Source organism: Typopeltis vanoorti, chromosome 21, assembly GCF_054136105.1.
Source record: "Typopeltis vanoorti isolate ZY-2024b chromosome 21, IOZ_Tvanoo_1.0, whole genome shotgun sequence".
Classification (NCBI taxonomy): Eukaryota; Metazoa; Arthropoda; class Arachnida; order Uropygi; family Thelyphonidae; genus Typopeltis; species Typopeltis vanoorti.
The window spans coordinates 72,946,228-73,165,938 of NC_143569.1; the positions used below are offsets into that span (position 1 = coordinate 72,946,228).

At 37.7% G+C, this 219,711-nt stretch overlaps 1 protein-coding gene across 2 annotated transcripts; it reads left to right on the forward strand.

Moving 5' to 3' along the window:
* Positions 1–12,492: 12,492 nt before the first annotated feature.
* Positions 12,493–201,247, forward strand: LOC150094967 (sodium/potassium-transporting ATPase subunit beta-2-like). Of its 2 annotated transcripts, none has more exons than XM_090411287.1 (8): positions 12,493–12,598; positions 43,781–43,935; positions 63,003–63,131; positions 86,259–86,390; positions 96,252–96,442; positions 118,463–118,564; positions 161,240–161,407; positions 198,378–201,247. In XM_090411287.1, exons 2-8 carry the CDS (start codon positions 43,794–43,796, stop codon positions 198,453–198,455), a joined length of 942 nt encoding a protein of 313 aa, XP_090267413.1. In that variant the 5' UTR covers positions 12,493–12,598; positions 43,781–43,793; the 3' UTR covers positions 198,456–201,247. The 2 variants fall into 2 exon arrangements, with proteins under 2 accessions (XP_090267413.1, XP_090267412.1); XM_090411286.1 differs by lacking the exon at positions 12,493–12,598 and adding an exon at positions 24,859–24,988.
* Positions 201,248–219,711: the final 18,464 nt, after the last annotated feature.

The window sequence follows — 219,711 nt, forward strand, 5'->3', positions numbered from 1 at the left end:
GACTGACACAAATGACGTAGATAGACGATTAGTAGCTAAATAATAGGGAAATTTAGCGCCTCATTAGCGTGCATCCAACTGCAAAGTTATTAATTCGAATGTCTCTTTTGTCAACATGTCGTTTGGAAAGGCTAATACTTGGTTTTGCTTTTGCAGTTCATTATTTTAACACTTTCCATTCTTATTTCTTTAAGAAAGGTTATGTTCAGCTCTGATCGTAAGTTTTTTGTTAAATCACGTGCCAACAATCGATGTCATTGCAGGTTACACGAACTGAGAGAGAGAGAGAGAGAGAGAGAGAGAGAGAGCAAAGTTATTGTAAAATAGTGGTGACCATGTCTATTAATTGCATGTGTTATCAAAGCAGGTCGCTTGTTTTGTGAAAATCCGAGGTTCCGAGAGGTATAACCTCGCCATCTCGTATTAGTCCGGCTAAGTAACCGGCAACTGAAGAAAAACAACAAGAAGGCGACGAAGAAAAAAAAAAAAAACTGCTTACAAACTTTATTTAAATTTGGGGGATATTAAATCCCACATAGTTTTAAAACCGAATAAGAAACTCAAAGATTGGAATCAGAGAGTTTCTTGCCGAATATAGTAAACTATAAAGAATCGGCGACACTAGCGTTAGAAAATGCAAGTGATCCTAGTACGTAGTACAATACCGGACGACTCGTTGCAAAGGTGGGGGAAGTTCAGATCGCTATTCTTAGGTATTTTCCATAATGTAAAAACACATTTCCTAGGAAATGTATGCTGTTATTACATTATGGAGGGAGGTCACTACCCACACCGGTTTCAGCCTTTTTTGAGGCTTCATCAGTGAGCAGCTAGACCTAATAGACCTAATACCAAAGTGTATAGCGAAAAGAACTTATATACTCTGCGAATGAGTTTTCCAAACAGGTGCAACCATTAAGTTACTTAAGTATAAAGAGCTAATAAGCTTCATTTCGGCAATGAAAACATTACTTAAATTTACTTAATTAAATTGTACTACGTACTAGGATCACTTGCATTGGCTAACGCTAGTGTCGCCGATTCTTTATAGTTTACTATATTCGGCAAGAAACTCTCTGATTCCAATCTTTGAGTTTCTTATTCGGTTTTAAAATTATGTGGGATTTAATATCCCCTAAATTTAAGTAATGTTTTCATTGCCGAAATGAAGCTTATTAGCTCTTTATACTTAAGCTGCTTACAAATATTCGTTAAGTTATGACGGAAATTCTAACTTAGATCTTTTCTAACCTGAGCATCACGCGTCATGCCTAGGGATCCCAGAAGTCTCGTAAAATACGGGATCGTCCCGTTTTTGGCTAATGTGTCCTGTCGTTACGTCCCGTACTAAATTGGGCGAGACAGATAAAGTGGAGTGTACCGTTTGTGGTGGCTTGTTTAGCGTCGAGCATGGCGGAAAGCCATGCTCGACGCAATGTGCTGGTAAATGTCCGACATTACCCAGCACATTGCTACGAAAATACATAAATCTGCATCTCGAGCTAGTACAAGTGCAAAAGTCAGTGATTTCTTTTCTTTACCAAGAAAGACATGGGGGAAGTGGAAAAGAATCTTTCTAAGGCAACTTAAAGTGGCTTAATAAAAATATGCAGCCTAACAATTGGATTTACTATTTGTTTACTTATACTTAGTAAAGTGTAAGTGTAACCTTACACTTAGTAAAGTGTAACCTTACCACGCACACACTTGAAATGTTAAAATCATTTTGTAAGACTGGTATATGTGATGGATGCTCATACTAAACTGTCACCCTTAGTCATAAATGTCCCGTATTTTTTTCAAATACGGGACACTTATTTCATGCTATCTTTCTGACTGCTACAAAGAGAAAATACGTATATATCAAACACAAAATTGTTATGAATGAATAATAAATAAATAAATTCTCTAAATTGCAAGTGTAGACTTCTGTGGCTAATTGGTTCAAAAGACATATTTCGGAGATTACACCACATTTTTTATTATTCAGTTATACTGACATAATAGTTCCCGACAAGTTTCGTAAATCGTAGGATTTACATCTTCAGGGGGTAAATAGTATAACTTAAAGTTTAAACAAGAGAAATTAATAACTACAAATCATAACCGTCTGGCTATTGATAAACTCAAATAACACAATGCAGATATAAAACGTTATTGACGTTGAACAATACTGGACGATGTCACGTGTGCTTGTTCTCGTTCATACAGTCCGAGCTCAGATTAAGGTAGATTTTTTATTAGAGCTGACCACACTTGATGGAGAATTAAACCTTGATTTTTATTGCATTGGGTTGGGTTTTTCAGCATATTAGCATCTCCTTTAAATTTTCTTATGTAGTAGGTAGTTGTTTTCTATGTATGACATCGTCGTTTTTTGCCAGAGTACATCGTGTCCAGTGGAAGTGGTATGGATGTACTCTGGCAAAAAACGACGATGTCTTATAGAAAACAACTGCTACATAAGAAAATTTAAAGGCGCTGCTAATATGCTGAAAAACCCAACGCAATGCAATAAAAATCAAGGTTTAATTCTCCATCAAGTGTGGTCACCTCAATCTGAGCTCGGACTGTATGAACGAGAACAAGAACACGTGACATCGTCCAGTATTGTTCAACGTCAATAACGTTTTATAACTGCATTCTGTTATTTGAGTTTATCAATAGCCAGACGGTTATGATTTGTAGTTATTAATTTCTCCTGTTTAAACTTTAAGGTATACTATTTACCCCTGAAGATGTAAATCCTACGATTTACGAAACTTGTCGGGAACTATTATTTCAGTATATTGTATAACTGAATAATAGAAAATGTGGTGGAATCACCGAAATATGTCTTTTTAAATTCTCTAAAGTTTTTTTTATTTCCCAAAAGGAATAGAAAGAACTGTTTTAAGCCATAACGTTTTAGAAATCGGTGCACATTCGGCCTCTACCATTAGTCATTACTAGTAGCTGAGTTCACTTCTACCGTCAGCCAGCATGTAGAGGAGGACACGGCAGATAACTTCTGCCATTTCGTGTTCCTAACCCTTAAGTGCAATTAATGTGAAATAGTGTGCGTTTTATGGTCGATTTTCCTGATTTGCTAGGTTAAAAACATGAGATTGAGACTAAAAAGTCCATGCTTCCACACTCCAAAGATAAACTAACTCGGAAACCGGAGGGGAAAAATCTATTTCGCTATCAGCAGGGCCGTCGCCAGATTAGATCGCGCCCCGAGGCAAATAATTAAATATCGCCCCTGATGGATTATAAGATAAAAATAAAAGAAAATCTCTAATTGCTATTTTGTTGTTATTACAAGAGAAACATTAATGCAAAACGATTACATAATAATATTAATTAAATATTTGCTGTACGGGATATCGCGCAATAAAACTGTTTATAAGCTATGTCCGCCTGTATCGATATAGTTGCTAGACCAACCAATCTTTCTTGGGTCATTGCTGTTCGCAAATAACTTTTAATCAGTTTAAGCTTGGAAAAACTTCTTTCCGCACTTGCTTGTTAGCGTAGCGACGGCGCCTACAGCAATATGGCTGAACGAGGGCCCTTATTAAGCCCCGCAGTGAGACAGGCTGCCTCTATGCTACACCCTGTCGACGGCACTGGCTATCGGAATCAAACTAATTGCAGTTTTTCTTCAGCTGATCTAGAGTTAATGGAAGTTACTTTTACTCGTAAAAGTAAAACTACATCGGAGAGTGATTTGGCGTTGTTAATACTAAGGGCCGCGGGTAAACAGTAGTGTGTTTAGCAAGCCAGATGGTCAACAATATTACACCTACTGGTGGAGAAATACTGTTCATGTTGTTGCATATTCTTAACGTTAAATTCTTCAATGAGTAAACAGAAATTTTTAATTGCCTCTCCACTTGAGTAATATCACTGTCGTTCCATTTACTATTTAGAGTCCAAGCGCATTACATGCCGTGTGATATCGCCAACAGCCACAAGCGCTACGAGGCATTCTGTCATAAAATATTCCGTGTGTCGGATTGCATGATAGGCACATGCCAGGAAACCCAATTCGTAACCTTACTGTTATATAGGCAGTAATTTAGCTACCAGAGAGCTCAAAAGTACTAAGGGTCCTAGAATCGCTTAATCTGCCACCAACACCTGCTTCTCTCATTAATACAACACAAATTTTGAATAAATAAGTGTGAGCAATTATAAATAAAATTGTTAAATTCACAACTCTTCCGGTAGTTGATTTTAAAGTATTTGTTAACTGCTACCTTCCTTTTTAACATCTTTTATTTTTTAAGTTGCTTCCGTTTATCATTTAGTTAATATTCATTATAATATAATTAAACAGCTAAATCCATCAGCTAACGCCTATTTGTTCCCGTATAGGGAGTAGGCGGGGCCATTTACCCTAACTTTTTTATAATTAAACATAACATATAATTTATTTAATTAAAGGTAATTATAACTAAGTATTGGAAGTCGGTTATTCTTATAACCGACTTCCAATACTTAGTTATAATATTAGAAAAGAAAAGAAAATAAGAGAGAGAGAGAGAGAGAGTTGTGTGTAGCGGACTAGAGTGGAGTGCCCTCTCGCGAGGAGTCCTTGGAGGCGTTACGTTAACAATATATAGGGTTTCTTTTTTGTTAACTTTCGATATTTCCCCTCCCTCTCTGATTTCTTAGGGATCAGTTTCTTGGAAGTCGCTACCGCCCGTTGTAGCTTCCAGTTGCAATTATAACGTGTAAGTAGTATTACAATATTTATTTTAAAAAAAATTAAAAAAATCATATGGACTACAGGGATACAAAATTTAAAATCCTGTCCTGGTACCGATACGTTACTACTACAATTTCTTTCCATTCATAAATCATTTTTAACAATAGGTTCGACAATCAGGTATATTTGTAACAGCCGGTTCAGCCAAGCCAGTTACCTGACACAACTATTCCCCATCCCATTACCATTAGCGGTTAGAAAAATTCCAGCAGGTACTGACACGCACTAATCCAGATATAGCTACATACTCAAATAGCCAAGGTCGCTTTACTCTGCGGCCAACCTTGAACAGGTCATTTAGGTTGCTTATAACATGCAAATATAATATATTAACTGGCCTAAATGCCTTACTTCAATGAAACAAATATCGCATTGAAATTCTTATAATGATAAAGTAGGTGTTACCGGATTTTGAAACTCTTGCACCAAACAAACGAAAGTATTTTTAGGATCCATCCAATTTCACAATCACAAATTTAAAAGGAATTTTGAGGAATTTTACTAGGCTGCATAATGAGTCATGCATTGCAATTAAGAGTGTTTGGTACTTTACTTCATACGTCATGAAATCTGTATTTATTCAGTTATTTTTACACAGTAATAATATAAAGAATTTTCAAGGGTTAGCGATAAAGATTTCTAAAAATTAGATAGAATTTCTGAAAATATTTTTGACGTAGCCCCAGTTATCTGATACCAATATCACTGTAAAGCGTAGTCGAAATGGAAGTGTCCTCTATTACCAATCCTTTTCCAGTAAATAATCGAATGTTTATATTACTAATTAAAATGTATTTAAGGATTCTTTTTTTAAGTATCATATATTTATATATGACAAGAAAGATGATTGTCATATAGCAAAAGAATATAGTAATGTGTAAAATTACACCAAGTATAATTTCAAGAATTCCGTTTTTCTTTATTATTATTATTATTATTATTATTATTATTATTAATAATCTATTTTCAAACAAAATTAAACTATCCATTGCACAGTGGCATCCCTATCGTCCTGCCCTGGCATTTCTCTTCATATTTATTTCCATTTAACGTAATCTAAAACAAACTATGTGTTAATTAAAATATCGGAGGGGGGGGGGGGTAACTGAATTCTTCTGATTTTGCAGAACCGGACTGTAGAGATTTAATGCCAAAATCAAAAAAAAATATTAACTAACTCAACCGATGCAGAGTGGAAGCAGAAGAGGCAGTCTGGAAAAATAAAATATACAAAGTCAAGTGAAGAGTTAGGGGAGAATACAGAAGATAAATATTAAGGCGGAAAAATGTTCTGGAAGGTAGCAAAAAGTTAAAAAGGAAAAAGTAGTACAAAAGGAATAAAAAAATAATAATGTGAGATAGCAACTGAAGATAAAGATACAGCAATCCCTCGATTAGTGCGCCTAATGCGTTCTTTAAAACAAGCGCAATACTCGAAAACGCACTAATCGAATATAATAACCTATGGGCAAAAGTATAATTCGTTCCTCAGATTTCTTTTTTGAACCTTAATTTTTTTCATAAAAGAATTAAGGTATGTCTCAGGGCCTAGTTAAAGGAAAACCATGAAACTGAAAGACAATAAAACATATTCAGAATATAAATTTAACTATTCTGCTTCTTAACAAAGAATTGAGCTAACGTAGTTTGGCGGGCATTTTGTTTCTTTTTTTCATACAACCGACGGTATGGCCCTATTGCCTCTTCTACTTTTCTGCAACTTTTACTGCTTCTCTCTTCATCAGGGTCAGCCTCGTAGCATTGCTGCTTAAAAACTTCGATTGTACGAAAAATATTTTCAAATTGTTTCTGTGAAATCTCTTTTGGCTGACTAGTGGTTACATTTTCTTCCTATTCTTCGGGATCTTCCCGCTGTGCATCTAAATTTAGAAGGTCGGAATCACTCAATTCTTCAGAATGAGATTTAATTAACTCTTGGACGTTATCATTGAAGGGGGAAAAGAAATGAAGGACGTGCGAATTGGTCGCCAACACGCGAAATCACGTGCTTTATAGATAAAATTTCCCAACTGTTATACAAGCAAAATAGTTCCCACTTTAAAAACTACAATGATCATAAAAGAGAAGAAGTTAATTTTCCGACGTGTAATAATAAACAACTCATCCCAGAAGACGGATTGATTACCCTATTATCGGAATGGGTTCTCCTTTTTGTGATATGCTCAGAAGTGTCGAAGAGTCTCGAATCTGTGGGCGTACTATAGCAGACGACATAAATTTTGGCGATAAAAATTTGGAATATAGTATGCATAGTGTACATGGAAGTAGTGTAGTATGTCATTAAAAATAACTTTATAAAATATTTTAAATCGGTAACTAAATTATTTCATTCTGGTGAGTGATTTTTTAAAATAGTTAGCCATAAAAATGTATAGATAGAAAATTTTTAAAATCTGTAACATTTATTTTTAAGATGTAGGCGCACTAATCGAATTTTAGAGGCGCACTAATCGAATTTGGGTATCGAAAAAAAAAAAAACGATGCACTAATCGAAAACGCACTAATCGGGATCACATTAATCGAGGGATTACTGTATTCGGAATGTCTGGAGCAATTACTATGAAAAAAATATTACATAGGGTAAGCAAGGAATAGAACAGTAACAGAAAATCATTATCGGAATCTGGATTTTAAGCGATATATCTCACTCACTCTATGGGGTTCTGTAACTACTTGGTGTTTGATCTCTGAGTATGTTGCCATTTTCTTCTTGTGTCTTTTATTTGGTGAATAAATGTTCTTAGGCGTCGTCGTGGATTCTTCCCTTTAGTTATCACTCGATTATTCTTAAGAGTTGGCAGTCATGCCTTTTTCAATTTTCTCATTTGATTATTGTGGGTGAAATTTTCTTTTCTTACCTGGTTTTTCTAAAATTTCAATGTTTGTTCTTTTCTCTGCTCTTGGATTTTTCGAATTTCCCCAGCTTCACATTTTAAAGGCTTCCATCTCGTGTTTAGTCAGTGTTTCCGATTTTTTTTTTTTAAGCAGTGAGTACTATATTTCTTCCTGTATTCTTTTCCTAGTATATTTCTTCCTTAGGGTTATTTTATAGTTATTACAAAAATTACAACAAGTAGAGTTTACTTACTTCAGTTCTACTTTGAGACTAAGAAGAGTTTTTTCCCCTATTCTCCCCATAAAGAATATGGGAGACAATGACCTTGTCCTTTGCAAATCTTATAGACTTTAACTTGACATTCAACCTTCTTCTCTTCTTTCCTAGGACAATTTCCATCAGGTGTTCCGCAAAGATGTTAAACACTGCTGGTGATAACGGAATGCTCCTGTCTGACGCCTCTCATGGCATTGTAAATTCGGCAGGTCTAAACCTAATGACGACACTGCTTTTTGTTTTTGTGGAAACATCCAGAAAAAAAATGCAACTATGATCATATTTCAGTATCAGAAGTAGAAAGAGAAATTATAAGTGTGCAAATTCATCTGAATAGATTATATACGACAAGAAATGTTCAAATATGGTGGTGTAAAAGTTTTGTAATGGATACATCTGCATAATTCAGAAGGCCTGGTCAGAACTAACACCCCCTTCACTAAACCAAACTAACATCTCCTTCACTTACATTTCATCTGCTTGTGTGTTTGAAATACCATTGTGGAAGCAATGTCTCAATACCTTCCCCAATTAAACCTTCAGGTTGTTCCAAAGTGAGAGAGAGGGAGAGAGAGAGAGAGAGAGAGAGATTTCTATGTTTTTTTTTTAACCACTTGCCCATGAACAGCGCTGTTCACTGCAAGCATCCATTGATAACTTTCATGACTCCAGGTTGACAGAAGAAACATAAGTATGATTTCAACAACTGACTACAGAAATTTCTACGACTTCTTCAGCCAATTCCAAAGTGTCTTTAGAACAATGAAGGTATTCTAATTATTAGAATGTTTTATTAAATGATATACAAACTTTTTCTCATTCACCCCCATCCTCTTGGTTTTGTTATTTCTTTAAATAAATAAAAACATAAATCGCTAACGCCTTTTATTCCCTAAAGGGAGTAGCCGAGGTGGTTAAACATATTATTGTGTGTATGAAAATAGTGTGTGAGTTCTACGGTTGCTTTTCTGGAGTTTACGGGATGAAAAACCAGTTTCTGTTAGAAAAAAATAACCATACTTGACAGCACCAGAGATCGACTAGCTCTATAACTGACCAAAGAAAAGCTCAGAAAAAGTTCCACTAGTCGACAACTAGAATCGAACTTACAATGATCTTTCTCCAGGCTGTTGAGCGCAATGGATGCAAACGTCATTTCTAAAGAACTGCAGAGTCTGTTACTTCTTTATTGTTTTTATATTAGGTATGTAATGGAACTAAAATTATTGTAAATTGGTGATCCATTCCAGTTCACATGTATGCATAACGAATCTCTCTGCAGTAATGTTATGACTAGTTAGTTGCTTAAATTACTCAAAAAATATAATAATAAATAAATAAATAATATGAGGCGTGCTATGTCTGTAAATTGTATCTGTTCTAAAGATAGATTGCATGTTTTGTGAGATGACAAAGCTAAGTTTTTCATCCTGTATAATAGGCGAGTAAATAAAATCTTAGTATGAAACCACTAATCCACGTTTGTTTTAAAAGTCCTTAAAAAATCCTCTCTAACATTACAGTGGAATTAAATTCGGGTCTTCCCAGCTGAAGGCAATGTTGATTGGGATAACTGCGGAAGTAATCAAAAATTATTTGAGGCTACTATGTTATGTATGTTAATGATGTGTGTTCCTTTGCCTGTTTTCAGAAAGTATGTTGTTGTCGCAGTCATTTTTCAGAATTACTGCCAAAGCAAAAGCTATGAAGGCACTGCATTCGTTTGTTAATTGCATGTGGTATTATCGTCAGCTCTCATGTTTTGGTTTCAAGCAGGAAAAGCCCTAGCATCTTCACCTGAAAAGCTCTTATAAAAGTTCCTCGAGTATTATACTAAATTCAAATCCAGATTTTTTTTCCCCTCCAGGACATTTGACACCTCCAAGGAGTCCAAAGACTCATCGAGGAAGAGTGTGCCAACAGCATCGAAGATTGACCGCCTTCCAACTACTAACCGCGCTCAAACTTGCATAATTTTTTTTCGTGAGCCATCAATAGCAGAGGCTCTATCAATCGACCAACCTTTGCTGGCTAAGTGCAATAAATAATTCAGCGAAACTTCAATCGAAGCTGCAGCTATTATGAAGGTCAACATAGTACGTCACGTGCGTCAAAATTAAAGTAATTCATTTTGGAAAACGAATTTCGATTTCTAAAAAAACTAGCTCCCTTAAAAATCTGGATCCTAAGCGGTCACTTATGCTGCTTGAGTGACTGAGTCAACGCTATGTTCATCGATGAGTGCATTGAATATCTATGAAATAACTTGAAGCTAACCATGCATAAGAAAGGTTCTGTGATGGAATACTTGCTTCGAGGAAAAAGTTGGATAAAATATGATAGGTTTGAATATCAGTGATATAGTGAAGGCATTAGAATCACCTTCACTACATCATATAATATAGAAAATATAGAAAATTATCCAGCCAAATGCAACCATGCATTTGTCTGGCATGGCTCTAAACATTCTTCATAAACACAAGGAAGGAATTTTACGCAAAAGTGCTTGCTATCTTTCTTCTCCTTCCCTACCCGAAATTATGCGAATAGCCTGACACAAATGGAAAGATTTCATTATTGACCATGATGTATGAAATATTTGTAATAGAGATAATGCTGTTCGTTCAGTATACATTAAAAATAAAAAAAAAAAGTTGTGAAATCTGTATGTTGGATTTAACGAAAAGTAGACATAATCTCTAAATCCAGCGTTTTCTGTAAAGCCTACAGAATCTGATAATACAGGTCAAGGTAACAAACCCTGCGTAGTAGTTCTATAAAATAGAAAGAAACAGTGATGCTTCCCTGGATAAGTAAATGAATATGTCCTTTGACGTGAAAGGAGCCTCAGTAACTCGGTAACGACGATGGCCTCTGGTTGCAAAGATCGGGTTCGAATCTTGTCTAAATGCGAAGAATCTTTATAAGGACTTTCAACTGAAGGTGAATTAGCTGGACTCATACAGAGATGGAAGGAGTTTTCTCCTTCCATCTCTGTATGAGTACGTAGTTCTCGCATTTCTCCCCCTGAAATGCGAGTTTTTCTTCCCTCAAGCAAGAAAGCAAGCAAGGTGGACAAATATCCACACACACACACACACACACACACACACACACACACACACACACACACACACCCTCTCTTAGGTGATCCAGGAGAAGAATAGCCAGCTGCAGTTCAAATGGTATAAACTCCCAATTCAACCCATACTTGATAGGAGAGAGAGAGAGAGAGAGAGAGAGAGAGAAGGAATTCGGAGAAAAATATGAAATAAGTTCTTTGTTCAGAAATATATTTTTTAATCTCTTCGTGATGTAAGTTTCGACATTTTTCAGCAAAGGTGGAGAGAGTTCCTTTTTTAACGTAGTTCTCTCCCTCCCCCTATATATATATATATATATATATGGTGTTTTGAAAATATTGTTGTTTACACTTTGAAAAGAAACATCTTAACTATTGAAACAAATCAAATATAGCATTCTGGCTCATATTTAGTCAATTGATTAGGTTTAAAAAATTCACACACACACACACACACACACACACACATATATATATATATATATATATATATATATATATATATATATATATATATATATATATATATATATATATATATATATATATATATATACGTGTGAATTTTTTAAAACCTAATCAATTGACTAAATATGAGCCAGAATGCTATAATTCAAAAAATTCACACACACACACACACACACACACACACACACACACACACACACACACATATATATATATATATATATATATATATATATATATATACGTGTGAATTTTTTAAAACCTAATCAATTGACTAAATACGAGCCAGAATGCTATATTTGTTTCAATAGTTAAGATGTTTCTTTTCAGAGTGTAAACAACAATATTTTCAAAACACCAAATATATTTCGTTGCCGTCATGTATAAATAAAGGCAATGAAAAGACTTCAGGTATAAATATTTGAGCTGAATTTCTCAACTTTGGCAATCTGTTCACACCGTTATGGACAACTGACAGACCGTTAAACGATCAACTCAGTCACGACAGGAATGAATACAATAGGGAGGGGAAAATATATGAGGGGGGAATTGTTTCTATTTCTTGACTGCAACATAAACTGCATTTGATATTATCGCTTCATTTTCATACAATTCCACTTTTAGGCATTAATAATTTCCTGTATGTAAACCGCGGATTCTTCGTGGCCACGTGAACACATTTTACTCATTCAATGATTCCTTATCGTCCACCCCCTCCAAATTGAAAATTTTGTTTAAAAGTTGTGCGGTAGCTTATTAGTAGACACGTAACGCCCATATGGGTGACAAATTATCCTCCTGGAATGTCAGCTATGAAGTTAGCATTCATCACTAAACCTTTCTGTTATTGTAATGTTATATTCCAAATCTCTCTACAAACTGTTTCATTTCCTCGAACCTTGGAGGCAGCTGCAGTTACAAACTGACTGACGCCTGACACCATTCCAGCCGAGCTTTGCACGTGCAACTGACGCTCTGAAGCGTGCGCGTCCAAAATTCAAAACTCGTTATTGTTTTGAAAAGCTCAAAGCGATATGTATAGAATTATATCGATATATGTTTTCAGTGATAGTAATTGAATACGCGGAAAAGTATTGTAGAGACACCTGGCGATATTGGATATTACTGAAATATAAAATTTATCACTTTCACCCCAACGTAAGTATCATTTTATTTATTAATTTATTTTTAATGGAAGTCTTTTATTCGAGTGATGAGTAAATGTTGTTATACTGTTACTTTTACTATCTTGTCGTTGATTCAAATTTAATCAGGAAGTCTTGAAAACAAAACAGAAACGACTTACTTTTTTTTATCATTCTTTATGAGTTTAAATGGAACATAGAAATCTTAGGTCTACAAATAAATTAACCGGCTTCCTAGTGATACGCTTAGACCGTAAAATATTAGCATGTGTCCGATGATATTTATTTGTTTTAATAATGAAATATTGGCATAAATCAAAGGATTCTAAAAACGGAGGAAAACTCACGTGATAAACTTTATTATTGTAGAATTTTCGCCTAAGTATCATACATATCTTCAGTACTAGATCACAGACTGGTAGTTAATAACAGACAGTTCTAAAAAGCGCCACCTGGTCGATTAGTAGAGCCTCTACTACTAATGGCTCATCAAAAAGGTAAGCAAGTTTGAGCGCGGTTAGTAGTTGGAAGGACACAATCGTTCGATCCTGCTGGCACACTCTCCCTCGATGAGTCTGAACTCCTGGAGGTGTCACATAATAATAATAATAATAACTGAATAATGTCAATAATTTCCTATTATTAAAAAATTATATAAATTTTATATACAAAAATAATAAAGTTAGGAAATGTTAGCAAATTTGAAAAGTAGTATCTCCCACAATAGACGTAGACTAACGAATTTTATGAAGGACTCTTGTCTTGTTCCAATAAATTTTATATTTAGTGTCGATAGCATGCTCCACAAGTCCAGACTGTTCAGGCTTATGGTAATTGATATAAGATTTATGTTCTTCTAGACGAATAAAAGCTGGGCTGACCATATTTCCTTGAGACAAAAGCGGGGCATTGGGATGGCAAAAACGGGACGGGGATTATGTAATAATATTCTGTATTCATGAAAAAGTAAGGCGATAAAAAAAGTTTTATTACATAAACATATTGAGCTTACCATTATTCTTAAGTGACAGAACCCATACAAAAATTTAAGTAGACATAGAGGGGGAGAGAAACTGTATTTCACCACGATCGTACCATGAATATTCTCCGATGAAGTGATTTTACGCAGCAAATTTTGGCCTTTCAGCAGCTTATCATAAAACTTCTCACACTCCATCACACAATTTTGTCTTACAACTGACATAGTCTTCATTGTCTCAACGCTTAATCTAGATTTCTCCTTTGACCACATACTGTTCATAACAGAAAATATTCTCTCAACAGGTGCTGTACTTCCTGGAAGACAAAGAATAAACTCTACAATATTACAAAAGACTTGAAAGTCTTGGCGTTTTTCGCTCATTTCAGAAAAAATCTGTACCCGTCTATCAGATACAGGGATGTTTTCTTCATTCCATGTATCCATCTGCTTCACAATTATAGATTTTGTGAGCGTACACTGATCCATAAACGATTATGGGTTACGAATAATAATTTATGATTGACCAATATTAAAGTATATTTATAGTTTTTATTAAAAACGGGACAAAATTGACATTTTTGTTAAAACGACGGGACGACTGGAAAATATGAAAAAAAAAAAAAATGGTACTGTCCCGTTCAAAACGGTACGTATGGTCAGCCTAATAAAAGCATATCTTCCTGGTTTGTCCAAAATAATAATCCACAAGAGCAAGGAATCTGGTAGAGACGCCTGGATAAATGAAATGCAGAAGCCTTGTCTGTAGCATAAGCAACAAAGGTAGAAACTTTTTTGATAGGAAGAAAGGCAACAAAAATATTCTGTGGTTTTAAAACTTTCGCTATGCGTTCAGTAATGCCATGCACATAAGGGATAGGAATGCGAGTTATTTCTGTACTGGAAAGAAGTAGAGATACCATAACTATTAAAAGCATTTTTGATGAAAGATCATTAAAACCATTAGGTAAAAAGGCGGAATTAATGTATTATAATTCTTTCTGCAAAGGTTCATCTGAAGATAGAGAATAAACAGAATGTACTAAAGTCTTAATAGTTCCGAATTTTGACTAGAATCGTGATGAAATTCAGCATGGATGTAACGGCCTGTATGAGTCCTTTTCCGAAAAACTGAAAAATGTAGGCTACCATCTAGTTGACGAAGAAGTAGACGATCTAAGGAGGCAAATTGGTTATGCATACTTCTTCTAAGATGAACCGGATCCTGGCATGAAGTTCATATCATTTAGAGAGAAATTGCTGTAACTCAGAGGAAGAGGCATTCTAAATTGCCAAAATATCATCTTCAAATCTGTACGAATGTGCGTAGGTCTAGCCATAGGAGGACCCGCTTGATTCGAACAGTTTCTACTATTTTTGAAAGAAGATATATAAAGACAAATTCAGTACTGCCACACAAGTATGCCAAACTGAAAAATGTAGGCTACCATCTAGTTGACGAAGAAGTAGACGATCTAAGGAGGCAAATTGGTTATGCATACTTCTTCTAAGATGAACCGGATCCTGGCATGAAGTTCATATCATTTAGAGAGAAATTGCTGTAACTCAGAGGAAGAGGCATTCTAAATTGCCAAAATATCATCTTCAAATCTGTACGAATGTGCGTAGGTCTAGCCATAGGAGGACCCGCTTGATTCGAACAGTTTCTACTATTTTTGAAAGAAGATATATAAAGACAAATTCAGTACTGCCACACAAGTATGCCAGGCTGCAAGAGAAATGTCAACTTTTCCAGTAAATATTTTTTTATGGGTCTCGTTAATTTTACCGCTAGGAGTCCCCAGCGGGCTTAATCCTCCCCTGAGTCTAGATAAAATGCTATCAAAAATATTATTCACAATGTTCGATTGAAAAAGTTGGCAATAGTAAGAGAAATAGGATTGTCCATGGCTGTTCTTTCCATTTGTTGATATAATTTTTTTTTTAAAAGGGAAAATAAGCAGAATGTATTATAAAATCAAATAGTGTAACAATTTCTGAACGAAATTTTACTTAAAGTAATTCAATGGTGTCAGGTAAAGAGAAATATTCGTTTACAAGGATACAGCATCTAAACTAATCATAATATCCGAAGCGTCCAGATGAAGATCAGAAATTGTATTTTTAAAACCCCAAAGTGTTTTATATATAAGTAGCAGTCTATTCATAAGTAACGTATTCACGTTACCTCCCATTGGCGAGAGTGACCATGCAGTATTGACTTGGGAGGTTGAAAAATGTGTGTATGTATGTTTCTCTTAAAAAAGGATATATGTGGAATTACAAGGTAGGTGACTATAACAACAGAATCCCACTTCCTGCAAATTCCAATGGCATAGGAATTTGCAGGGGGAGGATGTATCAGAATTTAACAGTGCCTGGGAGATAGTCACCGGGTATCTAAAGCAACATCGGAATATATTCCCATTGTCAGGAAGATAAATAAAGTAGGTGTTATATGAATGAGTAGTTGTATTAGGTGGTCTGCAAAAAAAGAAACTGTTATGGAGGATTTATAACGGGAAAGGGGATCAGCAAACTCACGGGCAGTACAAAGCTCGGGCTAGAACCGTTATCAGCATAATAAGGAAGGCTGAATAAGATTATGAAATGACCTTAGCCAAGCAGATCAAATGAAATTCCAACGAATTCTTTCGTTACGTAGCAAGTAAAAGGAAGAATGACTTTGGAAGGGTAACTTTAGTGGGTGCTGTTAGTAGCGAGGTGACCGTGTCTAATGTAAAGTGGTGTTACTGAGTGACCACTTCTCAGAAAATTATCACCAAAGTGAGGACATTTCTGTATGTTATGTAGCAATAACTGATATCGGAATGGAGTCGTGATATCAGGATATTGGAGAATTTAAATACAAATACTGCTCTGGATTTCAATTGGTTATTCACGCAAGCTCGAGTATTGCGTGAATGTGCTAGGAAATAGTCGTGTGCTCTTACTATATTGTTTAACTTTAGTCTGAGCTCTGGTAAAGTCCCTTGGTTAAAGAAAGAAGTCAGGAATGAGTGATAAAAATATAATACTCTGTGGAGACAACATAGTTTGTTAAAAGTGGGTCTTGCCTTAGTAATTAATTAACTTTTTATAACAGAGTGGCAACTGAGTTGGACAAGGAGAATGGCTACATCGTGATGCTGCTGGTTTTGCTAAAGCATGTGACAGGATACCCCATGGAATGCTGTCACGCAAATTGGAATTAACGGGGAGAGATATTAAACTTTTGATGTGGATACGAGAGTGGTTGATGGACAGACACCAGAAAAGTAGTGTATGGAGGTGCAGGATATAGAATAAAGCAGATGACCAGTGGTGTGCCACAAGGCTCTGTGTTTGGACCATTATTGTTCATTTTGTACATAAATGATATAGAAAATTTTCTAAAAAATATTGACGCTTTAATATACTGACGCTTGATAGCGGTCGTCGTCACCTATTAGGTCTGGGTAGGGAAACTCGTAAACACTTGCGAATGGTGTTCAAAAAAATCAACTAACGCCTATTTGTTCCCATATAGGGAGTAGGTGGGGCCGTTTACCCTATCTAACGTTTGGAGACCGAGTGCGCAGTTCAATCTCCACTGGTATCCAATCAGAGAGATAGCTGGCCCAAGGCTATCACTGATTCATCGGTAAGCAGTGAAGAAGGCGGCAAGCTAGTGCCACGATCTCGTAGTCCCTAACCCTAACACAATATTTTTAATGTCTGAAAATAGTGGGTTCAACGGTCGATTTTCTTGAGTTTCCGGGAGAAAAAACCCGCTAGCCCGTGCCAGAGATCAACTAACTCGGGAACCGGTCGAAAAAAGGCTTAGAAAAATTTCCTCTAGTCGGCGACTAGATTTGAACCACCCGATCCTTTCTTCGTGCGGTCAAGTGCCATAGAGTGCAAACGCCACTTCTACTGAGCTACACAGGCTCTGCGAATGGTGTTTACGAGTTTTATTCCTGTAAGCTCTCTGGCCAAATTTCATACGAAACTGTTATAGTTTCTGTATTCGGCTTCGAAATAATGCTGGATTTAATATCCACTTAATTTTTATAAATTTTGCATCGCCCTTTGGCTCTTTATTTTAGTAAATACTTTCACGCACCGACCGAGAGTTCGCTTACGGAAAATACACTTCTCCGACGTTTCAAGTTCCTTAGTATTAAAGAGAGCTTTTGCCCTCTGTAGGGTTTCAGCCTGGTCTCTGAGGATGAACCAATAACTTCAAAACAGCTATCAGGCCAGTGAAACCTTATCAAAAATGAACCAATAGGAGGCGAGTATACGGACGCTTGATAGCGGTCGTCATCACCTATTAGGTCTGGCTAGGGCAACTCGTAAACACCGGCGAATATATTCCCATAAGCTCTCTAGTCAAATTTCATACGAATTTTTTATAGTTTCAGTATTTGGCTTGGAAATAATGCTGAATTTAATATCTAGTTAATTTTTATAAAAGATATAGAAAATGGTTTGAAGGGGTATATTCAGTTATATGCTTATGATGGAAAGATAGGTAGCATAATAGCTAAGTTGAGGTAGAGAGCTTGCAGATCATTTAATAAGCTGGCTGTATGGGTAAAAGACAATGCATTTCAGTTTAATCCGGAAAAGTGCAAAGTTGTGCATTTCGGGATTAAAAGATTACAAGCTGTATACCCATTGATGAAACTGTACTGTGGAAATTTATGAGGCTAGGGACTTGGGGGTGGGGGATAGAGAGTTGAAGTTTAGAAGGCATATTTCTAAGGTCTCCAAGGTAGTTCATGAGTTACTTGGTTATTGAAGAACCTGCAGAGATAAAGAAGTCATTATTATTATTCTTTATAAGGCGTTGATACATCCACATCTGGATTACTATTATGCTCAGGTGTGGTCACCTGAATTCCTTGGAAGTGAAAAAGTGGTAGAAAAGATTCGGAGGCGAGTGATCAATTTGGTGAGTGATCTGAGAAATGTTGACAGTTGGGTATTTGTGTGTTGCAGAAGTTGTTTGATAGGCTGAATTGCGTCTTTCGGAGATGAGTCTTTGGACTCTGCGGAGGTGCCCGTATAATAATAATAATAATAATACATCCGCACGATTGTTTGTTTGTGTGTGTGTGTGTAGTCAGCTCGCGACTTACGACGGTTTCGGACGATGCTGAAATATACTGAAGGAAATAAAGGAGGACACGGGATCATGGCGTAATGGTGGATCCAAATTTGAAATTTAAAGGGTATGTTTGAAAAGATTAAAGGTTGTAACGACAACTCAGAGGATTGCTGCAATATTAATAAGAACATTGATCATAAATCAAATGGTAATATTGCCATTGTATAAAGCTCTGAGCAGGCGATGTCTGAACTTACTTATTTTCTTGTGCTTTATGATACAGGTATATAGTATCAGGTAGATCCATTTGTTCCAGATACCTTTGTCTTATGTCACTAACTCAGCTTCTCTCTATCTCTTCCAGTCAGCCATTCTTATTTCCTTTTCTTTCATTCTCTGCCAGATTAATTTAGGTCTTCCGCTTTTCCTTCTGGAATCCTTGTCAAAGTTGTTGTTCATTTCTCAGTGCGTGTGTGCACCCTGCTGTTCTTTTTTTTTTTTTTTATTTCACTGGTGAGACCTTTTTTTGTACTCGTTACTCTGGACCAAAATATTTTCAATATTTTACGCAGATATTTCATTTGAAAACTGTTTATTTTGGCTTTCTATTTGTTAATCTGTTTCCGTATCTTTGATCCATATAATATTACGGCGTTAACATTGCTATTGAGGAGTTTTATTTTAGCTTTATTGTTATATTTGGTTGATTTCCATATAAAGTATTATTTAATGCTCTGAATGCAGAAAAGCCTAAAGCCTACATCTGGTCACTGGGATTTGGAGGATATAAAGATATTTTGGAGAGGGTGGAGAGGCTATTGACAAAAATGATTTCTGGACTGTGGAATGTTTGCTATGAGGATAGATTGAAGTTATGTAATCTGAAGAGTTTTGCAGACGGAAATGAAAAAAAATTATATTATTGACCACCAACTGGAAAATCTTTCTCTTACCGGATGAGTATGAGAGAGATTTTCAAATTGGTGGAACAAAAGGAAGGCGCAAAAAGTTGAGACTATCCTTGAAAATTGTGTAGTGAATAAGAGGTTATGGAATATTTTTCCGTTTAAAGTGGAGATAGTCGGTAAGTGGAGTGCATTGCGTGAATAGGTAGTGAGCAGTGAATGCCAATAGTGTGAATAAGTTTAAGGTTCGCTATAATAAATATAGTGTAGGTAGGAGCGACTCTCTATGATAAGCCTGCGAACTTTCGTAATATTTGTATAATTCTTATATAATAAATATATCATATATAAACTCCTCTCTTTCTCTCGAATGGTAGCCACACTGCCATTTCTCTACCATTTGAATTAATTTAGCGAAATAAATTAAGTACTACATTTACTTGACAAAATAAAAAAGAAATTATATTTACACTGATAATAGTCTTCACTCTGTATTGTCGAGATATTCAATATTTGGTTCTAATCTGACTGTTGGAACAAAGGACCACCGTGTCGGTATTATATGTTTTGGGATTTAGGATGTGCATACACAAGATATCAATGTGTTTCAGCTATGGTTTCAATCGGATCAGTTTCTGAATGGTGTTTCAGTATACATATCACATCTGTTGCACCCATGAATGCTCTGTCTGTAGAAAATTAATAATTTTCAACGGAGACGTATTTTGCTATACTTTTATTTTTGAACCCGAAGTTGTATTAGATTACATTTTGATTTATTAGCATTATGTTATTATTATAAAAAGTTAGTGTAATTTTATTCATATATCACATCATGTTAAAATCTTTAGTTAATTAAATAAATTCCATAAAAATTAGATATTTGTTTGAAAATCTAAAACTGATTGTACCGAGTGGGCTAGCAGACCCTGTACTTCCTACATACAAGTAAGAGTTAGCTGAGTGGTATGTTACTTTATATTCACTCAAGTAAGGTGTGGTGATTGGTACAAGTGAATTTTCGGTCGAGGAACTAACTGTAATAACCACGATTTAATGAACATCCTGTTTCTTAGTGAAACCATTGGATTAGTGATAGACATGGGCCAGCCATCTCTGATTAGCTACCGGTGGAGATTGAACTGCCCACTCAGTCTCCAAAAGCTAGATAGGGTTTAAAGGTCTCGCCTACTCCCTATAAGGGAATAAAAGGCGTTAGATGATTTATTTTTTATTTTTAAAAGAAACGTATTTAATTTTTATTATTTATTATTTCTTTTTTGTTATTTTTTATATTTAATGGGAAAAAAATTACACATTGATGTGGGTTCACAAATTTTGCTTCCTGCGTATTTAATTAATATTAGTAAATATATACTTATTCATATAAGTTTCATTTCAAACCAGGAATCTAAGAATTGCAGTTTCAAATATTTCACCTGATATTGACTTTTTTGTGTAGCAGTATTCAAACACATCCATCACATTAAACTGTTATTAAACTTCTTTTATGTTTTTAATTCTTTCTTTATTACTAATCGTTTTACGTTTCATGTGCATGTACTGCCAATGTACAATAACAATCTATCTATCTATATAAAAATATGAGATAATGTGCCATGTCAAATGTGTACATAAGATGCTAAAAATGTAACATTTGCATTTGATTTTTGCAATATTCTCTGTGTATGTTTTGTATTGAATATAAATACAATAAATATTATAATAATATATGTCTATATTACGATTTTTTTCGAGGGGAAGGCGTGAAATATTTTAGTTTCTCCAAAGGGGACTCTGACATCTAGAAGTTTGGGAAGCACTGATCTACACCAACGCCATCTACCGCCCACAACCACCACCACAGCTAATATTTTTTTGTCTGTAAATTGCGTGTGATCTGAAGGGCCGATTTGTTTGTATTAATAAATTCATAAATCGCTTTCATGGGTAGCCACCAACAAAAGCGAAAATATTGAAATGGGAGAAGGCCTCACCTTTCTCAATATCCTTGATACACGTTCTTGCTGAAGAAGGATACTAATTCTACTACTACGTGACATTCGCCATAATATCGATACTTTGCTCACCTAAACGTTTACCACGAACCGCTGTGTACCTTGAAAGGTTACAAGTACTTTGTCAGCATCCTGTAATGCACCGGTAATCGTTCGTGAATGTCTAAACTTCTGGTCCAAACAAATCCATATTATTTTGAGGAAATCGAACACAACTTATATGATGTGAGGCAGACAATAGCCGGCGCTGCATTGGACCGTTCATCTTTGTTGATACAGTAAATCGGCATGCATATCTGAACCGCTTGACCACTGCAGTTTCTTCAGTTAATATCCAATAGCTGTTTCTTCTCTCCGCCCCCCTTCCCAAGCTTGACAGTGGACATAAGAAATCTGCGTTTGTAGTAGGATGGTATTCCAGCCTTGTTCGGTGAAAGCTCTGAACGACGCATTTCTTGAGCGTTGGGTTGGTTGAAGTTTTCTGAGTTCACAGCTACTGCGATGGCCACCAGAAACTCAATGGGATGGGTTGTGTGTTTTGAATTAAAGCTGAAGCAACTAAGGTTATGAGACTAGTGTTATTCTGGTTTGCCTCTTTCGTGGGATGACAGACTCAATTTTCCGGGAAGAAAGTCCTCTATCCCATATGAGACCAGATAATTCAACCTCAATTGAAAAGTTATTATAAAAGTTTTCTTTGCATCGAGATGACCAGATGTCAGTATATACGACATTTTATTGTAGAATAAAGTCAACTGTCAAAGTGTCTTGAAAATGCTAAAGAAAATATCAGTTTTCTACTATTATCGACCGAGGACAGGTTTAAATAACATCAGCTTGTGGAGGAAGGATTCTTCTTCTTCTTTTTTAAACTTAGCCCACTACTAGACGAAGATCACCCCCCCCACACACACACCCTCAAATTTTCTCCATTCTATTCTTTTTTCAGATTTTCTCATCCATTGCATTTCAATAGTCCAAACAATTTCATCTTTCCATCTCTTATGTAGGAAGAAGTACTTTATGTAACTGGTAATTAAGAGATAGTTAATAACATTGATTAGTAGTAGATTTCTAGTAGTGTAATTAGTATTAGTATAGTGACTAGTTAATGATGGTTAATATGATTAATAGGCATTACTTAGAAGATTGGTTTTTATCATGAATAATTATTATCATTGAGTAGTGTTAATTATAATAATACACTAATTTAGTTTAATCATAACAGAGAGAAAGAAGTGGGGGAGAAGACGTGTAAATATGCACATGGCACCGCTGGTGATAGTACACCGTTCACTTGTTGCTGATCGATTTATAACATATCTAACCCTGAGGTTAGTCACGGGTTGTGATTTTGAAGTTCGTTTTCATCCTAATGTTCTAGTTTCCTTCTCCAAATCATAAACTTCTAAACCCTTTTTTAAATTTTTTACAGTAATGTTATTTGAGTTTAGAGTATTGTATGAATTACACAGTTCCTACAACTGTGCAATTCATATAATATATGCTGCTGTAGTTAACTGGCGTATTTAGGTATTTCCCGCCCCTAGGCCCCCAGAAAGTGCTCCCCGCCATATTTAATGAACATGTTGATTTACATGCATAATCTATTTATATCGTAAATTAGTAATATAAATATAATTACAAAAATGAGAGCCCGGAAATTTCCGCCGCCCCTCAAAATTTGCCGCTCTAGACCCGGGCCTATACGACCTATACCTAAATAAGCCACTGGCTGTAGTCCTAGATAAACTAATGTTTTGTGAAGGATGGTTATTTATCACAATACGAATCATATAGCCTTTAGTGGCGCTGGATTAACCATTAAGCAAAATAAGAACGTGTTTTAGGCATTAAGGGAAGCCACCACTGAGGTTTTTCCACTAGCTATCATGCCCTTAACTCTCAACTCTTTCACTGCCACACCCGACTTCAATCGATATATATTTTTTTTTTATATAATTGTCCTTATCTGCCTAGCTCGATTTTCTCTGAATTGTTAAAAAAAAAGTTTTCTTTGGTATGATGAGTGATTAAGTTTAAAATTTTGAAGGCGTTAGACATAGTAGAACTAGCGTTCAGATAATATCAGCCCTAATTTGGCATTATAATCTTTGGGAGGGTGATTAAAAATCGTTATCAATAAATTTTTGTATTTGAATTTTGTCCCTTATAACAATTTTATTCAGAAATACATAAAACAATGTTGAAGATTTGCATTTTTTGCATTTTTTCTGTTTCCCTATTTATAAGTAAATAATTTGCATATATTTTGCTAACATTTGAAAATGTTAACTATTCAATGAACATGTTTAATTTTATGCAGCGACGTAATTTATTTTGTTTATTTATTTTCTCGAAACTCGTTCAAAAGTTAAGAATAATTTCAAGGCACTGTTTTTATTTTTATTTTATTTTATTTTATTTTATTTTTTATTTTGGAAATAATATTTCGTTGTGTTACATTTCAGGGTAAAGTTTATTTATTTATTTTAAACATAATTATTGAAGTTTATCAGACGACATATCAGATAAACTTCAGCAATCGTTATTGTTGAATTACACCACTGCTTTGCAAAGGACGAATTCCTGTATAGAGTCGGGATATCCTTGGCATGTTGTTTGAAAATATACATTTCACTAGTATTATATATCCATTTCCTTTCGGCCTTTAACCAACTTCGAACTCAAAATTTTGTTCGTAATTTAGTGACTACAAAAATAGAAGCACTAACTATATCATGAAACTATTTACGAAACCCCATTTCCAACTATTCAAATATTGTAAAAACTGTTGTTTTAAACAAGAATTGGAACATTTTATCTACGCTAAAGTTATTATTGGAAACTATTACACGCTGGTAAGCACGAGGCATAGGCACGAAATGTGGAGGGGGGGGGGGGGGAGAGAGAGACGTATCTTGTGAAATCTCCAGCAATGTATGTCACAAGAAAACCAAGCAGGAAAAGCTAGCCCGGTAGTATTTACAAGATTATCATTCAAAATGTTTTGTCAGAGAAGGGTAAGAATTTATTTGTAATCCAAGTAGTAAATCTTCTAGAGTTAAGATGTCTTCCAGTGATCAAGGATAAATTAGATATTATTCGAGGTGACAAAAGGGGGTCATGTGGAAATGACAGATAACATTCAAGAAATCCTAGACTATAGCTTCGCGTAGTATAACTTATGACTGTTGGATTGGGTGCACAGAGTTTAAAACAACTCTGTTGCAATATTTATCACTGTTCTCTGTATCGTGTAGGTATGACGTGTAAAAAAAGGATGTTCAACACAATAGGATTCTTTCAACCTGTCAGAACTGTTTGAACAGAGAGGTAGTACGTCTTTACATTTCCTTTCTTAGTGAGGAAATAATCTGGGGTTTTCTGTAGGTATACGAGAGTCGTAAGTGTTTTCATTACTAGATTTTCTATTGCTATTTGTAACCATTGCACACGAAAATTGTGTGTGTGTGTGCGTAAACTCAATAATTCTGTTCTGGTTATAATGGTATCATGTAGTGACTGTGGTATTTTTTAAAATTACATATATCGTATAGGTCACACTTTCGCCGACTAAGAAATCCTTCACAGTTAGAATAAAATGACGATGAGACACTTTTGCTTCGTTTGAAACGTCAGAGTTCGAGACATCAAAAATACCAAACACTTTAATGAGGGTTTTACAACTGAAGATAGGTTAATTTGTCTCATACGAAAGTAGCAGTTGTCCCTTCTCAAAAAATTACCTGGCTTTATCCTCAATTTACAGACATAACACACACATGGTATTTTGGCCTCAATTGTCTTTGTTGACATTTGAATCCACTCCAATATTTCATACTCCGCATGCTTTTACTGTAAGTTGGCTAATAGTCTGAGATGTCTATTAAAGTATTCGTGTATCCAAGAAAAACGATTACACTTCTCTTTCTCTTCCCAAGAAAAGAATAAGAAATGAAAATAAACCCTCTAAAACATTTTATTACCTAAAGGAAGTAGGCTTCCATAGAGACCATGTTTGGACTCTAGAACAAGGTTTCGGGATTAGTTGACTCTTAGTCCAACCACAGTTTGCAACGTTTCATGGGTTGGATTCACATGTTTTTATTTATTTGTTTAAATAACTGTTAACGTATGCGATGGGACTCACTAAGCTTGGGCGTTCCTGTACACATGCTTTATATTCAACCCACTGATGAGAAGTTCAGGTGATCCATACTACAATATTACATGTGTGGACAAAGGGGTTAAGGAGAAAAGAGGAATGTACTAACGTCTTAAAATACTTGGAATGGGAAAAACAGTATGGTAACGGCTGTTCCAAGAAACAGAGGTACATGAAGGAAGTAGATGAGGAGTTGGTTAGATTTTTTGAAATGTCAATGTTGAGTAGGCTGCTCGGTTTCTTACATGATTACACGAAAGAGGAGGAATAATGACCAATTTGGTGGAGCAACGCCCATAAAGTACTACCTAATCAAAAATAAATAAATAATGGAAGAATAGATCGCCTATGAGAAAGTGACTTGAGGGAGTCACCTATTAGACACTTGTTAAGTAAATTGTTCCTCTTCTGTAAACAATCAAGAATTACTAAGGGCGTTTTGAATGCACTACCCCAAATGTGAGACAAATATTCTAACGTCAATCGCATTTGGGATTTTTAAAATGCTAGTAGTTGAGCAAAAGAGATGTAATGATTTTTAAAGAAAAAGAATGCCAAATTTTTCTGAGGCTGAGGAGACTTTAGATATAATTTGTTGCCAAGTAAGTTATATGTGAAAGTCAGCCAAAATAGGAACAAGATGATCTTGATGGTAATCAAAACTTTATCAAAAAAAAAAAAGAAGATCCTACTTTACTTTTGTAAAGTAGGATCTTTTTTTACGTTTAATAAGACAGATCTATGTTTTGGTAGTATTGAAATTCACTAAATATCTTCACGCCACTTGAGAATGATGAGTAGATCAATGTTTAAGACATTGGTTTTGTAAGATTTTGAAGCTTGAATCATTTGAGTACTATTAGATTTCCCGAATAATGGTAGCTTGACCAAAATACCTCACTCCCAAACACGAAGATATACTTGGAAATCGATAGTGATAACACGAGTTTCTCCAGATCTTTTCATAGCCTGTGTTTAAAGGTGGATTAGGTTAGCAAGGTGATTAGCTTTTAAATGAGAATGAGAATTAATATCGGTAATTACTGATTAACTGGTGAGTATAGAAGTAGTAAAGAAGCTGGTTATTGAATCTTGAATGTGAATGTCACATTCACATTCAAGATTCAAGACGATATTTGATGACTGATATCTCCTTTTGGGGGGGGGGGGGGTAGGTTGGTAACAGCACGAAAGTTTGCTTTCGTGCTGTTAGATTGATGCTAAATGAGTATAGCAGCTTGTAAAGGCGATATAGAATGGGTACTAATTCTGTTGCACACGTTTTGGGTACAACTTGAGAGGCACCATCATTAGTATCAAGACTAATGAGATTCTCACTCCCTTCTAGAGAAAGGGGTGGGGGACATGCTATGAACAGTTCGTAATGTTGTAGGAGGTTATTTTCCTTGATTGTCTACACAAGAGTTGAAGATGAATTGGATATACAACTTAACCCCAATATCTTCGCTTTGGATGATTTTTCTAGCGCAATTATGCCGAACAGTCTTAGCGGGGGACCAGAATGCTCGACTGTCAGTTGGGCAGGATGCCAGCTTATTGCATTTGACCCCTACGGAGTCTGCTTTACGTTAATCCGTAGTCTGCTATACTTCCGTTCTGGCTGGAAATTTGTGCGACAGGACCATTTATAGGTGGCAAAATAATTCGAAATGAAACAAATTTATATATATTACAAAATATTATAATACGATATCTGGAATAGATTAAGTAGACAAGTTTGGAAATGCATATACAACGTAGCACTGAAGGCGTGTTAGCGATCGTAAGATATGTTACTTAATAAACAAAAAAGTATTTTTGTTTATTGAAAATTGGAAATAATATCTCAATCCCAAAGGAGCGATTAATTCACAGAACATGAGTCAGTGAATTTCATTTTATTATACTCTCAAAATGTGGCGGTATATATTTTAAATGTGTTATCTATAATAATCGAAGTTACAATGTCAAGAGTTGCAGTAAAATCACTATTAACCATGATCCGTTTATTCTATTAGGCGATAAGAATGCAAGAAAAACCTACAGTAGAAGTTTCTAACACATGGAACTAAGTAATTCACATATTGATTTGGCCAGATTGGTGATTATTCAGTACATGTTTCACGTGCTGTTCATTTCATTTTTCAACATTGACTTAGTTGGTGCCTGACTGTGGCTGTGGTTTTCTCCTCACAAACATAAGACTGACTTTGAACACACTGATGTGTGCTTATTTGTATAAATACGAGTTTGGGTATTTTGTGGAGTTAATGCCATTTTTAGAGTATTTATTTAGTTATTTAGAGTACGTAAATAGATGTAAGTGTTCTGAAAAGCCAATAATAATAATTTATTTATCTGAAAACATCGGTTAACAACTGCTTGTGATATATGTACTTCCTATGTATTAAAATGTTCTTTGTTGTTGTACAGGAAATATCTTGGACTATTGATTATAAGTCATTTGTTGTGCACGATGCACTGATGTTTGATAACGCCCAACTTTTGAGATGGATGATAATGTAAGGCAGCATCAATATGTCACTATATATATGGCGATGATGGACAGCCTATTTTTCTACTGCAGGGTGAAGGTCTCTCCCATTGAGGATCTTGGGTCTACTACTCCCATGGTGACCCAGTCCATATTGGGAGAGTGTATCTATACTCGGGTGAATTAATGTATGAAGGTGGAAGATAATCACAAACATTCATGCCTACTCTGGATTCGAACCCGCAGCCTCTTGGTTGGAGAGCGGATACGTTAACCACTTGGCCAACCTATCAATCTATTCTCATAAGAGCATTCCATAGACCTGCCACAAACTTTATCACTTGCCTCTGGATCTTCTCCACCACTTCTTCATCCCTACAGAATCCAAGTGTCCAGATATGTGCACAGTAGTCCAGATGTTGCCTTATTAAAGCTTTATGTAATGGAATAATAGCCTTCCTATGTGTTCTTGTTGGCATGTCCTTCATTAATCACATATTCTGATGTGCTGTTTTGGTTAACTTCGCAATATGCTCTCTAAATTTCAACTCCCTGTCCACAAACACACTCAAGTCCCTTGCCTCATAAGTTTCCTTTCTCTTTCAAAAGTGCATCACTTTACATTTGGACACATTACACTGACAGTTACTTACCTTCTCCCATGTTGTAAGTTAATTTAAGTCCTTGTAGGATTTCAACATCATCTTCATTTACAATTCCTCTTCCCAGTTTAGCATCATCATCAAACAATTGAATATTTCCTGTCATATCATTTCCTATATCAATGATATGCAAATTAAATAATTAAACAGAGGACCAAGTACTAAGCCCTGTAGTACATCACTGGTAATTTCCTTCTCCTGGACTCAATCGCTCCATAAACTACTCTTGGATCTGTGTTCATTGGCCATAATCTAATCCAAATCACCAGATTAATATTCATATCCATTCCCAGTTGCTCCAATATGCAACATAGTTCTATGTGGAATCTTATCAAATGCTTTTGCAAAGTCTAACAGTATCACTGAGTAGTCCCCTTATCCAACTCCACTGTTGCTTGATTATATAAAAAAGTAAGGAAATTAATATCGCAAAACCTATCCTTCACAAGACCATTTTATGCCATATATAATAAAAAAAATCAGCTAACGCCTTTTTATTCCCGCATAGGGAGTAGGCGAGGCCGTTTAGCCCTATCTAACTTTTGGAGACTGAGTGTGCAGTTCAATCTCCACTGGTAGCCAATCAGAGATAGCTGGCCCAAGGCTATCGCTAATTAAGCAGCATGCAGTGAAGAGAGATGGATCAACAAGTGTCGCCATCTCGTGGTCCCTAACCCTAACACAATATTTTTAATGTCTGAAATAATGTGGGTTCTACGGTCGATTTTCTTGAGTTTATGGGACGAAAAAATCCGAGTTTCCAGGAGAAACCCACTTTTCTGTGCCGGAGATCGACTAACTCGGGAACCGGTCGATAAATGGCTTAGAAAAATTTCCTAATTCGAAAAAATTAGATTCGAAAGCAAGTCTTGCTTCATGTGGTCAAGTGCCATGGTGTGCATGCCACACCCACTGAGCTACACATTTCTATCCACCCAGTCATCCCAAATTCGGTTTTTCCCCAATTTCTCCAATACCTTAAACACCATGCATAATGTGCTGATTGGCCTATAATTTTCTACTTCTATCTTGGAGAATCTTTAATGTGGTCAGACAATTTGCCTTCTTACCAGTCCATTGGCTGCTTCCTGGTACTAAGTCTTAAATTACACAGCTTCATCAGAGGAGCTAATAAGTTCTTTGCACATTCTCATAAACACAGGCAAATATGCTCTAATTCCATGGCCACGTTTATATTGAAATTGTGCAATATTTTAAATAAATAAAATAAATCAACTAATGCCTTTTATTAACACTGACATTGCCCACTCCCTATAAGAGGGTAAGAGGGCAAGGCCTTTAATCACGCTACTGACCAGGACGTATATATACGTCCACGTTTCCATGGATGCGAAGTGCATATTAACCACGCTACCGGCCAAGCCGTCTATAGACGTTCACTTTATCATGGATGCGAAGTGCTTATTAAAATTGTAATACCATTGTTATAACAATGAAATATATGATGGATACGAAGCGTATGCGGATGCGTATTTGATCCATAACGGCCGGTAAGGTGGTTAAAAGTGTAATACCATTGATATTACATTAAAATATATGATGGATACGAAGCGTATGAGGATGCGTATTTGATCTATAATGGCCGGTAAGGTGGTTAAACCCTATCTAGCTTTTGGATGTGAGTCGGCAGTCCAATCTCCACTGGTAGCCAATCAGAGATAGCTGGCCAATGTCTATCGCTAATTATAGATGGCACTGATAAAGGGATGGGCAAACAAGTGCTGCCATCTCTTGGTGCCTAACCCTAACAGAATACGTTATTGTCTGAAATAATGTTGGGTTCTATGGTCGATTTTTCTTGAGTTTACGGGACTAAAAACCTGATTTTCTAGGAGGAAAAACCTGCTTGCCCGTGTCAGAGATTGACTAAGTATACAGTGTTATATTACTTCTTCGCGATACACCTTATCTCTGATTATGTCTAATCAATGGAATATTGTAAATCATTGTCTTTGGTGCATGAACACATGCAGATTCTACTTGCAAAGAAGTCAATGGACTCCATAGTGTGAGGAACAAACAGCCATAGCTTCCATCATAATATATGTAGGACTTCCTTTCGCTTCAATGACTGCAGCATTCCTATGGGGCATACTTTCCACAAGCACACGATAGCGATCAATGAGAATTTTGGATCATTCTTCCAGTAAGCATGTAATGAGGTCCTGGACTGTTGTAGGCGGGAGTCTCTTGACCTCACGCGATGCTCCAGTTTATCTATGAGATGAACTAGAGAGTTGGTTACGCGCTAGTTCAAGGTCATCCCACTGATCATGGCACCAGACTGATTATATCCTGGCTCTCCAACGGCAAAAGACACGTATCTTCGATGTGCATGCTTGTCCAGGAGCAGAGTGTGGTACTGACCATCAGCCAGTAAGAGCCAAAGAAAGATTGAGACTCCAAAACTTACAAGTCAGACCCTTCCCGCTTCAACGCGGTTGGACTATTGAGACTAGTGAGGAATTCCCTCATGAAATGCTGTGAGAAGTATTCGAGGTTATAATAGAGGATACTGCTAAGAAGTATATAGGTCCAATTAGAAGACCAAAAGACCAGGAATATCGAAGCCAACATGGGATCTGATATAAAGAAGGAGGTTAGGAAAACAAAAAGACATAAGGACTAAAGAATATAAAAGATTACATAAAAGAGTGAGAAAAGTCATCATCCAGGACAAGGAAAATTTTTATGCTAAGTGTGAAGAGATAGAATTCCAGATAAAGAGGCACAATTATAAAAGGATGTTACATTTCATTCCTGACTTACAGCACAAGTGTAAGTCCAAATTGAATGTCATCAAAGACAGGAACGGAGCTGTACTAACAGAAAAACGAAATCAAAAACAGATGAAAGAGTACTGTGAGGAATTGTACAGCAAGAAGGATAAGGAAAATTTGGAGGTACCCCTCTTACTAAGAAAATTTCGCTCTGGAACCTCCTCCACTTAGACCTGAGGTTGAAGGAGCAATTAAACAGCTCATTAAGTTAAACAATACGACACCAGGTGTAGATAGAATCCAAGCAGAGCTAATTAAGGATACAGGATATAAAATGTTTCACAGATGGATCACAAGGATATGGGAGACAGGATTATGGCCTAGAGATTGGAAGCAGTCATCTTCATACCCGCACAAGAACTATAGAACTATTAGTCTAATAGTTCTATAGTTCTTCAAGCATGCAAGATTTTATTAAAGATCGTCCTAAATACAGGAAAACTTCGCTTAACGCGATTAATTAATCCATCAATTAATGCTCGTTAAGTGAATACAACAAACAATAGGAATAATTATAATTCATCCATCAATTAGTGTAAATTTGGAAAAATATTTCAGTATAAGCTATATTAGAGGATAAAATCATCAGTTAATAAAAATCAATTGCCTAAATTTTTATTTAATGTCTCAACATTTGTTCGAGCTACTTTTTTTACAAAAAAAAAAAAAAAAATTATGTAAAGATGTTTGAAACATGCTCAACTTTTTCATCTTGACACGCAATTTGCGACAGCTGGCGATCCCTTTATCAAAACTTCGGCAGACTTCGAAGCTTCGTTCCATATCAGGATCAGCATCAAACAAAATTTCATTAGCACACTCAATGTGATTATAAACTAGATCAAGTTATTTTGCAGTTAGCTTCTTAGTCGTGACATTCTCTTCTTGTTCGCACTCCTTATCTTCTTCTTCATGTGCACGCTGTTCTTCTAGTTGAAAGAGATCATTCTCCCTTAACTCTTATGAATGGGAATCGAGCAAGTTTCTCACATCTTCATTATCCAGTTTATTAAATCCAAGTTCTTTTCCAATTGTGCTGATTTCTTCAATAATGTTAGATATTGGATTCTGCGCACGATAAACTAACATAGGCTTGAGTTTAAAGTCGCCTTCTGCATTGTCTCCTAATAAAAGAGTAAGACGATCTTTAGATAGTTTGTACCTGGCTGAGATGCTTCAGTTTTAGCTAGGAAAGTTTTTGTTGGCATACGCTTCCAAAAGAGACAAATTTCGTCGACGTTGAATATTTGCCGATCGTCATAATCACCCTCCTAATTATAATTTACAATTCTTCGGGAAACTTGGTCGCAGAATCTTTATCAGCACTAGCGAATTCCCCAGTTATTCTTACATTATGCATTCCAATTCGATTTTTAAAACGGTCAAAACCATCCTCAACTCGCAGTAAAGCTTTCACATTCCTATTGAAATTTGGTCTCTTTCATTGGGATAAGAGTATTGAGAGCTTTTGCCTGAATATATCCTGTACTAAGAGTTCTTTTTTGGTTATAATTCTCAATTCAGAGTGATAGAAGACGCTCCATCTCGATCATTAAATGGCTTCTATTTGGGGTGATCTGCATGATTAAAGAAGCAGTAGCAACTTTTCCTTGTTATTTGCTTAATAGAGTCCAAACTATAGACTCGCTGTATCCCAGGTCTCACACAATCATTGTATTACTAGCGCCACTTTAATGTCTCTTAATGACTTCCAGCTTTTCTGCTCGCTGCAGATTGGCGACAAAAAATTTCGCGTCACGTACAATTTTGCATAACGTAAAAAAATCGGGTTAACTGATTAATCACTTGCTTACAGGGAAATAGTATCATTTCACTCAATCGCGCTAAATGATTATCGCGCATATCGATGTCGCGTTAAGCGAGGTTTTCCTGTAGAACTGAATGCAAAGTTGAGTCAGATATGCCTGAGGAACAAATCCTTCAAATCCTTCGCCTTATACAGATCACTGAAAAGTTTAAAAAATTTAGAATCCTTGTGTTTCACAGACTACTCCAAAGCGTTTGACTGCGTTCACCATATGAAATTGTGGGAAGTAATGAAATTACTGGGTTTTCCTCAACAGATTATCAGGTTGACAGCTAACTTGTACAGTGAGCAGGAGGCCACAATAAGAGCAGGTGTTGGATTAACGGATTGGTGTTAAGCCAAGGTAGTTAGGCATGCATGCCTACTTTCTCCTGACTTGTTTAATATTACTATTACTATTATTACGGGCGACTCCAAGGAGTCGGTACTAATAATAATTATTACGGACTCATTGAGGGAGGCCCTAAACATCATGTCCATCACAACTATTCGACATTCACACAGTATCTCATACTTTGCCTTGAACTTATTCACTGTCATAGCACTCACAACATACTCTGGCAGCTTATTCCACTCATTCACCACTCTAAAAGTAAAAAACCTAGCTCTAACACCATTACTAACCACACTCTTGCCCAGCTACCATGGATGTGCCCTAGTCCTCACACCACCAGTCCTGTTCTCAAAAATATCCTCTGAATTAATCCTATAGAAACCCTTCAGCAATTTGAATGTCTCGATCACAACTCCCCTTTTCTGCCTATCAACCAATTTTTGCAACCCACAAATTTTCAGCCTGTTCTCATAAGCTTCATTCCATAGACCTGCTATCATCTTGGTCACTCTCCTCTGGATCCACTAAACCACCTCCCCATCAAGAAGAAACCTAGGTGACCAAATCTGGGCACAGTACTCGAGATGGGGTCTCTTCAAGGCTCGATACAGAGGAACGATGCTTATCATTATTATCAATGCTTCGGACATCATACATGAAGTGTTGGAGGAGCTTAACACGAGAATTAGGATAAGTGACACGTTGATCAGTAATCTGAGATATTCTGATGATACACTACTCCTTTAAAGATACCAAGCAATTATATGAAATTATATGAAAGTATATAAGTATATACTTATAAAAAAGTATACCGGTATAGGTATATGAAAATATGACTTCTGCATTACTTCAACTATAGTATCACCTCTGGGTCTGGCTCCCACTGACGTGACCTCAATAAAGGTCGAAACCGGTCTGGGTAGTGACCCTTCCCATAATGCATAGCATTATACATACCAGTAAGGATATGTGCTTTGCATTGTGATACTAAGGCAAGTGATGTGAACTCATTAGCTTCTATATACGAGTTGCCCTGTCCTGATTATATTTCAAGCGCAAACTTTGTTTGCTTACACTTGGATAAAGGATTAAAGTACAGGTAAAGGATTAAAGGATTAAGTACAGTCATCCCTCGACTTACGTCGGGGTTCCGATCCATCAGACAGGACGTAAGTCGGTTCGGACGTCAGTCGATACATTAAATCAACAGAGTTATAGGTGTTAGGGACTTAACAGTAATAAGTATACTGTCATTTTAATTTTTAAAGCTTATTATAAAACTGTACTGTTCGTTACTTACTGCCACTATAAAACAGGAGAATAATCACCCAAATCTTCCTCCACAATCACATATTCATTACCTTCTCTGAAAGGACCAGGCTGCGGCTCTTTTGGTGTAACCTTCATTTTTTTGATGAAAATGTGCAGTGTGCTTTGCTTATTCCTCTTCTTCTTTTCATCATAAATGTGTTTATAGCAAGCAAACGCACTATGTATTTTCCTTTCTACTAATAAGTAGCGTTCAGCATTGGGGTCCATGTCTTCAACCATTTTGAGAACATCGCTAACTGCAGAGAACATTTCTGCAAGACTGTGAATTATTTAACTACATCTCCTTGTTTCCCTTTTTGCTCTCCCTTTTCTCATTTTTCCTCTTCTGCAACACGTTGTTCCTCTAGCTCAACTAATTCTTCGTTGGTAAACTCTTAAGGGGCACTTCCTATGAGTTAAACTATGTCGTCATCATTCACTTCGAGATTCAGGTTGTTTGCTAGGCCCACCATTTCTTCACTCAATTTACAAAGGTCTTCATTTTTTTCCCAAAACTTCCAAAATCGTGCACAAACCTTTTTATTGTCTTTTTCTATATCCACTCATACATTGAGAGGTCACTTCGTCCCAAACTACAGCAATGTTTTTAATAGCATGATAAATATTGAATGCTTTCAGAATTGCATGAGTCTGGTTGTTTCCTTCATTAGCATAAATGACTTGTGAAAAAGTTCTACGTAGATAATAAACCTTAAAATTATTATGCAGGAAAATTATTTGCTGTGGCAAATAATTTTCCTGCATAATAATTTTCTCTAATTTCTCCACAAACGTCTTGGCAGCCTTCTCATCGGAACTTCCAGATTCACAATATATTTTCACATTATGCAGTGCAAAACGCAGCTTGAATCTCATGACCCAACCGGAAGAAGCGTTGAATTCGGTCGTAATCGGGTCCTGCTTTCTGCTTCAACATGTTGAAGAGACTTCCCTTAGTGCCTTAGGTCTGGTCATAGTGCGGTTATGGTCATAGTGCTGAGGTATGTGCTTTTGGTTCAGGTCCTCTTTGCATGACAGAAGTAGCTTTTCCAATCGCTGATAGGATCTTGTCGTTGCTTCGTCACTATTGTTGAACTTGCAACTTCGTTTCAAGATCAATTGCTCGCCTCTTTTTTTTTGTGATTCTTCACTAGGTTTTTCATTGGGCATGTAGGGACCATTTTGCACAAAATATCGCGAAATATTTAACGATAAATACACAGATAACCTATTTTTCAAACACAAAATCAGCAGAGGAACTGTTGAAGCAACGTGCCAACTAAGGTTGCCGCTGAATGCGCTTTGCCACTGCATTGTTGCTAAATAAAAACTTTTTTACTTTACACTTGCTTGCGTCTTGTTCGAAAGTATAGTCGAAAATGTTATTTATTCCATTATGGGATCACGGACGCATCTTCGAAAGGACGTAAGTCGAGGGATGACTGTATATAATTTCTTAGTATCTTTAATTTATAGTATAACCGAGTGGAAAAACTTCCAACAGTACTCCTTTGTAATGACAAGGAAGAACTACAACAGCTTTCCATTTCACTCGCATTACAGTTGATTAAGGCAATCGCAAACACTTTTTGAGCGTAGCTAGAGCAGTTGCAGTCAGGGACGATCCCGCCCCCTCTCAATACACACTAAAAATACTACAAAAAGTCAAAACGACGTATAGGGAAATAAATTAAAACACTATGTATTTTTGAAGTAAAACTTTAATTTCACCATTCTAAGATGTTATTTTTCTTGCTTTTCTGTTAGCAAAATCGTCGATGACATTGGCGAAGTCTATTTCATAGTAATGTAGGTAATTCTTAATCAAATTTTATTTTAAAAAAATCCTCTCACAACTATTAACACTTACTGCAATTGTGAGGAAAATTCGCAGTAGTATTACAATATTTGGAACTGAGTTCTCGAGACTGTATTTTAGAATTAACTGCGAAAGTTCAAAAAAGTTCAAAGTGCCGCCAGGGGAGGATCGCCCCCTTCACACCCCCTCCCCTAGCTACGCCACTGACTACAACGAATCCCTAACAAAGTTAACAAGATCAGTAAAAACAGAGGGCTTCAACTTTATTTTAGCAAGAATATGCCGATTGATGGATAGATGATGCGTAGTCAAACACGACTCGTTACATGGTACAATGCACCTTGTCCATGGGAGTGTCTGTTGACTTCTTTTCAAGCATTGTATATGCTAAGTTACAGCATCTGGCTTAAAATATTACCCATATATTGTAGCAAGTTGCTGAAAAATCCTATTACAATAATCATTATGGCTAAAATTCGAGCACCCTGTGTAATTAATAGAAGATCTAGGTCTTACCGGCCCTGTGGAAGTGGATTTTGCATCTATAGCGCTAGGTAGCCAAAAGAAATACCTGTAAGAGATATCTTAATAATCTCTACATCGAGATATGCTGATAACTCTCGTATCTTCTTGAGAAATATTTCGAATTTCGTGAAAACTACTACAACCTCGTCAAAAGTTCTTCCCCCATTGTATAGAATCCTATCCAAATAAATTTGTTTCCATAGCACTAGACTACTGGAAGAAAGACGAATAAGTTAGTTTGATTTTACTCACTGACTAGAGGAAGTTTTAGGGGTTTTTCTAATCTGGTTCCCGAGTCGATCTCTCGTAAAGCATGTCATTTTTTATTTTTTTTAGGGAACTCTGGTTTTAACTAACAACTCAAGAAAACGGATCCTACAACTTACATCATTTCAGACAATTATATATAGTGTTAGAGCTAGGGACCACAATATGGCGGCAGTTGTCTCCTATACTCTCCTCCTGGGTGACCAGAAAAATCGTTGTTACCTTGAGCTAGCTGTTTGTGACAGCTGAAGGAGAAGTGTAGCGATCCCCTAGCCTTCAAATTGGAATAAAAGGCATTAGAAGATTTATTTATTTTATTTATAAGTATGTTACTTTTGTATGTAAATAAAATTTTACTTTTATATCAATTGAAACAGTAAAATTTTATTGTTGCTTCATAGTAAATTTCATGTCAGTTTCCACAGGAAAAAAAAAAAAAAACTTTTAGGTTCGATTCAAATCCAACCAGAGGACCTATTTCCTATATGTGCTTTTGTATGTGTGTGTGTGTGTGTGTGTGGTACAGGGATTTTTTTCCCGGAAACTCCGTGTTTTTCATCCCTCCTACAGGCAAATCGGCCATATGTTTACAGATCTGCTATATAAAAATTACTGTTAGTGGTGGTAATGGACTGTAGGTAGCGTTGATGGTAGTTGTGTGTATAGCAGAATTAAGTAGTAGGGTTGTCTGTGCGATGTGTGCAGCAGAGTGGAATGGAGTGCCCTCCCATGATGAGTCCTTGAACTCCTTGGAGGTGTACATAATGATAATCATAATAATGATTTTTATTATTTTTATTTTTTAGCCAATTCAAGAATTAATCGATCATTTGTGTAGATAGTAGAGTTTTCCTCTGGGAAGAACTCTGATGAACTCGGCTGGCCTGGTTGGCTGAGTGGTTAGCATATCAGTTCTCCATCCAAACGGCTGCGGGTTCGAATCTCGCCGTGGGCATGGATATTTGTGATTGTCTGTGGAAATGCTAGTGGTTGTGGGCGGTAGATGGCGTTGGTGTAGTTGCGGTTAGAATGAGCTGTAGAGTAGGTGCCCTCCCTCGATGAGTCCTGGAGGTGTCATATAATAATAATAATAATGTTTTAAACCTAGAGACCACCAGAATTGGCCAAGTACTGAAAACAGTTACTATTTTAAATAACTAGTATGTCCATAATTATTAGCTGACTAGTGAAACAACTATTATAATTACGTCACACTAGTTAAGATAGACAAACAAAAGGTGACTAGTATAATTATTAGTCACCGTTTTGTTTGTCTAATGCATAGGAGTAATGTACTGATCTGCAGTGATGAATAACAAAAACAGAAAGTTAGGACTTTTAAAAAAAACTACGAATTTCCTTTTGGGCATGAAAAAGGCATTGCAATATTTTTATTTATAAATAAATTCATTAAAAGTGTTAAGTGAAAAAGCTGATTTTCAGGGGAAAAGAGCTGAAAAAGTTCGATCATTCTGCACATGTGTTCTTGAAGGTAACTGCATCAAATTGCTTGTTAGCTACCAAACAGTGATTCCCTGATCCCTCAATCTCATAATGTATCCATCATCCTTCCAACACCCTTGGTGCCTTCCTAACAATCTCCCCTTCCAAATAGAGCAGTATTATAAAATAAATAATAAAAACTCTCTAATGCCATCTTTTATTCTCCGAAGAGAGTAGGCAGCCAATCTCCATATTTCATTGTTACAGTCAATGCATTTCTCCAGCATTTGAGATTATTATTTTTATTATTATTATTATTATTATTATTATTACTGAAAATAAAGAGCCAAAAGGCTTCACTTCGGCGATGCAAAATTATTCAACTTAAGTGGATATTGAATCCAACATTATTTCAAAGCTGAATAGAGAAACTTCAAGAGTTTTGTGCCGAATATAGAAACTACAAACTTTTCGATGGATCCAAGCATCAGCAAATCTTTCATGACAGGGGCAACTCGTAGTAAAGGTGGAGTAAGCTTTGATCACTATCCTTAGTATTTCTCATAATGTAAAACACATCTCCTAGCAGGCATGTATGATGCTATACATTATGGGGGGGGTGTCACTATCCAGACCGGTTTCGATCTTTGTTGAATGTTCAAGTACAGGTCAAACTCCAAAAACTCAGTGTTGTTCCCCTCAGTAACAGGCTCACCCCACCACCGAGCAGAGCCGTTCATTTGCTCATATCTCATCCAAGGGGTAATATAATGGCAACCAGACTTCCAAACAGTTTCGACCTTTGTTGAATGTTCAAGTACAGGTCAAACTCCAAAAACTCAGCATTGTTCCTTTCAGTAACAGGCTCACCCTGCCACTGAGAAGAACTCTTAGAACCAGTTGGCTCTACACCGTGACAGGCTCACTCCACCATCGAGCAGAGCCCTGCATTTGCTCATATCTCATCTGAGGGATAACAGCAACAGCCTCAGTTAACTTCATGGGCTACAGCATTGCCATTCATTACCCCCACCCAGGACCTGGGTGACAGCAACAGCCAAGTCTCAGTTAAAACTTCGTGGGCTACAGCATTGCCATTCATCACCCAAGCTTCCAACCAGTTTCGACCTTTGTTGAGGTCTTGTCAGTGGAAGCCAGACCCAGATGTAAATACTCAGGTTGAAGTGATGCAGGACTTATACTTTACCAAAAGAGTTGTCAAACAAGGTGTCACATCACAAAAGGCACCAAGAATTACTGAAAATAAAGAGCCAAAATTTATAATATCATACATGTCTGCTAGGAGATGTGTGTTACATTATGAGAAATACTAAGGATAGTGATCAGAGCTCACCCCACCTTTACTACGAGTTGCCCCTGTCATGAAAGGTTTGCTTACTTGGATCCGCCAAAACTTTTATAGTTTCTATATTTGACATTAAACTCTTCTAGTTTATTCGGCTTTGAAATAATGTTGGATTCAATATCCACTTAATGTGAATTATTATTATTATTATCAACATTTGACCTCCATGGAGTCAGAGACTCATCGTGGGAGATACTCACTATTGCATACAATGCTTATCCAACTGCATCTTAAACTGATTCAATGTGTCCACATCCACAACACACTCAAGCAATGCATTCCACTCACCAACCACCCTCCATGCAAAGAACCTGCTTTTCACTCCTTTGCTCACACCTTCCTTATACAGTTTCCAGCAATGGCATCTTGTTCTACCCCCACTCTCCCATTCTATGACAAATCTCTTCCATGTCTACCTGATAACAACCCCTGATCAGCTTATATGTTTCAATCATACCCCCCTTCTTCCTCCTATTCCTAATCCAACTGGTATTTGTTGGTATGTACTGTATGTTCATACCAACAAATACCAGAAAAAAAAAAGGAATAATTAGTAACCTGTACTAAAGATTAAACAACTTTGTGTTCGCTGAAAAAAAAAAGTTCCTCTCTTTCACTCTCTGTTTGGTGACTAGAATCAAACGGATCGAGCATCATGAAGGTTACCACGAGACCATTCTATGTAGGCACCACTAGACTATCATTAAAAGAAAAAAATATATAAAGGTGATTAATAAATGTAAAACATATCATGGTTTCTTATTCTAAAGGATGTAAAGGGCCAAAGTAACAATTAAAATTATAAATTTTCATTAATAAAAACAGGGTGATATACTAATAGAGTGATACATGCATTATCTGAATATCAATTAACTGAGTAATTCATGTAACTAATTATGTCATGTAATAATAAAAAAGTGGGTTGATACCAGCAGTATTTTTTGTGCTTGTCAGCAGGGGTTTGTTAAAGGGAGGTCATGTTTTACAAACTTGCTTATGTACCATAACAAGGTGGCAAATGTGTTGAACAAGTCAGATGCATATACAGTGGTATACTTAGATTTTGCAAAGACTTTTTAATAAATTGACACCACAAGTTGGTCACTAAATTGAAGCCAATGGGATTGGATGATTGACGAGTGAGTTGAATAGGTGAATGGCTATTGGATAGGTATCAGCAAATTGCAGTGGCACTATCTCAAAAGAGGAAAGCCACTGGTGATGTGCCACATGTGTCTCTCTTGGAGCCATTGTTATTTAATTTGTATATTAGTGAATCGGGATGGATTTAACTGGTGATGTACAACTGTTTGCATATGGCGCAAAACTGAGGAGAATGATAAGGAATCAAGCAGACATTGTGGCCTCACAAGAGTACTTCAATAGGTTGTATAAGGTCCATGTAAATGTAAGGTTCTGGAATTTGTTAGGCAACAATGAATGCAAAGTATAGACTTAGAGGATGGGATGCTGAGGAGATAAGAGACCCTGAAGTGGTGGTGATGGTGGTGGACAAGGATCTGAAATTCAGAGGGGATAAACACATACATCAAATTATGGAAATGATGCAGAGGATCTTAATTTATAGAAATAAAGAGGTTCTGGTTCCACTGTACAAAGACTTAACCAGATCTTGTATGGATTATTGTATACAGATTTGGTACCCTGATTGTCTTAGTGATGAGTATGTGTTGGGAAGGGTCTAGAGAAGACTGACTAAGGTTGTAACTGGTCTTTGGGATACAAAGATAGATTGAGGGAATGCAGTTTACAAAGCCTTGTTAGTAGGAGGAAGAAAAGGGATGAAATTGGGACATTTAGGTTGGTAAATGGTTGTTACCAGTTTAATATGGAAGAAATTTTCTGTAGAATGTGGAAAGAGATAGAACAAGGGGGACATGCCTGGAAGTTGTATGAGGTGGATGTGAGCAGGGACATAAGGAGTAGGTTCTTTGCATGGAGAATGGTCGGTCAGTGGAATGCTTTGCCTAACATTGTGGTGCATGTGGTTACATTGAATGAGTTTAAAGCATGGTTTGATGGGCTTGTATGTAACAATGTTTGCCTCTTGTGGTGATTATAACAGATTTAGCTGGACTTCTTGAAGCTGGCAGCTAAGTCTGTTATAATTACCAGCTAGCTAGTTCAACCTAAACCCTTTCTTCACTGAGAATTCCATATGTTGTGCAACCTCCCAGATCACGTTCCCCAATCTATAATAGACTTAGAAATCAGCTTGCAGCAATGCAATGGATGAAAGAATTTGAAGGAAGAGGAGTCATTAGTGTATGGGAGATACTTACAAAAAGTGTTGACAGAAATGGTAAATTGCATACCTCGAGTAAAAAAAAGGGAGAGATTATGCACTCAGGCAATGCATTACACTGGAATGCACTGCCTGAGTGTGTTGTGAATGTAGACACATTGAATCAGTTTAACACTTTCATTGCCAAGCTGAAAATTGGAATTTCGTGTGGTGGCCAACTTTTTTTATTTTTTTATTTAGTTAACGACGTCCACGCGATAACGCGTTATCGGCCGTTTGGTGAGAACTCGCATCGCGTGATATCGCGTGATTGGCAATGAATATGTTAAAGCATAGTTGGGTGAGCATTGTGTGCAGTGCTCATCCTACAGTGTCCTACAATGACCTCCATGGAGGTCAGATGTTAATAATAATAATAATAATAATAATAATAATAATATCCTCTGTGGTGGTTATCATTACTATATTCACCAATCAACATCATTCTTCCATGAGCATTCTTTTATCTAATGGCCACATATCGAAAGAACAATTTGGGATTTCTTTTGGCCTGATTAGCTAATTGCTGCTTATACTACAATTTTACTACCCTTACCAAGCCAGTTAATTTCTGGGTCTGGCTCCCACTGAAAAGACCTCGATAAAGGTCAAAATCAGTCTGGGTAGTGGCCCTTCCCACAACATATAGCAATATACACGTGTGAAAGGAGGGTGTACTTGCATTATGGTATACTAAGGTAACTGATGTGAAGTTATTAACCTTTATTTACAAGTAGTCCAGTTGTGAAGATACTTCATGCACAAATTTTGTTTGCTTACACTTGGATAAAGGATTAAACCAAGAATGCAATTCTTACCAATTATAATTCATCAACGTACTTTATTAGATTTCAAACCATTTTATTTCCTTTCAGCTGTTCTGAAGGAATGCCCCACAGTAATAGCTACAAAGTGACAGAACTGCCACTTACTCTTCAAACTGCTTTTCCTATTCAAAATAATTTTTCTCCACATCACGACATTCGTCTTTCAGAAGAAAGCAAATGTAAAAAGTATTTCTCCTGTGCTTGTAAGTTTTTAAATTTTTGTATTTTGTAGTTTTTTAACTCCAAAAAATTCTGAGTTAAATACTGTTAATAATGTTAACACATTCATGAATATTTTATTGTATTTTTTTTTTTTTTCATATGATGGTTGAAGTAACTGATTTCACTGTACAGCTGAAAGTAATGCAGGAGATATTCATTAATTAACCTTTTTATTAATTTTTATATTAATAAATACAAATATTAATATATAATATGTGTGGATACCTACATACACCCTCTATCTAAAAAGAAACCGAACTTTTCGAAAATAGAAGGAACTAGTGACGCCACCTATTGTATCTTTTTGTTGTCGAAAGCGGCAACATTCATTAGTGTTGTTTCAACTATTTATGACATTTGTTTCATTAGAAGCCCAGTTATAGTGCCAAGAATGACAGCGTGTTTTGACGATCGGTCGGTCGTCACGATATTCATGCCGTACGCGACGATTTCTCGCTATCAATCGCTTCAAACTTCGACATGAAACTCACCATTAACCGTTTGGCCAGGCGGAACGAATTCTTTGTGGATAATGCCCTCGGAATCGTAGAAAAAAATCAGCGTTGTCTTTACTTTTGACTTCTCCAAGCGACTTTTTTTTTCGGATGCTCCTCTTCTGGTGGTCTCCACTCAGCACTCTGGCGCTTTGTTTCGGGCTCATACTCAGAGCACCACGTTTCAAGCGATCGTTTCAAGGAAGTTTGAGTCCTTACGAGTGGTTTTAATGAGGTTCTTGCAGTGTTCTATTCGATACATTTTTTGGTCGTCGGTCAACTTGTGGGGAACAAATCGCGAATTCAATTTACGAAAGCCCAAACTCTCGGTCAAAATGTTGTCCACAGTTGATTTTGGAATCCCCAGTTCATCTTCAATCAATCTCACGGACGATTTCGGTTTTCTTTGAAGAAATATGTATACAAAATGTGACATTCTCCACACAAATATAATATGTATAGTACAATATGTATACTAATGCTTGAAGTATTAGGAATAAGTGTGAAGAATTTTTGTCATTACTTAGTACAACATAGCCAAAAATTATAGGCATTAGCGTAACTTGGTTAACTAAGAATGATATAGTTATTGGGATTGAATCTAAGGGGTACAGTATTTTCAGGCAGGATAGAGATGACAGAATGGGGAGAGGGGTTTTATTAATTATAGACGAAGCATTAAAGCCAAAAAAGATGGAAGTACCTCACTGTGACAGGTATGTAGAGGGCAATTCATTCGAGGCTGTTTGGTGTGAGATAGTGATTAACAAGGCGAAATATGTAATTGGTTGTTGCTATAATCCAAGGGGAATAAGGGAGAATGTAGATACCATGTATTGCCAAATTAGCACGATGAGTGAAGGTCAAGTAATTATTTGGGGGAATGTTAACTTTGGGGACATAGATTGGGGGAAGGAATGGTCACAAGGAACAAAGGAAATGGAGTTTATACAGTTTTTAAGAGATAATTACCTGAGACAGCATGTGATAGAAGGGACAAGAGATTCTAGAGTGTTAGATCTGGTCATAACATCGGAGAACATATCAATCAGTAATTTAGTTACAATATCTCCACTTGGGGAAAGCGATCATGTGGTCTTAACCTGGGAGATTGTAAGATGTGCTGAATATTCTATTAAGAATGGGTGTATGTGGAATTACAAGGCTGTAGATTATGACAAGCTGAGAAGTCAGCGTTCAGCTGTACTATGGCTTGAGAATTTCAAAGGGAGAGATGTTGATGGTGCATGGGAGATTCTCAAGGCGTATTTGAAGAAAGCTGTATCAGACTGTATTCCCAGAGTCAGAAGAAGAAATCAAGTAGGAGTAAAATGGATGAATAATATTATTAAACAGGAGTTGCAGATAAAGAAAAGGTTGTGGAGGACGTATAAAGAAAAAGGTGATGAGAGTTCCAATGAGCAATACAAGGTACAGGCAAAGAGAGTCACCTGTATGGTAAGGAAAGCAAAAGCTAATTATGAGAGGAAGCTAGCTGATGAATCCAAAAGAAACCCTAAAGAGTTCTTTCACTATGTGGCTAGTAAAAGGAAGAATATCCATGGAAAGATTACTTAAAAAGGTGTTGATGGTAGGGAAATTACAGAAGCTAATCAAATAGTTGAGTTGCTTAGTGATCATTTCTCAAAATTGTTCCATCTTGGTAGTAATAATGCAGTGTCAAATGTGCCATTGACTGATTAGAGTCTAGAGATAGACAAAATTGAGGTGCTTAAAATATTAAAGAACCTTAATGCTAACACTGCCATTGGGTTAGATGGCATATCGGCCCATGTGTTACGAGAATGTGCAAGAGAATTAGCAACTCCTCAAACCAGGATGTTTAATTTAAGCCTCAGTTCTGGTAAAGTGCCAATAGAGTGGAAAGAGGGGAAAATAGTTCCATTGCACAAGGGAGACTCTAAGACTGTGGTTGCAAATTATAGACCAATCAATATATCTGGAATGGTGGTTAAGATTTTGGAGAAACTGATAAAAATTAGAATTCAGGACTGCGTGGACAGCAATATGATACTTTATAAGGGGCAACATGATTTTGTGAAGGGTAGGTCTTGCCTAAGTAATTTGCTTACTTTCTATAATAAAGTAACATTGGAGTTGGATAAAGGAAATCCTTGCTCAGTGATACTGCTTGACTTTGCAAAGGCTTTTGACAGGATTCCACATGGAACGCTGTTACATAAATTAGAGCAAATGGGTATGGATCCGAAGATGGTGATTTGGATTAAAGGATGGCTGGTGGACAGATATCAAAGAGTGGTTTACGGAGGAGCTGAGTCCAGGAAAAGGCAAGTGACTAGTGGTGTACCTCAGGGCTCAGTGCTTGGTCCTCTATTATTTAATTTGTACATCAATGATATTGGAAATACCTTGAATGGAAATATCCACTTGTTTCATGATGATGCAAAATTGGGAAGAGCGATAATCAATTCAAATGATGTAAATATCTTAGATGATGACTTAAATATGCTGACGGTATGGACTAGGTAAATGGCTGTCAGTTCAACGTGGCTAAGTGTAAGGCGATGCACTTCGGGAGGATCATCACATGCTGTTTACTGTATTAACGGAACTGAACTGCAAGAAATTGAAGAGACAAGAGACTTGGGAGTTATTGTGGACAGAGAACTTAAGTTTAAAGGGCATATTGCAAAGATTGCCAAAACATGGCATCAAATTACATGGTTGTTGAGGAACACACTACATTTAGACTATTGTGCAGAGATCTGGTCGCCAGGATTTCCTGGGAATGCAGAAGTGGTGGAGAGGATAGAGGCGGGTTACAAAGATTGTCGCAGGTCTGTTGGATGTTCCCTATGAGTATAGATCGATGATCTGTGGGCTCCAAAAATTAGCTGATAGACGTAAGAGAGGAGATATGATAGAGGTATTTAAATTGTTAAAGGGATTTTACAGGATTGATACTGATGATATTTTTAAGACCAGTGCAGGAAGTGATAGAACGAGGGGCCATCCCCGGATATTGTGTAAGAGCGTGGTTAACAAGGGTATCAGGACTGGATTTTTTACTTGGAGGGTTGTGAATGCGTGGAATGCTTTGCCAGAGGTGGTTGTGAATGTTTCAACTGTGAATGAATTTAAGGAGAGGTGTGACAGGTATTGTGTAAATAATGGTCAGTGTGTCAATGTCGGGTCTCGCGCGATGAGTCTTTTGACTCTATGGACAGAGACACCGTTAAAATAATAATAATAATAATAATAATAAAGTCACGTACTTTTTGGATGTTAACTTCGCTCTGTCGTTTTTGGACGGCCAGGCTTTTCTTCGTCTTCAAGCGTCTCACGAACCACGTTGAAATCGCTTAAACCACTCGTAAACTTGAGTACGGGATAAGCATTGATCACCGTATGCTCCCCTAGTTTTTATTATAAATTTTTTTATATTTTTTTATTATCCTTTTTTTATGTTAGTGATGATGGTTGATTTCATTATTACTACATTGAAGTTTGATTTTAGATGTAGCTGAATGTAATGAAAGAGATATTCATTACTTAGCTTTTTTTATTATTAATTTTCATATTAATTCATTTGAGTCATTATAATAGTAGCATTACCTTTACCTGCTTTGGTTATAATTCTCTTGATATTGTATCGCTTTTTTTAAGGCTGTTATTTCATTTTTGAGAATATTATTATTATTATTATTATTATTATTATTATTAGTAGTAGTAGTAGTAGTAGTAGTAGTAGTAGTAGTAGTAGTAGTATAACCTCCATGGAGTGAGTAGAGTCATTGTGGGATGTCCACTTAATTAGCAATATATCTATCATATTGAAGCGCCGGATACATCGAAATAAAAATTTAAACAGCAGCCTCTTTGATCATCCGGCTTGCTTACGATTTTACAGCGAGAGCAAGCTAAATGCTTGCCTGCAGATTGCTGTGTCTACGGCAGTCTATCTAAAGTGAAACGGTGAACAGTTTTTATGCGCATAAACGAATTTTCGTACAAAACATTTGCTGCTAGTTAACCAGTCATATGGTACGCATTTCAGTAGGCTACTGACAGTAGCTCAGTGTAGACTATTATTTAGTCTCTGTGTCGTGTTGTGTAATAATTTCTTGTGGGTATAAAATAGAAATGGAATCAAAAATTTAAAAAAAGTTATCCGGTGCACAAAATCGTAAGCGTCATGCTGCGAAAGAAGCAGATATTAAGAAACAAACTGGGGCTCTTAATAAATTTGTTAAAATATTAACATATTCTGATGCAGATTGTAACCAACTCGATACATCAGAAATCAGAGTTGAAGAACTGTGCACATCATCCAGTTTGCATGAAAGTACTATTGCCACTGTTGAACAAGATAACAAGACACATTTTAAGTGAAAAACAGTTAGGAGAAGATTTAGTTGTAGTTAACTACGAAACTAACACATTGTTAGTCTCTGTAAATTTAGAAGATCCAGGTGAATGGGGAAATATTGATGAAAAATTACGAGTTGTTTTAATTGAAATGGGGCCTGTCCAAAAGAAAAATATAATATATCCCAGAGATACATATCGTCGTAAATTTGGCAATACGTGTTGTAATAGAAAAATGGAAAACGGGAAGCTCGTGCCAAGAACATGGCTCATTTATTCCGAAACTTTAAATTCTGTTTTTTGCTTTTGTTGCAAACTTGTCGCACCTGCTGAATCAAGTAGTCTTGTAGAAGGTTATAATGATTGGAGAAATGTAAGTACAACTTTGCATAGACACGAGACTAGTTTAACTCACATGAAAAATTTCTTAAAATGGAAGGAACTTGATAAAAATTAAAAAAAACAAAACTACTATTGATTGCCAGACTCAAAGCATGTATGAAATGGAAAAGAAACATTGGACGGTTGTTTTAGAACGCTTGATTGAAATTATAAAATTCCTTGGTAGCCAAAGTTTAGCTTTTCGCGGATCATCTGATAAATTATATGAAAGGAATAATGGCAAATTTTTAAAATTAGTCGAACTGTTTGCAAAGTTTGATCCCGTTATAGAAAATCATGTTGAAGGGGCCCTACAACGAAACAATACGGTACACTATTTGAGAAAAGACAGTCAAAATGAAATATTGGAAACTTTAAGTAACGCAATCAGGGATACAATTTTATTATAAATTCGAAAATCTAAATATTTTTCCATAATTTTAGACTGCACACTCGATGCAAGTAAAACAGAACAAATGACCATTATTATTCGCTTTGTTTCCTATGACAATGGCATTGTCAAGATCAGGGAAAACCTTTTAGGTTTTGCAGATGTATCAGATTCCACAGGACGTGGTTTATGTGCAACAATAATGGAACAACTGGAAAAATGTTGAAGACATGCGAGGTCAAGGGTATGACAATGGGGCAAATATGAAAGGGAAAACATGTGTGCTCCCAAATTTGCTTTTGAACAAACATCCTCGAGCTTTTTACGTGCCATGTGCTGCTCATACTCTAAATTTAATCATTAACGATGCAGCCAAAATAAATGCAGATACAACTGGTTTCTTTGCAATTATTCAAGAAATATACAATTTCTTTTCATTCTCACAAACGTTGGGCAATCCTTTAAAAGTTCGTAAAAAAATAACATTGAAACAGCCATCAGAAACGCGATGGGAAAGTAAAATTAATGCAATCCGTTCTCTACGATATCAATTAGGAGAAATTTACGATGCACTTTTTGAAATTTTAAATAATGAAAATTTTAATAAAGAAACTCAGCATGAAGCACACACATTATGTGCTAAAATAAAGTACTACCAATTTATTTGCTCTCTTATAACTTGGCATCATGATTTACTTAACAGAATAAATCCTGTGAGTAAAACGCTTCAAGACAAAAATATGAACATTACACTTGCTTTAGAATCTATCGAAAATTTAAAAATATTCTTACAAGAGTATACTCATTTTAAAGAAGATCGATCAGATACTAATTTTAAAGAAGTTCTACAAACGGCAAAAGAACTGAGTGAAGAGGTGGATGGAGAACAAGAATTTAAAACTGGTAGGGAAGTTCGACGACGAAAGAAGACACGACAATTTGACTACGAGCATCATGACGAAACGCCACAACGCCAGAAGATAAATTTAAAGTGAATGTGTTTTTTACACTTCTAGACGTTTCAATGTGTTCGTTAATGGAACGTTTTGAACAACTAAAAACAGATTATGATAATTTCAATTTATTGTATAGATTACCACAAATTAATAACGAAGATTTACGAAAAAATATGACGATTTAGAAATTCTCTTGAAGGACGGCGACAATAAAGACGTAAATGCAATAGAACTATATGACGAGTTATGTGCTTTCCGGGATATTTTACGGAAGGATAATTTAAATATTCAAAACCCTCTCGATATTCTTAATTTTATTGTGTCCAATAATTTATCTTTCTCTAACTTTTCAATTGCTTTAAGAATACTATTAACCTTACCTGTTAGTGTAGCAAGCGGTGAACGTTCCTTTTCCAAGTTGCAATTGATTAAAACCTACTTAAGAACAAGTAAGTCACAAAAAAGGGAAAGTTTGATCCTTTTTTGAGGGAAGTTTGAAAGTTTGTTAGTTTGGCGTTAATAGCTATTGAAAATGATGTATGTGCGGAATTAGATGTTAAGACCATTATATTTAATTTTGTGAATATGAAATCAAAACCCCTAAAATTTTAATTTAAAAAATTTCAAGTATATTTATGTAATTTAATTATTCTAATATGTTCTAATTATTTCTGAATTCTTTTCTTATTTTCTCATCTATCTTGAATTTCGTTTATTTTCCTAGAAGATAGTTCCACTTATAAAAATTATTAAAAAACTTTTACAAGTTACTAAGAATTTAGTTGTTGTCGTCTTGTCCTTTGAAGAGTCCTAGATGCCTCCGTGTGCTCCCCACACTGCCCTGGCCATGTCTATGATTCTGCTTGTATAGAGCTGTTGTTCAGGATTATGATCCATTTCTTTCAAGGCCACTGCAATTGCTGGACAGGCAAAGATGTGAGTGGGTGTCAGTTCAGTATTGGGGCAGTTGACTCTTCATTAAAAAATTGAATGCCGTTGCCACGTTAGTCACCTTGAAATCGGACCGTAAGAAATTTGGTCAAGAGCTTCAAGGGTCCGGGTGGAAGAGAGGAGATGTGGTAGGACTCCCCCAATAAGAATTTAGTAACTTGTAAAACGCAAGAATTTTTTAAACTTTAGTTCAAATAAATTTTAACTTTAATTGAAATTCATTTTAATTTTGTTAGCGATTCAGGTCGGTGGGAAGGCTATAATTCCTGTATCATTAAATTCAACGATTAAGTGAAGTGGCTTTATCAAAATTTGCTTTAAATTTTGAGAATTTTTTAAATATTCGGGTTTTTAACGATTATCCCGCCTAGTCAATACCCCTTTGTTCGTTACATTTAGCGAACAAACGTGTGGTTGTTCTGTCAAAATTTATTTAAGAAATTTCGAAAGATGTAAATTTTTATTATCATAAAAGAACCACACATGCTGGATTGTTACAGGGGCGCTTAGATAGAAATTGCATACGGGCGACAAAGACCCTAGCGCCGGCTCTGAGTGTGACTTAAGTCGCGAATTGTGCTACAGTTTTTCTCAGCAACACAAGTGTTCTTTAGTGGTGCGACTTTTGGAATTTAGTTCTTGTTTATATTGTATTATTTTTGGGTTACTGAGAAGGCGAGGTCAGAGTTGGACGCATCTGCGGTGGAAGAGAATTCGTTGTTTGGTTTAGTTAAATATAGTTTATACTTATAGTATCGCATAAGTAAATTAGCTTACAGTAGAACGTATAACATAGTATTAAATGTTTAGTTGTAGTAGTTCCTCAGCACCATTTCAGTGATGGTGACAGCCGCAGCTCCAATTACAAATGGCATGTCACCAAATCCTCCCCCATTTAAGGATTCTATTTTGCATAACATACTACAAGATTTTGTGATATGCGGTGTTTGTGGTATGTATGCGTCCTAGCAGTTGGATATGTGTATTCGTCTTGGGCGATATGTAATAGAAAGAACAAGAGGTTCAAGAGTTTTGGATTTGGTCATAGCATCAGAAAAGCTGATAATTGCTGCGACGACATCTCTCTCTCCATTTGGAGAGAGTGATCATGTGGTTTTGACACATAAGATGCACATGCAGGAGTATCAAAGAAAAGGAAACATATCCGAAATTATAAGGCAGGTGTCTATAATAGTCTTAGATATCAACTTCGGGCAGTTCAGTGGAGGGCAGAATTGGAAGGCCAGGAAATCATTAGTGCTTGGGAAATTGTGAAGGATAAATTGTTAGCAGCTGCATTCCACGAGTGAAGAAGAGAACACAATTTGGTGTCAAGTGGATGACAAACAATATCAAACAGGAACTGCAGGCGAAAAATAGATTATGGAAGAGATACAAGGAAAGGAGTGGAGAGCAGATGCATGAAGAATATAAGACTCAGGCCAGGAGAGTGACTAGTGGTGAGGAAGTCAAAACTGGAATATGAGAAGAGATTGGCACTAAGATCCAAAGAAAATCCTAGGGAGTTTTTAACTATCTGGCCAGTAAGAGGAGAAATGATTGTGGAAAAATGACATTGTGGGATAAAAATAGGAATAGAGTGACTAATACAGAGAACATAGTGGAGTTGTTCAATGAGCACTTTATTGGAGTATTTCATCCTGGTGAAGAAGGTTTTAATACTAAGGGGTAGTGCAGGTTCGAGGTTTAGAGGTGGAAGAGGAGAGTGTGTTCCAAATACTGAGTACTCTGGATGTCAGTAAAGCTGTGGGACTGGATGGTATTTCACTACGGGTTTTGAGAGAATGTGCTAAAGATAGGCTTACATACGTCCCGGTTTGACCAGGACTGTCCCGGTTTGAAGGTATGGTCCCAGCATCTCGGCCAGTTTGTCATTTTGTCCCGGTTATTTGGTAAAAATTTAAAAGTACAGAACATACACGCAGTACAAAAAGTGCAGTCTCGGAAAATGGCGAATATGCAACACGAATACCCCAATTTGACTGTGGCCTGTACGCTGCGTCGCAAGTCATTGTTGAGCATGCGCAATTTTAGTTGAGTTTAGATTGCGAGTCGGTGTTTCTTTTCAGTGTGTTGTTTGTGATTTTTTTTTTACTTCATTAAATCAATTTAACCCCAAAATGCCAAAAAAGAAACTGTGCGTTTATGGATGAATTAAAAAATGATTATCAGTTTTTGAAAAAACGTTTGTGGTCATATTGACAAAGTGAAATGTGATCAGTGCTCTTCAGAATTTTCTGTGGCTCATGGTGAGCGTTCGGACATAAAAAATTACTTAACATGTGCGAAACATAAGGCTAGTCTAGCAGCGGTAGGAACTTCCTCAAAGATATTGTCATATTTTAAAGGTGCCGATCCAAGTGACAAAGAATTTTTAATAGCTGCTAAAGAAGCAACTTTTGCATTTCGTGTTGCTATTCACAATCTCAGCTTTAAGTCTGCCGATTGGTCATCTAAATTGATATCAACGCTTTTTGAAACCATGTTTAGACTAGGTAGAACAAAATGTGAAGCTGTCATTGTTAATGTGATTGAGTCACTATTGTTTCAGCAACTTTGTGAAGATTTAAACAAAACAAATTTTGTGACGATATCAATTAATTCTTCCAACAGGAAAGAAATTAAAACTCTGCCATGTGTTGTGCGGTTGCACCAGATTGTGGAGTAAAAGTTAAACTTTTAGACTTCCAATGAGTTCCCGGTGAAACTGCAGAAATACTGACAAACCATTTAATGTCAGTTATGAAAACTCATAATATAACAAAAAAAAATTATTGGATTTTGTGGAGATAACTGCAATACCAATTTTTTTTGGGGTGGGGGTAAAACGGAAAGGAGAAAACAATATTTACAGTCGATTGAAGAAGGAACTAGGAAGAAATATTGTGGGCATTGGTTGGGGTGCTCACATCGTTCACAACTGTCTTCAAACTGCAGTTGATGTTCTACCTATTGAAATAGAAGCTTTAGTAGTCAAAATTTATAAATATTTCCACATTTATACGGTTCGAGTCACTCAACTAAAAGCGTTCTCTGAATTTGTAGATGTCGAGTATAAAAAGGTTCTTCAACATGACAACACCCGTTTTCTTTCGCTACTTCCAGCTATTGACAGAATATTTGAAATCTATGAGGGACTGAAATCATATTTTATTTCACAAGAACATTGTCCGGTGATGATAAAACAGTTCTTTTATAATGATTGTAGTGAAATGTATTTGTGGTTTGTACACGGGCAACTCAAATTGTTGATTATGGAAAGTACAAAAGCGAGTACAACAGATATTGTCATTGAACCTAAAAAATTAAAAACAAATCTTGAGGAAACGCGTGATAATAAATTTATACCTCAAGAAGCAAAAAAGTTTTTTAGAATATTGGAAAATAATGGAAGTATTAATATTAATACAATACTACAAGAGTTTACAAAATTTTATGACCGATGTCTTTCTTACACTGAGCTTTGGGAGAATAGTTTGATGGAGCAGAATCTTTTACTTGGATAAACAACAATGAATTAACTTGGTCGGAAATTGAAGCTTCAGGTGAAAAAGTTAATGAAACTCTTGCAAATGATGCAATGAACATGGATGAACTGTTTGATGAAGTGGTGATTGCAAAAGTTTTTTGGTCGGCAAACTATGACATTTTGAAAAATACAAGTTGCGAAGAAAATTGGATACAACTATTCAGTCATTTCAAAGAAAAGAACATTTCATTGCCCAATCGTGTCCAAATTATAGAATACATTTTCAGCCTGCGAGGCACATCTTCACCTATTGAAAGGATATTCTCAATAATGAATAACATATGGTCTGAAGAAAAAGGTAGAATGGCTGAATCAACAGTAAACGGTGTATTGCTCTGCAATCGTAATAGTGAACTAAATTGTAGGGAATTTTTCGATGCGATTAAAATTAACAAAGAATTTTTAAAGGAAGTTCACGCTAGTGATAAATATGAATCACTTTTTAATAATAAGTTATGTTCGGTCAAGAGTAATTAAAAATTATTACTACGAAATGTTGGTTTTTGTAAACTACTCCGTTATTTAGCCTTTCATAAGTACTTATCGCAGAAGGAGTTACTTGCTGTTTTGAGCAAACTCTCAAAAATGTCCCGGTTTGATAAAAAACATTTTATGGTAAGTCTAGCTAAAGAACTGATATCTCCGTTGACCAAGCTTTTCAATGAAAATCTCGTTATGGAAAAGGTACCCAACGAATGGAAGGAAGGTATGATTAGTGCCATTGCATAAGGGTGATAGCAGGCTGGAAGTGTCTAATTATAGGCCAGTTTGTGTGTCATCAGTAGTTGTTAAGGTCTTGGAGAAATTAGTGAGGGATCATATACAACTGCGCAGATGAGGGTAATGTTATCTTTGAGAATCAACATGGATTTGTTGAGAGGCGCTCTTGGTTTAGTAATATGATTGCCTTTTATAATAAAGCGACAAGAGCAGTTGATGAGGAAAGTCATAAACTGCCATTTATTTGTATTTTGCAAAGGCATTTAACAGGGTGCCACATGATGAGCTGATATTTAAGTTATAGCACATGGGTTTAGATGTTGGGTTAGTTAACTGGATTCAGGATTGGCTGTCTGATAGGTATCGGAAAGTTTGTATGGTGCAGCAATATCATGTAGGTTGGGCTCAGTACTGGGATCTGTATTGTTTAACCTTTATATCAATGACATTGTCAGTGAATTGCAAGGGGATATTCAGTTTTTGCAGATGATGTGAAGCTGGAAAGGGGTTATTAGTAATAGTGCAGCTATGGCAGCCCTGCAAGAGGATTTGAATAAACAGACAGATGGGCAAATGAATAGGGTTTTTGCTTTAATGCAGCACAATGTAAAGTCTTGAAGTTTGGGGTACATTGATGGGAGGCTGCATACTCGATTGGAGGAGCTGTACTGTAGGGAAGACGAGATGTGTGTGGGGGGTGATGATTGATAGGAAACTGAAATTCAGGGAGCATATTGCATAGGTGGTGAAGGTAACCCAGAGGATTGCTGCAGTACTGAGAAGGATTCTGACCTGCAGAGATAAAAAAAAGTTAACATTCCATTGTATAAGACCCTGATCAGACCACACGTAGACTATTGTTCTCAAATTTGTTCCCTAGATTTGAAGGGGATAAATTAACTTTTAAAAGGGTACAGATGTGATAACAAAGATGGTTTCAGGACTGTACAATGTTAATTTTGAGGATCGGCTGAGGGAATGTGGAATGCAGAGTTTAGTGGATAGAAGGAATAGAGATGGTATGATTGAGACTTTTAAACTGTTGAGAGGCAGTTACAGGGTTGACACTGGGGAGTTCTTTCACTTGGGGGAACAATGGGAAGGAGCGATGACAAGGGACCATCCCTGGAAGTTATGAAAGGAAACTGTTTGCAAGAGGGTGAGGAGTGGTTTCTTTGCATGGCAGGTGGTTGATCCATGGAATGCATTGCCTGATAGAGTGGTGAGAGCAAGAATGGTTAATGAGTTCAAGGAGTGGTATGATAGACTTTGTGTTTCCTAGGAAGTACCTCTCACGATGAGTCTTTTGACTCCATGGAGTCCTGAATAATAATAATAATTATTATTATTATTATTTCTGTTTATAAGGCTTTAATAATGTCACATATGAATTAGTGCACACAGATCTGCTTGCCTGGATTTCTCGTAATGAGTAGGTAGTGGAGAGGATTCAGAAATGAGTGATCAAGATTGTGAGATATCTGCGAAATACTCCCATGAGAAGAGAACAGATTGAAGGTCTGCAGAATACAAAATGTAGTTCATAAGTGGAAAAGAGAGGATACAATAGAAACAAATTATTAAATGGGTTTTTATAAGATTTGTTTTTCAATTCATGACAAGGAGGTGAGAGAAAAATAGGTTACCAATGGAAAAATTCTGTAAGAGTATGATTAGCAGAGGTTTGGGGGCTAGATGTTTTTGCTTGGAGGATGATGAATTGGTGGAATGGCTACCACTGGCAATTTTATTAGCGAATCAGACCAAAGATAAGTATTGTATGAATAACAGTTGGTTAGTAAGGGCTGGAGTTTTTGACACCAGCATGTACTAACCATTCAAAGATTTACAAGAGTATTGACATGATCATAAAGTTTTGATCATGGAAGTCTTTAACTTCATAGTAATGCCTGAGAAAATAATAATAATAATAATAATTTTGTGAGGCTTTTGAAATGAGGTGCTCTTTGTGCCCTTTTTGAGGAGATCTGAACCTTGCAATCTAGACCCTAAGATTTCATCTTGGTAAAATTCAGATCTCCTCTTACAACTCCAGATTTTTTGATAACAGTCATATCAGCACCTCATGCTATAATCTAAATCCATTTCATAAACATGATCTGTACTTTCAGATAAACACAAATGAACTGTATCTTCATCCACAGTCCATTTGTCTCTGAGGTTGTTTTTAGAAACTAGCAATGTAATTGTTATGAGGTACTGGTTTCATAAGTTTGGGTATTTTATTATGAGGGTAGTATGAAAGTTCTCGGCCTTGACCATAGATGGCAACACTATCAGCAAGATTTTTTCTAAGTTGATACATCTGTCATAAGCATCAGTGTGAAATTGCAAGTCATTCTATCAAGTAGTTTGTTTTATACAGCTGTCTGAAACAAAAGTATTGTCTGTATCCCTTGAAATGGATAAAATTGAGTATCGTGCGGTTATAAAATTCTTTTCCAAGGAGGTTTAATGCCAAAAGAAATTCATTCGAAGTTCATAAAAGTTTATGGGCACTCTTCTCCTTCGTTTTCGACAATTGCAAAATGATCTCCCGAGTTTAACATAGCTTTACCAGCCTTGAAGATGATCTATATGAAGGATGCCCAAAATGTGTAACAGCACCAGAAATCATTGATCAAGTGCACAATATGGTATTGGATGACTGTCCAGTCAAAGTGCTGAAATTGCTAAGACTATAGGCATTTCAAAAGAACATGGAGGATATATTTTGCAGGAAGAATTGCAAATGAAAAAGCTTTGTGCAAGATGGGTGCTGCGCTTGCTCACAGCAGATCAAAAATGCACTCACATGAAAATCTCAGAACAGTGCTTGGAGCATTTTAACAAGGATAAAACTGATTTTGTGTGTTGATTTATTATTATTGATGAGATTTGGATTCACAAATACACACCAGAATCCAAACAGCAGTCAAAACAGTGAACAGAAGCTGGTTGTTCAGCACCAAAGAAGACAAAGTCGGTTCCATCAGCAGGAAAGGTTATGGCATTGGTGTTTTGGGATGCTAAAGGCATTTTGTTTATTAATTATCTTGAAAAGGGTAAAACAATAACCGGGGAATATTATTCCGATCTTTTAACCAGACCAGATGAAAAAATTCTTGAGAAAAGTCCTGGTTTGCAGAAGAAAAAAATCATCTTTCATCAGAACAATACACCTGCCCACAAAGGTGTTTTGGCAATTGTTGGAACATTCACCCTATTCCCCAGATTTTTCTCCCTTTGACTTCTATCTCTTTCCAAAACTAAAACTTTTCCTCGCTGGTCAGCATTTTTCTTCGAATCAAGAGGTGATTGAAGCTGTAGAGAGGTATTTTCAGATCTTACTGACAACCGCTATAGGAATGTCATAATGGCACTGGAGGAGCATCGCTGGAATAAATGTATTAGTCTTAAGGGAGATTATGATGAAAAATAAATATAATTTTGAAATTATAAATTTGTTTTTTCATTGTTAGGCCAAGAACTTTTCAGATCACCCTCATACATGATTCATCTTTGCAGAAGAGTAGGTTTGTTGAACAAAAGGCAATTACTTGCATGAGCCTAGCCTCCCTCAGTATAGGATACCAAATGGCATTGGCAAATATGCACTCTTTATCAGTCCTCTAAAGGATGTGTGTGTGTGTGCATCATCTGCAGAGTATGGAGGGAAGAGCCCAGATCTAATCATGATCTCCTGCTTTATATCCAGAGCACAACTTATATACTTTCTTGATCAGAGGAGTATATACTTGTTTCTAAAATTTTAATGTCCCTTTGCCATATACATAAAAAAACAAATAACTATTCATAAACTTATAAGATATTATACAACTGTAATCTCAGAAAATAGTCCAAATCACTTTTGTAGAAGACATTTAGAAACACTAAAATGCATTCCACAAGGTCACTTTAAGCGTGCAGCAATGGTTGAGAGAAAGAAAATTCTAAATCATATTAGTATAATACCAAACATAGCATCTAAAATGATCATAACATGTAAAAAATTCTGTCTTGTTGGATAAAAGGCACGTGTGTGTCATTTGATTTCATGTAAATCCTTGTGAACCTACACATCCTTGAGAGTTGCTACTTTAAACAGATGTAACTCAATACTGCTGACTTATGCCAGACAAAATACTTTTTTCTTCTTAAGTGAGGTGTGTGTGTTTGTGTGCACATGCATGCATGGATGTGTGTGATGGAAAAATATGGATGATATTCTTGTATTCAGTGTAGTGTACACAATTATGCTAAAATAATCTACTTTTGCCTAAAGGCAAATTTCTGTATTGTATAGTAGAAAACAACAATTACATTACATGATATTTCTAGAAGTTTTGTGAAGAATCAGTGACAAATTTGTTGAAGTAGTGCTCTGAGTTCTTTGTATACTAGATTTGATATACATGTGCATGATTAGATTGGGTCTTCCCATGATGAATGAGCTAGTATGAAGGATAAAGATTGTACAACAGCAGCTATAATAATAATATGTAATTGTAATAATAAAAAGTTGTTGGTATCAGTGAAACTTGGTTAACTGAGGAGGATGTTCTAACAGGGATTGAAATCAAAGGGTATAGCATATTTTGGCAGGATAGGGAGGATAAAAATGGTGGTGAAGTGCTACTCATAATAAGAGGTGTGCCCTCTCAGGGTGGAAAATCACACTAATGGCTTTGAGAGTGTATGGTGTGAGATAGATGTTTATACAGCATGATATTTGGTGAGATGTTGCTACAGACCAGGGAATATAACTGGTGATGAGCAGGAAATGTTTAGGCAAATTAGTTTGGCAAGTGCAAATCAGATGATCATTATTGTGGACTTCGACTATAGCAATATAAACTGGGCAAAGGAGACAGCATGTAACAATAAGAGAACTGAAGTTTTGGATTTACTGAGGGACAACTGTCAACTGAGGTAGCATGTGTTGGAAGGAACATGAGGATCAAGAGTTTTGATTTGTTCATAGCATCAGTGGATCTGATTGTGACTGATATGTCATATTTGCTCCCCATCGGTGAGAATGACCATGTAGTCCTGACTTGGAGGATGAATAGATAGATATGTGGAAGTATCAATACAGAAAGAATTTGTGTAGAATTATAAGGTAAGCAATCATAGACTTAGGGCTAAGAAAGTGACTGGAGAAATATGAGAAGAGATTGGTGCTGCAATTCAAAGAGAATCCCAAGGAGATTTTTCACTGTGTGGCGAGTAGGAGGAAAAGTGATAGTGGATGGATTACCTTGTTGGATGGAGATGAGAATCAGATGAGCAAAGCAGATGACATAGTTGAACTGTTTAATGATCACTTTATTAAAGAGTTTCATCCTGGTACAGCAGGCTATATTCCTAAAAGGATAATGAGTGATGAAGTGAAGGAAAAGGATGTATTCTCAATACTGAGTATGCTAAATGTCATTAAGGCAGAGGGACTAGATAGAATTTCACCACGTGTTTTATTTGAATGTGCCATGGAGCTGACTGTGCCTTTAGCTTGCCAGTTTAATGAGAGTCTTGGAATGGGACAGGTTCCTGGAGAGTGGAAAGAGGGTATGATAGTACCATTGCATAAGGGTAGCCATAGAATGGAGGTATCAAACTATAGGCCTGTTTGTATTTCTTCTATAATTGTTAAAGATTTTGGAGAAATTAGTAAAAACTTGTATACAGAATTGAGCATATGAGGGTAATATTATTTAGGCCAGCATGGATTTGTTCTCGTGCCGTAGTAATCTGGTTACGTTTTACAATAAAGTAACAACAGCAGCAGCAGCAGGCAGATGAGGGTAAAGCATGAGGGAGGAGGAAGCGTAGGTGAACAAAGAAGAGATGGAGGGAGCTGGTGGAGGAGGACTTGAGAATGAAGAACTTGGATGTGGTTACAGCCCGAGCCAGGAGGATGTGAGGAGACTCACTAAAAACAGCAACCCTACTTAAGTGGGATAAGCTGCAGAAGAAGAAGAAGAAAATTTGACAGAGTGCCACACGATAATTGATTTTTAAGTTGCATCATATGAGCGTGGATATCAAGTTAGTGGATTCGATTAATAATTGGCTCTCTGACAGATATCAGAGAGTTGTATATGTGGTAGCTGTGTAAGGGAGTAGGAAGATTAAAATTGGAGTTCCACAGGGTTTGGTACTGGGACTATTGCTGTTCAATCTGTATGTATGTGATATTATCACAGTACTACAGGGAGATGTTCATTTGTTTGCAGATGATGTGATGCTTGGGAGGATTATTAGTAATAGTGCTGATGTTTTGACTCTTCGAGAGGATTTGAATAGGCTGGAAAGGTGGACAAACAAATGGGGATGTCAGTTTAATGCAACTAAATGTAAGGTTTTCAAATTTGTGATCCACAGATGGGATACTTCATACTCACTTGTTGGGATTATGCTGAAAGAAGTGGAGGAAGCAAGGGATCTCAGAGTGATTGTGGATAGAGATTTGAAGTTCCGAAGACATATTGCAAAGGTTGTGAAGAAATCTCAGAGAATTGCTGTAATGTTGAAGAGGACATTGACTACAAAAGATAAAAGTGTGGTGGCCCCATTGTATAAAGCTTTGATCAAACTACATCTGTATTTCTGTGCTCAGATCTGGTCACTGGGATTTGAAGGGGATGATGTAACCTTGCAGAGGGTGCATAACAAAAATTATATTAGAACTGTACAAGATTGATTATGAGGACAGACTTTGGGCATGCAGACTGCAGAGTTTAGTGGATGGAAGACAAAGGGGAGGGGGGGGATATGATCAAGACATATAAGCTATTGAAGGGTTATTATCATATTAACACTGAGGAGATTTTTCATAAGTTTAAGGAGTGGTATGATAAACTGTGTTGTTTCCCATGATGAGTCTTGTGACTCTATGGAAGTCAGAAAAAATAATAATAATACACTCTGATTTTGAATTTATTGTCTTTTCCCAGAGTTCTCTTATGATATTTGTGGAGGGATTTCTTTAGCATTCTTTATTCCCTTTCACAACATCCCTTTAAGTTGTGAAAGGAAGTGGTGAGTAAAAGGGTAAGAAGTAAGTTTTTTGCATGAAGAGTGGTAGGAGCTTGGAATGTATTGTCTGAGAGGATGAACATTCAGACAGTGGATAAGTTTAAGCAGTGTATGATAGACTTTGTGTTGACCTTCCACGATGAGTCTTGTGACTCTGTGGAAGTTAGAAAAAATAATAATAATACACACTGATTTTGAATTTATTGCCTTTTCACAGGGTTCTCTTATGGTATTTGTGGAGGGATTTCATTAGCATTCTTGCTATGGATCAGTTTGTATCCGCCACCTGGGATTTTTCCTGAGCGGATGAAACCACATGCAATTAATACTTATCTACAAAAGAAAGGTAAGTGAAATTTCCATGAAGTTTTGAAAACAACTTTAACTGTTAGTAGTCCTATTTAAATTCAATGCAGTAAAACAAACTTTATATTTTATTTATTTATTATGTGCACCCCATCCTCAATTGATGGCAAACTTATATAGTACATTAGTACTGTGGATGAAGTAAAAATTAAATAATCTGGAAACCTGGTTCTGTAGATCAAATATAATTTTTTTAAGCAAGATAATAGTATCACATTGAAGAGTGAAATTCATGTGCTTGTTATTTATTGTTATTATTATGTGGGTATCTGCATATGTCAAAAGACTTGTTACTTTATGCCAATGCTAACCATTATTCACACATTTCATATTATCTCTGACTCATTCATTGTCAGATCAGATCACTCACAACTACCTCTGACAGCTCAAATTGCTCATTCACCAATTTCCAAACAAAAAATCTAGTCCTCATGTTCTTGCTAAGGACACAAGGACTGGATTTTTAAGGATATGAGGACAGTATCCTTTCACAATTTTATTTTCTTTTGCTCTCTCCCCTCTTTTCATGTATTTAAAAATTTCTCCCATATCTATCCTGTTAACCCTACTTAATACCTTCTGCATCTATCCTATTATTATTATTATTATTATTAGCATATGATGATAGGGCTAGGATGCCGACACTTATGAAACCAGTATATTGCTGTTTGTTGTAATGTATTTTTGTCTGCAAATTGCATGAGTTCTGTTGGCCAGTTTGCCTGATTGCCCGACAAAAAATCTTGAGTTTCTAGGAAGAAAATCCTGTAATCTCCATATGAGAATGGCTAACTCACCTTCATTCAAAAAATCCCTGATTCTGTGCATCCTAGATAGGATTTGAATTCAGGTCTTTCCAACCATAGGCTTTGTCTATATCAACTGAGCTACAGAGGCTCATCGCTACTATAAATTCCTGATAATAACTTATATGTTTTTATCATATTTGTATTTTTTGCTTATCAACCAAATATTTTTATAATATGCAAACCTTCAATCTATTTCTCATAAGGAGCATTCCATCAGCCTATGACCATCTTGGTCACTCACCTGTGGATCCTCTCCATCAGTTTCTCATCCCAGGAAACCTAGATGCTCACATTTGTGCACAAAAGAAAAAATCTTAGGCAGTTATCAGAATTTGAACCATGCAGATTTTTAATTTTGTCCAATGGATTTTTAATCCTACTTTAACCACTCAGTCCTGACTGCTGAGCTATGAACAAAAAATACAAAAAATCTTCATTCCAGGAATTGAGCCTGAGCTTCCTGGTTGAAAGTTGAATATCCTCCACTAGACCACATGTGAATATCTCATGCGCAAATCTCTTCAAGAGAATAATACTAAAATAATAATAAGATAATAAATTAACTTCTTGCATATCTTTACCTAGTCCTACTTGAGCTATGATAAGACTGGATAGGAATCTGATATTAATGTTTAATTTTCTTTTTATCAAAAAAATGATTTAAAAAAAAGTCTAGTTCTGTGGACAGGGATGTCTTGTTATATACGATCTTATAAAATCCTTCCAGCTATAAACTTAGAGGGAGGCCCTTCAAATGTAAAAATTATTCATTATAATAAACATTTTAATTTTTAGGTGTCTTTTGCAGCAATGCAGAAACACCTGTTAGATTTGCATCATGGATATACATGTAGTAACTCTGCTTTAATTAAATTTGGTCTGGTATTTAGTATCATTATGAAAATTTTACAAGCCATTTTATGACTTGGATAATTGCAGTCCCAAAATTAGGAAAATTAATTTGAAATGATGCAATAATGACAGCAGATCAAAGTGTTTAGTAATTGTACTAAAATCAGCTATGGAATTGTTTTTTATATGTAGTGATTCTTCATATATGTGGATTCTTCATATATTCACCACAGTGGTGCTCTCCTAAACACAGTGACATGTATAAGAAGAGCTCCTGATTGGGATAAGTTTTCTAGGAATAATTAAATATATATGCATAATTTTTTGAGTAAGAGAGGCTGTAAACGTTGTGCACTACCGGTTTTATTAGTGTGGGGGATTTTTTTTGCCAAAACTTAATTATGAAATCGTTATTATTAGACTTAGTAACCTGCAAAAAATGGTGGCGGCATTGTCATTCCATGACTTTAATTTAGATTTCAGTCGTTTCATTAAGTCTGAGGTCTGTTATATGTATTCTTTCGATTACATAAATGATTTGTGGATATTTGGTGAGGATGGAAGGAGGGTGTGTGCAAAGTGTGACCTGAACGAGGAATTGATGAATGCAAATATGAAATTGATGACAGAAAGTGTTAGTAGCGAGATTGTCGCGGGGAAAATGGGTGCATGTTTGAAAGAGAAGGATGGTGAGGAAGAGAGGCGAAAAAATGTTAAAAAATCAGTCAAAAAGAAAAAGAGCGATTTGAAAACCGTAATGGATGTTAAAAGTTACAAAAGTGAGGTGAGAGTGGCGGAAGGAAACGAAATTGAGAGAACGAATGAAACTAGAAATGGCGTGATGCAGAAATCAAAAGAATGGATGATAGCGAAAGTTCGACGCATGTTGGACTGAAAGAACAGAAACAAAGAAAGATGAATCAGTGTGAAAATGGGAAGAATGATAGCGAAAGTTGGACGCATGTTGAACCGAAAGTACGGAAACAAAGAAAGATGAATGAGTGTGAAAATGGGAAGAATGATAGCAAAAGTTAGGCACATGTTGGACCGAAAGTGCGGAAACAAAGAAGGATGAATGAGAGTGAAAGTGAGAAGAGGGGGGTTGAGAGTTAGAAAGATTGAATGATAGAGAGAATGTGTTGCGAGATTCGGAAGTTGAATTGGATCGGATGAGGCAAGAAATGAAATGGATGCGGAATGAAATTAAGAAAATTCAGGTAAAAACTATTAATATAAATAATGATGGAATGAAAGAGATAACGAAAGATGAGCGAGTGGCGTTGTATGGCGACTCCATTATTAAAGGTGTGCTGGAGGATAGAATGCACAAGGTATGTTTTCTGGGCGCTAAAATGAGTAGAGTGATTGAGGCATTGGATATGAGGCAGGAGCGAGCAAAAGAGTTAATAGTATTAATAGGTATGAATGATTTGAGAGAGGACAAAGAGTGTGTCAGAATGGATATCAGGAGGTTGCTTAGAAGGATAAAAGAGAATAGTGTGACAGGAAGGGTAGTTAGTGTGTTGCCTAAGTACGACTGTGGTGAAATGAGGCAGAGAGCAAGGATTATGAATGATATGCTTGCTGACATGTGTGAGAAGATGGGAGTAGAGTTTGTTAATGTGTGGAATGAGTTTGAGGGACGAAGTGAGCTGTATGGGTGTGATGGACTGCATTTGAGTGGTTATGGTGTGAGTTGCTTGGAGAGACTGCTGCTGGAAGGTAGAGAAGTGAATAGAGAGAATGAATCAAATCGAGTGGGAAGTGATGTGGAAGAGCGGGAGAGTAAGATAGGAGAGATTGAAGTGGTGGTTATGAATGGGGAAGTGAGTGGTATGAGTATAGAAAATGAGAGAATGGGTGTGCAAGAGGAGCAGGGAAACGGGGAGTCTCAGGATGGACAGGGGTACACAGCATGAGAAAGGTGGATGCTCCAAGGAGTTGAGCATGTGTAGGCAGGAAAGGAATAGGATGACCAGGGATCAAGAGGAAACAGTTGGAATTGAAAAGAGTTTTAAAATGAAGAAGCACAAAGGGAAATGGCCCCAGTCAAGCATGGAGAGATCACATTGAGTGAGTGGTAGTATCAGTGGAACTAGCTGTAGATCCAGAAATGAGCTGTTGTGTTTGTATACAAATGCTAGAAGTATAAGAAACCAGGCAGATGAAATGGTTGCACTAATTGCGTCTGTGCACCCAAAGATTGTTGGAATAAGTGAGACATGGTTAGATGAGGACGACATTCTGACAGGAATAGAGATGGAAAGGTAAGATGTGTTTCGTGAGGATAGAAGGGGTAAAAAGGGAGGGGGAGTGCTATTGATGATAGAGAAAGAGTTATGTCCATATAAAGTGGAGATGCAAAAGGGAAATAGTGCCAGTGGTTTTGAGGCAGTATGGTGTGAGATAGAGGTGAAAGGAATCAAATTCTTGGTGGGATGTTGTTATAGACCACCATCCACATTACCTGTTATAGACCAGGTAATGTGGATGGTGGTGATAATGATAATGTACAATCAAATTAGCCAAGCAAATAAGAAAAGGGTGATCATTATGGGTGATTTTAATTATGGCAGTATAGTCTGGAATGATGAGATAGCAACTGGAAGTAAAGAAAATGAGTTTTTGAGGGATAACTACCTCAGAGGGTATATAACAGAGGGGAACACGAGGATTGAGAGTCTTGGATTTGGTCATCTCATCAGAGGATGTAATTGTAAATGAGGTGTCAAATCATCCACCAATTGGTGAGAGTGACCATGAGGTGATTACCTGGGTGGTTGCCAGCAGTGTGAGGACCTCTGTGAGAAAAGGGTATATGTGGAACTACGAGGGGGGGGGAGATTATGAAGAGCTCAGGAGACAGCTTGCGGGTGTAGCGTGAAATGAGGAGTTAGCTGGAAATGAGATCAATGAAGCTTGGGGGATTTTCAAAAACTGTTTAGTAGATGCAATGTCTAAATGTATTCCAAGGGTGAGAAGGTTAAATAAGATGGTGTGAGATGGATGAATAAAGAGATTAAGCATGCGATACAGAGAAAAAGGGCATTGTGGAGGCAGCATAAGAGAAGTGGAAATAACCGATTCAATGAGGTATACAAAGACCAAGCAAGGAGGGTGACTTGGTTGGTGAGGGGTAGCTAAAGAGAGGTATGAACAGCAGTTGGCTAATGAAGCCAAAAAGAATCCTAAGGAATTCTTTCGATTTGTAGCCAGCAAAAGAAAGAATGATTATGGAAGGATGACATTGACTGGAAAAAATGGTATAAAGACAGCTGTTGCAGGTGTGGTGGAGATACTTAATGAGCAGTTCATAAAGATCTTTCAATCTTGTGAATGTGATTTCATGGAGAGATTGAGAGCAGTTGATGATGGGGAGGAGAGACTGACTGTAGGTGAGCAAGAGGTGTATGGGGAGTTGAGTAAACTAGATGTTAATAAGGCTGTGGGACTTGATAATATATCACCACGTATTCTGAAAGAATGTGCCAGGGAGTTGACATCTGTCTTGACATATTTTTTTAATATGAGTCTTGCACTCGGTCAAGTTCCTAAGGGGTGGAAGGAGGGCAAGATTGTGCCACTTCATAAAGGAAGTGATTGAACTCAAGCATCAAACTATAGGCCTATCTCTGTGTCAGGTGTTGTGGTTAAGTTGTTGGAGAAGTTTGTGAGAACTAGGATCCAGAGTTGGGTTGATAACAATGGTATTATCTTTGATGGACAGCATGGATTTGCTAAAGGGAGGTCATGTTTTAGTAATCTACTTACTTATTACAATAAAGTGACTGCTTCCTTGGACAGACGAAAAGGATACATAGTAATATACTTTGATTTTGCAAAAGCTTTTGATGAGTGAGTGCCTCATGAAAGGTTGACAGTCAAACTAGAGCAGCTAGGGTTGGATATTAGATTGGTGCATTGGATTGGAGACTGGCTATCTGATAGGTATCAACAAGTTGTGTATGGTGGAGCGATATCCAGGAAAAGGAAAGTCACTAGTGGACTGCCTCAGGGGTCTGGTTTAGGTCCATTGCTGTTTAACTTGTATATTAATGATATAGGTGAAGATTTGGATGGAGATGTTCAGTTGTTTGCAGATGATGCAAAGCTGGGATGAACCATGAAGTGTAGTGAAGATGTTGTGGCCTTACTTGAATTGATTATTATTATTATTATTATTATTATTATTATTATTATTATTATTTCGGGCGACTCCAGGAGTCTTTAGAGTCATCGAGGGAGGCTCTAAACATCATGTCCACCCAACTATGCGATTACATTCTCACAGTATCTATCATACCTTGTCTTGAACTCATTCACCGTCATAGCACCTACAACAGACTCTGGCAGTTTATTCCACTCATTTACCACTCTAAAAGTAAAGAACCCAGCTCTAACACCCCTGCTAACCACATTCTTGCCCAGCTTCCATAGGTGTCCCCTAGTTCTCCCACCACCAGTCCTGATCTCAAAAATATCCTCTGAATTAATCCTATAGAATCCCTTTAGCAATTTGAATGTCTTAATCATATCTCCCCTCCTCCGCCTATCGACTAGTTTCTGCAACCCACAAATCTTCAACCTGTTCTCATATGGTTCATTCCATAGACCTGTTATCATCTTAGTCACTCGCCTCTGGATCCTCTCTACCTCCTCCCCATCAAGAAGGAACCGAGGTGACCAAATCTGGGCACAGTAGTCGAGATGAGGTCTTATCAAGGCTCGGTACAGAGGTACAATAACTTGCTTGTCTCTGCTCGTCAAGGTATTTTTCAACAACGAAGTGAGTTGATGAGCTGATTTAGCTACTTTTGCAGTGTGCCCTCTAAACTTCATCTCCCTATCCACCAACACTCCCAAGTTTCTGGCCTCATCAATCTCTTGGAGTACAGTTCCACCAATGTGGTATACTGCTGCTAATCTTTTCACCCCAAAATGCATAACCTTACATTTTGTCACATTAAATTGACATCCATTCTCCTTAGCCCAGAACTCCAATCTATCTAAGTCATCCTGCAAGACTTTGACATCTTCTGCATTCACTATTGCCCTACCCAACTTTGCATCATCAGCGAACAAATGAATTGTTCCACTTAGATCCTTCCCTATATCGTTAATGAACAGATTAAACAGCAGTGGTCCAAGAACAGAACTCTGCGGCACACCACTAGTCACAGGCCGTCTTTTGGACTCTACTCCTGAATAAACTACTCTTTGATATCTCTCCATCAACCAACCACCTATCCACCTCACCAACCCTATATCCATTCCCATATGTTGTAGTTTACGGATTAGTATTCCATGTGGTATCCTGTCAAACGCCTTTGCCAGGTCCAGCAGTATCACTGTAAACCCATTTCCCTTATCCAGTTCAGCCGTCACCTTGTTATAAAACTTGAGCAAGTTACTGAAGCATGATCTACCCTTCACAAAGCCATGCTGTCCCCTGTACAGTATCTCGTTTTCATCAATCCATTCCTGTATTTTTCCCTTGACTACTTTCTCTAAGACCTTGACAACGACTCCTGATATGCTGATCGGTCGGTAATTTGCAACTGTAGTCTTGGATCCTCCTTTATGCAGTGAAACTATTTTCCCCTCCTTCCACACCTTCGGGACTAAGCCAGACCTGAGACTCAGATTAAACAACGTGGTCAAGGGCACTGATAATTCTTTAGCCGCTTCACGCAAGACCCGTGCCGGTATACCATCCAATCCCACAGATGTGTTCACATTAAGGTTCTGTAATAGACTAGTCACCTCCACTTCATTCATCACTATTCCCGTATAAACTAATGGTTCCTTCATTTTTTCAATGTCACCACCTGGATGATATGCTTTTGCAAAGTGCGCACTCAGTAACTCCACTATATCGACTGATTCAGTGACCTCCTTACCATCGTCATTCCTTAAAATCATTTTACCGTGTACAGTTTTTTCCTTATTTGCAGCATATTGAAAGAACTGTTTTGGATTCTCTTTTGCTTGCAAAGCTAGTTTCCTTTCATAATCTGCTTTTGCTTTTTTCACCACACTCGTTACCTTTCTGGCCTGCAGTTTATACTGTTCATGTGCCTGCAGGTCACCCCTTTCTTTAAATTCCCTCCACAGTTGTTTCTTTTTTTGCAGCTCAAGCTTAATGGTGTTATTCATCCATTTAACCCCTCCTTGTTTCAATATTCGGACCTTAGGTATACAATCAGCCATAACCTCCTGTAAATGCTGTTTGACCACTTCCCATGCTCTATCGACGTCCAGCCCTTGTAGTTGTACATGCCATGGCACTGATCCAAGCAATCTCCTAAGCTTGTCATAGTTGCCAGCACGGTAATTCCACATATACCCTGTCTTAATCGAAATTTCCACACCTTTAGCCACCTCCCAGGTCAAGACCTTATGATCACTCTCACCAATAGGTGGCAACATGGTCATATTCATTACAGTCAAATTCTCAGATGCTATTACCAGGTCAAGCACTCTCACACCCCTAGTATTTTCAATTACATGCTGTCTCAGATAGTTATCCCTTAATAATTGAATAAAATCCTTTTCCTTCCTCACATGTGTCCTCTCCTCCTTCCAATCAATGTTACCATAGTTGAAATCCCCCATAATAATTACCCTCCTTCCACTCATTTCATTAATTTCCCTATGCATACTATCTCCACCATCTATTCCATCACCTGGTCTATAGCAGCACCCAACTGTATATTTTATTCTGCCAGTCTCAATCTCACACCAAATAGCCTCAAATGAGCTCTTTTCACTATCCTGCGATACTACTTCAAAGATGACTTGAACTGATCGAGTGATTCGGCAACGGAAATGGAGATGCAAGTTCAATGTTGCAAAATGTAAGGTTTTAAAATTTGGAAAACAAAGATGGGATGCAGAATTTATGCTTGGTGAGAATATATTGTTGAGGTAGAGGAAATAAGAGATCTGGGAGTGATAGTGGATAAGGATCTAAAATTTAGGGGACACATCGCCAAAATTGTGAAGACAACACAAAGGCAACACAATTCTGGGAATGATACGGAGGACACTGACATGTGGAAGTAGGGAGATTCTTGTTCCGTTGTATAAGGCTTTGATGAGGCCACACATGGACTATTGTGCCCAGATTTGGTCACCAGGTTTTCAGAAGGATGAAGAGATGTTGGAAAGGGTCCAAAGGAGACTGACTAAGGTAGTTTCCTGACCTCTGGAATGTCGAGTATGAGGAAAGATTGAGAAGATGTAATTTGCAGAGTCTGGTGGACACGAGGAAGAGGGGAGATATGATAGAGACCTACAACTTGGTAAGGGGTTGTTATAGGATCAGTGGTGGAGAAGTTTTACAGAGAATAGTGGGAGATCAGGGGAGAACCAGAGGTCGTCCCTGAAAACTGTATAAAGAGGGTGTGAGTAGGGGAGTGAGAGGCAGGTTTTTTTCGTGCAGAGATGTGAATGATTGGAATGCCTTGCCTGAGAATGTGGTTTCTGCAAAGAGTTTGAATGTGTTTAAAACACGGTATGATGAGCTGTGTGTGTGTGTGTGTGATAGAAGGACCTCCCAGATGAGTCTCTGACTCCTCGAGGTCTTGGGGTAATAATAATAATAATAATTATATATTAGACCTACAAATGACTGACTGAATCTCTTTATTAATCGATATTTAAATGGGGGTTAGCATGTCAACTGACTTCTGACATAATATAGCCAAGAAATTATGTTCTTGGTTTAATCCTTTATTCAAGTGTAAGAAAACAATATTTGCATGTGAAGTATCTTCATGACTGAGTTACTTGTATATGGAGACTAAAGACTTCATATCAATTGCCTTAGTAGGATTGTGACTTCTGATATAACACACTGTAATTTTTCCTTCATGTATTCAATCAGAAATTTGCTTTCCTGCTGTGGTTAGTTGAGGGATTACTGTATATATATATATATTGGGGGCCTATGGCACCCATCCCCCAGAGTTCTGGACTGGTAGGCCGGTTCTCCCTTGAATTCTGATGACTCGAATTTTGAGGACTAGACACTCAGGGTAGTCCCTGAGTTTCAAATAATTTGCCAGAAAACATGACATAAAAACGTTACAGAAAAAGGCTTATCTATTTATATTATAGGGTGTATATATATATATATATATATATATATATACACATATATACACACATACCTGTGTGTGTGTGTGTGTGTGTGTGTGTGTGTGTAGAATAATCCCTCAACTAACCACATTATTATTATTATTTAGGCCTCTATGAGTCAAAAGACTCATCATGGGAGGCCCTTCCTAGAAAATGCAAAATCTATCACGCCACTCCTTGAACTCATTGACCGTTCTTGCTCTCACCACTCTATCAGGCAATGCATTCCATGGTTCAACCACGCCTCACCCTCTTGCTCACAGCTTCCTTTCATAACCTCAGGGATGGCCCCTTGTCATCACTCCTCTCCCGCTGTTCAACTAAGCGAAAGAACTCCCCAGTGTCAACTCTGTAATCACCTCTCAATAGTTTGAAAGTCTCAATCATATCACCTCTCCTTCTATCTACTAAAATTTGCAGTCCACATTCCCTCAGCCAATCCTCAACTAACATTCTACAGTCCTGAAACCATCTTTGTTACCCTTTTAAAAGTTAATTTATCCCCTTCAAATCTGAGGAACAAATTTGAGAACAATAGTCTAAGTGTGGTCTGATCAGGGTCTTATACAATGGAATGTTAACTCTTTTATCTCTGCAGGTCAGCATCCTTCTCAATATTGCAGCAATCCTCTGGGTTACCTTCACCACCTATGCAATAAACTCCCTGAATTTCAGGTTTCTATCAATCATCAACCCCAGATCTCTTGTCTCCCCCTACTTCCTCCAGTACAACTCCTCCAATAGAGTATGAAGTGTCCCAAACCTCAAGATCTTACATTTTGCTGCATTAAAGCGAATACCCCCATTCATTTGCCAATCTGTCTAGTTTATTCAAATAATCTTGCAGGGCTACCACATCTGCACTATTACTAATAACCCTTCCTAGCTTCACATCATCTGCAAACAACTGAATATCTCCCTGCAATCCACTGACATTGTCATTGATATAAAGGTTAAACAATTGATCGTTGGCTGCTAGAGGGATCCGTGGTCTGTAGTGTTTGTTGAGAGCTCCTGATAAGATAAGTGTTATTTTAAGTTATCATTGACAATTTTGCTTGAATATTACGTAGTTTTGTTTGCTTTGCCTATCTTAGTGTGTCTGTTTGTGTGTTTTTGGTGTTTCAATTATTAATTTGATAAAATACGATAGAAGCGAGCACATTGCTCCCGTAAGAAGGAAAGTAGCAGCTAGTAATAATGGTTCGCCATCTTTGTTCAATAACTGTAATATAAAGGAGATTATCCAGTGTAGTATCGGCGAAATGTATGCTTTGTGGAGAGCGGTTGAAGTATGGTTAGATGATGATAATGGAGTGAATGTGTGTAGAAAATGTAAGGAAAATGAGGAATTAAAGTGTATTTCAGGTCGTGAGTGTGATATTTTTGTCAAATATCAGAATGAAGAAAATAGCTATATGATAAGAAATTGCGAGATTGTACCAGAGAACTGTGAGGGCGTGAATGTAGAAAGTTTGAATGATGGTATTAATACAGAGCAAATTAATGGCTTAACAGATAATAAAAAAGATGAGATAGATGCAATGAGTGAGATCGCATTGTTGAGTGGAGCGATACATAGAGCAAAGCAGCTGCTAGAGCGTATGCACAAATGTCTACCGAGTGTACCAGCCGATAATAAAAAGTATGATAGGAAAAATAAGAGTATGATTGTGAACGTAAACAAAATGAAGGAGCGAGTGCTGTATGGAGATTCGTTAGTACGAGGTGTGTTAGTAGAGGATTTGACAAAATCGTACCAACCTGGTGCGACCATCAAGTACGTAAGTGAGTCTATTAGAGAGCAAAAGGAAAGGATGAAAGAAATGATAGTTGTGGCAGGTACGAATGATTTGAAAGGAGATAAAGTGGAAATGATAGAGGACCTGAATGAATTGTTTGAGGTAGCAAAAGAAAAGAGTGAGAGAGTTAGGATGATTAGGCTTTTGCCGCAGTATGACAGTGAGGTGTTTAGAAGGAAGGCCATAATTGCAAATGACTTTATGCGTGGGTTATGCATGACGAGTGGTGTGGAATTTGTGGATGTGTGGAGCGAGTTCAATGGGGTGAAAGGATCTATATAAGATGGATGGTTTGCATTTGAATGAATTTGGTTTAAGGAGACTTGAAAAAGTGTTGTTGAATGACGTGGATGTGCAGAATCAGGGAAACTAGATTTACTAAGGGGGGGGGGAAGAGTAGATATGCAGACCTTAGGGAGGCAGTTGAGTGTATGAATGAGTATAATATGCCCGAGCGAATAAGGACAACAAATCAGAATGGGACAGTTAGTATAAGGCATCAAGGTAGGGATGGGGCTAACGGGGATCTGCAATTCATGTACACTAATGCCAGGAGTATCAGGAACAAGAAGGAAGAATTTTTGGCCTTGGTTGGCACTTCCAGACCATAGGTTATTGGCATTAGTGAAACATGGCTGACTGTAGATGATATAGCTAGTGGGATTGAATGTGATGGGTACAGGGTGTTCAGGAATGATAGGGAGAATAAAATGGGGGGAGGAGTATTGTTGATGATAGCTGATGAGCTGCAGCCAAGTAGAATAGAAGTTGAATTGCAGGATAGAGAAAAGAGCACATTTGAGGCCATTTGGTGTGAGATTGTGGCTAGCAGAACAAAATATACAATTGGGTGCTGTTATAGACCAGGTGATGGAAAAGATGGTGGAGATAATATGCATAAGCAAATAGAAGAAATGAGTGGAAGGAGGGTAATTATTATGGGAGATTTCAACTATGGCAGCATTGATTGGAGTGAAGAGAGGACACATGGGAGGAAGGAATTGGATTTTATGCGGTTATTAAGGGATAACTATCTGCGACAGCATGTAATGGAAAATACTATGGGTCAGAGAGTGCCACCTAGTAATTGCATCTCAGGATTTGACTGTAACTAATATGACCACATTGCCACCAATTGGTGAGAGTGATCATAGGGTCTTGACTTGGGAGGTGGCTAAAGGTGTGGAATTATCAGGCTGGTAAGTATGACAAGCTTAGGAGTTTGATTGGTTCAGTGCCATGGCAAGTACAACCATAAGGGCTAGAAGGTGATAGTGCATGGGAGGCGATTAAGAAGTGTTTGCATGAAGCAGTGGCTGACTGTATACCTAGAGTCCGAATAATAAATCAAGTGGGGGTTAAATGGATGAATTACACCATTAAGCTGGAGCTTCAAAAAAAGAAACAACTATGGAGGGAATTTAAGGAGAAAGGTGACTGACAGGCACATGAATGGTATAAAGTGCAGACCAGAAGGGTAACGAGTGTGGTAAGAAAAGCAAAAAAAGGATTATGAAAGAACATTGGCCATGCAAGCTAAAGAGAATCCTAAACAGTTTTTTAGATATGTTGCAAGTAAAAGAAAAAATGTATATGGCAGAATGATTTTAAAGAATGCCAATGGTAGGGAGGTAACCGAATCAGTTGATATAGTTGAATTACTGAGCAGGCACTTTGCAAGAATATATCATCCAGGTGGTGACATTGCAGAAATGAATGAACCAATAGATTATATGGGAATTGTGGTGAATGAAGTGGAGGTGAGTAGTCTATTGCAAAATCTCAATGTCAATACATCTGTGGGATTGGATGGTATACCAGCTCGTGTCGTATGTGAAGTGGCTAAAGAATTGTCAGTACCCTTGACCATTTTGTTTAATTTGAGTCTCTGGTCTGGGTTAGTCCTGAGGAGGTGGAAAGAGGGGAAAATAGTTCCACTGCATAAAGGAGGTTCCAAGACTGCTGTTGTAAATTACCGACCGATTAGCATATCAAGAATTGTTTCAAGGTCTTGGAGAAATTAGTCAAGAAAAGAATACAGAATTGGATTGATGAAAATGGGATATTGTATGGGGGACAACATGGTTTTGTGAAGGGTAGATCATGCCTCAGTAACTTGCTCATGTTTTATAACACAGTGACGGCTGAACTGGATAAGGGTATTGGGTTTACAGTGATTCTACTGGACCTTGCCAAGGCCTTTGACAGGATACCACATGGAACTCTAATCAGTAAACTGGAGCAGATGGGGATGGATATAGGGTTGGTGAGATGGATAGGAGGGTGGTTGATGGAGAGATACCAGAGAGTGGTTTATTCAGTTGAGTCCAAAAGACGGCTTGTGACTAGTGGTGTGCCGCAGGGTTCTGTTCTTGGACCACTACTTTTCAATTTGTTCATCAATGATATAGGAAAGGATCTGAGAGGAAGTATTCACTTGTTTGCTGATGATGCATAGTTGGGTAGAGCAATTGTGACTGCACAGGATATCAAAATTTTGTAGGATGATTTGGATAGTTTGGAGGTCTGGGCTAGGAAAAGAAGAATGTCAATTTAATGTGGCAAAGTGTAAGGTTATGCATTTTTTGGTGAAAAGATTAGCAGCAGTATATCACATTGGTGGAACCGAACTCCAGGACATTGATGAGGCCATGAATTTGGGATGTTGGTGGATAGGGAATTGACGTTTAGGGGGCACATTGCAAAAGTGGCTAAATCAGCTCATCAAATCACTTGGCTTCTGAAAAATACTTTAACAAGTAGAGACAAACAAGTTATTGTTCCTCTGTATCGAGCCTTGATAAAACCCCATCTAGATTACTGTGCCCAGATATGGGCGCCTTCTGGATGGGGGTGGGGTGGAGAGGATGCAGAGACGAGTGACCAAGATGATAGCAGGTCTGTGGAATGAACCTTATGAGAACAGGTTGAAGGTTTGTGGGTTGCAAAAATTGGTCGATAGGCAGAAAAGGGGTGATATGATTGAGACATTCAAATTACTGAAGGGTTTCTATAAGATTAATCCAGAAGATATTTTTGAGAATAGGATTGGTGGTGGGAGGACTAGGGGCCATACATGGAAGGAGGGCAATAATGTGGTTAGCAGGGGTGTTAGAGCTAGGTTTTTTACTTGGAGAGTGGTGAATGAGTGGAATAAGCTGCCAGAGTCTGTTGTGGGTGCAATGACCGTGAATGAGTTTAAGGCGAGGTATGATAGATACTGTGTGAATGTTGAATAGTTGTTCTTGACATGATGTTAGTTCCTCCCTCGATGAGTCTGTCGACTGCTTGGAGTTGCCCGGAATAATAATAATAATAATATAGGTCCAAGTACTGAGCCCTCTGGGACCCCACCTGTAACTTTCTGCCTTCTTGAAACTGCCCCACCATACACAACTCTCTGATACCTATCGGACAGCCAATCCTGAATCCAGTTGACTAACCTGACATCCAAAACCATCTACTACCACTTAAATATCAGCTTATCATGTGGCACCCTGTCAATTGCCTTTGCTTTATCAAAGAAAATGGCAGTATATGGTTTTCCCTCATCAACAGCTCTTGTAACTTTATTATAAAAGGCTAGCATATTACTAAAACAAGAGCACCCCTTAACAAATTCATGCTGACTCTCACAGATAACATTACTCTCATCTGGCTAATGCTGTATACAATCCCTCACTAATTTCTCCAAGATCTTAACAACTACTGATGACACACAAACTGGCCTATAATTAGACACTTCCAGTCTGCTACCACCCTTATGCAATGGCACTATTTTACCTTCCTTCCATTCCCTGGGTATCTTTCCCATAGCCAGACTTTCATTGAAAAGCCAGGTCAAAGGAGCTGTCAGTTCTTTAGCACATTCTGTCAAAACATGTGGTGAAATACCATCCAGTCCCACAGCTTTACTGACATCCAGAGTACTCAGTATTTGGATCACACTCTCCTCCTGCACCTCTAAACCTCGAACCTGCCCTATCCCTGTGGTATTAAAATTTGCTCCTTCAGGATGAAATACTCCAATAAAGTGTTCATTGAACAATTTCATGTCCTCTGCATCAGTCACTATATTCCCATTTTTATTGCATAATGTCATTCTTCCACAAACATTTCTCCTCCTACTGCCATATAGCTAAAAATAATTATTATTAACATTTGGAATCAGACCTCCATGAAATCAGAGGCTCATCGTGGGAAGTGCACACTGTTGCATACAGTGCTCATCCAACCTTGTTATAAACTAATTCAATGTGTTTACACCCACAACACACTTAGGCAGTGCATTCCATTCAGTAATCACTCTCTCCATGCAAAGAACCTACTCCTGACTTCTCTGTTCACATCCTCCTTATACAGTTTCCAGCAATGGCTTCTTGTTCTACTCGTCTCTCCCATTTTATGAAATTGATAACAACCCCCCCCTTCCTCCTATTCACAAGTCTTTGCAACTTACATTCTCTCAATCTGTCCTCGTATCCCACATTCCAAAGACCACTGACTACCTCTGTGAAAATTCTCTGGATCCTTTCTGACATATCCTCATCACCATGAAAACTCAGCGACCAAATCTGTGCACAATAAGGCCTAATGAAGGTCTTATACAATGGAATCATAACCTCTCTATTTCTGTATATCAGGGTCCTCTGCATCATTGCCGATATCTGATGTGATGTCTTCACAACTTGTGCAATGTGGCCCCTGAATTTCAGGTCCTTGTCCACCATCACTCCTAGATCTCTCATCTCCTCTACTTCCATTAATGTTTTCCCACAAAGTATATACTTTGCATCCCATCATTGCTTACCAAATTTCAAACCTTACATTTTGCAACATTGAACTGATAGTTCCACTTACCTGCCCTTTATGCAATCTATTCAAGTTCTCTTGTAAGGCAATAACATCTGCTTGACTCTGCATTTCTCTCCCCAGCTTTGCATTATCTGTAAACAGCTACGTATCACTAGTTAAACCCAACCCAATATCATTAACATGCAAATTGAACAATGGCCCCAAAACTGACCCCTGCGGCACACCACTAGTGACCTTTCTCTTTCGGGATCCCCCCCCTCCATGTACAACTTTCTGATACCTACCCAACAGCCAGTCACTGATCCAACACAGACGTCTGTTATCCAATCCCATCTGCTTCAATTTATTTATGAGCTTGTCATGTGGCAGTCTATCAAAAGCCTTTGCAAAATCCAAGTATACCACAATATATGCATCTCCCTTGTCCAAAGTATTTGTCACCTTGTTATAGTACATAAGTTAGTGAAGCATGATCTCCTCTTAACAAATCCATGCTGATAACCAATGAGAATACTGCACATATCAACCCATTTCTGTATTCTACTTCTCACCAATCTCTCCAGGATCTTCACCACAACTCCAGATATACAGACCAGCTTATAATTTGAAGCTACAGCCTTATTATCATCTTTATGCAGTAGAACAATTTTACCCTCTTTCCACTCCCTTGGAACCTGTGCTGTTGTAAGACTCTTATTAAGTAGGCATGCCAATGCTACTGCCAATTCTCTGGCGCATTCCCTTAAGATGCATTGTGATATGTCATTAAATCCTATTGCCTTATTGACATCAAGGTTATATATTTCCTCAAACACCTCCTGCTCACTCACAATTAACCCATCCCCTCCTTTGTCCTCTATATTTAATTTTCTCATGATTCCATCCTGATCAGGATGAAACACCCTTATAAATTGATCACTAAATACCTCAACAGTGTGTTCTTCAGCAGTTACCGTTTTCTACCATTTTCATCTTACTATAATCATTCTTCCTTCTACTTGCCACATATCTAAAAAAAACTCTCTAGGATTTTTCTTCACATGGTTTGCCAATTTCTGCTCATATTCTTCCTTTGTTTTCCTTACTAACGAGTCACTCTCCTGGCTTGTTATTTATACTCTTCATGTGACTGATTATTACCATCAATCATCTTGTACTTCCTCCAAAGTACTTTCTTTTTCCAGATTTCATGCTCAAGTTCCATATTCATCCATTTTACACCTACTTTATTCAGCCTTTTGGCCTTCGGAATACATTCACACATTGATGCTGTTATGTATTTCTTTGTCAGTTCCCATGCAGCATTTATTTCTTTACTGCTCATCTTCTCATTCCACGTTATAGCTCCAAGCTCTCTCCTAAGCTTGTCATAATCACCAGCCTTATAATTCCACATATATCCTTTCCTTGCAAAAGTTTGTATATGACTAGCCACAACACAGGTGATTACTTCATGATCACTTTCACTAACTGGAGGAAAGTTTGAAACCCTCTAACAGTTACATCCTCTGATGAAATGATGAGATCTAGAACTCTTGATCCTCACATGTGCTTCTTTATGTGCTACCCGAGATAGTTATCTCTCAAGAACTCGAGAAATTCATTTTCCTTATTCCCATATGCTATCTCTTCTTTCCAATTTATACTACCATAATTAAAATCACTCATGATAATTACCCTTACTTTGTTCACTAATCCAAGTTGTTTATACATTTCTTCATCATCACCTTCCACATTCTCAGGCCTATAGCAACATCCTAGTAAGTTTGTTATTGTATGCGTGTTGGAACATTGCTAGTTGTTGCTATCACGTTCTATGGAACTAATTATGTCTTCCTCTCTACCTCCACATTACACCACACTGCCTCATAACCATTGCCACTATTTCTTCCTTTCATGTCTACCTTATGTGTACTTAATTCACCTTAATCAGTAGCACTCCCCCTCCCTTCTTGCCCTTTCTATCCTTGCGAAAAATACTATATCCTTCCATTTCTATTACCGTTACGACATCATCTCCATTCAATCATGTTTTACTTATTCCAATGATTTTGGGGCAAATAAACTCAATCACTGAAACCATTTCATCCTCTTTATTTCTGATACTTCTGGCATTTTCATAATTAGACTGTTTACTAATTGTTTTTTCCTGGCCAATAATAAACCATCAGTCAAATTGACAAAGATGACTAACACTGTGTAAAATTATTATTATTATTCTTATTATTATTAAACAAGACCTCATGGAGTCAAAGACTCATCTAGGAGGTCCTTTTATCTCACACACATCTCATCATACCGGGTCTTAAACACATTCAAACTCCTTGCAGACACTACACTCTCAGGCAAGGCATTCCAATCATTCACAACTCTGCACGAAAAAAACCTGCCTCTCACTCCCCTACTCACACCCTCTTTATACAGTTTCCAGGGATGACCTCTGGTTCTCCCCTGATCTCCCACTATTCTCTGTAGAACTTCTCCACCATTGATCCTATAACAACCCCTTACCAACTTCTAGGTCTCTATCATATCTCCCCTCTTCCTTCTCTCCACTAGACTCTGCAAATTACATCTTATCAATCTTTCCTCATACTCGACATTCCAGAGGTTAGAAACTACCTTAGTCAGTTGCCTTTGGACCCTTTCCAACTTCTCTTCATCCTTCTGAAAACCAGGTGACCAAATCTGGGCAGAATAGTCCATGTGTGGCCTAATCAAAGCCTTATACAATGGAACAAGAATCTCCCTACTTCTACACGTCAGTGTCCTCCTCATCATTCCCAGAAGTCTTTGTGTTGTCTTCACAATTTTGGCGATGTGTCCCCTAAATTTTAGATCCTTATCCACTATCACTCCCAGATCTCTTATTTCCTCTACTTCCAACAATATATTCTCACCAAGCATAAATTCTGCATCCCATCTTTGTTTTCCAAATTTTAAAACCTTACATTTTGCAACATTGAACTTGCATCCCCATTTGCTTGCCCAATCACTCAATTTATTCAAATCTTCTTGCAAGGCCACAACATCTTCACTACTCTTTATGGTTCGTCCCAACTTTTCATCATCTGCAAACAACTGAATATCTCCATCCAAATCTTCGCCAATATCATTAATATACAAGTTAAATAGTAATGGCCCTAAAACAGATCCCTGAGGCACTCCGCTAGTGACTTTCCTTTTCCTGGATATTGCACCCCCATACACAACTTGTTGATACCTATCAGATAGCCAGTCTCCAATCCAATGCACTAATCTAATATCCAACCCCATCTGCTCTAATTTGACTGTCAACTTATCATGAGGTACTCTATCAAAAGCTTTTTCGAAATCCAAGTATATTACTGTGTATCCTTCTCCTCTGTCCAAGGAAGCAGTCACTTTATTGTAATAAGTAAGTAGATTACTAAAACACAACCTCCCTTTAGCAAATCCATGCTGTCCATCAAAGATTATACCATTGTTGTCAACCCAACTCTGGATCCTAGTTCTCACAAGCTTCTCCAACAACTTAACCACAACACCTGATACACAGATAGGCCAATAGTTTGATGCTTGAGTTCGATCACCTCCTTTATGAAGTGGCACAATCTTGACCAAGTGCAAGACTCGTATTAAAAAAATATGTCAAGGCAGGTGTCAACTCTCTGGCACATTCCTTCAGAATACGCGGTGATATATTATCAAGTCCCACAGCCTTATTTACATCTAGTTTACTCAACTCCCCAAACACCTCTTGCTCACTTACAGTCAGTCTCTCCTCCCCATCATCAACTGCTCTTAATCTCTCCATGAAGTCACAATCACAAGATTGAAAGATCTTTATGAACTGCTCATTAAGTATCTCCACCACACATTCTGCAACAGCTGTCTTTATACCATTTCCTCCAATCAATGTCATCCTTCCATAATCATTCTTTCTTTTGCTGGCTACATAGTGAAAGAACTCCCTAGGATTATTTTTAGCTTCATTAGCTAACTGCTGTTCATACCTCTCTTTAGCTACTCTCACCAACCAAGTCACCCTCCTTGCCTGGTCTTTGTAGACCTCATGAAATTGGTTACTTCCACTTCTCTTATGCTGCCTCCACAATGCCCTTTTTCTCTGTATTGCATGCTTAATCTCTTTATTCATCCATCTCACACCTACCTTATTTAACCTTCTCACCCGTGGTATACATTTAGACATTGCATCCACTAAATATTTTTTGAAAATCCCCCAAGCTGCATTGATCTCTTTTCCAGCTAACTGCTCATTCCATGCTACACCTGCAAGCTGTCTCCTGAGCTCTTCATAATCATCCCCCTTGTAGTTCCACATATACCCTTTTTTCACAGGGGTCCTTGCACTGCTGGCAACCACCCAAGTAATCACCTCATGGTCACTTTCACCAATTGGTGGATGATTTGATACCTCATTGATAATTACATCCTCCGATGAGATGACCAAATCCAAGATCCTTAATCCTCTTGTGCCCTGTGTTACATACTGTCTGAGGTAGTTATCCCTCAAAAACTCAAGAAACTCATTTTCTTTACTTCCAGTTGCTATCTCTTCATTCCAGTCTATATTGCCATAATTAAAATCACCCATAATGATCACCCTTTTCTTATTTGCTTGGCTTATTTGACTATACATTTCACTATCACCACCACCATCCACATTACCAGGTCTATAACAACATCCCACCAAGTATTTGATTCTATTCACCTCTATCTCACACCATACTGCCTCAAAACCACTGGCCCCATTTCCCTCTTGCATCTCTACCTTGTATGGACATAACTCTTTCTCTATCATCAATAGCACTCCCCCTCCCTTTTTACCCCTTCTATCCTCACGAAACACATCATACCTTTCCATCTCTATTCCTGTCAGGATGTCATCCTCATCTAACCATGTCTCACTTATTCCGACAATCTCTGGGTGCACAGACGCAATTAGTGCAACCATTTCATCCGCCTTGTTCCTTATACTTCTAGCATTGGTATACAAACACAACAACTCATTTCTGGATCTACAGCTAGTTCTACTGATACCACTCACTCGATGTGATCTCTCCATGCTGGACTGGGGCCATTTCCCTTTCTGCTTCTTCATTTTAGAACCCTTTGCAATTCCATCTGTTTCCTTTTGATCCCTGATCATCCCATTACTTTCCTGCCTACACATGCTCTCACCTCCTCTTGGAGCATCCACCTTTCTCACGCTGTGTATCCCTGTCCACCCTGAGCCTCCCCGTTTCTCTGCTCCTCTTGCACACCCATTCTCTCATTTTCTATACTCATATCACTCACTTCCCCATTCATTTCCACTCCTTCAATCTCTCCTGTCTTACTCTCCTGCTCTTCCACATCACTTCCCACTCGATCTGATTCATTCTCTCTATTCACTTCTCCACTTTCCAGCAGCAGTCTCTCCAAGTGACTCACACCATAACCACTCAAATGCAGTCCATCGCTCCCATACAGCTCACTTCATCCCTCAAACTCATTCCACACATTAACAAACTGTACTCCCATCTCCTATCTCCTTATACATAGACTGATGGTATTGCGAAGCTTTATGATGGGGTTTATAGTAGCTGAATGAATAATTGCCACCAGTGTGAAGTTAGTGGTAACTTTAACTAGTAGAGATCCATACTACTAGATTATATTAATAAGAAACAAACTGCTGGCCTGGTTGGCTGAGTAGTTAGCATACCTACTCTCCAACCAACAGGTTGCATGTTCGAATCCTGCTGTCAGCATGGATGCTAACAAAAGGATTCGAACTGAATTGTCTTTAGGTGGAAGATGAATTTCATCACTTGGTGTGAGACCACCATTCTGCTTATTGGAGGCCTCACGTGTCTTGAAAAGGTTCCATGTTTAGTCTCTAGAGCAGGGTTTCTGGACTTTGTAAAAATTAATAAAAAATTACCAAAAAATATATAAAATTGATAAAAATGGCAAAAAAATCTTTAGCCCACCCACAGCACAAAATATATTATAGGTTTAAAATAATCTATTGTGGATAATAACCACACACACAAAAAAAAAAAGAAAAAAGTTATTACTTCTGGTAGATGGGTAGTCATAAGCAGAGAGTTTTAAACAGAGAGCACCTCTGTTTAAAACATAATTTCATGTTAGATGTGAAATGCATCACTTTTATGATTTCTTGAGAATTCCATACCTGTTTTAATTTATTGAAACTCTAAATGTGGTTCATTTCTAGGGATCCAGAATCTTACAAATGGCATTTTCATAATTAGACTGTTTACCGATTGTTTTTTCCTTGCCAACAACCTTAGCTTTTGAATGTTTTTATTCATAGATTTTGTTACTTCATTTATAATTTTACATACTGTGAAAATAATTATATTCATGACTCTACTATTAGCAACAAGTTTTCTAACTGAATATAAGTAAAAGTGCTTTATGTACGATTTCACAGAAATGAAATTTAAGATTTATAGGCTTCAGTAAGATGTCTGCAAGTACTATACATCATATGCTACATTTCTAGAAACTATTGATATAGGAATGATTATCTTATTTCACTAAATTATCATTTATGCAAACCAGTATGGTATTATATGTTGATAATAAAACACTTCTAACAGGTTTATGCTTAAAAAAGAAGATATGGGCATTACTAAATGTCTTCAGCTGCCATGTCTTTTTTTTTTTTAATAGGTGATCTTCAAGTATATCCTAAACTGTATGATGAAGAAGCTTTAAAATCCTACAGTATGATGAATATATACAATATCCCACTTGAGAATGTTGAAAGAAACATTATTACAGACATTCAGCAAGTGCTCAGTGGTAAATTCATGTTATATATCATATTTTTTTAAAATTTGCATTTGTACTCTGTACTTTTTTACAGCAATATTCATATTATTTTAAGTTCCAATTGAATCAAAAGATTCTGATGTCTTTTATGTCTCGCTTGAAACTTGTTCCGTTGGCATACTCATTCTATTTACCCTTCCACAATACCATTACTACTGTCTATGCAAAATATCTACTCTCTCCTTCCATTCCTTATTTATAACATTCTTATTATATTGTTTAGACAACTACTTTGATGTATTACAGACATTGAAAAAAAAATTAAATTACATATGCTAAATTATGAATATCTTTTGTGTTATTATTATTATTATTATTATTATGGGTATCTCCATGGAGTCAGTAGACTCATCACGGGAGACCCAAACTAGCAAAACAGTATCTATCATATCTCTTCTTGAATTCATTTAAAGATGAAGAACTCACAACTAAGTCAGGCAATGAATTCCACTCATTCACCACCCTCCAGGCAAAAAACCTTGTTCTCACATCCTTGTTAACCACACTCTTCTTTAATTTCCAGGGATGACCTCTTGTTCTTCCATCACTATCACACAGCTGAAACATTTCCACTGTATCAATCCTATAGAAATGAATAAAAATGAATCCTATAAAAATGAATAAATATGAATTGCTTCACTTAAGAACTTTTTTCTGTGCTGATATTTATAGCAAAGTGTAAGAGTGGATAAAATCTTTTTACACCCCTGTTCTGTCTGTTGCATAGACAGCAACAAGAGATTGAAGGTGCAACTTCCTTGTTGTTTTGTAGGAAAGATCTCTCGACATATTGCAGCAATAACTTTCTTTGGTTTGAAAGTCACTTTGATGTCCTCATGTTTCCAATCTTGCAATATTATGACTTCATTCACCAAGGGCAATGGAGTAGGATGCATTTCTATGGTTAATTTGAAATGGAAATCTTTCTTAGTGGTGATAGTTTAAATTGTTAATACTATGTCCAATATTAACACTGTCAACATTATAAAGCCTATCTATATACCGTTCCTGGGATAGATCTACAAAGCTGGAATGCTGTGATAAAAATCTCAAAAATGGGATGTTCCACTCAAAGTAGAATGTATGTTAGAATGTATGTAAGTCTAACTATGATATGTTGTGATGATATTATTTGCTCAGATTGGCTGCTGAGTGGATAGCATCTCTACTCTCCAACCAACAAGCTGCAGGTTTGGATTCTACTAGATGGCATAGATGTTTGTAAAAGATATTATTATTATTATTATTACCCCAAGACCTCATGGAGTGAAATACTCATCTGGGAGGTCCTTTTATCACACACACATCTCATCATACCGTGTCTTAAACACACTCAAACTCCTTGCAGACACCACACTCTCAGGCAAGGCATCCCAATCATTCACAACTCTGCACAAAAAAAACCTGCCTCTCACTCCCCTACTCACATCCTCTTTATACGTTTTCCAGGGATGACCTCTGGTTCTTCCCTGATCTCCCACTATTCTCTGTAAAACTTCTCCACCATTGATCCTATAACAATCCCTTACCAACTTGTAGGTCTCTATCATATCTCCTCTCTTCCTCCTGTCCACCAGACTCTGCAGATTACATCTTCTCAATCGTTCCTCATACTCGACATTCCAGAGGTCAGGAAACTACCTTAGTCAGTCTCCTTTGGATCCTTTCCAACATCTCTTCATCCTTATGAAAACCCGGTCACCAAATCTGGGCACAATAGTCCATGTGTGGCCTAATCAAAGCCTTATACAGCGGAACAAGAATCTCCCTACTTCTACACATCAGTGTCCTCCGCATCATTCCCAGAATAATGCAGAGTGGAGGAATGATAATGTGTAGGATGAGTGGTCTGGAAAATGTGGATGCGTGGGGTACATTTGAGGACAGAAGAGAGATGTATTCAAGAGAACAATTACATTTGAATGCAGAATGATGCAGGCATTTGGAAAGACTGTTGTTTTCTGGGCAAGTGAATATATCAGGTCAGGAAAACTAGAATTGCAAGGAATTGTAGCAGGGATGGCCTCATGTGGGAATAGTGGCTTGAGAAATAAGAGGGTCTACTACAATGCAGAGCAAGGTGGAGCATGAGGGGAATAATAATGACTATAAGAATACTGACAATGCACTAATTTTTTCTGTATACAAATGTTAAGAGCATTAGGAATAAAGGGAATGAGTTTGTGGAATTGATTGACTCAGTCTGTTCAAAGATTGATCTCTCCAATAGTAATAATAATAATAATAGTCTTCAGATGGCAGATGATTTTTATTACCAATTGTGAGACTTCATCCTGCTTATTGGATGCTTAAGGTGGTAAAAAAGGACCGTGTTTAGTTTCGGAAGAGGATTTCTAAATTATCTAACTTTTAAATGACCTATGCAACTAAAAATGATCTTTCTCTCACATAGAAGCTTTTCAAGTTTGTATATAAAGCTAGGAACATTTTACATATCATCTCATCATCATTTTCCCTTATGTGTTAGGCTCAAAGGCTTGTCAAAGCCACTTAGTTGCACCATAGAAACTTTATTAATACTGTGAGGAATTGGTTATTACTGTCTACATGGTGTGCTATATTTCTCAATTGTATGTACAGTATTCTCTTGCTGATTGGTCTGTGTTGAAGGATGAACCCTTCTACCTTCAAATGAAACTGGCTAACATTCCCTCAGCTAAAAAAGCCCTTATAAAGATTCTTTGTGTCCCAGACAGGAATTAAACTCTGGTCTTCCCAACCAAAGGGTATCACAAGTATCACAATATCAACAGCTTGAGTGATTTTTGTGGAGTATTCATAACTATAGAATCACACACATATACCACAGCAAAAATTAAATTTATTATGTAAATATTTCATCTTAAATATCATAAGACACAATCACTATAAACAGTGAACATCAGGATATCAGCAAAGATACTAAAAGAATGTTCAGCAGAACTGGCTATTCCTTTTACCTGGTTGTATAATTTGATTATTTTTAGAATAGGAAAGATTCCGCAGGAGTGGAAAAAATGTATGATAATCCCATTTCACAATGGCATTCCAAAGACTGATGTGATTAACTATCGATCTATTAGTATCTCTGGAGTGGTGGTGAAGATTTTGAAAAAGGTGGTAAGAGATTGCAAACAAAAATGGGTTAAGAGAGAATCTATACTTTGAAATTAACAGCTAAGAGAAGGTCACGTTTGAGTAACTTTCTCAAGTTAATAATGTGACTGTTGAGTTAGACAACAGGAATGGATTCACCATGATACTTTTGGACTTTGCTAAATCTTTTGACAGGATTAAGCTTGAAAAGGTGTTCCATAATTTGGAAGATATAAACTGGATTGAATTATAAACTACTAGTTTAGATAAGAGGACAGCTGACTAACAGATATCAAAAAGTGGTGAATGGGGGGTAGCAAGTCTGCAATATGTGACCAGTGGTGTACCTCAGAGATCATTACTTGGTCCATTATTATTCAGTCTTTGCATTAATAACATTGAGAAGGATTTGACAGGCAACATACAGCTGCTTGCTGATCATACAAGAATAAACAGGGTAATCAGGAATGCAACTCACATGCAGTACTTGCAGAATGATTTAAATAAACTGTTATCGTGGGCATGTGAAATGGTTATCAATTCAACGTTAGTACATGTAAAGTTATGCACTTTAGTGTAGTGAGATATCTGGTGTCTTATTATATTGTTAGTATTATGTCAGAAGAAACTAATTGGCATAGGGATATTGGAGTTTTAGTAGATTTAAAGTTGAATGTCAGGAGCCACATAGTGAAGATTGTAATTAGCTCAGAGGACCATTGCAGTGCTTCAACAAACACATGTAGGAATAAGGAAGTAATTTTACTTCTTTACAAGGCTCATCTGGACTATTGTGTGCAGATCTCATTTCCTGGTTTCTGAGATAGTGCAGATACATTGGAGAAGGTACAATGGCAAGTGTTAAAGATGATATCAGGACTGTGGAATGTATATTATAATCAGAGATTGAGAACTTTTGATCTGCTACAGATATTATTATTATTATTATTAAAACAAGACCTCATGGAGTCAAAGACTCATCTAGGAGGTCCTTTTATCTCACACACATCTCATCATACCGGGTCTTAAACACATTCAAACTCCTTGCAGACACCACACTCTCAGGCAAGGCATTCCAATCATTCACAACTCTGCACGAAAAAAACCTGCCTCTCACTCCCCTACTCACACCCTCTTTATACAGTTTCCAGGTATGACCTCTGGTTCTCCCCTGATCTCCCACTATTCTCTGTAGAACTTCTCCACCATTGATCCTATAACAACCCCTTACCAACTTGTAGGTCTCTATCATATCTCCCCTCTTCCTTCTCTCCACTAGACTCTGCAAATTACATCTTTTCAATCTTTCCTCATACTCGACATTCCAGAGGTCAGGAACTACCTTAGTCAGTCGCCTTTGCACCCTTTCCAACATCTCTTCATCCTTCTGAAAACCAGGTGACCAAATCTGGGCACAATAGTCCATGTGTAGCCTAATCAAAGCCTTATACAATGGAACAAGAATCTCCCTACTTCTACACGTCAGTGTCTTCCTCATCATTCCCAGAAGTCTTTGTGTTGTCTTCACAATTTTGGCGATGTGTCCCCTAAATTTTAGATCCTTATCCACTATCACTCCCAGATCTCTTATTTCCTCTACTTCCAACAATATATTCTAACCAAGCATAAATTCTGCATCCCATCTTTGTTTTCCAAATTTTAAAACCTTACATTTTGCAACATTGAACTTGCATCCCCATTTGCTTGCCCAATCACTCAATTTATTCAAATCTTCTTGCAAGGCCACAACATCTTCACTACTCTTTATGGTTCGTCCCAACTTTGCATCATCTGCAAACAACTGAATATCTCCATCCAAATCTTCGCCAATACCATTAATATACAAGTTAAATAGTAATGGCCCTAAAACAGATCCCTGAGGCACTCCACTAGTGACTTTCCTTTTCCTGGATATTGCACCCCCATACACAACTTGTTGATACCTATCAGATAGCCAGTCTCCAATCCAATGCACTAATCTAATATCCAACCCCATCTGCTCTAGTTTGACTGTCAACTTATCATGAGGTACTCTATCAAAAACTTTTGCAAAATCCAAGTATATTACTGTGTATCCTTCTCCTCTGTCCAAGGAAGCAGTCACTTTATTGTAATAAGTAAGTAGATTACTAAAACATGACCTGCCTTTAGCAAATCCATGCTGTCCATCAAAGATTATACCATTGTTGTCAACCCAACTCTGGATCCTAGTTCTCACAGCTTCCCCAACAACTTAACCACAACACCTGACACACAGATAGGCCTATAGTTTGATGCTTGAGTTCGATCACCTCCTTTATGAAGTGGCACAATCTTGCCCTCCTTCCACTCTTTAGGCACTTGACCAAGTGCAAGACTCATATTAAAAAAATACGTCAAGGCAGGTGTCAACTCTCTGGCACATTCCTTCAGAATACGCGGTGATATATTATCAAGTCCCACAGCCTTATTTACATCTAGTTTACTCAACTCCCCAAACACCTCTTGCTCACTTACAGTCAGTCTCTCCTCCCCATCATCAACTGCTCTTAATCTCTCCATGAAGTCACATTCACAAGATTGAAAGATCTTTATGAACTGCTCATTAAGTATCTCCACCACACATTCTGCAACAGCTGTCTTTATACCATTTCCTCCAATCAATGTCATCCTTCCATAATCATTCTTTCTTTTGCTGGCTACATATCGAAAGAACTCCCTAGGATTCTTTTTAGCTTCATTAGCTAACTGCTGTTCATACCTCTCTTTAGCTACTCTCACCAACCAAGTCACTCTCCTTGCCTGGTCTTTGTAGAACTCATGAAATTGGTTACTTCCACTTCTCTTATGCTGCCTCCACAATGCCCTTTTTCTCTGTATTGCATGCTTAATCTCTTTATTCATCCATCTCACACCTAACTTATTTAACCTTCTCACCCATGGTATACATTTAGACATTGCATCCACTAAATATTTTTTGAAAATCCCCCAAGCTGCATTGATCTCTTTTCCAGCTAACTCCTCATTCCATGCTACACCTGCAAGCTGTCTCCTGAGCTCTTCATAATCACCCCCCTTGTAGTTCCACATATACCCTTTTTTCACAGGGGTCCTTGCACTGCTGGCAACCACCCAAGTAATCACCTCATGGTCACTTTCACCAATTGGTGGATGATTTGATACCTCATTGATAATTACATCCTCTGATGAGATGACCAAATCCAAGACCCTTAATCCTCTTGTGCCCTCTGTTACATACTGTCTGAGGTAGTTATCCCTCAAAAACTCAAGAAACTCATTTTCTTTACTTCCAGTTGCTATCTCTTCATTCCAGTCTATATTGCCATAATTAAAATCACCCATAATGATCACCATTTTCTTATTTGCTTGGCTTATTTGACTATACATTTCACTATCACCACCATCCACATTACCAGGTCTATAACAACATCCCACCAAGTATTTGATTCTATTCACCTCTATCTCACACCATACTGCCTCAAAACCACTGGCCCCATTTCCCTCTTGCATCTCTACCTTGTATGGACATAACTCTTTCTCTATCATCAATAGCACTCCCTCTCCCTTTTTACCCCTTCTATCCTCACGAAACACATCATACCTTTCCATCTCTATTCCTGTCAGAATGTCATCCTCATCTAACCATGTCTCACTTATTCCGACAATCTCTGGGTGCACAGATGCAATTAGTGCAACCATTTCATCCGCCTTGTTTCTTATACTTCTAGCATTGGTATACAAACACAACAACTCATTTCTGGATCTACAGCCAGTTCCACTGATACCACTCACTCGATGTGATCTCTCCATGCTGGACTGGGGCCATTTCCCTTTCTGCTTCTTCATTTTAGAACCCTTTGCAATTCCATCTGTTTCCTTTTGATCCCTGATCATCCCATTATTTTCCTGCCTACACATTCTCTCACCTCCTCTTGGAGCATCCACCTTTCTCATGCTGTGTATCCCTGTCCACCCTGAGCCTCGCCGTTTCCCTGCTCCTCTTGCACACCCATTCTCTCATTTTCTATACTCATACCACTCACTTCCCCATTCATTTTCACTCCTTCAATCTCTCCTGTCTTACTCTCCTGCTCTTCCACATCACTCCTTTCTCGATCTGATTCATTCTCTCTATTCACTTCTCTACCTTCCAGCAGCAGTCTCTCCAAGCGACTCACACCATAACCACTCAAATGCAGTCCATCGCTCCCATACAGCTCACTTCGTCCCTCAAACTCATTCCACACATTAACAAACTGTACTCCCATCTCCTCACACATTTCAGCCAGAATATCATTCATAATCCTTGCTCTCCGCCTCATTTCACCACAATCATACCTAGGCAACACACTGACCACCCTTCCTGTCACACTATTCTCCTTTATCTTTCCAAGCAGTCTCCTGACATTCATTTTGACATGCTCTTTGTTCTCTCTCAAATCATTCGTACCAATTAATACAATTAACTCTTTTGCTCGTTCTCGCCTCATATTCAATGCCTCAATCACTCTACTCATTTTACCGCCTGGAAAACATACCTTGTGCATTTTATCCTCTAGCACACCTTTAATAATTGAGTCGCCATACAATGCCACTCGCTCATCTTTTGTTATCTCTTTCATGCCATCATGATTTATTTTAATAGTTTTGACCTGAATTCTCTTAATTTCATTCCGCATCCATTTCATTTCTTGCTTCATCCAATCCAATTCACCTTCTGAACCTCGCGACACATTCACTCTATCATTAAATCTTTCTAACTTTCTAACTCTCGACCCCCTCTTCTCACTTTCCCTCTCATTCATCCTTCTTTGTTTCCGTACTTTCAGTCCAACATACGTCCAACTTTCACTATCATTCTTCTCACTTTCACTCTCACATATCTTTCTTTGTTTCCGTACTTTCGGACTAACATGCGTCCAACTTTCGCTATAATTCTTCTCACTTTTACTGTCATTCATCTTTCTTTGGTTCAGTACTTTCGTTCCAACATGCGTCCAACTTTCGCCATCAGTCATTCTTTTTTCACTATCATTCATTCTTTCGATTTTTTTTACTTGCGATTTCTGCACCACGCCATTTCTACTTTCATTCGTTCTCTCAATTTCGTTTCTTTTAACATCCGTTACGGTTGTCAAATCGCTCTTTTTCTTTTTTCCTGATTTTTTAACATTTTTTCGCCTGTCTTTCTCGCCATCCTCTTTCAAACGTGCACTCGCGACACAATCGATACTAGCACTTTCTGTCATCAACTTCATATTCGCATTCATCAATTTCTCGTTCAGGTCACATTTCGCACACACCCTTCCATCCGCACTAAACATCCACAAATCATTTACGTAGTCGAAGGAATACATATAACAGACCTCACACTTAACGAACCGACTGAAATCCAAATTAAAATCCTGGAATGACAATGCCGCCGCCCTTTTTTTTTTTTTTTTTCTGCAGGTTACTAGGTCTAATATTAACGTTTTCGTATTTAGTTTAAGCAAGGAAAAAAAAAAAACCCACACTAATAATATCGGTAGCGTACAACGTTTACAGCCGCTCTTACTTAAACAATTACGCATATATACTTAATTATTCCTAGTAAAACTTATCTGAATCAGGAGCTCTTCAAAACACGTTCGTAGCGCTTGACCCACTAGCGCCCCCTCTAGCGGGTCAAGCGCGAAAGATAGGCGAAAGATAGGCGAAATAAGAGAGGTAAGGGTCATACAGGATACCAATAGATGTAATTTTTTCATTTTATGGAGGGTGGGTAGAGGACAAGAAGCCGTCCATGGAAGTTGAGAATGAATGCTATCAAGAAAGGAGTGAGAGACAAATTTTTTCCTTTGATAAAGTGCGACAGGAATGGCTTGCCTTTGGAGGTTGTGAGTGCAGATAGATATATGAATGATATATGGCCTCCCCTCAATGAGTCTCTGACTCCCTGGAAGTCTCTTATAATAATACTAATAATAATATGAGATATTTAAAATGTGAGATATTTACAGGATTGACATTGGAGAGATTTTTTTGTATTGTAGATCAAAGGGAAGGAACAAATACATGGCAAATTGTAAAAGGAAATGATAAATAAGAAGGTGAGGTGGCTTTTTTGCATAGAGTGGTTGAACTATGGAATGCATTGTCTGATAGGTGGTGAGTGTTCAGACAGTGAATGAATTTAAAGAATGGTGTGATGTACTTTGTGTTGTTGAAGATGAGCCTCCCACAATGAGTCTTATCACTCCATGGAGGTCATGAAAAATATCCATCCAATTCTCATCCATCTAGGACAATTTGAATCCCCTGATTAGGGGTTTTAGGAAATTTAATGCAGCTGGTTTGCCACTCTGTTGCATTCCTCCAATGGCAAGTATTTTATGTCTAGCTTGTGTGTGTGATCACAGGGCTGGTTTGCCTGTGTGCAGAATGAAAAACCTGAGTTTCTGAAAGAAAAATCTTGGCACCCTCAGATGAGACTGGCTAATGCACCTTCAGAAAACCCTGATAATAATCCTGTTGAAAAGCCTTGATTAAAGTTCTTAGATCCTAGATAAGATTCAAACTCAGGTGTTTCCAAACAAAAGGTTTTGTCTATACTGACTAAGCAATGAGACTTTATAAATAATAATAATTAATAATAATATTTCACCATTTCGAAATATATGACTGAATAAATTCATAATATGATTTAAGATGTAGCCTATCACCCTTATCAGATTGCTTTTAATTCTTTTGCAGAATATCCTGATCTTAGTCCTGAAGTAATGAGAAAGTCTTATGTTCATTGCTGGTTAGAGAATCCAACAAAAGACAAACCCTGTTATTTTGATGTAGCATGGCTAGGAGAAGAATGTACTGAGATTAATAATTTTGGATATGTTTTAAAAAATAATACCTTTAATCCTTGTGTCCTTCTAAGGATTGAAAAGGTAAGCCAAGTACCACTTTTAAAGATAAGGAGAGATTCCATGACCACCTAGAATAAGTTGTTTTGAGTTCCTCTGTATCTAAATAAAACTAAGATATGTATGTTACTGCTAAAATAAGTGTAACGTCTTAAAAATTTCATTCTTTTTATATCCCAGAGATCTGTGACCTATAATTTTCTCATTTTACATTTTATTATTATGATTGTCATTATTATTAATATTATTATTATTAAACAAGGCCTCATGGAGTCAAAGACTCATCTGGGAGGTACTTTTATCAGACACACATCTCATCATACCATATCTTAAACACACTCAAACTCCTTGCAGACACCACACTCTCAGGCAAGGCATTCCAATCATTCACAACTCTGCATAAAAAAAACCTGCCTCTCACTCCCCTACTCACACCCTCTTTATACAGTTTCCAGGGATGACCTCTGGTTCTCCCCTGATCTCCCACTATTCTCTGTAGAACTTCTCCACCATTGATCTTATAACAACCCCTTACCAACTTGTAGATCTCTATCATATCTCCCCTCTTCCTTCTCTCCATTGAGAAGATGCAAATTACATCTTCTCAATCTTTCCTCATACTCAACATTCCAGAGGTCAGAAACTACCTTAGTCAGTCGCCTTTGGACCCTTTCCAACATCTCTTCATCCTTCTGAAAACCCGTTGACCAAATCTGGGCACAACAGTCCATGTGTGGCCTAATCAAAGCCTTATACAACGGAACAAGAATCTCCCTACTTCTACACATCAGTGTCCTCTGCATCATTCCCAGAAGTCTTTGTGTTGTCTTCACAATTTTGGCGATGTGTCCCCTAAATTTTAGATCCTTATCCACTATCACCCCCAGATCTCTTATTTCCTCTACTTCCAACAATATATTCTCACCAAGCATAAATTCTGCATCCTATCTTTGTTTTCCAAATTTTAAAACCTTACATTTTGCAACATTGAACTTGCATCCCCATTTGCTTGCCCAATCACTCAATTTATTCAAGTCTTCTTACAAGGCCACAACATCTTCACCACTCTTTATGGTTCTTCCCAACTTTGCATCATCTGCAAACAACTGAATATCTCCATCCAAATCTTCGCCAATATCATTAATATACAAGTTAAATAGTAATGGCCCTAAAACAGACCCCTGAGGCACTCCACTAGTGACTTTCCTTTTCCTGGGTATCGCACCCCATACACAACTTGTTGATACCTATCAGATAGCCAGTCTCCAATCCAATGCACCAATCTAATATCCAACCCTAGCTGCTCTAGTTTGACTGTCAACCTTTCATGAGGCACTCATCAAAAGCTTTTGCAAAATCCATGTATATTACTGTGTATCCTTTTCGTCTGTCCAAGGAAGCAGTCACTTTATTGTAATAAGTAAGTAGATTACTAAAACATGACCTCCCTTTAGCAAATCCATGCTGTTCATCAAAGATTATACCATTGTTGTCAACCCAACTCTGGATCCTAGTTCTCACAAGCTTCTCCAACAACTTAACCACAACACCTGACACAGAGATAGGCCTATAGTTTGATGCTTGAGTTCGATCACCTCCTTTATGAAGTGGCACAATCTTGCCCTCCTTCCACTCTTTAGGCACTTGACCAAGTGCAAGACTCATATTAAAAAAATATGTCAAGGCAGGTGTCAACTCTCTGGCACATTCCTTCAGAATACGCAGTGATATATTATTAAGTTCCACAGCCTTGTTTATATGTAGTTTACTCAACTCCCCAAACACCTCTTGCTCACTTACAGTCAGTCTCTCCTCCCCACCATCAACTGCTCTTAATCTCTCCATGAAGTCACATTCACAAGATTGAAAGATCTTTATGAACTGCTCATTAAGTATCTCCACCACACATTCTGTAACAGCTGTCTTTATACCATTTCCTCCAATCAATGTCATCCTTCCACATCACTCCCCTCTCGATCTGATTCATTCTCTCTATCCACTTCTCTACCTTCCAGCAGCAGTCTCTGCAAGCGACTCACACCATAACCACTCAAATGCAGTCCATCACTCCCATACAGCTCACTTCGTCCCTCAAACTCATTCCACACATTAACAAACTGTACTCCCATCTCCTCACACATTTCAGCCAGAATATCATTCATAATCCTTGCTCTCTGCCTCATTTCAACACAATCATACCTAGGCAACACACTGACTACCCTTCTTGTCACACTATTCTCTTTTATCTTTCCAAGAAGTCTCCTGACATTCATTTTGACATGTTCTTTGTTCTCTCTTAAATCATTTGTACCAATTAATACAATTAACTCTTTTGCTCGCTCCCGCCTCATATCCAATGCCTCAATCACTCGACTCATTTTACCGCCTGGAAAACATACCTTGTGCATTTTATCCTCTAGCACACCTTTAATAATGGAGTCGCCATACAACACCGCTCGCTCATCTTTCGTTAACTCTTTCATGCCATAATGATTTATTTTAATAGTTTTGACCTGAATTCTCTTAATTTCATTCTGCATCCATTTCATTTCTTGCCTCATCCAATCCAATTCGCCTTCCGAATCTCGCGACACATTCTCTCTATCATTAAATCTTTCTAACTTTCTAACTCTCGACCCCCTCTTCTCACTTTCCCTCTAATTCATCCTTCTTTGTTTCCGTACTTTCGGTTCAGCATATGTCCAACTTTCACTATCATTCTTCTCACTTTCACTCTCATTTATCTTTCTTTGTTTCCGTACTTTTGGACTAACATGCATCCAACTTTCGCTATCATTCTTCTCACTTTTACTGTCATTCATCTTTCTTTGTTTCAGTACTTTCGGTCCAACATGCATCCAACTTTCGCCATCATTCATTCTTTTTTTGTTATCATTTATTCTTTCGATTTTTTTCACTTGCGATTTCTGCATCACGGCATTTCTACTTTCATTCGTTCTCTCAATTTCGTTTCTTTCCGCCTCACTTTCGTCCCTTTTAACATCCGTTACGGTTTTCAAATTGCTCTTTTTTTTTCCCTGATTTTTTAACATTTTTTCGCCTCTCTTTCCACCATCCTTCTCTTTCAAACGTGCACTCGCGACACAATCGGTACTAACACTTTCTGTCACCAATTTCATATTTGTATTCATCAGTTCCTCGTTCAGGTCACACTTCGCACACACCCTTCTTCCATCCGCACTAAACATCCAGAAATCATTTATGTAATCGAAGGAATACATATAACAGACCTCACACTTAACGAAACGACTGAAATCTAAATTAAAATCATGGAATGACAATGCCGCCGCCATTTTAATCCTCTCTGCAGGTTACTAGGTCTAATAATAACGATTTCGTAATTTAGTTTCGGCAAGAAAAATCCCCCACACTAATAATACCGGTAGCGTACAACGTTTACAGCCGCTCTTACTCAAACAATTACACATGTATACTTAATTATTCCTAGTAAAACTTATCTGAATCAGGAGCTCTTCAAATTGCGTCCGCAGCGCTTGGCTCACTAGCACCCTCCGAATTAGACCTGAATTATGATTCAGGTCTCTGTGGAGTCACAAGACTCATTGTGGGAGGCTCAACCTAGAAAGCACCAAGTCGATCATACCACTCCTTGAACTCATTGACTGTGCTCTCACCATTCTATCAGGCAATGCATTCCATAATTCAACCATCCTCCATGCAAAGAAACCACTCCTTACCCTCTTGCTCACAGCTTCCTTTCATAACTTCCAGGGATGACCCCTTGCCCCTCACTTCTTCTGACAATTTCAAGTGAAAGAACTCCCCAGTGTCAACCCTGTAACTGCCTCTCAACATTTTAGAAGTCATGATCATATCACCTCTCCTTCTTCTATCCACCAAACTCTGCATCCCACATTACCTCAGCCGATCCTCATAATTAACATTGTACAGTACTGAAACCATCTTTGTTATCTGCATCTGTACCCTTTCTACAGTTAATTTATCCCCTTCAAATCCTGGGGACCAAATTTGAGAACAATAGTCTAAGTGTGGTATGATCAGGGTCTTATACAAAGGAATGATAACTCTTTTATCTCTGCAAGTCAGCGTCCCTCTTAGTATTGCAGCAATCCTCTCAGTTACCTTCACCACCTTTGCAATATGTTCCCTGAATTTCAAGTTTCTATCAATCACCCCCCCCCCCCCCCCAGATCTCTCGTCTACCCTTACTTCCTCTAGTACAGCTCTTCCAATCAAGTATGCAGCCTCCCATCAAAGTTTGGGAACAATGTATCCCAAACTTCAAGACTTTACATTTTGCTGCATTAAACCGATACCCCCATTCATTTGCCCTTCTGTCCAATTTATTCAAATCCTCTTGCAGGGCTATCACATCTGCATTCCTAATAACCCTTTCTAGGCTTCACATCATCTGCAAACAACTGAATATCCTCCTGCAATCCACTGAAAATGTAATTGATATAAAAGTTAAACAATATAGGTTCCAGTACTGAGCCTAGTGGGTCCCCACTTGTAATCTTCTGCCTCCTTGATACTGCCCCACTATACCTATCAAATAACCAATACCTATCAGATAGCCAATCCTGAATCCAGTTGACTAACCTGACATCTAAACCCATGCGATGCAACTTAAATATCGGCTTATTGTGTGGCATCCTATCAAATGCCTTTGCAAAATCCCAAAAAAAATAGCAGGATGTGCCTTTCCCCTCATCAGCTGCTCTTGTCACGTAATTATAAAAGGCAATCATATTACTAATGCAAAGTGCCCCCTTAACAAATCCATGCTGACTCTTACAGATAACATTACCCTCATCAGCCCAGCACTGTATATGGTTCTTCACTAATTTCTCCAAGATCTTAACAACTACTGATGAAATACAAACAGGTCCATAGTTTGACACTTCGTCAGCTACTACCCTTATGCAGTGGCATTATCTTACCTTCCTTCCATTCCTTGGGTATCTTTCCCATAGCAAGACTTTCATTGAAAAGCCAGGTCACATTCTTTAGCACATTCTTTCAAAATCCATGGCAAAATTCCATCCATTATATTGTCTGATTCTGGTGTGTTTTTGTACCAAGGATAACATTTTACAACATAAGATATAAATTTATATTCTAAATGATTACATTAAAAATTATTAAATGATGCATTTAACAGCTTGCTAATCTCATCAGGTTTGTATTTGAATTATAAATAGAAACCACTAAATCGCATTTTATAATTCATTCTTGTGTACATTTTGAATCTGATGGAATTTTTGATGAATTAGAGCTGGGAAAGTACACCAAGAGACAGTGAAATTGGCTTTACAACTACTGAAATGCTTTTTTTTGAATGACATATCTTAAGTGAAAAAATTAGAAATCTTACTTTGAAGAAAATTTCATCAAAATTTACACATTAATTGGACATGTAAAAGGAAGGTAATCCCAACAGGAGATATTAATTATATGAATGTGGACTGGAATAATATATAGAAACAAGTAGAGTGAATTTGTATTTGTTGAGATACTGAGATATAACTATCTTTCAGCAGATGTGATGGAAGTGTTAAATTGTGAATGAAACTATGTTGTGTAATTTCTTTTTTTTCATTCACATTTAACATTGCTTATTATGTATTAATCATAATTTGTATAAAGATTATTTATTGTTCCTTAATTAAGAATTACTATTTAAATATTTATTCTAAACTTAACCTACTATTAATTTATTAAATAATAATATGTGTAGAAATTTATGATAACTAAAATATATATGTAAAGTAACGAAAAGTGTATTATAAATAATTGTATACGTAATGAAAGAGCTGATTAAGTAGCTCAAATATTCTGTTTATTCTTATTTGTGAAAATTTAATGTTATGTAATCACTTATGTAAGAGTAGAGCGTTGTATTACATTAGCGAAATGTTTACGTTCATGCGTTGTCATGGAGACGCATGAAATAAACAAGCACGAGTCGAAGAGTGCGTGACCTTGGAACCAGAAAGGAGAAAGGAGGCAATAAGAATTTGAATGAGAGAAAAGGGAAGAGTTTTGCGGAGCCTGAAGGAAAGTAGGATATAAGCAAGGAAGTGAAAGAAAAATTATAAATTCTTTAGGGCAGAAGTTCAAGAGAATAGTGTTTAGAAGTGAGCAGAAAACGTAGCGAAACTTATACTCAGCTGCAAGTGAAATCAACTGTTGTTATAGAGGAAAAATTGATCTCGTAATCGGATAAATAAAGAACTGGACATTCAATGGGAAATTCTGATTAGTTCCAGTTAATCTTGGATTACGTCTTAATTCTGTGTTGCCCTGAGAAGAATTATAATGAATTTATCTAGTTGCAGAAAAGTAAACAAGGAAGGATATCAGTACCATATTGCTGTTGTTTAGAGTAGTGAAGCACGATTAACAATAGTTCAGTTAAAGCGTTGAAGAATTTTATTAAATGTGTTCCGCTAGCTCAAATAAGTTAATTCATAAGTGTGCTCGCAATAAATTGATGTATTGAAGATTGTATCTGGTAAGAGTAGTCGTACATGTTTATTTATTCTAACATTAACTATAGCGTATCTTCGAAGTTCAAGGTCCGAAATAAGATTGCTTGGAATATTGTCTACCTCGATTAGTGCCTGCTGTGAATTTAAACATTAAGTACTACTGATAGATGTGTGTAAACTGATCAAATGAGAAGTTTTGTTTTATTAACTTGAGTTAAGAGAATTTATAGTTTTGAAGCAGTGAATTGTATGTTAAAGTTTAGAACATTGAATTGGAATGAGTGACTTAGCAAGATGTATTAAGTTATTTGTATTATTTCATTTAAAAGTAGAATTCATGTATTTGCTATATATCGTATATTAAATGTTTTATTTTGTTAATCTAAATGTTGTGTTTGTCTGAACTCCCCTTTATTGCACCGTTCATAAAAAATTCGAATCTTGCGGGTGCCCCAAGTAGGATAATAATAAATGATTCGGCCTAATGAGAAGACTGCTAACTTAATTAAGAATTGATCCTACTATTTTATATAGACTAATCTAAAAATAGGGTGGCGCAGTATAATTATAAATTTCCCTACTTTTGGATCGGTGATCAATTCGCAATTAGTTATTTTATTTATAAGAGTGACTTGAACCAAGATGGCAGATTTAGAACATAACATGAAAATAGAATGTCACGACAGAAGCATTGTAAGGTTTTAGGGTGTTGGAATTGGTAGTATCATTACAGGATGAATTATTAATGAGATATCAATAATACTGCCAGTTGGTGGAAGTGATTAAGATCTACTGGTTTGGTAGATAGTAAGACAGGAAAAGATTACTATTAAGAAAGGATATACAGCATATGGAATTATAAGGCAGGTGATTATAAGAAGATCAATAGCCAGCTAGCATTGATATTGTGGATTGATAAGCAGTGTAGAAAAGAAGTTGTAGTTGACAGAGTATATGATCATTAATTAGGAAACATCTTACACAAGGAGATGAGTTGAATATGAGAGGGGAAGACCATCTCTAGAATGATACACACTGATAATCACTTTATTGGTGTGTATCATACTGGGGTAAATGATGCTGTGCAACATATAGAAGGGAGGCAAATAATAGGGAGTTTAGATGCTAAAAAATCCAGAGATGTATAAACTGTTGATGGAGTTAGAAGTTAATAAGGTTGTGGAAATTTTTATTACTTAACACCTCCAGGGAGTCCAAAGACTCATTGAGGGAGGGTACCTACTTTACAACTCTCCGTCTCCACCACTCCATCAACTGCAACTTCCTTCATCATCTACACCAATGCCATCTACTGCCGACTACCACCACTAGTATTTTCAGAGACAATCACAAACATCCATGCCCAGGGCGGGATTCGAACTCGCAGCCTTTTGGCTGGAGAGCGGATATGCTAACCATTCGGCCAACCAGGCTGGAAATTTATATTATTCTTTCTACTGTCTACTACTACTCTTGAGTGGCTCGCCCTTTGCTATAGGCACATCACCATCTTGGCTGTGTGCGTGCTACTGTCGTAGGTCGCTACATCGACGAGACAAAAGTCTTAATCTCCTCCATCCTACTAGAGGGCCTCACCTTGAGAAATGAATGATATATATATATAACCACATATTTTTAAGGAATGCACAAAAGAATTAGCTATTCTCTTGATCTGTTATTTAATGAAAGTCTTGCAATTGGGAAAGCTTCCTAAGAAGTAAAAAGAAGGCAAAAACAGTACAATTCTAAAAGCATGATTCTAGGACAGAAGTTTCCATTTATTGACTAGTCTATATATCTGCAATTGTATTCAAGGTGTAGGAGAGAGAGTGTGTTGGCTAGAAATAAAATAAAGGATTGAGTCAATACTTAGGATTCTTCATAATGGATAGAACGGGTCTGCAAAAGGTTGGTCTGTTCTTGGGCTTCTGCTGTTTAACTTATTTCATAATGATATTTCACATGGATTAACTCGGGCTCTTCAGTTGTTTACTGATGATGAAAAGTTAGAAAAAATTATAAGGAGAAGCATTGGTGATGTTACTTCCTTTCAGGAAGAGTTGAATGGACATTTAGCATGGCAAATAAGTATGGTTATAGTTTTATATTATTATTATTATTACATGACAGTTCCAAGGACTCATTGTCGGAAAGCACTCTACTCCACTCCACCATACACTCTAACTGTCTCCCTTACTACTTAATTCTCCTACTACACACGACTACAATCAACTCCCTCTACTGCCCATCACCACCACCACCACCAAGAACAGTATTTTTTGTCTGAAAATTGAGTGTGTTCTAATGGCTGATTTGCCTGTATGTGGGATGAAAAACCTCAGTTTCCAGGAGAAAAACCCTTCTATCCCTGTATAAGATTGGCTAACTCACCTTCAAATGAAAAAGCCTGTATAAAGGAATATACACTGGCAAGTGGGGATAAGGAGGTGATTGTACCAAAGTATAATGCATTGGTCGGACTTATCATGGACTGTTATGCTCAGATTTGGCCACCTAAATTTTATTCCAGAGATGAGTGACCAAGGCAATATCAAGACTCTGACATGTTGGTTATGAAGAAAGGTTGACAAAATGTAAATTGAAGAGTTTGGTAGATATGCATTAATATTTGCATTAATATGTTTGGTAGAAATGTTTAAGTTAGTGAGGGGATTTTATCAGATTAATATAAAGGGATTTTAAAAAGTGGCCAGGCTGGTTGGCTGAGCAGTTAGCCTATCCATTTCCCAATCCACAGGCTGTGGGTTTGAATCCTGCCATAGGTGTGGATGTTTGTGATTGCCTTTAGGTGGGAGATAAATTTCATCTTGTGTGTGACTACCATCTAACTTAATGGAGGCCTGAAGTGGCTTGATAAAGTTCCATATTTTATCTCTAAAGGCAGGGTCTCTGGATTATGTAAAAATAAATAAAAATACTCAACATATATATTATATAAAAATCAATTTAAAAAAATGGAAAAAATCTGTAGCCGCCCATGGTACTAATGTACTATAGTTTTACAACTACTCATTTCTGGTAGGCACATTAAGAAAATAAATAAATAAAATAAAAGAGAGTTGAATATGAGAGGGGAAGACCATTTCTAGAAGTTGTAAAGATGTGGTGTGAGTAAATATTTTATGCAGAGAGCTATAGGTCAGTGGAATGCATTACTAGAATGAATTGTGAATGTTGGGAGTGTTGAGGAGTTTAAGGTTCTATATTTTATTTATTCGTGTGGGGTTACCCCTGTTCCTCAGGACTGGTTCAGCCCTCCTAATGAGGGATTAAGTACTATATCTATGACTGTAGCCTGTGTGTTCAAGGGGCTGGTTTGCCTGCTTGTGGGATGAAAAACCTCAGATAAACTGGGGAGAAAAACCCTGCTGTCCACACCCAGGACCGGCTAACTTGGCTATGGCTGAGAAAGATCCTTAAGCTCCTCGTGTCGGCGACAGGAATCAAACCTAGGACATTCCTTCCCCAGGCATGTGGTTGCAAAGCACATAGCCACTAGGCTAACCATGCAGAAAAGGTTCTATATGATAAATATGTTGTTAACTGACATATTTATCAGTTATCATGGGAAGTCCACTCATGTGGACTTCCCATGATAAGTTTGCTGACTCTGTGGTGTTTGATGTGATAGTAACAATAATAATAATTATTATTATATTTATTATCAAAACCTTATTCTCATTATCACACCACACCTTCAACTGGTTTGGTGTTTCTGCATTCACCACAATCTCAGGCAGTACATTCCACTAACTCATTATAGTCTCAAAGCAGAAATCTTGCTCCTCACTCTCTTGTTCAAACTATCCTTATATAACATTCAGGGATAATCTCTTGTTCTCTCTCTCTCTCTCTCTCCACTCTATGAAAAATGTCTTATGCATTAATCTGGTAGAATTCTCCTTACAACTTATGTCTTAATCATGTCATCTCTGCTCCTCTCCACTATCTTGGATGTGAGGAAACTTTATAAAGGCTTTTCCTTCTTGGAAACTTGGAGTTTTCATCCTGCAAACAAGGCAAATTGGTCAGAAAAAACAAATTAACAAAAATAACATGCCAACCTCATGTGGTCTTATAAGACCTTGTACAGTGGAACAATAATCTTCTTATTTCTATGTCATGGTCTTTCTCCTTCTCATCGTCAATGTTGTAATCCAGTAGCCTTGCAGCTCTTGAACTGTGGTCCCCATAATTCAGGTCCTTGTTTATCACCACTTCCAAGGCATTCATTTCTTCCAGCTCCTTTAGTAATTATCAGCAATCATTTGCAAAATCTTTCAAAATTGATCCATGGTGAGTCTTGAGATGGTTGATTAGGCTGAGATGTTATCTATATGAATTCCACAATGGTTGCATGTTAGGAGGAAGGGACTGCTAGTCAAGAAGCATTTCTCTGTACAATTGATATTTTTTTTTATTCTTCTCAGTCTTTGTCACACTGCACAGTTTCAAAGTAATAATAATGATAATAAGCGTCACTAGTATCGCCAATGAAAGTAGCGGTAGATTTGAGCTGTGCTAAAAAAAGTGTTTTTAATTAGTGTATAGTGTGGCTTTTTTTGTTGCAAATTGTTCTGCATTTTTTCAGTTTGGATACAAGTGTCCTACAGTGGTGTTGTTGAAATTTTTTGTTGTTTATATTGTGTTTTGCTACTTGTTTGTTGTATTGCTTCAATTTCTGAAGATGGTGTCCATAAAGAAATGTAAGTCAGCAGCACAGAAGGCTTCTTATGAAAATCTGGCTCTGTCTTGGATTTTTCGTAGTGGATGCATTGTAAAAACTGCTATATGTATGCACCGAAAAATGTGAAAGATTTGTAGACTGTTTGGGTAAATGAGAAGGAAAGCATTAATACATGTGAAAAGTGTCTGGATAGATTAGAGCATTTAGAAATGGAAGCAAATGTCAGGACCATAGTAAAAAGCTTCAGCAGGAGTTAGTGAAAATGAAAAGTGAAATGAAACATCTGGAAGAGGATATTAAACAAATAAAGAAGAGATTGGCTGATGATAAGAAGAAGGAAGAAGTTAATATTATAAAGAATCAAAGGATAGTCGTATATCAGTGTATGGGGAACTCGATCATCAGAGGTGTGATTACTAATAAAGTCACAAAACCTGCTTTCCTGGTGGAACAATGAAGCAAATAACTGATGCGTTGCAGAAAAGGAAATACTGCGTGTCAAATTAATGGTAGTCATGGGCACAAATTACTTGGTTGGGGAGAAAAAAAAAGTTGATAGAAACTTGAGGAAGTTGTTGCAGCAAGTAAAGAAGAATAGTGTTGTTGGAAAAGTTGTTGGCATGTTGCCTAGATATGATAACAGTGAATTGAGAAGGAGAGCAGAGATAATGAATAGTAAAATGGCTGAGTTGTGTGAGGCAAAGGGGTGGTTCAATTTATAAATCTGTGGAGTGAATTTGAAGGGAAGTTGGAATGGTATAAAGCTGATGGATTACATTTGAATGGGTTTTGTATTGGGCATTTAGAAATGCTGTTGTTTTCTGAGAAGGCACAGAGTCAAGAATGTAGCAAATGATCTGAGTCTACCTGTGAAACAGGATAGCACAAATCAACAGATTGTACAGCAGTAGGAAGATGGATATGAGGTTGAAGATATGGTTGCAGCAGCACAAGATGATGGAATGCATAAAAGTGAGGATGAGACAGGTAGGAATGGAAATCAGAGTCAGGATCAGGGAAACGGGAGTGGTCCTGAAAAGGGGAGAGAGGTGTAGTATAGCAACCAGAATAGAGAATGTTGGTGTTGGTAGAATGGCTTCAAACACACAGTGATTGTTGTTTATACACAAATGTAAGGAGTATTCAAAACAAGAGAGCTGAGTTTGTTGAATTGAATGAAATGGTATGCCCAAAGGTAATTGAAATAACTGAAACTTGATTGTCTGAGGAGGATGTGATGTCAGGAATAGAATTTCAAGGATATATAATTTTCTGGAAGGATAGAAATGTGAAAACAGGTGAGGGAGTGCTGTTAATAATTTCAGAATTGTATCTGCAAAGTGTGGAAATTGGTAGTGCACACACAGATTTTGAATCTGTATGGTGCGAAGTTGAAATAAACAGGTTAGTATATCTGATAGGGTGCTGTTATAGGCCAGGGAATGCAGAGAATACTGATTGTGAAATGTTTAGGCAAATTAGTTGGGCATGTAAAAAGAAGGTGATCCTGATGGGAGACTTGAATTACAGGAATATAGACTGGAAGGAGGAGATAATATGTGGGAATAAGGAAAGCAAGTTTGTGGAATTTCTGAGAGATAAGTATCTTAAGCAGCATGTGATTGAAGCAACCAAAGGCTTTAATGTTTTGGATTTGGTGATAACTTCACAAGATGTAGTTGTTAATGAAGTGTTTACACTGCCATCGGTTGATGAGAGTGATCATGAGGTATTTGTTTGGGAAGTGATGAAACAAGAGAAGGTCATTGTCAAAAAGTGGATACATGTGGAAGTATAAAGCAAGTGATTATAGGAAGCTCTGTAGTCACTTAGTGTCAGTACATTGGGTAGATGAGCTGAACAGAAAAGATGTCGATAATGCATGGAAACTCACAAGGCAGTGTATGACTGCATACCAGGGGTTAAGTGAGTAAATCGAGTAGGAGTGAAATGGATGAACAGTGAAATCAAGCAAGCTGTGCTTGAAAAGAAAATGTTATGGAGGAGGCAGTTGGTGGTGATCAGATCCATGAAGAGTATAAAGTTCAGACTAGAAAGGTGACAAGCATGGTAAAGAAAGAAAAGGTGCAGTATGAGAGGTGATTGTCTGGTCAGGCCAAGGTTAACTCCAGGGAATTTTTCTGCTACATGACAATTATTATTATTATTATTTGACACCTCCAGGGAGTCCATGGACTCATCAAGGGAGGGCACCTGCTCTACAACTCTGTCTCCACCAACTCAATCCACCAACTGACCGCAACTACACCAACACCATCTACCGCTGGTATTTCCACAGACAATCACAAACATCCATGCCCACGACAGGATTCGAACTCGAGGAAGAATAATTATGGCAGATTAACACTGGTGGATAGTTATGGCAGCAGACTAACAGCTGCAAAGGATATAGTGGAATTATTGAAAGCACTTTATCAGCATATATCACACACACACACACATACATTTGATGTCCGCAGATGCCGTATGGTCACTGCTGTATACCTCACATGGTTTTGGCAATGATGTCTTCTGCTAGAATAAGTGGTAAGGTCATAGATTCCCTTTCCACACAAAGTTTGTAGGACAATGACAAGCATCCATGCCCACGGCGGGATTCAAACCCGCAGCCTCTTGGCTTGAGAGCAGACACGCTAACCACTCTGCCAACCAGGCCGGCCAGCATATATCATACTAGTGTAAATGATCCAGTGCAATATATAGAAGAGAGCAAGTATTAGGAGAATTGGAAATGAAAGAAACAGAGGTATATCAGATGTTGGTTATGTTAGATGTGAATAATGTTGTGGGAATAGATGACATATCACCACGTATTCTTAAGGAATGTGCACCACAGTTGGCTATGCTCTTGACCTGGTTATTTAGTGAAAGTCTTGAAGTGGGTGGGGTTCCTAAGGGGTAGAAAGAAGGCAAAATAGTACCACTGTACAAGCATGGTTGTGGAGTGGTATTATTGGTTGTGGACATAGCATTCTTTATGATGGTCAGAATGGATTTATAAAGGGTAGGTCCTGTTTTAGTAATTTACTTGCATTTTATGATAAGGTGACAAGTGCATTAGATAAGGGAGAATCATATACAGTGATATTCTTAGACTTTGCAAATGCATTTGATAGATTATTATTATTATTATTATTATTATTATTATTATTATTATTATTATTATTATTATTACGGGTATCTCCATGGAGTCAGTAGACTCATCGCGGGAGACCCAAACTAGCAAAACAATATCTGTCATATCTCTTCTTGAATTCATTTACAGATGAAGAGCTCACAACAAAGTCAGGCAATGAATTCCACTCATTCACCACCCTCCAGGCAAAAAACCTTGTTCTGACACCTTTGTTAACCACACTCTTCTTTAATTTCCAGAGATGACCTCTTGTTCTTCCATCACTATCACACAGCTGAAACATTTCCCCTGCATCAATCCTATAAAAACCTTTTAGTAATTTGAATGTTTCTATCATATCCCCTCTTCTTCGCCTATCAACCAATCTCTGCAATCCACAAGCTCTCAATCTATCAATGTAGGGAGCATTTTTTATATCACTCACCAACTTGGTCACTCTTCTCTGAACCCTCTCCACAGCCTCCTCATCTCCAAGGAATCCAGGTGACCAGACCTGAGCACAGTAATCCAAATGTGGAAGTATCAATGCTTTATAAAGGGGAATAATAACCTCTTTATCTCTGGATGTCAGTGTGTTCCTCAACAACCAAGTAATCCTATGTGCAATCTTGGACACCTTAGCAATGTGTCCTCTGAACTTCATCTCCTTATCTACCAATACCCCTAAGTCCCTAGCCTCATCAATCTCTTGGAGTACCTTTCCATCGATGTAGTACACAGCTGGTAATCTTTTAATCCCAAAATGCAAGACTTTACACTTTTCCACATTGAACTGACATCCATTTTCTTTTGCCCATTTTACCAGCTTATTTAAATCCTCCTGCAAACTTTCAACATCAGCTTGATTTTTTATTGCACTACACAACTTTGCATCATCAGCAAACAACTGAATATCTCCCTTTAAGCCGTTTCCTATATCATTTATATACAAATTAAACAACATTGGCCCAAGCACAGAGCCCTGAGGCACACCACTGGTCACCTGCCTCATTCTGGACTCGGCTCCTCCATACACCACCTTATGGTATCTCTCCCTGAGCCATTCTCCTATCCATATCACCAATTTAATATCCATTCCCATCTGCTCCAATTTGAGTAACAGTGTTCTATGGGGTATCCTGTCAAAAGCCTTAGCAAAATCCAGAAGTACCACTGTGTAGCCAGTTCCTTTGTCCAACTCTGATGTTATTCTATTATGGATAGTTAATAGATTGCTAAGGCAGGATCTACCTTTAACAAAACCATGTTGGCCTCTATAGAGTATCATATCCTGATCCACCCATTCTTGAATTTTGTCTTTAACCAACTTTTCCAATACTTTTACCACTACTCCTGAGATGGTGATTGGTCTGTAATTCAATACTGCAGTTTTAGAGCCACCCTTATGCAAAGGAACCACTTTGCCTAACTTCCACTCTCTAGGGACCATACCAGAGTTCAAACTTAAATTAAATATCCAGGTAAGAGGGGTTGACAATTCATTTGCACATTCACGCAACACCCGAGCTGATATTCCATCTAAGCCTACCGCAGTGTTTGCATTTAAGTTTCGCAATATATTTAATACCTCTGATTCTTTAGCTTCAATTCTCACATTAGGTATTGCTATAGGTATAGAGATATCCTCACTTGGGTGATAGACTTTTGAGAAGTGATCACTCAGTAACTCGACTATTACATCTGATTTTGTCACCTCAATACCATCAGCACCCACTAAGGTTATCCTTCCGAAGTCATTCTTCCTCTTACTTGCCACATAGCGGAAGAACTCTTTGGGATTACCCTTGATCTCTTTGGCTAAGGTCTTCTCATAATCTGATTTAGCTTTTCTTACTATGCTGGTAACCTTCCTAGCTTGAGCCTTGTACTGCTCATGGGTGTCCTGATCGCCCTTCTCCTTGTAAATTCTCCATAACATTTTCTTTTTTTGTAGTTCAAGCTTGATACTACTGCTCATCCATCTAATGCCTGCCTTGTTTGACCTCCTGACCATGGGGACACAATCTGATATTGCTTTCCTCAGATACCCGCTGATTTTATCCCAAGCACTGCTAACATCTTTCCCTTGCAATATGTTCTGCCATGGGATGGCTGCAAGCTCACTCCGAAGCTTGTTATAATTGCCTAACCTGTAGTTTCGTACATACCCCTTCTTAATAGAAAAATCCACAGATTTTGCAACCTCCCAAGTCAATACCACATGATCGCTTTCACCAACTGGAGGTAACGAGGTCACCTTACTTAAGCATATAACCTCTGAACCAATAACCAGGTCCAACACTCTCACACCACGTGTCCCTTCAGTTACGTGCTGTTTCAAGTAATTATCTCGTAGCAGATGTATGAACTCCATTTCCTTTTTGCTACGTGATATTTCCTCCTTCCAATTGATATCACCATAATTAAAATCCCCCATAATAATCACTAAGCCTTCACTCATTGCACTAAGTTGCTGATGCATGAATTCAATATCTCCCCCTGTACTCCCTGGCCTATAGCAGCATCCAACTGTATATTTGGTTGCGTTGGTCACTATTTCGCACCAGACTGCCTCAAATGAACTCTCATTCACATGTCTATCATCAAGATATACTACTTTCTTTGGCTGCAACACATCAGCTATCATCAACAGTACTCCTCCTCCTGTTCTATCTTCTCTATCCTCCCTGAAAATACTGTACCCATCACATTCAATTCCAGTGACCACATCTTCTGCTGACAGCCAAGTTTCACTAATGCCTACAACTTTTGGTGAGATTTCACTGACTAATGCCAAAAATTCTTCTCTCTTATTTCTAATGCTTCTAGCATTGGTATACAAAAATTGCAGATTCCCTCTAGATCTTGTACCGGCTTTAGAACTGATATATAAGTCACTAACTACCGTAGTCCTATGCCGATTTTTTTCCCCTCTCTTCTGCAATTTATTCTGCCTATAAGGATCAATAAATACACAATCAGTGCTAAAGTTTCTCTCTCTTACACTCAACCTTTTCAATATTAGTTTCCCTGCCCAATAACTTCAACCTGTTCAGAAAACAATAAATTCTTCAATCTCTTATGTCCTTCCATGTTAAGATGCAGTCCATCTCTAGCATACAACTGCCTTTTTCCTTCAAACACACTCCAAACATCAACAAACTCCAGACCTCTTTTTCTGCACATTCTTGCAATCATATCATTCATTATCATTGCTCGTCTACTTAACTCGTAATTGTCAAAACGAGGCAGCACACACACTATTCTCCCATTGACACTTTTCCTCTTCACAATATCTAATAATGTTCTTAAATCTTTTCCTACCCGATTTATACTACCTCTCAGGTCATTCGTACCCACCATAACTATCATCTTGTCTGTTTCATGCCCTCTCTTTATTGCTAAAGCCACTCTTTCTATTGTACCATCAGCCAAGCACTCCTCATGCATACCACTCTCCATACCCTTAATCATAGAATCACCATATATTTTACCACTATTAACTTCATTCAAGTTCACACTCATGGACTCATTCTCTACACTATTCAGCATGACTCTCCCAGCTTCATTACTCAACTCTCTATTACTTACCCCCCCACTCTCACTACATCTCATTTCTTCTTGGCTACTTGTGGTTTTATTATGTTGACTCCCAATCACTCCCATACTATTTATTACTGAATCATTCACCAAAGACTCACCCATATGTAATCCTGTTCTAGTTACTTCAGCTAAAGTAATCTCTATAGTCCTAATTTCTCTGTTTAACACATTAAACTCAGCTTTAACTTCCAGTATCTCCTTACCGATCACTTCCACTTCCTCATGAAGAAGATGAAGGTCATTTTTCATTTTCATAAACTCCCGGATATAGTGGAATTATTGAAAGGAGATTACCACATTATAAGTTGGTGTACAAGCTGCAATGGATGAAAATAGATAGTATATTGATTAGATGGATCAAAGATTGGCTCTCTGAAAGATACCAGTTGGTTGTGTATCATGGAGCAGTGTCTCAAAAAAAGGAGGGTAACCAGTGGCATGCCCCCAAGGTTCTGTTCTTGTGCTCCTGCTGTTTAATTTGTTTGTAAACAAGATATCGTGTGGATTGACTGGGAATCTTCAGTTATTTGCTGAATATTCAAAGTTGGGAAGAATTATAAGTAGCACTGCTAATGTTAATTCCCTTCAGGAAGATTTGAATAGACTTTTACTTAGACAAAAGAGTGGGGTTGTAGTTTTAATATCGATAAGTGCAAGGTGTTGCATTTTGGAGTGCAGAAATATAAACCTGTGTATTATATTGATGGTGCTGTACTTCAGGAAGTGCATGAGATTAAAGATTTGGGAGCGATTGTTGACAGTAGACTGAAGTTTAGAGGGCATATTGCTAGTGTTGCAAAGGTTACGCATTGTAGTGCTGCTATGATAAGAAGTACTCTAACATGAAGGATAAGGAAGTGGTTGTGCCACTGTATAAGGCACTGGTCAAACTACACTTGGACTATTGTGCTCAGATCTGTTCGCCTGGTTTTCAGTGTGATCTGGAGACATCGGAGAGGGTTCAGAGGCAAGTGACTAAAACAATGTCAGGACTTTGGAATGCTGGCTATGGAGAGAAGTTGAAGAAATATGGATTGCAGAGTTAGATGGATAGGATGAAGAGAGGTGATATGATAGAGACATTTAAGTTAGTGAGAGGATTTTATCAGATTAATCCAGAGGGGATTATAAAAAGAGTAGAATGTGAGAGGGGAAGAACCAGAGGTTATTCTGGGAAGGCATGTAAAAGTGTGGTGAAGAAAGGGTGTGAGGAATAGATTTTTTACATGGAGAATTGTCAGTGAATGGAATGCATTACCAGAATGTGTTGTTAAGGATTTTAAGATTCCATATGATAAATATGTTGTCAGTTGAATGAACCTCCCACAATGAGCCTGTTGACTCCATGGAGGGCATAATAATAATAAATAATGTTCATCTGGAAGCTGCCCTGAAATGTTCCTTTAGATCTCTGGTAAAACAGTATACCTATACATGCTGATGGGCCTTATCTGGTGCCATGTAGAGTTGATGTGGTATGTGGTGGGTACACACCACATGGCATTTGACATGGTAGTGGGTTTTTGTTTTTCCTGCAGTTGTGTTTCTGCTGAGGTTTAGTACAGTGTTTAAGGTGGAGCAAAGATATAAGTTTTTTGAGCTTCGTGAGAGAGTGATCTTTGTAAGTCATTCATGAGTTTTTGGAACCCTAGGATACTGAACCAATGAAATCCTCAATAAAGGTCAAAACTGAAATAGGTACTGACTCTTTCCATAATGTTCTAGCATTATGGGATACTGAGGCAATTTATGTGAAATCAGCAGTTTCTGTATACAAGTAGATCAGTTGTGAAGATACTTCACATGCAAACTTTGTTTTCTTATGGTTGGGTAAAGGATTAAAAGGAATAATTTCTTCTCAAGTATAATATACTAAGATTTCAAAATACATTTTTATTACTCAAATTTAGAGAAACAGAAAGTTTAGCACAATGAAGCATTTTGTTGTCTTACTTAATTTCTTTCCTTTTTTTCCTCAATAATATTAAATTTGCTGCACTTTCTCTCTCAATATATATATATGAAAAACCTTTAATGACTAATACCGAGGTTTTAATTAAAGGTTTTTCATAATATTCCAACAGAGTAAAAATGAATTCCGTAACTATTAATATATGTTAAAGATACCAAGTTATTTTAAACCTAGTTTTTACTCCATTTCCCAAGTAAGCAAACAGACAAATAAGTCAAGTTTGCGCCTGCATGTAATTCAGGTCTAACTGACCCGTAAAGTAGTAAACTTTACCATGAGTTGCCTGGACTTGTACTACTTTACAGATCAGTTAGACTTGCATTACATGCAGGCGCAAACTTGACTTATTTGTCTGTTTGCTTACTTGGGAAATGGAGTAAAAACCAGGTTTAAAATAACTTGGTATCTTTAACATATATTATACCCAAGGTAAAAAACTTTCTATGTATGTATATATATATATATATATATATATATATATATATATATATACACGGTAGCTCTTGTATAATGTGGTTTTGATATAACGCGGTCTACAAATTGTAGTAACTTGAATGCGGTACTTATACAACACGGTTTTGATATAAGACTGTCTACAAACTGTAGTAACCCTTTATCTTTTCATATATTTTTCAACGCGTGACTTAAAAATCAAATTTTATCTTCGTTAAATTTGCTTCTGCCCATATCGTGCATGTAGTTATAAGTAGTGAATTTATATTAGGGGAAATGCTCTTTAGCACACATCAATTGTTTACCGTATAAAGCGTTTATTGTTGAAAATTATCTTCGTTTTCTGCTGGGAAAGCGCATTAAAAATCATAAGTGTGTTAATATCAAGCTGAGCACTTTATTTTTTGGTGAGTTACATACAATATGTAATGTTTTTTTTTTATGTAAAAAAACAGATTTTTATAGTAATGGCCACTTAGAGCACTTTTGCGATATACTCATTTGTTAATAGGGATAAACCCCCACTGTAAACTGCCAAAGTAACAATTGAACAAGACACATTTGGTTTCGATCCGCACATGAGACCCAACCTTCGCAAACTTCTTCATAAGTGCTCTTCAATAGTGAATTAATTGATGGGGAAATAGATTTAAATGAGGAGGAACTGGTATAACTAATAGATGACGTTGAACCAAATGGTGGAGAAAATTCTGCCAAAGATTTTGATTGTGATGAATCTGTTAAAGAATTCAGTTTAAAGAAATTAGCAGAAGGATTGGACTTGGCAAGAAAGTTATTTTATGGATAATGATCTCTCAATGGAACACTCCAGAAAATTCACGAGACTATTGGCTATTTGTTTAGCTCCGTATTATGAACTTAATAAAAAATTGCAGCATAGTGGTAAGGAAGGTCTTATTACTGATTCTTGATAATAAACCAGCCAAAGAGTGCAATGAGAATTATACAAATGATGTCAGAGATTTCAAGTGATGAAGACGTCCGACCACTCAGAAATAAAGAACATCTACGAAATGTTCGCCTTGAAGACAGTGATGACGATTAAAATATACACTTTATTTTATTTTGCCTAAAACATTTTATGCATTATGTGCAATGAAGTTTAAGTACAATTTGTATTTTTATAAGTTTATGCTATGTATTTTGTTTCATAGTTTATATGTTTCTTAACTTACATGAATTACCTGAATTAAATAAAAAAATATTTTTGTTGCATATGTCGTTGTTTATATAATCTTTAAAAAAAAAAAGAAACTATTTTGGAACCTAACTCTACCTTTTGTATGTGATCTGAGTCTCGCATAACACGATTTATATAACCCAGCATTTTTGTGGAAACCTAACATTCGCGTTATACGAGGATTATCTGTGCGTGTGTGTGTGTATATATATATATATATATATATATATATATTGAGTGTCATGTAATAAAAATATCTTTTTAAATCTTGAACTCATTTACACTCCATGCAATCCCTATGCATTCTGACAATATGTTGTGAATGTGGCAAAAGTAATGCCCTCCATTGATGAGTCTTTGGCCTCCCTGGAGGTGCCACGTAATAATAATAATAGTGTATTACATTTGATCCATGTTATCAACCCTTAACTGCAAGACTTGCTCATAATTAATTATTTTTTTCTTTCTTATTAGAGTGAAGGCTGGAGACCAGCCATTTTCCCAGAAGACAGCATTGATAAAAGCTGGTTAAATGATTATGATTCAGGATTTTTTTCTGTAGGATGCCATCCATTGGTAATCATCTTTTAAAATATCTTATAATGAACTGTTGTTTATTTAGCTTTGGATTTAATTAAGTAAATTAATATACACTTGAATCTCTTTGGCCTGAATCTCAGTAGAAAAAAAAGCTTCGAGTTGTAGAAACAAAATTTAAAAGAAAAATTTTATATGCCGAAATTTTTTTATTACACGCACAATTTACAGACAAAATACCATTGTTGGTGGTGATAGGCAGCAGATGGTGGTGACTATAGTTGTGTGTAGTGTTAATATCCTTTTCCAGATGTTTCATTTTGCTTTTCATTTTCACTAACTCCTGCCTAAGCTCTTCTACTACAGTCATGACTCTTGCTCCCATTTCTAATCACTCTAATCTAACAAGACACTTTTCACATATGATAATACTTTCCTTCTTGTTTACCCAAACAGTCCACAAAAGAAACACAAAGTCTATCAAGACTCATCGTGGGTCCCTCCTGGGAAACGCAATGTCTATCATACCACTCCTTAAAATCATTGACCATTCTTGCTCTCACCACTCTATCAGACAATGCATTCCATAGCTCCACTACCCTCTATTTGTCATCCACTTGCTCACAGCTTCCTTTCATACTTGTCATCGCTCCTTCTTACTGCTCCAACAAGTGAAAGAACTCTCCTGTGACTCCACTCTGTAACTGTCTCTCAACAGTTTAAAAGTCTCAATCATATCACCTCTCCTTCCTCTATTCACCAAATTCTGCAGTCCACATTCATTCAACCGATCCTTATAACATCAGTCCTGAAACCATCTTTGTTATCTTTATTTGAAGAGGATACATTTAATGTATCCTCTTCAAATCCTGGGGACCAAATTTGGAATGATAGTCTACGTGTTCTGATCAGGATCTCATACAACAGAATGATAACTCTTTTATTTCTGCAGGTCAGGTCAACATCCTTCTCAGTATTGCAGCAATCCTCTGGGTTACCATCATCACCTTTGCAATATTCCCTCTGAATTTCAATTTTCTATCGATCATTATCCCCAGATCTCTTGTCTCTCCTACTTCCTCCAGACCATCTCCCCTCCTCGATGTACTTCAATACTTCACATTTTGCTGCATTAAACCGAACACCCCCATTCATTTGCCTATCTGTCTAGTTTCTTCAAATTCTCTTGCAGGGCCTCCACATCTGTACTATTACTAATAACCCTTCCCAGCTTCACATCATCTGCAAACAACTGAATATCCCCTTGCAATCCATTGACAATGTCATTGATATAAAGGTTAAATAATACAGGTCCCAGTACTGAGTCTTGTGGAACCTCACTTGTAACCTTCTGCTTCCTTGATTGTCTCACCATACACAACTCTCTGATACCTATCAGACAGCCAATAATGAATCCAGTTGACTAACCCAACATCTAAACCCATGTGCTGTAACTTATCAGCTTATCAGTGGCAGCTTGTTAAATGCCTTTGCAAAATCCAAAAAAAATGGCAGTGTATGTTTTTCCCTCAACTACTCTTGTCACTCTATTATAAAAGGCAATCATATTACTAAAACAAGTGCACTCCTTAACAAATCCATGTTGATTCTCGCAGATAACATTACCCTCATCTGTTCAATGCTGTATATCAGTGTTTCTCAATATTTTTTGGATCATGCCCCACCTCAACGTCTCAAAGATTTTGATGCCCACCCTCTAGCATAATAGTCATCCAAGTTCTGAAAAAGTATAATATAAATATGTATAAATATTTACATGTACATTTTCTAATCCCCCCCCCCAAATATTCAAACTGCCCCTCTGTGGGACGTATGCCCATGTTGAGAAACACTGCTATATATAGGCCCTCACTAATTTCTCCAAGACCTTAACAACTACTGATGACACACAAACTGGCCTATAATTAGACACTTCCAGTCTGCTATGACCCCTATGCATGCAATCACACTATCTTACCTTCCTTCCATTCCTTGGGTACCTCTCCCATAGCCAGACTTTCATTGAAAAGTCAGGTCAAAGGAGCGCTCAGTTCTTTAGCATATTCTCTCAAAACCCGTGGTGAAATACCATCCAGTCTCACTGTTTTACTGACATCCATGTTACTCAGTATTGGAACACACTCTCCTCTTGCACCTCTAAACCTCGAACCTGCCCTACCCCTCTAGTATTAAAACCTTCTTCTCCAGGATGTAATACTCCAATAATGTGCTCGTTGAACAACTCCATTGTGTACTCTGCATCAGTCACTCCATTCCCATTTTTATTCCACAATGTCATTCTTTCACAGTCATTTCTCCTCCTACTGGCCACATAGTTAAAAAATTCGCTAGGATTTTCTTTGGATCTTAGTGCCAATGTCTTCTCATATTCCAGTTTTGCCTTCCTTACCATACTAATCACTCTCCTGGCCTGAGTCTTATATTCTTCATGCATCTGCTTTCCATCCCTCTCCTTATATCTCTTCCATAATCTTTTTCACCTGCAGTTCCTATTTGTCATCCACTTTTCACCAAATTGTGTCCGCTTCTTCACTCGTGGAATACAGCTTACTATTGCTGTTGACAAATATTCCTTCACCATTTCCCAAGCACTAATGATATCCTGCCCTTCCAATTCTGCCCTCTATGGAACTGTCCCAAGTTGATATCTAAGGCTATTATAATCAGCTGCCTTATAATTCGACATATGTTTCCGTTTCTTTGATATTCCTGCATGTCTATTCATCTTCCATGTCAAAACCACATGGTCACTCTCTCCAACTGGGGGAGAGATGTCATCTCAGTTATTATCAGCTCTTCTGATACTATGACCAAATCCAAGTCTTGAACCTCTTGTTCCCTCTATTACATATTACCTAAGATATTTGCCCCTCAAGAATTCTAGAAATTCATTCCCTTATTACTACATGCATTTTCCTCTTCCCAGCTTATACTGCTGTAGTTAAAATCTCTCATAACAATCATTCTTCTTGCACTTACCAAGCTCAGCTGCCTAAACATCTCCTGCTTCCCACCCTCTGTATTCCTTGACTTGTAGCAACGCCCCACCAAATATCCTGTCCTGCCCATCTCTACTGTTATATACTACTGCTTTTATGTGGTCTGTTGGTATGTGTGACTATGTGACTGCCTTATTGTTATATCTCTAACTGTCTTTACTTTAACTTTACAGTTAACATTAATTTTTTTGTATCACTTAATATCAGATATTCGTTTGCTGACAAATTTGTATTGATTAAAGACTGCGCCAGCTGGCAACTAAACTCTGATACAATATCCAAGAGTACTTAAAGAAAATGTAGGGATCATGAGGCATGCAGTCGTGGTCCCGATTCTTATATCACTATTGGTTTCCCCCTTAATGCACGGTACGTAAGTTTTCAAACGGTAACTCAATCCGCAGAAAGCATGACAAACTCATTTGGCTGTATATAAAGAAACACATTTATTATGGCACAAAGACAAGTATACATGCTATTCAAATCCTTAATCTTAAAATAGTCTGGGTTCCCTTTACTTAATTAATCACATCCAAAACTTCTATATTATAGTCCCTTACTTGACATAAATTTCTCACCTCTATACGTACATCTATTCTCAGACTCTTATAACTACGTTACCTAATATTATCACACATGTAATATTGCATAGATACACAAGACAACTCATTAATTCTGACATGAACTTCTCTAGGGTAATACTTCTTATTCTTACTTAACCCTCCCTCCAAAATTTTAGCTAACATTTAATTACATTCTGACCATATAACATTACTATTCCTAAATTACACAAACAGTTCGGACCTCAACCTCCTGTTTTGCCTGGAGCCTAATATGCTTTCTTCTCAACCGCAGACAAAAGTGTCCAAATCGCAGACTGTTCTTATAGCACTACACGGAAATAGCATGTTTCCTTAACTTCTGCTTCCTTACTCCACGATTACTTTAATCCAACATTTAACATAAGAAAATCTTACGCTTACCGTTCTTGCCTTGAACTGGATATTCTGGTCTGCTTACAGTATCTTCACTGATGGCGGCCTTGCTATTCCTTTGTTTCCATACGAACCGAAAACACTCACACACAGATTTGAACACTGACGTTGATGTCATCAGTGGCTCTTTCTTCTTATGGATCTGAATACATTGTAATTGCAGCCTTGCCCCACGTAGCATACATAGCAAGGGGGGGATTCTTGCTACACGTGGCAGCAAGCTCTACACAGCTCTCCAACAGGAAACTAGGTGAGGTGAAAGTGAGGGGAATCCCATCATTGGCCTACTGAAAAGAGGTGGGGTCAGAGTGCCCCATTAGAAAAGAGAAAGAAGGGAAGGGAAGTGACAGTGAGGTTGAGGTGGGGAAATGAGGGGGATGGGAAAGGGGAAAAGGAGAGGAGAGGGAATAGGATGGGAAGGGTGGGTGGGGAGGTGGTGAGTAGGAGAAAGGAAGTGTACGCCTCGGCGCATATCTCACATCTTTCTAGCTCCACACTATCGGATGATACTGTTTCACCCCATCTCACTGCCTGGCTCTCAAGATCGAAACGACCATGGAGGTAGCCGGTGCCCAGGTGACCTGCCCCTTCAAGGCAGCCCGCCTCGAGTAGGCCTGTGCTGCCTGGGTTTTTCCTCCAAACTACCTCCGTGGGAGACCAGGGAACAAAACAGCCCTCAGGGGGGATGCAGAGTCCAAGGAAATGACTAGAAGTGGAGCTGCTGCTGCAGATGGAGATCTTAAAGCAGCAGTAGGCAGAACTTGATGTTGTTGTGTCTGACATTACACAGGATTGGAGGTGAACACCACTTGATCTTAAATGTGGCGTCACCCAGAGCCTCTCTTTCAAGATGTAAGAATCTCCTTAAGGAACCGTAGAACTTATAAAGAACGATCCGGGAGAGATCCAACAGATTGGGAGGATTAGTAGGATTAGAAAATTTCTTTCTTACCTTCCAGATGTGGTATTTGAGCTCGTTAATAATGAATACCACTAATTTCTGCTTGTTGTTGGCTGGGGGAGCGAACTGCAGGAAGATGACTTGCTCCTGCAGCAGGAGGGGGATGTGGAGCTCGATGCTTAACCTCCTCCAGATGAAGATGGAAATGGGACACCGGTAGAAGGCGTGTGCTCCACGGTGTCCAGGCTCCTGCAGAAGTCACAAAAGGGGTTCCAGGTGGTGTTGAACCGCCAGATGTTGATGTTGACTGGAAGGTGTCCATACGCAATCCTCCATGCCAGGTCCTTTCTCGACGGGTAGCCTCGATGTTTGGAGAGGTGGCCGAAGAGGATCTCGTTGCTGTTGATCCCCCAGATCCGGAACATTGGTACGAAGGATGTTGTAGAAATGGTCATACCATGTATGACTGTTCCGGATCGCGGCGATGTTCACTCCTGACGAGCGGAGTTGTTGCATTAGCTGGCACAGTCTGTTGTAGTCTTCTGGAACAATGTCCACCTTGGGACCCTGGTGGACTGGGATCCCAAAAAGGGGAAGCTTGTGACCTAAGAAATACCGCACAGGATAACTGCAGGGATGTGTAGTCTGCAGTACCCTGTTTAGATGGAAAGCGGTATTACTTAGGTATCTGATGTTAAAGGAGGGGAGGCTGAAGCCCCCCCGCTTCTCCGGAAGTTGAAGGATGTTGAGACCAACTTCCTGGCGTAGATCTCCCCAGAAGAACTTCAGGGGCTTCCTGTAAAGCCGGATTTCCTGATCCTCGCTGATGTTAGTGTTCAGGACATGCTGAAGTGCAGGGCATATGATGGTCTTGATGACGGTGGCCGTGGAGGAGAGTGACAGCTGTCCATTTTTCCAGTCCTTGAGTTTCTCGACGGTGATGTTGTCAAGTTGTTCTTCGTTAAGCACAGGCTGTTCTTCAAAAGGGCCCCCAAGATGGTGAGGGGGTCGGCAGTAGGGACGAGACCTGCAGGGATGTTGTTCAGGTCCCAGACTCCATATAACTTGATCTTGATTTTGTCGGGGTTTGATGTTAGCCCCGACACTTTAAACTTCTCTAGGATGTTATAGAAGTTTAATATGGAGTCATTGTCCCTAAGAGTGCCCATCATGTCATCCACATAGGCGATCACCTTGGAATCATCCGTGGTGAGAGGAAGTGGAATTCCTCTAACCGCATGAGAGTTGTTGACAGCCCATAGGAACAGTTCAAGGGCTAGTGCAAAGAGCAGCGGACTAAGGGGACACCCTTGTTTGACCCCTTTCTGGATGATAATGGGGTCAGATAGGTGTCCATTGATGAGGAGGCAAGTACAGCTGTTGTTGTAGCCTCCTCTGATGATGTTGAGGAGTCCACTGCTGACCCCGACTTTCTCCAGGATGTTAAAGAGAAAGGAATGCCGGACGCTGTCGAACGCTCGGTTGAGATCTATAGTCAACAATGCCATGGAATAATTCTTGATGTTAACCAGACGAAGCACTTCTCTGATGAGGATGAGATTGAACTCCATCGATTGACCAGGAACATCATACACTTGTGTACTTTTCATGATGTACCTCATCCCGATCTTCAGTCTGTTGTTGAGAACACGGGCGAGGATCTTGTAATCCGTGTTCGACAGACTGATGGGGTGCCAGTTTTTAATGATGGAAGGGTCCCTGTTGGTCTTCAGGATGAACGTGGTATGGCATTCCAGAAATTCTCGTGGCATGTTCCCGGTGGTAAGGAAGGTGTTGAAAATTGCCACGAGAATGGGGAGGATGTGGTCCCAGGCCTCTCGGTAGAGTTCCGTGCTTAAGCCGTCTGGCCCAGGCACTTTCTTTGTACGGCACTGTTTGAAGGCTGATGTTATTTCAGCCGCTGTAAATGGTGCATCCAACCCTGCTTGGATGTGCACAGGGAAGGAGTCAATGTTCCAACAGGAGTAATCCTGGGGGGGGGGTACTGTTGTCTTGATAGAGTTGACTGTAGTACCCCCAGAAGGCGTTCGCTCCTGCCGGAAGTTGACGAAACGCCTGTTATACAAGGCGGCCGATTGCCTGTCTTCCGAGCGGAGGTGGAGATGGATCTTGATGTTCTTTTCATCCACCTGCTTTTGTTTCTCCATTTCAATGTCGAGATTAATGTCACGGATGGTGTTGTGACATGGAAAGCCTTGGCTGGCCACGAACCAGCTCCTCTCCTTGTAGAGATCACGGAGCCGAGCTCTTCTGAGGAAGGCAGGTTCCTGGCCCCATTTTTTTCATGTTTTCTTTAATGTTATTCTTGAGTCGTGCCCAGGCATCCCAGTCCCAGCCAGTGGTGCTCCAGGTGGAGCACAGTTGATTAAGCTTGGCCGAGAACAGGGACGGGAAGTCTGATGGTAACTTCCAGGGGCCCGGACCAACATCTACAGCTTCTAAAGGATGCTTCACAAGTCACCCCTGCATTTGCCGGAGCGTAGATGTTAATGTACCTGGTGGTACAGTCCTGGTACTTCCGATCGATGGCAAGGACTCTCCCTTCTGTATCCCTCTGGATGTTATGGAAGGCTCCGAGAAGGGTGGCTAGCATAAGTATCCCGACCCCGGTGCTGTGACTTGTGCCGAAGCTCCAAAATGATTGGACGTGGTACTTATGGCTCAGTTCCTGCATGTCCTGGAAGTGGAAGAAGTGGGTCTCCTGCAGGAACAAGAGCCGGATGTTATGGGCTAGCATAAGATTCCACACCTCCTGTTGTTTTGATGGTGAACGGAGCCCTCGGATGTTGAGAGAGGCAACACAAAAGGGGGGTGGCGGCATTACGATATTTTAGGTTATTAAACCTGGCCCAGGTCTTTAATACGTAGCCTCCTTATGTATTTGCTGAGGTCATCGATCTGTAGGGGGGGAGGTAGTATATCCCGCTTCCTGCAGACCGGCTTCCAGTTTTGTACGCGAGTTCGAAAGGACCTCGAACTCATGCTGGGTGTTACAGATTTTAAAACTGGTGATTTTGTTGTCCTTTATTTTATAGCTGTACAAATTAAACTGAGAGCCGGTAAGTTTCTGAATCCTAGAGTTGACACTCTCCCTGTGGGAAGAGGAGGTTTCTACCTCCATCTCAGACTCTGATGTTGTAGAGTCCAAACCTCCCTTGGGGTGACGTGATGTTTCTTCTCTAATTTAGGAGAAGCCGCCTCTTTTCTTTTCTTAGGGAGGTCTTGTGGGGGGTAGAAGATGTTGATCCCCCTCTTCTGTGGTCAACTCTACTGCAGGGGGGATGCTGGCTACTGCAGGGGTGACTTGTGAAGCATCCACAGGCCACACTTCCTTCAATGTTGTTGAGGAGGGGATAGCTGTTGTTGTGCTATCCATAGCGTCGTCTGTACCCTCGGCTGTGTGTTGTTCTACTTCCGACGGTGGTAACGGAATGTCGGAAGTGGCCGAGGGGAGGACTGATTCCTCAGCAGATGTTGTATCTGGGGGGGAAACAGTCTCTTCTGCTGATGTTGTTGCAGTGGGACACTTCTTTATTTTCCCTAGGATGGTCTGTGAAAATGTTTTCTCCCCTGTGGTGGTGATGGTAGGTAGTACCGGAAATTCACCGGCATCTTTTGCAGGCTGCAGATTCAAGGTTTCTATCGACACCCCTGCCCTCTCTGCAAATGTGCGCAGAGAGCATGATGTTACAGTATGTTTGGTGCTTGCGCACTTTCAGCAGGGGTGTGGGCACTGATGTGAGATGTGCCCAACGCCGACGCAGTTGAAACACTTGGCTCGGGGGCAGTCACTACCCCAGATGTTCCACCGAGCCACATCGCAGACACTGTCTTTGCACTCCGGGATAGTTCACCATTACACACGCCGTGCCGATGGTCACATGATTTGGCACTGGTTGCCGCATGTTCATGGTGAAGGTGACTTCACTGGAGAATCAGGCAGGGTCTTCCTGGGAGACGCTCTTCTTTATGTTGTTCACTTTCTCCCACTTATTAAATGTTTGAATGAGCACGTCATCACCGGCTTCGATGTATTCCATGGGGAAGCGACTGATTGTCAACTGGCGCACTTGGGACCCGACCATGGTAGGGGGTCACCTGCTTCCCCTGGACTTGGAAGCTCTCTAACAGTTTGTCTCTCGTTGTCACATTCTTTACTACCATCAGAAATCTACCTCCTCCGTAAGAGGTGAAGGAGAACATATTCTGAGCTCCTACTAGCTCCTTAAGGACTTTGGTTAGCACTCTGGGGTCCTTTAACCCTGGTATCTCCACTCCTAAGGTCCGAGTCCTGGAGGGGGATGGGGATCACTCGACTCATACTTGATCTCTGCGTCTAGAAAAAGAAATAAAAAAGAATTAGAGTCCGTAGACTCTAAAGTTTATCCCATAGCACTTCAAAATGAAGTGCTACCAGCAAGTTAAAGGTTAGTAATAATCAAAACAAAATTAGTAGAATGTTAGATAAAGACAATAAATATAATACACTGAAACTAGCACAATGAAAAAAAGCACTGCGAGATTTTCCTGTAAAGAAACCAGACAGCTCTCCGACAGGAAACTAGGTGCCGACGATACCAGGAGACGAGACAAGAGAGCAGTTCGAATCCCCACCAAAACCTTTATACCTCAAAACAGCTCCCTCACTCGGCGGTGTCGTCACGCATACGGCGACTGCCGATTGGACACTATGGTCACGGACTGTTTTTACATGGCTTAAAACATGCTCTAACTTATACATATTTACTTGGCAATTTACACATGATTTTATATTCTAATTCATTTACAACTATTCTCTATTAAACTCATGGGCTATTTTAACATTGTTCAGAGCTTGCACACTTGGATATTTACATGTTCTTGGGACATTAGTCGGTACATTTCCCATCCGGAGGCATAAGCATGTCCTTATCCACTCCTTCTGAGATAACTTAATGTTGGGTGGGGAAAAAAAAGTGACTCATCATTTTTTTCCGACACAACACTACCTTACACAATATGTTTTCAAAACCATTAGTGTCACTGCATTCCATAGCCTCTACTCTTAGAGGACATAAGTCATCACTTGAAAATTAATTAATATGAAAGCAGTTATTTCTATCAGCATCACTGATAGGATAACATAATTTCCACTAAAAACACCCATTCTCACATCTGAATTGCACTGTATCACCAGCCAACTAGTTGTTTGAATGATATCTTGTTTTAACTGTGTTCCAATTGTTTGAATAAATTATTAATAATAATAATAATAATAATAATTATTATTATTATTATTATTATTATTATTATTCAGGCCTCCATGTAGTCAAAAGACTCATCGTGGGAGGTCCTTCTTAAGAAACACAAAGTCTATCAAGACTCATTGAGGGGAGGCCCCCCCTAAGAAACACAAAGTCTGTCATACCATTCCTTAAATTCCTTAAAGCATTGACTGTTCTCACTGTCACCACTCCATCAGGCAATGCATTCCATAGTTCAGCCACCCTCTATGCAAAGAAATCCCTCCTTGCCCTCTTGCAAACAGTTTCCTTTCGTAACTTCCAGGGATGGCCCTTGTCATGACTCCTTGCTGCTGTTCAACCAAGCGAAAGAACTCCCCAGTGTCAACCCTGTAACCACCTCTCAACTTTAAAAGTCTCAATCATATCACCTCTCCTTCTTCTATCCACCAAACTCTGCAGTCCACATTCCCTCAGCCGATCCTCATAACTAATATGGTACAGTCCTGAAACCATCTTTGTTATCCACCTTTGTATCCTTTCCACAGTTAATTTATTCCCTTCAAATCCTGGGGACCAAATCTGAGAACAATAGTCTAAGTGTGGTCTGATCAGAGACTTATACAACGGAATGATAACCCTTTTATCTCTGCAGGTCAGTGTCCTTCTCATTATTGCAGCAATCCTCTGTGTTACCTTCACCACCTTTGCAATATGTCCCCTAAATTTCAGGTTTCTATCAATCATCAACCCCAGATCTGTTGTCTCCCCTACTTCCTCCAGTATAACTCCTCCCATAGAGTATGCAGCGTCCCATCGATGTTTTCCTAAACCTCAAGACCTTACATTTTGCTGCATTAAACTGACACCCCCCCATTCATTTGCCTATCTATCTAGCTTATTCAAATCCTCTTGCAGGGCTACCACATCCGCACTATTACTAATAATCCTTCCTAGCTTCACATCATCTGCAAACAACTGAATATCTCCTTGCAATCCACTGACAATGTCATTGATATAAAGGTTAAACAATATAGGTCCCAGTACTGAGCCCCGTGGGACCCCACTTGTAACCCTCTGCCTCCTTGAAACTGTCCCACCATACACAACTCTCTGATACCTATTGGACAGCCAATCCTGAATCCAGTTGACCCAATCTGACATCCAGACCCATGTGCTGCAACTTAAATATCAGCTTATCATGCGGCATCCTGTCAAATGCTTTCTCTAAGTCTAAGAAAATGGCAGTGTATGCCTTTCCCTCATCTAATGCTCTTGTAACTTTATTATAAAAAGCTAGCATATTGCTAAAACAATGATGTACTAATAATAGAACTAATAATAATAATAGTACTAATAAGAGAACTAATAATGATGATGATGATGAACAGGCTATTTTTCTATCCACTGCTCCCATGGTGACCTTGGCCATATTGGGAGAGTGTATTTATCCGTGGGTGAATGAATGTATGAAGGTGAAAGACAATCGCAAACATCCATGCCTATGTGGGATTCGAACCTACAGCCTATTGGCTGGAGAGTGGATAAGCTAACCACTCGGCCAACCAGGCCAGCTAAGTATTAATAATTCTTCTTCTTTTTCTTCTTCAACCTTCTGGTTCTGTCCACTGCTGGACGAAGATCTCCCCCCCCCTCATGATTTTCCAGATCACTCTGTTTTCTGCCTCTCCCATCCATCTCACTCCTGCAATTTGTTCCAGTTCATCTCTCTACCTTCTTCTGGGTCTTCCTCTTTGTCTTGCTCCATCCATTGGTCTCCACTCTGTTGTTTTTCTGGTCCATCTCCCATCACTGCATCTGGCAATATGGCCAGCCCATCTCCACTTAGCCTGTTCAATGTATTTTACAATATCCATGACACCTGTTTGAGATCTTATCCAGATATTTGTCTTCCTATCTCTTAATGTTATTTTTAGCATACTTCTTTCCATGCGATGTTGTGTTGTTCTCAGCTTTTTGTTTAGGGCTTCTGTTAAAGTCCATGTTTCTCTCCATATGTTAGGACAGGAAGTATGCACTGGTCGAAAGCTTTCCTTTTTTAGACTCATAGGGATGTCACTTCTTAATATGTCTCTCATTTTCCCATAAGCCATCCATCCAAGGTGAATTCTTCGTTCAATCTCTTTTCTTGGGCACTCCTCAAAGGATAACAATTTTTCCAAATATACATATGAAATAACTTGTTCTATTTCATGGTTTTCAACTTTGACAGGTCTATGGTTAATATATTTATTCATCATTATTTTTGTTTTTTCTCTATTTATTTTTAATCCAATTTCTCTGGAGGCTTCATTTAGCTGATTTAGCCTTTCTTCCAGATCTTCAAGATTATCTGCTATTAGGACAATATCATCTGCAAATTTCAGATGATGCAGCCTTTCTCCATTTATGTTTATTACTTTTGTTTCCCAATCAAGGCGTCTAAAGACTTCCTCTAGTGCAGCTGTAAATAATTTGGGAGATATGGTGGCCTTGTGGGTGCCTTTTTGTATTGGGAACTTTTCACTATTTTTATATAATTTAATTACAGAAGTTACATTATTGTAAATATGTTTTAGTGTTTCAATATATGGTTTCTCAGTTCCCTGGGTTTCAAGTGCTTTTAGTGTTGCAGATGTTTTAACTGAATCAAATGTTTTTCATAGTCTATATAGGGCAGACATAAGGGTTTATTGTATTCAATTGATTTTTCAATGAGCTGTCTTAATGTGTGAATATGGTCCAAAGTATTGTAATTCTTCCTAAATCCAGCTTGCTCACAGGATTGCATTCTCTCTAGTTTAGATTTTATTCTATTATTAATAATTTTTGTGAAAACTTTATATATGATGGGGAGTAGGCTTATAGGTCTGTAGTTTTTAATTTCTTCCTTATTGCCCTTTTTAAAAATTAATATTAGAAGTGAATTGTTCCAATTTTTTGGAATTTTTCTCTGTTTTATTATTAGAGATCTATATTAGAGACCTAGTCTCTGATAATAATAATTAGACCTAAGAGACCTAAACAGAGTCAGGGACTAATCAAGGGAGGCCACAAGCTATCATACTTATTCTTGAATTCATTTACACTGTATGATCACACAACATCCAATGGCAATGGATTCCAGTCATGCACCACCACCCTATGAGAGAAAAGTCTAGCCCTCAACCCCCCCCCTCCCTTCTCAGTGGCATTCATTCTCAGCTTTCAGGGGTGCTCTTGTCCTTTCCCCAATAAAATGAAACATTTCATCAACTAAAATCCTGTATGGCCCTTTCAGAAGTTTGTAAGTCTCAATCACATCACTCCTCTTTCTCCTGTTTGCTAATGTCTGCAGTCTACAAATTCTCAATCTGTATTCATAATTAGTATTCCATGGCCTGTTATAATTTTTAACACTCTCCTTTGCACTCTCTCTGCTGTATCAGAATCACAATGGAAACCAGGAAACCAGACCTGCACATAATAGTCCAAGTGAGGTCCTACCAAGGCCTTGCAAAGAGGCAAAATTACATCCTTATCTTTACATGTGAAACTTCATTTCAGCATTTCAATTATCTTTTGAGTTGTATTTGCAATATTTGCTACATGGCCCCTGAACTTCAACTTGCTATCTATTAGTACTCCAAGATCCCTAGCCTGATCAGTTTTTTCTAGCATAATCCCACCAATATAATACGACATTTGATATCTAATAACCAAAGTGCATAACTTTGCTTTTACTGACATTGAAATGACATCCATTTTCCCATGCCCACAATTCCAGCCCATTCAAATTGTTCTGCAAGTACTGCACATCAGCAGCATTCTTGATTACCCTACATATTCAGGTCGCTTGGTGTCGCACTGATTAGATCATCGGCTTGTCGAGAGCTCCTGAAAATATTAGTAGTATTTTGTGTTAACATTGGTAATTTTACTAGAAATTTAAATAGTATTGTTTGCTTTTTGTTTCTTGGTGTGTCTGTGCAATTTTTGTGTGTTTTCTGTTATTTTAATTATTATTTTTAAGATAAGATAGCGTACATATGGCACTGAGGTACATAGCGTACACACAGCCAGATCGCCATGTTTGTTTAAGAGTTTTGATGTAAACGAATTTATGCAATGTGCTGTCTGTGAGATGTATGCTTTGCGAAGATCAGTGGGAGTCTGGTTAGAGGGTGATAGTGGAGTTAATATGTGCAGAAAGTGTAAGGAGAATGAGGATCTCAAGCATGTTTCGGGTGGCGAGAGTGATATCGTTAACAATATTCAGAATGTAGAAAATGGCGGCGTGGTAGAGAATTGCGTGGTAGTGCCAGATAGTTGTGACAGCGTCGTTGAAAGTGTAAATGAAGGTAGAAATACAGAACGAATGGATGATTTGATTGATAATGAAAATGGTGAGATAAATGCGAGTAGTGAAATTGCGCGTTTGAATGGTGCGATACACAGAGCAAAAAGGCAACTGGAACATATGGAAAAATGTGTGCTGAACGTACTGACTAATAAATGCCGAAAGTCTGTGATGACAAATAATAGAATGTTCGTAAACGTCAATAAAATGAAGGAGTGAGTGCTGTATGGGGATTCACTATTAAGAGGTGTGATAGTTGAGAGTTTGACGAAGTCGTACCAGCCGGGTGCAAACATAAAGGACGTCAGCGAATCTATTCGAGTGCAAAAACAGAGGGTTAAAGAGATGATAATCATGTCAGGAACAAATGATTTGAAAGAGGACAAAATGGAAATGATAGAGGATGAGAGGGAATTACTTGAGGTAGCAAAAGAGAAGAGTGAGAGAGTTGGGATGGTGAGTAATTTATCGCGGTATGACAGTGAAGTGTTTAGGAGGGCCATAATTGCCAATGACTTTATGCGTGGGTTATGCATGGAGAGTGGTGTGGAATTTGTGGATGTGTGGAATGAGTTCGATGGGCGAAAGGACTTATATAAGATGGATGGGTTACATTTGAATCGAGTTGGTGTACGGAGGCTTGAAAAAGTGTTGATGAATGATGTGGAAGTGGATGTACAGACTCAGGGAAACTAGATTTATTAAGGGGGGGGGAGTAGATATGCAGACTTTAGGGAAGCAGTTGAGTGTATGAATGAGTATATTATGCCCGAGCGAGTACAAAGAACAACAAATCAGAATGGGATAGTTAGTATAAGTCATCAAAGTAAGGATGGGATAAATGGGCTTCTGCAATTCATGTACATTAATGCCAGGAGTATTAGAAACAAGAAGGAAGAATTTTTGGCCTTGGTTGGCACTTCCAGGCCACAGGTTATTGGTATTAGTGAAACATGGCTGACAGAAGATGATAACACTAGTGGGATTCAATGCGATGGGTATAGCGTGTTCAGGAGTGACAGGGTGAATAAAAAGGAGGGAGGAGTGTTATTGATGATAGCTGATGAGTTGCAGCCAAGGAGTATAGAAGTTGAACTGCAGGATAGAGAAAAGAGCACATTTGAGCCTGTTTGGTGTGAGATAGAATCTAGCAGAACAAAATATACAATTGGGTGCTGCTATAGACCAGGTGATGGAATAGATGGTCGGGATAGTATGCATAGGCAAATAGAAGAAATGAGTGGAAGGAGGGTAATTATTATGGGTGATTTCAATTATGGTAACATTGACTGGAAAGAGGAGAGGGCACATGGGAGGAAGGAGTTGGATTTTATGCGTTATTAAGGGACAACTATCTGCAGCAGCATGTAGTGGAAAATACCAGAGGGCAGAGAGTGCTTGACCTAGTAATTGCAACTGAGAATGTGGCTGTAACGAACATGACCATGTTGCTGCCAATTGGTGAGAGTGACCATAAGATCACGAGTTGGGAGGTGGCTAAAGGAGTGGAATTTACAATTAAGACAGGGTACATGTGGAATTACCGGGCTGGTAAGTATGACAAGCTTAGGTGTGTGCTTGGCTCAGTGCCATGACATGTAAAACTGCAAGGGCTGGATGTTGAAAGTGCATGGGAGGTGGTTAAGAAATGTTTTGCAGGAGGCAGTGGTTGACTGTATACCAAGAGTCCGAATATTAAATCAAGTAGGGGTTAAATGGATGAATAACACTATTAAGCTTGAGCTGCAAAAAAAGAAACAATTGTGGAGGGAATTTAAGGAGAAAGGTGACCAGCAGGCATAGGAACAGTATAAAGCTCAGGCCAGGATGGTAACAAGGGTGGTAAGAAAAGCAAAAGCGGATTATGAAAGAAAATTGGCCATGCAGGCTAAAGAGAATCCCGAACAGTTTTTTCAATATGTTGCAAGTAAAAGAAAAAACGTTCATGGTATGGTAGAATGATCTTAAAAAATGCTGAGGGTAGGGAGGTAACCGAATCAGTCGATACTTTGCAAGAGTATATCATCCAGGTGGTGACATTGCAGGAATGGAAGAACCAACAGCTTATACTGGAATTGTGATGAAGTAGAGGTAACTAGTCTATTACAGAACCTCAATGTCAATACATCTGTGGGATTGGATGGTATACCAGCTCGTGTTGTACGTGAAGCGGCTAAAGAATTGTCAGTGCCCTTGACCATTTTGTTTAATTTGAGCCTCGGGTCTGGGTCAGTTCCAAGGGGGTGGAAAGAGGGGAAAATAGTTCCGCTGCATAAAGGTGGTTCCAAGGCTGCTGTTGAAAATTTCCGGCCAATCAGCATAACAGGAATCATTATCAAGGTCTTGGAGAAAATAGTCAAGAGGAAAATACAAGATTGGATAGAAAAAAATGGGATACTGTATCGGGGACAGCATAGTTTTGTGAAGGGTAGGTCATGCCTCAGTAACTTGCTCACGTATTATAACACAGTGACAGCTGAACTGGATAAGGGTAATTGGTTTACAGTGATTCTACTGGACCTTGCTAAGGCCTTTGACAGGTTACCACATGGAATTCTAATCAGTAAATTGCAGCATATGGGGATGGATATAGGGTTGGTGAGATGGATAGGAGGGTGGTTGACGGAGAGATATCAGAGAGTGGTTTATTCAGGAGTAGAGTCCACAAGACGGCCTGTGACTAGTGGTGTGCCACAAGGATCTGTTCTTGGACCACTGCTGTTTAATTTGTTCATTAATGATATAGGAAAGGATCTGAGAGAAACAGTTCATTTGTTTGTGGATGATGCAAAGTTGGGTAGGGCAATAGTGAATGCAGATGAAGTTAAAATTTTGCAAGGTGATTTGGATAGATTGGAGGTCTGGGCTAAGGAGAATGGATGTCAATTTAATGTGGCAAAATGTAAGGTTATTCATTTTGGAGTGAAAAGATTAGCAGCAATTTACTACATTGGTGGAACTGTACTGCAGGAAATTGATCAGGCACGAGATTTAGGAGTGTTGGTGGATAAGGAGTTGAAGTTTAGGGGGCACATTGCAAAAGTGGCCAAATCAGCTCATCAAATCACTTGGTTCCTGAAGAATACGTTGACAAGCAGGTCATTGTTACTCTGTATCGAGCCTTGATAAGACCCCATCTCGACTACTGTGCCCAGATTTGGTCACCTAGGTTTCTTCTTGATGGGGAGGAGGTGGAGAGGATCCAGAGGCGAGTGACCAAGATGATAGCAGGTCTGTGGAATGAACCTTATGAGAACAGGTTGAGGATTTGTGGGTTGCAAAAATTGGTTGATAGGCGGAGGAGGGGAGATATGATTGAGACATTCAAATTACTGAAGGGTTTCTATAAAATTAATTCAGAAGATATTTTTGAGAACAGGGCTGATTGTGGGAGGACTAGGGGACATCCATGGAAACTGGGCAAAAGTGTGGTTAGTCAAGTGTTAGAGCTGGGGTCTTTACTTTTAGAGTGGTGAATGAGTGGAATGCGCTCCCAGAGTCTGTGGTGGATACTGTGACAGTGAATGAGTTTAAGGCGAGGTATGATAGATACTGTATGAATGTTGAATAGTTGTGATGAATATGATTTGGGGCCTCCCTCGATGAGTCTAATTACTCCCTGGAGTTGCCCGTAATAATAATAATAATAATAAAACTTTGCATCATCAGCAAATAGCTGTATATCGCTTGTCAAATACTTCCCAATATCATTAATGTACATATTGAATAACAGTGAACCAAGGACTGATGCTTGTATAGTTACCTTAAATCTTGCGGACTCACATTGCCTGTATATCACTTTTTTATTTCTGTCGGGCAGTCATCCACGCTAATGTTTGATAATCCAAACCCATATTCTCCAATTTATGCAACAGTCTTCCATGCTGTATTCTGTCAAAAGTCGTAACGAAATCCAAAAGTATGATGGTATATCTATACCCCTTGTCTAGTTCAATGGTAACATTATTATAGAATGTGAACAAGTTCTTGAAACATGACCTTTCCTTAGTAAACCCATGCTGTTCATTGCAAAGTTGAAACTCACTGTCAACCTATTTGAATGTGAGTCCTAACCAATTTTTCAAAATCTTCACCACCACTCCTGAGATATTGATTGGTCGATAGTTGGATACATCAGTCTTTGCACCAACCTTGGATAATGGGTTACATTCTTTTCATTCCTATGGAATCTTCCGTCTTCTGAGATTCAAATTATATAACTTGGTCAAAGAAATAGCCAGTTCAGCTGAACACTCTTTTAGCACCCATGCTGATATCCCATCATTCCCTATTGCTGAATTCTTATTCAATTTGTGCAATAGATCCTCTTCATACAACCTTTTCTACATCTGTCACCCTCACACCATCAGCATTCAGAAGATTTATTCTTTCATATTCATTCTTTCTTTTACTTGCTGCTGACAGACAACCCACAACATAGGATTCTTGTAGGTTGTCTTTAGCTTGCAGATCCAGTTTCTTTTCATTCTCACACTTAGCTTTCTGTACAACAGTTGTGACTATTCTAGCCTGTTGCTTATAATTTTCATAAAGGACATCATCATTATGCATACCATATTCCTTCCACATCATCTGTTTCTTACGAATCTCTTGCTTAATAAGATTACACATCCAGTTGACTCTACTCTATTTATTCTTCGAACTCTCGGGACACCTTCTGATATTGCATCATTTAAGTATTTTATTAAATGCTTCCCATGAACTCTCGATATTCTTCCCATTCAGCAACGAATGCCATTGCACTGAACTCAGTATACTCCTCAGTTGGTTGTGATTTTCTGCTTTGTAGTTCAGCATATAACCTTTTCTGAATGGAACATTCATAAACTTGCTGGCCTAGTTGGCCGAGTGGTTAGCATTTCCGTTCTCCAGCCAAAAGGCTGCAGGTTTGAATCCCACTTTGGGCATGGATATTTGTGATTGTCTGTGAAAATAGTGGTGTGGTAGATGGCGCTGGTGTGGATGATGAAGGTGGTTGTAGTTAGTGGAGTGGTGGAGACAGAGAGTTGTAGAGCAGGTAGCCTCCATCAATGAGTCTTTTGGACTTCCTGTAGGTGTTATGTAATAATAATAATAATATCTTAGCCACTTCCCAAGTGAGTAGTGCATGATCACTGTCACCAACCAAAGGCAGAATAGTTATGTCTTTACTGAAATGCACTCTGACAATATAATTAAATCTAATACTCTTTGACCTAGAGTTCCTTCTGTCACATGCTGCTTGAGGAGGTTGTCTTGCAACCGCTCAATAAATTCACTTTAATTCTTCTCATGAGATTTTACTGCTAACCAATCAACATTTGGATTAAAGTCTCCCATTATGATTATGTTTTTTTGCACCCATCTCTCTATTTGGTGATGCATTATTCATCACTAGTAACCTATCTACTAGGTCTGTTACAACACCCCATTATGTAATTGATCTTGTTAGATTCCACCTGACACTAGATGGCATCAAACTCATTGCCATCTGTAATCATAGGTCTCTAACTGGATTCAAGTCATCTGATATCATTAGCAGCACGTTTACTCCTCTCCTATCCTTTCTATCCTTCCTAAAAATACTGTACCCTTTACACTCGATACCAGTTAATATATCTGATTCTGATAGCCAGGTTTCACTAATGCGTATAATCTGAGGTCCCAACATATTGACCAAACCAACAAACTCTTCCCCTTTGTTTCTGATACTCCTAGCATTCATGTATAGACAAAATAATCTACTTGCATGCTCTTTTGTATACTATACTCTTGTCTGCAGTCTGCATGACACATTTGGACAACTTGCAAATCTCTATTCTTCTCTAGTGTCTTATGCATATAGACATCTTTGCACATGTTTGATAGATCAAAACCGGATAATCATTTACACGATAATGCTCATTCCTGTTATTGGCACAATTATATATAATAGCGCAATTTGCAATCAGTAATTTTTGAACATACTATAGAAACGAATGATATGATAAATCATACTTGTCATTATTTTATTTAATAATGTCTCAATGTCTTCTATCCATTATTACTCTAACCCATTCCAACTCATTGCACTGTAGTTATTATTTTTAGCCTTTAGTTATTGATTTTAAGGAATGGCGATGGTAAGGAGGTCACTAAATAAGCCGATATAGTGGAATTACTGAGTGAGCACTTTGCAAGAGTATATCATCCAAGTGGTGACACTGAAAGAATGAAGGAACCATTAGTTTATACGGGAATTGTGATGAATGAAATGGAGGTGAATAGTCTATTACAGAATCTCAATGTGAATACTTCTGTGGGATTGGATGGTATACCGGCACGGGTCTTACATGAAGCAGCTAAAGAATTATCAGTACCCTTGACCATTTTGTTTAATTTGAGTCTCAGGTCTGGGTTAGTCCCGAGGGGGTGGAAAGAGGGGAAAATGGTTCCACTGCATAAAGGAGGTTCCAAGACTGCTGTTGTAAATTACCGACCGATTAGCGTATCAGGAGTCGTTGTCAAAGTCTTGGAGAAAGTAGTCAAGGGAAAAAAATACAGGAATGGATTGATGAAAATGAGATATTGTACGGGGGACAGCATGGCTTTGTGAAGGGTAGATCATGCCTCAGTAACTTGCTCAAGTTTTATAACACAGTGACGGCTGAACTGGATAAGGGTAATGGGTTTACAGTGATCCTGCTGGACCTGGCTAAGGCCTTTGACAGGATACCACATGGAATTCTAATCCATAAACTGCAACATATGGGAATGGATATAGGGTTGGTGAGATGGATAGGTGGGTGGTTGATGGAGAGATATCAGAGAATAGTTTATTCAGGAGTAGGATCCAAAAGATGGATTATGACTAGTGGTGTTCTGCAGGGTTCTGTTCTTGGACTACAGCTGTTTAATTTGTTCATTAACAATGTAGGGAAGGAGAAGGATCTAAGAGGAACGGTTCATTTGTTTGCCAATGATGCAGAGTTGGGTAGGACAATAGTGAATGCAAAAGATGTCAAAATCTTGCAGGATGATTTGGATAGATTGGAGTTCTGGGCTAAGGATAATAGTTGTCAATTTAATGTGACAAAATGTAAGGTTATGCATTTTGGGGTGAAAAGATTAGCAGCAGTATACCACATTGGTGGAACTGTACTCCAGGAGATTGATTGAGGGTGTTGGTGGATAGGGAGATGAAGTTTACTTCTGTGAAGTTTACTTGGTTGTTGAAAAATACTTTGACGAGCAGAGACAAGCAAGTTATTGTACCTCTGTACCGAGCCTTGATAAGACCTCATCTTGACTACTGTGCCCAGATTTGGTCACCTAGGTTTCTTCTTGATGGGGAGGAGGTGGAGAGGATCCAGAGGTGAGTGACCAAGATGATAGCAGGTCTATGGAATGAACCTTATGAGAACAGGTTGAAGATTTGTGGGGTGCAGAAATTGGTTGATAGGTGGAAAAGGGGAGATATGATTGAGACATTCAAATTGCTAAAGGGTTTCTATAGGATTAATTCAGAGGATATTTTTGAGATCAGGACTGGTGGTTGGAGAACTAGGACATCTATGGAAGCTGGACAAGAGTGTGGTTAGCAAGGGTGTTAGAGCTGGGTTCTTTACTTTTAGAGTGGTAAATCAGTGGAATAAGCTGCCAGAGTCTATTGTGGGTGCTATGGCAGTGAATGAATTCATGGCAGGGTATGATAGATACTGTGAGAATGTCGAATAGTTGTGTGGACATGATGTTTAGGGCCTCCCTCAATGAGTCTAAGGACTCCCTGGAGTCGCCCATAATAATAGTAATAATAGTAATAGCCTGTGCCATGTGAGCAAACTGACTCTGATGACAACACGTTGCATAGGCATAATTGTTTAGAGTGTCTAGACAGAACAGTTACTTGAATTCGCACAAATAGTGTTGGATTTTTGTAGCTATGCAGATTTATGCAAATTAATTTAATGTTCATAGTTGTATAAGTTATATTAAGATGAAAAAAAGAAAACAAAAAACAACAACATTGATATGAGAAATATTACATTAGCAGTTTTAGTGCGTTAAATTCTCAAAATGTCACTGTCGAAAATAAAGTGGAAAAGAACTGCAAATTTGTTTAAATTTGAGTGACTGGACAAATAGGACATAATTTGTTTATAAATTGCACATATATGTAGTACTTTTAAGTAGCAGAAGAAGTAAGTATTTAAATTGCTCTTATAGAAATATTTAACATGCAACATCTTTTAACAAAAGTCTGTGCTGCACACATTCAGTCGGAACGTTTTTCATGTGAACATGAGCCAGCAAAAATTAGAGGGAATATTGCTTTGGTCCCTATACGTTAACTATAGTGAGTCGACTCTGAAAAGGTTGTTGCAGGATAACAGTGTAATACGAACATGTCAATGCTATGATAGAAATTCAGGACAATGAGTGGTATGGTGACAGAGTTGTGTAAAAAATAGATGGGTGAAATTTTATAAAAGTGATGGGCTGCTCTTGAATTGATTTACTATTATTATTATTATTACGGGCAACTCCAGGGAGACCTTAGACTCATCGAGGGAGGCCCCAAATCATGTTCATCACAACTATTCGACATTCATACAGTATCTATTACCTCACCTTAAAAACTCATTCACTGTCACAGCATCCACCACAGACTCTGGCAGCCCATTCCACTCATTCACCACTTTAAAAGTAAAGAACCCAGCTCTAACACCTTTACTAACCACACTTTTGCCCAGTTTCCATGGATGTCCCCTAGTCCTCCCACAACCAGCCCTGTTCTCAAAAATATCTTCTGAATTAATTTTATAGAAACCCTTCAGTAATTTGAATGTCTCAATCATATCTCCCCTCCTCTGCTTATCAACCAATTTTTGCAACCCACAAATCCTCAATCTGTTCTCATAAGGTTCATTCCACATACCTGCTATCATCTTGGTCACTCGCCTCTGGATCCTCTCCACCTCCTCCCCATCAAGAAGAAACCTAGGTGACCAAATCTGGGCACAGTAGTTGAGATGGGGTCTTATCAAGGCTCGATACAGAAGAACTATAACCTGCTTGTCTCTGTTTGTCAACATATTCTTCAGCAACCAAGTGATTTGATGAGCTGATTTGGCCACTTTTGCAATGTGCCCCCTAAACTTAAACTCCTTATCCACCAACACTCCTAAATCTCGTGCCTGATCAATTTCCTGGAGTACAGTTCCACCAATGTAGTAATCTGCTGCTAATCTTTTCACCCACAAAATGTATAACCTTACATTTTGCCACATTAAATTGACATCCATTGTCCTTAGCCCAGACCTCCAATCTATCCAAAATCTTCTTGCAAAATTTTGACATCATCTGCATTCACTATTGTCCTACCCAACTTTGCATCATCCGCAAACAAATGAACTGTTCCTCTCAGATCCTTTCCTATATCATTAATGAACAAATTAAACAGCAGTGGTCCAACAACAGATCCTTGTGGCACACCACTAGTCACAGGCCGTCTTGTGGACTCTACTCCTGAATAAACCACTCTCTGATATCTCTCCGTCAACCACTCTCCTATCCATCCCCATATGCTGCAATTTACTGATTAGAATTCCATGTGGTATCCTGTCAAAGGCCTTAGGAAGGTCCAGTAGAATCACTGTAAACCCATTACCCTTATCCAGTTCAGCCGTCACTGTGTTAAAATACGTGAGCAAGTTACTGAGGCATGACCTACCCTTCACAAAACCATGCTGTCCCCGATACAGTATACCATTTTCTTCTATCCAATCTTGTATTTTCCTCTTGACTGTTTTTTCCAAGACCTTGATAACGATTCCTGTTATGTTATTCCTGATTGGCCAGTAATTTTCAACAGTAGCCTTGGAACCACCTTTATGCAGCAGAACTATTTTCCCCTCTTTCCACCCCCTTCGGACTGACCCATACCCGAGGCTCAAATTAAACAAAATGGTCAAGGGCACTGACAATTCCTTAGCTGCTTCACGTACGACACGAGCTGGTATATCATCCAATCCCACAGATGTATTGACATTGAGGTTCTGTAATAGACTAGTTACCTCTACTTCATTCATCACAATTCCAGTATAAGCTTTTGGTTCTTCCATTCCTGCAATGTCACCACCTGGATGATATACTCTTGCAAAGTGCTCGCTCAGTAATTCCACTATATCAACTGATTCGGTTACCTCCCTATCCTCAGCATTTTTTAAGATCATTCTGCCATGAACATTTTTCCTTTTACTTGCAACATATTGAAAAAACCGTTTGGGATTCTCTTTAGCCTGCATGGCCAATTTTCTTTCGTAATCCACTTTTGCTTTTGTTACCGCCCTTGTTACCATCTTGGCCTGAGCTTTATGCTGTTCCTGCACCTGCTGGTCACCTTTCTCCTTAAATTCCCTACACAATTGTTTCTTTTTTTGCAGCTCAAGCTTAATAGTGTTATTCATCCATTTAACCAATACTTGATTTATTATTCGGACTCTTGGTATACCATCAACCATTGCCTCCTGCAAACACTTCTTAACCACCTGCCATGCACTTTCAACATCCAGCCCTTGCAGTTTTACATGCCATGGCACTGAGCCAAGCACACACCTAAGCTTGTCATACTTACCAGCCCGGTAATTCCACATGTACCCTGTCTTAATTGTAAATTCCACTCCTTTAGCCACCTCCCAAGTCAAGACCTTATGGTCACTCTCACTAGTTGGTGGCAGCATGGTCATGTTTGTTACTGCCACATTCTCAGTTGCAACAAGCACTCTCTTCTCCCCCCCCCCGGTATTTTCCACTACATGCTGCCGCAGATAGTTGTCTCCCTTAATAACCTCATAAAATCCAATTCCTTCCTCCAGTGAGTGTTACCATAATTGAAATCACCCATAATAATTACCCTCCTTCCACTCATTTCTTTTATTTGCCTATGCATACTATCCCCACCATCTATTCCATCACCTGGTCTATAGCAGCACCCAATTGTATATTTTGTTCTGCTAGATTCTATCTCACACCAAACAGCCTCAAATATGCTCTTTTCTCTATCCTGCAGTTCAACTTCTATACTCCTTGGCTGCAACTCAATAACACTCCTCCCCCCTTTTTATTCATCCTGTCACTCCTGAACACGCTATACCTGTCGCATTGAATCCCACTAGCTTTATCATCTTCTGTCAGCCATGTTTCACTAATACCAACAACCTGTGGCCTGGAAGTGCCAATCAAGGCCAAAAATTCTTCCTTCTTGTTCCTAATACTCCTGGCATTAGTGTACATGAATTGCAGATGCCCATTAGTCCCATCCTTACTTTGATGCCTTATACTAACTATCGCATTCTGATCTGTTGTCCCTTGTACCCGCTTCGGCATATTACTCTCATTCACACACTCAACTGCCTCCCTAAGGTCTGCATATCTACTTTCCCCCCCCTTAATAAATCTAGTTTCCCTGAGTCTGTACATCCACATCATTCATCAACACTTTTTCAAGTCTCCGTACACCAACTCCATTTAAATGTAACCCATCCATCTTATATAAATCCTTTCGTCCATCGAACTCATTCCACACATCCACAAATTCCACACCACTCTCCATGCATAACCCACGCATAAAGTCATTGGAAATTATGGCCCTCCTAAACACTTCACTGTCATACTGCGATAAATTACTCACCATCCTAACTCTGTCACTCTTCTCTTTTGCTACCTCAAGTAATTCCCTCACATCCTCTATCATTTCCATTTTGTCATCTTTCAAATCATTTGTTCCTGCCACAATTACCATCTCTTTCACCCTCTGTTTTTGCACTCGAATAAATTTGCTGATGTCCTTTATGTTCGCACCTGGCTGGTACGATTTCTTCAGACTCTCAATTATCACACCTCTTAATAGCGAATCCCCATACAGCACTCATTCCTTCATTTTATTGACATTTACGAACATTGTATTATTTGTCATCACAGACTTTCGCCGTTTATTAGTCAGTACGTTCAGCACACATTTTTCCATATGTTCCAGTTGCCTTTTTGCTCTGTGTATCGCACCATTCAAACGCGCAATTTCACTACTCACATTTATCTCACCATTTTCATTATCAATTAAATCATCCATTCATTCTGTATTTCTACCCTCATTTACACTTTCAACGACGCTCTCACACCTATCTGGCACTACCACGCACTTTTCTATCACACCGCCATTTTCTACATTCTGACTGTTGTTAATGATATCACTCTCACCACCTGAAACATGCTTGAGATCCTCATTCTCCTTACACTTTCTGCACATATTAACTCCACTATCACTATTTAACCAGACTCCCGCCGCTCTTCGCAAAGCATACATCTCACAGACAGCACATTGCATAAATTCGTTTACATCAAAACTCTTAAACAAACATGGCGACCTGGCTGCCATTTTTTTATTTATCGGTGCCATATGTACGCTATCTTATCTTAAAAATAATAATTAAAATAACACAGAAAACACAAAAATTGCACAGATACACCAAGAAACAAAAGCAAACAATACTACGTAAAATTCTAGTAAAATTGCGAATTATAACACAAAATACTACTAATCGTTTCAGGAGCTCTCAAAAAGCCGACGACCATATCAATGCAACATCCTAGCCTCCCAAATTTAGCATTGAAAAATTATTTTGGCATTTAGCATGAAACATTCAGAGAGACTTTTGTTTGGGGGTTTAATACTTAATCCTTACTCTTGAGATCAAAGATGGTACAGTAATTTTTAAAGCCACTACAAAAGCAAGATGGTAGTCTCACATTAAACGATGGAAATCATTTCCAACCTGAAATAATCACAGAGTGAGTATGCGGAGACTAAAAGCAAGCATGAATATATATTTGAGGATACACATAGAGATCAAAAGTAGGATATGCTATGATAACGAGGAGAGACCAGGATCTGTGAGGAGTCATAGCTGAGAAATGACACTATATTGGGCTGATTATATACCTCAGGAGTTGCCATATTTGTTTGCAAATGCCTGGAATATTAGGAATAGGCTGTGGTGGAGGAATGACTTTGATATTTATGGAGTGACAGTGAAAAGAAATTGTTATCACAGGTGAAACATGGTTGGGCGAGGATGATATATTGATGGAAGAGGTGACCAAGAAGGACAACAGAAAGAAGGGAATGCTGTTGATAACAGAGAAATTATGGCACTTTGTGATGAAGTACTAGGATAAGATATTTACTGGGATATTACTACTGACCTGGAACTTTGGATGGATGGCAATAAAATGGCAATAAAATAGTAGTGGAAAAACCTTTAACAATTGTTAAAGGTTTTTCCATTTGGTTATACTATAAATTAAAGATACAAAGAAATTATATTCTTAGTTACTTTACGCACAAACCTTGTAAGCAAACAAGGTTTGTGCGTAAAGTAACTTCACGACTGGGCAACTCATATATAGAAGCTAATGACTTCACATCACTTGCCTTAGTATCCCATAATGCAAATCACATATCCTTATGGACATATATAATGCTATGCATTATGGAACTACCCAGACCCATTTCAACCTTTATTGAGGTCTCATCAGTGGGAGTCAGACCCAGAAGTGATATCAAGGCTGAAGTAATGTAGTGTCATATTTTCATATACAAGTGCTGGCCTGGTTGGCTGAGTGGTCAGCGTATCCGCTCTCCAGCCAAAAGGCTGCGGGTTCGAATCCTGCCGTGGGCATGGATGTTTGTGATTGTCTGTGAAAATACTAGTGATGATGATGGGCAGTAGATGATGCTGGTGTAGATGATGTTAGTTGGTGGATTGAGCAGTGGAGACAGATTTGTAGAGTGCCCTCCCTCAATGAGTCATTGGACTCTCTGGAGGTGTTATGTAATAATAATAAGTAACCAAAAGTCAACTTGTTAGATTGGTATCACTTGTGGTTCTGGCTCCCACTGATGAGACTTCAATAAAGGTTGAAACCAGTCTATAATGCTATGCATTATACATGTCTGTAAGGATATGTGCTTTGCATTATGGGATACTAAGGCAAGTGAAGTGAAGTCATTTGCCTCTATATATGAGTTCCCTAGTTGCAAAGTTACTTCCTGTGCAAACTTTGTTTGCTTACACTTGGATAAAGGAATAAATCAAGAATATAATTTCTTGGTATCTTTAATTTATAGTATAACCAAGTGGATAAACTTTCAACATCTATCTCTAATCCAGAGTATTTTAGTAATAAGGTGTGACACCTTTTGGCTATTTGTATATGGAAATATGCATTACTTCTGCATTACTTACTACTGATGATGCAAAATTGGGTAGCACAATGAAAAAAATCAAGCTGATGTTGAGAGTTTACAGGATGATTTAAATAAGCTGGCAAAATGCGCAGAAGATAACAGATGTCAGTTCAATGTGGAAAAGGGTAAAGTTATGCATTTTGGGATTAAAAGATTACCAGCTGTGTTCTACATTGATGGAACGGTACTCCAAGAGATTGATGAGGCTAGGGACTTAGGGGTGTTGGTGGATAGGGAGATGAAGTTCAGGGGACACATTGCTAAGGTGTCCAAGATTGCACATAGGATTACTTGGTTATTGAGGAACACACTAACATCCAGAGATAGAGGTTATTATTCCCCTTTATAAAGCATTGATACTTCCACATTTGGATCACTGTGCTCAGCTCTGGTCACCTGGATTCCTTGGAGATGAGGAGGTTGTGGAGAGGGTTCAGAAGAGAGTGACTAAGTTGGTGAGTGATGTAAAAAAATGCTCCCTGCATTGATAGTTTGAGAGCTTGTGAATTGCAGAGATTTGTTGATAGGCAGAGAAGAGGGGATATGATAGAAACATTTAAATTATTAAAAGGTTTTTATAGGATTGATGCAGGGGAAATGTTTCAGCTGTGTGATAGTGACGGAAGAACAAGAGATCATCCCTGGAAATTAAAGAAAAGTGTGGTTAACAAGGGTGTGAGAACGAGGTTTTTGGCCTGGAGGGTGGTGCACGAGTGGAATGCATTGCCTGACTCAGTTGTGAGTTCTTCGTCTGTAAATGAATTCAAGAAGAGATATGATAGATATTGTTTTGATAGTTTGGGTCTCCCGCAATGAGTCTACTGACTCCATGGAGATACCTGTAATAATAATAGTAATAATAATAATAATACTTCAACCTTAGTATCACTTCTGGGTTTGGCTCTCACTGATGTGCTTTTGTGCAGAAGTGGCTGTAGCAATGCTGAAGACAATGAAGTTTTAACTGAGGCTTGGCATCGCTGCTGCACCTGGAGGAGGTAACAAATTCAAAGCTGTAGCCCATGAAGTTAACTGAGATTCAGTTATTGCTGTTACCCCTCAGATGACATATGAGCAGTTCTGCTCAGAGCTGGGGTGAGCCTACCACTGGGTAAAGCCAACACTGAGAGTTTTTCTTGGTGACAGGGTGAGCCTGTCACCGAGTGGAACAATGCTGAGTTAAAAGGTCCTTCGGGTCACTTATTGATGCGTGGCCTGGGGATCTGATGAGTTTTTGGAGATAACCTCGCACTTAAACAGCAAAGTGGTTGCCTTCCCTGGGATATGAACTTTTGCTTACTTAAGGTTTCTTCCAAGTCTGGCTCCTGTTGAGGGAAAGCTTAAAATTTCGGGGGAGTTATGCCTAGAGAGAGCAATTTGAGTCTCTGGGGATTGGCGTTTTCCGGCAGGGTCAGGGTCATGTTGGTGAATGCTTTTCATTGGAATATGAGTAGTTCTGCTCAGTGGTAGGGTGAGCCTGTCACAGTGGAACCAATGCTGAGTTGGACGATCTTTTGATCACTTGTAAGGAGTCTGGGAGATCGCCTAATTTTTAGAGATGGCTTTACTTATACAGTGAAGTGGTTGTTGTGCTGAGATATGAGTGACTCTGTTCAGTGGTAGATTTTTGCCTCTCTGAGTGGAGACACCACTGAGTTTATAGCTCTCCTCGGTGGTGTGGTGAGCCTGCCATTATTCAGAGCCACCGCTGAGAGTTCCTCTCCATGGCAGGGTGGCTCTGTCACTGAGTGGGTACCACCACTGAGTAAAATTATCCTTTGGGTCACTTGATGAGTTTAGATTAATCTGAGGGATCATGTGAGTTTTTTGGAGACTTCCCTTCACTTATATAGTAAAACCAGTCTGGGTAGTGACCCTTCCCATCATGCATAGCAATTATACATGTCTGTAAGTATATGATATTTGCTTTGCATTATGGGATACTAAGGCAAGTGATGTGAAGTCATTAGCCCTCTATATACAAGTTGGTTGACCAATCTGAAATTACTTCATGCACAAACTTTGTTTACTTACACTTGGATAAAGGATTAAACTTAGAATATAATTTCTTGGTATCTTTAATTTAAAAAAGACAATGATTGTAGTGGTTTTAATTATGGAAGTTGGATGCAAGAGATCTGGGATCAAGGAAAATTCATTTGCTTTGAGCTTCTGAAAGGTTTGCTGATATAATTAAATGGCATCAAAAATGTTATTATAAATAAGGTGTTAGTGCTTCAACAGTTGATTGGTGAAAGTGATTATGAGACATTGACATGGGTGATGGCTAGCCACCATTCATGTCAGTATCTGATAATCTAGGGAATTTTGTACTGTGTTAGTAGAAGAGAAAGTGAGTATGGAAGATTTGACTTTATTTGCTGAGGATGTAGTATCAGCTGAAGATGTAGCGATGTTCAGTGAATATTTTATCATTATATTTCATGTTTTGGGATAGTTTTGAATATGACGGGTAGAGGAATCAAAAAGCCTGGAAGTTCATAAATGTAGTATGGCATTTTCTGTAGTGTAGTTAGAAAAAATATTACATCACATCATCCTTTTGATTGGAAAATACCTAGGTTTGATTGTTGTCATGTGGTGAGGAATCTTTATGAGGGCTTTTTCAACTGCAAGTTAGCCAGCCTCATATAGAGGTAATAGGGGTTTTTCTTCTGGAGCAAGGAATTTTTCTACCCACAAAACAGGCAAGTCGACCACAGAATGCATGCAGTTAACAGGCATAAATTCAGCATTGTGTGTAATACAGATGGTGGATTGTATGGAATGTAATGTAATGTGATGTAGTTGTTGGATTATAGTAATGTTATTGTTATTATTTATTATTATTAACATTACACCTCCAAGAAGTCAAAAGACTCATACTGGAAGTCCACACTTTCATGCAAAAAAAGATCATCAGACCTAATTAGTGGCTTCTTGCTCACACCCTCCTTTATACAGCTTCCAGGGATGGGCTCTTGTTCTATGCTTGTCTCCCTTTACTCTAATCCAGGAGTGTTAAACATACAGCCTGAGGGCCACAGTCATGTTCAATCTGGCCCACAGCTCAATTTTATAAAAAAATTATTATTTTTTTTTTATTATTGTATCATTTTAAATTATTCTCGATCATTACGGAGTTTATAAAACAGTTTATCTGTAGCCTGTAACGGTTAAGTATTAAAGATAAACTGTTTAAGGCTTAACCTTTCGATGTAGAGCTGTGTTTATGCTGCAGGATGAACATGCTAACAAAGCTGTATTAAACAAAGTATATATATATATATATATATATATAATAGAAGATAGAATCAAAGGAAATCATTCTCAATCCCCTACATCTCAACAACAACCTGAGTTACAACCTTTCAGACTGTCATTGTGCTGTGGTCAAATACTGGCGTTCACGAGATGCTATACACGTGCATACATCCAACAATGAAGCCAACGAGGAACAATTTTGAATGTGCAGACTTCAGCATTTCAATGTTGAAATATATATACACTAATTTTTTGTGTAGTTTACAATTATTTCCTCCATGTATTTTTACTGGTTATTTCTTCTTTTTTAATGTGCACTTGACGAAGGCTGATACAAGCTGAAACTAGTTGTGTAGTACTAATAAACTTTGTTTTCATTTCTCTCGATTCTAGTCATTCAATATCTTTTTATAAATATATATATATATATATATGTATGTATACTTGTCACTAATAATTTACTAAGTTAGTGACTGAACTTTCTTCATAGATTGAAGCAATTGATATCAAGCTTGAGCTTTGGGCCAATCAAATGTTGAAACGGAATTTATTTCACTTTGCTACCTTGAAATCACTTGAATATGCTCTTAGTTATGAAGAAATATCCTTTGCAAAGTACAGCTATGTAATTTCTGATCTAAGAAGAGACTTTCAAAAAAAGGTTCTTAGAGTTACATGAAATGAAGCAAAAATTTTCCATTTTGCTGGATCCATTTTCTGTTGACATAGATATGAAGTGTGATTTAGCTCTTCAGGAGAAGTTTCAAAAGTAGATTAAAAAACATTTTATCAGTATTTGGGAGATACATATCCTGAATTTAAACTATTTTCTGTAAGAATAATGTCTATGTTTGGAAGTTCGTATGTTTGCGAGCAGTTATTCTCTTGAATGCACATAAACAAATTAAAATATCATTCAAGAATAACTGATGACCAATTAAACAGATAACAAAAGTCTCAACCACCAAGTCCTTCTCTCCAAACTTCAATATTCTGGTAGCAAAGAAGAGAAGCCAAGTTTCAGAAGGCTGCAGCAACAATTAAGGTAAAAGAAAAATTTTATTTCATCTATTGGGTGCTGCTATAGACCAGGGGATGGAATAGATGATGGAGATAGTATGCATCGGCAAATAGATTCAATGAGTAGAGGACAGGTAATTATTATGGGGGATTTCAACTATGGTAACACTGATTGGAAGAGGAGAGGACACATGGGAAGAAGAAAATGGATTTTATGCAGTTACTAAGGGATAATTACCTGAGACAACATGCAATGGAATATACTAGGGGGTTTGACAGTGCTCAATCTACTAATTGCATCTGAGAATTTGCCTCTAATGAATATGACTATGTTGCCACCAATTGGAGAGAGTGATCATATGGTCATGACCTGGGAGGTGGCTAAATGTGTGGAATTTTGAGTTAAGACAGGGTATATGGGGAATTACCAGGCTAATAAGTATGACAAACTTAGGAGATTGCTTGGATCAGTGCCATTGCATGTAAAACTGCAAGGGCTGGATGTCAATAGTGCATGGGAAGTGGATATAGGAGTGTTTGTGGGAGTTAATGGCTGACTGCATACCTAGATGTCAAGCTGGAGTTAAATGGATGAATAACACCATTAAGCTGGAGCTGCAAAAAAAAAAAAAAAGAAACAATTGTAGAGGGAATTTAAGGAGAAAGGTGACCTGCAGGCACATGAACAGTACACGGCACAGGCCAGAATGGTAACCAGTGTGGTGAGACAAGCAAATGCAGATTATGAAAGGAAGTTAGCCAAAGAGAATCCCAAACAGTTCTTTCAATAAGCTGCAAGTAAAAGAAAAAATGTATATGGCAGAATGATTTTAATGAATGCTGATGGTAGGAAGGTAACTGAATCAATCGAAATTGTAGAATTACTAAGCGAACACTTTGCAAGAGTATATCATCCAGGCAGAGATATTGCAGGAATGAGGGAACTGATAGCCTATACAGGAACTGAGGTGAATGGCATGTTATAGAACCTTGACGTGAATACATCTGTGGGATTGAATGGTATACCAGCTCAGTGTGTTACGTGAAGCGGCAAAGGAATTGTCAGTTCCCTTGACCATATTGTTTAATCTAAGTCTCAGCTATGGGTTAGTCTTGAGAAGGTGGAAAGAGAGGAAAATAGTTCCATTGCATAAAGGAGGCTCCAAGACTGCTGTTGCAAATTACCATTCAATCAGCATATCAAAATCATTGTCAAAGTATTGGAGAAGTTGGTCAATAGCAAAATACAGGAATGAATAGATGGAAAAGGGATACTGCAATTGCAATGAGGGCAGCATGGTTTTGTGAAGGGTAGATCATGCCTCAGTAATGTGCTCACATTTTATAAACAGTGATGGCTGAATTGGATAAGGGTAATGGGTTTACAGTGATACTGTGGACTTTGCAAAGACTTTGACAGGATACTATGCGGAATTCTAATCAGTAAATGTGCAGCACATGGAGATGGATATAGGTTGGTGAGATGGATAGAAGGGTGGTTGATGGAGAGATTTCAGAGAGTAGTCTATTCAGGAGTAGAGTCCAAAAGAAGGCTTGTGACTAGTGGTGTGAAGCAGAGTTCTGTTCTTGGACCACTGCTTAATGATATGCAAGAGGGAAATAGTGCCAGTGGTTTTGAGGCAGTATGGTGTGAGATAGAGGTGAATGGAATCAAATACTTGGTTGGATGTTGTTATAGACCAGGTAATGTGCATAGTGGTGATAATGAAATGTATAATCGAATTAGCAAAGCAAATAAGAAAAGGGCAATCATAATGGGCGATTTTAATTATGGCAATATAGACCGGGATAATGAGATAGCAACTGGAAGTAAAGAAAATGAGTTTCTTGAGTTTTTGAGGGATAACTACCTCAGACAGTATGTAACAGAAGGAACACGAGGATTGAGGGTCTTTTGTTCATCTCATCAGAGGATGTAATTATAAATGAGGTGTCGAATCATCCACCAATTTGTGAGAGTGACCATAAGGTGATTACCTAGGTGGTTGCCAGCAGTGTGAGGACTTCTGTGAAAAAAGGGTATATGTGGGACTACAAGGGTGGGGTGATTATGAAGAGCTCAGGAGACAGTTTGCAGGTGTAGCATGGAATGAGGAGTTAGCTGGAAAAGAGATCAATGCAGCTTGGAAGATTTTCAAAAACTATCTAGTAGATGCAATGTCTAATTGTATTCCACGGGTGAGAAGGTTAAATAAGGTAGGTGGGAGATGGATGAATAAAGAGATTAAGCATGCAATACAGAGATACATGCGATACATCTGTATAAAAAATACAGATCTCTTTGGCATCATTTGCGATACAAATGATGCCAAAAAGAATCGTAAGTTCTTTCGATATGTAGCCAGCAAAAGAAAGAATGATTATGGAAGGATGATGTTGATTGGAGAAAATGGTATAAAGACAGCTGATGCAGAATGTGTGGTGGAGATACTTAATGAGCAGTTCATAAAGATCTTTCAATCTTGTGAATGTGATTTCATGGAGAGATTGAGAGCAGTTGATGATGGGGAGGAGAGACTGACTGTAGGTGAGCAAGAGGTGTATGGGGAGTTGAGTAAACTACATATAAACAAGGCTGTGGGACTTGATAATATATCACTGCATATTCTGAAGGAATGTGCCAGAGAGTTGATACCTGCCTTGACATATTTTTTTAATATGAGTCTTGCACTCGGTCAAGTTCCTAAGGAGTGGAAGGAGAGCAAGATTGTGCCACTTTATAAAGGAGGTGATCATAACTCAAGCATCTAACTATAGGCCTCTGGGTGCCAGGTAAGTTGTTGGAGAAGTTTGTGAGAACTAGGATCCAGAGTTGGGTTGACAACAATGGTATTATCTTTGATGGATAACATGGATTTGCTAAAGGGAGGTCATGTTTTAGTAATCTACTTACTTATTACAATAAGGTGACTGCTTCCTTGGACAGAGGAAAAGGATGCACAGTAATATACTTGGATTTTGCAAAGGCTTTTGATAGAGTACCTCATGATAGGTTGACAGTCAAACTAAAGCAGATGGGGTTGGATATTAGACTTGTGCATTGGATTGGAGACTGGTTATCTGATAGGCATCAACAAGTTGTGTATGAGGAAGCGATATCCAGGAAAAGGAAAGTCACTAGTGGAGTGCCTCAGGGGTCCGTTTTAGGGCCATTACTGTTTAACTTGTATATTAATGATATTGGCAATGATTTGGATGGAGATATTCAGTCGTTTGCAGATGATGCAGTTGGGATGAAGCATGAAGAGTAGTGAAGATGTTGTGACCTTACAAGAAGACTGAATAAATTGAGTGATTGTGCAAGCAAATGGGGATGTGAGTTCAATGTTGCAAAATGTAAGGTTTTAAAATTTGGAAAACAAAGATGGGATGCAGAATTTATGCTTGGTGAGGAGGATATATTGTTGGAGGTGGAAAAAAATAAGAGATCTGGAGGTGATAGTGGATAAGGATCTGAAATTTAGGGGATACATAGCCAAAAAATGTGAAGACAACACAAAGGCTTCTGGGAATGATGCAGAGGACACTGACATGCAGAAGTAGAGAGATTCTTGTTCCGTTGTATAAGACTTTTATTAGGTCACACATAGACTATTGTACCCAGATTTGGTCACCTGGCTTTCAGAAGGTTGAAGCGATGTTGGAAAGGGTCCAAAGGAGACTGACTAAGGTAGTATCTGACCTCTGGAATGTTGAGTTCGAGGAAAGATTGAGAAGATGTGATTTGCAGAGTCTGGTGGACAGGAGGAAGAGGGGAGATATGATAGAGACATACAAGTTGGTAAGGGGTTGTTATAGGATTAATGCTGGAGAAGTTCTACATAAAATAGTGGGAGATCAGGGGAGAACCAGAGGTCATCCCTGGAAACCATATAAAGAGGGTGTAGGGGAGAGGCATGTTTTTTTCGTGCAGAGTTGTAAATGATTGGAATGCCTTGCCTGAGAGTGTGGTGTTTGCAAGGAGTTTGAGTGTGTTTAAGACACGGTATGATGAGCTGTGTGTGTGTGATAAAAGGATCTCCCAGCTGAGTCTTTGATTCCATGAGGTCTTGGGGTAATAATAATAATTTTTTTTTAAACATTTTTTATTATTTCTCAGATAAATTACATACATTATAGGAACACAATTATGCATAACAAATACTTTCTCGTACATAATTTTTTTAAAATAATAATAATAACAGTAACTGTTTACAATGTATATTATTATAATATTCCTAATGATGATTATTACAGATGTTTCTTGGCAATTTTACACTCTATATATATATACAATATCAATGGATATAATCACTCTATATTGCATACTTTTGCAGTTATTACATACATTTGATTACATATGATACATTACTTACATTTATTTACATATGATACTTACATTACATACATTGGTTTTCATGTGATACGTACATTACATGCATTTGGTTACATATGATACATCTTGGATGAGAACTAATTTCTCTGCTTTCATCCTCGAAGCTTATATGTAAGCTTATCTGAGGATGACACCAGTTGGTTATTATTTACCGTTTTTTTTTTGCTGTGTTGGGAAGCTACGAAATCTATGATTGAGAAATTCGCACACGCACACACACATATACACACAGACACACACACAATAACTTGGAATGTATTGATGCGTCGCTGAACTGGAAGCCTGAACGAATATATTGTGTTCCATTAAGTTTGTATGGTATTTTGGGTGCGTGTTTCTTGTTCACAGTAGGTCCTTAGAGCTCTTTTCAGGCTATTGTAGTTTGTAAGGTTTCTGTATTCAGAAGGTAATTTGTTTATCATGTCTGGAATATAGAAGTTTCATGTGGCCTTTCCGTAGTGATTATTGTATTTATATGTGATATAATTAGTTGTCTGAGGTCTTGTTATATGGTATGTATTTCTGACTATACTGTAGTTGGCATCGAAATAATGTTTTAGCAAAGCTGCATAGTGACATAAATGCTTTGCTGTCAGTATTTTGTTCTGACATTGCAGTATATATAAAGTCGTTATTTTCTCTTTGTTCCCAAAAGATCAGTTTTATCGTTTTGTACTGTAGCGACATTAATCTATTTAATTTGTAGGGTGCACAGAAAGCGTACGTTGTTATAGCGTATCTTAGTATATTTTGGCATAGTGCTTTGTATATTAGTGTTTTTAGGCGTATGGGAACTATATCTTTTAACTTGTAGAGTTTGCCACTTATTGTTCAGAGTTTGTTGTGTAGATGGTTTATGTGGCTATTCCAGTTCATATCTGCATCAAAGTAAATTCCAAGGTATTGTATTGTTTCAACCTGAGTGATTGTAGTGGTTTTGCTGTTCTGTGTGTTTTTTATGTTGGAAAGTGGATGTTGGATGGTATATATTTGTTATCAACTGGTCGCGTCAGTGGATTTCTGAATATCATCAATTTTGTCTTTTCTGAGTTTAGGTATATGGAGTTTTTCATGAGCCACTCTATGATCAGATTTATATCATGTTGCATATTTCTTTGGGCTATGCTTGCGTTATTATGGATGGATATTATTGCTGTATCGTCTGCGTATTGGAATATCTTACCTTTGAGTGGTAGCTGATTAATATCGTGTATGTAAATGTTGAATAAAGTTGGGAAGAGTACAGCTCCCTGTGGTACTCCACAGGTTACTGGTAGCTCTCTGCTTCGGTTTGATCCGATACGTGTGATATGCTTTCTATTTTGAAGGTAGTTTGTAAACCACCTGTGAAGAGGCCCGTCTATTCCAACATGCCTCAGCTTTTCTAACAAGGTTTGATGTGTGAGTGTATCGAATGCTTGAGTTAGATCAATAAAGACTACCATGGCAATTTTGTTTTTGTCTAAGGCGGTATTAATTACATCTGTGAAGTCTTCCAAGAGAGATGTTGTTCCCTTATTTTTCTGAAAACCATATATTATGTTTTGGGGATAATATGAAAGGTCTCTGTGTATGCTGTGAGTTTCTTCAGTATGAGCTGCTCCATAATTTGATTGATAATTGGTAATGTTGCTATGGGTCTGTAATTGCTGATTAAATTTCTTTTTCCATGTTTGTATATGGGTGTGATTATGGCGGTCTTTAGCATACTTGGTATCTGTCCTGTTTTAAATATTTTATTTATTAATTTTAGTAGGATAGGACTTAAACTAGTTGCATGTTGCTTTATATCTTTAGGTCTTATACCATCAATTCCTGGGCCTTTGTTTGGTTTGATTTGATGTATTGCAGAAAGAAATTCTGCTTCTTTTATGGTTGGGAACCATAATGTCTGTTTTGATTGTGGTCCAAGTGGAGGGTCACGTTTTGTGATTGGGGGAGTATTTCTGTGCAGTTCTTGGATGGAGTCTGCAAAGTATTGGTTAAAGTCATTTACTAGTTGTTGGATAGGTTTTGCGTCTTTCATGAAGCTGTGTTTTATGGTTTCGGAGGTGGTGGTGTTGGGACCACAATCTAGCATCTCATTGATCAGATGCCAGGTTTGTTTCATGTTGTTTTGTGCAGAGGTTATTTTGTCTCTGTAGTAGCTTCTTTTTGCATTTCTGATTTGTGTTGTAAGACGATTCCTTGTTATCTTATATTCAGTTTTTAAAGCTGTGTTATTTGGATATCGCTTTAATTCTTTCCATAAAGCGTCCTTGGATAACACAAAATTTAATCTAGGATTAAATTTTGTGTTATCCAAGGATTTTGTGTTGTTTTTGAACGAATTCTGACTTTCTTTGTAGCTTTCTCATATATTTCTTCCAGTGTGAATTTAATGTTGTTGTTGTATAAGATATCGCTGAATCTGATGCCAGGTGTTCCCAGTCTGTTTTTCTTATTTCATGGTTGACTATTTCTTTGTCTATTATTGTTTTCTGTCGCATTTCTTCTGTGGGACATTGTCTTGGTGTGCAGGTTTAGGTGAAGCAATGGTATGCTACTTTGCCCTTTACGACTGATGCAGTGCAACTGTTTAGTGGTGCTCGGACGTTTATATTATCTAGACAGGAGGCAGTGATAGTATTTCCGAATATTTCTTCTCTAGTACATGATGTTATTGTTGGTATTAGATTATACATGGATAGCGTGTCTAGATATTGTACAGTGTTGTTCTGGTTTTCATTTGCAGTATTTATGTTTATATCACCAATTATCATTAGGTATTCAGTTGAGCATATTTCTTGGCGTGAAAGCCAGCATTTGAGTTCGTGCAAGAATTTTATCATGTTTAGGTTTAGTGGGCCTGTAAATAGCATTTACTATTATGGGGTGCTGTCTATTGGTGGTATTAGTGATTTCGAGGCAAAGGGTTTCAGCATGCTCAAACTGATAGGCCGTTTCTTTTGCTATTAATTTTTGTTTGATGTATATTAATATTTCACCCTCTCTTTTTGTTTGGCAATATGATCTATGTTGTTGGAAGCCTGGAATTTGGAAAGCAGTCGCTTCGTCATTAGTTATGGATACTTCTGTTAGAATCAATATATCAATAATATCAGTGTAATTCCTCAGATAAGCCTGTAACAATAACCAATGTTTTCGGATGCTTCTGATGTCAATATGCAAGATTGAGAGACCTCTCGCTTGTACTGTGTGTGTTGTTTCCATGCATCAAGTGATTCAAAAGTAAAATTACTGAGGTATTCTGGTGTAATTTACATCTATCTGATGGTTCACATTCATTTTTGTTGTGTTGTGATCTTCTTATTGAACTAAGTTGGAGTCTTTTGTTTCACTCTGGCAACCTATCTATATCTTCCGAGCTTTTTATTTGTATAGACTTTGAAGTCTGTGACTTTCTCAAGAATATTTTGCCATCTTTGATCCATAAAAATTGATACTTTTTTCTGTTTTTTTTTTAAATTATTATTAAATATTATTATTAATAATAATAATATAGGAAAGGATGAATGTATGAGAATATATGAGAGAAACTGTTCTGTTATTTGCCAATGATGCAAAGTTGGGTAGAGCAATAGTGAATACATGTGATGTCAAAATTTTGCAGGATGATTTGGATAGATTGGCAGACTGGGCTAAGGAGAATGGATGTCAGTTTAATGTGACAAAGTGTAAGAATATGCATTTTGGGGTGAAAAGATTATCAGCAGTATACCACATTGGTGTTGAAATATATTGGGAAAAAGTTCCATTGGTCTCTAGAGCAGCATTTCCATATTATCTAAACCCTTAGCCTGCCCATGATACTAAATGTATGATAATAAATGTACAATTTTTCATTAGTGGGATTCAAATAAAAAAAAGGGAGTTGTTGTTGGGAAGTAGTATCTTATAGGAGAAGAATGGTACACCATAGGGTTTTCCTCTAGTATTGATGTTTTTAATTTATGTATATTATTTATGTATATGTTATTAATTCATGTATATAGTTAGAAGAAATATTCAATTGTTTGCAGATGATGCTAAATAGAGAAGAGTAATGGCAGATAGGTTTGGTGTGATACTGCCACACTGAGAATCAAGGAGATCTAAATAGTCTGGTGTTGTGGCTTTATAAATGCAGATATCAGTTTAGTGTTTCAAAGTGTAAAATCATGCATAGTGGCTAAAGGAGACAGACTGAGATATATCTTATTGTAGGTACAACTTTGACTCGTTCAGAGTCGAAGAACGGCAGACAGGTTGCAAAAGTTGTGAAGTTACTTATAAATTTCCTGCCATAATGTAAAGGAAACTGACAAGTAGAGATGAGATTAATAGTACTAGCATTATTATTATTATTATTATTATTATTATTATTATTATTATTATTATTATTATTATTATTGCGCACACTATGGAGTCAACAGACGCATCATGGGAGCTTCATGCAACTGGCAACATATTTATCATACTGAATCTTAAAGTCCTTAACACTCTCTGCATTAACAACATATTCTGGTAATGCATTCCATTCACTGACAATTCTCCATGTAAAAAATCTACTCCTCACACCCCCCTCTTCACCACATTCTTACACAACTTCCAGGGATGGCCTCTGGTTTTTCCCCCTCTTGCCTTCTACTCGTTTTATAATCCCATCTGGATTATATACGCACTGATCAGGCTGTATCTGAATTTCTATGCACAGATCTGGTCACCTGAATATTTGACTGATATTGGAGTGCATCCAGAAAAGACTGGCTTAAGACTCTGGCATATTAGGGATGCAGAAAGGTGAAAAGAAGATGTTTTTTAGAGCTTTGCAGATAGATGGAGATATATGTTAAAGATACCAAACAATTTTAAACCTGGTTTTGCTTGGTATCTTTAACATAACTATACCCAAGTTAAAAATACTTTCTACAGATGGAGATATAATATGATTGAAACATGAGTTGATGAAAGGAGTCCTATCTGACACATATACAGTATAATTGGTAGTGGGAGGAATGAAAGGTCATACTCTGAAGTTGTATAAGCATCATATGAGTAAGGAAGTGCAAAGTAGATATTTTACATGAAAGCAATGAGTGAGTAGAATGCATTTCTCGAGTTGGGAGAAAATTGCACTTTGCTAAATGTGTTCAGTGCAAGGTATAATGGGAATTGTGATTTGTCTGAAGAGAGTAAGATCTACAATGAGTATTATGATGGTCTGGAATAATGCTGAAATTTATAAATGTATATGACCTTTTGTATAGCATCCTAGTGATGAGCGTGAAATCGATGATATCCGATCATTTCCAAGAAAAGGGTTTTCCCGGCTGTTCTTTCCTCAAATCAGTTTCCAAAAGAACTATCGATCACCACTAGTCATGGTGCAGATTATGGGACTCAAACCTGGAGTTTCAGTAACAATTCAATGCTGGGTAAGTTGAAATTCTCTTTTTCTACTTTTTAATATCTTTTTTCTCTGCTAACATTTAGATATTATCAAAATATACTGACTCTTGTCTCTCCCTCGAGCTTAGGAAAAGAAGTTTTTAAATGTATCTAAGCATAGTATTTAGCAAAGTAAGGACAATATTGGATTACAGGTAACAGTTATAGCAGGTTTTATGGTTTATTTTGTTGGATGTATAGTTTTTATTATTATTATTATTATTATTATTATTATTATTATTATTCAGGCCTCCATGGAGTCGAAAGACTCATCTTGGGAGGTCCTTCCTAAGAACATAAGGTCTGTCAAGACTCATCGAGGGGAGATCTCCTCCCCTAAGAAACACAAAGTCTATCATACCACTCCTTAAACTCATTGACCGTTCTTGCTCTCACCACTCCATCAGGCAATGCATTCCATGGTTCAACCACCCTCCACGCAAAGAAACCACTCCTCACCCTCTTGCTCACAGTTTCCTTTCGTAACTTCCAGGGATGGCCTCTTGTCATCACTCCTTCCCGCTGTTCAACCAAGCGGAAGAACTCCCCAGTGTCAACATTGTAACCACCTCTCAACAGTTTAAAAGTCTCAATCATATCACCTCTCCTTCTTCTATCCACCAAACTTTGCAGTCCACATTCCCTCAGCCGATCCTCGTAACTATCCTTGTACAGTCCTGAAACCATCTTTGTCATCCGTCTTTGTATCCTTTCCACAGTTAATTTATCCCCTTCAAATCCTGGAGACCAAATCTGAGAACAATAGTCCAAGTGTGGTCTGATCAGAGACTTATACAACGGAATGATAACCCTCTTATCTCTGCAGGTCAGTGTCCTTCTCATAATTGCAGCAATCCTCTGTGTTACCTTCACCACCTTTGCAATATGTCCCCTAAACGCCAGGTTTCTATCAACCATCAACCCCAGATCTCTTGTCTCTATTCTACTTCCTCCAGTATAACTCCTCCCATAGAGTATGCTGCATCCCATCGATGTTTCCCAAACCTCAAGATCTTACATTTTGCTGCATTAAACTGACACCCCCCCCATTCATTTGCCCATCTATCTAGCTTATTCAAATCCTCTTGCAGGGCTACCACATCTGCACTATTACTAATAATCCTTCCTAGCTTCGCATCATCCGCAAACAACTGAATATCCCCTTGCAATCCACTGGCAATGTCATTGATATAAAGGTTAAACAATATAGGTCCTAGTACTGAGCCCTGTGGGACCCCACTTGTAACCCCTCTGCCTCCTTGAAACTGCTCCACCATACACAACTCTTTGATACCTATCAGACAGCAAATCCTGAATCCAGTTGACCAATCTGACATCCAGACCCATGTGCTGCAACTTTTAAATATCAGCTTATCATGTGGCACCCTGTCAAATGCCTTTGCTAAGTCTAAGAAAATTGCAGTATATGCCTTTCCCTCATCTAATGTTCTTGTAACTTTATTATAAAAGGCTAGCATATTGCTAAAACAAGAGCGCCCTTTCACAAATCCATGTTGTCTCTCACAGATAACATTCCCTCATCTGCCCAATGTTGTATACGGTCCCTCACTACTTTCTCCAAGATCTTAACAACTACTGATGACACACAGACTGGCCTATAATTAGACACTTCCAGTCTGTTACCACTCTTTTGCAATGGCACTATCTTACCATCCTTCCATTCCCTGGGCACCTTTGCTGAAGCCAGACTTTCATTGAAAAGCCAGGTTAAAGGCACTGTCAGTTCCCTGGCACATTCTCTCAAAACTCATGGTGAAATACCATCCAGTCTCAAAGCTTTACTGACATCCAGAGTACTCAGTATCTGAAACATACTCTCCTCCTGTACCTCTAAACCTTGAACCAGCCCTATCCCTCTAGCATTAAAACTGACTCTTCTAGGATGAAATACTCCAATAAAGTGTTCATTGAACAATTCCACTATGTCCTCTGCATCAGTCACTCTATTCCCATTTTTATCCCACAATATCATTCTTCCACAGTCATTTCTCCTCCTACTGGCCACATAGCTAAAAAATTCCCTAAGATTTTCTTTGGATCTTAGGGCCAACCTCCTCTCATATTCCAGTTTCGCTTTCTGTACCACACTAGTCACTGTTCTGGCCTGTGTCTTATATTCTTCATGCATCCTCTCTTCACCTGTCTCTTTATATCTCTTCCATAGCCTCTTTTTCACATGCAATTCCTGTTTAATATTGTTTGTCATCCACTTTACTCCAAATTGTGTCCTCTTCTTCACTTGTGGTATACAACTTACCATTGCTGCTAACAAATATTCTTTCACAATTTCCCATGCACTAATGATATCCCGGCCTTCCAATTCCTCCCTCCATGAAACTTCCTGAAGTTGACGTCTAAGACTGTTATAATCACCTGCTTTATAATTCCACATAAGTTCCCGTCTCTTTGATACTCCTGCATGTCTATTCATTTTCCAAGTCAAAACCATATGGTCACTCTCTCCAACTGGTGGGAGAGATGTCATCTCAGTTATTATCAACTCTTCTGATGCTATAACCAAATCCAAAACTCTTGAACCTCTTGTTCCCTCTGTTACATGTTGCCTAAGATATTTGGCCCTCAAGAATTCTAGAAATTCCATTCCCCTATTGCTACATGCATCTTCCTCTCTCCAATTTATACTACTGTGGTTAAAATCCCCCATAACAATCATTCTTCTTGCACTTGCCAAACTTAGCTGTCTAAACATCTCCTGGTCTCCATCCTCTGTGCTCCTGGGTCTGTAGCAACACTCCACTAAATATCCTGTCTTGCCTACCTCTACCTCACACCATATGCTCTCAAAATCATTTGTCTCGCTTCCTTCCAAAGCCTCTACTCTTAGAGGACATAGATCATCACTTATCATAAGCAGTACCCCACCACCACGCTTTCCCCTCCTATCCTGACAAAAAATGCTATACCCAGCGACTTCTATTCCTGTTATTATATCTTCTTCTTCTTCTTCTGTCAACCACGTCTCAGTGATCCCAATAATTTTTGGCCAGGCTGATGCTATCTGCGCCACCAATTCCTCTCCCTTATTCCGGATACTCCTGGCATTAGTATAAAACATATAAATGCCATTATTTCTATACCCAGCATTATCCCTTCTAGACTCCGCTGGGCTCAGTGCTACCTGACATCATCTCCCTTCTCCCAAGTATCCATTCCCACAAGAGGCCATCCCTGCTATCATCCTCCCTGGGACACACTGACTCGTTCAGAACAGCAATCTCTCCAGATGCCTACATCCTTCCTCATTCGAATGTAAGCAGTCTCATGCATATAATTCCTCTCTTTCCTCAAATGCACTCCAAGCATCCACATATACCAGTCCTCTCTTGTCACACATTCTCGCTATTATGCCATTCAATATCACCGCTCTTCTGCTCAGTTCATCATTATCATACCTAGGCAATATGATATGCACACTATTTTTCCTCTCTCTGTCTTCTTCCGTACAGCCTCAAGCAAAAATCTCATATTTCTCGCTGCCCGACTTACATTACCACTCAAATCATTTGTTCCTACCATCACAATCATCTCATTCACCCTTTCACCTCTCTTAATTGCCATAACCACCTTTTCTATTGTTCCTCCTGGCAAACACTTCTCATGCATCCTGTCTTGAACACCACGGATCATTGAGTCATCATATCTCTTACCATTCTCTCTCTCTCCTATTGCTTCCATTCTCTCCTCTTCTTTCATTCCCATAGGTCTCTCTCATTTCCTCTCTTCTACTGCTATTCTCTCTTCTAGCATTCGCATACCCCTCTCTCCTACTGTTTCCATTTTTATCTTTAGATCTCTGAACTAAAGAATCCAATACTAAGATAGTTCAAAATTCTTGTTTTTTTTTTTTACATATTCACTTCCCCTCACATTCTTCTATATATATATATATAGAACTCCAGTATATTTCATATATATATATATATATATATATATTCATATTTATATATATATATACTGACTATAACCTAGACTAGAATAACAATTAAATTTATTCAAAACGCAACGTGTTTCATCGGATTGTCCGACTTCTTCAGCGTGGGAACATAGAAAGCAAGTAAACACTATAAGAAACATCGTATCACTATAAAACGACTATTATAAAATCAGTTAGTTTTGAACTGTAGCTACAGTCTGTGTTGAAGTTCTATTGTTAAGTAGCTGTGTGCGTCTGATTTCATGCGTGTGCCAATATCGGATAGCAGAGCTGAAAGAGTCCGGTAGATTATAGCTGAGGTTATTATTTATGTGATGAGGGTCCATAACAATTTCCTTAGACTTGACTATGCGTTGCTCCACCTCGTCACGGCATATATGAAGGTTTGAGGTTGTTGTCCAGTTTATCTCATGTTGATGGCCTTCATCATTTGTGTTTACTGAAACAGTACATGGCTTGACAGGGCACTTGCTCTAGTTCTTTTGTAGGCAATATCTTTTTGATGTTCTTCTAGACATAGGAGGATGGATTTTTCAGTTTGGCCATAGTATTGCTTCCTGCAGTCACACGTGATTTTGTACACTCCTGGGAATTGTAGATGGTTGTGAGCTTGTTTGCATTTGCTTAAAATCGATCTTAGGTTAGGAAGAGTAGAGAAACAGGTTTTTATGTTGAACTTTCTTAAAATTCTTCTTAGTTTCGTGGAGAGCGAGCTGATATATGGTAAGGAGATATAACCTTTTGGATTGTCTTGTGTTTCTGAGTTGTTTTGATGGCGGTGGTACAGATGCTTATTAATAGTTTTCGACGAGTAGCCATTACTTGTGAAGGTTCTTTTTAGATGTTGTAGTTCATTTTTTAGATCTTCATCATCTGACAGTATAGATCTAGCACGATGTGCTAGGGTTGAGATGATACCCACTTTCTGTGCAGGATAGTGATGTGAGGACGCATGCAGGTATCGATCTGTGTGTGTGTGTAGATTTTCTAAAGATTGATATTTTAATAGAATCAGATGACTTAGTAAGTCTTACGTCCAGGAAGGGAAGAGATCCATTTTCTTCAACCTCCATTGTTAATTTGATATCTTGGTGGAAGTTGTTTAAATGATTTAAAAAAGACTGAAGGTTATCGGTGCCATGGTCCCAGATAAGAAATATGTCATCTACAAATCTTAGCCAAATTTTTGGTTTAAGAGGTGAACGGTCGTATTTTTAGGGAGCTCCTGAAAGCTAAGTACAATTTTGAATGGAAATTAGAATATATGTTAAAAATCATAACGTAATATTGTCTAAATTTGGTAGCTTGTTGTGTCTGTGTGATTTTGGTGTAAATTCCGTTAATTAATTTAGTATTTAACGATACGTTTTTTACGATACATTTCATAGATTGAATATGGCGAAAATGCGATGTAAGATAATGGCGTCCAAAAATACGACGCCATTGTTCAAAAACTATAATGTGAGAGAATTTGTCCAATGTGATGTGTGTGGAATGTATGCATTCCCGAATGAGGCTGGAGTTTGGATTGAAAGTGATAGTGGTGGGAGAATGTGTAGAAAGTGTATGCAAAGTGAGGAGTCGAAGTATGTGTCAGGTTGTGAGACAGTTACGGTTGAAGAAAGCCAGAATGCGAGTGAAAATAGTGGCTCGATAGGGAATTGCGGTGTACTAGATGGCAATGTGAGCGGTGATCTAAGAAAGAGTGAGAGCAATTATACAGAAAGAGAAAATGGTTTGAATGATAAAAAAAATGAGGAATTATGTGTAGGAAGTGAGATCGCTAGGCTGCGTGCAGTGATACAAAATGCGCAGCGGCAATTAGAGCACCTGCAAAACTCTTTCCAGAGTGATTCGGCTAACGTAAATAAAAGGTGTGGGAGAGTTTCCGAAATGAAGGAAAGAGTGTTGTATGGTGACTCGTTATTAAGAGGAGTAATAGATGGGAGTGTAACTAAATCGTACTTACCGGGTGCGAAATTTAAGGATGTAAGTGAGAGTATTAGAGTGCCAAAACAGAGGGTGAAAGAATTAACAATTGTGGCGGGCACGAATGAATTGAAATGTGATAAATTTTTTATGAGAGAGGTCTTGAAAGTATTGTTAAAGGTAGCGAAAGAAAAGAGTGACAGAGTTAGAATGGTGAGTCTGTTACCGCGGTATGACAGAGAGGAGTTTAGAAGGAGGGCCATAATTGCAAATGGCATTATGCGCAGGTTATGCGGACGGTGTGGTGTGGAATTCGTGGACGTGTGGAATGAGTTTGATGGGTGAAAGGACTTATACAAGATGGATGGCCTGCATTTGAATGGACTTGGTGTGCGGAGACTGAAAAAAGTGTTGCTGAATGAAGTGAAAATGGATGTGCAGAACCAGGGAAACTAGAACTACCAAGGAGGGGGGGGGGGAAGTGGATATCCAGACATCAGTGAGACAGTTGAGTGTAAAAATGTATATAATGTACCTGAGCCAGCACTAAGGGCAAAAAATGGGAATGGGACATTTAGAATAACGCATCAAGATAAGGGTGGGACAAAGGGATCACTGCAATTCATGTATACTAATGCCAGGAGTATTAGGAACAAGAAGGAAAAATTTTTGGCCTTCATTGGCTCTTCCTGGCCACAGGTTATTGGCATTAGTGAAACATGGCTGACGGAAGATGATATAGTTAGTGGGATAGAATGTGTAGGTTATAGTATGTTTAGGAGGGACAGAGAGAATAAAATTGGGGGAGGGGTGTTATTGATGATAGCTGATGAACTGCAGCCAAGGAGAATTGAAGTATTGCAGGATAGTGAAAGGAGCTCATTTGAGGCTATTTGGTGTGAGATTGACACTGGCAGAATAAAATATACAGTTGGGTGCTGCTATAGACCAGGTGATGGAATAGATGGTGGAGATGGTATGTATAAACAAATTGATGAAATGAGTGGAAGGAGGGTAATTATTATGGGGGATTTCAACTATGGTAACATTGATTGGAAGGAGGAGAGGACACATGTGAGGAAGGAAATGGATTTTATTCAATTATTAAGGGATAACTATCTGAAACAGCATGTAATCGAAAATACTAGGGGTGTGAGAGTGCTTGACCTGGTAATAGTATCTGAGAATTTGACTGTAAGGAATATGACCATGTTGCCACCTATTGGTGAGAGTGATCATAAGGTCTTGACCTGGGAGGTGGCTAAAGGTGTGCAATTTGTGATTAAGACAGGGTATATGTGGAATTACCGTGCTGGCAAGTATGACAAGCTTAGGAGATTGCTTGGATCAGTGCCATGGCATGTACAACTGCAAGGGCTGGACGTCGATAGAGCATGGGAAGTGGTCAAAGAGCATTTACAGGAGGTTATGGCTGATTGTATACCTAAGGTCCGAATAGTGAAACAAGGAGGGGTTAAATGGATGAATAACACCATTAAGCTTGAGCTGCAAAAAAAGAAACAACTATGGAGGGAACTTAAAGAAAGGGGTGACCTGCAGGCACACGAATGGTATAAAGTGCAGGCCAGAAGGGTAACGAGTGTGGTAAAAACAGCAAAAGTCGATTATGAAAGGAAACTAGCTATGCAAGCAAAAGAGAATCCCAAACAGTTCTTTCAATATGCTGCAAGCAAGAAAAAAACTGTACATGGCAAAATGATTTTAAGGAATGACGATGGTAAAGAGTTCACTGAACCAGACGATATAGTGGAGTTACTGAGCGCGCACTTTGCAAAAGTATATCATCCAGGTGGTGACGTTGAAAAAATGAAGGAACCATTAGTTTATACGGGAATTGTGATGAATGAAGTGGAGGTGAATAGTCTATTACAGAACCTTAATGTGAATACATCTGTGGGATTGGATGGTATACCGGCACGGGTCTTGCATGAAGCGGCTAATGAATTATCAGTGCCCTTGACCACGTTGTTTAATCTGAGTCTCGGGTCTAGCTTAGTCCCAAAGGCGTGGAAAGAGGGGAAAATAGTTTCACTGCATAAAGGAGGATCCAAGACTATGTTTTCAAATTACCGACCAATCAGCATATCAGGAGTCATTGTCAAGGTCTTGGAGAAAGTAGTCAAGGGAAAAATACAGGAATGGATTGATGAAAATGAGATACTGTACAGAGGACAGCATGGCTTTGTGAAGGGTAGATCATGCCTCAGTAACTTGCTCAAGTTTTATAATAAGGTGACGGCTGAACTGGATAAGGGAAATGGGTTTACAGTGATACTGCTGGACCTGGCAAAGGCGTTTGACAGGATACCACATGGAATTCTAATCCGTAAACTACAACATATGGGAATGAATATAGGGTTGGTGAGATGGATAGCTGGGTGGTTGATGGAGAGATATCAAAGAGTAGTTTATTCAGGAGTAGAGTCCAAAAGACGGCCTGTGACTAGTGGTGTGCCACAGGGTTCTGTTCTTGGACCACTGCTGTTTAATCTGTTCATTAACGATATAGGGAAGGGTCTAAGTGGGACAGTTCATTTGTTCGCTGATGATGCAAAGTTGGGTAGGGCGATAGTGAACGCAGAAGATGTCAAAGTCTTGCAAGATGACTTAGATAGATTGGAGTTCTGGACTAAGGAGAATGGATGTCAATTTAATGTGACAAAATGTAAGGTTATGCATTTCGGAGTGAAAAGATTAGCAGCAGTATACCACATTGGTGGAACTGTACTCCAAGAGATTGATGAGGCCAGGGACTTGGGAGTGTTGGTGGATAGGGAGATGAAGTTTAGGGGGCACATTGCAAAAGTAGCTAAATCAGCTCATCAACTCACTTGGTTGTTGAAAAATACCTTGACGAGCAGAGACAAGCAAGTTATTGTACCTCTGTACCGAGCCCTGATCAGACCTCATCTCGACTACTGTGCCCAGATTTGGTCACCTCGGTTCCTTCTTGATGGGGAGGAGGTGGAGAGGATCCAGAGGCGAGTGACTAAGATGATAGCAGGTCTATGGAATGAACCATATGAGAACAGGTTGAAGATTTGTGGGTTGCAGAAACTAGTTGATAGGCGGAAGAGGGGAGATATGATTGAGACATTCAAATTGCTAAAAGGATTCTATAGGATTAATTCAGATGATATTTTTGAGATCAGGACTGGTGGTGGGAAAACTAGGGGACACCCATGGAAGCTTGGCAAGAGCGTGGTTAGCATGGGTGTTAGAGCTGGGTTCTTTACTTTTAGAGTGGTAAATGAGTGGAATAAGCTGCCAGAGTCTGTTGTGAGTGCTATGACAGTGAGCGAGTTCAAGGCAAGGTATGATAGATACTGTGAGAATGTTGAACAGTTGTGTGAACATGATGTTTAGGGCCTCCCTCGATGAGTCTAAGGACTCCTGGAGTAGCCTGTAGTAGTAATAATAATAATAAGAGTAGCTGAGGAGATTGCCTTTTGTTCAAAATCTTCAAAAAAGATGTCAGCTAATATAGGAGACAGGGGGCTTCCCATTGCCAATCCTTTATTTTGTTTGTAGATTTTCTTCTCATATTGAAAGTAGCCGGAGTGAACGCAATGTGATAGCATGGAAAACATCTTTTTTGAAATTTTGTTCTTTAAAAATATCGAGAGCCTCTTGAATTGGTACGTTTGTAAAGAGAGCCACCACGTCAAAGCTCACCATGATATCTGAAGGCTGGAGTTTAAAATTTTTGATTTTCAGAATTTTAAGAAAGTTCAACATAAAAACCTGTTTCTCTACTCTTCCTAACCTAAGATTGATTTTAAGCAAATACAAACAAGCTCACAACCATCTACAATTCCCAGGAGTGTACAAAATCACGTGTGACTGCAGGAATCAATATTATGGCCAAACTGAAAAATCCATCCTCCTACGTCTAGAAGAACATCAGAGAGACATTGCCTACAAAAGAACTAGAGCAAGTGCCCTGTCAAGCCATGTACTGTTTTCAGTAAACACAAATGATGAAGGCCATCAACATGAGATGAACTGGACAACAACAACCTCAAACCTTCATATATGCCGTGACGAGGTGGAGCGACGCATAGTCGAGTCTAAGGAAATTGTTATGGACCCTCATCACATAAATAATAACCTCAGCTATAATCTATCGGACTCTTTCAGCTCTGCTATCCGATATTGGCACATGTGTGAAATCAGATGCACACGGCTACTTAACAATAGAACTTCAACACAGACTGTAGCTACAGTTCAAAGCTAACTGATTTTATAATAGTCGTTTTATAGTGATACGATGTTTCTTATAGTGTTTACTTGCTTTCTATGTTCCCATGCCTAAAGAAGTTGGACAATCTGATGAAACATGTTGCGTTTTGAATAAATTTAATTGTTATTCTAGTCTCGGTTATAGTCACTATATATAAATATGAACATATCCCAGTACCTAGTTAATACTACAAATTGCTATATATATATATAGAAAGTATTTTACCTTGGGTATAATAAATGTTAAAGATACCAAGCTATTTTAAACCTGGTTTTACTCCATTTCCCAAGTAAGCAAACAGACAAACAAGTCAAGTTTGCACCTGCAAGTGTTGCAAGTCTAGCTGACCCTGCACGTAGTGCAAGACCAAGGCAACTCATGGTAAAAGTAAAATAAGCTCTGATCACTAATCTTAATATTTACCCTTAATGCAAAGCACATCTCCTGGAGGAGATGTATGATGCTTTGTATTAAAGGCAAGGGGCCACTACCCAGACTGGTTTCGACCTTATGTGTAAGTAAAGCCGGCTCTAAAAATTCGGACGATCCTAGACCACTCAATAGTGGGCGAAAGACCATCCTTCTCAGCATTGGCTCCACTCAGTGATGGCCTTCTGCCCACCACCACCATCGAGCAGAACCGCTCATATTCTGAAGAAAAGCATTCACTGACAAAGCCCCTCATCGGGCTGTGCCGGAAAACACTTTTTCCGGAGACTCAAATTGTTCCCTTAAGGCAAAAACCTTAAGAGAGCGAACTCATAATAGTCCCCACTGGTTTCGACTTTTATTGAGGTGTCATCAGTGGGAGCCAGGCTAGTAATACCAAGATTTTAGTAATACAGAGCTTATAAGTATTTATTATTATTATTATTATTGTTATTCAGGCCTCCACAGAGTCAAAAGACTCATCGAGGGAAGGCCCCCCCCCATCCTAAGAAACACAAAGTCTATCATACCACTCCTTAAACTCATTGACCATTCTCACCCTCACCACTCCATCAGGCAATGCATTCCACGGCTCAACCACCCTCCATGCAAAGAAACCACTCCTCACCCTTTTGCTCACAGTTTCCTTTCATAACTTCCAGAGATTTTACCAGAACAAGTTACCATAAGGTGTTTTAACCTTATTAAATAAAAATCTCAGAAGGAGATATAAATGTAGAAAGTATTTTACCTTGGGTATAATAAATGTTAAAGATACCAAGCTATTTTAAACCTGGTTTTACTCCATTTCCCAAGTAAGCAAACAGACAAACAAGTCAAGTTTGCGCCTGCAAGTGTTGCAAGTCTAACTGACCCTGCACGTAGTGCAAGACCAAGACTTGGGAAATGGAGTAAAACCAGGTTCAAAATAGCTTGATATCTTTAACATTTATTATACCCAAGGTAAAATACTTTCTACATTTATATCTCCTCCTGAGATTTTTATTTAATAAGGTTAAATCACCTTATGGTAACTTGTTCTGGTAAAATACTTATAAGCTCTGTATTACTAAAATCTTGGTATTTCTAGCCTGGCTCCCACTGATGAGACCTCAATAAAGGTCGAAACCGGTCTGGGTAGTGGCCCCTTGCCTTTAATATAAAGCATCATACATCTCCTCCAAGAGAATGTGTGATGCTAATCTTAATATTTACCCTTAATTGCATTAAGGGTAAATATTAAGATTAGTGGTCAGAGCTTATTCTGCTTTTACCATGAGTTGCCTTGGTCTTGCACTACGTGCAGGGTCAGCTAGACTTGCAACACTTGCAGGCACAAACTTGACTTGTTTGTCTGTTTGCTTACTTGGGAAATGGAGTAAAACCAGGTTTAAAATAGCTTGGTATCTTTAACATATATATATATATATATATATGTGTGTGTGTGTGTGTGAGTGTGAAATATATATTTTGTTTTGTTTTATTTTAACAACCTCTTCAGTAAATAAATAGTTTTAAGGGATTGTTCTCAGATTTGGTCCCCAGGATTTGAAGGGGATAAATTAACTGTGGAAAAGATACAAAGACGGATGACAAAGATGGTCTCAGGACTGTACAAAGATAGTTATGAGAATCGGCTGAGGGAATGTGGACTGCAGAGTTTGGTGGATAGAAGAAGGAGAGGTGATATGATTGAGACTTTTAAACTGTTGAGAGGTGGTCACTGAGGGGTTCTTTCACTTGGTTGAACAGCAGGAAGGAATGATGACAAGAGGCCATCCCTGGAAGTTACGAAAGGAAACTGTGAGCAAGAGGGTGAGGAGTGGTTTCTTTACATGGAGGGTGGTTGAGCCGTAGAATGCATTGCCTGATAGAGTGGTGAGGGCGAGAACGGTCAATGAGTTTAAGGAGTGGTATGATAGACTTTGTGTTTCTTAGGGGGAACCTCCCCTCGATGAGTCTTGACAGACTTTATGTTCTTAGGAAGGACCTCCCACGATGAGTCGTCTTTTGACTCCATGGAGGCCTGAATAATAATAATAATAATAATAATGTGTGCACCAGACATATTTAAATAACTTTCACAGTTTACACATGAAACAAAAGTTATATAGAATTTTATTCAAAAACTAGCAATTATATTTCATCCAATGTTACATGGACATTGTCAGGGAAACTGACTGTTAACTACCTTCAAAACATGAATCACAATAATGAGTCAATAAATCATGTGTATATTAGCTTGTGTCTCAGTCCCAGCTGAGTATATAATTGCACTATTAGAGTTCAAAGGAATAATTGTTAAAAGTTGCCTACATAAAAAAAAAAAATTACCAATTAAAAAAACAAAAAACTTATGAACAATTAATAGTGATCACTTCTCAGAACTTTGAGAGATTGGCATGCAGTCTGATTGGTTGAGGTTCAGATGATTTCATATGTTTCAAGGAAAAGATGATCAATACATAAATAGTCTATTTCCAGAAAATTCCCCATTTGCCAATTACTATTAGTGGGCTTAGTGTGTAGATAAATCAAGTAGTGTAGACAGAGGGTTATGTGGTGTTGAGTGCCCTATAACAATATAACATATATATGTTATATGTTATATAATTATAACATTATTACATTATAACCAATAGCATTACATTGATTTTGTAAGATGGTGCCTGTTCATATGGGCCTCATATTATTGGCAAACCAGGTGAGAACATACTAGCATTCTGTTAGCACAGGTTGGAATCAAAGAGATGAAAAATGCTGCCCAAGAGCTATGACCCAAGGTGATTGTTTCCCAGCAACATGATTTATTAAAGTGAGTGGAAAAGCATAGCTCTCAGGTATGGAGCTCTACACCTTTAAATGGAAGATGAACTTCATCGCCCAGTGTGAGACTGCTGCCCACTTGCTGGAGGCCTGAAGTGGATTGAAAAAGTTCCATGTTTGGTGTCTAGAGGATTTCCAGATAATGCAAAAAAAAATAAAAAATTGAAAAGAATATATAAAATCATTCATAGAACACAGAAAAAAAAAAAAAATCCTTAGCTCACCTATAGTATGAATATACTATAGCCCACCTATAGTAATTCTCAATGCATCATAACATGATTTAGTTCCTGTTCACTGTTAATTGAGTTTATTTATTTCATAAAAATAAGGTAGTACAGTATTAAGATGATGTCTGTATTTGCTTCTAATTATTACTATTGCATTCAGACAAGTCTTCTTCTTCTTCCTAACATGGATTTAGGCCATGTGGCCTGTTCCGGTCTCATGCCATCTCTTTCTTAGTCTTCTGATTCTTCTTTTTCCACTTATTTTGTATCTGTATAATATTTTTGGTAGTCTGCTGTTGTCCATTCGATTTAAATGTTCTAGCCATTTTTGTTTATACTGTCTTATGTAGTAATTAATTGGTTCAGGGATTGTAAGATTTCTTAATTTGTTTTGTGGTCCCACTTGGTATATCCAGCTGTTTTTCTGAGGAACTTCATTTCTGCTGTTTGAATTCGTTTTTCATCTTTCCTTTTCATGGTCCATGTTTCGCTTCCGTATAGTAGAGTTGGTTTTGACAAGACATTATATAGTTTGATTCTAGTGTGTTTTTGTAACAGGGATGGCTTAAATATATTATTTATTATGCCATTTACTTTGACAAAGTTTGATATTTTAGTGTCTATGTCTTTTTCTTCTTCGTATGATAGATCACATCCCAAGTATCTGAAAGTGTTTACTTGTTCTAGTATTTTATTATCTATCACTATTTTACTTCTTATTGGGTTTTTCTCCTTTGAATGCCATTATTTTTGTTTTTTCTTTGGATATTGTCATATTATATTGCTTTGAGATATCATTTAATGATTTTAATGATCTTTGTAAGTCATCTTCTGATGTAGCTAATACTATTTGATCATCTGCAAATAGTAGTGTATCTATCTTCATTTGTGGGGTCATTTGTATACCAAATGGGTTATGCTGTTTCCAGATTGTTAATATTTCATTTATATATATATTGAAAAGCAGAGGTGAGAGGGTGCATCCTTGTCGTACTCCTCTTGATATATCTTTCCATTCTGAGGTGTGTTCTAATTTAACTGCTATTTTATTTCCTGTATATATTTCTTGAATAGATTGTAAAAGTTGGTTTGGTATGTTTAAATCAGTTAATATTTTAAACAGTTTTTGTCTACTAATTTTGTCAAAGGCTTTTTCATAATCAATGCACACCACGTGTGTTTCTTTTTGAAATTCTCTTCTCTTTTCTATTAATAATTTTAAAGTAAAAATTGGATCTATGCAGGATCGGCCTTTTCGGAAACCGTTTTGTTCTTCTAGTAATTTGTTTTCTACAATGCTGCTTAGTTTCCCTTTTAATATTCCTGCATATATTTTATATCCTGTATTCAGCAGGCTAATTCCCCTATAATTATTGCAATTGTCTTTATTTCCTTTTTTATAGATAGGGATAACTAGTGCTTTTTTCCAAGAGTTAGGGGTTTTTCCAGACATCCAAACCATATTAAAAAATTTCATAAGTCTTTCATTAAATTTTTCACCTGCATTTTTGTATAGTTCTATATTTATATTGTCTTCTCCTGGCGTTTTCCTATTTTTCATCTTCTTTATTTTCAGTTCTAACATTGTGATATTTTCTATTAGGTCATTCTTTGTCTTATAAAATTTTAATTCATTGTTCTCATCTATCCAGAGATTTTGGAAATAGGTCACCCATTTTTCTAAATCTATTGTTTATATTTTTATCTTTTCTTTTATTTCTTTATTCATGTATTTTATTACTTTATAGGTTTTGGGTTGTGGCTTAAATAAATCCTTTTCTAGTTCTGTTACGAAATTGTTCCATCTTTCTCTATGTTTTTTCCTTACTTCTTGTTTTGCAATTGCACTATTTCTTTTATATTCTATTTCTGCTTCTATTGTTTTGGAGTTTAGCCATTTCTGGTAACTGTCCTTTTTGGTTTTTATTGTATTTTCTATTTCTTTGTTCCAGTCTCGTAGTCCTCTTTTTCTAATTCATTTGTTCTTTATTCCTAAGGTTTCTGTTGCTGCTTTTGTGAGAATTTGTTTCAAATTTTCCCATTCATCTTCTATGTCACTTGATTCATGTGTGGTTTCTGTTTTTAAGTTTGTGCACTTTTGATATTGTAGTCTAACTTGAGGATTCTGTAATGAAAAAATTTTGTAGCTTGGCTGGTAAGAATTTTCAATTCTATGTGTTTTTAGCCACTTTGGTTTAAAACGAATTTTTGCTGATACCATATAATGATCAGAGTTTAATTCAAAGCCTCGATATGCTCTTACGTCTAAAATTAACTCCGCTAATTTAAAATTTGTGATAACGTAGTCAATTACTGATTTGTATCCTCTGGCTGACCAAGTATATTTAGGTATTTCCTTGTGTTTAAACATTGAATTCATTATTCTCATATTATTATAAATGACAAAATCGCGCAATCCGCGACCATTTTGATTACATGTATCTTTGCCAAATTTACCTATGTTTGTTTTGTATTTTTTGTTTCCTATTCTGGCATTTAAGTCTCCTGCTAGCAATAAATAGTCAGTTTTGTTTGCTTTATTTATGGCATTCTGTACTTCTTTATAAAATATATTACTGTCTTCTTCTTTTCCCTCTTCTGGTGCATATGCACCAATTATTGTTATGTGGCCTCTTAATGTCTTGAGTCTAATTTCTATTAGTCTTTCATTCAAATAGTTGTAATATACAATATTGTTCTTTAAGGATTAATGTACCATAATCATTATACCTGCTTTTGCTCTTTCTTCTTTTTTTACCCCACTGTATATTTGTATATAGTTGTTTGTTTCTTTTGTACCTTTTTGTTTTTTCTTTGTTTCTGTTACTATACATATCTTTATGTTAGCTTGGTTTAGTTGTTTATCAAGTTCTTCTTCTTTGTGTGCAATGCTTCTCACATTCCATGTTGCAATCTTCATTATGTGTTCCTTTTTCCAATTTCGTTTACGTTTCCTGGGTTGTGGTCTTTTCCCTGACAGTCCGTCTGGCTTTTCTTTGCATGAAACTTGAAAGTATTTTGAATTTCCCAAGGGTAGGTTACTAACCTGTCGCTGGGTAAGTCCAGTGGTAGGGCTGCTACCTAACGCCTCTGGACAGGCAGATCTAACAGCATTTACTCTGTTGGGGGTGTTAAGGCTATACCGCCTATATGCCCATGCATTCAGACAAGTAAAACATGCATATCTGAGAATTTTGTTCCACCATCACCACACTGGTGGACAATAATAAAGTGTTACGATGGTCTTGTCCACCAGTGTGGTGATGGTGGAACAAAATTCTCAGATTTGCATGTTTTACTTGTCTGAATGGGGGGGGGGAGTTTTAATAGCTGCCTCAATTATACAAAGTTTCATGTTAATAATTAGAAAGATATAAAAAAAGACAAACTAATTGAGTAAGAAATCATTTATTCAAATTAAATATAATAGCAAAATATGTACATATTGAAATTTCCCTCATCATCTGTAACAACATAGACAATGAGCTGTCTTCTTCAATGTAATCCTATTTATTATTATTATTACATAACACCTCCAAGGAGTCCAGAGGCTCATCGAGGGAGGGCACCTACTCTACAACACTCCGTTTCCACCAACAGTAACTACTTTCAATATCTACAACAATGGCATCTACTGCTAACCATCACTACTAGTATTTTCACAGATAATCACAAACATCCATGCCCACAGCAGGATTCGAACCTGCAGCCCCTTGGCCTTACAGCAGATACACTAACCACTTGGCCACCCTGGCTGTGCTTTTAAAATCATCATTACCCAGCTTCTTAACTAGCTTCTCTGACTGCTATTTTAATGATAGACTCCTGATGCATGCTCCTTGTCCAGTTATAATGGATAATCACTGATTAGGGCATCATTAACATCCTTACCTCCATGCTTCTGTTTTTGGAATGTTCTCTGTTTTACATGAGGAGGATCCATTCTTCTAGCAGTTTATCTTGCTTTTACATCAAGTGTGCAATCGTAGATTTCGGTATACTCTAGTTTTCTCCACCAGACAATGATGACTGGTAATTGGGCAAATGGCCTTTGATTTAGTCTAGTAAGACATTTTTTTGTCAGTAATAGATAATATACAATATAACCTGGGTTGGAATGATGAGTCATTCACATGCATCACCTGACACCAGTGTGGAACAAAGTTGATGGGTCAATTACAAGCTATAGTTTCACACAACAATATGACCTTGCTCTCTGTGCCAATAATCCTTAAACCATTGATCATTTACAAGTGATTACCTCAGAGGGATAATCTTGAGTGTTGTAGTGTCCTGTCCCAAATAAATAACTTGCTTTCCAAAATAAGCAAAGAAAACTGGCAATTTTCCCAATTTAATTTTGTTTGTCAAGATTTGAAGAGCTCAGGAGACAGCTTGTGGGTAGAATGAGGAGTTAGCTGGAAAAGAGATCAATGCAGCTTGGAGGATTTTCAAGAACTATCTAGCAGAAGCAATGTCTAAATGTTTTCCAATGGTCAGAAGGTTAAATATAGTAGTGTGAAATGGATAAATAAAGAGATTAAGCATGTGATACTGAGGAAAAGGGCATTATGGAGGCAGCATAAGAGAAGTGGTAATAACCAATTCCATGAGGATTACAAAGACTAGGCAAGGCAGGCGACTTGGTTGGTAAGGGTAGCAAAAGTGAGGTATGAGCAACAGTTAGCTAATGAAGCCAAAAAGAATCGTAAGGAGTTCTTTCGATATGTAGCTAGCAAAATAATGAATGATTATGGAAGGATGGCATTGACTGGGGAAAATGGTATAAAGACAGCTGTTGTGGAAGATATAGTGGAGAAACTTAATGAGCAGTTCATAAAGGTCTTTCAATCTTGTGAATGACTTCATGGAGTGATTGAGAGCAGTTGATGATGGGGAGGAGAAACTGACTGAGTGAGCAAGAGGTGTATGGGGAGTTGAGCAAACTAGATGCTAATAAGGCTGTGGGACTTGATAATATATTACCACGTATTCTGAAGGAATGTGCCAGGGAGTTGACACCTGTCTTAACATATTTTTTTTTTAATATGAGTCTTGCACTGGGTCAAGTTCCTAAGGAGTGGAAGGAGGGCAAAATTGTGCTGCTTCATTAGGGAGGTGAGAGAACTCAATCATCAAATTATAGGCCTATCTGTGTGTGTCAGGTGTTGTGGTTAAGTTGTTGGTGCAGCTTGTGAGAACTAGGATCCAGAATTGGGTTGACAACAATGTATTATCTTTGATGGACAGCATGGATTTGCTAAAGGAAGGTCATGTTTTAGTAATCTACTTACTTATTACAATAAGGTGACTGCTTCCTTGGACAGAGGAGAGGGATACACAGTAATATACTTAGATTTCACAAAAAGCATAAAAGCATATCCTCAGCAAGCATAAAAGCTTTCACAAAAGCCCTTATGCTTGGTGAAGATATATTGTCGGAGGAGGAGGAAATAAGGGATCTTGGGGTGATAGTGGATAAGGATCTGAAATTTAGGGGATGCATTGCCAAAATTGTGAAGACAACACAAAGACTTCTGGGAATGATGCAGAGGACACTGACTTATAGATTACTGCATGATAAGTTGATAGTCAAACTAGAGTGGATGAGGTTGGATATTAGATTAGTGCATTGGATTGGAGACTGGCTATCTGATAGGTATCAGCAAGTTGTGTATGGGGGAGCAATATCCAGGAAAAGGAAAGTTACTAGTGGAGTGCCTCAGGGGTCTGTTTTAGGACCACTACTGTTTAGCTTGTATATTAATGATATTGGCAAAGATTTGGATGGAGATATTCAGTTGTTTGCAGATGATGCAAAGTTGGGACGAACCATGAAGAATAGGGAAGATGTTGTGGCCTTACAAGAAGACTTGAATAAATTGAGTGAATGGGCATGGGAATGGGGATGCGAGTTTAATGTTGCAAAATGTAAGGTTTTAAAAATTTGGGAAACAAAGAAGGGATGCAGAATTTATGCTTGGTGAGGATATATTGTCGGAGGAGGAGGAAATAAGGGGTCTTGGGGTAGTAGTAGATAAGGATCTGAAATTTAGGGGACGCATTGCAAAATTGTGAAGACAACACAAAGACTTCTGGGAATGATGCAGAGGACACTGACTTGTAGAAATAGGGAGATTCTTGTTCCATTGTATAAGGATTTGATTAGGCCACATATGGACTACTGTGCCCAGATTTGGTCACCTGGTTTTCAGAAGGATGAAGAGATGTTGGAAATGGTCCAGAGGCGACTAAGGTAGTTTCTGTATGTTGAATATGAGGAAAGATTGAGAAGATGCAATTTGCAGAGTCTAGTGGATAGGAGGAAGAGGGGAGATATGATAGATACCTACAAGCTAATAAGGGGTGTAAGGTGTGAAAAAAGAAAGAAAGAAAAGTTGGCAACAGATAGGTATGCTGTTTGCTCTATATCTCCATAATGCTTTTATTTTATTTGCATGTAGGGGAATTGGGGAGGGCTTTTGCTTAGAAATACATTTGTTCATTTCACTCTTACAGTACTTACCTTTTCTCTGAAAATTAACGCAGTCTGATATTGTCCTGTTCCAGTGTTTTCTATCACATACTCCTATGCACAACTGATGTTATCCTTTTCATTTTCTAGCAAACTCCTATGCACTGCTGATCACTTTTCTTTCCAGTACTTTTTTGTGTCATATTACCATTCCAAGTCACTTCCTCACATCTCTGTACTGTTGAGTATGAAGAAAGATTGAGACGATGCAATTGGCAGAGTCTAGTGTATAGAAAGAGGAGGAGAGATGAGTTTGATGTAGAAGTTGGTAAGAGGTTGTTATAAGATTAATGTTGAAGAGGTTTTTCATAAAATGCCAGCCTGGTTGGCTGTGGTTAGCGTATCTGCTTTCCAGCCAAAAGGCTGCAGGTTTGGATCCCACCGTGGGCATGGATGTTTGTGATTGTCTGTGAAAATACAACTCGTGGTGGTTGGCAGTAGATGGTATTGGTGCAGTTGCAGTTCATTATAGGTGGTGAATTGAGTGGTGGAGACAGAGTTCTGGAGTAGGTGCCCTCCCTCAATGACTCCCTGGAGGTGTCATGTTATAATAATAAAATAATGAAAGATGAGGGAGTTTCCAGGGATGAACTCTTGTGAGAACAAAAGGTCATCCCTGGAAACTGTATAAGAAGAGTGTGAGGAAGGGAGTGAGAGGTAGTTTTTTTTTTTTCTACATGCAGAGTTGTGAATGATTGGAATGCATTGCCTGAGAGTGTGGTGTTTGCAGAGAATTTTAATATATTTAAGGCACGGTATGATGAGCTGTGTATAACAAAGGACCCTCCCATGATGAGTATTTGACTCCATTGAGGATCTTGGGATAATAAGAATAATAATAACTTCCACATATATCCTCTTTTGACAGAGAATTATCACCTACAGTCACCTCTGAAATTAGGACTGCATAATTATCTATTCTTCAGTTGAAGACAAAATGGGAATGCATTTACTAGTAATGGTGTTTAGTAAAGATCTGGATGTGAATCTTATGTAGGATGATACAAATCTTTATATGGATTTTTCACTTAATGTTGAGTTAGCTGGTTTCATGCGTGAAGGCCGAGTTGGTTTTCCTTCTAGAACTTGAGTTTTTTCATCCTGGAAAACAGGCAAACCATCCAGAGAACACACAAACATGACACACACACACACACACACACACACAGTTAAAGCACATAATACACTGGCCTCACAGCTTTTAGTTGCTTTGGTCATAATTCCAAGCAACTAAACCAGTCTGAAGTCATTAGTCATAAATAAAAAAATCATCATCATCATTACTGAATTCCTGATATGTATCCTCGAGGTGCATGTACAGGATACTATGATGGTATTACATGATTAAGTGTGTATTACTACTAGCTTCCTATTTTAGCAATTTTCTTCCAAATTAATATGTTCTTTGTATGGTCTCTAATATGGCCACATCTAACATCTCTATCTCTAAGGTACTTTTAATGGCATCACTCTACCTAGATCTTGGTCATCCTCTACATCTTTTATTCACCATCCTGGCACCAAATACCTTTTTGCCAGTCTTTTGTCTTCCAGTTTATTGTGGTCATACCACATACCTCATTGCCATTCTTGAATGATCAAGTTCCTTTTGAATATCTTCATTTTAATGTGATTCTTCCATTGTTCACTTCCCTAATTTTTGTCATAACTCTTACTTCCATAGTCTCTAGTTTTTGGTCAACTATTTTATTTTTAACCCAACATTCAGATCCATAAGTTAAAATTGCTTCGAACGCTTACATGTACTGTTAGTTTTTTGTTTTGGCTAATTTCCTTCTTGTTCCATATAGATGATGTATTTAGCTATCATATCAGGCTTGCTTATTCTATTATCTATTTCCATATTTAATTTACCATCTTCAATGAAAATTGTATCTAAATAGCTGAAATGTTTTACTTCTTCTGTTGATATTTTCCATGTTTCTACCTATTTTCAAAGCTTTTACTCTTTTTATTACTTTTTTTTTCATGTCAAAGCTATTACAGTAGTTATAGAATTTAGTTAAGGAATCATGCTGATATCTCTCTCTCTCTCTCTCTCTCGGATCTCCTCATGTCTGAGGACTCATGACCTTCCTGATGATGCTTCGCCATTTCTTTCTTTCCTATGCTTCTCTATTGCTTGTTCTAGTTTAAGTACAGTAATTCTTGATATTTGGTCAATCCACCTGTTTGAGAGTTTTCCTCTTTTTCTTTTCCCACATGGTTTGCCCTGGATGATTACTTTTTCCAGGCAGTTGCCTTCCCTTCTACATATGTATCCAAAATATTGCACTATTCTCTTTTCAGTTATGTTTATCAGTCTTGTGTGGATATTCATTTCTTCTAGGATACTTTTGTTTGTTCGCTTTTCTGTCCAAGACAATCTTAACAATCTTCTCCAGCACCAGAGCTTGAACACCTCGATTCTTCTTCTGTCATCTTTTGTCATATTCCAAGACTCAGAAGCATAGAGAAAGATAAAAAAAAACTAAGGTTTATACAAGCTTAATTTTCGTCTTTTTGGAGATGTGCTTGTCTTTCCAGATCGTGGTTAAATCAGTCAGCGCTTTCTTAGCTAGTGCTATTCTTCTTCTTATCTCTTTTTTTACATCCATCTTTTTTTGTTATTATCACTCCAAGGTAGTTGAAATGGTCAACAATTTCAATTCCTTCTATAGCTATCTCTTCTGCGTTGTTTAAAATCATTATTTTGGTTTTATTTTATCTTGATCTGTACAGGATATGTACAGGATATATGCTGATATGTACAGGATTTATTTGAGTATAATATCATCTGCATAAAGTAAAAAAAAAGCAGAGATTAACATCTGCGATTTTGACATCCAGTTTAATGCCACTTTCCTTCATGTGATCCATATAAATAATGAGAAGTAGAGATAGTGTTCATCCTTGTCTCATTTTGCATCAAATCATCTTCCTATACATTCTATAATTATAACAGCCATTTTGCAACTTAAGTTGATGCTATGTATTGTTCTGTATTATGTTTGATTTAAACTATAAAACTGTAGTTTCAACAGTGTTTTCTCTTGGCACATTACCATATTCCTTTTCCAGATCTGCAAAACTTAAATAGTGATCCTTGCTATATTCTCACAAGTCCTCAACTTTTTGTCTTAAAATAATTTGGACACAATTTGGAGTAAAGTGGATGACAAACAATATTAAACAGGAGCTACATGCTAAAAAGAGGCTATGGAAAAGATATAAGGAGACAGCGGAAGAGAATATGCATGAAGAATATAAGACACAGGCCAGAAGAGTGACTAGTATGGTAAGGAAGGCGAAACTGGAATATGAGAAAAGATTGGCCCTTAGATCCAAGGATAATCTTAGGGAATTTTTTAGCTATGTAGCCAGTAGGAGGAGAAATGACTGTGGAAGAATGACATTGTGGGATAAAAATGGGAATAGAGTGATGCAGAGGACATAGTGGAATTGTTCAATGAACACTTTATTGGAGTATTTCATCCTGGAGGAGTCAATTTGAATACTAGAGGGATAGAGCATGTTCGAGGTTTAGAGGTGCAGGAGGAGAGTGTGTTTCAGATACTGAGTACTCTGGATGTTAGTAAAGCGGTGTGACTAGATGGTATTTCACCACGCGTTTTGAGAGAATGTGCTAAGGAACTGACAGTGCCCTTGACCTAGCTTTTTAATGAAAGTCTGGCTGCAGGAAAGGTGCCCATGGAATGGAAGGAAGGTAAGATAGTGCCATTGCATAAGGGCGATAGCAGACTGGAAGTGTCTAATTATAGGCCAGTTTGTGTGTCGTCAGTAGTTAGTAAGGTCTTGGAGAAAGTAGTGAGGGACCATATACAGCATTGGGCAGATGAGGGTAATGTTATCTGTGAGAGTCAACATGGATTTGTGAAGGGGCGCTCTTGTTTTAGCAATATGCTAGCCTTTTATGATAAAGTTACAAGAGCATTAGATGAGGGAAAAGCATATACTGCCATTTTCCTAGACTTAGCAAAGGCATTTGACAGGGTGCCACATGATAAGCTGATATTCAAGTTGCAGCACATGAGTCTGGATGTCAGATTGGTCAACTGTATTCAGGATTGGCTGTCCAATAGGTATCAGAGAGTTGTGTAACCTTTTGCCTCTTTGATATTGCTCCACCATACACAACTCTCTAGTGTGTATGGTGGAGTTCCACAGGACTCAGTACTGGGACCTATATTGTTTAACCTTTCTTTTAAGCTTATACAGTGATCCGAATACGTTTTTGAAAATTATGGAGACAACTACCGTGTTTGAATAAAACTTTAGTTTAATATAACTAAAATCTACATTCGACGTTTTGACCTTTATGTCAAGGTCATCTTCTGGAGCATACAACTATACACAGACAACAAGCTACACTACAATCAAACTGCTTTGTTAAAGTTACTGACCAACCGCTACAATTGTTGGCCTGACTGTTGGTGGGGAAAAAAAAAAAAAAAAAAAAATTATGCATGAAAGCTAGAGTCCTATTATTAGTGTTATCTGTTGGTCGCAACAACATGTTTATATATCTATCTATAAACATATTATTAACATCATGATTATAAATGTACATTCCAGCCAGTTGGTATGGAATGGTTTCTAATACTAGCTGAAGATTGGCTAGAGTCCTGAGTTATGCTGGATCTTATACATTAGGTAGGCTGAATGTGTGCCATCCAGATCCTTGGAATTTTCATATGCCATCTTTGTTGTTGATATTTGGGTGGTTTAACAGGATTTCACAGGCTTCCTTAAATTTCCTTTCATACCAGGTTTTTGTATGGTGTAAAGGGAGGGTGCTTTTCCAGTTGATTTGGTGTAAGTTGTTGAGTACGTGATCTGAGAGTCCTGCTTCACCATAATGGTTATATTTAATGTGTCTAATGTGTTCTTTCTTACGTATAGGGATTGTCCATCCTGTTTCACCAATGTATGGTAAGTTATAAGTGCAGCGGATGCAATAGACTCCAGGATGTGCCAATGGGAGGAGAGGATACTTAGAGGAGCTGAATATGGTTATAAGTTTAGTGGGTAGCTTGAAGGTGGCATTGAGGTTATAATGTTGTAGGATTCTGTTGATTTCTGATAACCCTTTAATGTATGGGATGGCTATGGTTTTACTGTAATCTAGATTCGTTTTTGTTGTTTTATGGAGTATTTTATTAATAGTATTTTTGTTATAGCCATTATTTATGAATGTGTCGCTGATGATTTTTAGTTCTTGTTTCAGGACTTGCTGGTTAGAGCAAATTGTTGTAGCTCTGTTTTTAAGGGTGTTAATGACTCCATATTTTTGTGATGGGTGGTGGTATGAATTAGCATGTATGTATTGGATCGTGTGTTTTCGGTAGACCGTGAAGGATAGACTGCCTGAAGGAAGACGTGTGACTAGTGTGTCTAGGAACGGGAACGAGTTTTGATTTTCGATTTCGATGGTAAATTGTATGCGTTCGCGTTGTTTGTTCAGGTGACTAAGGAATGTGTTTAGGGTTTGTTGCCCATGCGGCCAGATCGCAAACAGGCCACATTTTTGCGATCTGGCCAAGGATCTGATGATACACATTCAGCCTACCTAATGTATAAGATCCAGCATAAATCAGGACTCTAGCCAATCTTCAGCTAGTATTAGAAACCATTCCATACCAACTGGCTGGAATGTACATTTATAATCATGATGTTAATATATGTATATAGATAGATACATAAACTTGTTGTTGCACCCAATGTATTTCTACAACCAACAGATAACACTAATAATAGGACTCTAGCTTTGATGCATAATTTTTTTTTTTTCCACCAGAGGTCAGGCTAACAATTGTTGTAGCGGTTGGTCAGAAAACTTTAACAAACCAGTTTGATTGTAGTGTAGCTTGTTGTCTGTGTATAGTTGTATGCTCCAGAAGATGACCTTGACATAAAGGTCGAATGTAGATTTTAGTTATATTAAACTAAAGTTTTATTCAAACATGGTAGTTATCTCCATAATTTTCAAAAATGTATATTGTTTAACCTTTATATCAATGACATTGTCCGTGGATTGCAAGGTTGTTTGCGGATGATGCGAAGCTGGGAAGGGTTATTAGTAATAGTGCAGATGTGGTAGCCCTGCAAGAGGATTTGAGTAAGCTAGATAGATGGGCAAATGAATGAGGGTTTTAGTTTAATGCAGCAAAATGTAAGGTGTTGAGGTTTGGGACACATCGATGGGACACTGCATACTTTATGGGAGGAGTTAAACTGGAGGAAGTAGGAGAAACAAGAGATCTGGGTTTGATGATTGATAGAAACCTGAAATTTAGGGGACATATTGCAAAGGTAGTGAAGGTAACACAGAGGATTGCTGCAATAATGAGAAGGACACTGACCTGCATAGATAAAATGGTTATCATTCCATTGTATAAGACTCTGATCAGACCACACTTAGACTCTTGTTCTCAGATATGGTTCCCAGGGTTTGAAGGGGATAATTTAACCGTGGAAAGGGTACAAAGGGGGATAACAAAGATGGTGTCAGGGCTGTACAATGTTAGTTCTGAGGATCGACTGAGGGAGTGTAGACTGCAGAGTTTGGTGGATAGAAGAAGGAGGGAGTGATATGATTGAGACTTTTAAACTGTTGAGAGGTGGTTATGGGGTTGACACTGGGGAGTTCTTTCGCTTAGTTGAACAGCGGGAAGGAGTCATGACAAGGGGCCATCCCTGGAAGTTATGAAAGGAAACTGTTTGCAAGAGAGTGAGGAGTGGTTTCTTTGCATGGAGGGTGGCTGAACCATGGAATGCATTGCCTGATGGAGTGGTGACAGCAAGAACGGTCAATGCATTTAAGGAGTGGTATGATAGACTTTGTGTTTCCTAGGAGGGACCTTCCTCGATGAGTCTTGGTAGAGTTGTCTTTCTTAGAAAGGACCTTCCACGATGAGTCTTTTGATTCCGTGGAGGCCTGAATAATAATAATAATAATAATAATTATCTAATTCTGATCCTAGCACGTTCTAGCAAAGTTTCTAGTTTAGAAAGAAAAACTGTAGCTTGAGAGGAGATTGGCTGTTCAGGCCAAAGATTATTCACAGGAATTCTTCTGATGTTTGGCAAGCAATAGGAAGAATAATTATGGAAGGGAGATGCTCATATATAGTTATTCTAACAAAATGACCGTAGCAAAGAATATATATATATATAGTGGATTTATTTAATGAGTGCTGAAGGCACAGAACTCCCTCAGTGTATTCTGCATTCAGAATGCAGTCCATGTGTTCAATATTTCTGGCTATTTTCATAAATTTATTATTTCTATTGTAACAAATTTGGCATGCCAAATTTGTTACAGCCATTATTCAATTTAGTTAGAGAATCCTAGAGACTTGCACTAGATGTGTTTCGGAATACAACACCATCTGCATAAAGCAAAAAGCTAAGTTTGACATCTCCAATTCTAATATCAGGCCTAATGCTACTTTCTTTTATGTTATTATAATTATTATTATTATTATTATTCAGGCCTCTGTGGAATCAAAAGACTCATCGGGGAGGTCCTTCCTAGGAAACACAAAGTCTATCGTACCACTCCTTGAACTTACTGCTCGTTCTTGCTCTCACCACTCTATCAGGCAATGAATTCCATGGTTCACCCACCCTCCATGCAAAGAAACCACTCCTCACCCTCTTGCTCACAGCTTCTTTTCATAACTTCCAGGGATGGCCCTCACTGTCATCACTCCTTCCCACTGTTCCACCAAGCGAGAGAAGAAAGAACTCCCCAGTGTCAACCCTGTAACTACCTCTCAACAGTTTTTAATCATATGTCATATGATTAAAAGTCTCAATCATATAACCTCTCCTTCTTCTATCTACCAAACTCTGCAGTCCCTCAGAGTTTGGTAGATAGAGGGTCCTCATAACTAACATTGTACAGTCCCGAAACCATCTTTGTTATCCACCTCTGTACCCTTGCCACAGTTAATTTATCCTCTTCAAATCCTGGGGACCAAATTTGAGAACAGTAGTCTGAGTGTAGTCTGATCAGGATCTTATACAATGGAACGATAACTCTTTTATCTCTGCAGTTTAGTGTTCTGCAGATGATGATGAACAAAAGTGGAGATAATGTATATTCGTCTTACGTACCCTGATTTTACACAAAACCATCTTCCTGTATTTTCTTCAATTCTAACTGCTGACTTACAATTTAAATGTAGACTATGTATTGCTCTGTATAATCTTCAGTTTATCCCCATATAATTGCAGTGTTTTGAAAAGCTTTTCTCTGAGCACCTTGTCATATGCCTTTTCCAGATTTACAAACCTTAAGTACAGATCCTTGTCATATTCCCATGGTTTCTCAACTATTTGTCATATAGTGAAAATCTGATCTTGACAATCTCTATTTGGCCTGAATCCAACTTGTTCTTCTCCAAGTCTCTCTTTCATAATCTTTCTCAACCTCTTGTCAAGTATGCTTGTTGTATAAATCTTACCTGGAACACTTAGTAGAGAAATTCCTCTATAATTGTCACATTCAGCTGTATTCTCTTTTATATAGATTGGGACTATTAGAGTTCTACTCGAATCATCTGGCATTTGACTTTCTGTCCAGATCCTTGGAATTATACAAATTCTGAGGAATTATATGGATTCTGGTTGAATATCATCTACTCCAGCTGCCTTCCCACATTTCAAGTTTTTGATCGCTTTTTCTATCTCAAATTATGTACTCCTCTTTGCATTACTATTGAAAATGTTCTAGTATGGTTCTGTCACTGCTTGTTTTGTTTAACAATTTCAAAGTAATTACTCCCAGAGATCTAGGATATCGTTATCTTCAGTTTTCATTTCACCTTTATCATCTTTGATTCCTTTTATAGTACTCTTTCCTCCATTTGTAAGCTTTTTCAATAGCCTCCAATTGCTGCCTTCCTGATATTTATTTTCTATATTGTTACCAGTCTTCACATGACTTTTATTTAGGTAGTTTTACACATACCTTAGCTCTCTTAGATATTTCTCTGTATTCTTTTAGGGCATCTGTCAACCTATTTACCAGGATATTTTGGTAAACTTTCTTCTTTTTCAGGGTCACTTTAACTTCTTGTGTCCACCACTTCATTCTTATTTTTCTATCCTTGCACATAACTTCACCACATACCTGTCTAGCTGAATCAATCAATGGCTTCAGAGTTTTCCATCGAGACTCCAAAGTTTGGTTCTTGTTTTCAAACTGCTTCAACGTTTTTCAATAATGTTTGTATATTGGAAGTTGTTGGAAGTTTTTTCACTTGGTTATACTATAAATTAAAGATACCAAGAAATTATATACTTGGTTTAATCCTTTATCCAAGTGTAAGTAAACAAAGTTTGCACCTGAAGTATTTTCAGGACTGGGCAACTCATGTATAGAAGCTAATGACTTCACATCACTTGCTTTAGTATTCCATAATGTAAAGCACATATTATTATGGGTATAATGCTATGCATTATGGGAAGGGTCACTACCTAGACTGGTTTCAACCTTTATTGAGGTCTCTTCAGTGGGAGCCAGACCCAATAACTTTCTCTAATCCAGAGTAATTTAATAATAAGGTGTGGCACCTTTTGGCAACTCATACATGAAAATATGACTTCTGTATTACTTAAACCTTAGCATCACCTCTGGGTCTGGCTCCCAGTCCTGAAAATACTTCAGGCACAAACTTTGTTTGCTTACACTTGGATAAAGGATTAAACCAAGGATATAATTTCTTGGTATCTTTAATTTATGTTTGTATAGTCAAGTCTACAGTTTATCTGTAAAAGCTGATCAACTTTAATTCTTTTTAAAACTTTCTTACATACAGTTCTTTTCAATGTGATATCCATTTTTATCCTACTTAGCACTAAATAATGGTCACTCCCGATTTCAACTCCTCTGTACACTCTTTTATCTTGAACAAAAATGAAGATCATTATCAACAATGATATACTCAATGAAGCTTTTCTTATTTCTTGTACCTTCTCTCCACGTGAACTTATGCACTTGAACATGGTGTTAGTAATGATTAGTCTTTGTCCTGAGAAAATACTTACCATTATTATTAGTTTTGCTATTTTCTCCAAATTTTCCCAAAATGTTCCTACTCATTCATTTCTTACTCTGCTGTTTAGATCCCCAACAAGGACAACTTTTTCCATTTTCTGTATGTCTGCCTGTTTTAATGACAAAAAATTCTTTCACTCCTTCCTTAGAAGAACCTTCTGTGGGACCAGTACAAATAAGTTTCATTGTCTAATTCTCCATTTTCAAGCATACCCACATCACTCTACTCGAAACTACCTTCCAATCGAGAAGTTTATCTTCATTCTTGGCATCGACCTATAACTGAGCATCTGCAGTGATCGCTAATTCTTAAGTAGCACACAACATAAATAAAAAAAAAAGAATTTTAATTAGGAAAAGATTTTTGGAAATTTTTCTAGTGTTTTTTCCTTTTCTTTGGGGGGTGCCCGGCCCTTTCCCCCCCTCTGGGTGCGTCACTAGTGTGTGTGTACACACACATATTTGCCTGCCTGGTTGGCTGAGTGGTTAGCATATCCGCTCTCCAGCCAAAAGGCTGTGGGGTTCGAATCCCGCCATGGGCATGGATGTTTGTGATTGTCTGTGAAAATACTAGTGTGGGTGGTCTGCAGTAAATGGCGTTGGTGTAGATGATATTTGTGGTTGGTGGAGTGGTGGAGACGGAGTATTGTAGAGCAGGTGCCCTCCCTCGGTGAGTCTTTAGACTCCCTGGAGGCGTTATGTAATAATAATATATATATATATATATATATATATATATATATATATATATATATATATTATATGACTTCCACTTACAAGCTATAGTTCATTATTATCATTAGTTGGCTAAGATTTTTTTTTTTTGCATTTTTTAAAATTAAAAATTTTTTTTTTATTCATTATTTTACTTAGTCTGAAATCCCACTCTGGAGACCAAACTTTTTCAAACCACTTCAGCCCTCTAATAAGTGGGATAGTGGTTTCCTGCTGGATGGTGAAATTCATCTCCCACTGAAGCAGTGTTTTCCAACGTTTTTTAGATCATGCCCCACCTCAATACCTCAAAGATTTTGATGCCCCCCCTCTAGCATAATAGTCAGCCAAATTCTGAAAAAGTATAATATAAATAGGTACTTTAAATAAAAAAGGAACATAGGTAAAACTGTTTTTAATTTGACTTTCTTCAATGAATATAAATTTTATATTACTGTATATTATAAAACATAAATTGAACTGAACTCGGGAAAATAAAATCCAAGTTAATGTGATCCTTGAGCCTGATGTCTGCTGCAAGGAGTTATTTGAGGTTCTAATTTAGTCAATTTCAATTTCAAATCCCCATGGTTTGTGATATCCAGATGATTTCTTTTTTTTTCAGTAACAAGTCATTTACAGCACTAAAGCCACGTTCAACTATATATGATGATGGGAAGGGCAACAGTAATTTTTTTCCAAACTAGTTGAATTTCAATATTTTGTTTCTGTCTCATCCCATGCCTTGCCATGCCATTGTTTCTTTTATGTTGAATAAAGTTCTAATAGACTCATCATTTTGCTTTTCTGAGAGTTCTTCTTGATACTGTATTTATGTTGACTGCTGTACTAGTGTTGTCAGCTTTTTTTTCTTGGAAAGTCAGGGTTGCAACATCGACAATTTATCACTGACAACGGTGATTTTTTTTACTATATCGGTGATGAGGTGACGAATGCAACATCATTTTCTAATTACCCCCCAAAATATTCAAATTGCCCCCCTGTGGAAGGACTCAAAACCCTGAAGTGTGTTGGTTAGAAAGGTGATATGTTAACCACTTGGCCAAAAAAAAAAAAAAAAAAAAGAATTCTCTTAACTGATATTTTATGATTTAGTAGTGGGGAGAGCATTAATGAGGATTATAAGGGGATAAAAATTTGTTATTCAAACACAGACCATGGTATTCAGTGGTGGTAGTTTCAGTGATATTATTATTATTAACATCTCACCTCCATGGAGGCAGATGTTAATACATCTGAACATCATAGAACATCACAACGGATTATTGCCATAATCCGTTGTGATGTTCTTACAATTTTAGCAATGTGACACCTAAACTTCAAGTCTCTGTCCACCATCACTCTCAGGACTGACTGTGAGAGGTTATATTATATATTCTCTTGTACAAAAATAGATCATCAAACTTTGCCTTAATTAAACCCATTCACATTTTCTGTACTTTCCACACTTTCAGGTAATGTTCCACTCACTAATCATTCTCCATGCAAAGAACCTGCTTACACCCTCCTTATCAGTACAGTAACGAGGGTATGAAGCACCTGTGGCAAGTGTCTAACTTGTGCCACACACCCCCCATCCCAACCCAAAAATTTTGAAAAATTTAAATGTAGCAAGTTGAATTTTACTAAATGCAATATGTTAAATACTTACTATTAACCCAATCAAAACGAGTTATAGTGTGTTGCAGAATTTGTGTGTCTAAAGCGGCATATTGCTGAAATTTAAAAATGCAGTATAAAATAGCGGACGTTTATCTATTTATTTATTTTTATTTTTTACATTTTTTACGTTTTGCGCCCCAAACCTAGTTTCGCCCGTGGCAGGCGCCTCTTTTGCCACACCCTTGTTACGGCACTGCTCCTTATACAGCTACCACATATGGCCTCTAGTTCTACTCTTGCCTCCCCTCTACTCTATGAAAAATCTCCTCCACATTAATATGATGACCCCCCTCACAACTTATGTCTCAATCATATCCCCCTCTTCTTCTTCTATTCACAAGACTCTGTAAGGCTGCATTCCCACAATCTCTCCTTGTACCTGACATTCCAAACTTCTCCAGACCCACTACAATATAGCCTCATATACCTGAAAACCAGGTGATCAAATCTTCACACAGTAGTCCATTTGTGGACTGCTCAAAGTCTTGAGCTCTTTGCTCGTCAATGTCCACTCATTATTGCCATAATTTATTGTGTTGTTCTTACAATATTAGCAATGTGACACCTAAACTTCAAATCTCTGTCCGCCTTCACTCTCAGACCTCTGATCTCTTCCACCTCCTTCAAAATTTCTCTATTATTTGTATAATCTTCATCCCAAACTTGCCTGCCAAATTTCATGAACTTACACTTTGCAACATTAACCACCTTACCGGTCATTAAAGCTCAAATATGCACCCCCAAAAGCTTCGTATCCATCATAAATTTCAATGCAATATCAATGGTATTGCTATTTTAATATGCACTTCGCATCCATGGAAATGTGGACGTATATATACGTCCTGGCTGGTAGCTTGGTTAAACTGAGTGCTCCACTCACTTTCCCACTGACACAGTCTGTTGAGATCCTCCTGCATGTCACAACATCTGCTCTACTTCTCATAGTTCTTCCCATCAACAAACATCCGCACATCTTCAGTTAAGCCAGTCCCAGTTTCATCGATGTACAAGTTAAACAATAATGGTCCCAAAACAGATAGATTCTCTGTGGCACTTCACTAGTGACCTTCCTCTTTTGGGATTCCACTCCTACATGCATAACCTGCTGATAACTATCTGAGAGCCAATCAGCTATCCAACTCACTAGTCAGTTATCTAACCCCATGTGTTTCAATTTAACTACTAGCTTGTCATGTGGCAACCTATCAAAGATTTTTGAAAAATCCAAGTACATCACTGTATATGCATCTCCTTTATTGAGTGAATTTGTTTTGTTGTTATAATAACCAAGCAGATTGCCAAAACATGACCATCCCCTAACAAACCTATGCTGTGTGGAACAACACAAATAATACTGCTATTATCAATCCATTTCTGAATCCTAGTCTTCACCAACTTCTCTAACACCTTAACAACTCCAGTCAGAGAGATTGGCCTATAACGTAGCCTTATCCTCCCCTTTGTGAAGTGGAATAATTTTTTCCACCTTTCATACTTTTGGGAATCTCCCTGTTGCAAGACATGTTTAACAGGTGTGTCAAAGATTCTGTTAATTCCCTAGATGATATATTGTCAAGTCCTACTGCCTTATGCCTTATTGAGATCTAGTTAACTCAATTCCTCATATATCTCCAACTCATTCACCATCAGTCCTTCCTCCTACCATACCCTATACACTCCAGCTTCTCATGATGTTACCTTCACAAGGATGAAATACACTGATAAACTGATCATTGAATACTTCAATTATATTCTCTGCATTGGTTACCAATCTGCCAATGTCATCAACTAGCATCATCCTCTTATAGTCATTTTTTTCTTTTACTTGACACATATCAAAGAACTCACGAGGATTTTTCTTAGTTTGATTGGTTAATTTCTTCTTCTCACACTGCACTTTTGCTGTCATTACAATCAAGTCACTTTTCTGGCCTGCTTGTTGTAGTCTTTGTGTAACTGATTGTTACCGACATTCATCTGATGTTGCCTTGACTGTACCTTCTTCTTTCAGATTTCCAGAATCTGTTAATTCATCCTTTTTACCCCTACCTTGTTTACCCTTTTTTACCTTTAGGATATACTCAGATTATTACTGTTGAATAGCTCTTGATTAATGCAACAGCATCTGTGTCCTTTCCACTCAACTCCTCTTTCCATGACATAGCTCCTGGTTGCATCTAAGCTTTTCATAATCACCAGCCTTGTAGTTCCACATAATCCCTTCTTCACAGAAGTTCACCTGGCTACAACCCAGTTGATCACTTCCTGGTCACTTTCACCAAGTGGGGATAAGTTTAGACACTCCATTCACAATCTCATCCTCTGATGATATAATTAGATGTAAGACTCTTAACTCTCATGTGCCTTTCATTAGATATTGCCAGATTGTTGTCCCTGAAGAACTTGAGAAATTCATTATTTTTATTTCCTGATGCTATCTCCTATCACTTCATTCCAATCAATGTTTCCCATAATGATTATCCTTTGCTTGTTCTCTAAGCCAAGTTGCTACATTTCTTTGTCTCCACCCTCCATAATCCCTCATTTTTAGCAACACTACACAAATATCCCATTCTATCAACCTCCACTTCACACCATACTGTTTTCAAAATCACTGCTGCTATTTTCTCCTTGTATCTCAATCTTGTGCAGACATAATTCATCTACTATCATCGACACTCCTCTTCCCTTCATGCCTTTCCTATCTTCATGAAAAACGTCATATTACTCTATTTATTATTATTATTATTATTCAGACCTCCATGGAGTCAAATGATTCATCATGGGAGGTCCTTTCTAAGAAACACGTCTGTCAAGACTCATCGAGGGAGGTCCCTCCTAGGAAACACAAAGTCTATCATACCACTCCTTAAACGCAGTGACCATTCTCGCTCCCACCACTCCATCAGGCAATGCATTCCATGCCATGGAATGCATTGCCTGATGGAGTGGTGGAGTGGTTTCTTTGCACCCTCTATGCAAAGAAACCACTCCTTACCCTCTTTCTCACAGTTTCCTTTCGTAACTTCCAGGGATGGCTCCTTCCCGCTGTTCAACCAAGCGAAAGAACTCCCCAATTTCAATCCTGTAACCACCTCTCACCAGTTTAAAAGTCTCAATCATATCACCTCTCCTCCTTCTATCCACCAAACTCTGCAGTATACATTCCCTCAGCTGATCCTCATAACTAACATTGTACAGTCCTGAAACCATCTTTGTTATCTGCCTCTGTACCCTTTCCACAGTTAATTTATCCCCTTCAAATCCTGGGGACCATATCTGAGAACAATAGTCTAAGTGTGATCTGATCAGAGTCTTATACAACGGAATGATAACCCTTTTATCTCTGCAGGTCAGTGTCCTTCTCATTATTGCAGCAATCCTCTGTGTTACCTTCACTACCTTTGCAATATGTCCCCTAAATTTCAGGTTTCTATCAATCATCAGCCCAAGATCTCTTGTCTCCCCTACTTCCTCCAGTTTAACTCCTCCCATAATGCTGTGTCACAAAACTTAAGACCTTACATTTTGCTGCATTAAACTGACACCTCCCATTCATTCATATGCCCATCTATCTAGCTTATTCAAATCCTCTTGCAGGGCTACCACATCTGCACTATTACTAATAGCCCTTCCCAGCTTCGCATCATCCACAAACAACCGAATATCCCCTTGCAATCCACAGACAATGTCATTGATATAAATGTTAAACAATATAGGTACAAGTTCTGAGCCCTGTGGAACCCCACTTGTAACCTTCTGCCTCTTTGATATTGCTCCACCATACACAACTCTCTGATACCTATCGAACAGCCAATCCTGAATCCAATTGACCAAAATGGCAGTATATGCCTTCTCATCTAATGCTCTTGTAACTTTATTATAAAAGGCTAGCATATTGCTAAAACAAGAGCATCCCCCCTTCACAAATCAATGTTGACTCACAGATAACATTACCCTCAGCTGCCCAATGTTGTATACAGTCCCTCACTACTTTCTCCAAGATCTTACTAACTACTGATGACACACAAACTGGCCTATAATTAGACACTTCCAGTATGCTACCACCCTTATGCAATGGCACTATCATACCTTCCTTCCATTCCATGGGCACCTTTCCTGCATATGTTATGTTATGTTAAATATTATATGTTAAATTTATATACAAACAAACATATTCATTTTTGTAAAGATTAGAAAGAGAGAGAGATTATGAGTATTTTATGAGCATTGGTTTTATATATATATATATATATATATATATTTATTTATTTATTTATTTAGCTACGTGCAAGTAATTCCTACATGTTGAACAATAATGGAAAAGTGACTATCAAGTTCTCTACAAAATCAACAACATAACTCTACAGAAACTGAACTTCATAAGCCCGAAAAAAAAGCACAGTTTCAATATTTTTATTTATAAGAACTTTACTTCAGATTGCTTTTTGAGAACATAACAGATATTTGCTTGCATTAGTATAAGTCTCAGAACAGTTTATGACAGTATGTGAACTATTTTTCAAATGAGATGAATTTTTACTTATTAATGCTTACCAATAGCTATCTTTAACATTTTCAAGGAAGGTGAACAAATTCAGTTCGATCTTTTCAACTATTATAGCAGTTTTTTTTTTAATAAAAAAAAAAAAATATTGTACATAATAAAAAGTGAACCAATGAAAAATGTTGTAAGAAGAGCACTCAGCATTAAATTCTACTCATACATATGCTTTTTTTGTGTTTATACTGTTATAGTAAAAATAATGTAATTTTTATTGCCAATTGATTATTAGTATGCAAAGATATTCTTAGAGTGGTAATTATTATTAAGAATAATAATAATTACCACTCTACTTTTTTTGTGTTTATACTGTTATAGTAAAAATAATGACTTCCATAAATAATATTGCCTTCAGTGTCTAATTCTGCATATATGCTCTTATTAATTTTACTAAAATCGTAACAGCAACAAAAGAAATACAAACTGGTCTTTCCTGTTGAAGTTTCTGAAAACACTACATAGAAACAGGAAAGAAAATAAATAATTTACTAACTAAATTGAACATTACAACAATTTACAGATATGTTTTGCCAGCTCAAGCTAGCATTATCAAAGGCACTTTGAAGATGCACTTAGCAAAGACTAAAATTAAAATGACTTCCAGAACAGGGAAAGTCACACATATGGAGGTCAATGACTTCTTTTTGCTAGTTTGTGATAACTAGATTACTGAAAAAGATCACCCCTCAACAAATCCTTCTGAGCTTCATGAATAATATTACCCTCATCTGTCTAATTCTATATATATGCTCTTACTAATTTTCCAAAATCTTAACAGCTACAAAAGAAATACAAACTGATCTATAGTCTGATGCTTCCATTTTACTAGCACCTTTTATGTAGTGGCAATATCTTATCTTCTTTCCACTCCTTAGTAACATTTTCTAGTTGAAATACTTTTATTAAACAACCTGATCAATGACATAGTTTCAATTCAAAATCTTATCTTACTCTATTGCCTTGCTGTCCTGAACACTCAGTATTCCAAATATTAAGTCTAAAATGGAACTAGAAGCATTTCTGAATTAAATCATTTCCATCCATCATTGGATCCAGTTTCAAAAGTAAACTGAATCTGCTGTCTTTCCTTTGTAGACCTTCTCATACTTAAACTGATGGCAGTCTTCAGTTCTTTAATTTACAGAAAGAAAAACCAATATATTGATGTGAAATTTTACCACTATGCTAAAAGAAGGACCTTGATGGCAGTCTTCAGTTCTTTATTTTACAGAAAGAAAAACCAATATATTGATGTGAAATTTTACCACTATGCTAAAAGAAGGACCCTATTATCTCCCACAACCTGCCAATAGATTGAGGTGTGCAAGTAGCTTGCCATGCTTTAACCAAATAGGCCACAAAGCCAAGATGGAGAGCAAAATAATAATAATCTTATTACTTAAATTAAGGGGATATTAAATCCCGCATAGTTTTAAAACCGAATAAGAAACTCAAAGATCGGAATCAGAGAGTTTCTTGCCGATTATAGTAAACTATAAAGTATCGGCGACACTAGCGCCGATACTTTAATTTAAGTAATGTTTTCATTGCCGAAATGAAGCTTATTAGCTCTTTATACTTAAGTAATAATCTTATTATTATTTTCACACCTCAGGGAGTCCAAAGACTCATCGAGGGAGCGCACCTGCTCTACAACTCTGTCTCCACCACTCAATCCACAAACTGACCATAACTACATCAAAAGCATCTACCACCGACCATTACCACTAGTATTTCCAGAGACAATCAGAAACATCCATGCCAACGGTGCGATTTGAACCTGTAGCCTTTTGGCTGGAGAGTGGATACGCTATCCACTCAGCCAGCCAGGCTGGCAAATAAAATCCTAAATGATAACAAATCAGATTTGGCAACTTATACCCTACACAAAATTGACTGCTGTAGCATTTATACCATTAAGGTCCTCAAAAAACAATGCAGTAGCATACCAGAATGACTGCCTGAAGAGTCTGGAATCTAGTCAACATCCTATGTTCACTGTATCTAGCTACTGACAGCAAAGCATCTAGTACTAAATCAATTTTAAAGAACTGCTAGGAATCAAATTAACACGTACAACGTTGTTAATTTTAATTATCCTCTATCAAGAAATGTGAGGCCTGTAGTTACAAATAGCACATATCTCCTACCTTCATTTTAATGACTTATCTTTATATCCTGTTATAAATCATAGATATAATGGTACCCAGCTGCCCAATATCACTTCCTGCCATTAGTGGGATTCCTAACCAAATTTACCCTTTCAGATACATATAGTGTTTACACTTTTTTTTTTTTTTTATTTTAAATCCATTAGTTCTGTAGTGTAACAGATTAAGTACGATTTAAGAATAATTATTCTTTTGTTCTTGCGTGTGTGTGTGTGTGTGTAGGTATGGTATAATGATTTATATGTATGTATGTATATATATATATATATACTGTATATTTTTGAGGGTTTTTTTCCCCACTAGAGAATAATGTATGATAATTTGATAGGATTTATGTGTCCTTTGTTTATATCCCTTATCATAACATGTCAGTTCATTGCACAAATGAAACTGACATAAGGACTTATGCAGTGGGCACCTCATGTGATATCAATACAAATATCACACCTTTATGTAAAATAATTACTTTATTAAAAGTTATTTATTATTCCTTAAGTGTCATTAATTGTCCACAGATTTTCATACCATTTGTGACATCTCTTATTCAGTTTAGTGAAAAAAACAGACTTACTCTGAATTTGTTTAGAAATACATCTGCATAATGCAAAGAACTAAGTTTAATATCTCCAATTCTGATATCAGGTTTAATGCCACTTTCTTTCTTGTGATGCATGTAGGTGACAAATACCAGTGGAAATATAAATTATACATTTGGTTTAAACCTTTATCCAAGTGTAAGCAAACAAAGTTTGTGCCTGAAGTATCTTCATGACTGGGGCAACTCGTGGCAAAGGTAGACTAACTTCACATCACTTTACTTAGTATCCCTTCCATAGTGCAATTGGAAGAACAAGGATATGCTGTGCCCGTTGATTAGAAAAGGCCTACGTTCGATTCTCGTCATGATGGGAGGAATCTTTATATGGACTTTTTTAACTGAAGGTGAGTTAGCCGATCTCATACGGAGGTAGCAGGGTTTTTTCTCCCGGAAACTCTGGTGTTTCATCCTGCATACAGACAAATCGGCCCTTCAGAACACACACAACTTACAGACAAAAAATACTAGCTGTGGTGGTGGTAGTTGTGGGCAGTAGATGGCGTTGATGTAGGTGATTGATAGTAGAGGTTCTGTGATAATCCCCAGATTGACACCGTAGTGCAGACGGAGAGTTGTACAGTAGGTGTCCTCCTGCGATGAGTCTTCAGACTCCTTAGAGGTGTCAGGAATAATAATAATAATCCCATAATGCAAAGCACATCTCCTTGCAGACATTATAATGCTATGCAATATGGGAAGGGTCACTACCTAGACTGGTTTCGACCTTTATTGAGATCTCTTCAGTGGGAGCCAGACCCAGAGGTTGAAGCAATGAAGAAGTCATATTCCTTGTGAAAATAGGTGTCCCTTGTCTTACACATGATTTTACAAACCATCTTCCTTTACTTCCCTCAGTTGTAACTGCTGATTTACAACTTAAAGATAGACTATGTATCACTCTGTATAATGTTCCATTTACTCCACATAATTGTAGCATTTTGAAAAGCTTTTCTTTTAGTACAGATTCATGAATTGAAATACAGATTCATGTTATATTCCTGCAATTTTTCAATTATGCATTTTAAACTGAAAGTTAATCACAATCCCATTTGGCCTGAATCCAGCTTGTTCTTTGGCAGGTTTCTCTTCCAATTTTTTTGTAGCTTCTTTTCAAGTATGATTGTGTAAGTTTTACACTTAGTACAGAAATTCATCTGTAATTCTCACAACCAATTTTATTTCTCTTTTTATTGATGGAAACTGTGAGCTATACTTCAATCATCCTGAATTTGATCTTCTGAACAGGCCTCCTGAATCATATAGTGTAGCCATGGTAAAACTTTAACACCTCCACATTTCAGTACTTCTGATCGAATATCACCTACACCACTTTTCCTCCATTTTATAAGCGTCTTCAATAGCTGCCAGAACATTTTGGCACACCTTTTTTAATATTTATCTTCTGTATTCTAAGTAGAGGTTACCACACATACACACATTTGTTTAGCTTCTTTAAAATTTCACTTTTTTATCTAGTCAGTTATCATCCTGAAATGGACCTGACCAGGTCTCCTGAATTATTATTATTATTATTATTACGAGTATCTCCATGGAGTCAGTAGACTCATGGCTATTGTGGGAGACCCAAACTATCAAAACAATATCTATCATATCTCTTCTTGAATTCATTTACAGACGAAGAACTCACAACTGAGTCAGGCAATGCATTCCACTCATTCAGACAAAAACCTCATTCTCTCACTCTTGTTAACCACACTTTTCCTTAATTTCCAGGGATGACCTCTTGTTCTTCCATCACTATCACACAGCTGAAACATTTCCCCCTGCATCAATCTTATAAAAACCTTTTAATAATTTAAATGTTTCTATCATATCCCCTCTTCTCTGCCTATCAACCAATCTCTGCGATTCACAAGCTCTCAATCTATCAATATAGGGAGCAATTTTTACATCACTCACCAACTTAGTCGCTCTCTTCTGAACCCTCTCCACAACCTCCTCATCTCCAGGAAATTCAGGTGACCAGACCTGAGCGCAGTAATCCAAATGTGGAAGTTTCAGTGCTTTATAAAGGGGAATAATAACTCTTTATCTCTGGATGTTAGTATGTTCCTCAATAAACAAATCCTATGTGCAATCTTGGACACCTCAGCAATGTGTCCCCTGAACTTCATCTCCATATCCACCAATACCCCTAAGTCCCTAGCTCATCAATCTCTTGGAGTAGCATTCCATCAATGTAGTACACAGCTGGTAATCTTTTAATCCCAAAATGCATAACTTTACACTTTTCAACATTGAACTGAATATCCATTACCTTTTGCCCATTTTGCCAGCTTATTTAAATCATCCTGCAAACCCTCAACATCAGCTTGATTTTTTATTGCACTACCCAACTTTGCATCATCAAACTTTGATCTTCTGACCAGGCATCCTGAATTATATAATGTAGCCATGGTAAAACTTTTATACCTCCACATTTCAGTACTTCTGATCGAAAATCACCTAAACTACATTTTTATCATCTCCGATTCCTTTTACAGTGCCCTTTCATCCATTTCCTCCATATGCAGTGTTGCTATAGCAAAACGTTAATACCTCACACATTTCAGCATTTCTAATCGAATATCACCGACTAAAGCTGCCTTTCCACATTTCAGGTGTCTGGTGAACTTTCTACCTCAAATATTAATATTAATAAGTAATCCTGATTACATTCCACTTGAAGATGTTCTACCATTCTGTCACTTCTTCTTGCATTTAGCAATCTTTCAAAGTAATTACTTAGATGTCTGCACACAGATTTAACAAAGCTGGTATTATAGGAAGTCAAGTGAATAAATTTATATGGAATAACAGAGAAATTAAGTCAAAACACTAAATTAGCTGTATATACAAGACAGTTTTCAAACCAACTTTGATTAATGGATCTGCTACCTCCATATGAGATTTGCTAACTCATCTTCAATTGAAAAAGTCCATATAAAGATTCCCCCTCGTCAACACTTGATAGCACAATACAAAATTATAATTATCTCTAACACCTAATTTAATTATTATTATTATTATTCAGGCCTCCATTGAGTCAAAACTCATCGAGGGAGGGCCTTTCTAAGAAACACAAGTTTATCAAGACTTATTGAGGGAGATCCATCCTAGGAAATACAAAGTCTATCATACCACTCCTTAAATGTCTATCCAAAGTCTATCATACCACTCCTTAAATACCACTCATTGTATGGAGATTCGCTATTAAGAGGTGTGATAGTTGAGAGTTTGACGAAATCATACCAACCAGGTGCGAACATAAAGGACGTCAGCAAATCTATTCGAGTGCAAAAACAGAGGGTGAAAGAGATGATAGTCGTAGCAGGAACAAATGATTTCAAAAAAGACAAAATGGAAATGATAGAGGATGTGAGGGAATTACTTGAGGTAGCAAAAGAGAAGAGCGAGAGAGTTAGGATAGTGAGTATTTTGCCACGGTATGACAGTGAAGTGTTTAGAAGGAAGGCCATAATTGCCAATGACTTTATGCGTGGGTTATGCATGGAGAGTGGTGTGGAATTTGTGGATGTGTGGAGTGAGTTCGATGGACGAAAGGATTTATATAAGATGGATGGGTTACATTTGAAAGGATTTGGTGTATGGAGGCTTGAAAGAGTGTTCATGAATGAAGTGGAAGTGGATGTACAGACTCAGGGAAACTAGATTTATTAAAGGGGAGGGGATAGATATGCACACTTTAGGGAGGCAGTTGAGTGTATGAATGAGTATAATATGCCCAAGGGAGTACGAAGGACAACAAATCAGAATGGGATAGTTAGTATAAGGCATCAAAGTAGGGATGAGACTAATGGGCTTCTGCAATTCATGTACACTAATGCCAGGAGTATTAGGAACAAGAAGGAAGAGTTTTTGGCCTTGGTTGGCACTTCCAGGCCACAGGTTGTTGGTATTAGTGAAACATGGCTGACAGAAGATGATAAAGCTAGTGCAACGGGTATAGCATGTTCAGGAGTGACAGGGAGAATAAAAAGGGGGAGGAGTGTTATTGTTGAAAGCTGATGAGTTGCAGCCAAGGAGTATAGAAGTTGAACTGCAGGATCAAGAAAAGAGTGCATTTGAGGCTATTTGGTGTGAGATAGAGTTTAGCAAAACAAAATATACAATTGGGTGCTGCTATAGACCAGGTGATGGAATAGATGGTGGGGATAGTATGCATAGGCAAATAGAAGAAATGAGTGGAAGGAGGGTAATTATTATGGGTGATTTCAATTATGGTAACATTGACTGGAAAGAGGAGAGGGCACATGGGAGGAAGGAGTTGGATTTTATGCGGTTATTAAGGGACAACTATCTGCAGCAGCATGTAGTGGAAAATACCAGGGGGCAGAGAGTGCTTGACCTAGTAATTGCAACTGAGAATGTGGCTGTAACGAACATGACCATGTTGCCGCCAATTGGTGAGAGTGACCATAAGGTCATGAGTTGGGAGGTGGCTAAAGGAGTGGAATTTACAATTAAGACAGGGTACATGTGGAATTACCGGGCTGATAAGTATGACAAGCTTAGGTGTGTGCTTGGCTCAGTGCCATGGCATGTAAAACTGCAAGGGCTGGATGTTGAAAGTGCATGGGAGGTGGTTAAGAAGTGTTTGCAGGAGGCAATGGTTGACTGTATACCAAGAGTCCGAATAATAAATCAAGTAGGGGTTAAATGGATGAATAACACTATTAAGCTTGAGCTGCAAAAAAAGAAACAATTGTGGAGGGAATTTAAGGAGAAAGGTGACCAGCAGGCATAGGAACAGTATAAAGCTCAGACCAGGATGGTAACAAGGGTGGTAAGAAAAGCAAAAGCGGATTATGAAAGAAAATTGGCCATACAGGCTAAAGAGAATCCCGAACAGTTTTTTCAATATGTTGCAAGTAAAAGAAAAAATGTTCATGGTATGGTAGAATGATCTTAAAAAATGCTGAGGATAGGGAGGTAACCAAATCAGTCAATATAGTGGAATTACTGATCGAGCACTTTGCAAGAGTGTATATCATCCAGGTGGTGAGATTGCAGGAATGGAAAAACCAACAGCTTATACTGGAATTGTGATGAATGAAGTAGAGGTATATAGTCTATTACAGAACCTCAATGTCAATACATCTGTGGGATTGGATGGTATACCAGCTCGTGTTGTACGTGAAGTGGCTAAAGAATTATCAATGCCCTTGACCATTTTGTTTAATTTGAGCCATGGGTCTGGGTCAGTCCCAAGGGGGTGGAAAGAGGGGAAAATAGTTCCGCTGCATAAAGGTGGTTCCAAGGCTGCTGTTGAAAATTTCCGGCCAATCAGCATAACAGGAATCATTATCAAGGTCTTGGAGAAAATAGTCAAGAGGAAAATACAAGATTGGATAGATGTAAATGGGATACTGTATCGGGGACAGCATAGTTTTATAAAGGGTAGGTCATGCCTCAGTACCTTGCTCACGTATTTTAACACAGTGATCGCTGAACTGGATAAGGGTAATGGGTTTACAGTGATTCTACTGGAAGTTGCTAAGGCCTTTGAGAGGATACCACATGGAATTCTAATCAGTAAAATGCAGCATATGGGATGAGATGAGATGGATAGGAGGGTGGTTGACAGAGAGATATCAGAGAGTGGTTTATTCAGGAGTTGAGTCTACAAGACGGCCTGTGACTAGTGGTGTGCCACAAGGATCTGTTCTTGCACCACTGCTGTTTAATTTGTTCATTAATGATATAGGAAAGGATCTGAGAGGAACAGTTCATTTGTTTGCAGATGATGTAAAGTTGGGTAGGGCAATAGTGAATGCAGATGATGTAAAAATTTTGCAGGATGATTTGGATAGATTGGAGGTCTGGGCTAAGGAGAATGGATGTCAATTTAATGTGGCAAAATGTAAGGTTATACATTTTGAGGGAAAAAGATTAGCAGCAGTTTACTACATTGGTGGAACTGTACTCCAGGAAATTGATGAGGCAAGAGATTTAGGTGTGTTGGTGGATAAGGAGTGGAAGTTTAGGAGGCACATTGGAAAAGTGGCCAAATCAGCTCATCAAATCACTTGGTTGCTGAAGAATACATTGACAAGCATGTTATTGTTCCTCTGTATCGAGCCTTGATAAGACTCCATCTCGACTACTGTGCCCAGATTTGATCACCTAGGTTTCTTCTTGATGGGGAGGTTGAGTGGATGCAGAGACGAGTGACCAAGATGATAGGTCTCTGGAATGAACCTTAAGAGAACAGGTTGAGGATTTGTGGGTTGCAAAAATTGATTGATAGGCGGAGGAGGGGAGATATGATTGAGACATTCAAATTACTGAAGGGTTTCTATAAAATTAATTCAGAAGATATTTTTGAAAACAGGGCTGGTTGTGGGAGAACTAGGGGACATCCATGGAAGCTGGGCAAAAGTGTGGTTAGTAAGGGTGTTAGAGCTGGGTTCTTTACTTTTAGAGTGGTGAATGAGTGGAACGGTTTGCCAGAGGCTGTGGTGGATGCTGTGACAGTGAATGAGTTTAAGGCGAGGTATGATAGATACTGTATGAATGTCGTATAGTTGTAATGAACATGATTTGGGGCCTCTCTCGATGAGTCTAAGGACTCCCTGGAGTTGCCCGTAATAATAATAAATGCATTGACCATTCTCACTGTCACCACTCCATCAGGCAATGCATTTCATAGTTCAGCCACCCTCCATGCAAAGAAACCACTCCTCACCCTCTTGCAAACAGTTTCCTTTCGTAACTCTCAGGGATGGCCCCTTGTCATGACTCCTTGCTGCTGTTCAACCAAGCGAAAGATCTCCCCGGTGTCAACCCTGTAACCATCTCTCAACAGTTTAAAAGTCTCAATCATATCACCTTTCCTTCTTCTGTCCACCAAACTCCGCAGTCCACACTCCCTCAGCTGATCCTCATAACTAACATTGTACAGTCCTGACACCATCTTTGTTATCCACCTTTGTACCCTTTCCACAGTTAATTTATCCCCTTCGAATCCTGGGGACCAGATCTGAGAACAATAGTCTAAGTGTGGTCTGATCAGAGTGTTATACAAATAAAATTATTTTACATATATGCAAGACTTCAGTAGCCAAAGGGATAAACACATTTCAAAACTTCTCTCATGACATACAAACAGAAAAAAACGCTTAGCTAGCTACTTTTATAAAATGCTTTGTTACTAAATTTAATTCATTTATATATCTATATCATCATCATCATCATCAAATTGCTGATATTTACCCTCAAGGGATGTACAGGTATATGATAGTACTACATGAAAAATTTACATCATCACTTACTTCCTATCTACAATTTTCCTCCAAATCAATCTATTACCTTTCAAGGCATCAACATTGTCAGATTTACATTTCTATCTTCTAATCTAAGGCACTTTCCACCATATCAATCCACCTATATCTTGGTCTTCCTCTGGGTCTTTTTCCTGCCACCGTGGCAGAGAACACTTGGTTTGCTAATCTTTCCTCTCCCATTCTGTTCAAGTGACTAATACCACCTGAGATTAACTCTGCTAACACATTCCTGGATGCTGACAAACAATGTCAAGTTCTTTCCTAATATCCTCTTTTTAATATGATATTGCCATTGATGTCATCTGTTCGTGCCTCTAATCTTTCTCAGGACTCTCATATCTGAGGTCGCTAGTCTTTGGTCAATTGTTTTACTTCTGACCCAGCTCTCAGATAAATAAGTTTAAAATTGGTTTGAACACTGTCTTGTATACAGTTAATTTAGTGTTTTGATTAATTTCTCTCTTAATCCATACAAATTGATTCAGTTGACTTCCTACCATACCAGCTTTGTTGATTCTGTTGTCTATTTCCATATTTAATTTATCATCTTCTAAAAATTGTGCCTAAGTAGCTGAGATATTTTACTTCTATAGGTTCTCCATTCACAATTCAGTTCATATTTTCAGTGCTTCTGCCTATTTTCATTGTCTTTATCTTGTTATTGCTGACCTTCGTATCATATCTATTACAACAGTTATTCAATTTAGTCAGGGAATCTTGCAGAGTTATAGCGGGTTAATTTAGAAGTATATCATCATCTGCATAAAGCAAAGAGCTGACATTAACATCTCCAATTTCGATATAAGATTTAATACCACTTTCCTTCATAATGTGATCCATATAGATAATGAATAACAGAGGGGATAATGTACATCCTTCTCTGACACCAGATTTAACATTAAACCATCTTCATGTACTTCCTTCAACTCTAACTGCTGACTTACAACTCAAATAAAGACTAAATATTGCTTGATATAAAGCCCCACTGACACCATACAACTGTAGCATTGAATAACTTCGCTCTTGACACCTTGTCATATGCTTTTTCCAGATCTACAAAACTTAAATACAGATCTTTGTTATATTCCCATGATTTCTCAACTATTTGTTGTAAAATGAAAATCTGATCCTGACCACCTCTATTTGGCCTGAATCCAGCTTGTTCTTCACCAAGCTCCTCTTCCACAATTCTTCTCAACCGTTAGCATAAATCTTACCTGAACACTCATTAGAGAAATACCTGTGTAATTCTTACATTCAGTTTTGTTTCTCTTTTTTATATATGGGTACTATGAGAGCACTACTCCAATCATCTGAGATTCGTCCCTCTGAACTATGCAGTGCATCCCTGTAAGACTTTTATACCTCCATACTTGACCATTTCTGGTCGACTCTCATCTACTCCAGTTACCTTTCCACATTTCAGACTTTTGATGACTTTTTCTACTTCAAGTATCATTATGTATTCCTGATTGCATACCTGTCGAGTGTTTATTATCACTGTGGTCTCATCACTGCTAGTTTCATTTAGCAATTTTTCAAAGTAATTACTCCATACTTCAAGGATATCTTTTTCTCCTGTTTTCATATCACCTTTATCATCTCTAATTCCTTTTACAGCACTCTTTCCTCCATTTCTGAGCTTCTTCAACAACCTCCAGAATATCTTGCCACCTTCTTGATATTTATTTTCTATGTTCTTATCAAAGTCTTCCCATGACTTTTGTTTAGCTAGTTTTACATAGTGTTTAGCTTTCTTACATTTGTCTCTGTATTCTCTAAGAGCACAAGCTAACTTATTTGCCAGGAACTTTTGATAATGCTTTCTTCTTTTCCTTCACTGCCTGTTTAACTTCCTGTGTTCACCAAGGAGTTCTGATTTTTCTATCCTTGCAGATAACCTTACCATGCCTCTCTGACTGAATCAATCAATGTTTTCTTCAGAGCTTGCCACTGAATCTCCAAGGTTTGATTCTTGTTCTCAAACCCTTCCATTTTTTCTTGAATAATGTTTGTATATTTCAGTCCACATCTGAAAGCTGTTCAACTTTTATTTGCTTTAAAACTTTCTTACATGCTCTTCTTTTTAATATGTTGTTAGTAACAGCCAGTCCATGTTCTTAGCAGAAATTCAACAGATATTTGCCATTATTATTACTTTGCTCTTTTCTCCAAATTTTCTCAAAATATTTTTGTATGTCTGACAATCATTTCCTACTCTGCCCATTTAGATCCCCAACAAGGACTAATTTTTCATTTTGTCAGTTGCTTTCTCTAAAGTCTCAAAAAATTCCTCCACTTCTACCTTAGTAGAAACCTATTGTGGGACCATAGGCATAAATAAAGGTAATTTTCCAGTTCCCCATTGTAATATTTGCCCACATCACTCTACTTGAAATTGCCTGCCATTCCAGAAGATTAGCCTCGTATTTAGTGTTGAATGCTATGGCTACTACTTCTTTTCCTTGATTGTCATTGCCTGAATATAATATTTTGTATTTATTGCTCAGAAAGATCTCACCAGTTTTTGTCTTTTTTGTTTCAGTTTTTTTTTTTCAGAAAGTTTTTTAACTTGGGTATATTATGTATTAAAGATACCAAGTAATTTTTTATAAACTTGGTTTTAATCCTATTTCCCAAGTGAGCAAACAGACAAGTAAGTCAAGTTTGCGCCTGCACGTAGTGCAAGTCTGAGGCAACTCGTGGTAAAGGTGGAGTAAGATCCGATCACTTTCCTTGGAATTTTCCCCTAATGCAAAGCACATCCCCTTGCAGAGATGTATGATGCTATGCATTAAAGGCAGGGGTCACTACCCAGACCGGTTTTGACTTTTATTGAGGTCTCATCAGTGGGAGCCAGACCTACAAATGCCAAGGTTGAAGTAATACAGAGCTTATGAATTTTACCTGAACAAGTTGCCACAAGGTGCTTTGATCTTATTAAATTAGGGGAAAATTCTAAGGAAAGTGATTGGAACTTACTCCACCTTTACCACAAGTTGCCTCAGACTTGCACTACATGCAGGCACAAACTTGCCTTACTTGACTGTTTGCTCACTTGGGAAATAGGATTACAACCAAGTTTATATAAAATTACTTGATATCTTCAATACATAATATACCCAAGTTAAAAAACTTTCTACATCTATCTCTCATCCTGAGATATTATTTAATAAAGTCAAAGCACCTTGTGGCAACTTGTTAAGGTAAAATTCATAACTTCTTTTAAACAGACCAGATTGGATTCACCATTACACACCAAAATCCAAACAGCAGTCAAAACAGTGGACAGAAGCTGGTTGTTTAGTGCCAAAGAAGACAAGGTCATGGCATCGGTGTTTTGGGATGCTAAAGGCATTTTGTTTATTAATTATCTTGAAAAGGATAAAACAATAACCGGGGAATATTATTCCGATCTTGTACCAGACCAGACAAAAAAATTTGTGAACAAAGACATGGTTTGCAGAAGAAAAAAATCATCTTTCATGAGGACAATGCACCTACCCACAATGTAATTTGGCAATGGGAAAATTAAGGGATCTTAATTTTCCCATTAAGATCTATGAATTGTTGGAACATCCACCCTATTCCCCAGATTTGGCTTCCTCTGACTTCTATCTCTTCCCAAAACTAAAACTTTTCCTCACTGGTCAGCGTTTTTCTTTGAATCAAGAGGTGATCGCAGCTATAGAGGAGTATTTTGCAGATCTTACTGAGAACCACTACAGGGATGGGATAATAGCACTGGAGCATCGCTGGAATAAATGTATCAGTCTTAAGGGAGATTATGTTGAAAAATAAAAATAATTTTGAAATTATAAATTTGTTTTTTCATTGTTAGGCCGAGAACTTTTCATACCATTCTCATACATCTGGTGAACCATCCTCAGAACACTTCGTTGCAATTGCTGAATTGGAAGAATTTTTTGTTGATAACCTCCCCCATCCATCCTCCTCCTATGAATTGTCTAACTAATAAAGCTTTTTAACATAATTCTTGCTCCATGTGTTTCCAGCTGATTATTTTACTAGTAAGTGCATAGAAGCACTGTACATTTATGTTTCATGATATATTACAGTACAGTACTACACACAGAAATTTTATATTATAATTTGTACATCATATTACATTGTTATCCAAAACCTAAGGACAAACAATATTTCTGAAGATTACAAACACAAATTCAGATGAATCAGCTTGTAGCAATTTGTATAACTGACGGTTTCAAGTAGAAAGCAGGTGCACATTCATTTTTGAATCACGTGCAAAGGAGTGGGGTGTTTAAGAATCAAAGCTGTATAACCACATAGCCTTTAAAGGAACGTGGAGAACCAACTAGGGCTTCTGACCTAATGTTCAATCCTCACCTTCTCATGATGCACCTTGTTAGGTATCTATCTCTGGATACTGAATGAACGAAGATGGGCTGGCAATTTCCTGTATACACCTTGAGGGTACATGTGAGGAATTTGATGATGCACAAAGGGGTCACGTGGCAGCACTCAAAAGGATAAAAGGCTCTGCTAAATGAACTTTTTTGAAGGAAGCTCTCTTCATGAAGGAATAAAGTTACAAACTTGGATGTCTTGTAATGTCTCAAAGGCATCATCTAGATGATTTCACATTGGGAAGAATTATTGGAAAGCTTGAAGAAAGTCACAGATTTACTGATTTTGCCAGAGAGTTTGGAAACTCGCATAGCATTGCGTCTAGACTCTGGGCAGCATTTCAGATCAATGGAATGTGTTCCAGACATTTACTAAGAGGTTAATCTTGCTCTACCATGTAGCAGCTTTTGGTTATAACAGCAAAACGTAATCAACACACCATGACAAGTCAGCTTGAAAGCCAGCTCCATTAAAGCACAGGTACACGAAGAATATTTCAATAAACTGTGGCAAGATGTCTGTGACATCTTGCCACATGTTGGCCTATATGCCCGAAGGCCTGTATCTGTATACCTTTATCCACAGCTCATCTTAGAGCACATTTTCAGTGGTGTTGTATCCATAAAAACTGGACAAGATGGCAATGGGCTAATGTACTCTTTACAGATGCGAGTCATTTTAAGTCTTTTCTCCGATTCTAGATGACACTTGATCTAGCATGAAAGTGGTACTGCTTACCATCACAAGAATGTTCTTGAAAGGGATAGATATGGCAATGCTGGGATCATGGTGTTGGGAGGCATTATCCTTACCATGATGCACCAAACTACAAGTGCTGGAAAACGAGACTATGACTGGTGAACGATATTGCAATGAAGTTCTTCGGTGTCATGTTCAATTGTTCCATTGTGCTGTAGGCAAAGAATTCATTTTTATAGATGACAATGCCACACCATACCATACATGAGCAATTGAGATACTTCTTGAGACCAAGAATATTAATCAAATTGAGTGGCCAGCATCCCAAATCTCAACCCTATAGAACACGTTTAGGATACCATAGGGAGATGCAATGCTGCTCAAAATTCCCCTCCAGAAAATAAACAAAGCCTTATCCTTGTTCTGAAGGAGGAGTGGGCCAGTTTGCCTGAAGAACTCTTGAACCACTTGCTGCTAAGCATGGTGTGACGTTAGAGCTTCATCACAGTTCGATGTGGACATATTCCGTACTGAAATATCTCTCCACATAGTTTTCTGGGAGCACTGTATATTAATTCCTTACCTAGCTTCTTAGGAAATTTGTAACTTTAGCTAAAAACACATTAATTTAATTTGTATAATACATTTTTTTGTAAAATATAACTTATTAGTATGCTGGCAATAAATTTATGTCTACATTTGGCTGTAGTCATGAAAATTTTTTCATATACAGATAAAAATATAGTTCATCCTTAGCTTTTGGACATCAATGTTATTTCACTATAAACAATTAAAAATTATTTTAAAAATATATAACAAAATAGACCTACAACTTTTAGCACTCATGAACATTCATTGTTAACATATCTGTATTTCTGACTTACGATGAGTAAGTCAGAAATCTACTACTGAATTCTAAGCACTGAAAACAAAAGAACCATCTATCTATTTCAAAAGCAGATAAAAGAAAAGCAGCAGTAGTGATGGATAAAGACTACAATATTTCTACTTATGAAGAAATTAGTTATAATCCTAGCAAAACATAGTTTAAATGACTAAATAACTCCTTGATGAGGTGTTAGCAGGAATAACAATACTTTCAAGAAACCACCTACCAAAACATAGTTCATCTTGTCAGATGTCATCTCCTTCCAGGAGGTTGACTACCATTAGCTTCCACCATGTATGATTTTGTGCTTCTCTTTTACATTCTTCATAAGATAAAAATGTCCAGTCCTTAATATTTCCCATCCAATCTGTTCTTTGTCTTCCTCTTCCTTGTATCATTCGTTCTAGAAATGTTTTTTGTAGGGATTCATGCCTTAGTATGTGACCAAGGCAGGTGGTTTTCAACAGAGTTCTATCTTCTCCAATCATCACTAATATTTCTAAATTAGTTTTTTTGGCAATCCATGGGACTCTAAGGATTCTTCTGAGGATCAAGTCTCAAAGGTTTTAGTTTATTTTCACAATATTTTGATATTGTTGTCCAGGTTTCTGCTCCATATAGCAGTGTTGCTTCCAGCATTTGGACAGCCTAATGCAGCATTTGGACAGCCTAAGTCTTATTTTTGTGTGAATTTCCCTTGAGGTCAGAATGTTTTTGATGCTAATGAAGGTTGATCTAGCAATTTCTATTCTTCTTAATATTTCCATATCACATTTGCTATTCTCTGTAATTAGTTGACCCAAATATATATATATATATATATATATATACAACTCTCTACTTGATCTAAGATATTTCCTCTGATCTTAATATTTATACTGGGTATTTTCCCTTTTTCTCTTGTTACCAGGATGGTTTTGGTATTTTTGAAGTTGAAATTAAGTCCATATATTTTTCACTTAGTTTCAGTGTCTCTTCTAGTAGGTTTTGAAGATCTTTTTTATTTTCAGCTAGCAGTACTGTATCATCTGCATATCTTAAGTTGTTTATATTTCTGCCTCTTTTAAATTCTTCTAATTGCTGGAAGATATTTTCAGTATAGAGGTTAAACAATATAGGAGAAAGAACACAGCCTTGTCTGACACCCTTCTTTACTGGGAATTCCTCCGAGGTTTCTCCTGATATTTTTATTGAGGCAGTTTGCTCCCAATATAGATTTATCAGTAATCTGGTATCTTTACCATCTACTCCTAATTTTTTGATGCATTCTATTAGTTGTTCATGTTGTATATTGTCAAAGGCCTTTGTATAGTTAATAAAACATAAGTAGACTTCTTTCTGCTTCTCCAGATATCTTTCTATAATAGTTGTAATGTTGAAGAGTCCTTCTCTAGTTCCTTTATTTTTCTGAAAACCAGATTATGTTTCATTAATTTCCAATTTGATTTTATGTTTATTTCTTTCTAAGATGATATATAACATAACTTTTGCTATCTGACTGATCGTTCTGTACTCTTCACATTTGATTGTCTTAGATTTTTTAGGTATTGGTAGGAATGTCACGTGCTTAAAATCTTTTGGTAGGTGTCCAGTTTCATATGTCAATCAGTGATCTTATAGCATTTTTGAAAATTATGGAGACAACTACCGTGTTTGAATAAAAACTTTAGTTTAATATAACTAAAATCTACATTTGACGTTTCGACCTTTATGTCAAGGTCATCTTCTGGAGCATATAACTATACACAGAAAACAAGCTACATTGCTGGAATAAATGTTATTCCAGCAATGCTCCAGCACCATTATCCTGTCCCTGTAGTGGTTCTCAGCTGCAAAATACTCCTCTACAGCTGAAATCACCTCTTGATTTGAAGAAAAATGCTGGCTAGCGAGGAAAATTTTTAGGAAGAGATAGAAGTCAGAGGGAGCCAACCCTTGGGAATAGGATGGATGTTCCAACAATTCAGTGCCAATCCCTTCATTTTCCCATTGCCAAAAACACCTTTGTGGGCAGGTGCATTGTTCTGATGAAAGATGTTTTCTTCTTCTGCAAACTGGGTCTTTTCTCACGAATTTTTTTGTCGTCTGCTTAAAAGATCAGAATAATATTTCTCGGTTATTGTTTTACCCTTTTCAAGATAATTAATAAACATAATGCCTTTAACATTCCAAAACACCGATGCCATGATCGTGTCTTCTTTGGCACTGAACAACCAGCTTCTGTCCACTGCTGTTTGGATTCTGGCATGTACCGGTGAATCCAAGTCTCATCCATAGTAATAAATCGATGCACAAAATCAGTTTTGTTCTTAAAATGCTCCAAGCATTGTTCAGAGATTGTGAGTGCGTTTTTTATCTGCTGTGAGCAAGTACAGTACCCATCTTGTGCAAAGCTTTTTCATTTGCAATTCTTCATGCAAAATATCCTACACGTTGTAGAAAGTTTTTTACCTATGGTATGTTATATATCAAAGATACCAAGCAATTTTAAATAAAACTTGGTTTTAATCCTATTTCCCAAGTAAGCAAACAGACAAGTAAGTCACGTTTGCACCTGCACGTAGTGCAAGTCAGGGCGATCAAAGCTTATTCCACCTTTACCATGAGTTGCCTGGACTTGCGCTACGTGCGGAGTCACCTTTCAAAACAACGTATATCCTAAACGTTGTTTTGAAATGCCTAGTCTCAGCAATTTCATGCACTTTGACTTGTCAGTCATCCAATACCATATCGTACACTTGATCAATGATTTCTGGTGTTGTTACACTTTTTGGATGTCCTTCATGTGGATCATCTTCAAGGCTGGTACAGCCACGTTAAACTCAGCAGCCCATTTCTTAATTGTCGAAAACGAAGGAGAAGAGTGCCTATAAACTTTTATGAACTTCGAATGAATTTCTTTTGGCATTAAACCTTCTTTTACAAAGAATTTTATAACTGCACAATACTCAGTTTTATGCATTTCAAGGGCAGACAACACTTTTGCTTCAGACAGTTGTATAAAAAAAATACTTGATAGAATGGCTTGCAATTTCACATGGATGCTTATGACAGATGCACCAACTTACAAAAAAAAAAATCTTGCTGATAGTGTTGCCATCTATGGCTGGGGCTGAGAACTTTTCAGACCACCCATGTATGTTGAGTAGTGGAAACAGTTGTAGAGTAGGTGCCCTCCCTCGATGAGTTTTTTTCGACTCCCTGGAGGTGTCACATAATAATAAATACTATCACATTAAATAACTTAGACCTCAAAAGTCTGGCCTTGCACAATATAGTATTGATATCACTTATAGTATTCTTTGGAATGAGGTTCACTTTCTCCCTGCAAGCAGTTTTAAATGTCTTTTCAAAGAAAGTTTTGAAGCCTGTTTCCACTGACCTAACTGAATCAGAATGATTGGCTTTCTTCCCCAAACATTTAGGCGATTTTCAACCTATGTAAATATCCAAAATGTTAACTGATGTGATCCTCTTAGCTGTTTCATTGGGTGACTGATTGTTATATCTATCCTGTATTTTGTCTCTTTTTGAAATGCTTGTTTGTTCCACACCAATGATGCACTATGTTTCAATATGAAATATTTGTGCTATCTTCATCAGTTATTTATTGTCTAATGTGTTTGCTCTCTTCCAATTTTATCAGGGGCTTCTAAGCTTTGATTCTTGTTTCCAAACTTATTTTTTTATTAAACCAATATTTGCCTACTAAGAATCAAAATAAACTCAAATATATACAACTATTATTGGTAAAAAAAAAAAAAAAAGCAAAAAGCTACTGAAAAGAATAATCAAACATTAGAGGCTATGGAGAAAAATCTGAAGAAAACATGTAATTCAGCTTAGGAAGCACATATCTCCACATCTAGAGAAATAAGAACTCCATGGAGAAAATAAGAAGTTAAGAGATCACATAAAAAGTTGCATGTGCTAGGAAAGCTAAGTTAAGTGTAAAAGCAACTACCTGAAGTTATAGGAATATTTTGGAAATACAGAACACAAATACCATAAAGGCATTGACCTGTTTGATGGCTACCAAAGGGGCATAGAAATAGTAAAGTATAACAAAAAAAGGAATCACAGGTAATAAAGATATATAAAAAAAAAAGATATGGATATACTCGATATATTGAGTCATTATTTTGAAAAGAGCAACTAGAGTAGATGATATTTGAAGATCAAACCTATGTGATTGAAATAGAGTTCATATAATACCATTCATAAAATAAAAACAGAAATTGAATGATACAGAAATTTCCTTTTTGAGTGTTCCAGGAAAGATTAATGCAAGCATATTTAAAGCTAAGAGAAATTGTTAAAATGAAAACCAGTGAAGAACAAGTTGGGTTTAGGCAAATAGGGTTACCAAAACCAGATTTTTACCTAACAAATAACTGAGAGCTCAAGGTGATTGAATAAACTCATCCAGTTTCAAATCATCACTTGCTTAGTGAAATCCTGAAGTTGTTTAAAAAAAAATCTATTGTTTGGCTTCTAGAACAGGCGGCTTCTTGAATTCCAATAAATAAATAAAAATAAAATAAGGTTCTCTAAGGCTTTGCTGATCTCTATAAACCTGGTTAAGATTCATGAAAAATTTGTTCCAAACACTAAACCAGGGTGCTTAAGGGTCAAAGCTGTATAACTGAGAGGAGACCTCCACATAGCCTTTAAAGGAATGCGGAGAACTGGCCAGGGCTTCTGACCTAATGTCCAATCCTCACCTTCTTGTGGTGCACCCTGTTGGATGAGGATTGGATACTGAACGAACGAGGATAAGCTGGCAAATTGGGATTTAGCTGACCAAATTGTATTCTTACTGGCTTAAACCACAATATAAAATGATAGTACAACATGACAAAATTTCATGCCGGCTGGGACATTGCCCAGTTAAACAATACCCCTGTTGTTTTTGCCAGGGAACCAGGACAAACAGCGAAAAGTCAGCTTTGGGAAAAAATCCTAAAACACAATCCAACTCAACATCACAAGAGTTCAAGA

Coding starts and splice junctions, on each gene's coding strand:
- LOC150094967 (XM_090411287.1), top strand. CDS start 43,794: ATGCCCCACAGTAATAGCTACAAAGTGACAGAACTGCCACTTACTCTT. Junction 43,936..63,002: donor AAAGTATTTCTCCTGTGCTT/GTAAGTTTTTAA, acceptor GCCTTTTCACAG/GGTTCTCTTATGGTATTTGT. Junction 161,408..198,377: donor CAGTAACAATTCAATGCTGG/GTAAGTTGAAAT, acceptor TTATTTATTTAG/CTACGTGCAAGTAATTCCTA.